Source organism: Tetrao urogallus (assembly GCF_951394365.1).
Source record: "Tetrao urogallus genome assembly, chromosome: 7".
Classification (NCBI taxonomy): Eukaryota; Metazoa; Chordata; class Aves; order Galliformes; family Phasianidae; genus Tetrao; species Tetrao urogallus.
The window spans coordinates 50,107,553-50,395,910 of record NC_136820.1 but is presented as its reverse complement, the minus strand read 5'-3'; the positions used below and the strand labels follow the sequence as shown (position 1 = coordinate 50,395,910).

The window sequence follows — 288,358 nt, the reverse complement described above, 5'->3', positions numbered from 1 at the left end:
AACAGTTTTCAGGCTAATTTTCAGACTGTGCTTGATTATGGTTTACCCTGATGACCTCTTTCAGACATTCAGTTGAACGAAACTAAGCCTGAATAGAAATAGCAGATAATTAGATACTCATTATGCAACAATAATAAATTAATTTCATGTGGAAACAGAGGTTGGCTTTGATGATCGGGTTAACAACGTTCATCCTGGTTCCTATAGCGATTTATATTTTTTGCAAAGTGTCACTTATAAATGTTAAATTAAATTGATTGAAATCTGAGTCAAGACAAGAGCCACTGATGTCATTTATCTGTACTTCTGTAAGGCCTTTGACACAGTCCTTCATGACATCCTTCTTCCCAAGTTGGAAAGATGTGGATTTGATGGGTGGGACTTTTCAGTGGATGAGGCACTGCTGTGAGATGTACCCAGAGCTGTGGCCAGCAGTTCCACATCTGGATGGAGAGTAGTGACAGCGGTGTCCCTCAGGGCTCAGTGCTGGGATCTGTGCTCTTTCCCATCTCCATCAGTGACATCAGCAGTGCATTGAGTGCACCCTCACAGTGCGGGTGACACCGAGCTGTGTGGTGCAATGGACGCACCTGAGGGACAAGATGTCATCCAAAGACACCTAGACAGGCTGAGCAGTGGGCCAAGAAGAACCTCATGAGGATTAACAAAGCCAAGTGCAAGGTTTGTACCTGGGTTGTGGCAATCCCCATTATCAGCTCAAACAGAGGGTGTAAGGATGGAGCACAGCACAGCTGAAAAGGACCTGGGGGCAGCAGTGGGGGGCAGCTGGACATGATCCAGCACTGTGCCCTTGCAGCCCTAAGGCCAACCATACCCTGGGCTGTTCCCAGAGACTTGTGGCTGGCAAGGTGAGGGAGGTGATCTGCGCTTCTCTGTACTGTGAGACCTCACCTGGAATACTGCATCCAGATGTGCAATCCTCAGTACAGGAGAGACACAGACCTGTTGGATTGTGTCCAGAGGAGAGCCAGAAAAATGATCCCGGGGATGGAACACCTCCCTGTGAGGACAAGGATGAGAGAGCTGGGGCTGTGCAGATGGAGAAGGGAAGGCTGTGGGGAGAGCTGAGAGCAGCCTTCAGTATCTAAAGGGGCTGCAAGAAGGAAGGGGAAAGACTTTGTAGCAGGGTCTGTGTGATGGGACAAGGGGAAATGGCTTCAAACTAAAAGAAGGGAGGGTTGGACTTAACAATATTCGTGAGTTCCTTTGAACTTGGGATAGTCTCTGATTCAGTGACTCAATGCATTTGGATGAATGAATAGTGAAATACTGAATAGTTTCCCATAAGCCTATGTGTGAGTCCCCATGGCATTTGGTAAAACCATACCTTTTGCTATGTGAAAGGAAAAAATTATGTAATTGTCATTCTTCACTACAATTGCTTCTACTTTAAGAGCTACTTCATGTTCCTTGCATCAAAGTTAACTTATACAGCTTTTCTCTGCCCCTCCAATGTAACTAGGGGTTACAGGGAGCTTATCATGCTGGTTTACCCTTGTGTAACTGGAAGCATAATCTGGTCCACAGCAGGTGAGTCAGGTAAGACACGAGATGGTAAAAATTGAACTGGAAGAACAAAATAACATTTTAAACTGTGTGTCTTCTGCAGCTGGGAAGAAGCCCAAGACGACTTAAACTCGATGATATGAAAACTGCTGAGAACTGTGGATCCACTCCACTTGAAAGCATATGTACTTCTTACATTGATTGTGAACTTCCCATAAGTACATAGGTTGTTTTTGTTATTTTATTTTATTTTTTTTTTTTTGTACAAGTAATAGGCCTTCATGCTTGGCACCTGAATGACTCTTTGTTTCCAGCAGAGAAACTGTGGGTTTATGGCCTCAGAATGACAATAGGAATGTGTTTATTGCTAGGGTCACAGCTGGAGATGATTATTACTTTTTCTTTGTCAAAAGGAAATGCTACAGGCAGCTAAGCGTGCTTTCAGACTGATTTAAGGCAGTTTTCCTGGAAAAATGTCCTCTCACTCTGCTTTATTTTTCCTTTCTCAGATGTGGGTTTACTTTACCATGAGAAGTCTAAAGGCCTGCGATATTTTTGTTGTGACAGGAAACCATGCAAAGTTGTCATGATTATTTTTATTGAGGAGAATCAAGGGTCCAAAGCTTGCCATGAAATACAAGATAAAGTTTTCTTAAAGACATTCACATTTACCAAATTACCAATGGCCAAATTTACTCTTGGCAAGCCAAGTGCAAAGGATGGCATTTAAAACCATTCAGAGACATATCTTGCCTTCCAAAATCAGTAGTTGGCTCAGTCAATAGTAACCTCAGTAATAGGTTGGTATCAATCAGCCTTTTTATAGACAGGAATGCATGTCTAAACATCATCTTTTGTAATTAATACAGCCCATTCTTCCATTCTCCCACTGTCTTTGGTAGCTGAGATGTAATCTAATTTCATTTCTGTAACATAATCTTGTTTGTTTTTAGCGTACTTCCCCCTGCTGATATTAAAATCCTATTCATTTAGTTGTATGCACTGTTAGATAGATGTGCATCTGTGGGTGGATTGTAAACATGGAAGAGCTAATATATGAAGAAATGCTTTTAGTAGGATGAAATTACACAGAATTGAAAAAACATCCAGAAATGTTCATGTTTGGTGACCTTTCCCATTCCGTGTATACAGGCATAATATTCATAAGACAAATATGTGCCTTCTGAGGCACACATCAATTTGTTCAGAGCCTTTGCACACTGAGAGGGTATCTTTAAGAATTGCCTTTGCCTAACTGCAACAGTGTAGTTTATATTTTATTCTAATTTCAGAGGATGAATTTTAAGAATCGGGAAGTCTCATGTTCCAGGTTGATTCAGCTGGTGAACACTGACATTATAAACTTAGACTAGAGCCTGGGCAGTAGCAGATGAGTCTTCTGCTAGAGCGGTCATCTCAAATTCTTCTCAGTGTCTGAAGAGGGCAACTGGAATTTGTGAGCAGCACATCATCTTATCAGAAAACATATTTAAAAAAATATGTCAGGGGAAATAATAAAATAAGCTTGCAAAGCAAGTGGTTCATAGATATTTTCACTGTAGGTGCTGATAGCTGGTGAAAAGATTTGCGCACTGAGAATCCTCCATGGATGCTAGGGTAGATTTTTGATGACCCTTAGGACTTAATATGAGGGGAAGACATCATGAGTTTCAAAAGACTCCATTTCAAAATATGGAGCTTCTTCACCACTGAGGAAGTCAGAAGCAGTTATACCTCACCACTAACCACACGGGGATGTGTAGTCTATGGGCCTGAGTCACTGTCCCTGGAGATGTTTAGGAGATTCTGTGGAGATGTGTCACCAAAGGACATGGTTAGTGGGCATGGCGGGGGTGGATTAATAGTTGGACTAGATGATGTTAGAGGTCTTCCCCAACATTAATGATACTATGATTCTATGATTGTAGTACAGCAACTGAAGTGTCCAAAAGAAACTACAAACGTAACCTTAATTTCCTTCAGTGGTTAGGCTCTGGGATTTTATGGCTCCTAGGTACTTTCACAGGAATTTCATATCCAAATACCTTGATGACCTTCAAAGGTCCCTTCCAACACCAAGGATTCTACGATGCTGTGATTCTACCTGGAAAGACCACTATCACAGCACTTAATCATAAGCTGGTATTTACATACCAGTAGCAGGTAAATATTCCAACTCAGGTGGGAATTCATCATTCTTAAGCATTACATGAAAAAAACAGCGAAAGACAGCTCCTGCTTTCAGCATTAAAATGTCTGAAATGAGATGGCAAGACAATGTCAGCAGTGAAGAGAGCAACCTGACATTATGAAGAACGTTGAGGGCAAAAACAACACAGACACCAGATTGCTGGAGCTTTACTACTCCATGAGGTCATACTGGCTTCCCACTCAGCGAATGCTCTAAATAAATGCCAGCTACGGGTAATGAATGCCATTACTCTAATTAAAAACAGAGCCTGCTCTCAATGCCTGCCCCTTGAGGATATGCCTGGACTTTATCCCCATGATGATTGAATACATTGGAATGGCACAATATAGAATCACAGGATCGTTTGAGTTGGAAGGGACCCTTAAAGGCCATGCACTCCAACTCTCCTGCAATGAACAGGGACACCTATAATTCCATCAGATGCTCAGAGATATATATGCCATTAAACTCCTGATTAACTAAGAAACAGAGGAAGAGACAGAGGTACACGTGGAAATCAGGAGGGAAACAGGATGAAGATTAACTGGAGATTAATACAGACAAAATCTGTTACTTCTTGTCTTCTCAAATCTAGGCAAAAGAGCAAGAACTTACAGCTTTTTTTTTTTCTTTTTCCTTTTTTTTTTTTTCATTTATGCTATCAAAAATTAGTTAAAAGCTATGATAACTCTTCCCTTCCTATATCCCCTTCGCCATTCCCTTCCCATCCTTCTATGATTCTATGATTCAACAAGCATGCTCTGACTGAAATCACTTGGGTTTAATCACTTGCCTACTGACTATCTTAACCAAGAAAGAAAGAAAAAAAACCCCAAATTTACTGATTAAGTGCACATATAAGTGGTGCTGCTTATGCAGATCAATTCCCAATGAGAATTTTGTCTTGGAAGGGATTCTTATGTCAAAAACAGCAAAAATAAAAAGGCTTTTCCTGAGCTAAAAGTACCTTAACAGCTTTCTGTACCAACAGACTGAACAGTAAGCATAAATGCAGCTGTTACATCAGTTACGTATCAGCCTGACAGGCCTAAGTATAGCTAGTTCTGCTTGTCTTGTGATTAATCTCAACTAAAAGTAGGTGACAGTAATTGGTGTTGTTGGGAAATGAGTTCTCCTGAGAAGAGAGCAGTTCTGTGAATGCATAAAAATGCAGCACAGCTTGGGCTGAGACTTACAGCATCAAGGCAAAACTCCACATCCAGAACTGGAGAGAGAAATTATGCATCCAATGAAATATACATCTGAGGAACCCCTTTAAAATATTCAGCTAGAGTCATCCCTACCACGTCTGGAAAGGCAAAGCAATTGTGCTGGACAGTAAGCCACTTTTACTAGGTTGCTCCAAAAGTAGTGCCTCCTACTTATTTCCATGGAAAATAACAACAGCTACAAAAAGCACAACAGCACTGTTTGGTAGAACATAGTCTCAGCTACAAAAAATTATCTTTCAACAGTCACCACCACTCGCTATGCATTTTCACCAGCGATGAACAAGAGCCTGCATGCTGCGCTTGTACAAATCCGCACCAGCAGAGATGACCCCCTGTTTATGTCACCACTGCTGAAATGCACCCCACTGTGCTCACATCCACTTTTTGATCTCCATAAACCTTGTGAATGTGTTCTATTTTTCCTCATGGGGGAATTCAGTCACATCTTCATATGCACTTTCACATCAGATGCCATTCTAGCAGACTGTCTCTCTGCTGCCGTCTGTCCCAAGGCAACAAAACGTATTGGAATATTGGTGGGAAGGTTCAACCTCCACTACCATCCCACCAACATCTTCCTCTGACATCAAGGGCCATCATCATAAAACAGGAGGCATTATTTTTGGAGCAGCCCTCATAAATTCTTTTTGTAAGACCGTTTATCTTTTCTTTCTAAAAACACTTTGATTTTTTTTAGTCACAAATAATCTAAGTTCTGCTTCTTGATTTCTGCCAAAATAAGTCTTCAGCTCTGAGCTTTAATTTTAGTGTGACTACTGAGAGCTGGAGGTGGAGGCAATAAAAGATGTTAACTGAGACTTCTCCAGCTTTAATCTAATAATAGATTGAATGGATTTGACAGGATTGAATGAAACAAGATATTATTCAAGCTTTATTAATACAACTCTATTAACAGAATAGAACACTTCTATCCTATGTACTGCTGATCAAGATAAATGTTATAGCATGCAAAGTCGGATATAGATGATGTATGAAGTAGAAGCAAGCAAAACAAAGACATATCTGCTTTAAAGCTGAATTGTGGAGTAGGTTGCAATACAGATATTCACTTTTGCCTGAAGCTTATCCCTATTTTATCATGTCTGAGCTCTACTTATGCTTGTCAGCTTGAAAACTAATTATTTACCTAGTGAGTCAACTATGAAGTGTTTAGAAGGCATGTGGAAATGGCTTTGCTGATGGCTTATCTTAAATCTGCTTAATTTTCTGATCACCTTTATTTTTCCAAAAGAAAACCCAGTATTGAATGAAAGCCATACCTCTACCTCTGGTTTTGCTTTTCCAAAGAGAGCTCTAAGGTTTTGGTTTTACACTGCAATCATTATGTATTACCCATTACTTTTTCCTCTGAAACACTGCTTTAGGCTTTCAGACAACTTCAGGAGATTATCTGCTATCTGAGAATCTTAAAAGAGTAATAAAGAAATAGTGTGAGTGAGATGCGGAACATGCTGAAACAGTATTACACCAAATTGCATTTATAAGGAGATACATGTATGTGAACTTCATGTAGCAATGTCTGCCACTTGGAAAAAGTGGTAATATCTGAGATGTGGAAATGGCATATTTCAGCATAATACATCATGATCTTTTGTCTTGGGGCTTGCAGGTACACGAGTTTACAAATTCAAGTTATCTCAGCATATTCAGCATGCAAAGACACCATCATTCAAGACCATCTTCAGTCAAGATCATCATCTTCAAAAAGAACTTTCCCAACTTTCTAGTTTTCTGTATGATGTATGATATATGATGTAAATATGGTAAGTTCCTAACTTCCTGACTGTACTTTACCAAGAGAGTGGTGAGGTGCTGGAACAGCTGCCCAGAGAGGCTGTGATGCCCCGTCCATCCCTGGAGGTGTTGGAGGCCAGGTTGGATGGGGCCCTGGGCAGCCTGGGCTGCTGTGAAATGGGGAGGTTGGTGGCCCTGCATTGGTGGGGGGTTGGAGCTTCGTGATCCTTGAGGTCCCTTCCAAACCAAGCCATTCTTTGACTCTGTGACTGAAGGACTGAATAAAACAACAAATCCAGAAGGATTAGGCAGATCCTTTCACAACATGTGTAAGTGCATATGTATATGTACGTATGTGTATGTTTCCTGAGCACCAAAGCAGAAGCATCTTTAGGTGAAACTCATTTTTCTGTGTTGTGTTCTCCACAGGAGCCCAGAGGAAGAGCTGGGATGTTCATCAGCGACGAGCCTTTGCTGGAATCAGTTAATCAAGTGCTTTGATTTATCTTTTATTACGCCCAACTTCACAGCATGAATTCCACTGATATTAAAAGGTTAGAGTTACATCCTCACTTATTAGTACAACACACCAGGCATGGTTTTCTGACCCTAAGACACACACGACGTGTGCCCACAGTACTAAATTCTCCAGACTGCCTAACAAGAAATACCCAATGCAACATGAGTATTTCCATTTTTCTATTGTTTTTCTTCCTTTCTTTTTTTTTATCAGATATTTATGAGAGGACAGTGAAAATCCCCAACAATAAGCTGTCATATCTTCATAGATATACAACACAGCATGAATTGAGATGTTGTTCTCCCTGATGCACACACCCATTTATCACCTGAGCACAGGAGCATTAGGGAGCTGAGCACAGCCATGCTTGAGTATGGCTTTTCATCAAGGCAGCCACTCAGGGTTCATTATTCCCCTGATAGCCTTGGAAAACCACTTCACTTAGCTGAACAGGATTGTAAATCCTATCATGCTGTATTGCTCAATCAGGGCATCAAGGCTGGGATTCATCACACCTGACATCAGATATCCACTCTCCAGATGTTTCCAACAGCAGTTCAGCCACCTGGACTCCTATTAATCCCCTCACAGAACAGGCAATCCTGATTATTGACAACTTGACTTTAGATATTAACTATAAGAATGGGATAACTGATGCCTTAAATTTCACAGACAAGATCACTGCTCTAAATTCTTGCCCACATGAAAAGGCCACATGCAGACCTCAGCAGTGACAAATGTCTATGCTTATTCAGGCAAATCCCACATTTTTTCATCTGTTTCTTTCTCACAATTGAGCTGATTTAAAACACTATTGTGAAGAAAGTACTTTCCCCTGAAACTTTCTGCCACTGTAGCATGCTCTGCAGAAAAGAGGATTTACTTGCAGACCAAAAATCAAAGCAATCAACCAAGACCAAATTGCTGATGATAATGGTGACCCAACTCCGAGCTACTCTGGGTGATGTACATGGAGGTCACAATGTTTGAGATCTCCTTGGAGTAAATAAAGGTGAAACAGCACAAAACAATATGTTAAATGTTTATTTGCATCCCACTGTGACATTTAGATTTGTATAGCTATACCTTACTGGCAATAAGATATGATGGTATGCCATTCTCATGTGACTTGAAAAGACAGAGAGAGAGAGAGCACCTCAGTCACTGGTTGTAAATGATTCTAGGGTTTGGGGTGGTTGTCCAGTCCTCTCTAAAGCTGTGATTGAGGCATGGCCTTACCCCTGTGTAAGTGCAGTTTGGAATATTCTGGAATGGATTCAGGGGTTGGGGGGATCTTCAGGGGGTCTCAGTCTCCCCCAGCCAAATGACAATCAGCTGATCCTCTCTGGTATGCAGTGGTATCAGGTTTGCAAGATATCACCTTCCCCCACTACGTTTGCCTATGGTAATTCAACAGATTTTCACATTATCACAACATAGGAGAAATCGGTGGGGAAAAGTGATGCCTTGCTTTCACACGGCCTCTCCTCCAAATGCTCCTTATCTCGTTACTGTGGTGGCCTTCTTTTACTCTTCTAGTGAGCACAGACCCTTTTGCTTCCCAGTCTCTTAGAGGTTAAGAAGCTTCTGGCAGAGAAATATTAACAAGTGGTTCTAGTTCTGCAGCTTTTTCTTTAGTACTACCCACAAGTAAGAGCACGAGACTGAGTTCCCTGTGCTATTGAGCTGCTGCAGTCACAGTGATTTAAAACCACTGAGAACGCCTTTTTCCTTTTCCCCCAATTATTCCTTCAGTTCTTCATACATTCTATCATATTTCAAACTTTTCAAGAGCTATAGAGAAGAAATATTATCCATCCATGTGTCTAAGAAATTTCATCTGGAGTCTGACTTCTTGATGAGAAAACTTTCCCAGTAATAAAGACTTTTTCCCTAAAGTACCTTCTTTTAAATAAATACATAACCAAGTTTCCCAGAAGTTGTCATATAAGAAAATACAGATATTCCTGACTCAACTAAAAACCTTTGAGGTAGTAAATACTTACTTATTTGTAGACCTCTCAAAGTCTAACCCACTTATTTAACCTGTTTCATTGGGCAAACTGTTCTGCATGATGGAATTATTTGTCAAGGCATTACTTTTAGCATAATTTTGGTATCGTTTTCATGAGCTATGCAATGGAAATCACTATTTTGCATTCAATAAAAATATATTGCAAAACCTTCCCAAAATTAATTCTATAAAATGTGTTAGTAGGCCATGTTCTATCTGTAAATCGAAGCTTGCAGACTCCTAGAATGGTTTAATTTGGAAGGGACCCCTGGGTCGGATAGCTCTGCTCATGCTTTCCCACTTTCAACTCATCATATGGAGTTTTTTTCCCTCTCTGTTTTCCTATAAATATTTCCTAACAATTTACCTTGATTTCTGATAGCATTTCATTCGAATTTTTGATGAGCTGTAAGTTAGACAAAGTTCTTCATTTCTTGTTTTGACTCAATTAATTTCTTGCAATTTTCTTCCCCATGCTCAACTCTGTTATGGATTTTAATTTTCCAGATTCAGCATCTGCAGCTAGAAGAAATAGAAGTTTCCAAATAGAAAGCATTGTTTGTGTGGAATTTTAACTTTCCAGTAAAAGTTTTAGACATGGGGGCTTTATTTCTGGAAGATAAATAAATATGTTATTGCAAAAGTGTATTAGCCTTTCATCCTCAGGAGGCCTAATGAGAATATTTAGTAAGAATCAACAGTACTGATAGGGAGGAAAATGAATGTACAGAAATAAAGGAGAAGACCAATTTGTTGAGCTGGGCTGAGAATCAAAAGAGTCTGGGCTCAAAATTAAAATACCCTAGAGTCACTATAGAGAGAGTGGATTTTCAGTCAGAGAGATCTGAAAGCAGAAGTTGCCCAGAGATGTCAGCTTGGCTCTCTGGCTAGAATAACTGACATGCCTTTAAACATGAGATATTCAGTCTACGAAATCATGCCTACACACTTTCATCTCTCTATTCCTTTTCCAATAGCTTCAAGTTCTTTGAGTTCTCCTTGGGTTTTGGGCAGAAAGAGGATAAATCCTGTTGTTTTGGCCATATTCATTCCAACTGAAATCAGTCAATTCCTGTTTGTGAGGAGTTTCACCTGTTCCTTACTGGCTGCTTTTGGCTTTTCTGGCTGCAGTCAGTTTTACTGATGCGCGTTTTTAGGTTCAGTGGAAAGTGAAGTGGCCTTTTGAGAATTACTAATGCTCCTTTCTTCTTCTTGATCCACTTTCCTTGTTGCTGGTGTATTTTTGAGTTGTAATTCTTGGAAGATGATCAAGATTCCTTTCTTGTTTAAAATTGAGAATTCTTTTGATGAACTGTTTATTCATAATTAACCTTAATCCTTGGAAGTCCATTTCATGTAGTCTGATCATCCAAAAACTGTAGGGCTTGATGATAAACAGGAAGACTTTATTATCTTTGAAAAAGTAGCAAAAACTGAGACTTGATTTCTCCATGGATAAGAAACCAGATGTGTCGAGTCTAGATTTGCCTCTCTAAATAGTAGATATAGTAGATACTTGTTCCATGTTGTACTGTTCTTACATACTCAGATTCAAGCCACGCACTGTTACTGATGGAACTGCCACTGGATAGCTTCTGCCATAGTCCTGATGGTCCATACTAGCCAAAGAAAACACCTTTCAGCTTTAAATCAGCATTTTGCATATCTGTTTGAATATGACTGTCACATCTTCTCCCAACTTGCCACAGAATCACAGAATTACCGAGGTTGGAAAAGACCTTCAAGATCATCCAGTCCAACCATCCACCTATCACCAATAGTACCCACTAAACCATGTCCCTCAACACAAAATCCAAACGTGACTCGTTGTTGCACTGAGTGTACAGGATTTGTGGAAACTTTTAATAAAACTTTTCAGAAAATCTATCTGGATAGATTTGTACACGGGAAACAGGAAGATAGTGATAGGCTAATATTAGAGGAACGTCTGGAGATCTGAAATTGAAACAACCTGATGCTTCTTTGTAAACGGGAAAAGATCAGTCCTATTCTGTCTAAAACAGGAAGGAAAATCCCAGAGAACTATTCCCATACATAAACCAAATAGCATAGGAGTAACACTTGCAACTTCAATCTATCTTCTTCCTTGGAGATCCCAGTGCATGGTAGATATACTGCATCATGCATGTTATTGGAACTGGAAATTTGAAGTAGGTAGAAGCAAAGTAATGGATGAGCAGACTTCTACCTGAGCCAGGAAAAGATCCTGTGTCTCTAAAATTAAGGCCAGTGTGCCAGCAAAAAATGTTCACAACAGCAGTAAACCATTGTAAGTGGCTGTTAAATATAAGCTCATTCCGCTTTTCTGGAAGCAAGGTGTTCATCAGGTTTCTAGCTAACAGTTTGCTTCTGTTAATGGAATGGAAGAATGAGTCAGGCCTGAGAATCCAAACATTCTCAAATTGCTGCAAACTCCAAAAATGTTGATTTGTCTCTGTTACAGGAAAGAAAAAATGAAAGTGAATAATAGGAAAAATAAAAAATAAAAAGTCAGACTTGGAGACTTCTGGTCTTTCCACTGAACTTCCCTTTGTATGAGTCAGAGGAAGGTGTGAAATTGTAAGATTATCACCCTGAAAAGATCTATGAAAATCTAATTAGATAATCAACCAAGTCTGAAGAATGATTCTTCTCACCTTGAAATGCACATCTAGAATAGATCAGGCAGTAAAACCTCAGCATTGTTGGCTTTAAAGGGAGGTCAGCATGACCATCTTTGTTGCAGAAGTTCACTGCAGATGTCTAAAGCCAGATGAGAAGCATCTCCTTATTTATTAATTCAAGCACAGTATTAATGTAGTAAAGGACCAACATACCAGCAAAGGCAGCCATACAAAAGCTCTTCTGAGTTTTGATAAGCAGTAGAGATGCCAGTGATAAATTGGGCTGCATGTGGAACAAGATGAAAAGTATTAAGTTGGAGTGCGTTGCCTTGTACCTGAATTCATTCAGTAGCTTCAAAGGGAATGTATGTTCAATTATGCTGGTTTGAGGGGAAAAAAATGTACTGTCACAATGGAAGAAATTCTCCGTAAGTGCCAGAAGACAAAGGAAATCATGGAAAATCTGTTATATGGAGGATTCAGAAAGACTGGGATTGTTAGCATTTGGAAGGAGAGCAAGAAATGTAGCAGTAAAAGCTGGGTTCACTGTGGTTGTTTGCTTGTTTTGTCACAGATGTTCAGGGCACAAACTACCCTAACAATGGCATCCCTAAGCTTGGTGTCCAGATCTGAGATAGTCACCTTGGTATGCATTAGGAGAGAAAATGATTATTCTACACTTCTCATTAGCAAGTGATATTCTTCCATGTCTTAGGAAGCAGGGTCTCAATGTGTTTAGCAGACATTTGGGAGGACAGACAAGTTGAGAAGTGCTACAGGGCGCTTGCTCCTCCTCTCACTGTAGAAATGAGCTATGGACCTCACTATTGCATCAGTTGACTGACGCTGCTCCAAGATGAGTAAGATTCAAAGAGAAACAGTGATTGCATGGCTGAAAAGAATATCCAGATATAGCACAAAAGATAAAATTACACAGGAAGGCTATAAAATCTTCGGATTTGAAAAGATTAAGCTAGCCTTTATTTTTTGTTGCTTGGAAGAGATAATCTGGGTTACAGACAGTAACATCTGCTTATTAAGAACCATTTTACACTTTTCTCCAGTCAATGTTCTTTCTCAGGGAAGAAGTCCCCAGGCTATTTCTCTGATCCTGTATGGACATTTTTATGTTGCTAGAGAAGATGGAAGTCTCCATTTGTGTTTAACATGGGATTTCCTCTTCTAGATGGAAATCATCCAGTCTCATTGATTAAGTGCAATTTCCACACTCTTCAGTACAGCTCTGCAGAATTTAATGACTGCACCCAGCCGAGTAATATTCTCTGGATTTGATTCACTATACATATTAATTTTAGAGCTTGTCTCAAAGAACCTTCATTGATTTCTTCATCATATATACAAGTCTAACCTTGTTTGACTGGTTGCCTGAAATGCAGTGCCATTATTTAGTAAAACAGGAATTAAGACAGGCTGATGTGGCTAAACAGAATTAACAGTTTAAAAAAGTTGTCTGTCTGTGCTGATGCATTTGAGAAGAAAAGTGTTGGGGATTCTGAGCACAGCGAGACCTGCAAGGCAATTTGTAAAGCAAGTTAATTTCAAGGAAAAAAAACCTGTCTGAATGGTACATTAGGCATGATCTGATAATAACCCCCCAGATCTCTAGAACGGATACAAAGAGCAAATCCACGGCTGTGACAATGCATCTATGGATTTCTGACCTCATGGATTTAGAAGAGCAATAAATGCCATTGCCAAACTGGAAACAGCTGGAGGTGTGTAAGTTAGACTAGCTGGAAAGTAAATGTTCAGAAAATGTGTTGAGATTTCATGTCATTTCCTTGTGATGGAACACTCTGAGGCATCAGCAACTTCATTTTCCATTGTGGTGAACTTCAGAGCAGAAGATTTAAAGACAATCTCTATATGCTTTCTCCCAGAAAAGTATAAGCCTAATGACCCATTTTATTAAAAGCTGAATTCCAGGAAGTCTAAGTAGTCATGGTGTGTTTTTTATTTATAATGCTTTCATCCGTAAGCACTGTTATTTTTGTCCTTATCCTGTGTACCTCTTACCAAGCTCGCTCTTCTTGTTATGAGTAATGATACATTTTTCAATAATACTTGTTTACTTCTTTTCTCAGCACTCTGCAAAGATCATACATCAACAAGGCCTCAGAAAAAGACATTGCCTCATCATGCAGGGTTTGGAAGCACTCTGAAATACCCCGTGAGATTGTAGTGTGTGTGGGCTGAGGGTGGTGCAACACAGCACTGAGCCAGTTCCAGCCTGGCAACAGAATTGCTCGGTGCCGTACCATGACAACACAACTTTTTGGAGAATCATCTTTTCCTCAATCAGTTATACTGAGAAATGTTAGCCATTCCCAGATTATTGGTGTTTCTACACCATGCTTTCAATTCCAGTGCTGGTTTGTGAAGAAACAAGTTGGGCTGTTGGCATGCATAACATAAATATACCTTGGCAGCGCACACCATGCAATCCAGCACATTTCAAGCCAGATTAATGGCCTCCTATTTAGCATTTCTCAGTAGCTTCATGTCTCAGCTCACTACAGAGATTGATGATGAATTCTGGAGCACCAGACTGAACTGAGCAGAACAGATTAAATCCTGTTGCGCTGTAAATATTAAGATCTTAGGTTCTAAAATACACAAACTGATCTAATGCCCCAAAAGTATCTAGCCAATATTAATGAAAAATGAATAATCCTTCACTGTAGCCCACACGGTGATGACACCTCTTTATTTATTTATTATAAGATTGAATTTATTCACACATTTCTTGGGAGGAGAGGTGAGTTTAGCTCTAGAAATAGCTACTCTGGGATACAGATGAGTAACATCTTAGGCCCATTAAAGTATCATGTAATTCTTTCTCCTTAGCAACCCATGGAAAGTCCTGCTCTTCACTCATGACTTCAAGCATTTTTAGTGAATGGTGTAAACTGAAATTAATGCAATAAATTAAGAAAGTCTGAGAAGCTTTTTTTAAAGTAAAATAATTACTCCAACACATCATTTCCTGTTATTTCATTTTTAGCAAAACTAGTATGTCAGACTTACTTAAGTCTGCAAGACAGATGTCAGGAGGAGTAGAGCTAAGTTGTGAGATATTCCACCTCCAGAAATTACATTGATTGGCACTCTTGCACCACAGGGTGCAAACGTCCCATTAGTTAAGCTATTCTTATACATTCATGCACAGTCTGATAGAATCATAGAATCATGGAATATCCCAAGTTGAAAGGGACCCACAAAGGCCATTGAGTTCAACCGCTGGCTCCCCAGAGGGCCACCCAAAATTGTAAAGGTAAAATGTAAAAGTGTGACTGAGAGTGTTGTCCAGATACGTCTTGAACTCTAGCTTGACCACTGTCCTGGAAGATGGTTCTATGCCCACCGCCCTCTGGTGCAGAACTTTCTCCTTATATCCAACCTGATCCTCCCCTGTTGCAATTCATTGCATTCCCCTGGGTTTAATCATTTGTCACCAGAGAGGGGAGAGCAAGTGGGTGCCCACCACCAGCCTAACAGAGAGATCACCTGGTTCAATGTACAAATTGTGCTGGTGCTCACTCATGGAAGAGTTTAGAGGCAGGTCAGCTGTGTAATGATGTTACCCTGACGCATTCTTCCAGCCTCCAGTGATCTGTACTTTAGAGGCTTCTTGATGTTAATAACCTTCAATAGACTTGAAGGCACTGTAAATTTCTTAGGAGCTGTCTGTACCTGAAAATGTTTAGCCTCTGAAGTATCCTTTGGCAATGAGTTCCAGTTAAATACACACACACACACATATATACACACACATATATATGTATAAATATATAGTAAATACAATATATATAAATATGTTATATATGAAGAAACATGGGCTTATGATTCTTTCCATGTGGATCACAAAAAAACATCATTTCTGCTTTCCCAAAGAGTCTTTAAAAATCTCTCTCCCTATTATTCTCATAGTTCAGGTCAATTTGATAGCGCTGGACCTGCAGAAACTCACAGGAAAACACATGAATTCTCCATTAGCAAATCTCCATACAGAGTGATGAATTTTTTTCATCCACAAATTGGAACAAATTTAAAAATGCTCAGTCAAGTCTAGCAAACACATCTTATTGTTTTCTTTGTTTGATTTTAGTTCTCAAATAGCTATCCTTGCTTGCACATTGTCTTACACAGTTTGAACCCCAAATCTGATCATCACTAAGCAGCAGTGATACTTTTTCACCTCCAGAGATTCATATCCAACCAGACGACTGTGGGTTAGCCCTGGTGCCCATTTTGGATTCAGGAGACTTGGCTGCCCTTAATGGAGCTCTCTCCATTTATGCTAGCCAAAAAGCTCGGCTTCCAAGTGAGTGTTGAGTGAATCACTTCTTGATGTGAAGTGTTCTTTAAACTAGGAAAGCCCGTTTCGTGTTGCTCCTAACAGCTTCTCTCTCATGCCGCTGATGCTGTTCTCAGCTTCCTCACAAGCAACACGCAAAGAGGCTACTTGAGCACAAAGTAGGAGCTGAATAAAATAGAAGTATGTCTGTGATGTTACCATAGCAATCAAAGTTCGTGCCTGATGCCAAAATGGTACAACTATAATCACTGATCAAAGGAAAGTGTCCAGTCGCCATGGCAACTCAGAAAGGCTTGTCCTTCACTTTTGATATCTCCACAGTTCAAAGTAAATAAAGATATCAATCAATAGATAAGTATCTGCTAATGGTCAAAATAATTAGAGATTCTGCATTTTACTATTACCCTATGATTGTGACGTGGTGAAGTCAAACAAGTCGCTAAAATGCCATCTACAATTCCCTACTTTGCCAGTAGACCATACATGCATCACAAAGACACTGGACACAGTTAATTTCTTTTTCTCTTGACATATGAAAGTATTTCGTGGCCTAATGCCTGCTGGCATGTGCTTTAAAGCATCTTCTTAGGTGGCGTGGGGGTGGCTTTGATGCCAGACAACCCGAGAATATGCTGCCCAAGGACTCAGAGGTTTCAATAGTTCTGAAAAGAACAGAATAGAAAAACCCTTCATAACAACAGCAAATCCCAGAGGAAGTCATTTAAAAATTACTATGTTATTTTTCTTAATGCAAAAGTATGATTTCTGCATATAGTGTGTATGGGTGAGGATGTGTGTCTGTGAAATATAGCCTGAATGCCAATTAACCAGGAGTTAAAAATACCAAAAGTCCATTGAGGAGAAGAAAATATTTTAACATAAAGTACATATAATTGGCAGAACACTACTGAGAAGCTGGATTTTTGCCTGGACATAAGACTGTCCTTATCACATGGTACATGTACCAGTGCTCACGTTTCTGCCACTAGCATTGCAAATGTCAGAAAGAAGAGAATCAAAGTAAAGAACCCACAATTTCAAACATTTTGTGAAAATAAATAAATAAATCACAGAATCACCAAGGTTGGAAAAGACCTTCAAGATCATCCAGTCCAACCATCCACCTATCACCAATAGTACTCACTAAACCACATCCCTCAACACAAAATCCAAACGTTCCTTGAACACCTCCAGGGTCGGTGACTCCACCACCTGGGCAGCACATTCCAGTGCTTGACCACTCGTACAAATCTTTTTATCTTTCCTCTTGTATCTTCTGTATTAGAGGAAAATAAATGTCTCGTTTCATTCTTTATTTCCACTGATCCCAACAAAGCAGAAAGCATTTTAAAGCAGCTTCTGAAGGCTCTTTCTGTACACTTTCTCTGTAGCACAACTAGCTATTCAAATAAATCCAAGTTTTTCTACGTATCTTGCAGATACTCAGCAATGTAGAACCTACAGGCACTAATGAAAAAAGGTACAGAAAAGATTGGTAAATATCTTAGGGGAGTCTGCTACTTCTTCCTTTCTGGAACAGGATGTATTTGTGCTTTCATTGCAAAAAGCTCAAAATATCAATCTGAGCATTAGTTCTTGCCTGACAAACTCCTACTACTCGAATTGCAGAACCACTTGCCAGGGAGTTATCTATGACTAAGTCATTACAATTGGAGCGAGGACCTACTCAATATTTGTACACATCTTTTATGATGATGTATGAACCGATAAAAAATTTATTTTCTCAATCCCCTCCCTGTCCTTAAGTATGACCCTTAATATTAACTACCATGTAGGTAACCAAATAACCTTGGCTGACTCGGATAGTTTGATAGTATGAGTGATTTTGTGTATGTGACCTGATATTCTTTTCACTACAAAATCCATTCAAAACCACAAATCCATTAGGAGAAATGGTTGTTTATTCCTATCCTCTATTTCCGACTTATACAAATATTTACCCACATTATGTGGTATATTCCCTCAAGTTGGAATGGGTATTTGATCCGTGTAAGGAAAATTCATCAGTCTTCCTGGGAAAGATTCTTGAAAACAAACAAACAAACAAACAAAAAAAACAACACAGAATTGTAGGGGTTGGAAGGGACCTCCAGAGATCATCGAGTCCAACCCCCCTGCCAAAGCAGGTTCCCTACAGCAGGTCTCACAGGTAGGCATCCAGGCAGGTCTTGAACATCTTCAGAGAAGGAGACTCCACCACCTCCCTGGGCAGCCAAAACATTGATCACTTTCAGAATGACCTCAGGTGAAGACATTAATTGAATAGAAACTTGTTTGAGAAAGCTCTAAACTGATAATCCAGATTTAGACGGATATTCAAATCTACTTTAAAAGCCCTATAGAATCGAAGGCTTCCTTCCAGGTATTCTGTCAGCATTTCTGCATCTGCTGTGGGGAAAGATCTTCTTTCAGAAGTACTGAATTACCACTCCTTCTAATTTTACATGCAACCTTATTATAAATACATTTTTTTTATTCACTTGATGCAGCTATATATTACTTTGAAACATTAAATATTTTCTTAGAGTACTTAGGAGTACTTGCTATATCATTATTACTATTATTATTATCAACTGGTACGAAGTGCAAGTGTGCACTAAATACATAGAAAAACATACTAAACATGCTTTTCATGGGCAGTCCAGTTGTGCACAGATCTTGCAAGATGGACACCATCACCACCACCTGGCTCATACTTTACTTTCAAAGAAGTCTTCTTGGTTTCAGTCTGGCTGTGATCAATACACCGCTTCCCTGTGTTGAGCACTCATTTACACTTCATTTGTGAGATGAGGAGGACTACTGTGTTCATGTTATGACAGTTGCAAATGTGCTAATTGTCACCTAATGCATTGTATCCTGCCCTCCCAAGCAGAACGGCTGAGCTGCTCCTTCAAACATACAATGGAGAGTGGTCACAAACCCCATCCTTCATCAAAGCGATACTTTTTCCCCATTTTCCACTTCACCAGTCCTATGACACCTGCATTGAGTCATACGCTGAAGTAGCAGAAGAGATGAGTAATTAAAGCTTTGTTGAGCTTTGAAAGATTCTTTACAGTGGAACAAGATGTTTTGCACATTTATAATGGCTCAAATGCATCATTCATTAAGGGGTATAGCTTTCGTTCAGAAATGGCACCTTTGAAAAGAGATTTCAGCTGGGGCTGCATTTTAGCAGAGCTTTGTGTGTGATTCATGTGAAGAGTCAAATGCGTATACACATGTATATATTTATATATATGTATGTATTTCTGTATGGCAGATGATTCAGGCTTTTATTTCCCAGATGGCTGGCTGCAACCTAACATTTTGGAAGCAATGTTAAGATCAGTTACATAATTCCATGCATAACAAATTTTTCCTGCAACTGCCTCATAAAAACATTTGTCACTGTTATGAGTGAGATGAAATGGATGAGTAAAACTTTAGGGTGAGTGCTTGCAAAAGGGCAACCATGTAACTTTATGGCTTCAGGGTTGAATCTATCCCAGAGAACTACATCTGATCCCATGAGTCAATAAAGGATCTCAGTGAGCCCTGACTCCTAAAATAGAGAGCAGAGGAAAACAACTGAACTCTATGAAGATTCAGAAAAGTTAAGGAGCAGAAAAAGCTTTGGAAGGGGAAAGCTGCAACCCCCTGACAAACGAAATATGAATATACCTTCACCTGACCTCACTTTTACCAGCAGAATCTACCTGTTCCCAGCTGCTACACCAAACTGAGTGAGTAGAGGTGACCTGAGAAGACCCCATGGATTCAGGAGCAATTACTTGGATCAGCTGAAAACATCAGTAGTGCGTGTAAGAATGGAATCCCAGAGCCACAGATAATAGAAAATACATCCTTGTCTGCTGAGTCCTGAATTGAAGATCTGTTGGGAGTTTGTTGTGTGGCTGGGGCTGTTGTCAGCTTTTCACTGAAAAGGCTGTGCCTGAATAAAAGGAACAATTTTTATTGGTTTGTCTGAGTTGATTTTAGCAAAAGCAAACACTGCTCTGATATGCCGCCAGTATTTTGATTTTTCTACTAAATTTGCTTAAGCTCCATCTTATGCCAGGTGTAATTGCAGTGTTTGAAAAGATTATTTCAGGAAGTGATAGCTTTCTTCTGAGATGGCATTTGCCCAGGAGAATTAAAATGAACAGAGATTACTTATGACACCAATTGATAAGGAGTGAAAATGTGCAACTGACACCAAAGGCTAGGGAGAATTATGGCTCAGGTTGATCCCCGGAGTGTGGCCTTCATGTAAACTGAAGTAATTCTCTAGTCCTCTTTCCGTCTCCAAGGCCTGCAATTCTAGGAGGATCCAACTGACATCTGCCTCAGATAAAAGTCCACTCAGATAATAGGAGACCTCATGAAGTGACCACTGAGCAATGTTATATTGGCATCTATATTGCCAAAGCAGTGGAATTAATTAATAACCATAATAATCAATGGACAATTTGAATTTCTCAAGTCAAAGACTAAGCAGATCCTACCTGCCTATGCACTCTGTGAAGCTTTGGATGATGTGTATAGAAGGCACTCGATCTCCTCAGCTGTGCTGGATGCACATGTCCCAGATGCTTTACCTTTCCATAGTCAGAAGTTAGCAATATATGCATATGCAGCTGTGAAGTGGAGGTGATGCAAAGTTGTATGAGGTGTGTGGGAGCTCAAAAAGGATTATCTCAGCAATTGTGGATATTTTTTAATATAATGATAATGTTAGAGAAGAGGTACTAAACTTCCATCAATGCTTCTGTTTTACAAGAAGAGCTCATATTATCTACCTACCAAGCAAGCAAGCAAGCAAGCAACCAATCAACCAATCTACCTACCCACCTATCCACCTACCTATTTATCTATGTATCTGTCTGTCTATCCATCTATCTACCTATCTATCTATCTATCTATCTATCTATCTATCTATCTATCTATTCATCTCCCATCTATTTGTCTCAGTATATCTCACTATCTTTCTATTTATTTACTTTCTTATTGGCATGTTAACAATGGCTTGGGAAACATAGTCTGAACAAGTATCCAGTATGACAAGTCTGACAAGTATCTAGCCCTATTTGTTGCTGAAAACATATACTACAATATGGAAAACAAATGCTATTACACTTCACAGTTGATTTAGTTGGTTTGGGTAGGCCAGGCATATCAAGTGTTTGGTAATTAAAGAGCAGTCTCTAATACAGTCTTGAAGGGGTTAAAATAACCCATTGCTCTTTCTTGTTGGAATATATATTTACTGATATCTCAGGACTATTATTCTTGCTCATCTCCATTTTCTAAGAGAAATTGAGCAGCTGCTATTATTGATGAGCCCTAAAGGTCCCTATCTCTGCTCAGGTGTGCTCAGGTGTCAGATATTAATCTTGAAAACAATAGAGTTCTTTAGATTAAGGACTGGAGAGAGTTTTCTGCCACGATGTAAATGGATAAAGTGATTTTTTAAAAAATAGATTGAAAGGAAAACTCATTTTTAATAGCATGTAAAACCTCTGATTTATAACAGCAGGATATGTATTTTCTTACTTTTTTACTGAGTAATAATTGGGTTGTCTTGTTTAATTTACTACTAGCAATCTGGTGTGTTGAAAGAAAATACTATACTCTCTTTTTTCCTCTTTAGTTTATTTCCTTTCTCTTTCCCTTTAGAATATGTTTTAAATAGATTGCTTTCTTTATTTTTATATATGTTTTTAACTATCAAGTACCTCTCTTGAAAAGATGTTCTCTGCTTCCTGGTGTTATTGATGGTACAGCACGCTCTCCTGTTCACAAAATCTTCTCTGTCTCAGATCAGGCTGAAATGAAAGTGCAGAGCTAATATACTGTGAAATAAGCAATTACCACTTCATGTTTTATTGGAGATCCAAAATGTGTGTTTGTGGACATATTTAGACAAGAAAACTTTGTTTTCAGAGATATGGCTGACTTGAGTCTTCAAAACGATGAATTTTGAATTACTCCAGTTAGCAATGCCTGAATGCCTGAATGCAGTCACAACTGGGGCTTCACCGAAAGGTTGTGATCTGCACATACCTAAAAACACCACATTTCTGCTGGGAAAGAAAAGATGTAAAATCTTCACCTCGATTTTGGAGAGTTCTTTGCTGTGCCCTTTATTATTTTCTCATTTACCTGTTCATGATAGTCTACGTATCTGTGTATATGATAAAACACTCCAAAACAAGTGGATGCTGCAAGGTGGGCTTAGCCATGCCGTCACGGAGGACCTAAGATGGTGCCATCTTAACCATATCAGACCCAATGCATGTTCCAAACAAGTCTTGATCAAGTGTGCTTACTATACAGGTGTTCCATACCTCCTACAAATGCTTGTTTACTGTAGTTTAGAACCATGTCAGGCACTGAACCTCTGACCTCTCCTAACAGAATCCTGTTTTAGGCTTTTTACAGTAATACAAGCAATGTCTGCTTCTTAGAGTTAGCTCTTTTCCGGCTCTGGAAAAACGACAAAATCAAAAAGAAGGAATATTAACATGGTTTTACTTCTAAGAGCTGATAATCAGTGATCTACTGCATTTCTGTTTTTGTTTGCAACAGTCGGTTACTCTCCCTGCAAGTAGTATGAGATGCTTGCTGGTTTCTCTTATACCATGTTTAGCTGTAGGCAGTCTCACACGCAATCTCTTACATGTCTGAAATTCTCTGTGTGGACATTTTTGTCCTTTCTTAAAATATGCCTCTCCCATGAAGCACAACATAAACGTCTTGCCAAAACATCCACCCATTTCTTTCTCCATCTGCTGCTTCTTTTTTCCCATTTGGACGTTAGTATCTAATTTTAGATATATCCTACCAGACTGTGGGTGTTTAGCTGAAGGATAAATTAGAAGCCTCGTCATCAAATCGTATTTCTACTATAGGAGAAGGAGAAATAGCATGTCTTTCTCTCTTTATTTCCTTCTTTCATCTCACACTTGCTTTGGAGGGGCCCCACAGTGCCCGTCTGGCTACCAGCTGATTCTTTGGGAGAGACAACATGAATAGAAGCTCAACTGATTGACTTTTCAGTTTGCTTCCCTACGCAGACGTATCTTCATATTTAACAGTAAATGGGAATATATTTTCATTAGGATATAAATAATGATGAAATCTGTTGTGTTTTTAGTTTAGATTTTTTTTGTTCATTTTTTAAGAATTAAAACAGAAGAGGAGGATTGCTGTCAGAGTTTGGATTTTGGAGGCATATCATATGCACTTTCAGTAAAGTTGTGCATACTTTGTACATGAGATAAAATAGATATTAAATAAAAAATAATTCAGTAACTCTACTTACCTGATACTGATATCATGAAGAATTCAGGATATTTTTTCCCCTCATTTTTCACCTTGTCTCATATTTTTGTACAAAAACACATTTATTTTTTGTCTCAAATACTAACACGTTCAGCAATTCCTCTTCTGAAATCACTCATGCTACTTTCCAAGAAGAGAAGATGATGGTGGGGTGCCTCTGCTTCTTACAAGAAGGTATAATGTAATTTCATTTCCTTCACAGTTTTTACTTTGGCTGAAACTGCTGTCATGCAAGCATTTCTCTGGGATAAATAATAGCATTAACTGCATGCTGTACCTGTACCTATATTAAGTGGTATATGACAGAAACAGAGTTCTACTTATTTACTTCCCTCCACCCGAGAGATGACTATAGATTTCTATATGACCAATTCCAGTGCTTTTATCCTACATTTAATTAATTCTAGTGCCTCTGTTCTCTTCAGGTGTGGACTGCTTTGAGCTTGAAATCACGTGAAATCAAGGTAGAACTACTTGGGTGAACAGGTGAAGTGAAATTGAAAATCATGTCCCCATGCATGCATACTATTTTTGTTGTATCACTGAGCATGTTTTTTAGGTTCCATGCCAGAAAAAGCCCCTAAGAATGCATGCATCACATCAAATGCTCTCTCTGCATGTGAACAATGCTTGAGCTCAAAGGAAAACATGTTAAAGCCGTCAGGAAACTGTTGTTTTCCAGATGGCTAATCAAATGAGGGACACAGGCATGCAGGAACTGTCTCCAAAGGGATTTATTAATAATGGATGTTACTCACTTGCAGCGGAATGGGACAGAGAAAAGGAGAGGGAATAAAGCTGATACTGAGCGCAACATAACAAGAAATTTGAAAGCTGCCTGTTCCTTTTTAAAAATATTATCATTTTTTGTAAATGTGCAAATGTGCAAATGTCTTGATGGATTACTTGCTTGGAACAGGAAATAACATGAAATCACGAATAGTAATTAAAGAATAAGGAAAAAAAAAGAGCAGAAGCTGGGCTTAAACAGGGAGCCACTTTGCTGTGAAAGACAATGAAGAAATTTACAATTATTGTCCCAAATCCCTTCCAGTTGAGCTGTAAAAACTGTCCTAATGAAGCCTTCACTGGAAGAAGAGTCACCTTGCATCTGTCCAGATGCTGGGCATTTCTGGAGAACCTTGTAATTAATGACTTCAAAGCACTGTGTAAAGATAAGGAGGTTCTTGCCAGATGCTGGGATGCATCAGAGATCTCTATTGCCACAAAGTCCCACTGAACACACTCAAAGGCCAAGCACTGCAAGGCTCTTGGAAAACAGATTCACCCTGAAGATAGAGTTAGATGACCTAAAGAACTGGCTGAAGCAGTTGCAGCTGCAACTGGGAATGACTTGCCCTCAGATACCTATTCTGGCCCTCCCTTGGTGGGAGCACCTTAATACTTACCATACAGGAATCCATGCTTGTGTTTCTGCTGATGGTGTGTCATATCATACTTTATGGCATAAAAAAATAACTACTTCAGTACTTACCTGCCATACAGTTAGTTATTATTGTTTGCCTATTTTCTCCTGCACAAGCTTGGTATACTGGCACATAGACAGAGAAATCAACCGTCGCATTACAGCATTTAGGAAGTAAAGCTCAAATGTTTGAAAAGTTTCCAATGGACATAAACAATTCAGAGGCAGGAGAGGAGATAGATCCTACTGGGCATGCTGTAAGATTTGGATGTGTTACATTTTACACATGGAAGATGTAAAAACGTATTTCTGATAACTTTAATCTAGCTCTCTCAGATACCAAGAGCAGCAATGTTCGAGCAAGTGGAACTGTGTTAGCTCAGCAGGAAACCTGATAATTATTTGGATTCCTAACTTACATGCTGTACTTGCCCTGCTATTACTGCACTTCCCAGCTGTGATCTTCACACATCTCAGTCACACTTCTTGATAACCTTGGAAATGGACTCTTCACTGCTTTCCTCGCTTACGTTAAAACTGAGACTCACCATGAAGTTTGTTGCTGACTTTTAACTGAGTCTGGAAGACTCCTGGTTTGTTTTACATTCTCTTTTAGTATGACACAGACGTGGCTTTATCTTCAGTGTAGTTCTGGCTTGAGTGGCTATGTTTTTGATGCCAAAAGTGCAAAACAAAATGCAGGAGGCAGAAATAAATACTAAGAATGAGATCAGAGAAGCTGGTGGGAGGATGACAGAAAACAGCCGTGAGCAGAAGCATGGAATTTCTGAATGGATATAAACACTTCACCCATGAAGACGGTACAGAGGCAGAAAAAGCAGCCCAGAGAAGCTCTGAGATCTCAGGCTGTGCTGTCTGCATGCTGGGAGGATTTCAAGATCCATCCAGGCAACAATCTGAGCAACATTTTCTGACCTGAAATCTGACCTTACTTTGCACAAGAGTTTGTAATGGAGTTCTCCAGATGGATGAAGACATGAACTATCCTGTGATCCCAAAGCAGGAACCATCAGAAAACATTCTGAAATGTCTGAGAAAAGGCAGCTGGATATGCTTTTAGTTCTTCTGGGATTTTTGGATCTAAACACATTCTACCTTTCTATGATGAGCAAACCTAGAAGACTGAGCCGTGACACGTCAGTATGTCCTGGTAGCCAAGAAGGTCAATGGGACCATGGGGTGCATTAGAAAGAGGGTGGCCAGCAGGGTAAGGGTGGTGATACTCAACTTCTATCTGTGCTGGTGTGGCCAAATTTAGAATAATGTGTCCAGCTCTAGGCTCCCCAGTTCAAAAAAGACAGGAATCTGCTAGAGGGAGTCCAGTGGAGGGCAACAATGATAAATGGCCTGAAGCATCTTCCAAATTAGGAAAGGCCGAGTAACCTGGGTCTGTTCAGCCTGGGGAGGAGAAGACTGCAAGAGGATCTGATCAGTGTTTATAAATATCTAAAGGGAGGTGGGAGGCAAATGGATGAGGCCAGGCTCTTCTTGGTGATGTAGTGATGGGACAAGGAGCAATGGCCTAAAAGTGTTCAAAGAACGTTTAGACGTTGTGTTGAGGGACATGGTTTAGTGAGAACAGTTGGTGATAGGTGGGTGGTTGGATTGGATGATCTTGTAGGTCTTTTTCAACTTTGGTGATTCTATGATTCTGTGAAAACTTGAACACAGAAAGTTCCATATAAAAATGTGGAATAACTTTACGGTGAGTGACAGAGCACTGGAACAGATTGGCCAAAGAGATTGTGGAGTTTCCTTCTGTGGAGATATTCAAGATCTTTCTGGATGACAACCTGTGCACCTTGCTGTAGGGTACCTGCTTTAGCAGGGGGTTGGACTCAATGATCTCTTGAGGTCCCATCCAGCACCTGAGATTCTGTGATTTGGTGATTCTGTGATCAGATCTTGATGTCTCCATTCAGCACAGATACAGAACTGCTTTACCATTCTCTGATTTGCATGAGGGACCTCAGTCAGCCAGAATAAGAGAGGCTGACAAAAGGAAAAGAGAAAAAAGATGCTGAAGAATCATAGAATCATAGAATGGTTTGAGTTGGAAGGGATGTTTAAAGGCCATCTAGTCCAACTCACTCCCCTGTAATGAACAGGGACACCTACAGCTGGATGTGCTGTTCCTCTGTAGTTCATGAAATAGCACCTGTACGATGTCACTGCAGATGGGATTCCCATAAAGTTAATGCATGACTGAGAAGTTTAGAGCAGGATTCATGCTACCTGTTGTCAATCGTGCGAAAATCATGTGTTTATATTAAGCTGATTCTTCACATTCCCCATAGTACACTGAGAGATCTGTTCTTAGAGTGGGGATCATACCTTAAAACAGCTGTCTTGCAGAAACTTGGTAAATCATACCAGCCTTTCTCTGGTAAATACACAGAGCACCCTGTGACTGACTTAGATCCGAATCCTAACTTTCACAAGTCTAAACTTCAGTTAGATAAATACACCTTGGGTTCCAATTTGCCCCTCAGACCTCTGCACAGAGCTATTAGATCAAATACTGTAGTAACCATTTTTTCATTGACTGCAGTGGATTTCTCATGACGTCTCTAAATTATAAACTCCCCGTAAGGCTTTCTTTCTTCTGTTAAGCAGCAGTGAATGAGCAGATGTGTGGGGTCAGTCCCTCCATACAAATACATCCCCCTTACATGCTCTAGCCTTGAATCCATTTTTGCCTCGACCTCTCAGACAAGCAGAAAAAGTCTGCAACCTACCTCAGTTTCACTGATCATTGTGTATCTGTGATCTCAGGACTCTACATACACATGATAAATATTCTAATCGAAATGTTCAAGCAAATCCTTTGTTACATTTCTTGCATGGTTTAAAGATCTTCCAAAACCTGAAAAGGCTTGAAACCCAGAATATATGAACTTAAAATGAGAGGTTTTTCTTGATTTTCTTCTCCTTTCTTGCTTTAAATTAGACGAAATTGGGCTAAAATTTGTTTCTGTGATTGAGCTTTTACAAAGCTGCATACTCACAGAAAAGTCATTTATTTATTTATTTATTTATTTATTTATTCCACATGTATCTCTTTGTAGCACTGAATTCCCCTCTAATTCTTTGTGGACTGGGGATTTTCATTTTCCTGATTTAGTTATGTAATTTCCATTCATCACCTTCCCTTTACCAACAAGGAGAGGAGCCCTCATCATTCCCAGGGCAGATGATTGACATCACCTTGGAAGAGGAAAGGATAATGGAACACAGTTGTTTCTCCTTGGTCATTTGTGCTTTCACTTGTGGTGCTGATCAAGGTTGGTTAGCTTGATCAATCAAGAATATACTATTAAAATTAAAGTTCTATAGCTTTCAGTACGTTCTTGCCAACTGTGAATTACCTCACTGACAGGATAACATTTCAGATTTCACTTTTCAGTAATATCCTCTCCTGCCAAAAAAAGGTCTTCTTTTGAGAGCCATATGACATGTCTGTGAAGGCTGCCTTGGAGCACCAGTATGCAGCAAAGCTGAAAGTATTCCGAGCCAAAGCCAGTGTGGAGCCTGAAATCATAGGAGATGAAGGGCTAGGGAATCCTTTGCATTACAAATTTAGCAAGTAGATGCAGATTTCTTATCCTTCACTCTTTCTTTTCATGGTTGGGTTAGGTTCTGATATTCTGTTATCCTGTTTTTGAACAAGAGCCCATAGGCATGTGAGATGCATATATAATCTCTAGTCTGGAGTAAGCATTTTGTTTGCCTTCAGTGTGCTGACTGAGGTAATTATGATCTGATCTTTAGCCTCCCCTAGGGCAGCTGTGGGATATTTTATAGGATTTCATACACTCATATCTCTAGCACCACTCCTATGCAAGAAGAGAAAGAAACATGATTCATAGCAGATTTGACCTAAATTGCTAAGGCTGTGCACTACACAACTGTCACTGTAATATGGTTGCATGGGTTGGGGTCAAAGAGTGCTAGAGACTTCTTAAGCCCTCTTCAGCCACCAATAAATCTGTTCTGTGTTTAGACAGCACAGAGTAGCTGGCATAATATCTCAGTACAAGCAGTCAGGAAAGTCCTCCCCACTGCACCAACCCTGTTCCCACACTCATCTTCTGTGGTCCAACTCGTCCACTAGATCATTTAACCCTCAATCTGAAAACCATTTCTGGGATGAAAGGATTATCTTTATAGTTGTAGTTTAGTGAGAATTTTAGTAAGAAATTTGTTTTAGTTTCAGCACAGCAGAGATCGTAACAACTGACAAAGAGGCCAAAGTCCCCATATACAAGGAGACATCACTGTGGCCTTCCAATGCTTAAAAGAAGCTTACAAACAGGAGGAAGATAGACTTTTAGCATGGGCAAATAGTGATAGGACAAAGAAGAACAGCATTAAACTAAAAGAGGGGAAATTTAGGTTATATGTTAGGAGGAAGCTCTTTATTTAGAGGGCAGTGAGGCCCTGACATTATGCAAACCTCCATCCAATGGATGGATGTTTAAAGGGAATTCTACAAAGCTAGCATGTATAAAATAACAATAAAAAAGAAACTTCATGTTTATCTTCTAAAAAGTTTATCTTCTGGAAACATGAGATTTTAGAGGACAAATGTCAATACCGTCTGAGGTCTGGAAAGCCACATTACTGAATATTTGTTTTGGTGGAGTGTGCTGAGGGATGGTGTAACAGGTAGCTAGATAAATTGGACAGGTTATTCACAAAGCTCTGCCTTTCTGAGTGTTCAGCATGTGACAAGAGATCATAACTTCTGCAGAAAAATTATATTGCATGGAAACACTTGGCATGTACTGGGATATCAAGAACTGTTCATGGGCTAACTGTTTCACCCTGTTTTTTTTCAGACTGCTATCAGTTAACACTCAGATGTTAGTGATCCTTATTAGTAAACTCAGGGTGTGCTCCCTCATTTTCCATCTCCATGGGACTCTGTAGGTTGTGTAAGATGTAAAAGTCAACTGAAAAACTGCTCTTAGTACCTCCTTGTACCTTCTGAATTATCAAGAAAACTACTAATCCCATAGGTCAATTTGCTGTGATTCCTCATGAATGACACAAGAGACACATTGTGGCCTCTTTGCTGCATTCATCTCAAAGAGTGTAAGAAAAACTACAGCAGAAACGTTATTCCTACATGAAAAAAAAAAATCTTGAAAAATCCAGAGTGACTAAGAGAAAATAAGCAGGTAATAATTCCATGAAAAATAAAACCGGCCACTAAACAAAACTGGGAAATCGACCTCCAGTATCGTTAAATGGTTTTGCTTGCAGGCTCTTTGATTCTGCAGTAAGAATGTAATTCAGTGTGAACTTTGGTAAGAGGATTTAAACAAAGAAAATCAAAGCAGCCAAACCGATTTTAGAAAAGCTCTTGTTTTATGCACTGCACTGGACTTGGTAGAAAGCCAGTAAACATGTGCTTGATGGGTGTTCTGTTCCCTCAGAAATGAGCTTTGGACAGGAGCTGCTAAGCACTGTGGCCTGATCCATGATGCATCCAAAAATATCACAGCATCTGGTTCCTACACCCTTTCCATTCAGTTCTATTGATGTGTGGACCAGCCAGATTCTCTGAACAGCACCACAAAAGAAGGGCTGTTCAGCCCCTCTTCCATTCCTTGTTTCAAGTGGAACCAAAGCTTTCACTTTTGATTCAGGCAGCTTTTATTAATGAGCTTGGTGGGCAGCTTTGACTTGCCTCATCACCTCTCCTTCCTGCTCTGCCCCTGCACTGGAGTCGTACAGACGAGAGGCAGATGGAGACAAGACCATCCAACTGGAGGTGATGAGAGTGAAACAATCATGGGCATCATCCAGTGCCCCTCTGTGAAAACTCTGCCATCCACTCTGGCTTGTATCTCAGATGTGTGGCAAAATGCCTTTTGCAGAGGCACAAGGTGCCCTGGGGAAAAAGAAAGAGATCATTTGAAATCTCTGTTAGTCATGCACAGTATTTGCTCTGGGCTTGTCATCCTCTTTCTTTAGGTGGCTTGGTTTTATCCTCTTATGAAGAAAAAAGAAAAGCCTTATATCTTCGATGCTGATACATAATCCTGCCTTCAGAAATTGAACTGCCTTGCTTTTGCCAAGATGGAGTGCTGTGTTTTGGGTTTTAGAACTCTTGCCTCCCTTTGAAGGTGCATTCTCTGCTACAAAAGGGATGGCAGACTAGCCAAAAAGCAAACTGCATCTATAAAATTATTAGAAGCATATGTACCCTTCCTCCATATTGCTTTAACAGAGTGGCATAGACCACAGATTCCTTTCTGTTACAGGGGACATTAGGCAGGAAACTATTAGTATTAGTTCTTAAAAAGGAATGTTTTAACTCCCCAAACCAGACAACAACTGAAACAAAATAGAAAACCGAAACCTTTTCCTGGAGAAAAGAAGGCTGCCGGGTGACCTCATTGCAGCCTTTCAATACCTAAAGGGAGCCTATAGAGGGGATGGGAATCAACTCTTTGAAAGGGTTGATACGTGTAGGACAAGGGGAAATGGTTTTAAGTTGAGGGAGGGGAGATTTAGGTTGGACATCAGGGGGAAATTCTTTACCCAGAGAGTGGTGAGGTACTGGAACAGGCTGCCCAGAGAGGTTGTGGATGCCCCGTCCTTGGAGGTGTTCAAGGCCAGGTTGGATGGGGCCCTGGGCAGCCTGGTCTAGTACTAAATGTGGAGGTTGGTGGCCCTGCATGTGGCAGGGGGGTTGGAGCTTCATGATCCTTGAGGTCCCTTCCAACCCTGGCCATTCTGTGACTCTGTGAACCTTAGAAGGAAAGCAGGAAGGAAAGTGTGCTTGACTGCAAGTCAGGGCTCCTGAAAATAATGTTCTATCATCTCATAATTTGCTCTACTTCTGATGTGTTGTAGGATAACAAATGAATCTTCTGACATTTTTGTACTTTTGTTTTCCACTCATGTGGAAAGCTGTTGAGCTGTAAACCTTGGGGTTAGAGATGTGAAGAGGGGGAAAGGAAAAAGGTGTGCAGAGAAGCCTTTATTTCAGTGCTCAGAGATTAATGCTTTAAATTGCTATTGCAAGCTATTAGCGATGATGAAGAGTACATATTATACATAATAATGAGATAATATGTTTGCATAAGGTTCAGAGATGGTCTATCTCAAAAGAAACAGCTGCTACCTGGGGATTTACATCTTATTCTTTATCAGTAGATTTCTCATTGGCCTCAGGCACTTTTTTTTTTGTAAAGATGAAGCTGCACTGAAAGCAATGCCTCCTAATTTATGACATTGGCCCACGATGTCATAAGGCAGATGGTGGTGGTACAGCAGAAGAGGCTGAATCTTCCCACCCATATTCCATTACATTTCATTGCCGTGTGACAGATGGCAGCAGAGGGATGGTCTGACAGAATGGTTCTGACATGGAAGTGCATATGAGGCAAAGGGGTGTAGCTGAATTCTTTCATGTGGAATCAATGGCACCCATTGACACTTGTCAACGCTTGCTGAACATTTATGGAAACTACAGTGGATGTGAGCACAGCAGTGGTGACAATGACAGTGGGTCACCTCCACTGGTGCAGGTTTCAATGAGCAGGACGTGCAGGTTCTTGTTCACTGCTGGTGAAAATACATAGCTAATGGTGGTGACTGTTTAAAAACAGTGTTTTGTAGCTGAGAATTTGCTCTATCAAGTAGTGTTATTGTGCTCTTTGCATCTGTTGTCATTTCCATGGAAATAAATTGGGGGCCTTAATTTCTGAGCAGACTTCATACGTGGACTCCACAGACCTGAGCACCATTTACCCTGAAACGCTGAAGTCTTGCCCCCCCAACCCCTAATCATCTGGGATTCTTCTGTGAAGGCATTAAATGCTTTGTGTTAGAGAGGCAGCCAGTGCTTTCCTTCCCCTGGATACAAAGCGAGTGGAAAATTTCTGTGATGAAGTCTGGTAAGCATGTCTAGTGTCTGATGTTCTGGGCACATAGAGAACATGAGGAAAAGGCATCAGCTAGGCTTTGTTATAAATGACAATATTTAGAGCAAGGCAAAAAATAGACCAGTTAGTCTTTTTCTCTACACAAGCTTGCCGTAAACAATTTTATGCTGGATGAATCTCACCATTCAACTCTTAATAAATTCCAGGCTGGGATTTGAGATTTAACTCTCTAAAGGGTCATCAGTGAAAGGAGGATCCCAAAAGCCACCAGCTTGCAGGGTGCATAACAGAATTGCTCAGGTCATGTAACTTTCCCTTTCTGCAAAATCTTTCCCCTGTATTTGTATAAATGGATCATAGTCTACAGATGCAGAGCACAGATTTCCCAAAGGAAAAGATCATGCAATTCATTTTGTGCAACCAAGCAAAGAGGATCCTGATATTTAAGATCTCATTCGAATTGCTTGAAGTGGAAGGATGTAGTCTAAACCATTCCCGGGGCTTTATACAAACACTGTAAATACCATGTCCCACTGATATTTGTGAGTGACATGCAGAGAGCTGATGGTGGCTTTTGGTTTTTTTTTTCCTGCAGCTTAGCAACAAGGAGTGACTGGCAAATTCCTCTGCTCTTCAAAATCAATGCCACTTTTCTGGATCATTTCCTCATCTTCACAATCATCTGTCAGAACAGTAAATTTACAATATGTCCCAGGGTCTGCTGCAAGCTTTGATAGTTAGAGGATGAACTTAGCCATTTCAAAGTCAAACATATTAAGGTTTTGGATCCAATACAAGCACTAGCTTGCTGGTGACATTGTTAATTTGGATGCCTTTTGTGCTCCAGTCAGCTTTTTACTTTGCATGCAAAATATTACTGTGAGAACACATACTGGTTGATTCATACACCAACAATGCAAATTTTTATTTTGTCTCTGTCTTTTATTATAACACCTGTGAACTTTAACCATGGATCCTCATGATCCTGCTGTGCATCACAGAACAAAAAATAGACTCTGTCCCAGCAAAGTGATTGTAACTATCAAAAATATTACAGGTTGAGAATGGACACTGATGAGTGGGCAAGCGTGGAGAAAATGAGAGAGAGAACTCATTTTCATTACAAGTGGAACTTTTGACAGTAGATTTGGTATTTTTTTTATTGGGAATTGGAAGGAAAAGAGCTATGTTTACAGGTACTTACGAGGAACTTCTAGAGAGCCAGAATTGCCAGGTACTTGCTTGTGTCCATTCCAGGCAGTAGGGATGCAGAAGTCTCTAGGAATTAACTCTACTTGGTTACTGAAAACTGTCACTTTTGCAAAAGTGACTGCAATATAATGCTGGTCTTCATCAGGAAGGTGCACTGATTTCCTTGAGTTGAAACACAAAACACTAAACTGAGAACCTCAATTTCATACCAGCTTTCTATTCAGAGAATAAAATAACGATTGTTCAGTTACTCTGCTTTCTTTTTCTGCTTCGTGTCATTACCACAAAAATAGAGAACCAATGCCCCCTACTTATTTTCAGGCCAAGGTTACCTTGTCTTGGATAGCAAAAAGATATGGAAGTAAGTTGCCTTTTTGATTCCAAAACAGCCTTTGACCTGATATCAAATGTTCAACCCAAAATAAAAAAAAAAAATTTACTTAATGCTTTCACTGAAAATAAAAGAACCTCAAAATATCTCAACACTCCTTCCATTTTGTAAGACCTGACAATTTGTAACTTCAGAACACCTCAGGTAAGCAAACACACCTCAGCTGTGCATGCAGAGGACTTTAAAGGGAGGTAATGAGTGGCTTTGTCAATCACACAGCTGCAACTATTTGCACTTTCTGGGCCTGATAATAAGGTGAGGCTCAGCTCTTTATAGTTTGAAAAGTGGGCATTGTGCTGTGGCTTTTCTCTAGAAGGAAGGAGTTACCAATCAGGTATGGCTGATTATTTTGGCTCTTATGAGATATGCTCTAAATGACTGAGATGATGTTTCTGAGTTTCATTGTTGTTAATGTCACTGAAAACAGAAAGCAGCTTTAGGGGTCTACCTTCTTAGTGTGCTCAAATGTATTTCCTTTCTGTGAAAATTGGGCAGGTTATTCTGCAACTGATAGCTGCAATATAAGGGTTCTCAGCTTCATTTTATGAGAAAGTAATATTCAAGTAGATTCCAAGTTGTCAGTAACTGAATGTTTGCGGTTTATTTTACTCAAGCCCTCTCATGGTCCTAATCTTGTTATGCTATTACTGATCTCTGCAAGTCAAACTGCACTTTTGAACAGCCAGCAAGTCTAATATGACTGCGTTTACTGCTTCAGCTTCAAGATCTAGACAGACTGAGAAGACGCCTTTTTGCCAGGCACAAACTAGAATACTGATCTCTGCCCATCAGGAAGCATTTCTGTGTTGTGTGGGTGACGTAAGGCTGGCATAGGTATCCAGAGAGGTGGTGGGGTCTTCTCCTTGAGGAGCAGAAATAAAATAAAAGAAGAAGAAATGTTATGAACTATGGTTCTATGGTAGAACTGTGATGAGAAATGGAGTGGAAAGGTTTTATATTAGCTTCATAGAGTGGGTATTTGCTGACCTGGCTTTTGTGATATAGGACACTTGATAATCAAGTGTTAGTGCTATGTGGGTAACTGTGATGGGTTGTATGCTTTTCAGTGACTGTAATTATTCAAATTGTATGCAATTTTAATTTAATTGGCTAACAATCTGGGTCAGAAAACAATGCCTTATTAGAGGAAGAAAAAAGAATAGGAGAAGTATCTAATATTATTGACAGGTTTAACTATTCTTCTGAGGCAAATAAGTTTTCCTGCTTTCATATGGGCCACCTTTCTCCTTACCAGGGGCACTTTAGGAACTTGTTACCACTTAGATTTCTGGCTTTAAGTATATTTACTTTCTTAGTGCAAATCTATTTGTGCATATTTACAACAGGATTGCCAAGGCTTTTGCTTTCTAGTTTAAATATTTGAATTGCAAAGTATAGTTGGATTTTTAATGTATTTTTGAACACCTATCATCTATTTGCCAGCTCATCCTTTTCTCCCACAAATGCTCAAGGGATCCTAAAAGGCATTGTGGTGCCTGTTAGGATCTGTACAGATAATCCTATCTGCACTTATGTTGCTGTATTGAGTGCTGGGGCACTGATCCTGTTCAACACAAGGAAGTGAGTTAACTTGGAAGCTAGGAGACTGAAAGACCCCTGTTTTTTTGCAATAATCCATTTAAAATCATACTGATTATTTGCCAACCTGTGTCACTTTCAGTTTTGGTTAGTGGGAAATGTCCTGAGTCACCGTGAACTCTTCTGTAGTTATCAATAAATTCTTGATTTGTTATTAATTGATTCCTTTCTTTTTCTTTAAATCAGTGTTAGCCTTCTGGATGTCAGAGTTTCTGTGTGTGTTAAGATGCATTTTCTTTTTTTGTCTCTAGGATTTTTGTGTAGCCAGGACAGGTTATTGAGAAACTAGAGTATGTGGCTGGGATTGCCAAGCACTCCATCTCTCCTCCACTTTGATGAGGATGGCTGACCAAAAGGAATACTGTCCTTCAGACATAGCTCTTGAGCCCACAGCCTTTACTAATGTGCTTTTTTAACTTAATATTTCATTTTTGCCACCTCTGACTTCTGGCTTTTTGGAAAAAGATCATCAGAGATGTTTTAAAGACTGAGTTCTGTACACAAATCACGTTGAGCTGTAGTGCTTGGAGAAGTGCATGAAGGATGCTGGAGAAAGAGGGAACCGTCAGGGAGGATGCCTATCAGTGAGACCTGCCTGTCCATAAGTTAATGAGTAGGCGTAGGGTTTGAATGAGCCCCTGGCTTTGTTCATCTTTTGTGAAGATAAAGAATCGTGATGATTCTTTATTCCAGCTAGAGTAGAAGGATTATTTTCTTCCTCTTTTACCCTTCAAAGAAGCCAAAAAGAAATAGCTTCTTAACTTTACTTGCTTCTATGTTTCCAGTAGATTTTCAAGTAACCTTAAGGTCTGGATCTGGATGTTCTCCTTAAACATTTATAACACTTAAAATTAGTTTTGGCGACCAAAATAAAAGGCGAATACATCACTTTTCAGATATGTGCTCCAGTTATCTGAATTTTATTTATTATCCAGAGGTTACAAAGATGGTGACATTTGCGGCTTTGGTCAGAATAATAAAATGACTTAATGACAAAAATCTTAAGGTAAGTATCAATTAGAGCAAAAGCATTCTTTCTGCATTCCAACCACTTTCATTTCCATGCTGGGCATATTCAGTTATTTTTAATGGTCACGAGTAGCATAAGAATCCATAGCAATGTGTGTTAATTTATGTACTGACAGCTGATGCACTGTTCATATTTCTGTCAATAAAGCAGATTGCTCCTGGGCCTTGTATTCTTGCAGCATGAGAATGTTTGTGCAAAGTATTCTTATTGTGTTTTGCATGCGGTCTTAAACACTCTGGAGATCACTGAGCATATGGTAAGTATTAGAAGGGATTCATTTGGAGGCAGATATGTGGTGTTACTTGGTGTGCCCTTAGAGGCATTGTGTAATCTGAAGCACGATTCTGCTGGTGGCTCTTGATAGAGTGGTAGACTTTGGCATCATCCTGAGTGAAAATATACAGCCCACAGGGCTAATCTGCTGCTGCTTTGAGGCTACAACATGATGACTCTGTATCCGTTTCCCAAACCTTGAAGGATTCTTTTGATCGTTGTGTCTGCCAGGGATTTGTGAATGAGCAGGAGAATTATCTTCCTAAATCCTTAGATGATTGCAGTAGCAGATGCAGTGTTTTAGGTGTAATAGCAAATTTGTATGATGTAAGCTCCTCTGATCTGGTCTGACAGCATGCTGACAGTCTGGATGTTATCTTACGCTTCCCATACTGGAGTAAAACAGCAGCCAGCATTGAAGAGAACAAAAGTCAACAAACTTAGGACTTACTACTCTCAAAGTAATCGAGTGTCAGAAAGTTTGGAGGTTTTATACATGCGTTTATACATGAGAAGATGCAAGAGATTCAGGTGAAATTGCCAGTATTTGGTATTGCTAATTTAACCTTTGGAAAGTTATGCAATCAACTTTCTCATTTCATGTAGTAACTGATAGCTTTAAGCACTGTCATATAGGCACAGAAACAAGAAGATTGTGTTCAACAAAGACTTCGGACGGATGTGTGAATTTTCAAATACTCTACCATTTTTCTCTTGTCCTGTGGTCTCTTCTGTGAAGTGTTTTTTGCAGTGACAAGAGGCAAACTCTGTATTCCAAGGTATGGTGCTGAACAGTTGCAGCCATGGTAGCTGAATTTCTGAATAAGTGAAAATTTGCACAGGCCTTCTTTGCTTTTTGAGATATGTACATCTCCTGTACCTTGGTACCTTCTTCTGAAACTGGGAGAAAGGCTGCCTCTGTGTGGCATAACAGCACACTCGGTGCTGCTTAGATATTCTTCCTGCCTCAAAAGCAGCCTCAGTTCTACATACATCTTGGGCATACAGCCCTGGGCAGGAAGATCTTCTCCTCCCTTCCTTAAGCAGGACTTTAGAAGGGTTTGGAGGAAAGGCTCATTATGTTTCTGTGCCTGCATACCAACCTGGTACAAGGACTTAAGGTCACTAATCTGTTTTGAAACCACTGTCCAAAATTGTCTGATTTGTGTGAGGGGATATCACAGGTCAAAATGGAGATTCTGGGCTGTGGTGTGAACTTTCCAGTCCTGATGCAGGTAAAATAAGTGGCCTAGACCATGCTTTGAAGGCCCACAGCAACTGGGATAGAGTGCAATAGATTTGGTGTCTGAAGCAGTAATATCCAATTCCTTATGGTGGAAAAATTTTACATCCTGATCTTGCTCACCTTGTAAAAATAGGTAAAGCAAGGATAACATCATTAAACCAAAGGATGCCTAAATAAAGTTGGTTTTTTTTTCTCCTGAGCATTGGGGGCAGGGGAGGGGGGGGGGATTGAGACAGTGCAGTTTGATATGCCTATGCCTATCTTTCTAATGTCTTTTTTTTTTTCCTCCACAAGAAGATAAGTGGACAAAAATGACTTGAATGAGGTAATGAAGTTCTACTATAAAGACATTCCCAGTCCTCAGTAGTTCAGTATTTGCTTTTCTGTCTGAACGTGATTTACATCCATCACTTACCTTTCAGGCATCTAGCAGGTGCCAGAGAAACAAAAGATGGGTCCTGAATTCTTTGATGGATGCCCATAGAGCAGTGCAGCTCATGTAACAAATGGTCCACTAAGTAAGGTCCTTTTCATTGCCTTTGACTTCATCATGTGAAATAAGATGTCCTTGATCCACTTTTTGCCTAATGGGTGAGACAAGTAGGTTTGGTAGAAAGGTGTGAGAGAGTTATAGCTGAGCTGTAATCCACTCTACTAATAGAACTTTAGAAATCAGTAGTGATTCCTACCATGACCACCAGTGTCAGTCAGTGTATCTTGAAATAGATTCTTGATTCTAGATTCAGTGTATCTTGAAACAGTTTCTCTTCAAGTGCTCAGAAATGTTGGGTGATGCTGCTTTCTTCTTTCTAGTGCTAACAAAGCCAATCCTGTTGACTTCCATCCTTCATTTACCCTTCTCCTTTGCTTATGGGGCATTATATGCTATGTTTTTGTCGAGACACTACATCTCAGCTGCCCTAATACTTCTTTGCTCTGTTCTGCATAGCCACAATTAAACCACAAATCTACCCTGGCTTTATTTCACAACATTCTATACTCTGACACATCTCGTATGTGATGGCTGACGTTGTGCACAGAGAAGTGATTGCTGCTAGATTTGGTCATTGCTTTTGCAATTCTTGTTGGAGGATTCTTCTGCTGACAGTAGTATTTAACTGTGTTTGTAACTTGCCTGCTGTTGGCTCCCAAGGTGGTTTTCATCTGCTTGCAGAAATAGCTTCAAAATTTGGTTCAGATTAATTACCTCTATGGTATCTTCAATTTGGCCCCTTAAATTCCTTCCCTTGTAGCCCATAGCAGGCTGCAGATAACTTTGTTTTGGTTTCAAGAAACAGCATATAAATGATGGTCTTGTGCTTCCCCTGCTATTCTCTACTTTTTGCTACTTGGAAATAACAAATTCCAGTTTTGGTGCTGTGGATAGTGTGGATAAACACTGAAAGCAAAATGTAAACTGACAGCAGAAAGTGTCCATAGATTGAATCTTTTCCCAGAATAATTATTGTTTCTGTATAATACTTCCTCTCCGAAAAAGGGTGATAAATCATCTCAACTGTGTTGAAAATACTTGTATTTTTAAAAATGTAAGACTCATGTTCAGTTATAGTTCATAAGCTGATTATGTTTTATAAAGCCCACTCAGAAATAACATCAGGCCCTCTAAATTGTGAAATGGATAAAAATTGCATGAAATGGGTGCTCAACAGCAAGGGTACCCAGCAGTGCAAAGCACAGCCTTACACCTGAACTGCTGAAGAGGTGGGAAGTCCAACGAGATGATGAACTGGATGTTTAATCAATTGTTGAATGGAGAATTCTGGAGTCACTGCGAGGTGAGGCAGGGGAAAACAATATCTGAAACTTTGTTGTCTTGACCTTGGGAAGGCCACATCCTGCCTTCACAAGCCTATTCATTTGATCATCTCAGTCAAGAGGATTTCAACCACTTCTTGTAGAAAATGAAGTCCTCACCTCTGCTGGTTCTCTGATGCAAAGCATGCCTTTTCACCCACTTAAATTACACACACATATAAACCCTACTTAACCTTCTCAGAATTGCTGATATTCTGTGGAAGTTTTTTTTGTTTGTTTGTTTTGGTTTTTTTTTCAGGTTGACTTTGTATCTGGAGATGGAACATAGCACACAGAATTAGTGCCTTCAAACAGAGTATAGTATAAAAACAGCAATGCCATCTGAATGAGCATTTACTTATTTCCTGATTAGCTTGTTTTTCTTCATGTCTGAGACTAAAGAAAAAGGCCAGAGATTTCTTGGATAAGACAGCCATCCCCACCCACACATTCACTGCTGCTCATTTTGTCTTGCTAATCTGAGCAAGTTCCCCTAATGAGTATGAAAACTCAAGGATCCTTATGGAAAACAAACACTGATATTCTGGATTTAATACTGAAACCACTTTTGTCCCCAAAATGACATCCACAGAAATTCTTTTTGGAGGACAAAACCTCTTTGTGTACAAAAGACATAACAAAATATGCCTAGAGCTTTTATGTGTGAGATAAATGCATTTATATATGTGTGCAGATACATCATGTCTGCATGTGTATGTGTTTAACAGTAATAAAAACAGATGAAAGATGTCCCTTCCCCCCTCCCACACTATTTTGTGTAATGATCAAAATCATGTCAAAATCAAATCATGTAATGAGCAAAATCATTGCTCCACAGCATTATAATATCTGGATATCCATCTCATCTAGTTGCCATTGCTTTTGTTATGATCTGTTAATATATTAATCTGCTAATCACAGAATCATATGTACTGCATTATTTGGTGACTCTCCCATGAATATTCCAATTATTATAATTGTTTTCTTTCCAGAGAAAGGAATATGTTTGATTTGAATGATGAGGTTAACAAGTCTAATGGTACAAAATTTCACAGTGCTTCACAACATTAGATCCTAAACCTTTCTGGACTATTTTCTTTATTTTTTTTAATAATAATTTCTTTTACAAGTAGGGAATGGACACAATTCAGGCATTTCCTTAATTGAAGCAAGAGTATTTATTCATAATCTGACTAATTTTTTCCTTTTTCCATTGAAGGTAGAAAAATCAGTAACACATCCAAAAATACCCACTGCCCCCTTCTGAAACAAATACTGCCTGATCCTTTAAAATCATCGTTGCATTTCTAAATTCTTTTTTCCCTACTATTTTAAGGAGACGTTGCCCATCCACTTTAACCTCATTTTTAATATATTGTAACTTTGTCCTTTACTGACTTTGAAATTCAGCCACTTTCTATTCAACCTGCTGTCTAGTAATTACCATGATTATTACATTGCCTTGCATTCTGTGTAAATGCGGACTTTTACTACTGATGGCTAATTATTCTCATCTTATTTGAATAACACAGGTCTCTACAGCTTCAGTACTATGGCATATTATAGATAACAACAGCAAGAGGAAGCATTGGTTTGTCAGCTTTCCATCTACCACTTCCTGAGCTAGGAGAATATACCTCCATAATAGGCCTCAACTTCCTGCTGTTCTTTTCTGCTCATCACAGTTTTTATGTTTTCCATTTTCTTCTCCACCTCTTTCCCAATATTACTGTTATTTACTGAGATTTCTTTCTGTCCTCCCTCTCCTTCTATTTTCCTGCTCTTGTTCTAATAGCAAGCCTTAGTCCATGTTTGTTCTTATCAGTGTCTCTTCAGTTGATTCTATATCAATTCAACTGCATTTCCTCCCAAAGAGAGGGGAAGACTGATGTGAAGTCGATGTGTCACCATTCTCTGATGTTAATGTGTTGTTTTTCTCCTCCTCCACTCTACAGACTTAACTTGCTCTGCTGCAGGAACTATTTCTGAGTGCTGTGCTATTCTGAACTCTGTATTCTTTGAATTGCTCAAATCCCAGTGGAGGCTCTTGGACATGATGAACTACTTGATAAAATTCACTTTCAAAATTCATTTTAAAACCCAAATTTATTGACAAAAGTCCTGAGCATCGTCTGAAGGGTAAAGGAATTTTCTCACCTGTTTTTCTACTGTTGTTTGAAATAGTAATTTTCCTTCTGTAAAATTATTCATGTGGATTCCCTAGGTATTTAATTAATGCATATATATACTTTTCAGTTAAAGTGCTTTCTTGTGGTCCCAGTCCATATCTGTTTTAATTCTTTTCTTCATAAAACATCCCCATAATATCTAAAAATTACAGTTTGTTTCAGTTGAAAATTCTTAAAGAAAAGAAAAAGAAACCTAGCAACTGAAAGCCAAAATTAATTAAAAATGAAGTCTCCTTAGAAAGTAGCCAGGAGTTCAGACACAAAAACAAGGAAACTTAGAAGAAGTAGTGCTGGGAATAGGGAAGAGTAACAGGAAGTTAGAAATATAGAATTATAAGAATCACAGAATTGTTACGTAGTTATTATGCTCTTGAGTTGGAGCCTTCATCTAGGAATATCCTGGCCACAAGGAAAATGCTTGTTGAATGTTTAAAATATGTACAATTTCCTTCAGCATAGCAAGCATTAAACACCAATGTCTTTTTTGCCAACACTTCACACTGAGCTGCTGAGTCTTCCTGCCCAACATCTTTCTTGTTATTCATGATGTCCCCTGGAGAACATCTGGAATCAGTGGATATTCTGCATTCTGATTCAAAGCGCCACCTTGGAATTTAATCTCAATTTCAGTCAAGCAGATTCAGAGATTAGCCATAGCACATTGTGTTTTTGGGTACACGGGGCTATTTTGTTTTGCTTTGCCAGTGTGGTAGCTCCTTTCTTCCAACAACAAGCAGGCTCAAATCTGTTGAAAATGCTGGTTTGATATTTTTTGGGTGCTTTTTTTCTGTTGGCTTTTTTTGGGGTTCTTCCTTCCTTTCCCTCTCCTCCCCTCCCCTGTTTGTTTTTTGTTTTGTTTTGTTTTGTTTTTTTTTATTAATTTTTTTCTTTTTTTTTTGCCTTGATTAAGCCTCTTGCTGCAGTTTTGGACTTTATCATAATTTTATTTTCTGCTCTGCATCTTTCATTCCCCCCACCTGTTTCTTTGAATAGCTCAAAAAGAAGAGGCTTTCCATCCTGTGCCTCCTTGAGTACAGCTTCTATCATCCTTCTGTTGAAAAATGATCATTGAAGTCCCGAGGCTACTTCCTTCATTTTAGAATAAATACACCTTATTAAGGTCCTTCTTCTTCTGTTGCTTGCAGCCACATTTTCAACAAGGACAAAAATTACGTGGAACATGAAAGAAAGGGATGCTTTTCCTTTGTTCCATACATGCCACCTGTAAAAAGCAATTAACCTTTCTGGCTGTCATCCTATCGCTGTCTCTGAGGGATGAAAACAGATTTTTGGTTTGAGAAGAGGTCTGAGAGATGCTGAAGTTATAAGTGGGGAACTCACGGGTTTTTCTGAAGGTAAAGTACCAACATGAAAGGTCAAGGGAAAACAAATGGAATGAAAGCTTCAGGAAGACGTTTGAGTCCAAAATCTGAGCTGTGTTATTTCACTTATCTGCCCAGATGAATGAATAAACACTGAAAAGCCACCACGCAATTTCAGTTGTCACTGAAATAAAGTCTGTGCGCGTTAGTGTTGCTCCTGAATGCTCAGGGTAGCATTGGACAGCCCAAGGAGCACTCCTGGGCATAACTTCTCTCTCTCTACTTTCTTCCAAACAATGTTTTTTGAACAGGAATATTTAAGAGTGAAACCATTCCCTGTTTTTCTGCTGGGGTGATGTTACTTAGAACAGAGATGCGGATTGCCATGCTCTGCCCCTCAAATTATCACTTCTGAATGCATTTGCCACTTTAGCACTTTCAAATTCAGCATTGGGCTTTTCCCATTGGGAAGAACAACAAATGTTAGATGCTTTCAAGAACCGTGGAGATGTCGCACTGGGGGGATGTGGGCATGGTGGGGGTGGGCAGGGCTGGACTTGGGGATCTCAGAGGTCTTTCCAACCTAAATGATTCTGTGCTCATTGTTCTCTTCATGAAGATATAGAAAAATGTGCATATGTACTAGAGGTCAAAGTATCTAAGACTATACTTGCTGTTTCTGATTCTTCAGCTAGATGGATAGAATTACAGGGCATTTTACAAGTATTGGACTAATTCTTTGGTGAGCACAGACTGCTGCTGGCAGGTTTTTTAAAGTGTTTTAATAAGTGAGAGGCATAAGACTGACCAATAATCTCATTAGTCATAGAATCACCAAGATTGGAAAAGATCTCCATGATCATCCAGTGCAACCATTCACATATCATCAATACTTCCCACTAAACCATGTCCCCCAGTGCAACATTCAAATGTTTCTTGAACATCTCCAGAGATGGTGATTCCACCACAGCCTATTCCAGTGCCTGACCACTCTTCCAGAGAAATTTTTTGAGTTTGCTTGGTTTTTAATTTGTAACATTCTGTCATACTTGTGCACTTTATACTCGAGGCATATTAAAAACACATAATACAATATTGATTTTTCTCTTCGTTTCAGATGCATATTTCTTGCTTGCATAGTCTAGAAAATTTTTAACTTATATTTCATTCCTCCAACTCTCAATATACGTTCTTATCAGTTTCTCTAAAAAAAAAAAAATGGATTCTCAAGCTGTCTGCAGTATAGCTAAATCTCTCAAAATGCAGTTTCTAAAAGTGAATGTTTATTTTTCAGAACAACATCTTTGTTCTTTAGCAAAAGAGGAATATACATTTGTTGTCCAGTTTACAATGTTGGGAAGTCAATGGAGAATCATAAAATCATAGAATGAATCACAGAATGGCTTGGGTTGGAATGGACTTCAAAGATCATCTACTTCCAACCCTCTGCCATGGGCAGAGATAATAAGAACAGCCCAATCATTTAATGAATTGTTGACAATATTTCAAAACTCACTTCCCACTCAGTCTATACAGCTGATCTTTGATGCATGTTAAGAGGGGACAGCAGTAGCAGTTACAGAATTTATCTGGTGAGAAATACACCCATTTCTGTACAAATGGCTGAAAGACAGATGCTTTTTAGGCAAAATGATCACATACATGAAAATGCACTTTGAATTCCTAACAACACTGAAAATAAAACCTAGCAGATTGAATCCTGATTATGTTTTGTTCAATACATAAATGCATCATGTCAGCTTTTATAGTTAACAGATGTCTGCATCTGGGTCTTTCCTTTTTTCTTAATCTGTTGTAGTAATTGCATGGAACTGCAACATCCTCTACAACTAAGCAGTCCATAGTGCTGATTCCTAATTTCTGTGCTACAACCCTCACGCTTAACATTTTTCAGTAGGTTTTTTTCACAGTAATGGGATCTTCTTATCTTACTGCTTTCAATCCTCCTCCACATGAAGAGCACTAAAGCCTCCTGAATGCCATGGTTTATCAAAACTAGGTCACTTCCAAAGCTCCAGCTATGCTGAAGACTGTCTATGTATAATGTGACTCCAGTGGGCCATGTGAGACCTCTGAGGACCATCGCTCACAACCAGCTACCAGTTAGTCTTACACCTATCAATGGCTGCCTCTGCAGCCTGCTGCTTTGGCTGCTTTTTCAGACACCTGATCCAGTCCATAACTCACCATTTTGGCTAGAAGGATATTTTGGACAAACAAAGAGATCTTATGCTTAATTTATGCGTGCAAGTAGATTGCCTCTGTGCTAGGACTTATTTAAGGGGACAGTTGCTTAGTGTGCATCTAAATCTGGAGGGGTAGGAAAGGTGGGGGGCTCATTTTCTTCAGTCTTGTGTACTTTACTCCTAAGAGCTGTTGTTCTCCCACCAGCCGTTCCCTGCCAAAATAACTGGGGAGATTCTCCTTCTAAACAGGAGGTTCCAGCAGCACAGGCATAGCTCCAAGGTCAAGGAGTTGCCAGCAAATAACTCCTCCTCCATGCCTTTATGCCAGCGGAGGAGCAGCATGGTGATAATACCTCTGTCCTGCTTTGTGGGCTGTTGTGCTCCTGCTTCACGGACTTAAGCTATAAGAGATTATCGAAGCTAATTTACAAACTTTGCTGACACCAGGCACACGCTTTCCCCCTGTGTCTTGCTCGCTGTAGGAGCAGAACATTAGATAAAAGTCTTTTCAAGGTTGGGTTGTCGGTGTTGCTAGGTTACCGCTCTGCTGCGGAGCTTTGCATGCATATTCACAGACTGCCTCCGTATTTTTCCCCCCAAAAAGCCATGAAGTTCTTACAAGGCATAAAGTTCTTACAAAACACGTAGTTCTGTAGCCACTGACAGAGCATCTTCTGTTTGTGAAGTGAGTTATGCCATGAAAATGCCACCGCATAATTTGACATGTTTTCCCTCACGTGTTGCAATATCATGTGTCTCAAAAACATGTACACAACTGCTGTGTGCAGCAGCCAAGCTGCTGGTGGACAGTAATCACCAAAGAAAGCAGCTCTCATATATTAATGCTACACAGGGAAAAGCTCTCGAAAATCAATCTTTTTTTTTCTACTTGTTATTTGCCCTTGAGAGCTACATGTACACTGCTGAAACTGAACAGTGGTTCAGAGAAACCAGAGAAACAAACACTGTTGACAGTAATCTATACTATCTAGAATCATAGAATCATAGAACTGTTTGAATTGGAAGGAACTCTTTAAAGACCATCTGGTCCCACCCCCTGTGATGCACAGGACACCCACAGCTCCATCAGGTGGTTAGTGTTGCCCCATCCCAAGGTTAGGGGATGAGGCACCACCACCTCTCTGGGCAACTTGTGCAGTGCCTTATTATAAATAAGTTCTTCCTTATATATCCAGTCTAAACCTCTCTCCTCTTTTAGTTTGAATCCATTTCCCCTTGTCCTATTACACTGACTCTGCTACAGAATCAGCCCCCTTCCTTCTTACAGCCCCTTTAAGTACTGAAGGCTACTCTCAGCTCTCCCTGCAGCCTTCCTTCCTCCAGCTGCACAGCCCTAACTCTCAGCCTGTCCTTGTAGGGATGTGCCTCATCCCTCAGCTCAGTTTCATAGGCCTCCTCTCAACACATTCCACTGTCCTGTTCTGAGGACTCCACAGTTGGATGCAGAATTCCATGTATTCAATCCTTACGCTCCCAGCTTGTGATGACAGTAGGAGTTCCACAAACCAGCTGTAGCCCTTGCCCTTGGCTTTATTGAACCCCATGTGGTTCTCTTGGGCCCGCTGCTTGACCTGTCTAGATGGCTCTGAATGGCATCCTGTCTCTCACACTGCACAGCTCAGTGTCATCTGCAAACTCCTGAGGGTGTTTGACCCATTGTCAGTGATCCACCTGATCCACTGTCAATGTCATTGATGAAGATGGTCCCAGCACTGAGCCCTGAGGGACACCATTGTCACTGATCTCTGATCTCCATCTGGACATTGAACCATTGACCACCACTCTCTCAGTTCAGTCTCACAACCAGTGCCTCATCCATTGAACGTTGTGCCCATCAAATTCATAACTTCCCAATTTGGAGAGAAGGATGCTTTACGAGAATGTTCAAAAGGCCTTACTGAATCCTGGATAGATAAATCCATGCTAACTAGGACCCTTCCCCCCCCCACTGACAGTGATGAGGCACAATCTGGTGTCAGTCGGAGAAAGGTCTGTTCTGAACAAGCACACTCATGGCCACCTAATTTTGGGTAGTAGAAGACTTGACCACTATGGAGCTGCAATGCTGTAACGTTTCCTAACCATGTTGTCACTTTACAACTTCACAAGAAATGTATTCATTCATAAAGTAAAAGCAATTCCTCATAATGGTCCTTAGAATTCTGTAATAGTTGGCCTTCAGGGATCAAGGCATGTTCAAGGTTGTCACCTCAAATTTCAACAGAGACCAACTAGAAGGATGTTGTGGCATTTTACATGAGGGGTGATTATGCTTCTAAAGTTTAAGGATTAAACTTCCCAGGCTCTGGAAGAGTTCTGGTTTTCCTCAGCATCTGCTATCAGATCTGCAAGCCTCAGACTTCAGTCATTTGCCATTTCATCATTCAATATATAGAGATTCATTATATATCCAGATCAGTGGCAACGAGTCAGAGACATGAAGGAAATCTCTCTCCAGTTCTTGAATTGCTTGGAAAGGAACCTTTCTTTGCTGCCATACAAATCCATGCAACACTCAGCGCCTTAGAAATAACTTCATACATGCTGCTATTACATATGGACACCTTATGCTACATATGTTGCATATTACTATGTTGGTATTTAGCATTTGTAGTTTATATTTTTATTTTATTATGTGTATTTTTCACTCCCACTACTACATAGCCTATGGTTTAACTACAGCTGTCACTTCAGTTAAAACTTACAGTGACATTTTCACTTTCTGCCCTGCAGGGAATGAAAATGTGGTCCACAAACAAAATGTTTTCCATCCACTACACAGTAAAAATGTTTTTTTTCTTTGTCATGTCTGGCTACTGCTGTATATAACTGTCATTTCTTTTCTTCTTAATGCTTTTAGGCAGTGTCAGCTTTCTTCCACATGCCAGACTCTCCTAACAGAATCACATCTCTGGAGGTGAGGCAAATAGCAGATCATGGAATTGAGAAAGCTTTCACACAGAAGACAGTTTGCTGATGAAACACTGAGCATGCTTGTTTAAGGCATCAAAGTTTTCTGCAGCAGGACCAAAATCATCTTGCATTGTTGGTCAAATCAGAATCGTTCATCCATTATTATGGTTCTCAGACTGGATCAAGCTTAGAATCATTGAATCATAGAATCATTAGGGTTGGAAAAGATCTCTAGGATCATCTAGTCCAACCATCCACCTACCACCAATATGGCCCACTGAACCATGTCCCAGAGTATCACTAAGGAGCAGTACCTAGTACCAGCTGCTAGCTTTAGGTAGATTTTATGAAGATTGAAGAATGTTGGTAGTGACTGAGTTGGATTATCGTCCTCTGTATGCTGCTATCACTATTATCTGTTTGTTGTAATAAAGCTATTTCCTGAAAAAGAAGATGCACTTGTTTCTGTCTTTTTGCGTACTGAGTTCAGGTTTGATTTCACCAGGCCAAACCCAAAATTTTAAAATCTGTGATGGTTGCTATATTTAAAATAATATATTATTTTCTTCTTTTCAGCATTGATCTTCCCCTTGGACGTTTGATGTGTTTAACAGAAATATGGTACCCATACTCATCCAAGAGTTTATCACAGAGCCCTACAGAACTGAGCCTGGATCCTTCAGCAAGGTGCACCAACTAATAGGGCATGGGATTTCCTGCAAATTCCTGACACTGCTAGAAAGCATCAAGATGGCAATTAAAGAGAGAGGAACAGCACCCATAGGTATTGACTGAGGGGTGGATTTGTATGCATTAATGTGTTATCCTCTCTCAAGATTGAGTCTAGTTATTTTTCTTAACTCCACATGATTTCTCTAGGCTACTTGTCCTACTTTCAGAGATGGAGACATTTGCAGAAGCTGAAATGCTTAACTATTGGTCTCCACACGCAAAATTTGGGATTTGCAGCTGCAAGCCTGAATTGCATTCATTAATGTTGCTCTCCTGGTGGTCAAAACACCGGTCAAAATCAATCCAATGGGAATCAGAAGTAGAAACTGGAAGACTCTTGATCTGGCACTCATGGCATTGAGGAAGATAGCATTTGTGAAAAAGGTAAAGGTTGAAGTTGTGATTGGTATCGACATATGTTTCCTCTTCCTATTTCATGGACTCTTCCTGCAGGTGCTTCCATATTTGCCTTTATGCCTTTGGCCTAGAGAGAAAACAAATCAATGGATGGTTGCCCAATCTTATTAGACAGGTCTAACCTCACATAGGGTGACATCTGGAGAAAGCATCAGTGCTTCAGCTAGAAATGAGAGAGAAAAGAGAATGAGTCTGCACGATGAGTTAGAATTGACTGCAGGCATCAGAATGGAGCCATGCTGAATGTTTCTCCTACAGAGGGGACATCTCTGTGTGCTTCTCTTCAAGTCCTTCGTTCTGTGCAGGTGGGAGTTCTGTCTTCACTGGCATAACCCACAGGAAAAAAAGAAAAAAAAAAGATGCCCCATCCCTCTGTCAGAACAGCACAACCTAAAAATGAAGTTCCAAACCTGAGTGCTTTCATGAGATCATTCTCAAGTTCAGTGTCTTTTTGCTGAATCACACAGGGAGAAGTTTCCACTTCGCAGAAAAATGGAGGATGCTGTTCAAATTCTGACCCTTATGGTAATGACCCTTCATGAGAGAGGGAACCAGGGAACCTACATTGGTGTTTTTCATGGGCAGACATGAAGGAACACTCTGTTTCAGGTTTATATGTTTACATTCTCGGTTGGATTTCAGTGTGGCTCTCCCTCCCTTTACTGGAATAAGGTGAAGTCCTTGGCTAAAGCTCATTTTACCTGAAAGCTTAAGCTTCTGCAGGTACCCCGAGCACAAAAATCTTCATCCCAACACAAGGCCAGTTCTTGAATTCAGATATTCTCCTCCCAGTTCCTGTGTTCCCACAGCACTTTCTGTCCTATGAAATGGGACAGAATGGACTATGAAATGAACTGATCCTCAATGAACATTAAACTTCCACTGCTTTCACCAAGAATAAACAGCTTCTCAGATGTACCTTGTTATCTTGGCAGTGTGCTGTTCACGTGGCTGTTTTAGCTGGCAAGAACTCTCACAGGCCAGATGCAGGACGTTTGAAAGAAATTGTTCCCATTTTTTCTCAAATACTTCTCAGAATGTAGGCACTGATGTGCCTTCTCAAGGCTGGATAGACATCTGTGATTTTGACGAGGAAGTTTTGTCTCTTGTCTTTGAAATACCAGCAAGGAGTCTCTCAGAAAGAAAACATAATAGACTTTCATTCTGCCTAACATCCAGCTAGCCACAGGGTCTACCAGCCTGACAGTAGAAAGCTTTTTCATTTCTTTGAGAACATCTGGTATTTTTTTCTTGTTCCTGCTGAGAGCAGTTTCATTATCAGCCCAAAGGTACTTCAAAGGCAGAAAAGCAGCCCCAGGAATCCACTCTGGCTCTTGACCATGTGCTTTCTACTTGACATTAGCATATCTGGGTTTCAGAATGATTGACTTATTTTTTCTCTGTTTTGGCTTTCTAAAAATTATTTGTAAGTATTTTTTGCTTTTATAAACGACTTCTACAAATTATTTTGTTCTTCTTTCCTTATCTTCCTCATTGAATCAATGGAACAACGTTATAGCTGGAACATTGCAACTGCCACTCCTCCAGATTGGTGTTGATGGAGTATAGATTATTACAGTGGAAATGACTGCCATGTGCATTGAGGAAACCTGTAGTTATTTGGGATACAACATGTGAGAGAGTAGAAGAAGAAGAACTGAGGGGTTGAAAATAAAGCTGGCAGTAATGGCAATTCCAACTTCCAGTTCCTTGAGGAATTCTCCACTGTTCTCTCTTTTCTCTAAAGAGAGTGCAGAAGAGAAAATCTCATCACCTGAGCCTCCTCTTGGGCTGCCCCAGCCAGCCAACATGGAGCAGCATATACAGAGGAAAATCTGGCTGCTCTTCTCAGAAGTTTGCATCTGGCAGTTATCTCAGATGTTTGTCAGTGATTGCTATTGACCTCTTCTCCCTCATCACTAGCAAAAGGATGAGGAGGAATGGCCTCAGGTTGCACCAGAGGAGATTCAGACTGGATGTTAGGAAATATTTCTTCTCTGAAAGAGTCTTTAGAAGCGAATGGGCTGCTCAGGAAGATGGTGGAGTCATCATCCCTGGAGGTGTTCAAGGAACGTTTAAATGTTGTACTAAGGGATGTGGTTTAGTGGGGAAATATTGCTGGTTGGTGCACGGTTGGACTGGGTGATCTTGGAGGTCTTTTCCAACCTTGGTGATTCTGTGATTCTGTGATCCTGTTTGCTGCAAAGTCCCAACTCCATTGCCATACAGCTCTCAGTGAAATAGTTTAGGGTTATTTTTTTGTTGTTGTTGTTTGTTTTTTGTTTTTTTTTGTTTGTTTTTTTCTTTTTCTTTTTCTTTTTTTTGCTAGGGTCTAAATGAGCTTCTTTGCAATCTTTTATTCAGTTCTCCCCCTCTCTGCAACTCACATCTTTCCCATTTCCTTTCCATCCCACTTCATGCTCATTTTTCACTGTTCTCATCCCTGAAAACTCCTGTTCAGCTCTTGTTTGATTGCCAGCTTCTTTTCTTCCCTACCATTATATTTTATTTCCCATTTCCAAATCAACACTCTTTAACTTCGCCTGTTGCAGGCGGGTGGCAGAGCCTCCACTAGCCTTAACCAGAGAGCTTTTTCTTTGTCAGTATGCAATGACAAGGTTAGTTTTTTTCCAAAGGCAATTCAGTTTTTCAGAACACCAGCAGGCTGTGGAATCAATACATGCAGTTAGATATTTTCAGTTTTAAAGTGTGGCTCCCTGCAGAGTTGTGTTAACAAGGTCGACAAACTTACAGTGCTTTGAATTTGTACTAGGAAGGAGGGGTACACAGTCTGAAAACTGAACATAGGGTAAACACATGCTGTCCTAACTGTGTTTTTGACAAGAAGTTTTGTACTACTGCCTTGCACTACTATTAATTAGTCATCTAAAAAAGCTATCAGAAATGACGGAGAGAGCAAGTTAAATTTTAAAAGATGTTATTATTGGGTTGACTGTGCTGTACCACTGCATTGAACAATGAGCCACAAAAGCCATTACGGCACAAAGTTTCAAATTGAGTTTATAAAAATAAAATGCTGGAAGAAAAACTGCAGTGTAATTTTATAGATGACGTCTGGGTTTAGTACTCATGGTTGTCTGGAAAGTTTCCAATAAAACCTTCTAATAAGTAAAGAAGAGGATTTAATGAAGGAGACATGGCTCCTCTAGATCTGAAAGTCACATCTCAGTGGTGCCTGGTGATCAGAAAACCTGAAAGGTTTAGAGGAGAATCACCCTCCTGTTATCGAGAACCCAGTCTCTTTGGTTCTCTGTCTCTGGAATATGTATGTTTTTATTTATGCTTATAGAGCACCTTAGGGAGGGGAAAAAAGGTAGATTTTTTCTTTTACTGCTGTTACTTTCCTAGGGAGAATAAATACCGGCTGTTGTTATAATGTATGGTCCTATTCCATTGCCACATGGAAGCTGACATTCCTTATCTACTGAGATATGAGTTTCCATGACTGCATGGAGACTGTGGACCAGAAAACAAACTGAAGAAATTTTATGTAGAATTTGAGACAGTAGCTTCTTGTAACTCAGTTTCAAAACCAAGGAATGTGAAAGGATGGTCCTATTATTCCCATGTGTCACCTCTGAAATAGCAGCTCCAGTGAGAGTCCATAGAAACCACTGCTTTATTCATGGAGGATAGAATTATGCTCATAAGTGAATTGTCCACTTATCCATACATGCTAATTCTGTACAAGGCTTACAGGAGAAAAACACAAGGTCGCCTAGTTGGACAAAACCATTGGATGAGAAAATCTGGGAGACAAATTTGGTCTCACCATTTACTGCCTTTTTTTTGCAGTGCCCATGCCAGTATATCCACTCTGGAATGGATAGAGAAATCCTTTGGAAGAAGGGATTTGGTAACAATGCGCTGTGAAAAGAGGAAGAATCATGGCACTGCTTGAAGATGATCTTTCAGTAACTAGTTGTGAGAAATCAGTGGTGGAGAAAATTACTTTGAATATGTATCTGTGTGTTTGCTTTCAACCTATTCTTTCTGTTGCCAAATGAGGACGATGTCAAGTAACCTTTATCCAAAAATTGACTCAGCGGTCTAGATACTGTGGGATGTGTGTGTCAAAATGAGAGATACAACATTTTTCTTTCTCCTGATGCTAAAATGAGTCAACATGCCAAGAGCTAAGAGTGCACAAGAAGAAGTAAAGAACATAAATGCATTATGAAAAGAAATCAAATTACAGTCATAAACAGAAGACAGTATATGTCCAGAATGGTCTTTAAAGATCTTATACACCAAGAATTTAAGTTTTTTACAACAATATTTTGTAGCCCGTTCATTTCCCTTCAAAATATTAGCGATTCCCTCATTCTGCTGACTGTTCCATAAAGAATAGGTTTGATGTGCATTCAAGTTGCATAAAGCACCTCAAAAAACTAGAGTCAGTGGACAAGTAATGTGAAGACTCAAGGGCTGTTCCTGGTACTTTTTAAGGTTTTTAAGGCCTGAGAAGTGCCATTAAAAGCTTCTAATCTGTTCCCTTGTACAAAGCAGGGCATATTATCTTATCTAGATTTGCAAAGCTTTGAAAAATGAATCTCAGTTTCAAAATTACAAGGAAAAAATGCTTGTAAAAGCACTTATGATATTTCTGCCTATTACTTTAAGTAAAAGAAAGTTTGCAAATGGACTGAAGATAGCAGAGAGTTTCTGGAGGATGAGGAAAGTGGCAGGTTTGGAAATTGAGTTTTTAGCTTCGAAAGATGAGAGAGAGAACCTGGAGAGGATTTCATCGTGCCACTGACTTCCTATCTGATAACACACCAGACAGTCACAAGGTTAGGTGCAATGGACTTTTGCAGAGGACACTGCTGTTACAATATGTACCTCACTTTTCTCTTTTCTTTCAGGGCACAGGAAATGGAAGAAGTAAGAAGTGCATTTTCCATAAAATAATCTAGAGCGTTCGGGACCATCAGCTGAAAGGATCTTGAAACGCGTATGGTTGCGTAATGTGGGTTCACCATGGAAGTGACCGAGGAGGGGGAACGCATCAGGAAAATGAGAGATTCACAGACACACTTTGCTGTGCTTTGCAGTGATGATGTCACAGAGTGAATTGGTCTCCCCTTCTCCCTCACCTCATCCATGCCTTTTTCACCGTAAAGCACAGAAAGTGAAGACTGCTCAGGAAGCATTAGATCTACTGCTAGGTAGAGTCAAAGCTGGAAGAAGGCCCATTTCATAAGCAGCAGAAATAAAATTGGCTGACTGGTGTCAGCAGAGATTTGGCACAGACAGCTTGGGCTGAATGTGGCCTAGTTAGAGAGCCAGCAGTATTTTGCAGTGGCTTAGGGAAACCTGTGCTCTTGCCTGAATCCCACGCAGTGAACTTAAACACCATGTAACACCAGATTTTTGAACTAATTCTATGCAAACTTCCAGCTTTTTCTTAACTCATTTATTTTTTATCCCTTTTTCCCTCTTCACACTGCTGGCCAGATTTTCTCATCATCGATGCCTTCAGTTCTGCAGTAATAACATCTCTGCAGTTTGTTTGTGTTCTGGTTGAGTTCATACTTTATAGAGCATTTTCCCCAATGTCAGCTGGATCCTGCTGGGATCCACAGAGCAGCTCCACATCTCTGAAGTCTGTAAGAGGCAGATGGGTATTTTTCTACAGCAAATCAAAATTGGATAAGAAGGAAGCTGTAGCATCCAAGCATTACTGGTAGCATTGACGATGGCAGAGTGAAAGGTTGATCAGGTATGTTGTGGTCTATTATTATTATTGTTGTTATTTGTTTTCTTCCATTTTTGCAATTTATAGTTGTTGAAGATGGGATGACAGGAACTGTGATATCCCTGACAGAAAGAAAAATGCCCTTGAAATAAATGAATGAGTCCTGTACTCACTGAACAATGATACTGAACCTCTCCTTGCTTTGATGATCCCGTGTCTGTGGCAGAAACATTAAGTGAACGTTTGGAGTCTTTTCACATTTATCACATTCATGTGCAGACTCACCTCCTCAGCACAATGATTTTCAGATCATTAGCACAGATTTTCCAGCTGAGTAGAAACGTATCAAGGTGCATTCAGGTGGACCAGTAGGATGAAATGCCATCTTTGTTCAGTGTTTGTGATGCTCTTTGTATTGTGGCAATCCTGAGAGTTTACCCAGTGCATCATAACAAGTGAGAATGGACTACTATCTGGTAAGGTGTGTCAGCCACTAATATATATACAACTAAATTGCTATGCAATGTATAGATAAAGATGCTATTTGGGTGGGAAAGACCTTGCTGATGTGCCATTCTATAGTAGCTAGCAATAGAAGGGAGAAACCTACAGGAAATATACAAATCCCACTGGATAACTGGGAGGTAGCCTCTGAGGCACAAACTCTCACTGCTTTCAGAAACACCTGCAAAGAAAGAGGGCAAGAAGATGGGAAATGATGACGAACGATCCAACTCCTTCTTCCCTCTTCTCCTTAGGTTACTGTTATCTGTATAGTGTGTGAAAGGCTTGTGGTGAGGGACAACCTGCAGAGGGACTACAACCTGATGTGTCAAACTCTTCCATCTTTTACTCTTCTCTGCAGGACTTCAAACACAGTGACTTTTGCCCCTGGTTTTAGATGTTAGACTTGATATAAAATGCCAACTGCATGTTTTCCAAATGGCTGAAGCTACTGAAACAGGGCTTCTCTTTTTTTTATACCATTATTTATGTTGAGTCATTTGACAACACAGCATCATGGTCAGTGATGATACGTCCTTCAGCATGCAGTGCTCAATTATTGGCAGAATTAATGGACTGCCAATTCTCTCACATTTGATTTGATAATGATTTTCCCATTCTGCAGGCTGAAAAATCTGCAATCTATACTGTAGTGATGAATGTGAATCCCTTGCTTTTCTTGGAGAAGAACCCCAAGTTCTCGGGGCTACTCTCAGTCTGTTGTAATGATATTTAATAATAGCAAGACTTTGGTTGGACTGATAAGTCTGGAAATATATTTCTTCCAGTTCTGATGGAATCTGCTTCACTTCAGATCTATGTTGACGCATCAGACTTTTTTTCTGAGAGTCTTTTGGGCAAGTCTGTTGGCCATTATTCTCCTGAGGATTTAAATAGCAGCATGGGAAGTGAGATACTATATTAGCTTCCACAGCATGAGCTGTCACCTTTCAGTTCATGGAGGGAGATGATGTTTGCATCCTGGCATGCCTGAGCAATGGTCTCATTATCCCAACTGATGGTAAACAGCTGTACCACTTCTCTGACTGTAAAACTGACACATTCGTATACTTTAGCGGGATGCTGGTGTCTCTTGCTTGTTCACTCAACGACACTGACTGTTAAGCATTTGTGCTGTGGTTGTGGCTGTTGTCAGCTGCTGCTGGCTGGGAAACTGGAGTTTCAACCAACACATCAGTGGAAAGTGCAGAAAAAGGCACTAGTCATAATGCTTGCATAAGTAATAAGTTCATCTGATATCTTCACACCATGTGACTGTCTTCACTTGGGAGGTGAAAAGACTTCAGGGCTGTTTGAACAAGGTCTTTCTGACCTCCATTTTTCTTGTTTTCTTTCATGTCATGCAGGTACAACCTGTTTCAGCATCTGTTGGGCAGCTGCAACACTTGCCAGCTGCACAACTGATTAGGGAAGTGCAAGACGCCTTGTATTAATGGTTTCTGTAGAGCAGCAGAGTCATTGCACCACCACCATGGGTTCTGCTATCACTGACAAGAGAAAGAATTGTGCAAAATTCTTATAAATGTATTCCTATATCCTCTGTGAAACAACAGCAACTGCTTCTCTGATCAACCAGCAGCTGTTTGGAATGATGTCTCCTTTGTATTTTGAAACCAGAGGAATTACAGAGATAGCTAATGAACATGAATGCATGTCTGCATAACCATCCTCCATACTTAAGTCACTTGACAAATAAGACTATGGATCTTGGGAAATGTCTGCCTTACAGGACAATGTACTCTGTCAATAAAATTATATTTTATGAACTCATTAGGAAAGAGAACAAACATGATAAACAGGGGCTCAATCCTCATTGTACAGACTAGCCTAGTGTGAATTCACTAATTCATCGCTTAATGAGGTCTCTAGCCCACATGTTTTCTAACTCATAACTCATCATTTGCAATTCATATCTTGTAACTCGCAAGACCAAGAGCAAAATAGTTCCCTAGCTGGTAGTGAAAATGCTCATTCTTCATCTTCCTTCACAGCACAAGTGTTCTCAGTATCATACAGGGAAGTATGAGGCTGTTTGATCTGCTTCAAGACTTTTTGGGTAAGCTGATACATCCATACTTTCCAACGTGGAAGTTTGGTCTATATCACTTCCATATTGGTGGTAGGTGGATGGATGGTTGGACTGGACAACCTTAGAAGTCTTTTCAATTTCGGTGATGCTGTGATTCTGTGATTAAGTTCATGGATTCTGAAGAAAATGCCAGACAATCAGTACATGAGGATTATGGCTGCAGGAATCAGAAAGCTGCAGGTGATAGCGAGTGCATCATGCCCTACAGCTCTCCTGTTCATCGTGTCAGGCCTATATGTTGCTCTCAGGTTGACCTAATGGCGCCACTCCACATACATCAGCCCTTAGCTTGGTGTTAGCCAAAATCTGAGCAGGAGTGTGTGAGCAGATACAGCAATGAGCTGGAAAACTGAAAACGAGACAGGAGGTGTCAGTAAGAAGCTAACAGTAGGTTTTTCAAATGGTCTGTCATCTGCATGACATAAAACTGCATAATCAGCTCTGGGATTACCATCTGGGCTTGCCCTACGTGCTTTACCTTTTTTTTAACATGAACTAGATTTTGCCCTGAACATTAGTGAGGTTTTTGACAAGTGCAAGCCAAGGATGTTCAAACCTGGAAAAGAGTCTATAAATCTGGCAGGGAGGGCTGTGTTTTGAAAAATCAGTACCTGAGGTATGCTGCATGTAGGTGCCTTCTGTTTTGGGTACTAATCACAGAAGAATGTACAGGAGTTGTTTTCTGAATATTTCTGAGGTTTACATGGTTATATATACTTTTTTTCCACTCTGAGTGAAAGGAGACAGCACAATTATCTGTGATTTCTATACACAGCAATCTTGTTTATAGAATTAACCTGCGAGCAGATGCATCAGTCTACAAATACCCTTGAAAGGCATTTCTCAGAACAGGGATTTTGCATACGAATGGCTATATAAAATAATCCTGAAATCTTTCAGCCAGTTTAGAATGCAGCCAATTGAAAAAGCACACCTGGGATACTTCATAGCTGCCTCCATGCTGGTTTCATAGGCTCATCTGGTGGCTAAGGAGCAGGAACCCAGGTTTTGATGCCCCCAGGAGCAGCTTTGTGCCATGTTGTGGACAGTTTCTCACCTACTGCCAACAGACCTTCCAACGCTGTGCATGTAGGAGGCAACATTAACCACCAGAGCTGACACTACTGTTCAATAAATGCCGGCAGGATAAGGAGAGGTGGGGGATTCTTTGGAGGAGGTATTGATGTTTCCTAGGCAATGCTGACAAAAGCATGCCGCCTCTAATTGGCTCCACTACAAATATTTACAGCTGTGAAAGGAAGTTTGCCGATCCCACAACGGTAGCCATGGTTGCCTATCATTTTAGCTGCTGTTGTGCTGGTTAGAAACATGAATAAGTTGCAAGAATCCTTTGCTGGCTTTGTAGCAGGAACATTTGCTGACCCAAATGTAGAAGCCAATTAAGCTTGAAAGCTTCTGTGTGTTTTTCTGGTAAGTTTTGCCATTTGTCCTGTTCATTAGCAAAAATAACATGGTGAGAGGCTACAACAAATGCAGGGCTGGCTCATCAAATCCAGAGCTGGTTACCATTTATATTGATTGTGTGTATATAAATAACATATTATGCATCAATATGATATCAGTGTGTTTCTGTGTTAATTACAGTTCTCGTCATGGCACTGTCTGTACACAAGCCTATGTAACCAATCAATCCCTTGAAGTAGAAGTGTTGTACAGCACATTTTAATATTTGTTCTGTAATTACCTGCTCATCTGTGAGTGTTCTCACCCCCTGGTGGGTGGGAAAGAAGTGGGGGCAAGCGTTTCTCAGTGGAAGAGCAAAATGCAACAGGCATAAACTGAAATACAAGAAATATATTGAGTAGTGAGACCCTGGCACTGCCCAGAACTGTGGGTACCCCATCCTTGGAGGTACCCAAGGCTATGGGTGGGATTTTGGGAAACCTGACCTGGTGAGGGGCAACCAGTCCATGGCGTGGGTTGGAACTGGATGGGCTTTAAGGTCATTTCCAAACTAAGCCATTCTGTGATTCGTTCTATGAAATGTCTTTTAAACATGAGAAAAACCTTCTTACCATGAGGGTGGTCTAACACAGAACATGTTGCACAGAGAGGTTTGGAGTCCTTGGAGATATTTGAAAACCAATTGGGTGCTCCCTGGGACAACCTGCTGTACATGGTCCTGCTTATTGAGGGCAATTGGACTAGCTGAATTCTAGACAACCTTTGTAATGTCAAAGTTTGTCTGCCCTGATGTATACAGATTGTGTGCTTATTTTGTGAGTTGAATGTGAATACAGCTGGTAGATTTTGTTTTTCAGAAAGTGACAATGAAAGTGTCCGTGAAAGTTTTAATCGTGCCTATTCTTGTGGTTAGTCGTGTGTTCTAATGGAAGAAGATACAAAAACAACTTGACCTGCTTTCAAGACTGAAGTAGTGTCACGTTTTTCAATAGGTTAATGTCCCCAGAGTTTGCTAATCCCTGCATGCTTAAGCTTCAGCAAAAAATATTTTCAGTGAATATTCAGGGTGCAGAATTGTTTAGCAAAATGAACAGCCTATCTTGATAGTTCAAAGGCCATTAGCTTGAATGTTTGCATGACTTTGTTGTGGGCACTACAGTAGGCAAGACTTCACATGCATTTAGTGATGGCTGTATTTCTTCTCAACTGGATAAAATGTGGGCTGCTGTATTGTGCTGATATTTTTTTCCTGATTTCCAGCCAGTTCCTGAAAGCGGCCCACAAATTATTAACATCTGTTTACTTTCAATCTAACTCTAGAAAATCCTCACTAGGTTTGTGCCTCCTTGCTTAGTGCAGTGCTTGGATGGACCTTGCTGCTTCTGTCCCCATGGTCAGCATCACACGGTGAGCTGAGATCTGTGCTGCTGACTGCTGGATCCGGGGCACAACGCTGCTGTTCATTGGAGAGCTTTCTGTAAATATGCAACGTAGTCTTGCCAGTAAATTAAAGATTAGCTTATGTGTTATTTTTGCACATCAGCAATTTCTCAGGAGAAAATTCCACAGCGGTTTCCTATGCGGATACTTCTGAAAATTTTGAATAAGGCTTTAACTGTTGATGAATTATCCAAAAAAAAAAAAAGTGCATGTGCAAGTAAATACAGTTTTGGTGGTGGCTCAGAGCACTGCAAATGAGATTGCACAGATATCTCATTGACAAGTTAACAAATGTGCTCTGCATTTTTCTCTAAAGTTCTTTTAAGCTATTAACGTGCCTAGTGGTGTTGAAAAATCTGCTGCGCACAGAATTGTGATATTGCTTCAAAGAGGAACAGCAAAGCACTGCATTCAGTTGCAGGACTTTTCCCTTTCCTTTGTTGTACACTTAGAGGGCATCAACACAGAAGTGCAGGCTTCAGGAACGTGTAAAAAACAGATTTCTTTCAGGATGGACGTAGCACCTGATTGAGCTTTGAACGTCCCTATTTTGGGAGTTGGACTTGATGGTCTTTAAAGGTCCCTTCCAACTCTATGATACTTACGTGATTCTGATACTTATGTTTATTCCTTTTCCCTATGAACTTTTTCCTAATTTTGCTCTATGTTCTACTTAGTTCCTCTCCTTTAATTTGTTCTATGTCATTCCAAACTCAGGCTCACGTGGCATTTGTGGCTGCAGGAACTCCAGATAAATCTTGCTGCTGGATTAAATTAATCCTTCCTTTGCATTATAAATGGGAATACAAGCAAGTTTTACTTGAGAGGAGAACATGTCTTGGCACAATCTTTGCCACTCATCACATTTCCTGATGCTAGAAAAAGAGAGGTATACCTCTTTAGGTGTATATCATTGCACACACTTGGTGCATAGAGAAGAGAGAGCTATCCCATTTACCTGTGAAAAGCAGATCCCCTGTTTGTCCCATTCTCTTTGGTTAAGGTATTTCATTGATTTTCAGGAATTCCTTGGCTTTGTTTGAAATATCTACCATCATTTTCAAAGGATTCCCTAACTGGGTAGGTATAAGATGTTTATGGTTTTATGTGCAGAATAAATGAATATACAGACTCCAACTGCTAAGTTCTTTTTTTCTTTTCTCCCGACATTATGGTAACTGCTCTGGTCTCTGCAATCTGTTGCTTTTATACCATTTCCTCTTTCTTAGGACACTTTATTTAGGAAGGTGAGATTCACCCTTTGGAAAGAGGCACTCGTGAGTTTACCAGAGAACAATGTATATCTTCATGAATAACACTTATGAGAAACCTCCTTGAGGATGTGTAGGAGCCACATTTAAGGTCAGGACCTCTTCCTAAGGTCTTTGCTTGGGACAAATGTGCCCATGCAGCCTTGTACACTGCTGAACCTTACCTTTCTGACTCAAATTACCGGTCTGAGCTTGATTCTGCTCCATCATGACAGATTTTTCTGGTCACCCGGACTCTTGGATGATGATGGCTACTTCTATTGGACCTCCACCATTCTCATCACTCAGGCACCCTTGTTGGTGAGAGCAATGTCCTGCTCCCCTTGCTGGTACCCTCAATTCCTGACATGCTTTAAAGGGCTCCCTAACTCACCTTGCTTCCTGAAAATGTGAAAGTGGATGGGATCCCTTTTTGCTTGGGAATCAGTAATCATGGCATCATGCAGAATAAATCCCCTGTACTGTTGTTAGTTTTCCTGATGGGAGCCTCCATAACAAGGAGACAATTCAGAACACTGTGAGGTACAGAGTGTTAATGGACTATTTCATGGTATGGATGTTTCCCTGCTGCCTCTATAAATGACTGACTTCTGCCCTCTGGACACGTTCAACCCAGACAATGTTATATTGCTCATGTTCCCAGACCTCTGTTTGTGTCAAAAACTGCAAGTAGTTTGGTTTTGATTTGGTTTCTCTAACTAGGAACTCAGTGTTTAGTAGTAGAGTTTTCTAGCTACTTTTTCTTTGGTGGTTGATGAGGTAAACAACTTTTTGTATTGTTTCGCCCAGGGAGGTGGTGGAGTCTCCTTCTCTGGAGATGTCCAAGACCTGCCTGGATGCCGACCTGTGCGACCTGCTGTAGGGAACCTGCTTTGGCAGGGGGTTGGACTCGATGATCTCTGGAGGTCCCTTCCAACCCCTACAATTCTGTGATTCTGTGATTCTGTATTTTGAGTGGCACTTTCAGGAGTTTCTCAATCATTCTGAGAGGTGTGTGAGGGTAATGATGGCAGGGGAGGCTGAATAATTAATGGCAGCTCTGATCTTTGAGCATTTTCCTCTCTTGTATAAAGTGATTTCGAAGTTTTATGTGCTCTTAGGAAGTTTAGTTGTTTTTCTTTTGTTTGGTTGTAATTTTTTTATATCCTGTTTCACTGGTATGCCCAGAAGCAGAAAGACTGCTTCCCATCTTGTTTATTATGGGATAATGTGATCCACATGTACACTTATCATTTCAGTGGATCTTATCTACTATTTTGGACATGTCCAAATGATAAAAAACAGAGACATTAAAGAAGCAAACATTAGCCAGCAGTCATGATGCAAGGATATTGTCTCAAATGATCTTAAAACAATTAGAATATAGATTGGTTCACATCACAACCTTAGCTGTCATGCCGTGGTAAGGAACTATTCTGATTTCTATCTTGCTACTGACCTTACTCAATGCCACTTATGGCACATGACATATGACTGACATAGCATGTCTGACCTCTTCACTGTCAAAGTATGAGAACTGTGTAGGATTAAACTGAATTACACTACGGATTGTGTACTGAGTTAATGGTATTATCACAAGCTTTTCTTGGGATAAAGACAATTAAGTAACCCGTCTTTTAGATACTCATGTTTATGGAGGTGGTATTTTAAGTGTGAAATTCTATCTCTTGGCTGTTTAAAAAAGAAGTACAGAGAATTAGCTCAAACTGGACTTTTAAACGGCTAAAATTAGGGGAGATTATGCTCTCTGTATATTCACGCAGCTCTTGAGTAACTAGCAATAGGACTGGAGAGAATGGCATCAAGTTGCACTAGGGGAGATTCCAGTTGGACATTAGGGAAAATTTATTCTTCAAAGGAGCAGTCAGGCACTGAAATTGGCTGCCTGTGGAGGTGGTGGTGTCACTGTCACTGAAGCTGTTCAAGAACCATTCAGATGTTGTACTGAGGGATGTGGTTTGGTGGGAAATACTGGTGGAAGGTGGGTGGTTGGGTTGGATAATCTCAGAGGTCTTTGCCAGCCTCAGTGATTCCATGATTCCATGATTCAGCAGTGGAACACGATATATTTTGCAGAGAATGAATGTGTCTTGACTGTGGAACATGTGACATTCTCGGTCTCTGCCATGCTGGCCCAGATGGGTGCATGGCCCCTTTGTTCTCATCTGTCATATCGACCACCTGACGCACAACACTGTGCCATTCACAATTTACCTGTGGTATTTCTTTCTTTTTCCCCAAACAATCTCGAAGAAGCAATCGATGACAAGTAACGATATGAGTGTCTAACGTTGTCTTTTTTGTTCTTCTGGTGCATTTTAAAAATTGAGTGTCATTTCAACACCTGACCAAAAGATTCAAACACACAGATGCCAGATCCTTTGTAGAACGACAACTTCTTTGTAGTACCAGTGGTAAATGGCAGAAGGAATGCTGCAAAATGATACAGATTTTCACAAATAGAAATTAATACTGCTGCTAAGGCTGAATTGTGATTTTTTTTTAATCTTGAATTTAGATATGCTAGAAGCCACTAAATCTCACTGAGATAAGACCACATAAAGTTATAGGGGAAATGAGTAAAGCATACATCAACATAATAACCACAGAGGACAATTCTGAACAGCTCTGAATTTGATGAAAACCATCTCAATAAGTAATATCAGAGTTTATCTGTATTTATTTACAAGCTGCTTGAATGCATACATTTCAGAAGGCTTCGTTCCTTCTAGCTTTTCAAGCAAGTGATCCTGATCTTTTCATCATTTTCTTTATTTCACTTATTGTTTTTTAAGAAATCTTTGTGATTGTGTAAAAGAAATTGTAATTCATCATAGGAGTTTAGAAAGCAGAGAAAAGATGGAAGAGAAGTGAAGTGAAGGCATTCGCTAGCAACGCAAGGAGGCCTTTGCAACTGGGTGTTGCTTCCTGCAGCGAAGTATTCCTGGGAAGCAGTGAAAAGAAACATGCTTTACAAGCTGCAGGAGAGAAATCAATACAAGAGTCAGTGTGAAAAAAAGCACACTATTTTTTTTTTCACTAAGCTATCTAAGCAAGGTCAACAATAATATTATTTGAAAGACAGTGTGCTGCATGAACAGTGCATGAAAAGATTGGATTTTCCACTCAATGAAACCTAATTGTGCTGTTGCTGCCTGCAGCTGAATTTCTACACGTGCATGGAAAAGACGAGCTGGTAGGAGAATGCAGAACCAAGTCCTGAGCTTTTTAGAAGATGATGGGCTTTGGATCAGATCCTTAAAATCAGTAACCATGGATATGAATATTTTTTTGTAGAGTGCTATGAACAATGACATAAAATGGGTCCTGATCTTATCCTGGGTTATTCCTCTTTTGTGCCCAGTGCCCAGTGATTACTGTTATGAGTTCAGTTGCAGAGCTCTGCCCAGATGCAATGTAATTATTTCATTTGTGAATCATTTAGTCTTGTCATTCAGGCTAATCATCTTTCCAGCTATTTATAGGCTGCAGCTGCCAACTGGAAAGCCAGCAAACATGGGAACAGCAGAGAAAAAAAGCAGTGTTTTAAGTGCCTGTAGGCTGCTAGTAAATGCTTTGACCAATCTTGAGGCAGAGCTAATTATTCCTTTAAATAATAGTTTCCTTGAAAAACAAGATGTTGTGGTAACCCCACAACAATCCTCACCTCAAAATACAGGGGCCAGGGAGGAATTTATATGTTATTGCTCTTTTGCTGCTATATATGTCCTTATATTTTTGGTTTGAAACATCATCTAAGCAGAATCTCTATTGATCTGAAAAGAATCGTGCAGAAGAGGAGAAACAAAATAATTTACCTCTGCTGAGATAGACTCAAACACAAGGATGGCTTTTCCTTCCATCTGTCTAAAGATTACTCATTGCCTATAGCAGAAAGATAAAGGGGTTTATACAAAGTATTACACCAAAGTACTTCATATTCTAGATCCTCTTAAAGAAATGGAAAGTGAATGCTTCTGCTCTTAGTTGTGGCAAAACAACTTAAGGATCACGGCCTGGAAATTACAGCTTTTAGCAGAATATTAATTTTGAAAGCTGCCTTTTTTGTTTTCTGATGCATGATGTTGCAAGATGAGAAATAGGTGTATCTGCACATATTTCCAGTTAGTAGATCTGTCCAAAAACATTCTAAGAACTGCTAGAAACTCTTTATTTTCTAACTACTGGCACAAGTGGTAGACAGTCTGGTTTAGGTCTTCATCTGCTGTTTGCTTCCCAGATATATTGGGTTAAGACAGAAACTCTGAAACAGGATTAAAAAAAAAAAAAATCCTTGTGGAGGATAGCAGAAATAAGGTTTCAGGCTTCTAATGAATGGAGAACTGTCTCTGTTCTTCCCTAAAGATTTGTCGCAGTAGTAGGCAGAAGTTCCTTATTACCATTCAACGTGGGTAGCTTCAGGTCTCTGGTGACATCACCAGTTTCTATTTTTATATTGAGATATTACCACTGGGCTGATGAATCAAATCAATACAGAGGTGAAACCACGTTCAGCTGAAATCCTGTGAAAGGCGATATCTCAGACGGAGCCTTATAACTGTTCTTTCTTCACAGTTGTTCTCATTCTGCCAGGCCGAGGCGCTTGTTGAAGTTGGGGTGAATCAGTCAATGGCTTTGTAGTCACTAACAGCTTCTTGCCCAACTGCTAGGCTGAGGAAAACCAATTACTTTGTTAACTGGAAATTCAATTCTGTGTTACAATACCTTCCATGTTCTTCCTTCACTTAGAAGCTGTTTGGAAGTTGTTACAACCCTTGAGCTCCATGTCCTGAATACGGAAAACAGGGTGGAATTCATCTAGCCTGAATTTAAGAAGTTGAAAGGTAAATATCGACTTTCAAGCTCACTTCGGAGTCAGAGGAATGAAGAATGCTTTTTTCCCCAACTAACTTAAACTGATTAAACAAATCAGCTCCGCAAGTAAATATTTCTTCCCAATGATTATAATTCTGTAGAGAACAACTTAATAGAAATGAATAAATCAGTGATGGTGTTAATTTTCCTTGCTGGCCATGCCTGAATCCTGCAGAAAAGACACATGAAAAAATATCAACTTGTGCATGAAACATTTACCTAAACAATGGATTTACACATGCCTTTTTTCTTCCCTTTACCAGAGACCAAAGGCAGACATAGTTTTACCTGTTGCTTCTGCAGACCAATATTCAGTGTCAGCAACTGTATAGGGAACAGAATAGTGGAGAAGTATAATGAATTTGACCAATTTTTTTCCTCTGTGTGTATGAAAATGGAATAAGATCTACAAGCTCTAACACTGCTCTCAAGCTTTCTCTTCCAGTAGTGTTGCTCAGTAGCTTGCTGTTTCATTGCTTATTCATAGCAAGGAACTGCTCAAGATAAGAGATAAAAATAAATCAACAGTGTTTGTTACAAACTGCATTTATTTTTAAAGATACTGTGGATGAACAGCTTCCCCTAAGTCATGTTGTTGCTTGCCAACTTGTCAGGCTGTTGAAGATGCTGGTAAGCATGCTTTAAATGCTATTTTTTGAGTTTCTATTAATAATGTGTACTCATTGGAGATAACTAACAGAGGCAAGTATTGGTTAGTTGTGCAATGAGACATAGAGATTAGATAAGCACTTGCATGGCACGCACACGCTTCCTAGGTTTTTAGAGAAAAAAGATGTATCTCTCTTCATGTCATACAAGATGGAAGTGCTTTCACAATAAAGTGGCTGCTTTTGTCAGCTTAAATAGCTGTCTGAAAAGACTGCTCACCAATTTACTACCTCATAAAGCTGGCAACTAAATCCAGGAGTTGCAAGAAATACTAGGGAAAGGTATGACCAAAATTGAGAATCCAGCTATCCATAACATTTATTTTGAGCCTGCAGAAGGTTGCTCTTATTTTGCTAAAGTGCTGGGACGACTGCCACTCTCCATATCTTCACAGGGCTGGGAATTTTCCATTCGTAGTATTCTGAACCATGTGCCAAGATTCCACCATGCCTCTGTGTTTATTAATGAAGATCCAGTTGTCTGTTGCTTCCATGGGACCATATCAAGCCTGGGATTAGCCTGGCAACATATATGTCTCTATTTGAGAGATATACAGCAGATTCTTTAACAGTTGGTAAAGGCTTGATCACCATAATCAGCAAATTCTAAGGCATAATTTTACTCATCACAATGTAGATGTAGAAAACAGATAAAGCAAATCAGTCTCTAAATGTTTCACTGTAAACTTCCTAGCTGCCCAGTTAGCTGCTCAATGTGCTGTGAAAAAGCAAGCAACGTGCATGTTTATTACAGAGGAGCTGGGATAAATGGACATTTACATGAATCCCTCAGTTGGTCAACAAGCCAAGAAATGATTACGATGACACCAATGATGTAAGGTAGGTTAGCAATGAATTGTAACTGAGGACAAAGAATAACGTATGAAAAATTGGAAAATTACTATTTAGCTGCTATTTTGAGGAATAAAGTCCACAGTCTGGTGGGTGGTGTTTGCTGCTATGCTGGCCCTTTAACATAATAAACCTTCGAAATTCAGTCTTCCTGATGGCTTTGAAAAATATGATTCTCACCATCATCACTGGCAAGGGTTTCTATGGCATTTTCTTTATCTTCTCATTTTGGTTTGGTCTCTTTAGCAGAAATGCCTGCCTCCAGGGATGCTGAGAAACTGAAAGGAAGGGAAAAAAGCTTTCTGAGCAATTCCATGCCAGAGTAATGATTTCAAGTTTGTGCAGGGCATACTGGAAGGCTTACAAACAGAAAGCATTGAGGAAGACCTCAGCAGACCTCCCAGAGAGGGAGGTGGTGGAGTCGCCGTCCCTGGCAGTGTTCAAGCGGCGTCTGGATGAGGAGCTACGAGATGTGGTTTAGTGCTTGTGGTAGCAGTGGTGATGGGAGGACAGTTGGACTGGATGATCCTGCAGATCATTTCCAACCTTGTGATTCTGTGATTCTATGATTCTAATCCTTTCTACAATTCTATGATGCAGGAGAATGAAATGATAACAGGCGTATCAGAGATGGCCTCAAGACTCCTTGCAACCATACACACAGCTCCTGACATCGTCACATATAACCACAGAAGTTGATCTCATTTTGGATTGAAGTTAACTGGCAAGTCATACTCTTTAGGAACAGTGTTTGTCTTTTAAAGATAAAACTGTTATTCAGCATATTATTGTGACAGGTGACTACAAATCTTTTCAATTAATGAGGAGCTTTTTTCAATTTTTCTATCATGTGGATAATTTGGTTGTTGTTGTTTTCTTTTTCCTTTTTTTTTTTCCTTTTTTCCCCCTTTTTCTAAATGGCAGAGTGAAAGCTGACGTGAAGCATTATACAGAGAAATCTACAGCCTGACTCTTCCAGACCACTGTTTGATGTCCTCTTTCTTCCCAAGGTTTTTATTTAGCAATGGAAACAAGGTGAGATAAGCATTTTGAACATGCAAAAGGAATGAATGCTTCACATAAACACAACCATGAATCACACACTGACTGAGTGGAATCCATAATTTCATCTTGAAGAAGGCAGTAAGGCTGAAATCTGTAGATTATACCTTCTGATGATTAGCTTTGATAACAATCACCGAGAAGAGACTGCTTAGGAGAACTGATTAACTTTGTAGGGACTTCTGATTCTCATCTTCTGAGTAGATTTATCTTAAATTTAGAAGGTTTTCTAAGGTGAAAATCCATTTGTTGTACTGATAAAGGAGGTGAAGAAGGAATGCTCCTACGCTGCATTTCACTTAGCATTGCTCACAAATACACAACATGTTCCCACTGAAGATGAAACTCACGTAGAAATGCACCTTGCTTTGAGTGCCTGTTGAGTACTTGAAATTCACCATGGGGCAGTTACAGTTCAGAAATATTTGCAAACATCTGAAAGACACCCGAGCTGATTTACAAAAGACTGAACATGTCCTTTAGTTCCACCTGAAGCTCTCCAGAGTTCTTGGAAAACCTCCATGAATTAATCAGTTTGATATTAACGCTTTCAGTTAGGTGGGCACTTTGGGTCGGAGTAGAAAGGCTTTGTTTTCTTCCTGCCAAAGTGAAGGCATAGTGCTTTCTTTTCTTCATGCTGAGAATTTTATTTGGTGGAGCAGTTGCTACATGGAGGGCTTGAATTCTTTTTCACAGAATCCTTTTTTACAGAAAGATGTACAAAATCAAAAACCCAGCTGGATGGGAGAGGAGGATATTCTCAGAGGTTGAGGCAGTAAGAAAGTCCAGAGAAAACAAAGTACTTTTGCTTGACACAAAAGGAGACAAGCCAAGAGCTTGTCAAGGATGCCTGGGTCAGGATTATGGATGGCTTTGGTTTGCTTCACCTCACGAACCTTAACGTTGATCAGATTCTGGTTTCAGGTGATTTTATCGTACAGCCAATAGATTTCCTGCAGTACTGAGTTTAACTGAACTGTTTTAGAAATTGAACTGATCTCATTTTAGATGTCCAAAAATTACGGATCTGTTCTTTATCGAGTCTGTCACTTGTAGGCAATAGAGAGAAGCAGGTACTCTCCAGATGATCAGTCAGCTCATTTCAGAGCTTTGGAAATGAGATCAGATGAGCTTCTCTCTAGAAATGTTTGTTTCACTCCTTTGACTCCTAACAGCATGGGGTTAGTACAGCCTGTCACTGATACAGAAATACCTTGTTAAGCAGAGAGAAATAGCTTTCTTGTCCCTGCATAATGGACAGCTTACCTGCAGACGTGTACGTATAGAGGGAAAAAATGTCATTAACTGTAACTTAATTGCAGTACTGAAATGTCAGATGAATCCTACTTAAAACCACAAGTTTCTCTCCTGTTCTTGTTACCCAGAGTGCTAAACACGTACACAGGTTTCTACAGAAAGGAACATGAGACAAGATGAGACCTCCTCAGTTTGCCCAGGATAGCTGAACTAGGTGGGATGCATTCACCTAAATGGAGGTACCACATTTTGTCTGCAGTGCCTTGGGGTGTGTGGTATATGCTGCTGGCATATAGAATACAGGATGGAAACTCCAGAGATGGCTCCTTTACTCTCCTGCTCTGTGACTTCCTCCATGTTTTCTTCTAGGCTCAGTGGCTGCTGGTACTGATGTAGATCCTAAAACATACATTCCTATTTAAACTCTTTCTCATTATGTGTGAGAAGGCTGGTCTTACTGTGGGGAGCACAAGAGCAGATGCATAGAAACCCAACTTATCTTCAGTGTATCCTAGCATATCAAATATTTATTCTCCCATTCTATTCTGATTTTATATTTCCAACCTCAGTTTTACTAAAATGTCTCATTGTAGTAACAGCAGTAGGAATTTCTTCTTCTGTTGTCATCATGTTGAAGCAAGTAGATAAGCACAATATATTAAGGCTAAGTTATTATGCTGATAAAAAAGGATTGACACCCTTGCTCTCTTTGGTCATCATAAAAAAAATATTGTGGCCCTGAAAACTAATACAAAAAGCTTTATTTCAGGCAGTGAAATTGAAGTTGATGGAAAGAATCTTCTCGCATAGTAATCGTGGCATGGACACTGTTTCAAACATCTGAGTTGCAGTGGTTCAGTGCTCTGATTACTTGACAGAGAATGGTGGTGAAACAACACTTAGGTTTTATTTACCCTGAAAGCCTCAGGCTCTCTGCTCATGCTATTTGTACAGAAACGTGACTTCATTTATGATCTATGGATATCTTCTGTTCATGCAATTTCAAAACAGTGTATGCCTTGGCTACAGCAGGAGAATGCAATTGTTTTCACTGAAGCGTAGAACGTCTTAGGTTGGAGAGGACCTTAAAGATCATCTAGTTCCAATCTCCCTGCCATGGGCAGTGGTGCCAGATCAGGCTGCCCAGGGTCCCAACCACCTGGCTTTGAGGACCTCCAGGAATGGAGCATCTGCAGCCTCTCTGGGCAGCAGTGCCAGCTCCTCACCACCCTCTGAGTAAGAAGTTTCCTTTTAACATCTCTCTGAGAAACAGGCTGAAAAAAAGCAATGCAAGAAAATAGCAGCATAAGGAAGAGCAAATAAGCCTAGGTGTACTGACCCCAGTTTATTCACTCTGTGCTATTCCAAAAAACACTTCCTGCTTCTCAACTCACCGCTGGTGGATGGTTGGACGGGATGGTCCTGGAGGTCCTTTCCAACCTTGGTGATTCTATGATTCTGTGATTCTACAGGGACAAGGGGAAAAAAACAAAAACAAAAACAAAAACAAAAAAAACAGTGACCCAGGAATATATAGAAGTCAAGTTGTTCCCTTTGCCTGCTTGTTCCCTCACACATTATTTGGAAGAGAAAGCAAGCTGGAATACTGCCAGATGTCTCTGCACAGAAGAGTCCTCATCTGGCACAGAGTGTTTCCTACAACACTTTGTCTGATGGGATTCATCTTGCCTAACCTTCACCATCTAATAATTAGGTATCTAATCTAAGCCATTCATTATGTTATCTCGAGTCGATGCAAAGAGAAAGGTTGGATGAATAGCCCTCTAGGGGGACTTGTCTCTGTGTGTTGACAACAAAGTCAGCTTAAATGACTGTCTTAGAACTGAAAGCTAACTTTTTGGCAGCTAGAATTAATTAGATGAATCCTAGCATCAGCTGCACTACTGTGAGTGGCAGACTGACTCAGAGTAAGTCATAGCTCGCTACGGCACCTTAAAGGCTCAGCAGAAGCCAGTATCTTTCTGCCTTTAGCTCTGCAAAGTTTGAATTAACATATTTTCTCTATATGTATGTTTTGGGGCATCCAAGCAAGTTCACAATCAGATTAGGAAGCACAGAATACAATCATTTCAACATGAAAGATAAATGGGCCCACTCAGGTTGTTGGGTACCTGCTTTGATCATAGCTATGCTGAATCACATCTTGAGATCCATTTCTATCTCTTTTGGGAGTACATGGTACCCCAATACAGCAGAGGTGTACATGCCTGCATTTCACACAGTTCAGTTATTTAACTAAAATCTGGCCTAAGGGAGCCTTCCTCAATATGTTTTAGGTCCAGCCTCAGAAGTGTTTGCTTTTTAGTGCAGTGCTTTGGCATATTTGGTTAGCTGTAACAAGATGATCCCTAAAGTCCCTTCCAACCCAAACTGTTCTATGATTCTCTGTTTTTTTTTTCCTAAGAATGGCTGTAACAATAGTTTTAATTTCACATGGCTGCATGTATAATTTTAATATAATAACATAACAACTAGTTTTATCTCTTATTTACTTATCAAGCCTGAAGAGCTCATTTAATGATTACTTAATATTCACTAAATGTAAAACTATATAATTAAATCTATTCTATATAGCAAAAACCTTAACTTCTTTTAGTTTTCCTTTTAAAAATACAGAAACCTGTAAGGAAAGAACAGACATTTATAAAGTACCCAACCTTTGGCTATTACTAGTTAGTTTGGTTTTTCTTCAACTAAAGACCAGTGCTCCTCACTACAGTTTCCTTTCAGGTGGTTTTTGCTGTATGTTGGGTCAATCTTTTGGCTAGACACATGTGTAACTTCAGTGCAAATCGAGACCCATTTTCTTATTAGACTGGATTCCACAGTTTTGATGTGCATCCTAAACCGTGACTCACTGACAGATGCTAGAGATGAACAACTGAATGAACCAATTAATTGAAGCTTTATCTTTTTAAGGAAGGAATCCAGATTCTGGTGAGTTATAATCCTACCTTTAAACCTTGAATAAATAACTAGGAATCAGTACAAGACAGAGCTGTCTTGTTTCTTTCCTGCAGCCACAGGACTTGTTGACTAAGTTGTTTGTGCTGGCTAAGCTTTTCAAATGATGTTTTCTAGAAACAAAGAGGGTAGCCCAAGCATTCAAAGCAGGAAGCAGAAACTAATTTATAACAGGATTAACTGTGCTCCACCACCCTCCCTGTGGCCTTGCTGGGCTTTCTGTACCAAAACCTCTACTACAGCTGCTCCATTTGATTACAATTCAGTCCGTGTCTCCTCTCTGCTGCAAGGCAGGGACTGGTTTTGTGTATGGGCTGTTTTGTTTACCCCCATCACTATGCATAGCCACCTCCACAATGGATGTCTCTTGGTGTAGGAAACAGGTGATGCTCACACAGACTTATCTGCCATGTACATCTCTGAAATGATGAAGTTGCTTTATGCAAAAAAATAAAAGTAAAAAAATAAAAAAAATTCAAGAATGTTTGAATCTGCTTACTTCACTCTACCTGGAGGTACAGTAGGTGGAACAATACTCAGCCAAAGGGTGAATGACTAAATTTAAGTGAACATTCATGGATTTGTGTTTCTGTACATTCTGTGCTTGCTAGGTAGCTAGTTCCGTTTTAATTGCCTGCATGTTTGCACCTCATTCTGTTTGCAACACCACAGGTTGTCTTGCCTCAACTTCATTACAGGTCCAAGAGGTGTGGGATTATATCTGGCAGCTCAGTGTGGATATGTCAAATGGTGTTGCCCATCGGGAGACCACAGAATCAAAGAAAATTCTCACATCAAGGAGAATTTTTCATCCCCAGAAAATAAGCTACCAACTAAGCCTGTCATTAGTGGGTTATCACAGAATCATAGTTATTTTCAGTATACATACGTTAGCATTGTCATCTTCATTAAACATACAATTTACTCTTTTGGAGTTTCTAATTAAAGTGTAGTGTGAATGAATCTGTAATAACCTTTCCACATTACTTTTTTTTCCCCCAATATCAGTGCTAGAAACTATAATCAAAACCAATGCACTAAAGACATAAAAAGGATTCATCTCCTTTGAGGTACACTCCTCCTACTCTAAATCATGATACTGGGATAGAATTATGATAATCTTGCTGAAGAGTTAAATGTTTTATTTACTTACTTACTTTACTTTATTATAGGCTCATTTTACAGATAAATAATTACCATCCAGCAACTCAGGTCATGTCAACCTAAGCACCAGTAGAATTTTAGATATCTTACATAGGTCCTTGTATTGATTGAAAGGGTGCTGAGAACAAGAAGCTCTGAATTAGATACCTACGTCTTAGGAGTCCGTGTTAAAACAGACAGTTATCACATTTGGTAACTTAGCAACAGATAATTAAAAGGGTACTTGGACCACCCAAGGTGGCTAATCAGTGGAGTGACCTGAGTGGATGACTGGAGACTGTAAAAGGAAAAATCTCTTGTTGGATTGCTGTTCAGAGCGCACTAGGCAGAAAAGGGCTTAAAAAGGTAATATTTCTTAGGCAAATAGAGCAAAAATTCAAATGAAAGTGATTTGAATCAGGAAAGAAAAGGACAGAAAGAATCACAGAGCTGTGGAACAGCCTGAGTTAGAAGGGTCTCACACAGATCATTGAGTCCCACTCCTGGCTCCAAACAGGACCACCCAAACCCTCTCAGAGTGGTGTCCCAGTGCTCTGTGGGATCCCACATTCAGGACCATGCCTATTGCCTTGGAGAGCTGCTCCACGCCCACCGCCCTCTGGGGCACAGCCTTTCCCTCACCCCCACCCCACCCCACCCTCCCCAACAGTTCCATGCTGTTCCTATGGGTGCTCTCACTGTTACCAAAGAGCAGAGCTCAGTGCTGTCCCTTTGCTCCCTATGAGAGGTTGTAGGGCCACGAGGGGCTGCAGGCCAACATAGAATCACAGAATGGCTTAGGTTGGAAGGAATCTAGTTCCAACAACCCTGCCATAAGCAGGGCTGCGAGCCACCTGATCAGGCTGCCCAGGATCCCATCCAACCTGGTCTTAAGCACATATGAGGATGGGGCATCCACAACCTCTCTGGGCTTGTTCTATCACTATCAGACCATGTGAAAAGTCAGTCCCTCTTGTTTATAAGTTCCATTTAAGTACTTGTAGGCTGCAAGCATACTTGAGGGTGCACTCAATCCCATGTCTATGTCAGTGATAAAGATGCTGAAGAGCACTTGTCCCACAGCAGATGCCTGGTAGACATAACTCATGACTGGACTCCACCTGGACAAAGAGCCATTGACAACAACCCTCTGGATGCAATTATCCAACCCATTCTTTAACCACAAAATAGTCCAAACTCCAAACCCATATCTCTCCAAAATAGAGATAAAGATGTGGTGCAGAACCATGCCAAAAGCCTTGCCCAAGTCCAAGTAGATGACATCTGCTGCCCTTCCTTTGTTCACTAATGCTATAACTCCATCATAGAAGGCCACCATATGGGTCAGGCATGATCTGCCCTTGGTGAAGCCATGCTGGCTATCTTGTTCCATCTCCACGTCTTGCATGTGCCTTAGCAACTCTTCCAGGAGAATTCATTCCATGATCTTCCTAGACACAGACACGAGCCTCACCAACCTGTAGTTCTCCACGTCTTCCTTTCTCCCTTTCTTGAAAATGAAAGTGATGTTTCCCATTTTCCAGTTGCTGTAGACTTGGCAGCCACAATTTTCCAAGTGCGATGAACAGTGGCTTGGCTACCGCATCAGACAATTCCTTCTGAATCAGACCCTTCGAATTATCTAATTCTGCAAGTAAAAACAACTTGTTGAAGCTCACTTTCTTCAGACAGAATTTCATGAATTTTATTATTTGAAAAAATCGTGAGATGAGAGAATCTATAGATAATTAGCATTTTTATTTTTCCATCTTTTTTTTTTTTTTTTTTTTTTTACTGTTTTTCTAGCCAAATGGACGTTTGAACTCACTTCTAAGAACAAAGAGATACAGGGAATGGCATTAACATCTTGATATTTGCTGTTCCCAGTAATTGCATTTAGCAGAGTATTCAAGGCAGTCTTTTTTCTTAACACAGTAAATGCAGTGGATCAGGTAAATGTTACAATTCAGAAAACATTGAGGGTCTTATGGTACCTATGGTAACATGAGGAGCATGCGAGGAGACACACACTGGAGATCCCAGTCTTTACTTGAGTCTGTAAACAAGGTCAGGTTCCATGTGCCTCCTATCAAGAGTTCTTAAGAAAAGGCAGATTCTTAATTCTCAGATTTTCTCAGAAACAGTTATTTATCAACAGAATTCAGAATGAGAATGATGTCCACAAAGTAATTCCTTGTCAGAATGGTTAATGGATTGGCAAAATTATAAGCATCTGTTAAGAGGGTCTAATAGACTGTTTGACAAATGCACTGTTGTATTCACCTTCCAGCCAATGAAAGATTATTCCTTTACTGCCTTCCTGAGAGATTTTGACCCCTTTGCTTATGGTTAAACACCATAACGTGGACAGGAGAAAATCTTAAACAGAATAATGATCAATACAGAGACACAACTGATGTTGATAGATGCTGAGAGTTTTCTTGGCAAAGTTATCGGGGTTGTATACCTCACCTCTGCAGTAGGAGTTTGCAGATTAGTGAGATTCTAAGCTTTGATGATGAGTTCATGCAAAGAACCTTCAGTTTCATTATCTAGAAAAAAGGTTTAATGATACTTTTAATCTCCCTCCTCTTTCAGCTTGGAGAATGAAATGGATTCTGTGGTGGTTAATATTAAATCACTGGGACAGGATCAGGCCTCTTGAGAGGCAAATAATAAGTCTTATGTGCTTACTAAGTGACCATGTCAGAGTGCTATCTTCCCTCCTGAATGAACTTCTAATTATATATTTTTATAAAAAGGCACTTAATAGAAAAGGGAACAAATGTTTCAGCCTTGGGACTTCATTTCAAGGTTGCACACTATACAGAAGCGCATTATGAAAAAGCTTTATACCAACTGTAATTAGAGATAATTGGCAACACTCTCGCTGTTCGTTTTCAGGAACAAGGCACAGGAGGTTATCTCCGCTTAAAATGCCCAACACATTTGTGCCTGCTTGCATATTTTTATAGCAAAGACTTCTACAATTTTACTTAAGAATGTGAAAGCATAATTTACAGCATGGCTGAGTGCAATGTATCTGCAAATATGTAGTGCAGAAAGCCCACTTTAGCTTAGATACTTGGAGAATATTGAGTGTTCTTGTTGCATAAAATGAGATTGTGCCTGATGGAATGAATTCAACTATTGATTGCATTTTATAGGATCTTAGGAAAGTAACTTTTCTCCCCGTGTCTTGAATAAAGCTGCTCAATTCTTAGATTATCAATTTACCCTGAATGGAAGAGTCAGGCTGTATGTTCCAGACAGCTTGTGAAGATAAGAGGCTGCAGTGACTGAGGATTTTGAATTCCACAGAATCACAGAATCATGGAATGGCTTGGGTTGGAAGAGACCTCAAGGATCATGAATCTCCTACCACCGCCACGGGCAGGGCCACCAACCTCCACATTTAATACCAGCCCAGGCTGCCCAGGGCCCCATCCAACCTGGCTTTGAACACCTCAGAGGACTTCATCTCCCATATCCAAGTACCACCTGTAATAGAACATAAACTTTTTCCTGCCAGTTTCTTGAGTACTAGCTATAGTAGGATAGCAAAAACTTTGATCCTTGAAAATGTGTATAAAAATATATTTTGCTATAGCAGCATACATATGCTCTGTACCTATTTCTGTATGTGTGTAGATAAATTATATGCTCATAAGTATGCTTTATTATTTTTTTTGCATTTATTGGCTCTTCAAAGAAGTTGCAAGTCAAATAAGTCTCTTCCGGTTGTAACAGCTTTGGATTATTTATTATCTTACATGGGAATCTTGTCACAAAGCTTTTCATGACTAACATGTAAATGTTCACATCTTTTACCATTCATCTCAGACTCTCTTTTTAGCTAACAGATGGAAGAATAATTCATATTACCTACTATAGACTTTACCTGTACCCAAACTGCTTTTTCTCTTTCTTCTATGACAGAGGAATCCAGGATTCACTAGGGCAAAAGTAGACACTTGCAATGAATATCTGCATTTAGCCAGGTCAGTCCCCATTATTTGTTATTTTTAGATGTAGATGGTGCTGGGCTCCAAGTAATGGGTCAGACCTACATGAAATATAAAGTGTTATTCTGCTTTGAATCTGAAATATGGGACTCAGCTCAGAGGACTTGATATATTTACCACAGGAAGTTAAAGGCAGAACCAAGAACAACCCAATGTTTTGCTGATTCATCCTAAAGGGTCTGATTTACACGCTGCACTTACTGCCAGCGTAATTAAAGAAGCAATTAATACCAAAAGAGCAACAATTAATAACTTGACCTAAGCAAATGTTTGAGTCGTTATTCTGTTTCAATATTTTTTTGCTTACTTTAGAGGAGGAATTACTTAGCTGCCATCTGTTTCCTGTTAGATGAATTTTAAGAAAAGGAATAATACAAAAACACATTATGAGTAAATCTGATATAAATAAGTCTTCAGGAAATGTACAGGAGAAGGCATGGCAAGAAAGATTGTTGCACTGCCTCCTACTAAAGATGAAGCTGTGACTTACAAGGTGTTGGCAAGAAGAAGGTGAAATTTCCCATACTCTTATGAGTATTTTTGCTCACAGAAAACATCAAAGGATGTTCATGCTTTTTCTGTTTCTGCTCAGTGTTCTGCAGTTGTGGAAATATTTTGCTTAATGCGGTGCTGTAGTCCTTTGGGAACTGGACTGGGTCCACTGAACACACTGCTCACCATCAATTTGCCCATGCTTACTAATGTTTATGTAAAAGTCCTCTCAGTTTTAAGGACAAGTTCCTTATCCTGTTATTGTGCAGAGTCATAAGCTAGAAAAAAAAAAATAAAATAAAAGCAATAATTTAATGAGAAATGAATATACCTACTTGGAATGCTTTTTACTTAACATTTTTAAGAAATAAGAGTCTAAAAATAAGCCTGAAGATTCACATCTTCAGTACTGCATGAGCATTCTCTATCACAAATTCTAGACATTCAGAGTATGAGACTTGTGTCAGCTTCTAAGGCTGTAATTAAATATCCTTAAATGAACTGTCTCTGCTAGGAATGTCATTGACAGTGGCACCATTTTAATATTGATAGTGGATATCTTCACATTTTTAGAAGGTACTCCCCAGCAAGGGGTGAAATGTAACCTGTACATGCAGGAAAAGAGAATAAGTAACATTTGTGCAGAGAATCTGAAGAATTAGGTTCACTTAACAAGATAGACGTTGTAATGCTAACTGACCCTCGATGTCTGTGCTTGTCTCCTTGCTCTTTGACATGGTGAACCTATGTTAGTCAGAGGGACTAAATTGCTGCTTGCTTATTTGTCATGTTTTTGTCCCCCAGGGCTCAGTACTCAGGCTGTTCTATTTAATATCTGTGTTAATGATCTTGATGAGGAGATTGAGTGCACCCTCAGTAAGTTTGCAGAGGACACCAAGATGGGAGGGACCGTTGATCTGCCTGAAGGGAAAAGGGCACTACAGAGGGACCTGGATAGACAGGATGGAGGGGCCAAAGCAAACTGCATCAGTTTCAATAGAGCCAAGTCAGGTCCTGCATTTTGGTCACAGCAGCTCCAGGCAACCCTACAGACTTGGGGAGTGGCTGAAAGCTGCATGATGGAAAGAGACCTTGGTGTACTGATGGGCAGTCGGCTGAATATGAGCCAGCAGTGTGCTCAGGTGGCCAAGAAGGCCAATGGCATCCTGGCTTGGGTCAGGAATGGTGTGATGAGCAGGACCAGGGAAGTCATCCTGCCCTGTGCTCGGCACTGGTGAGGCCTCACCTCAAGTGCTGTGTTCAGTTTTGGCACTTCTGTACAGAAAGGACATGGAGGTGCTGGAGCAGGTCCAGAGAAGGGCAACAAGGCTTGGAGAATATGGCCTATGAGGAGAGACTGAAGGAACTGAGGCTATTTGATCTGGGAAAAAGGAGGCTGAGGAGAGACCTTACTGCTCTCTTCAAATAACTCAGAGGTGATTGCAGCAGAGCGGGGCTGGTCTCTTCTCACTGGTGACAGGTGACAGGAGGAGAGGAAATGGCCTCAAGTTGCACCAGGGGAGGTTTAGGTTGGATATCAGGAGAAACTTCTATACAGAAAGCGTTGTTAAGCACTGGAATAGGCTGCCCTGGGGATGTCTGAGTCACCAGCCCTGGATGTGTTTAAAAACCATTTGGATGTGGTGCTCAGGGACAAGATTTAGTGGAGGGTTGTTAGGGTAGTTTGGTTAGGTTGTGGCTGGACTCAATGATTCCCTTTAAGGTCTTTTCCAACCTGAGTGATTCTATAGTTCTATGTATCCCAGTTGCACAGTCAATAATTTAAGCTTTGAAAGCATTATTTTTGTCCATTAATTTCCTGTATCTCCATATGTGAAACGTTAAATCCTGAAGTGCCATCCACCACTGACATATAAAGAATTTCTTAATGAAAGGTTAAAAGAACGTAATTATCTTGTTGGGTTTCTAAGCAGGGTATGTTGTTTGAAGTTCAGCTGATAGCAGAACTTGAAACTTGAACAAAATATCTATTGAGCATATGCTCAGTAATCTGGTTAATCAATATGCTTAAAGTGGCACATGGGTTGCAGCAGTCTGCTCAATCATGGGTAGGAGATATTCCTTTCATTTTTAATTGTATTGATTCAGCCAAGTGAAATATTTGCTGAATTCTTGTCAATGGAAAGAGCAGTTCAAAAAGAAAGTACTTCTTTCTGCCTTTCAAAATTAAGAAACACCTTGCTTTAAAAATATCTATTCTACTGTGTTAGGGAATTATGTTTATTAAATATATGGCAGTTTTTATTTAAGTGAACACACTATTATCTCTGAAACTAAAATACAAATTCAGGGAAGAAATACAGTTCATAAGTTTTTTTAAATGGTCTTTCTTCATAGTTTCTATTCCAAACATTTGTCAAGCTTGTTTTTTAATATTGTTTTCAAATTTTGGTTTGAAATATTCAGTAATAGAAGACTTAATGTTACTGTATAATGAACTAAGGACTATCTAGTGATTGAAAGAAGGAGAGTTCCTCAGTTAATTCTGATTTCTCTGCCTTTCCTGGAGTCATTTTATCCAGCTAAAGATGTAAACCTAATTGTGCATTCTAAGTGCAATAAGTAACTCCTTTTGTTTTATGGAATTCAGGGTAAAATACACTGAGAAATGAAGAGTAGCTTGGTATACTTTTAACAACTGGAGAGAATAGAGTAATTAAACAATCTCCATATTTATACAGCATGACAGCAAAACTGGCTAGCTATACAAATGTTCACTAGGCTTGCCTGGTTGCCAGAGAAATTCAGAAAGGAAAAACGAGGATCTTCATTACATCTTTCATTTGCAAAATCTTGTTTCCTTTCCACCCTGTTGATTCTCTGGTGTCAAAAATGTGACTGAGATCCTGAACACCCTATTCCTGTAGTTTCAACACCAGCTGTGATCTCTCTACTCTTTCTTCATAGATATTGTTAGCATAATTTATATCCTTGCAACATTTTCTAATTACTTTTGGAAATGGTAAAAAAAAAAGCTCAGTGAATAGTAGGGGCTGGAAGACAGGTTTGCAAAAGCTTCCCTTCTTTAGGAAGCAAAATGATGAAAACTTCTTTAATACTTTGCATTATTTAAGTTATTAGTGGTGCTGGGCATGTCAAAGTGGAACTGAAAGCAGATTTTGGTGCAGTAATTAAAACAGAAGAGGTTTATCATTAGGCTATAAGGCTGTATTTCTAAGCAGATCCTTGTAAGAAAGCATATGAAAGTCGTGGGGGTTTGGTAGTGTGCGTGTGTTTTTAAGAATAGCTCACCTGAGCAAGAACTGTTTTCTAAAGGTCAAGCAAGGGGATGTATGAGAAACAAGACAGATTTTGTAGGTCTCTGCCAACTCCTTTCAGCTGTGCAAGCTTTGCAAAAAAACATCTGCTGTTCTCAAAACTTGACATTTCAGAACCCCACACAGCCTCGGTGCTGGTCAGTCTCAGAACAACCTTTCCACTCAGCAGTGCCCAACCTCCTCAGAGGGAGGAATGGTGCAGAAGCTATTGCTTAATTGGTATGAAACCCAAAAGGGATAATCAAAACCTGACAGCCTGTTCTGCTGTTCCTTCTTCTTCCTCTGCTACTTAACATCTCCACAAAGTTTTCTTTCAGTGTGATAGCCAGGCCAGCAAAAGAATGCCAGGCTAATAAAGGAGGAAAGTTCTAAAGTATTATGTGATAGTCAGATGGTTTCTTTCAGTAAAAAAACATCCTGGGGTGTGTACGGATCAGTCTTCTTGGCGATGTAATGGTACAAGGACACCTTTGGCTTGAAATGGTTATGTGGCACAGTCAATTTTATGCTTTTTCTTCTTTTACTTTTTATTTGTTTGCCAGCAACATCCTTATTTTCTTTGTTTGTTTGCTAAGAAGATAAATAAATAGGGAAATAAAAGTTTTAGTCCTTTCTGCTACCTTCTTTGGTACTGGAACAGCTGCCCAGAGAGGCTGTGGATGCCCCGTCCCTGGAGATGTTCAAGGCCAGGTTGGATGGGGCCTGGCAGCCTGGTCTACTACTAAATGTGGAGGTTGGTGGCCCTGCATGTGGCAGGGGATTGGAGATTCATGATCCTTGAGGTCCCTTCCAACCCTGGCCATTCTGTGATTCTGTGATTTTGTGATTCTAGTAGATGAAGTTCCTTGTTATCCTTGCTTATCTTAAACTCTACGGGTATGTTTTACCCTCAGAGGATACTTTGAGTATAACTTAGCTCAGCCAGCTTCCATAGTTTGACAAGAGTGAAAGATATATTCAAGACACTACCATTCATTTTAGACTAATCTTCCTGACTGAGAAATGTATTCTTCAGAGATATTTTTACGTTTCTAATGACTACTCTCTTGTAAAGGTATTGAAGATATCCAAGTAAAGCTGGGCTTTTCCCTTCCCTTCCCTTCCCTTCCCTTCCCTTCCCTTCCCTTCCCTTCCCTTCCCTTCCCTTCCCTTCCCTTCCCTTCCCTTCCCTTCCCTTCCCTTCCCTTCCCTTCCCTTCCCTTCCCTTCCCTTCCCTTCCCTTCCCTTCCCTTCCCTTCCCTTCCCTTCCCTTCCCTTCCCTTCCCTTCCCTTCCCTTCCCTTCCCTTCCCTTCCCTTCCCTTCCCTTCCCTTCCCTTCCCTTCCCTTCCCTTCCCTTCCCTTCCCTTCCCTTCCCTTCCCTTCCCTTCCCTTCCCTTCCCTTCTCTTCCCTTCCCTTCCCTCCCCTCCCCTCCCCTCCCCTGCCCTCCCCTCCCTTCCCCTCCCCTGCCCTCCCCTCCCCTCCCCTCCATTCTGTTCCCCATAGCCCCACCATATGCTGAGCAAAGAATTGCAAAGTGAGACTTTGATATTTATGTTTTCCATAATGTATGATCATAGTGGTACTTCCTGGCCTTAAATTCATCATGGATGTCAATGCCTCACCAATGGAAAACTGATTTGCTCTCCAGTATCTTTCCTTTACAACTTTCATATAACTGTTCTACAGTTCTTAGGGAGAAACTTTACTGTTCCCCTACTTAGTCCGTTTCTCAGTTATAGGCACTCCTTCCATGCTACAAAATGAAAACTCAAAAGAAGTGCAGAGTTTATTTCATGCTACAGTCAGAGACAAAGATTTTTAGCTGTCTGAGACTCTTTTTGTTCCTATCATGTAAACAACTGTAATGATCTTGAAAGGCTGATAGCTTAATCTCTAAGGAATAGCAAAGGTGAAAGGAAAATGTCATACTCTGACAGTAATTGCATAAGTATGATTAAGCTAAACTACTGAATGGATGCCTATGAACTTTGATTGTGGTACAGCAAAGGAAAAAGTGAATTATTTCCTCTTTCAGATGAGCGCACAGGAAAAATATATTCTAATTTCTGATACAGCAAACAACAGGAATGGTACCTCAGCATTTTATCCACAGAAGCACAATAGGGGGATTTAGAATCGTGTCTCAAGGAGTGTATTTTCACTGTGCATTGTCCAGAGTCACCAAGGCTATAATTTAATTTCTGATAATGGAGAGAAATGAGAAAAATGCGGATGAAAATGGTGCTACATGCATGTGTGTGTGTGTGTGTGTGCATAAATACAGCAGTATGATGTGCTAAAATACAGTGAGCTCTAGCAGGAAACCATGAATGTTTTGGAAGCTGTGCAGACAGCAGAAACATGACCTGTTTTTCCTTTTCTATTATATTCTGTAGGGAGACAGGAATACTTATCTTGATTTAGCAGTGTTTTCATCCATCTTTGATTCAGTAGTGCTATCACATGCTTATCCTCTTGGGTCCAAATCCACTACTGGTATAATCTGACCCAGCACCACTGATTTTACTGGAATGACACCAACTTACTGCATTCGTGGACTGGCTCTGCACAGATTTCTTCTTCTCACTGAAGCTAATCTGTTGCCACTTATGGTTGGTTTGTGTTGGTTGGTTTTTTTTTTATTTTTAATAATAATTATTAAAAATGTTCTTTCATATCTCATTGAACCAAGTAGTTTACATACAGTCAGTGCAGCAAAGGTTAACATGCCAGGTTTTGCTTCCTGATGTGAGCATTTAGACTGGGGCCACCAGGGGAGGGTTTTACAGCACTACAAATTGCACACTGCAATCTCTGAAAAAAAAGCTAATGACTTCAGATGAATTCAACTAATACCGTATCAGCTAAACTCTCAACTACTGCTAAAAGCCAGAACATATTCTCTACAAATGAAAGGCATACTTGTACTCTGATCTGATCAGCTAGGCATGTGTTGTAGGGATCAGAATAAAATATTTCATACAAAAGTGTAAGTTAATCTGAAGCTGACAGACTCACCATCATTTCAGCAGTCCAAGGAGGACTCCACTTTTTTTCATGGATCCTCTTATCCATTAAATTGTTCTCATCTTTCTCAGCTTCCACTTATACTGCAAAAAGGCTGCAAGGCAGACAGCAAGTGATTCTTCATATTCCTAACACTCTAACCTGGATTTAATCTACCGCAAGGACTCTTTTTGTTTTCACAAGAAAGAGACATTAATCAGTGTTTTCCAGACAGGAAGCTGTAAAAATTGGAGCCTCCAATATGAGAAAGACATGGAGCTGTTGGAGAGGGTCCCAAAGAGGCCACAAAGATGCTCAGAGGGCTGCAGCACCTCCCTACAAAGACAGGCTGAGGGAGCTGGGCTTGTTCAGCATGGAGAAGAGAAGCTGTGGGGTGACCTGAGTGCAGCCTGCAGTGCCTAAAGGGAGCCTGCAGCCAGGAGGGGAGTCAGCTCTTGGAAAGGGGAGATGGCAGCAGGACGAGGGAAATGGTTTGAAGTTGAGGGAGGGCAGACTGAGGTTGGATGTCAGGGGAAGTTCTTTGCTATGAGAGTGGTGAGGTGCTGGAACAGCTGCCCAGAGAGGCTGTGATGCCCCGTCCATCCCTGGAGGTGTTCAAGGCCAGGTTGGATGGGTCTCTGGGCAGCCTGGGCTGCTATGAAATGTGGAGGTTGGTGGCCCTGCTGTGGCAGGTGGGTTGGAGCTTCATGATCCTTGAGGTCCCTTCTAACCCAAGGCGTTCCATGATTCTATGAAAATTGGTAATAGTTTTACATATACATAATTTCCTGCACCTCTCACCATGTGTAATCAATGCAATTGTGGATGTCAGCTTCTTCCCCCAAGGACTCCCTGACAGCCAATGGACAAAAACAGCCCCTGTTGTGCATGGCTCATCTCACCTGTGTTAGATGTCCCTTGGAGGATGAGCAGAATGGCCGCTTAGAGTCCATTGACTGAATTGATTAGATCTCCTGAGGAGGCCCAGGGGATGGCTCAGGCAGAAGTGCCTACTTTGCAGATGCTTATGAATAATGAGGTGAATCCTTTCCTCTCCATTGTGACAGATCTTGTTTCTGTTTTCCTTGAATATGAAGGCTTCAGCTTTTCAGCCCAGAGCCTTCTCTTTGCTTCTTTTTTTTGCTTCCTTTTTATTTATTTATTTATTAGTGGTAGTATTAAGAAATGTGCATGCAGAATCTGTGCTGCACTGGGAATTTCTCTCTTTTTTTTTTTATGTTTTCACCCAAAATCACCTTTTTCTTTTTCCTCTGGCCTCATAATTATCTCCACAGCAACTAATGGGGATCTCAAGCAAAGGATTGTTATTTCGGTTGAAAAATAAGCAGCAGGAGCAAATACATGGCTGCAAGCAGCAGAGATACTGTCTGGTCTTCTTTTCAGAGATTCTGAGCATCCCCAGCCCTGTTTTATTCAAAAGAAATGACTCCAATGTCAGCTTGAGAGCATAACCCTTTTCTTAACCTATCCTTGCTACTAAAAAGCAGGTAACCAGCAGACAATGAGAGAAGCTCTTGAATCCCAGTACATCAATTTGAAATTTAGATCTGAACTTCTATGTGTTTGCTCGGAAGAGCAAAAGAACTAAAGACAATCCACCATCGAAATGAAACTGTTATTAAAAAAGTTTATTTTCTGATATATTCAGGACTGTGTAAGTTTTGAAGGCAATGCTTAGCATTCATTAGCCAGGAAAGTGAAAAATATCATTCTAACCTTTCACAAGAAATGACAATGACAGGAAAAATAACATTTGCCACGTATGAAGCAGAGTGTTCCCAATTGTGATATTTATTGTAAGTCTTAGAAATGCAGGTTGAATTCATTTCATCTCAGTTTAGCTACATAAAGGCTCTAAATTGCCTGTCTCTACTCCCTCTATGGTCAGTAAAAAGAGACTGGTTTCTTCTGTGTATAATTTTGCCTAGACACCTTGTATCTGATATAAACCTACTCTGTAAGACAAAAGTCTGAAGGTAAGTGAACTCCCCACACTTCTGTCTTCTTCTTAACATCCTTGTGTTAATACAAATATAGAAAAGAATGGCTATCATTAAAAAGGGAAATAAAAATATCCACATTTCTGATGAGAACTTTAAAGCGCACGGCAAAATATCTGTAGAATTAAAGGAGCAAAATAAAAGTAACTTTTTTATTTTAAAAGTTTTGTTATTTGTGTCCAATCCTTCCTATGGAAAGCTGTTATTGCTTCAAGACCTGTAAGCACAACTGCTAGGTAAGCATTCCTTCAATGGAAAAATGTTATTCTCCATCCAGGTCACATTTTCCAGGGAAATCTCATGCTACCTACGATGAAGTATAGATGCATCGACTGGCAGTTCTCTGGATCAAGCCAGCTGAAGACACTGCTTCCCTACCAGACCTCACAACTCCATCTTTGAGATGCAAATGGCCAACAGGAACTGCCAAAAGGCAGTCTGTTATGGAGTTTTCTAGCAACCTCTTTAGGCATCTGAATTAAGAAGTAAATCCAGGCTGTATTCAGGCTCCAAGTGCATTGCAGTGCCACCATTAGGGTAGCTAGGAGTGACCAGCTTTGTATGGCACAGGGAACTGACAGTGCAGCTGGATGGAGTCATCCTCTATCTGTGGTGGCTGATGGACCTTTCCTGCAGCTGTCAGAGGAGGGAACTCTGCTTTTGACCCAGTTACTCTCTCAGCTGCAGTCTGTCAAGACTTCTTAGAAAGGAACAGAATGTTTACTGGGTTAATTTCCTATTCAGAAGACAACATGGTTCCATGGCTGGAGAAAGAAAATATGCATTGGATAAAGGTCATATTGGTCTCCTATTTTGCCAGGAAAAACAATGACTTATTCTGATATGGTTGTGGTCATAGCATTGGCAATTCAATTAAACCGTTCCTCAGATGCAGCTTCCCTGGAGGTTTGCCCAAGATGAAATTGCACATACAGTGATCTTGTGTCCTCTGTCCTGCTGTAAAAGCATATGGTCATCTAACAAGCTGTATTAGAGTGGCAGATTTTCATATATACCATCAAATGCATGCATGTTGAGCTTGATGATCCTTGAGGTCCCTTCTAACCCAAGCCATTCTATGATTTTATATGTGACTTATTTGTGTACAGTGCATAATGGTTTGAAAATACCTTGAAAAAGTACAGATCTTGCATTTTGGACAAAATATGCTTTGAAATCAGAGATATGCTAAAAGGAAGATGACCAGAAAATCACCCATAGCAAGCAGTGCTGAATAGATCATTAGGTTAAACGGCCCTTGTGAGAGATGCAGAAGTCACCTGATCATTTGTGCTGGGTTTGCCATATGTTTTTGCCCTACTGCCAAAGCGATTTCTGTAAGATATAAAAAGGTAAGGCATAGAGGTTTTGGCCAGTCAGGAAATATTCTGCACGTTGTGTTGCAGGTTAAGACTGAAGATGAAAATCACAGAATCGTTTAAGTTGGAGGGGATCCTTAAAGGTCATCAAGTTGAACTCCCCTGTAAAGAACAGGCACATCCACAGCTTGATCAGGTGCTCAGAGCTCAATCCAGCCTAGCCTTGAGTGTCCCCAGGGATGTGGCTTCCACCATCTCTCTGGGCAACTTGTGCCAGTGCCTCACTACTCATACTGTAGAAAACCTTTTTTCTTGCAATCTATATCTCTGTTCTTTTAATTTGAAACCATTTTCCCTTGTCCTATCAAACAGGCCCTGCTGAAGAGTGTCCCCTTCCTTCTTACAGCCCCTTTAGGTTCTGAAGGACCTCTCTCAGGTTTCCCTGGAGCCTTCTCTTCACCAGGCTGAACAGTCCCAGCTCTCAGCCTGTCCTCTTAGGGATGTGTTCCATCCCTTGAAAAATCTAATCTGCAACAGAACAACCTGGGTGGAGATTTGATTTTCAAGCCTTTTACCTTCTGTAGTCTTACCAGCTCATCTTACCCTGTTCAACTCTAATTTGTGTTCTAATAAGACTTAGTGAATAGCACTGAAGATCTGGATGTCTATGTCATGCATTTGTGTAGCACCAAGCAAAAGTTTGTTCTTATTCATGACAGGGGATTCAAGTCATTATTTGCATGTGTCATCTCACACTGAATAATCACTACATACTTAGACAGTTAGTCAAAAAGCAGCTTGCACTCAGTCCATTCAAATGCCTAAATAATGACAAATGCCTAAAAAATCATTTCACATTTTCTCTTTTTACATATTCTGTTCATGGGGTAAAAAGGTACAATGATAGACTGAACAACACATTTCTTACTGTGAAAAACAAAAGTCTTTTTCTTCTTTTATTTTGTGACAGTTGCAGATTTTCTCTTTGTTCAAACTAAAACATAAGTAGATTTTCTTTCCTTATTAAAGAAAAACAAGTTTTTTTGGTGTGTTGAAAGCACTCTGTGTTCTAAAACACAGAGGTGAGAATGAAGGTTGCAGATGAATATGGGTTTGTGCTTTGCATTTTTCCTCTATCTATGCCATATGATCTGTCATCATCACTCTTAGTCATAAGGTTACCACGTATTTTGTCTTCACAATCCCTTTTTTCCTCTTGAATAAGAAAGTTCACCTGTACCTTTTCAACATGCAAACTATCTTGAAATATTTTCCTGTGCAATGACTCCATCACCCTTTTCTCTGGCTAGGGACCTCCATCACTAGTTATCTACACAAGTTATTAATCCATTCTCCAAGGTAGAGCCTTAAACCATTTTGCAGTCTAAAGCACAGTGACTTACTCAAAGCATTACAGAGTGTCTCAATTTTAGAATCATATAATAATTTAATTTTGAAGGGGTCTCTGGAGGTCTTCTGATTAAATTTCCTGCTCAAAACAGGACTAGCTTCAAAACAGGATCAGGTTGCCAAAGACTGAATCGAGCCAAGTTTAGAAAATCTCCTAGGATGGAGGTTTCACAGGCATTATTTGGCTTCTGTTCAGTGTTCAGCTTCTTCTACAGTGATTTTTCTTTCTTACATCCAAGCTCTCTAAGTGACAGCTGCCTTTTGTTGTGCACCTCTAAGTCTCTTTCAACCTTTTTACATGCTCACATTGCACCGCTGCAGAAAGCAGCTGGATTCCTATTCAGCCTATCTATAGGCTAATAAAACCCAGCTCCATCAATTTCTTCTTTCATGCTATGTGCTCCAGCAATCTGACCATTATAAGGACCTCCACTGGACCCTTTCCATTTTGTCACTGCCTGTCTTGTACTGGAAGACCTCAAAACGGACGCAGCACTCAAAAATCATCCTCATGAGAACCTCAGTCATAGCTGATGCCAAAAACTGTTGACCACTACCCTTTGAGAGCAGACAGATTTACAGAACAAATGATCTTTGTAAACTATTTGGACTAGTTAGCCTAGTCCCAAGCTGGACTGTAAAAATGCTACAGAAGATCATATTGAAAGTTAAAGTAATGATAAACATCATTTATAACTCTTCACTTAGCAACAGAGCCATTCATGCTCTCATAGAAAAAAATCAAGTTAATTCTCTGCACCCTCCTCTTTGTCCTCTTTTAAAGATTAGCATAGCCTTTTTGCCTTTTTTTCTTTTATTTTTTAGGCATTGAGGTAGTGAAGTGATCTCTTGATCACTGCAATCTTTCAAAGAAGCAGCAGAGTGACAGCATTTTATCATCTAGCTCCCAGCTGGATACATCCCAACCAGATGCAGGACTTGTAAATGTCCAATTTACCAAGCTCAAGAGTCTGGTAGACTCCCAGATCTCCATCCCAGTGCTTGAATTTATTTCAGTCTGAGAAATAGGGAGGTTTTTTTTTTTGTTTCTCTCTGAATCCATCACCCTAATTATTATGAGCAGCCACAGCTGAGGCAAACAGTATCTACAACATTTCAATTACTGCTCTATTGAAAACACTCAGGGCAGCATGTATTCACTCCACCTCTTCCACCCATTCTCCTTTTCCTCCTCTCAGTCTTCAAACAAACCAGATGGAAGTGAAACTGTATGCTGTAAACAATACATTCCTTTCAGGTCACCACACTGAGGAGCGTACCATGGATTGGCATTGTGCAGAGCACAACAGAAGCTAATTTTACTTGACTGTCTTGTCTGAGCAGCTGAACCTGTACTTGAAAGAAAATCACACAGTGAAAGCAGATTTGCCTGTCAGTGTGGATGGTTGTTTAGTTCACTTTTCCTCATCTAAATACTTACCTGAAAGCAGCATGGGTTGTGGATACAGCTGTCAGTGTAGATCGGAGCATTTGCAGATGTGTTCTCCTCACCTGGCATATGTCCCCCAAAGGCTGCTGGACACACAAGCAAAGCCATAAAGTGCAGACATTCTCTCTCTGCCTTGGGAGATCAGGGAGAAAGTAACAGTTCTTGCCTATAATGGATGAAGACCAGACAAATGTTCCCTGCAATGAACTCACAAGTGAACTGAGCTGCTTCTAGGGCAGTGGAGGGCCACTCTAAGCAGTGGAAGCAGGGATGGGTGGCTTGGGAAGAATATAAGGATGTTGTCTGGCTATACAGGGATGGGATCAGGAAATCCAGAGGGCAGATGGAACTGAATGTGGCGAAGGATGTGAAAAACAACAAGTAGGGTTCCTTTATATATAGAAGAGACAGGCAGAGGGGAGTGTACCCCCTCTGATAAATGGAAAGGGAGAGCTGTTCTCAGACATGGAGAAGACTGCAGTACTTAATGAGTTCTTTGCCTTGGTTTTCATGGCCAGTCAGGCTTCTCATGCCCATCGTATCCCAGAACTTGTAAGTAGGGTCAGAGGAGCAAAATATCTCCCAAGCTGCTCTCCATCATATTTGAAAATTAATGGCTGTCAGGCGAAGCCCCCAATGATTGGAAAAAGGGAAAACACTCCCATTTTCAAGAAAGGGAGAAAGGGAGACCTGGGAAACTATAGGCATCTAACTACAGGTTAGATGTTAGGAAGAAATTTTTCTTCATTTCTTGGGATGGTAAGGTGCTGGAACAGACTGCCCACAGATCTTGTGGATGCCCCATGTTTGGAGACATTCAAGACCAGGTTTGATGGGATCCTGGGCAGCCTAATTTAGTGGTTGGCAACCAGCCCATGGCAGAGGGGTTGGAATGTGATGATCTTTAAGGTCTCCTCCAACCTAAGCCATACTATGATTCTACAATTCTTCAGTTTTGACCTTTGTTCTGATGCTGCAGAATGATGAGGCCAAAGCTAAACCAAAATCTGGTCTGTTATCTTCAGCTGATGTTATATTACAGCTGCATACAACCTGTTCCATTATCTTACCACCCTGAGTAGATAATTTCATAATAACCTGTACTTAGATGCCTGTAGTTAGATTCCCCAGGTCTTCCTTTCTCCCTTTCTTGAAAATGGGAGTGATGTTTCTCTTTTACCTATCACTGGGGACCTCTCCTGACAGCCACAAATTTTTATTACAGCTGTATGTAACATCAGCTGAAGATAACAGACCAGATTTTGGTCTGTCCAAGTTAGTAGGATCTAGCTCACTAAATGTGTGCACCGATATTATAGACATTCAACTCTGAGGTAGGTATCACTGGCCGCTCCAATTATAGGCACTGGATGTAGAGCAGGATTCTGATTCCTAAATAAATTCTTGCTGGTGCCCCAACAGCTTCACGGCCGTGGTCCAAGGGTACAAATCTCTCATACATCCTGCAACGTTAGCTGTATCTGAGCCAATGTCTGGTGCACTCAACATAGCACTCAACAAAGAGGCATCTCCAATGACAGTGGGCTCTTCTGTGTAGGTAAATAGGCACTTCCCCTGCAGTTTAGGCTGGTGAATCTTACTCACATGGGATAATTCATTCCCATCTCTGACTATTTTTGATTCAGCTCCAAATGGTTAGAATAAGATTCCTATTTTATCAGAAGGAAAACATTAGAAAGCTCCTTAATTAAGATGTTATTTTATCCCTTTTTCAAAGAGCTCCCTGAATGACATGGGAAACAAACTGAAATTTTAATGACAAATGGGATTAATATGTTGGTAATTTTATCTTTCCAGTGAAAAGACTTTTTCCTCCAAATAAAAGAATGCGTTTCTAAATAAATGTTTGATGAAAAAAAAGAAAATAGAGCTATAATTTTAACCAGCTTCCTTTCCTTCTTGAAAACATTTCTTTCCAAAAAATTGGAGGAAGGAATTATTTATTTGCCTTTTTGAATCATTACTGTTTTCATATTGTTAAATGATTCCTATCACATTGATGTCCATCCTATGAAATTGAGATCTTCAGTGTATTTCATGAAATAACCCTGCAAAATACATTTTAAAACAAAGAAATGTTACTGAACACCTTAGGATTACCTCACAAGACTATTCAATTACACAATTAATTAAAACAATTTCTGTGTAGAGAGGTTAGGACCTATACACTATTGTGCTTGAATAACACTTCACAGTGTAGTTTTACACAATGTAGGATTCATTTTGTTCCTGTGGGTCTCATTAGGAGACTCTTCACCACCATGGCTGTGCCAGAAGATGAAGATATAATAAGGAGATACACATTTATCTACTGAACTGCATGGTGGGACAAATCTGTGCCATTATGCACAGTGGCTTCTTTTGGGTGGAAACCCAGGTTTACAGACAGGAATGAAAAAGAGAATCCTAAGTCACTACCTGAGGTTGAGATGGTCAGGATGACTGATCCATGTTGATCAGGATGATGACCTTCCTCACAGTTCAGACAAAGCTATCCCCAAAAACTCACAAGATAAATAGAAATACAAGGGTGAAAATCACCCTATTGAGAATTCTCTAAATTTTACACCAAATTACCAGTCCAACTTCCTTTTTTTTAATTGTACTTATTTCAAGAAGGGTCATGATATTATTATTATCATTATTATTACTGCTGTTGCTGTAGTTGTTAACATAACCATTAACAGTGGTGAAAAGACCCTAAATAAAATGGCTATGCTCTTTTTGAAGACAGACTTGTATAAGAAATTACCTTCTTCCCCATCTCAGCTGGGAGCTGGAGCTCTCGACAAGGCTGCAGTTTCAGTCAGGTTACATTGCTCTAACTGCAGGCTGCTAATAAAAAATTTAGCCTTTGATGTCGGCTAGTTGTTCAGCACTGTGTCCTACCACCTCTGCTTATGCATATTTGCCTTGAGCTATGTCTAAACAGACTGCACAAATGTCCCTCTGGTAAATCTAAGAAATCTAAGGTGGCCTGCTTGAGGCTGGACAGGTATCCACAAGACATCAGGGACAGGATAAGAGATACTGCCTAAATACCATCATCTTGGACATCTGTGGGGAATTTACTTTTTCGACTGGACTCATTGGAAACCTGTACCTCTGTGTTGGTTAACAGACAAGCAATAGACCCTAAATGTAATTTTTAAGCAAATAAGCCTCCTCTTCATGACTTTTTGGTTTTCTATAGAGTACTCTGATGTCTTCTAACTGCTTGTCTAGATGGCATTCATCTCCTATAGGTGCTGAGTGATATCTGCCAGTCTCATGTGGATGTCCCCTGTAATGCATGATGGCTGAGAAGTCGTTAGAAACTGCATTAGGAATAAAGCAATGAAAATTTAATGACACAGATCAAGCTTTTAGCAAAGATTGCTCTGATTGATTGTCTGATTGTGATCACAATTGGAAAAAAAATCAGTAAAAATTAACTGGAATACTAAAAACAAAGGGGAAGTGACTAACTTCTCTGTATATTATCCAGATCTCTTGAAAATTTCAGTGTCCTCCAAATCAGGATTTCATCCTGAAAAGAAGTCAGAAATAAGAGAAAGTTCTTCACAGGAAAGCAATAAAAATGACTGCCTGTCAGAAGGTAGAGTGGCACACAAGGGAATCACAGTAATGGCAATAAAAGACTTCCTGTGAATGTGAAAAATACAGCAATGTAAATATTATTTACAGAGCGCAGAGATGTCTGGAGTATTGTCCATAACTACCTACTGTGCTGCCAAATTACAGGCATTTTATAGAACAAAGGAGATGCAAAACCCACAAAAGAAGCCATTTCCTTCTGAAAAAGTATTGTGGCTCATTTGTCTCATTGTATGCCTGTGTACTTTTTTCCCTTTCTTTCTTTCTTTCTTTCTTGTTACTGTTCTTTCTCCCTTAGAGAATGTGAGCCAGAGCCCTTATCGTAGGATCCCTATTGCAGATCAAAACTACAGAACTGAAGGAGTCATGAGATCTGTTTATTTGTTCTGCAGATGGGGTCAGAAGTCAGAGGTTTGGAGCAAAAGAGAGACCCTAATCTCCAAAGTTTACATTTGAAAACCATCCTGAAGTGACGAGGATTCACAAAGCTTTGCAGTGAACCTTCCTCTCTGCTTTTTAGCTTGGGCTTTTCATTCTGCTTGGGAAGAAGTTCCTATAAAAGTACCCTGATTATCTTCCTATTAGTATGTTCTTCTCTTAAATACATGAAAATATATTAATCTAATCAACTGGAGGTCGAGAATTATGTTACAAATTGTAACATGGAAAATGTCAAGAGATATATCTGCAAATTACACATTAAATGGAGTTTGGATATGCAGTTAGTATTTTTGACATGTCATTTACTATTTCTCCAAAACTTGTGTTTCTGAGCAGAGTCTGCAGCAGATCTAAAGCAATCCAGCTCCTCTTCCAGGAGGAAAGTTGACCTCTCCCCTTTCCTCCCCTCCTTTTCTCTCTTCTCACTTGCTTCTCCCTCATTGTTGCTGCTCTTGTTATTTTTTTTATTTTGGCATTGGTGTTGTTTTTTTTTTTCTCAGTTGAATACAATACAAAATACTAAACCACCTTTCTTTTTATGAGATATACAGAAATAAGGCTCAGTAGGAGAACAAGATGTATGAGATGTCTCTCCTGTTCCATTTCCTTCCCATACACTACAGAAATATTAGATCATCATCTCTGTCATCTTCATGACAAAAAAAAAAGCCAAAACCAAAAAAACTTTTCTTTGTCCTTCAACTTGTGATTTATATAAGAATTTTATTTCGATATTGATTTCAATATAAATATCTTCCTCCTGAGAGTTAGTCCCTCTTGACTCTGCATTCACTGGAAAGCCAGTGAAAACAGTCAACAGAAACCAGAACACAATTTTTCTCCTCCTAAAATAAATACCTTATATAGGCTACAAGCTTTGCACCTGGAAAGTTCCTATTTCTTCCAGCTGATTACCCTGGACTTCAGGAGAGCTACCTTTGACCTCTTCAAGGACCTACTTGGAGAAATCCCTTGGTCTAGAGCATAGGAAAGTAAGAGAGCTGGTCAACACTTAAATACCATTTCTTCTGAGCTCAAGATCAGTGCATCCCTAAGTATGAAATCAGGGACAAGTGGCAGGAGACCTGCATGGATGAGCAAGGAGCTCATGGATAAAGATGAAGAGAAGAAGGTCCACAAAATGTGGGAAAAGAGCTTATCTACAGAAGAATACAGGAATGTTGTCAGGGCCTTGCAGGGATGCAGCGAAGAAGGCTAAGGCTCACTTGGAATTAAAATTGAGGAGGTCAAGGATAACAAGAAATGCTTTTTTAACTATGTCAGCAGTAAGACTAGGGAAAAATGTGGATCTGCTACTGAATGAGGTGGGTGCCCATTTAACAGGGGACACTGGGAAGGCAGAGATACTGAATGCCTTGTTTGCTTCAGTCTTTACTACTAAGACTGTCCCTTGGGAATCCCAGACCCTGGAAGTAAGAGAGAGAGTCTGGGGAATGGAAGACTTCCCCTTGGTCAAGGTGGATCCAACCAGAGTACGTCTAGATGAAATAAATCCCAGGTTGGCTATGAGCCATCAGTGTGCCCTGGTGGCCAAGAAGGCCAACGGGACCTGGAGTGTATTAAAAAGAGCGTGGCCACCATGGTGAGGGAGGCGATCCTCTCCCTGTACTCTGCCCTAGCAAGGCCACATCTGGAATACTGTGTCCAGTTCTGAGCACGCCAGTTCAAAAAATGACAGAGATCCCCTAGAAGGCATCCAGTGGAGGGCACAAAGATGATACAGGGCCTGGAGCATCCCTCGGATGAAGAAAGTCTGGGTGACCTAGGTCTGTATAGCCTGGAGAAAAGAAGACTGAGGAGGGATCTGATACATGCTTATAAACATTTGAAGGGAGGTGGAAGGCAAATGAGTGAGGCCAAGATCTTCTCAGTCATGCGTAGCAATAGGACAAGGAGTAATAGCCTAAAACTTGATCATAGAAAGTTCCATACAGATATGGTAAGGGTGATGGAGCACTGGAATAGGCTGCCCAGAGAGGTTGTGATGTCTCCTAATATGGAAGTATTTGAGACCTGCATACTGATCTGTGTGAACTTTATTATTATATAAATATATATATATAATTATAAGGTGCCTGATTTAGCAGGAGTTTGGACTCAATCTCTAGAGGTCCTTCTGTGATTTGATGAAATACTGCTTCCACTCTTTTTTGTTTGTTTGTTTGTTTTTGCATAGATGGATCAAAGATCACAAGGTATCTTGTCTTATCTCCAAGACCTTTTTGAAATCACTGCTTGTCAACACACGCTCCATGTTGTGTCTTTCATTCACAATTGTCAACTGTATAACTCCAAATCACTAGAAATCATTGCAGTGGTCTTCCTGGATTTAAGTGCTCCTTTTGCTGTCATTAAATTATTTGCTGTAAAATAAACCTCCTATGGAAGTAACCTTTTTTTTTTTTTTTTTTTAATTTCCTCTCCATGAAAACACAGATTTAATAATAGTCAGCTCCCTTGTTATTGTTAGTCATTAGAGCTATCTTGCATCTGAGCCTACATTTCATCTTGCATCTAGGCCTTAAAGGGATGCTGCAACTGTCAATTAGTCTCATTGCCTGCAAAGAAAGAGACTCAGAGCTGCTGGTCCTTGTAATACCTTTAGTGGTGATAAAAAGGAGATTCGGACATCAGAAAATGGTTGTATTTCAAACAAAGCGTCTGCATTTTTTTATTCCAGCCCTGAGCTCCCCTCCTGATTAATCCCTTTGTGTGGGACTGAAAAGGTTGCCTCTGTGCTCTATGAAATCTTATTTACATTTATCACCAGTGAGCTGGGTAGGAATCATACAGTCAGCTTCTATTCTTCCCTCTCAAAGCACCTACATCTGTTGCTTCATGAGCTAAGATGCTTTAATAGATTTTTTTAGGACTGCCTGTACCTTCTGTTGCCAGTTAGGATTGGCAGCGCAATGTTTTACTATCACTCCTTATTGCATTTAGAAAACCCTCCCCACTTCACTTTAAGGGGAGTGACGTGTTTCACAGCTTCCACACCTCACCCTACATCACTGAACCACCTCACACAGCAAAGAAGTGCTGCTACAGCTGCTGCCTGATGTGTGGTGGTAAAAACACCCTGTCTGGGGCCTGGGGATATCAAGCAGCACTTCTGTTCCATCAATGCTCTGTGTTTTCCTCTGCACAGGCACATGATATGCAGCAAGGGACACAGCAAAGTAGAGATAACAAGCCCAGCTATAAACTTGCCAGAAACCAGAAAAGCAAAACATGTTGTAACAGATCCAAAGCACTCAGGGGCAACCCGACTTAAATTTGCTGCATGTTGTACTTGTTTGCTATTCCAGGGCGACAACAGGGGTAATTCCCCAATCCTTTGTCTTACAACCATCCACTGTTGGAGATAAATCAAGACTCTTGGGATTTGGGGCACATTGTGGGGCTCAGAGAAGACATTTTTTATTTCCTCCCAAAGGAGATGCAGGTGCGCATACATGTCATGGAATAATGGAATCATACAATGGCCTGGGTTGCAAAGGAGCACGATGCTCATCCAGCTCCAACCCCTGCTGTGTGCAGGTCGCCAACCAGCAGCCCAGGCTGCCCAGAGCCACATCCAGCCTGGCCTGGAATGCCTGCAGGGATGGGGCATCCACAGCCTCCTTGGGCAACCTGTGCCAGTGCCTCACCACCCTGTGGATGAAAAACTTCCTCCTCATATCCAACCTAAACCTCCCCTGTCTCAGTTTGTAGCCATTCCCCCTTGTCCTATCACCATCCACCCTCATAAACAGTTGTGACTGTTTACATGTCCTTCGCTATGTCCTCACTGCTACTCACCTCATGCTAGGTTGATTTGTGAATACGTAACGTTCTGTGAAATAAAAACTTATTTGAAAGAAGAGGAGCTTTTCAGGCCATGACTGGGAGGCCTTGGCTAAGAGACAAACAGAAGCTGCCACCCACTCCTTGGAGAAACACCTACCAGAGAGAGATGAAGTTTGCTTACATGCTAAGAAATTAAAATGGATGCTCCTTTGAGATCAGAGGTATTCCGAGCAAGGTGGATGGAAAGTAGCAGAAAGGTAACCAGACCTTGGAAAGAGGGAGCTGTAACAAAATAGGATGGTACATAGCTGTTTTACTGATGAAGAGATAAAGATGGGCCCCTAAATTACACTGCTGAGTAAATATTGCATGATAAGAAGATTATTTCCCAGAGAAAGTGAGTGATTTGCTGTTAGCAGGTGCTGTGCTTTTCTTCAGTGACGCAAAATACGAACCCAGTATTGACTGCCAGAGGGCATTGCAGGGCTCTGCGATGAACCATACCGCAAAAACAGAGGATAATTATTATTTCACCATCAATTTGCTCGTTATTCAGGAATCTCCAGGATATTTGATTCCCCCGTAGAGCCACTTCTGATTCATATTGCAAATTTCTGCCTATGATTTCCGCCTGGATGTTATGAAGCGTCTCAAATCACAACGATCACCGGCAATTTTACTCAGAGACAATTCCGTGCAAAGTGAAAATGATTGTGTTAAGCCAGGCTGCTTGTTTGGCATGATTTGGAAAGCCTTCTGAAAAAAAAAAAAACACAAATAAAACACCCCAAAAGAAATGTCCACAAAAATTGCAGCTCCACAGCTTACAGTGTTGTCTTTATTGCTGGTGATGACATTTGGTTGCATTTTTTTTTCTTTTCTAGATTTCCAATCCATGTTTATTTGGAGCGTTTCATTATGGTGCTAAGCATGAAAGAACATAAATGATAGGTTTGTTATTGCTTGTAAAAAATTAGAACTAGAAATAAATAAAAGGAACAGTCAGCCTTCAGAGGTGCTGCAGCTGGAATGTGTTTTCGTGCTTATTGAAGAAATACTACATGATGCTACAGTGTCAATGCCTCTGAGGTTCATTCAAATATTTATCAGCAAAACCGATGCTTGAAAAAGACCTGTGATAATAACAGACACAGAGAGAAGCAGCTCTCATTTTGGCTTTTGCATGCTGATGGCAAAGCCTTTCTAATATGTGGGTTGATGCAAACCCAAGTGCCAGGCGCCAGTCCCAGAGAAATCAGTAGCATCCAGGGACTGTGCAACTTGTGTGCAGGTGTTATCACGTATTTCTTTTAGAAGGAGGAAAATGGATTTCACAGTTATTTTGTGGTGCTTTCTAGAAGGGATCTGTACCTTAAACATCGTTTTTCATGTGAGGAAACGAAGGAATAGAAGGAGAAAGAGCAGAATACAGTGGGTTGATGTGGCACGGAGGGACACAGTTAGAGGGCATGGTGGGGATGGGTTGGGGCTGGACTAAATGATCCTGATGATCATAGAGTTGTAGAATAGCTCAGGTTGGAAAAGATCTCAAAGATCATCCAGTCCAACTGCAACCTAACTATACTGCCCTACCTCTAACAACCTTCTGCTAAATCATGATCCTGAGCACCACATCCAAACAGTTTTTAAACACATTCAAGGGCAGGATGACTTCCCTGGTCCTGCTCACCACACCATTTCTGACCCAAGCCAGGATGCCATTGGCCTTCTTGGCCACCTGGGCACACTGCTGGCTCATATTCAGCTGACTGCCCATCAGCACACTGAGGTCCTTTTCCATCAGGCAGCTTCCAGCCACTCCTCCCAAGCCTGTAGGGTTGCCTGGGGTTGATGTAACCAAAAAGCAGGACCTGACACTTGGCCCTATTGAAACTCATGCAGTTTACTTTGGCCCATTGATCCAGTCTATCCAGATCCCTCTGTAGTGCCTTTCTCCCCTCAGGCAGATCAATACCCCCTCCCAATTTCCCCTCTTTTCCAATCTTAAGGATTGAAGGATTCTGTGATTCACTCAAGATCACAAAGAGCTTTAGCTCAGCATAGCCCTACTCCAGCAAAAGAATCCACCTTGGCTTGGTTTTTAATGCATTTGCAGGGCATGTATTTTTGACTTAAAAGGGGAATGTTTGTGGATAAATTGCTGCAGAAAATTAAATGCAACACAGAAACTTCACAATATGGAAATTTATTCTGTACGTCGATGTGACAGTATTAAGCACACAAGCAGTTGGTGAAAAGCCAAGGATATCATGAGAGACATCTGAGGAGTGTGTTCTATCTCTGGCTGTTATATGCATTTAAAAACAGCATGAGCAATGTGTATTACAACAGGAGTTACTGACCTCAGTTGTACTGAGTATGTGTACATATGGAGGAGAAGGCTGTAATGACAGTCCCTCCACATTCATATGGTAAACATTTATATGGCAGACAGCTTCACTTAGCAGAACAAACATATCCTATATATTCACTTCCAGCAAACAAAGTGTTTTAAAAATCTCAACACTAAAAGGAAATTGGTTGAATCTTAGATTTTTATCCATGCCAGCAATTATAAAACTTTTCTTTCACCACTTCTTATAAGGAAGATGAGGAACTACTCCTGAAGGTTGAAAGATGCTCAGCTATGGCACTGCAGGGTGCTGCAGAGGCTTCTGGAATAATGTAAGGGAATCAGATGAATTACTAATCCTCTTCCTTGGAAAGGCTCACAGAAGAATGAGTCAATGAAAAGAGGATGTAAAAGAATATAAAGGCAGATGAAACGAGTGTCTTTAAAGCAGCAACATGGGTGGATGGAAGCCAGAGGACTGAGAAATAGAAGGGAGATGGAAACAGCTGTAATTGGTTAAACTACAAATTTCTGAGCTGGCTGAAGAGAGGATGCTATAGCCTTTATATGGGTTTTAGGCTATTTAAGTAAGAAAATAATCAGATTGTAAGGAGGAGATTGAGTGAATGAATATGTTGATGAGAAAAAAAAAAAAAAAGAAAAAAAAAAGAAAAACCAAAACAAAAAAAGATTTGTCCTGGATATAGATGGCATTTGATTCTTGCTGATCTTATTGTAGGGCAACGCGCCTCATGAAGTGCCAATACTTTAGGACAAACTGCTAGTATCAGCCTGTGCTTCAAATGAACAGAGAACAGGTGCAAAAGTTGTGTGTAAAATAAGCAACATGTGAGGAACTCTTTATTTCAAGTGTAGAATACAGCTAGCTACTCTATATTCTTTTGCTTCCAACCCCTAGCTTTTATTTTTCTTCCCTCTGCAGAGTTTGACAGGCTCCTAGGAGTAAGTATATTATTACTGTGAAGATGTAATCTAATTTAGTGCTTTCATATGTTCATATTACAACAGAGGAAGTCAGAAAACTTGTATGAACTTGCCTTTGATTGTTTGCTTAGTTTTTTCATGGTTAGATAAGGGCTTTGTCTTATTTGATGTAAGGCAGTCAACTTTCAGCTGAAGGAGAGGAAGACAGTTTACATAGAAAGGGAAGAAAGCACATATACATAGAAAAAAGCTGGAAAGAAAGAAAAAGGAAGACTTCTGAATAAAATTAGCCTTCATGGTTCAGCAACAAAGTATATTCACTATTACAGAATTTGGCTTATGAAATGGGGAAAATCTACTACAAGTAATAGTCACAAACATTCCTTTGATGCAAATGCAAGTAGGATAGATTAATGGTTTAACCATACAGGCAAATTAAATGAGGATAGGTTTTCTGACAACAGATTAAAATGCCTGTAATGGTTAAGGTCCCATCTTAGCTTACTGCTAATGACTCATGGTAGAAGGCACCATCTTGTACAATAAATCATTGTAAAAAAACAGGTTGGATGGGGCCCTGGGCAGCCTGATCTACTGGTTGGCAACCCTGCCCGTGGCAGAGGGGTTGGAACCAGGTGATCTTTACGGTTCCCTCCAACCTAAGCCATTATATGATATAAAGATATGCTGTGTAACCCCTAAAATAGCATAGTAAGAACCTTAATGTTAATAAAAAGTCGAAGAAATGGAGGTGGTGAAGAAGTTCTGAAGGAAATATGATATGATCAAATTACATTCTCCAAATAAAAGATGATTGGATTATGCCACATAAATGGCTGTCTCAGGTGAAACAGCCGTAAGAAAAAACACCATGAACTGCATTTAGAGACATAGCAGTGACCTTCTTCCATTACTGCCTTTTCTTTATGGCTTGACTGGAATGGATTTGAAGTTCATACAAATCATACACATACACCTACTGCAGCCCACACTGGAATGCTATTTGCTTCCAGCAGTTCCTTTTTTGAAGGAAAAGAGATCTCCTAGTCTTCTATTGCTGAGATTTTTTTCCAGCTCTCTTCTTTTTGTAGAAGAAAACCTCCCTCCAAAGATCTTTCATGCAAGTGTAGAACAGCAGATGTTAGACTCTGGTCATTTTGAGTGCCAGAACCAGGGACTCTTTCCACAACATTTGGACTATTCCCACCTTATAAGGAGGAGTGCAGTAAAAGATTTAACTCAATACATCCTGTCAGATGTATTAGAAAGAAATTAGAAGAAAACCACTTGGCTGCAAGGTTAGGGGAGCCATCTGTCTATGCCTACAGGTAAAGCAAGGCAGAATGATCCCAAGTAACAAAAACAGCTTATAAATCAAGACAGTTCAAATGGGAATTGAGCCCTTTTAATTCAGCAACCAGCTGGTCATTAATAACTCTTGCAAGATCTGTCTGAGGAGGATGTAACACATCGTTCAGCCACTGCAAAAGAACCTGTCTGAAAGATGGTGGAAGGTATGCAATGTGGATACTGCAACTGGATGGATCAGTGACTTCTCCCTCAATGTGTTCTCTAGTGCTTTTATGATACTGCAACTAAGAAGAATCAGGGTTAAAGCTTATGCCATAAATCCCCAGTGTAGCAATCTATAGGGCAAGAATCACCTTCAACATCCTCCTCAGTTTGAAGCTTGAGTTGAAAACTTTCTAGGGTGGATCTGATTTTATGAAAAGAATTTAGAAATTCTGATAGGTATCTGATAGGTACTCTGCAAATACAGCATGAACCTCTGAGAAGAGTCTTCTCCTTATCAGCTGCATCCTGATAAATGTCCCTGAACATTTTTGTGCTTAAGGAAGGCTCTTCCCACTCAGTTTTCAGTGGACATGTATTTTTTTCAGTATTTTGGTCTATGCACTTAATCTAGTTCACTAGATGATACCCACTCTCCTAAGCTAAATATGAATAGGGAATTCTCCTCACACATGTTCTTATTTATGGTTGCACAATTTCAATTGAAAAACAAAACAAAACAAACAAACAGCACCCACAAAACCTTATATATATTAAAAAAAACCCAACAATTATTAAAACTTTTCTATGTTGAACTTCATCAAACTTGGAGGTGGAAATTCAGAGAGAGTTCTCCATAAATCTCTATGGATCTCTAAATGGATCTCTAGCTACAGATTTTTATTTACCAGGAGTCAGATGTTTTGGCCTTGGTATATTATATATATGCTATATATGGTGTATATATATACCACATGCTGTATGTTATATATGCTGCTCTTTCTGATCCTTTGGTTGGCAAATAAATATTTTGTTGCAACTGTTTTAAAGAAAAACATATTTGAATTTAAGTTTTAAGAAATAATAAATGCATTGGTATATACTTTTCTTATATTCTGCAAAATCTGACCGAATCATTGACAACTTGTGCTATTTCAAGATAGCTCTCTCTTTTATCACCCCTCTTGCCTTTCCTCCTACAAGCCTTCACCCCCCCAAAAAAACAAAACAAGCCAATAAGACAAGAATACTGTGCTAAAAAGTGCACTTGGTTGCTGCTTTCCATTGATCAGAGCTAACAATACATAACACATCTTCTGGATTTAATGCTCATGGGAAAGCAGCGTAACGATGAGTGGTCGAAGATGGATATTATTTCTTGAAATTGTTCATTTTGTTCCTGTTTTTGTTTTCCCTTGCCTCTTGGTACCATCTGACACAATGTTCCTTCTCACATAATCACAGTGTGGTCAATCTGCGTGATTTGGCAGCTCTTACTGTCCAAAAGAAAGATGCATCCACATCTGGCTGTTTTAACTTACCCTAACTTATGTTTCTCATCCTCATGCAAAGATCAGCAAACCCTCCAAAAGAAAAACGTATTAAGGAAGAGGATGAGCTGGGGCTGAAGTCAAGAAATACGCTCTGTAGTTATTAACAACTTTTTTAGTGAGCTTGTTTAATCAGAAACTCAAACAAAAAAAGAAAATCATAGTTTTTCTCCAGATCTTCTGCAGCTTTGATTGGTCAAATTTCAAGACCGCATCTCCATTTAGCATTGACATTAGCCTTAAATCCACACACATGGTCATTTCTTTATCCAGTCAAAGAGCAGAAATATTGCATAACTCAACTAAAAATCAAATCAAGAATTCTTGTGTTTATGGACTGGAAGCAGATTCAAGAGTGTCTTCCATTCACAGAATGCTTTAGAGCTCTTAATCAGAAAAATGCATCAAGTGAAGGACAGATTCAAGGAACTGAATGCAATAATTTGTTCTTGTAGAAAGAGTATCTTTGCAAATCATTTTCTCCTCAATAGTAACACACCTCATATCAGAAAGTATACACCAGATATAACTCGAGGCATTGCAATGTGATTCATAGTACAGACACTCTGGGCCCTTGTTTATGGACAGTGGGCAGACAGGGCTGTCTTATACATACCCTGACAATCATAGGAGAGATCTATCTCTGAAGATGGGAGCCACAAAGCAAGGAAAGTCCTAAGAAACTCAGTCATGTAAGTATCTCATGTGAGGCTGTAAGAGCCACAAAGCAATGGAGAGGTTGTAAAGTCGACCTGCAAAGAAAGCTGGAGGTTTTTCAGTTCACATCTAAAGAGCAACTTATATAATAAATTACATAATATATATTTAGAGATAGATGAATTTATAGCATACACTTATATAATAAATATTTATATAATATATATTTATCATTCTGGATCAGTCCAAAGCATCTTTTTGCCCACATAGTTTGAAAAAAAAAGGTGAATTTTCCATCTAGATCAACTCAAGCATTTTGTTAAGCACGTCAAATTGGAGCCTGAGCTGTCACAACATTTCAGTTGGAAAGTACTGAAAAGAAACCTCTCCGTCCTTTTTTTTCCACATATTCACTGAACAAAACCTAATTACACAATAATTTTGTTCCTTAGAACTGCACTTTTCCTCCCAGAATTCTAATTTTATCCTAATTACTCTTAAATATTTGTTGTTTTGACTATGAAGCTCAAGGACAAAAAGTTGAATGTTGAGGTACTTCAACTGAGGACATCAACAGATACTTCTGAAAGATGTCAAATGGCATTCACAATTTAGATATCTAGAACTGTAAATGCATAAATATTTAATCCTTTAAATAAATAAGCCAAAAAAAAAAAAGCAAACAGCAACAAAATAGAAGTCCATATAGCTTCTTCTTTTGGAGAATGGATTGTATGGCAGTGTATGACAGTAGAAAATGGAAGATGTCTGCACTGCTCCCCCAGAAATCCATGTCCACCCTTGAAAATCTCAAAAAAAATACAAACAAAGGGCAAGCATTAAGGTACAAATGCCCTAATCTATCTCCTAGCAACTAAAATATGGCTCAGAGATGTTCTGAGCAAAAGTAGCCTTCTGGTATTTAACTACCTTTATAGACCTTTCCTCTATGGATTTGCTCTGAACTCTTGGAAGCTTGTAGCATCTGCCAGGTCATATAACTTCTTAGGTGAATATTCTTTGTGTTGTTTTGAGCCAAAGGTCCCTGATTTTGTTTGATACACTCTTGAATTAGGAAGGAGAGTGGACATTTTTTCCTTATTCACCTCTCAGTGCTGTTTTTTGTAAACTTCTACTATTTTCCCTCCCAGTAGCCTCTTTGGAAAGCTGAAGAATCCTCATCAAGCCAGTTCTTATACATGATTCATTCCATACATTGAATTCACTTTCCAACCTCCTGCTCCATTTTCTACATTGCTGTTTTGCCCACTTTCTCTCTACCAGTGATGCTCATACATATTCCCTTCTGTAGACGCCCCTTAGTGGGGATGTAACTTTCACTGGAGAGATGATTCACGCTATTTAATTTCTTCAACCAGCTGATCATGAGTCACAAGAGCCTGTCAGAGGACCAGTTCTTTAGCTTGCTTACCTGGGAAGCAAAATTCTGCCTTTGTGTCCAGTGCGCTGATGGATCCAGAAAGTAGAAAACAGGGAAAATAGCTCTGATTTTAGTAGTAACATTTCTCCTGACTTTATGAAAGGTACAATATAAGAGCCCTGCACTGACCACCTGCACTGAACACTCTTAGCAGGCTAAAGGTATCTCAGATATTCCCTTGGGACTTCTAGCCTCACTTCCATGTACTGCAAACCAAGCCTGGTGTGTGTCTTCCCCTTCACATTTTACAGAATAGTCAAATCAAACATGGCAGCTTCTGCAGAGAACAAGAGTGAGGAAAGTGGGTAAAATCCATAATGGAGGAAGTGGATGCAGGAATCATGGGCTTTCTTTCAATTTAATTCCCTTTCAAGGCATCCAGATCAACAGACTATTGTCCAGACAGCTAAGGCTGAATTTACTGCAGCTCATCTCACTGATGGCTTCTCTCACACCCTCTGCTTCTTCCCAGCATCCTGAGATAAACATGTATGTGGGCTGAGCTGCCTTACATTTACTGAAGGGTAAAAGTAGGTACACAACAGTATACCTTCTGCTCTTTATTTTCACACTTTAAGTTACCTCTTCTTAAGACAATGTTGTAGACCTTTGCCTACACACCAACCATGTCCCAGTTAACCATACAGATGGTGTATTTAGCGTACTGTGTTCTCCCAGGATGTGGACATAGTTCTACTAAGAGAAATGTCTTAAACAGTACAGCTCATTTTCATAGCTAGAAAGGGTATAAATGACTGTCTTTTCTTACATAATTTGCTGTTTTCTCCCACTCTTTACCTCCATTAGATCTTGCCTCCAGGAACTAGGAGGCATCTATTTCTGACTGCTAGCAATCTACTAGTTGGTAGGAAATTACTAAGGAAAACACAGACCCTGGTGTAGCCCTTATCCTTGTGGAGAACAGGACGACTGGTTGAGTAGCTGAGGCTTCTGAAGCCTCATAACAAAAGATGGATTTATCTTATCAGACCTTAGAAGCTCCACTCTGTGAGTGTTGGCAAGCTGGACTAGTGTTCACAGAATCACAGAATCACAGGGGTTGGAAGGCATCTCAACAGATCATCAAGTGTAACTCCTTGCTACAGCAGGTACGCTACAGCAGGTTGCACAGGTAGGCATCCAGATGGGTCTTGAATATCTCCATAGAAGGAAACTCCATCACCTTTCTGGGCAACCTGTGCAAGTGCTTTGTCACCCTTATCATAAAGAAGTTCTTCCACACATTTATGTGGAATTTCCTGTGTTCCAGTTGTTGGCCATTGCTCCTTCTCCTACCACTACAGACCACTGAAAAGAGTCTAGCCTCATCCAATTTCCTCCTGCACTTTAGATACTTATAAACATTGATCGGATCTGCATTGGAGAGACATGGGTACACTTAGGACACAGTTCCCTTGAGCTATATTCAGTATTTCTTTGGGCTGAGAAGGATCAAGCTTTGCATTTCGGTGACTGCATTGATGAGACCTGACTCTAGTATGAAGGGGTAGATAGTTAACCAGCTGAGAACTAGATGTTAGGTCAACTAAATCACACTTGAGATATCAAAATAAAAGGACAAGGACCTTCCAATGTTACCTTTACCCTAGTCCCAGAAAATACTCTTGGAGCCAGCTTGCCAGTATCCTGATCCTCTGTAGGGTGACAGATGGATGGCTGTCTAAGTCATTTAGCAGAAAACCATGCTTTCTCCCAGGAAGCCTTCTTCTGTACCCACCAGTCCCCTCATGCTGGCCAAAATAATTGCTATCATGCTTCACACACACTTAAATAATGAAGAGCTATTTAATGGACTGCTCGTAAGGATAACAAAAAAACACCGCTTGCCTGAAAATGGCTTAATTGTTTTCTCCCAAAGAAAAATTCTCTTTTTCGGAGAGCAAAATTATTCCACAGACTCTCCTACTACTTCAGTAGGAAACCTGAAACAGATAGCAGCCGAAATCATCTAAGGCAATCCATGTGTAGTTGGATGTGGGCCACCAGATGATTCTTCTGGCCTGCTGCCCTTCTCCTGGGAAAGGCAGGGAGCAGATGTTGTAGCAGCACATAATAACCGAACAGCTGGGAAACTTCTTCCATACTTAGCATTCCAAAGGGACATTCCATAGTGGGACTTCTGCTTTTTTTCAGGTACGATTGTCGTAAAGTCTGAGAGTTCTTGAAGGGATCTGGTAAATGCTTTTTGGTTGTTTTGTTTTCTTTGGAAGGGTTATTTATTTCTGCAGGATTGTTTTTCTTGGGATGAACAAATATTTTGCTGTGCAGGTTTGGGATACAGAAAAATGGGGTCTGATGAGATCCTTCTGAGTAGTATTTAGCATCTATGTCTGATTTATTTACTCTTGAAATTATTTATACAGCATGGAAATCTAGCTTGGGGACTTATCCTTCGTAAACATCCAAAGTAGGTGCAACGGATGACATAATGAAAGCACTTCTGTGTCTTTAATTTAAAGAATGCACGAGGTGATTAGATTTTTAATTCATACTCTTTTTTCCAATTATATTTAGCAAAGTTACTAGAAGCTGGGAGATGTGGCTACGGAAGTTGGTATAAAAGGAGAAAGAGAAAGTGCAAAGTAGAGCTTTTGAAAAGTCTAGATGATTATTTGGACTGTTCCACGATGCTTCCACAGAGCTGGATGCATTCATAAGGTGCCTATGCATTCTTTGCATTCTTTTCTCAGGAGAAGGTACCTATGCAGCCATGGGGCTGTTATGATCCCAAGGGACAAGAGCAGGGCTGCCTCATGCAGTGCTTCTGCCTCTGGACTTACATCCCCTCAGTCTGCTCCACACAGACTGAGAGCCATAGGGACTGTAACATACAAGTATGTAACTGAGTCACGGATATTCACATTGCATAGGTAATGGATTTAGTTGCTCCTCTGCATAAATTGCTTGGTTTTTATTTTGCTCAATCTGAGAAAAGGGTAAAGGCGAGGCAGATGTGAAATGAATTTGTATTCTAAGAAAGATGGAAGACAGAAAATGAAGGTGAAGGGTTCCCACTTTGGGAAGAACAACAGTATTGATAGCCTAGCACTGGGAAATATTGAGGTGATCGGAAGAATCTTATCTGTGGGCAGTTGCTCCTACAACACTGGAAATATGTGTTGGGATGCAAGTTCCATACCAAGTTCTTGACCTGGGTCTGTGGGTCCTGAGAGAAGTATGGTTGACAGCTGCAAAAGCAGTGTGAGAAAAAGTGTTTTCATGGGATATCCTGCCAAAGGGATCCTCTACTCCTGCTACAGCTGTTCAGATTCTGTTATTGATCATTTCACAGATCTGGAGAGGTTTTATCCTTGAATGCTGCTCTCTGTAGAAGGGAACAGGGACAGCACACCCAAGATGGACCCCTAGGGGACACCATTTATCACTGGCCTCCACCTGGATACAGAGTAATTGACAACAACCCTCTGGCTGTGACTATCCAACCAATTCTCTATCCACTGAACAGTCTATCCTTCAAATCCTTATCTTTCCCATTTAGAAAGGAGAGGAGGACATCCTTTCCATCAGCTCTGGGTGGATGTGGGCCAAACGTCCATCTGCAAATGCCATTTAGAAAACACTGCTTAGAATGAGCTGCAGTGAGCTGCAGGGCTGCCATGAGCTGCAGGGCTGTGAGGGGCTGCAGGGCCACGAGAGGCTGTAGGGCCATGAGGGGCTGCAGGGCTGCCATGAGGGGCTGTTGGAATGCAGTGAGCTGCAGGGCCATGAGGAGCTGTAGGGCAATGAGGGACTGAAGGGCTGCCATGAGGGGCTGTAGGGCTGCCATAAGCTGCAGAGCTGTGAGGGGCTGTAGGGCTGCCATGAGAGGCTGTAGGACTGCAGTGAGCTGTAGGGCTGCCATGAGAGGCTGTAGGGCCACAAGGGAGCTGAACCCCAGAGGCCCTTTTGTTTCTCCAGAGCACACTGTGGACTCACATCCACCATGCAGCCCCAGTGCCCCTTCTGTGGGGCTGCCATTCCTCATTCTGTGCATGCATCCAGCACTTGTTCCCGTTAAATGTCCTGCTTCGCTTCCCCTCAGGTCCCTCTTGTCACTTCGCTATCGACTCTGCAGTCTGGGGAGAAGCTGCCTCACCCCACCTTGCACTTGCACCTCTTCCCATCCAGGGGCAATGCCTACCTCCATCCACCCCAGCACCCCGTTCTGCCGAGCCTGCCCAGCTAATTAAAACGAAATCAAGCGGCGAGGCAGCACAGATGGTGCTGAGGGGACAGAGAGAAGGAGAAACCGGGAGAGGTAGAAGGGGAAAAAAAAAAAAACAAATCAACAACTAAAAAAATACAAAACAAACGGGGGTGGTGGTGAAGTGCTTGTTTTAAGAAACTCGATTTAATAAGCACCCCGCCTCCCTCTGCTCCTCATTGGTGCCTTCGTTCTCCTCCATATTAATGAAGAAGCCGAGGAGAGGCGATTGGCTCCGCTTCCCTTTTGCTTTCTTCAGGCACTCGGGGGAGGAGGTGTTTGCATTTCTCTGCAGGAGCAGCTCGTTTTGCAGAGCATTGTCTGGGTACGAGAACCGCACGCACAGACAGACAGATAGATAGACAGACAGACACACAGCGGTACGGGGGGAGCACAGCACAGCCCCGACCCGCAGGCACACAGCATCCGAGCCGGCCAGAATCCCCTTCTCCTCCCCCCCGCTTCCCGAGCGAGAATAACACTCCCTTAAAAAAAAGAAAAAAAAAGAAAAAAAAAGAAAAAAAAAAAGAAAAAAGAGATTCTTCAACCCCCCATCTCCTCCCCACCCCCCCCCCCCCCAAAAAAAAAAAAAAAAAAAAAAGTTTGCAAATCTCCGGCTTGCCTTCTTGCCTTTTTATTATCATTATTATTATTTGGATTTAGGGATGGCAAATTCCTTCACGGCCGGGACCTGGCCCATCCCCTGAGCAAAGCAGCCTGGACATGACCGGCAGGCGAGGGAGGAGGAATTGTGATTCCCTCCGGAGGCTCCGACCCCTCCCTCCCCCCCTCCTCTCCTCCTCCGGCCGGTGCGAGCCCGGCGGGGGCAGCCCGGCTCCGGCCGCTCCGTTCCCCCGGAGCAGCTCCGCGTCCCTCCGGCCCCGCCCCGGCACGGCACGGCGGGATGCAGCATCTCCAGCACCGGGACGGATCCCTGCTGCAATGGTAAGTGCTTATCTCCGGCCTCTCCCGGGCTGGGGAGCCGCTCTGCTCGGGGATGCCCGAGAGCAGCTTCTTGCAGCCGGCTCGTTTCGGAGTGACAGTGATTTATCGGCTTCTCCCTGATTTTCCCCATGTCCTGAGAATGCTTTTTTTTTTTTTTTTTTTTTTTTTTGGGGGGGGGGGGGGGGGGGAGAACGGCAAGCAGGCTTTCTGCCTCCTGCCAGGCTCCGAGAATGCGGCCGCCAGATAGATGGGTTTCTTTCGGAACGAATAAATCTCCCTTTGCAAGCGGTGACAGGTTAACGTGCTTGGTATGGGGATCACGTCTGATTTTAACACAATATGGCTGGTAAATAAAACCTGATTGCTAACAGACCCGCTGTTGGCATTTTCAACCTCTACGCTACCTTTGCAGTTCTGCATCTTCACCTGCCACACAAACTCCAGTTCACCCTTCAGCCGGTGCACCAGGACTTTTCTGTTTTTACTGCGGGGTCGTAGTAAAAATTGCTGTTAATGTGGCTTTGACCTCTGCTTGCATGCTTCTGGGCACTCCTCCTTATCAGCATTGGAACAGCTGGCTCTAATACCAGTTTTATGCACAGCATATCTTAAGGGAGAGGGGTAGGCAGACTTTTTTGCATGCGAACAGTTCAGGTATGTGCTGGAATCTGGAGAGTTCACTGCTAGGGAGTGGATAATGCAGCGTGGTGGTCAGGTGTGGAAAATGCATGAAAAAAGAGAAAGACAGATGTGTTTGGAGACGTAGTGGTGTTTGGAGACGAGATGATCCATCCCGCTGACTTAGGAGTACATTGGGAAGAACTCCCTGGGAGTCAGTAGCTTTCCTCTGCATCTGATCTGCTGGTAAACAGGACCTGGCCCTTAACGTGAAGGATTCATCGGAATTGCTCTGTAGGTAATTATGATAGTAATAAAAAAACAGTCACCGAAACGAAGAAGGTGGCAAAATGACCTGGTTCTTTCTTAGGGCATTATGGAGTGCCATCCTTCTTGTGTTTGCTAATTACAACGCATGTGTTGGACCGATGCTGTGACAGGCAATGTAATTGAAGATGTTTTTTTTTTTCTCCTATTTGTTGTTTATTTATTTGTTGTTTGTTTTAATCTGTCATTGTCAACAAACAACAAATAGATTTTTGTCTGATGTTATTTGGGTCCAATAGCCATCTCGGTGCTGTGTTCTGCCTATGCCAATCAGGAGATGTTTCTGTGGTTAATCAGAGTGAATGTATGATTGCTTAAGGTTACTGTCAATGATAGCAGGAAGGTAAAATCCTTAAAGTGGTGTTGATATAGCTATGGATAAATAATTATCTATATGCATTATACAAGCATCCTTGGTTGATGTGAAACACGCTGGAGCTGCCTTGAATGAAGTTGTCCTGAAGGACGAGTAAAGCAACGCTGCTCCAATTTGATGGATAATTAAGGAATGCTATTCAGTGCAATAACAGCAGTTGGATTAAAGTTGATGTCTGCTTGTATCCTGGTTGTAGCTCTGGCTGATGGTTTTCTTATTGTTCCTATCGCTTTTTTTTCCTGTCTGTATGTTCTGAGAACAGGGGATGCTGCTTTGTTGTTCAGTCAGGACAGCTGTGATTGTTCTGTTGTCCTGGTGGCAATCTATCTTGGCCATCACGGAGAGCAGGGTTTGTGTTGTTTTGTTTTCTCCAACCCAAGGCATGTGTGCAGCGACTGGAAGGATAACCATCGGCACTGAGCAAGCTCAGAGGTTGTGGGGGGCTCCTCAGAAAGCCAGTTACCTCAGACAGGGACGGGTTTTGTGCTTGATTCTTGGCTCCAGCCTTCCATTGGGGTTCCTGTGAGTAACCTTAAATCTCCCTGCAGATTTATGATGTCTGCTGTTTTCATGGCGGTGCCACAGCCGCCTGTAGCTCTGCTGATGTCAGTATGCATGCGAAGCTCATCAACACGAAGGCAGAAGCTTTGTTGTAGGATGCTACCAAGGAGGGAAGCTCAGAGATCTCTGAAATGGTCACATTTAGACTTTTTTTTTCATTGCATCTCTCTTAATTTGGCTGAGTGAGCCGGCATCCTGGAGATATTTTTTCTGGAGTTGAGTTCCATATGTGCCTACGCCTTTGATCAGTTGAGCCCCATGTCCCCAGGCTGATTCATTTGAATATAGCAGATTTTGTTTTTCTTTCCTTCCTTCTGAGCACACTTAGTACAAACAGTCTAATTCCTAAATTAGCTCAGTTTATCTTCTGATGAAACCAGAATATTTGAGTTAAGAAACACAGAAAAAGTAAACACATGACACCATCACACTGTCTGTCATATATGGCTGAAAGATAAGCAGAAATATCCCATTTACTCCCATTTTTCCCCCTGTGATTCTCAGGAGGGGTAAGCTGATGGCAGAATATAGCAGTCAGTGGAGATAAAGGGTTTACTTCACCCCAACACTTGGCCCAGAAACCAACCTTTACATCAACAGCGTATGTTTTTGCATTGGTTTGTGTTCCTTTATTTCCATGCCCAGTTCTGCTTGCACATCTGACATCCAAGCATCCTGCATCACTTGTGAAGGCAGTAGAGATGTGAGTGCGTGCTGAACTCAACAGGATCTTTCCACACCGATGAAAAAGTGCAACACATCTACCAGAAGGAGTGTAAATGCACCAGTTAGAAAGTCTCTCTTTCATCCTATCCACGACTGCAGTCATTTTTACTGATAATAAGTGGGCAAGGATTGCTTAACCTTCATTCAGAGTGCTGCTATCCTATATACTTGGCGTCCCCTGATGGGATGCATTTACAGCTCTGCTCTGCTCTTAAAGTGCTTTGCATACAGAAAGGTATTTGGTTGTCGAGGATCACTGACAAGTGCTAGAATTGTGGTGGCTGTTGAAACAGATTGGATTGTTGTTGAGTGGGCACAAATACATGGGAAGGAAGGCAGACCTTTTTCAGAACGCTTTGCTGGTTGCACACACACACAAACACTTTGCATGTGTTTTATTCTCCGACCACCTTTTTGCTTTCACAGTTTGTCCATCCAGCTTCTTTGGCTTTAAGCTTTATCTCCACAAAACAAACTAAGAACCCTTGTAAAGCAAGACGGATTCTCTGAGTCTTGTTCACTTAATTCACTTCAATTCGTTTGTACTCAAAGCCAGGCTGGATGTGGCTCTGGGTAGCCTGCTCTGCTGGTTGGTGACCCTGCACATAGCAGGGGGTTTGAAACTAGATGATCATTGTGGTCCTTTTCAACCCAGGCCATTCTGTGATTCTACGACTGTATTCAGATGACGGCCTGATCTGTAGCATAACTGGATTAGTAATTTCAGGGCACTAAAGCATTCCATTTCCTGAAGGAAAAATGCAAACACTGTAGCATGTAAAGCTGACATGGCTGTTGTGCTGGGAATATTCTTTTGGAAAGGAGCATAAACATAAAGGAGCAGTTGCAGGGACTGCTGTTTGATGCTCTGATTCTATGCTAGCATTGAATCCAAGCTCTCCTGACATAGTTGCACATGAAATGAACTGATTGGCATTTAACATCAGAGTTTATCTGCCCTGGGGTCATCCCAGCAATCGCACTGCTTCTCATTCAGGTGTCACTCTTGGGTGGGTTAGGATATCAGGGCGTGTGTTAGGGCTACGATCTCAAATTGCTCTGATGTATTCATTTGGCAGATTTTTAATTAATGTTTTTTAGAAGCGTGGACAATTCCACTTAAAATCGATGTTTAAAAAAAAAAACAACAAATTTTATCAACAATTCTGCTTTTCATTATTGTATTTATTGTATATATATGTATATATTGTATTTGCATTATTGTGACTCATAAGTCACCCTAAAACCAGCACTTAGAAAACTAAAAGGGGATAAGTGGTTGTATGGTTTAACTCTCCTTCTTCCTAATAATAGTTCTGGGAACAGTGATTATAATATTTCTGTTTATAACATGTTGTGGATGGGAAATTTTGAAGTCTTAAGGGCTGAACAGTTAACATGGTGAAGGTTGGTTTGTCTGCTGTTGAGGTAGTCCACAAAAAGCCATTGTGATTAGGGAACGATGGGCCACAATTGCTTATGAGCTGCAAATGGAAGGATAATTATAGGCTGTTATCTGTGATTTGTTGGCCCTGCTAAGTGCTGCTGAGGGTTAAGGAAGGAAAAGTCCTTTCCATCTGTATGGTGGGTTAATAGCCCAGGTTTTTATTCTTTGCTTCCTCGGGATGAGACGTTTTGCTGCTTTTTTCTCCCTCCAAGGACAAAATACCTGACTTACTGGGAATTCTTAAGGACAATGTCTCGTCGAATGGAAACGTGGCAATATTGAATTGCCCCTTTTCAGGGAGCAGGCATGTAATGAGGTGTAAATTGCCCCAATCTCCATGTGAAATCATGGCCATAAGGGATCCCTTACTGAGCTGTCATTCATTTCACTTGGAGGAAGGCTTTCACTCACAAGTGTTGGGCAGTCGGGGCTGACTTCTGTCTATCATAGAATCACAGAACGGCCTGGGTTGCAAAGGAGCACAGTGCTCATCCAGCTCCAACCCCCTGCTGTGTGCAGGTCACCAACCAGCAGCCCAGGCTGCCCAGAGCCACATCCAGCCTGGCCTTGAATGCCTGCAGGGATGGGGCATCCACAGCCTCCTTGGGCAACCTGTGCCAGTGCCTCACCACCCTCTGGGGGAAAAACTTCCTCCTCATATCCAACCTAAACCTCCCCTGTCTCAGTTTAAAACCATTCCCCTTTGTCCTATCACTATCCACCAATGTAAACAGTCTACTCTCACTTAAGCATCTGAAATCAGATGGGCCCATCCAGGCTAATCCCACACCCCTGTATTATCAGTGGGCAAGGTGCATCATCTCATCCCGACGGGGTCGGATGAATCCCTCTGGAGGGGTTCCTGCAGCACAGAGCTGTACATGCTGAAGCAGCCATGCGGTCCTGTGCTATCTCAGAGATAACCCTCTGAAGGATAATCCTTCTCTTGCTCCCATCTTTGCTCACAAGGAAGACTGCTTTCATTTTTATTTTTTGCCAGCTCATAGCGATAGCAAATCATGTGAAAACGCTCTGTTTTCTGAACAGCCCAAACCTGCAGCTGTGACCCCCCAGCTTCCTCTCCCCTTTTCCATTTAGCCAACTGCCAGCAGCCGCAGCCTGTCCATTGCAGGGAGAATTCATGCCGCACGTCCCAGGCAACACCTTATCTATTTGCAGGTCTTGTTTTTTGGGGGGACTGTTTTCGTTTTTAATTCACTGATCACTTTGGATCTCAGATGCTTCCTCTGCATATTGACACTTAACATCTTCAAAGCGCATCCAATTTCTAGGAGGGATCTGCCAGCTGAAGCCTGTGTGTCGTTTCATGAGCAGGTGGGGATGCATGAGGACAGAGGAACATTCAGGACGGCGACATGATTTTCTGCAGGCAGATGCGAGCTCGTGCTGCCTGTTTTCTGAGCCAGCCAGAAGCTCTGCAGTGCTCCAAGCCTGATCTCTTATACTCTTCTCCTGAATAGCTACACTATATGTTGCAAGAAGATGTAGATGGATGCTGACCAGACCTCTTTTGCTTAAGCTTGGCACCTTGCAAAATACATTTTGGCCAGCTTGGTGCACATGATATGCTTAAAATTAGGTGACCTGAAAGCCAGATTTTGCCATAAATCAATAGCTTAATGCTTTCTTGTTACAGTGCATCCACCCTCTGTCCTAAGCTAGCACGACCCAACTGTCAGTTGATAAATGGGTTTAACTGGATCCTTCCTCCTTCACTATGGGCTGTAAAAATACTTACAGCAGTTCAAATAATGAACAAAATAAATGTATACATGCACCGCTCACAGCACAGTGGTATGTAGGCTAGACTTAAAGTTGCAGTAAGTAGCAGATACTTCTCCACAGCAGAAAGAGATTATATTTATTTGGAAAGGCAGTTTAAAATAACTAAGATATCCTTAACTATAAATTTCTTTTCCTAGAATGGTAAGGCTTTATTAAATTACCGCACTGATATTTCTGCTCTGTTACTTTTTTTTTTTTGATGTTTGTTTGCAAAGGAATTTTTAAATTACTACTTACAAATTAAAATGACATTCATGCTGTTAGGCAAAAAAAAAAAAAAAAAAATCCTTTTAAAAAGCAATTGTCATGATGGCATTTATATACATATATAAATTCTTAAAGAGATACTACTCGAGTGCCAAAAGCCAAGTATGAGTACATTGTATGCTCATTTCTAAGATGTTGGACACAAAGCAAGACTTTCTCTCTTAGAGTTGGCCTAGAAACAAATTACATAAAGAAGCCAGCACAAGTGCATTATATAAAAGACCAAGTTAAAGTTAGTAAAGTTACTCATTTCCTGTGTTTTAGAGAGCTGGATCTTTGGATTTCTTCCAGTTTTGTGCTCCAACTTAAGATGCAGAGGAGATGAGAGAGCATCAGAAATACCGCAGATGCTTAAGTTCATCATGACTAAGGCTGGGAATGTGTCACAGCTGTCACCCGAGCCTTGAATCCCACAATCCACACTCATTCATTCGAATTGCATGAAGTTTGACAGCGTGGATGGTGTTTTTGTGCTCGTGAATGGGTTAGTTAACCGAGATGATTACGTATAGTGGGTGAACAGCTGGAATAAACCATTTGACAGAATAGTGCTTGATGATGGCAGGGGAGAGAGTGCCATGAAAAGCCAATATTAGCTAGGATGAAGTTGCTTCTCTGTGCCACTCAAATCTTGGACTCTGGTCTAAATTCTATTGCTTGTTGCCCTCTGGCCTGCTCTTTGCACCACAGCAGGTTGTAGTAATGATGGTGGTGGGAAATAGCCTTTGGAAACATCCAAATCTGAATGTTACACGAGAGAGGAGAAGAAATGAGTATTGCAGCCTTTTTGATTTCCCAAACAGATATATAGCCCTGATGGATTTTCACACCCTGTCCTCTGCACGGAAGACATGCAGGTCTTTTAATGTGGTGTTTTCTATAATGCTGACCAAAAATGAGATGGAGCTTTCAGATTTGAGGCATGTTTGGTTTCCCAAACAGATATATAGCCCTGATGGATTTTCACACCCCGTCCTCTGCACGGAAGACATGCAGGTCTTTTACTGTGGTGTTTTCTATAATGCTGACCAAAAATGAGATGGAGCTTTCAGATTTGAGGCATGTAAAGATAGGTGTGCATTCTGAAGTGTCTATCAAAGGTATGTTCCTCTTGACAGTGAACTCAGGTGTTTACCACAGAGTGACTTCCATTGCTCTTTAGCCTGAAAAGTCATGAATAATACCAGTGATGTGGTTTAATCTGCACTCCAAATCTTGCTCTGGGTTACTAATCATTTCTGATGGTTTAGAATGAGAGTGGTCCGTTGTGGCCTTGGTGCTCTTAGTAGAAACTCAAAGTATTTGTTTGCACACAGTCCCACACAGGTCTTGGGAATGCCCTTTGCTCTTGCTATTTCTGAATATTACAATTAAGACACTGTGAAATGAATGAATGGCTGCATTGCAATTATCTCTACCTGGCTCCAGATCGCTCTTGGAATTATGCTGCCTAGAACATCCCTGAGGCTTCATTTGTCTTTCTCCAGATTTAACTACCACAAGCAGCTGCTGATCATCCTGTGATTGACTTATCCAAAAGGTTTTTTTTATCCCACTTTGTCATTTACAGTTGAAGTACTTCCATCCTTTACCTCAACCTTGACCCTGTTTCTTTCTGCTGCTCACTCGTCCATGCTGACTCTATTTACCTTAGCTTTCCCCCATCTTTGGTACAAAAAGACTTTGGGGTGAAGTTCCCCATCTCCTTAGTGCCGTTGACTTTCCTACACAGTTGTCTCAGCTTCTCCAAGCTTTGTTGTATAATAATATGAGCTACACACTTGTTTTGGTGAAGGCTTGTATGGATTTTCTTTGCTTTATTTTTTCCGTCAAGTTTTCAGTCTCCAAAAGACATGGAGCTGTGTCCGAGGCTGTTAAAGCAAAACATGACCTATTTAAAGCAAAATGCTTCCAAGCACTAGGCTTTAATATTATTCTGACAGGACTGATGTCTTAAAGCTCTTCTGAAAGAAAAGCTCTCCCTGAAAGATTTCTAACTTTCGGAGATCTGTTTGATCTGTAGCTTTCTGATCTGATAAAACAAGCCTCACATCTTCCAAACAGGAGCAATAAAAGACTGTCCAGACTACGAGCTTCCCTTTCAACTCCGTTGTCTTAATTATATTTTTTCCTGATGGATTCTTACATTGACCTCTTGCTTTCCTTTCCACTGTCCCTTCTGAATTGAGGATAATTCAGCTACCCTCCCAAAGAGACTGAGATAAATGTGTATTCTCAGGCTACTGTGCACCAATTCCATGCACACCACTAGTGCATTATGTAACCCAATAGATCTGACCCACTGCCAAATCTATGCACCGAAATCTAACAAGTGAAATACGTGTAAGAATTCGGGATATGAAAGGAAATGTGGTAGCTCAACCACACAACTTCCATCAGAACATTTGTAACACATGCCTGTATTCTTGAAAGGTAGAAAAAAGAAACTCACTCGAATGCCAACGTGGCATCCATTTTGTTGGAGAAACTCTCAGCTAATATCCTGCTTGATAGACAGACTATGCCATACTATGTCACACACCAAAGCACTGAAATTTCAAACATTTCATTTCTGTTAAGTCAGAAGTTTGAATTTTCCAACATTTGTATGTAATCTTACATGATTTCACTTTCACTTGGCTTATAATTACTTGCTCTAAATGTAATTTTTTGTGTTTGCAGAGTTCAGGGTTGGAGATCATGACCATTTTTCATGCACTGTCTTTACAGGCAGTGGAATCCCGAAGGAGGTTTCTAAGATTATCCATGTGGTTCGAACATCTTTTTTGCTTTTCCTCCATCACTTCATAGTTGATACTGGGTAGGAAGTGATGTGGGAGGGCCAGGTAAACCAAGCAAAGTCAAATGAGATTAAAAAGTCTTAAAAAGTCAAATAGGATTATCAGTTTTATCGAAACTGACCTGATTCAAAAGAAGATGCAGGCATTTCTGTCTCCCTGTCTGAACTGATCCACAGCCCTCTCTCTAACAGCATGTTCAAACTTGCATTTTATAGATCAGTCTGGGGGGATTTAAGCCAAAATACTAAAGCTTGTGATTCATGTTCTGGTTCCAGCCTGCAAAATATTTGTAGAGTTTCATTTATGTCCTTGCCGTTTCCAAAATGCATCGCCCTTGTGTGCTTCTGCTTCTGTGAGACTCTGAAGAATGGCCAACTTTAGTGCCTCAGGATTTGCATTTAGCTGCCATGGGTTAAAGGTTGGACCACAGGTCATGCGACAGAAGGCGAAGCGTCAGTTCAGACATGATGAAGATGAAGCGATGCAGTTGGAGATGGTTGAACCTGTCTTGATGTTTTGCATTTCTACAAGTCCTCTCAACATACAGTGATCTCCATTTTTCCTCAAGATGCATCTCAGTATGTTGTTTTCATGGCTGCTGGGCCAACTTGGTATCCCATCACCTTCCTGCCTCTATCTGCAGCACTTCTAAGTATTATAGCAACTTTCCTGGCATCTTTTTGTATTCTAAGATCACAAAGGCTAAACAAAATGATGGATATGAGACAACACAAAGAAAGAATAATATCTCATGTTCTAAATGGAGCTGCCAGTAGTGGTGTCTCTTCAAGCTGACCTTCCACAAACAGCTTCTCCCTTAAGAAGATACAAGCTCCTGTGTATTCAGGAAAATGAGGCATTGATATTGGCCAGCCCATTAGATAAACAAATGAGCAAAAGAGTAAACAAATATGCATTCCTCTGACTACTTTCTTCTCTCTCACCTGCCGTGCTTGTTCTGTACCATTTTTATTATGTGTCCTCTGTGGGCATTGGGATTCAGTCTTTTTCTATTAACGCTGTGATTTCAGCTAACATGAAGATGAGACGCGTGTCTGGCAGGCCTATGTTTTTGTGCCAAGCTTTACAAAATGTTCTCTTTGATTCCACACCTTATTCTTTATCGTCTGTATCAGCAGACTGCTCGTTTTATTGACCCAGAAGTAACAATAAAAATCAGTCTAAGTACAGCATGACTTTGTTCCACCTGCTGTTTGGAATATTCCCTTCTTAGTTTACCACAAGCAGTTTTGGAGGAGCTTCTGTGTTGTGCAATGAGCTGCAGGAAGTAACCTGTGTCATTAATAGGAACAGTGCTGAGATGTTTGTCAAACAAATTCTTCCTGCTTGTTCTAACTTGGCCTTACTACAAAAGCACTGAATCAGGAGGTTACCCTGATTTCTTAACATCTCTCAGCAAATATCCTACCAATGTTCTTCACATTCTTTTAAAATAAACTATTTAGTTGAATCAGTCCATAGAGTGAAATGAATTTCTTCATTTGTTGATGTCTTCAACATGCTGTTCTAACAGCAGTGAGAGCTTCCTTGCAAAAGCACAACACTGCACATGAGACATCTGCATTGCAACAGCTTTCTGCAAGTTATCACTTATACAATCATAGATTTGTTCAGGTTTTGCAATGTGTCTTTTTATGTTATGTAATGACACAAATTTCTGTTGTCTTTTTGAGATAAAATAAGTCTCCCTTGATGTGGAAGAATTTGCTTGCAGTAAGATTCAGTAAAAAATGCAGTGGTGCATTGGCTTGATTCAGCACTGTCATGAATGCCAATTAGGCTAGAAATGGTTGGGAAAATAGATAATTTACACTGCTGTAATGGGAGGAAAGCAAGAAGAGTCTGCTGTATACCTGAGGAATCTGATTTCCAAATGAACTGCTATGTAGCATTTAGTAATTGTTTAATAAATAAATGCCAGCAGCAACTTTTCAAATAGTGCTCAGGGAAAACCACAGCCCAGCGTCTGTTCCCATACAGGCATCTTGGATGAGGCCATTCTGATTTGGGGGGTCAGTCAATATATAAGAATGGGAAAAAATGATGACATGTTACTTAAACTTAAGGATAAAGAAGGGTCCCAGTCTTGACTTATATAGCAGTGTATTTGTAACATTAAAGTTCCTTTGTGTTCAAGAAACACCCAGAGTGTTTAAGAAACATTGTACTAAGGGGCATGGTTTGGTGGGGAAATATTGGTGGTAGGTGGAGGGTTGGACTGGATGATCTTGGAGGTCTTTTCCAATCTTGGTGATTCTGTGATTCTGATTTCTTTTCCTTACCACCGCTATGAAATTCCATTGGCTTTCATGGGATGCTAAGTTAATTTCCTTAGGCTCCTTGTTCATAAGCTAGTAGCTGACAAAACACTTCAGATACAGAGATGTATCTGAACACTTCAGATACAGATTCAGATACAGATTCAGAGATGGGTGATGAGTTTAGCATAAAAGCAAAGGCTCCTGGCTGGCTGGACATATAGATTTTTACATGGGTATAGGATTGCTCAGTGGTTATTGAACTGTTGCCATTGACAGATGGATTCACTGTGGTCCAGCTGTTTGCTTGGCCAGAACAGCTTTGCTTTTAGACCTTTTAAGCATTTCTGGACAAGAGACCACTCAAAGGAGAATTAGATGGAGACAAGTTATGCTTCTGCAGTAGAAGACTGTAGACTGCTAGGAGCTAAGGACACAGCAGAAGCAATCCTGTCTGTTGGATAAATACAGTAGTATATAAGCCTTTGTGAGCTCCTGCCAAGGAGCATTAGGAGGTAGGATCTGATATGGATACCTGTCAGCAGTAAAGAGAAAGTATTTACAAAGCTCTGAAATGTTTTTATATTGGTGGAGTCTTTCCATGTATTCCATTTGGCCCATTGTCTGCATGTCTTGGATGAGTCCCTGCCGATTAAACTGAATAATTCTGTTCCTTGCTTACTCTTCAAGCTATCTCTCTTTTCAAAGAATTCAGAGCCTATTTGCTTCTGAGTCTTCAGTGAAGCGGGTGATGGGATATCTGCATGCTTGTCCCTGTTTTGATGAGTTTCAGCAGAACACATTGTTTTGCCCTTGGAATATAAGGGGCTATGATTTTGAGATACATTGAGGAATCAAATATTTCTAGATAATATCCCAGACATCTGCATTTTGATCATTAAACAGTAATTAAATTATTATTTGATTAATGTTAAGGTATTTGCATGGCATGTACATGGCAAACTCATGGACTCAAAATCACCGAATCATAGAATCACAGAATGGTTGGGTTGGAAGGAACTCCAAGATCACGAAGCTCCAACCCCCCACCAATGCAGGGCCACCAACCTCCCCGTTTCACAGCAGCCCAGGCTGCCCAAGGCCCCATCCAACCTGGCCTTGAACACCTCCAGGGATGGATGGGGCATCACAGCCTCTGTGGGCAGCTGTTCCAGCACCTCACCGCTCTCACAGCACACAACTTCCCCTGACATCCAATCTCAATCTGCCTGCCTTCGACTTAAAACCATTTCCCCTTGGCAATGCCTGGGCACTGTTCAAGGATTACCAAATTACATACATCCTCCCCAGCAGACATTCACAAGTGACAAGCCCATCTGAAAGACTGAAGCAACCCATGCGCAGTCTGTTCTGTGGCACCTGGCCTCAATGCCAGAAAAAGTTACAGTCACTTTACCAGCGTTTCTCTAAATCGTGATGGGGATGCAAGGAAAGCAAGGCTGAAAATAGCACCAGTGAATAGACAGAAAAGCTTTATCTGTCTCGTGCCTTGCACGCTCCTGAGCTCCTGTGCTATTCTAGGTGTCCTGGCTGAGCTGTTGGACTGCAGCAGGAGTGTCCTATGGTGACATCCCTTGGCTGAGTCATGACTGCTCTTCTATCTCACGTTCTGCCAAGTGTGAACTGTGACTTTTCTGGAGCATCAGAGTTCAGTCTCCACATGATGTAACCACTCAGCTTAGGTAAAGGAGGAAAGAGCTTGCTTGGTGGGCAGACCTGATTCTCTGAAGAGCTGGGAAGTGTATTGGTTGGAACAGCTGTCTGCATATCAAAGAATGTAAACTCGTAGGAAGTTTTTTCCTTAGTGACAATAACAAGAATGATTTTTGAGTGTTTTCTTCATGTCTACTTGTAGTGGTTTACATACGATCAGAAGCCAAAGAATGCAACTGGCATTTCCCAGCAGAAGGTTGGTGGGTTTTTCCCTGTCGTATTTTGTAGCTTGCACTAGCTAATAGGAGATCTTGTTATTAGCACGAGTACAGAAAATGTGCAGTTGGAAAACCTGGAGAGTTCCGAGATGTTACTAAAGAAACAGAACTAACAAGGGAAGTAACTAGGAGCTATGGCAGAAGGAAGTCCTAAGGTGCAAATCCCTGCAGGTGGTACTAAAGAACAAACTGTATTGTAAAGTCCAAATTTGGAGTGCAGTTAGCATAAACTTTGACTGAAGAAGTGAGCTAGGTACCTCAAAGAGTGACTGACATCAAAATACAGTTCACATGATGGATGTGCTTGGCTTGCTTCATTGATTGTAGGAGATTACAACATAATTTAAATGCCAGTATTTAAGCAGGGAAAACCCAAAGCCTGGTGACCAGGAGCAGTGCAGACAGTTCACTTGTACCATGTGGTATCTAATTCGCTCGGGCCATCATGTAATTATAACCAAAGTGGAACATCGTGAGGAATATCATTTTTCCTTCTGCAATCAGAGCTTTGGGGCTTAAAATGTTGGGGATGGGTTTGTGCATTTTCAAACATGTGTCTAATTTCTTTTTCAATTTTGCCATGGTAAATGATGATTAAAATTTGAATTTTTATAAATAAATCAAAATGCATCCATGGCATGTTTTGTAACACAGCAAAATGGATTAGGATAATAACTAAAATGTACACCCACTCAAAATCTTTTTAAATACCTTCCCCATGTTATCTGAAAGAACTTCCAAATTGTGCATCACAAATCAGTTAGCATCAACGCTTCCCTTGGGAAAAAAGCTAAAAATGCAAATGACAGAAATAGTGCTTATTAATATATAGATTGCCCATTTGCTATTTTAACGTTTCGATTTGAACCATTAATTTAAATGGAAATTACTGGCAACTAAGCAGGAAGGTTAATTAAACTTAACATCCTGCTTTGGATTGCTTGCTGATATCTACATTTCACATCAGTGGTTTGGGGCTGAATTTCAGTCTCTCCAGTGAGCTGTCCCTTGCTCTTATGCAACTACTTATTTCAGTAGCCCGTTGGTGTTAAGCATTTCCAGCCTAGACTTGAATCTTTATCCTTTCATCAAAAAGTTGATCAGGATTGACTCAGCTCTGAAATGCATGGGTGATAAAATCTGAGATCACAAACTGTGCACTGCATGTGTATTTTACATTAAACTGCTCAGTACTATCGAAGAAAATGAAAGTGATTTTTCTTAGTTCCAGCCTTCTGGGCTCTTTTGTGAGTGAACGTATTAGAGCAGAATACCAAATTAGGAATTAAAAGATTTACTAGGTTAAATCTCAGAAGACCCATTTGGGATGTAAAATGATATGTTGGTTATGTATTGAGGAAGGGGGACGCAGGCAGAATGGAAAAAGGGCCACAATAAGAGTTTAACAAATTGAACTTGACCACGCACTGATTAATGTGCATGATAAGAATACATTGATTGAATGGCAAATGCAACAGCGAGAGAGTTTACTGCTTGTTTTCTTACTGAAGTATGTTTCTTGTCCCATTTTCACCAGATCTGTTTAGAGTGGCAGAATGAATTGACCAACTGATAGTTAAAATTATGAGCATCCAGAGTGAGAAATAATACATATGAGAAAACAAATGCAAACCAGTTCTATCCTGTGAAGTCCTGGGTTTAATGAATTCTGTTGTCTGAAGTATATGCAGTGACTGTGAGCTGTCTGAAGGCAGCACCACCTCCAGCCAAGCCCGCCATCTTGTCACAATGCTGAGATGGTGGTACGAGCACTCCCTAAACTGGCTCAGTTGGATTGCCCTTGGTTAGCAGAGCCTTACTGTTGGAGCTAACCGTGTCATGGAGTCACAGAATCACAGAATGGCCAGGGTTGGAAGGGACCTCCAGAATCATGAATCTCAGTAGTAGACATATGCTGACACAAAATGTGCAAAATAGTACTTTAACAATTCTTCTCTGCCTCAATCACAGAATCACAGAATGCCTTGGGTTAGAAGGGACCTCAAGGATCATGAAGCTCCAACCCCCCACCACAGCAGGGCCACCAACCTCCACATTTCATAGCAGCCCAGGCTGCCCAGGGCCCCAGGCTGGCCTTGAATACCAGGGATGGAAGGGGCATCAGAGCCTCTCTGGGCAGCTGTTCCAGCACCTCACCACTCTCATAGCAAAGAACTTCCCCCTGACATCCAACCTCCATCTGCCCTCCCTCAGCTCCAAACCATTTCCCTCGTTCTGCTGTCATCTCCCCTTTCCAAGAGCTGACTCCCCTCCTGTCTGCAGGCTCCCTTTAGGCACTGCAGGCTGCACTGAGGTCACCCCGCAGCTTCTCTTTTCCATGCTGAACAAGCCCAGCTCCCTCAGCCTGTCTTTGTAGGGGAGGTGCTCCAGTCCCCTGAGCATCCCATATTTGTGGCTCCTCTGGACCCTCTCCAACAGCTCCCTGTCTTCCTTGTACTGGGGGCTTGAGACCTGGATGCAGTCCTGCAGATGGGGCCTCACAAGAGCAAAGTAGAGGTGGACAATCACTTCCCTGTCCCTGCTGGCTACCCTTCTGCTGATGTCACTTGTGTGGAATTAGTTTAGGCAGCACTGGATGGGACCCTGGGCACCCTGGTGTAGTATTAGATATGGAGGTTGGCAGCCCTGCCTGCTGCAGGGGAGTTGAAGCTTTATGATGCTTGAGATCTCTTCCAACCCAAACCATTCTATGATTCTGTGAACACTCTTATGACCAGCACAACAAACAGATTGGCTGGAACATGAGTGAGATGTTCATAGCCTAACATAGATGTCAAGAGCTGACAGCTGTTGCCAGCTTTTGTACAGGATTTAGACACAGTGGTGGGCAACTAATTTCTAGAGAGGGTCAACAGAAGGAAAGAAACCACGTGTTTTTATGAAGAAATCTCAGCTGCCCTTCGGTTAATGGAAACAAGTTCTATTAACTTGCTGGAAAATAGCCAAAAAGGAAAACAATGTGAAAGAATTACAGAGAGAATTCTGTGATCCTGCGTGCATTGGTGGTCAGTGGAGGTATATTTGGTACTCAGAGCTAAAGTAATCCCATAGAAGTGAAGTACCGAGTGTCTTTATTTCTCACTCAAGTCACTCAAGATGTTTCTGCTCATCTCTTCATAAATTTGAGCTTTTCATTTGCATCCTAGCTTCATTGATACAAGCAATAGGTGTGGTAACCCTAGTGCAAACAGGCGTTGTGTCTTGAACAACACTGTAGTTTCTTTGTAGGTAAAATAACCTTACAAGGCTTGGATTGCCTCTGGGGTTTGTGTGCAAGTGAACAAACTGGGTTGTTTTGTGTGCTGTTTGTTTTGTCAAACGGATCTTTTAAAAGGGAAAAAAATGATACTGTTTTTCATTTTAGAGACGTGCTGATCTGTTTTAGAATACACAGAGGACTCTGTCCTTTTGCAGTGGAGTTGGATGACTGATGCTGGATAGCGGATTGCTGCACTTAGGGTTTATTCACCTACATGTGTACAACTTGCAAGTCCTAATATCTTGTTTTATTTTGGTTTGGGTTGGGCTTTTTTTGGAAGAACTGGTTTAATGTCATTCTACATACTCACATAGCCTTTAATTTTCGTAACTGGCTTGAGGATAACACATAATACAGCCATCCCACACAAAAGAGGAGCCAGAATTATTTCTGCAAAGCCTGTGACCGTTAACCACCAAGGAAACAGAAACAATACTGTGCAGATTTTGGGACCAACTAGAGCCAAGCAATGCTGTATTCAATTAAACAATCAAAAGGACATTTAAAACCACGCCACAAAGCTTCGGTTTCATCTCAGTGGTAGACATACGCTGACACAAAATGTGCAAAATATTACTTTAACAATTCTTCTCTGCCTCAATCACAGAATCACAGAATGCCTTGGGTTGGAAGGGACCTCAAGGATCACGAAGCTCCAACCCCCCACCAATGCAGGGCCACCAACCTCCCCATTTCACAGCAGCCCAGGCTGCCCAGGGCCCCATCCAACCTGGCCTTGAACACCTCCAGGGATGGATGGGGCATCAGAGCCTCTCTGGGCAGCTGTTCCAGCACCTCACCGCTCTCATTAGTAAAGAACTTAATGACTCAAGTGACTCTTTCATTTCAGGACTGTTTCCTGAGCAGGGCAGTCTTAGCCAAAACACGCGGTTCTTTCAGGAAGGTCAAACAGCAGCCATTTATCCAGACTCCATCATAAACAGTGTTCAGTTTGTCTAAGAGACTCTCACTGAGCTGACTTCAGGTTATCAGATGTTTACTTTTATCTGCTGAAAGAGGAGCATTTCCTCCCTCTCCCTTAGGTGTCTCTAGCCTGCTCTCCCCATCAAGTGACACATTTCAGAACAACATACAGACTCGTCCCATGCTTCATTTCCTCCATCTGGCTGCAAACTCTAGGGACAAACGTGAACTTTGGAATGCAATGAAAGGAATACCCTGAAATGTGAACTTACCTTTTCTGCATGTAGAGACAGAGTGTTTTTCTGTTTGTTAGTTTATTGGTTTTGTGTTGGTTGGTTGGGTGTTTTTTTTTTTTTTGCCTGATGCCTAAGATGAGATGCTGGTCTTTGCTGCAGAATACTGTTTCAGGCAACGAAGGAGCCTGAGATATATCAAAGTGGGCTGAGCAAATAAATAAGTAAAGGTGACTCAGACTTTCTTTGTGTCACAGCTATGGGGTCTCTGAGACTGCTATTATGTTTAAAATCAGAGATGTCTCAGAACAGGTTGCCCAAAGAAGTTGGGGGTGCCCAAGGAGGTGCCCAAGGCCATGGATGTGGAGGTTGGAACTGGTTGATCTTAAAAGCCTCCTCGAACCTAAATCTCTCTGTGATTCTATGAAGTTAGCAGGCTATCAGCCAATGTGCAGATGAACCATTAAACTCCAGCCAGTGTTGTTCTAGCAAGTTTTCCCATAGCACCAATGCTCTCTCCTTTAATTTGCACGACTGGCCCACCTTTAATTCTTCACTTTTCAGGGGATGGGAAAACCTGTGAAGCCTGTTTGTACATCGGTCCTCACCATCTGCAAGGCAAGAGGGTCATTAATAATGCAGCCGATGGAAATGAGGGCTTAGGGACGTGTTTATTTTTCTTCTTAATAAATTGCATCCTTTGGAGGCTGCTGAAGCGGGTTTCCCCAGTGCTGGAGATCAATAACACTTTCTCTTTCTTAGGTTGTTTTTCTTTTTAAAACGTTTTTGTAAAACACTGGCTAGGATGGGCAGGTATTGTGTTTCTGTGAGCAGTTTGGAGTGATGTAGTTGTTTGAATAGATGGAAGAAATCCTCTCTGTGGAGCATACAGTAATGGAATAATAGAGAGCTGCTTTATTATATACTACCATGAAATAGCAAAAATGTTGGCCAAAACCCTTTGTCCTAATAAGTTTCCAAAGAATCAAAATTCTCTAAATCTACACCTCTAAAGTACTTCAAGGACACATGATGGTCATCATAGTATCACCTTGAAGTCTTACCACAGATTTTAGTTAATTTTTTTGAGCAATTAACCAAAATAAACTTGCTTACAATCACTGCTCTCAAAGCATTGTTTCTTTGGTGTCTTTTGTCCTGCATTCAAACGACATTAAAACCAACACTGGGGAAAATAAAGACTGGAAGGTGATTTAGACTTGACCTCATGTAATGTGAAGAAAGGACTGGTGAGAAAAGGAGAAAATTCTTTGCGGGATGCTTCATACTTTTTGACCTTAATTGGCTTCCCAAAATAAGATGCTACTAATCAGCTGAGTGTAGCTTTGGCAAACTTTTGCTGTCTGGGCTGAAATTTTGTATGCTGTGTGTCTGTCTCAAATCTTTCCATTTGTTTCCTTCTCTCCCTCCCTCCTTTCTTTCATTTCAGATAAAACAGTTGATTTGAAGGTAAAACTAAAGCAAACTTTTTTTTTTTATTTAAACTATTTAAGAATTTCTAATATCTCTATGCCTTGGAAGCAGAAATAAAACATTCAGAGGAACAAAAGGCTGGCTTCTGGTATTGCCAGCGTGTCTTATGTTGTCTGTCTCAGGTCAGTGTTTCTCTAGGCTGAATGTCCTTGGATACACTGGGAAAATTTTCACAGTCTGTCTGTTAATATTCGTGGTACTAAGGAACGTGGTTTAGTGGGCAATATTGGTGGTAGGTGCACAGTTGGACTAAATGATCTTAGAGGTCTTTTCCAACCTTTATGATTCTATTACTGAATTGAATTAATCTCATCTGCCAGATGGTGTATGGCGTAGTCCTTCGCAGTTGAAATTGTCTGTTTAGGGTCTCCTTGGTAAGCATGGGAGAGAAACTGATAAGCTTGAAGTATGAGCTCAACTAAACTGCTGTGGTTCAGGGGAGGCCAGACTGGAACATTTCGTGTTAGGTTCTACAGATAGAAGAGGTCTGTGTCGTGAAAAATAGGTAAAGGATGTATTCTCTGCCCTTAATCATGATTCCTTATTTCAGAAATATATGCTCTGTCAAAAGAGAGATGACTTTAGGTGTAGGGTGCATTTTCAGCAGACAAAAAATACTGACTTTGGTGGTCCTGTGTCCATAAGAACTTTTCTCTTGCAGATTTCATCAGTTGTGATAATGAAATGTAGAAAACAACTAACCTGAAGTTATTCTGTGTGTTAGCATGAAGTTGCTGGAGGTCAAATTTGTCTCTTTTATCCATCAACACTTGTGAATTACACAAAGCAGATATCTAAATTAGCTACTGAACTGAACAGGTGGGACAAATGTTACCTGAATTTAAATGTTCTTAATATAAAAAGCAATGACTAGTCTGACACTTTCCTATATAGAAAACGTTGAGAAATAGGGGGCGATTCTTACGATGCTTTAAGATACATCATTTCAGAGGATTTCTGATTCCAGGTGATTTGCATTCTGAGCTCTGCTGGCTGTGCTGGATGTATCTCGGAGATTGTAGAAGGAATCTTTGGAGATGAGCTCAGTTTTAGATGTATATATTTGAATGAAACGACGCCCATCCAAGGCCCTGAAAGACCATCCTTGGGGAATGGATATTTTCATTGTGCCTTTGAAACATGAGTCAATCTTTTTCAAACCGAACAGTGGGAATTTTGGAGAAGAGGTTGAACCTGATTGTGTTTACATCCTTCAGTCCTAGGTTTTACTGGTATGGATGATAGTACATCTCCAAGCTATTCAGTAAAAAAGAGTAATGTTTTGTTTGCCTTCTGGACCACGTGGAATACTCTGATTCCACAAGATTTCTGATGTGCTTTATATGCAGTTCTGTTGCATATGATCTCATGAGGGTGGTCAGGCACTGGAATGGGCTGCCCAGGGAAGTGACTGAGTCACCATCCCTGGATGTGTTCATTTAGATGCTGTACTGAGGGGATATGGTTCAGTAGGAAATATTGGTGTTAGGTGGATGGTTGGATTGGATGATCTTGGAGGTCTTTTCCAACCCTGGTGATTCTGTAACTCTGTGCCCATTCTGTCCATTTGTAAACTGATGCATCGCACATCTCAATATCCATAATCAGTGTTTTTAGCTTTCATCTCAGTTGCCACATTCAGTAGAGCAGAATAATCCACTTTTCCAAGATCCTACAGACTCCTGTTCGTGCAGCTTTCATGCTTTATATAAAGAAAATTCTGCTGTAATCAACTGAGGTTTCACTGAAACAAAATCAAAGCAAATAACGGATACAGCTAATCTGTGCTAATTGTGTTTTAGTGGGTTTCTTTTGTTTTGTTTTGTGGGTTTGAGCTTTTTTTTAGAAACTTCTTGGGGTAATAAGAGAGCATATCAGATCTCAGCAGCATTTTTTTTTTCCAATTGTGCAGATGTTTATGTTTTAAGTATGTTTGTAGTAAACTATTTTGGTCCTGTGTTGTTCCATCCTTCCCAGGTATTTAATTAAGATTAGATTCTGCTGAATTACCTATTAGAATTGTCACATCAAAATCCACAAGCAGATCATGAAGACAAATACAGACATAATTGACTTTAATCACAGGCTGAGAAGGTGGTTCTGTGGGAATTAATCACTTCCACTCATTTACATTTAGCTTTTCTAGGACAGTAGTAGTGCTGCCCTATTCAGAGTAATAGTGAAGCAATGATGTGGAAATCAAATGGAAAATTTACACTGTCTAGATTTTAGTTTTTAAAACGTAAATCTCATAAGAACTGCTACAGCTGTGAGGCTGTAACTGCTTTTGCACCTTTTTAAGGTACTCTGAAATTGGATCTCAGCTGAGACATTGTAAGTAAGTGTTGAGAGCGATGGCTTAGAAAATCAGTTTCGTAGCATGGAATAATTTTGCAATATTATCCGAAATATTAGGGTAATTTCCAGTTTGCTATAGAAGCATTTGCAGTGCCTGTTTTTATTATTATTATTGTTATTATTATTTCCCTATGCAAACAATCCAGAGAAAAAAATGAACTTCACTGAAAGGCCTGGTATTGTCTGCAGCATTCTCTCATCATTGTGAGACAGAGTGCAAAGCGTGTCAAGGAAAAAGAGAAAGCAAGAAGAATCCTACACTTTCACTTCTTTCTATGACATTCCAAAGGAACGAGATCTGCCTTAGAATCATGGAATCATAAAATCACCACGGATGGAAAAGGCCTCCAAGGTCATCCAGTTCAACCCTCCACCTACCAGCTGTATTTCCCCACGAAGCCACGTCCCTCAGTACCACATCTAAACATTTTTTGAGCACCTCCAGGGATGGTGACTCCACCACCTCCCTGGGCAGCCTTCTGTTTGAGTGGGAGATTTCAGATATTCAGATCATACAGTGTTTTCATTGAACTGCAGCCTTTTTTGACTATCCTTCTCTTTCTGGAAGATGCTTGCAGGGTTTCTCTCTTGCTGGGTTCTGTCCCTACACCGATTTTAATTTCAATTGCTTTTCTTCCTCCTTTGTTTATACTTCTGTTATGCTCAGCACTGTCCCTACTAAACCCAGGATTCTTATAAGCTAACCAAACTGGTTTTATGCTTTATTGGCTTTTCTGTTTACCAAGATGAGTACATCTTGTTCCAGAGCAAGGCTGACCCATGTGTTGCTGGAGTGAATTGTTCATCTTTTGTTCGCTCTAAAGGGAGCCAAGAGAATCCAATATAGATGTAGATGTTTCACTTTCAGACAGCTGAATTTGTGTGATGTGAATTCTGTCATGGGTGTTGCAAGACCACATGCTGTGGAAGGTCTTAATATTGTCCAAATGTAATGAGACCATTAGCCACAAAATGGGATACAGCTGGGTGAATCTTAGGCCAATTAAGGTACAGTAGAAAAGGAAGACCATAGGAAATGGGGATGGAAGAAAAAGGAATTATGGAACTTACCAGAGCTTATACAGTGATTTAACATTATCTTTCAATGTAGGAATGAAACTCTTCTATAAAGACAAAGCCAAAAATTAAAAAAAAAATTTTCATATCTCTTAAAACAGAATAGACAGGATTGCAGTTCCAGGCCTGTTTTGAGAGACATTTCCCTGACAACTGAACAGTGTATGCTCTTGAGTCAACAAAGTAGGGGAATCGTTTTTCAATCCAGAGAGGAGTCAGGAAACTTATTATATCCGTTCTTTTTTTCACTGAGATAGATTGAGCTCATGAAATCTTTCTATGTTGTTCATATTTGCAGAAGAAGCCAATGGGTATTCACCTGGGACATCACTGCAGATTGCTAAGTCCAAGCACTCAATGAAGTACAAGCTGTTGTACTCAGAATAACTCTGGTCTTTGTGAGAAAATAACAATAAGGGAAAAAAACAATGAGGAATTGCACAGACACAGCAAAGAAAGATCATTTGGTCATCCTTTCTGAACATGGCGATTTTTCAGACCTCCAAAAATCCCTCCGCCGGTGCCTAAGATCTGTCAGACCAAAGTCATGCATGCATTATCTTCTCTGTCACCAGGCAATTGCTTATTGATTTTACCACCTTCTGATATGTCCCTTTCATTTGTTATTTTATTGCTTTCTTCTTTCCAGTGGGAAAGGTTAGAGATAACATGAGTTGGCTGTGCAAGTGCTAGAGTTCAGTGACTGAATCTTGTCTATGAGTCTGTCACCAAGTGCAGAAACACTTCTCTACCTGATGAAATGCCTTATTAAGATATGCCTTACTAAGATGAAGAAGATGATCAGGGAACTGGAGCACCTCCCCTAGGAAGACAGGCTGAGAGAGTTGGGCTTGTTCAGCATGGAGAAGAGAATTCTGCGGGGTGACCTCATTTCAGCCTTTCAGTATCTAAAAGAGAGCCTACAAAGGGGAGGGGAATCAACTCTTTGAAAGGGTAGATAAATGCAGGACAAGGGGAAATGGTTTTAAGTGGAGGGAGGGCAGATTGAGGTTGGACGTCAGGGGGAAGTTCTTTGCTATGAGAGCGGTGAGGTGCTGGAACAGCTGCCCAGAGAGGCTGTGGATGCCCCGTCCATCCCTGGAGGTGTTCAAGGCCAGGTTGGATGAGGCCCTGGGCAGCCTGGTCTAGCATTAAATAGGAAGGTTGGTGGCCCTGGACGTGGCAGGGAGGTTGGAGCTTCATGATCCTTGAGGTCCCTTCCAACCCTGGCCATTCTGTGATTCTGTGTGATTCTGTGATTAAAGATAACCCTGGTACATCCTCCTAACTAAGAGCATGTAGCACCTCGCATAGAGACTAGCTTGGGTCTGGAAAGCAAAGGTAGGCTAGTTGTGATAGCTTTGTGCTCAAGACAATCACTTCAGCTCATCAGAAGACCTAACTAAGGGTGCTAAGGGTGGCGTTGCACTTAAGTAAATATATTATGGATATGTATATAGAATCATAGAAGCATACAATCACCAAGGTTGGAAAAGAACTCCAAGATCATCCAGTCCAACCATCTACCTATCGCCAGTATTTTTCACTAAACCATCAGTACAACATCTAAACATTTATTGAACACCTCCAGGGTTGGTGACTCCTCCACCATCCTGGGCAGACCATTCCAGCACCTGACCACTCTTTTGGAGAAGTAGTTTTTCCTAATGTCCAACCTGAATCCCCCCTGGTGCAACTTGAGGCCATTCCCTCTAGTCCTGTTGCTAATTACATGGAAGAGGAGGCTACCTCACCACAGCCTCCCTTCAGGCAGTTGTTGAGAGCAGTGAGGTCTCCCCTGAATCTCCTCCAGACTAAATAATCCCAACTCCTTCAGCTGCTCCTCGTAAGATTTGTGCTTCAGACCCCTCACAGCTTCACTGCCCTTCCCTGGACACGCTGCAGGGTTTCAAAGTCTTTCTTGCAGCCCAACACTGGCTGTTCACAGCAGTCTTGGCAAGATGTGGTACTTTTATAGTCCTTAGCTGTGTTTTGCCTATCCTTTTGATATCCTATTTCCATACATTCAATTCTAGAGGAAGGTATGTAAGTAGTTGTCAGACACAGAGAAGGAAACTTGGAAAATGCAGGGAACAAAATAATTCAAGTGGTGTTTTTTGAGCAGACCTCTAGCTAGCTAGTTGGGTTCAAATCAGAGAGACCAGTGGCAGTGTTGATTATGAATTAGCAGGGACCATATGAGCTCCGGTGCAATCTGAAAGAGCAATAGATGCAGCTATGGTTAGGAAAGGAAATGCAGATGACCTATCAAGGAAATCAAATTGATCAAGCAGTTGTTGCAAAATTTTGATATGCCAGGTGGGGAGCATGTTTTACTGGTTATAGTGTAATGCTTTTAAAGAACCTTGCCAAGTAGCACTTAAAGCTCTGATGGAATGGAGCAGCATGTAGTTACCTTTATGATCTCGTATTAGATGCATATTAGTTCTGAAGTGCTGCATACATTACAGATGCTTTGTGAGGGTAATTGACCTGCCTGTGATGATGAAGAGAAAGCTGCTCATACCATATTTCTATTTTGACTAATGCTTCTTAAATACATGGTAGTTCAAAAATATTTCATTGCAGCTGAGTGCATTAAACTGGGTGCAGTTGGGTGCATTAAGAAGAGCATGGCCAGCAGGTTGAGGGAGGTGATCCTCTGCCTCTTCTCTGCCCTTATGAGCCTTATGAGGCTGCATTTAGAATACTGTGTTCAGTTCTGGGCTCCCCAGTTCAAAAAAGACAGGGGTCTCCTAAAAAGAGTCCAGTGGAGGGCAACAATGATAAATGTCCTGGAGCATCTCCCAAATGAAGAAAGGCTGAGTAACCTGGGTCTGTTCAGCCTGGGGAGGAGAAGACTGCAAGAGGATCTGATCAATGCTTATAAATATCTAAAGGGAAGTGAGAGGCAAATGGATGAGACTAGGCTCTTGTCAATGGTGTGCAGCAACTGGACAAGGAGTAATGGCCTAGAACTTGAACATAGGAAGTTCCATACTAACATGCAGAAGAATTTCTTTATGGTAAGGGTGACGGAGCGCAGAACAGGCTGCCCAGAGAGGTGGTGGAGTCCCCTTCTGTGGAAATATTCAAGACATGTCTCGATGCCAACCTGTGCAACTTGCTGTAGGGTACCTGCTTTATCAGGGGGTTGGACTTAATGATCTCTTGAGGTCCCTTCCAATTGCTGTGATTCTGTGATTCCGTAATGATCCATAGTCTTTAGTTAAAGAAAATGTGGAACAGAGAAAATAATCCCAACCAAGGCAAGAATTGCTGGTTACATTTTATAGGTGATGTTATATGGGAGATCTGCTGAGAGCAACTCTACAAAGGGAGTTATGAATTACATCCCATAGTCTCTACTTTGAAGTCTGGAGGTGATGACTTGCAAAAAGAAGCTAGAATAGCTTGATGTATAGCTAAATGATTCACTTGTGCCCATCTTGGAAGCCTGTACCTTTCCCACTTTCCACTGGAGACTTCTAAAGTCATTAGAAGGTCAAAATGCTCAGATACCCAGAACAGTCCTTAACTTTCAATATTCTGCTGTCCATTCGTACCTGTATGGTTTAAACATGATAATATTAAGGAGAATTGTCATATAGTTTTATGTGAAGTTTGTTTAAACAAACAAAGTATGGGTTGGTTTCATATACTGTGTTGAGGAAAGTCATAGACTTTAAAAGCTCAAGAAAAGCTGGGCTTGATGGTCAAATATATGGAATATAATAAATATGAATTTTCAGCAAGTTTTGATAATGTCTTTATTGAAAAAAGATTTTAACCTTCACAGAATGTAGGTATCAGCTGAAATCAGAACTGAGTGTCCTAGACGTTATGGGTTTACCTGAACATAACAGATTTCCATACCTCTGCTGTTCTTTAGTAATCTCCTGTGCATCTCTCTGCTTGTGCTAAATGCAGGGCATCAAAACTTGACTTACTGGAAACAAAAGAGAACCAAAACTTAAATATAATGCCATAGATTTGATGTGAACCAAGACAAATATGCATATGCTTACTGCATGTCATATGAGAGAGAATAATTTGTAAGTTAAAAAACTATGCTGTGTGTGAGAAGGAGGAAAAAAAAATTAGGAGGATTATGTGGTCTTTTCCCAGAAGTAATATGAATACCACAGGGATTTATACTAGAATAATTCAGACGATCAAGAATTGATTCAGATATTTTGAAGGTGTTAGCTGGAATATCTTTCCTTAATTTGCTGAGGGATGCTTATGTAAACCTGTTCAAGAATGGTTTTGAGAAGTTTCTTGAAATGTTAAGAAAATTCTATAAAATTAGAGGATGAGGAAATAGAAGAGCCGATAGGGTGTATAGAGATGATAAGTGTACTTTGTAAAGACCAATTATAGCACTTTTACATTTTCAGGGAATTTCAATTTAATCAAAACCACTCAAAGGAAAAAAAAAAAGAAGACTACCAAAATTATAATTGAGTGCAGCCAAAGTAAAACACGCAATAAATTAATAGACTGTACTTACAGAAGGAATAAAGATACTACTGGAAGGAAGAAAAGGCCATGATATTGACAGAAATCAGCACCCAGTTTTGCTTACCATTAGCACTTTGATGTCTTAAACTTCAAAGATGGAATTTTCTCTGTTTATCCTAAGCAGACTGAGTAAAGAGACAATATATATATATGTATATGCATATACACTGTGTCAAAGCAGTAACTTTCGTTGTCTGAAAATAGCATTAAGATATGGGAATTGTTCTTGAGGATGCTTAAATCTACTCTGTGGACTGTAAAGAGAGACAAGGTAGACTGAACTGAACTGTGTCAAAGATGCAGGTAGGTTCAGAGCTGTTTAATGTTTGAATGACCTGAATGAAAGGGCACAGTGCATCCTCAGCAAGTCTGGAGCTTCATCAAGCTCAAGAAAAAGAAATGCAAAGTCCTGTACCTGGGATGGAACAACTCCATGCACCAGGACAGGCTGGGAACCAGGTGGTTGAAAAGGAGTATTAAAGGACCTGGGGTTCTTGGTAGTCATCAGCTTGATACTGAGCAGTGTGCCTTTGTGGCAGAGGACCAACAGTTTGGTGGGCTGCATGACAACAGGAACTGGCAGCATGATGAGGAAGATGATCCTTCCTCTCTCTTTAGCCTAAGTGAGATACAGATGGAGTGCTGTATCCAAGAAGAGGGAGAGAGAGCTGGGACTGCTAAACTGAAGAAGAGATGGCTCAGGAGGATCTCATCAACGTGTAGAAGTATCTGATGGGAGCAAGTGAAGAAGAATGAGGCATGCTCTTCTTACTGGCAATCAACAAGCAAGAGGCAACAAGCACAAACTGAAATACAGGAAATTCACCTTTACCATGATAAAGCTTTTTACTGTTAAGGTGGTCAGGTACAGTTAGAAGAGACAACCTTTTTGTACATGCCACCAATGAATATTTTCCCACAAGACCCACACATCAGTGCACGTTAAGAGCTCTGGCTGGATCCTTCCTTGTGCACAATCCTGCTAGGTTGCTTTTTATCAGCTTTTTCAGAAGTGTGGCATTTCTGGCTGATGCCATCAAGATATTCTGGTGTATGTGGAAGGGCTGGCCTGTCCCCTGTAGCAGGAAAAGCTTTCTGATAATCCATCTCTTTGATTAAGCCCCCTGATGTAATTACCATACAAAGCCTGTTTTGTCACTGACAACAGGCATGTTGAGGGGAAACAAGGACTGCAGGGACTTTTTCATTTGGCACACAGAGGGAGAAAGGTGAATAAATGTCTTCTTGGTGTTCAAGGGAAAGATAGAGCTGTAGTCTCAGGTTCTATAAGTCTGTGCAGGTTCATTAACCTCAGTGCATTTACAAAGTTCAATGTAAATAAAACAAGACATCCCCAAAATATTTAAAATGCTAAAAATAATAAGTGGTTTATCAGAAATAATAGAAAAGACGTGCTGTTCTTGTTGTCTGCCTTTATAAGAATGTTATTTGCTGTCTACTTTGTGTGGGAGATTTTAGTGCTCTTGCTCTCTAGGAGACTTATTTGGTATTAAGTTTTCTGTTAGTTTCTCTGTTACCTTAAATATCTCAGCATCAGTTTATTGACACCATATTAAACTAATTCGTTCTTAATTTTTTGTAGTAACTCAAACATTACTATTTGGGTTTTATATTGCTGGAGAAGAGACTAGAGGTGAAATTATTCTATTCAAATATAGATGTTGACAATGTAGATGTCAACATATGAGCTAGCTGTTAAGAATTCCTCTATACTCAAGGGATAGGAGTTGAATGTTTAAAGTAGACAGCTAAAATAGGTCAGACAAATTGCTTTGTTCCTATGTCTACTTCCTTGATTTTGTAAAAAGAGACTTGACAATGAGCTCATATATGAGTACATCTTCTAGATTTCTAAACTTAGCTGACAAGACCTAGGTCATTGAAGGGTTACTTCCCTGTCTGTGTTTATTTCTTGCTTGTGTGAGTCTCAGTTGACATGAGAGAGGTTCACACCATGTTCTTTAATATAAATTAGGAAGATGACATTGGGGTAATTTTGGAGGGAAATGATAAAATGCTTTGAATTCCACACCTTATATTGACAGCCTACAGGTGATAAACGATGTATCAATTATATAACCATCTGTTCATATCTAAGCCAATGATGTTCATCAGGCAAAAGCCGTGCCAAAATCACCCATGGAGTTCCCTTCCCTGGGGAGAACTCAGAAACACTGATGGAGTGGTGTGAGGGCCAAACTGGTTATGGCTGAAGTATTCTTGGTTGCTTCTTTTACACATCATCATTCTCCATCCGTGGTGTATTCTGCATAGAGGAATACTCCTCATGCCACTGAGAAGTGCTGAGATCACTTTGCATGGAATGTGTGACTCTGCTGCAAAGCAATCTGCAGAACTGTGATTGATTTTGCATATCTCAGAACCTTTTAGATTTCTGCACTTGTACTGTTCCCATATGGTGCAGGAGAAGGATGAGATGGGCAGTTCTAACCAGATGCTGAATTAAGATTAATTAAGTGAAGAATTCACATTTCATCACCTCTGGTCAAGGCCACTGTTGGTCAGCTTTGTAACTTATTGCTTTCCTTTCAGACCTCTGGCATGCATCCTGGAGGTCCATAACGAGGAGCCTAGCAGATCTGATTTTTCTTTCTTTTGGGTGAGATCTCAGTCGCGGCTCATAACTGCTTCATATAGTGACTGAAATCCTCTTTCATTCATCCTGCATTCATTTGAGCTACTGTATAACAATTTCATCTATTACTTGGTATGGTGAGAACTCAATCTTTACAGATGTGATCCTTTTATACCTACCTGTGAGTAGGCGCATCCTACTTGGGTTGGCCCACATGGCACTTCTTACCAGCATTTAGGCTTCTGTAACATGTAGTCCATGTAAGCCCTAGGGACACTCGAGTCCTTTTTTAAACAGGAGAAAGAAATGGCCACTTGCAGCAAAACATGTTGCCAGAGCTCTTCCAAACTTCTCCTTAAGGACCCATTATTCCTCACAGAGTAACACGAAGAATTTGCTGTGGCATGGAGAACTTTTGCAGTGGAGATATGAATCTCTTTCACAGATGGTGTATGACTTTCCTAAGCCATCAGTAGACCCCCAACAAGTCTTTTGTAATCCCCGTGTTTCAGCTGTGCTTGAAATAATTCTCTGAAGCCCTTTAAGGATAATATTTTTTTCCTTCATGTGTGCAGCCCTTGTGCTGTGGGCTATTCTGACTTCACAGATTTTAATTACGGTAGCAGATGCAGATAAAACAACAACATGAAGCACTAACATCTCCGGTTTACAAATGAAACTACGTGATGCGGCTTTATGAAGTCTTTTTGATCATTCAGACTTTCCTTCCAAGCCTTGTATTCATATTTTTATTTATTCTCGCAGTACTGAATGGAGATGGAAATGCTTCGTAGACATTGTCCCTACTTCTGAAAAGTTTTTCTCGTAATGATTGGCTGAATGTACTTATTTGTGAGTTAATTATCCTTCTGTTGCTAATGGGTTGACTCTGCACCTATGTGTGATAAACACAACAGGAGCTGCTGCACATTATATGCAGATTTCTCTGGAGGTCCAGGGCACAGGTTCATAGGCCTGGTTGCTATTATCTAAAAAAAATGCTTGGGCTTCTGTGGATGACACAGAGACCTCAGTCCAGTTCTTGATGTGGGTTTCCATGACTACCTTGAAGGCAAAAAAAAATGAAGCTGATTCTTTTTCTCTGTAAAATGTCAAAGAAACGCAGCAAAATGGTTAGCAGATGTTCTCACATCTTCAGAAATTTCTTTGAAGCTAACAGAAAGAAAATAGAAGGCAGCCTTTTTCCACTCTTCTAACCTAGTGAATGCCAGGTTAAAGTAAAGCTGGATCTTCAACCATTGGAAAGAGTGTATTCCAAGGGTTACCACTTTACCACAGGTTATCCTTCCATCCATTTTGTTGACCATCTCCCACTCTTCCGTTGCATTTAAGTCTTGTTTTTGACTCATTACAGTGGCAGCATCCAAGGACAAAACTCAATCTCAACACCATTCTCTGGCCTTTCTGGCTGGAGTTGCAAATTATCAAGAAGTAATTTCAAATCCAAATGTCTGTTAATGTGGCTGCCTGGTTGTCTGTTGCTTCTGTTGATGCAGAGACTTTCTTTTTCCGTCTTTTCACTACTGAATGTCACCATGGATGTATTCTCCTCCTCAGCTGAGATCGTATCAATCCTTCATTATTTGATAAACCATCAGAAATGCAGTTAAGTAATTAAATTCAGTACCAGAGTGGACTGAGAGTGACTGATCGAGTGAGGATGGAAGAAGGCAGATCAGAGAGAATTTTATGAATCATTGTTCTCCATTTAGTCAGAGTCTGGATAGAGAAGACAAAAATCTAAAGAGAACTTAATTTTCTGTTCTGTTTTTTTAATTGAAAGACTCTACTTTCTAAATGCTGATATCTTGGCTGTATGTTGCAATTAATATAAAAATGGAGTACCCACTGACTGTGAAAGTTTTTTCACATTTGCTTTTGGCACTCCTTTATTTACTTTCTGTCTTTGGTCTGTTTTCTTTTCAGCCTTTGCTCTTTTTTTTCCACATTCTGATTTTTAAGTGTTTTATTGTTTCTGTAGTTGTTTACATGTCCTGTACCTATGAGGTTTTTTTTTTGTTTGTTTTTCTTTTTCCATTCTCAAACATTTACTTACCTCTATAAACATTTCTCTTGTTAGGAAGATGTCAATCATGTTTATGCCTGCATAGGTGATGAATGGTGGTGTATAGGAAACCTGCATCACACAATAAGAGTTTGAAAAGCACCTCTGCATTCAAAGTTTTCATTTACAGATGTAAACAAAATATATAAGAATAGTTCTCTGTCCCTGAGACAAACTGGTGTGGCACAGCTCATGCCCAAAACTCCCATACTTTCCCAAGAAAACAAATTGTGTCTAATCTTCTGTAGGCAGAAGACCTTGAAGTGAGTTCATCTCAGAGGAAAGAGGTCTATAAGGTAGAGTTAAAATGAAAGGATTCCATCTCAAGTAATGGGCAAATTCATTTTAAAACATGATGGTAGGGCATCAAGGTGAGATCTCTAAGCCTAAGAGCACAATTCATTCCTTCCCATTCCTCTTACTTCAAAAAGCTCTCAGATTCTTTACAACTCTTGGCATGAATTTTGTTATCTGGACCAGTGATCTTTGAGAAGAAATCACCAAGTTGTACAGACTCAAGAAACCTTCAGTCGTGATTTTGAGCTTTTACTGAAATTAAGAAGATCAGGTTCTTTACAGAAGAGTGGTGAGGTGCTGGAACAGCTGTCCAGAGAGGCTGTGGATGCCCTGTGCATCCCTGGAGGTGTTCAAGGCCAGGTTGGATGGGGCCCTGGGCAGCCTGGGCTGCTATGAAATGGGGAGGTTGGTGGCCCTGCATTGGTGGGGGGTTGGAGCTTCGTGATCCTTGAGATCCCTTCCAACCCAAGCCATTCTTTGATTCTGTGATTCTGTGAAATCATGACTGCAGAAATGAAGCATACAGACCCTCTGACCAGTTCAAAATGTTCCATTATTCCTTCCCTACAGATACAATAGAGTTGCTGTTAGAGAATCTCTTCCAGCACTTTCTATGATGCAAGCTACTGATCATACAGTCATGTTCTTTGGCTTCAAATTTAATACCCTAGATGATCTGTAATAACTGCAATCCAGACAATTATGACTGACCTCTGATATATGTAACTCAGTTCAAGTGTTGTGGTCTCTGCTTTCTTTCTGTTTCTTTCTTGTACCTCTTCCATGTTTGCTATATTCATAATCATTTTTCTCTTTCACTGCAGAGGTTTGAGTCTTGACATGAAGACACTGACAAGAAGATCTGCAGAGAGTGTGTGCTTCAGCCCTAATTAACTGTTAGAAGCTAAGCTTGACTAAAGATCAAAGTCAAGAGACAAAGATGGCCATCTGTTGGAAGAACTGCTTCTTCACTCTCATATTGCTTCCCATGGTAAGGATTGTTGTTCTTGTTTACACTGCCATTATTTAAATATGTGTTCCCAAGAGTAGCACTTGCTAACAATGAAGGCTCTGAGCTCTGGTTTTGTTTCTCTGTGGCCGAATGGATTCTATTAAGCGTTCTCTAGCTTCCTTTGTAGATGCAATTGGACTGCGAAGCCTTGAGGTATCAGCCAGTACTTTTGGTTGCCTCCATTTTCATATGGTCACTGTTCAGAAAACATGCAGGTGGGCCTTAAAGATAGTGGCTCTCCAACTCGTTAGTCACTTTGATGAAGATATCGGGCTTTTTATGAACAAGACAGGGATTTATTTGGGATGTGAATCTTTAGTGACCAAATAATGTGCTATCCTTTGAATTGCTCAGTCCTAACACGTGTCAGGGGATTGATCATATTAGTATATGCTTGCCCACTGCCCCCATCTGCATTGTGTCTCTATCTAGCCTCCTATAAAAACTGTAAGAACATTGAATAAAGCATGTTTTTTTTTTTTGCACTTTGCAACCATAGGCAATGGTATACAACCTGTATAATAAATCCATCTTGCATTTCAGCTCAGCCCTTGGCTGGATCATTGATCATAACTGCTTTTCATTACGTCTCAGGAAGCATTTCACAAAGGAATGCTGTGAGAAACAGCACTACTGCTTAAATGCTCTATCTGATTCTTATTAAAAGGTTTCTGTTGCTTCCATACAAATGCTTTGCAAATGCCTAATATTCTTTGCTATCCAAGTGTAGTATCTTAAAATATTATTGAAATAAATTTTGGTTTTATTTTTAAGTAAGAATTGCTTAAATTCTTAAATTGTGATGTGACCCGAGTATCTTTTAACAGTATTTACAGTTTCTTGCTCATGCATATTGACTGTGTAACTTTGCAATGTGAAAGAGTCAGCATATTGCACTCCTCTTAATTTTGTCACACACGAATGCACATTCTTTCCTCTCGGGTCTTATTTAGAGGCCACTTTAATTGACTACAAATCTGAAGTGTAGCATTATTCAGATATATTATTTAGAATGAGAATGTTCATCTAAATAATTTAGCACCTCACTTTATAAATACCTGACATAATTTCTTTTTTTTCCCCTCATATGTTGAGTATTCTATTACTTAACTTCCTTGGGCAGGTAGATGGCATTATTTACAGCAGTCCCTTAGGAGCTCCCACCTTACTGCTAAGCCTAGGACAACCTCAGTGTTGATTCAGGAATGAATGTCAATGAGATACATCCTATGTTAGGTGAAATTGGAGAGCAGATTGGTAGAGCTGCTGTATTTCTGGGTAAAAAATCACATTTTTCAGACTGGAACAAACTCATTTATGTGATCATGTGAGTTGAAAGGCAAAAGGATTTTTCTTAATGGCCAGTGATCTTCGGCATTTCAAGATTATTGGCGTCCAGCTTGAGACAGACAGCAGGTATCTTCTTACTTAGAAGTGAACTATTTTTAATTAAGGAAAATAACTGCGGCTGAATGTATTTCTTGAGCTTTTAGAAGATGGATGACCTTCCTGGTGAATGTAAAAGGACAGCAAGCTTCCAGTTCTTAGCATTTCAGGACATAACTGTGATCGCTGAGCTGGATAATTAGCGATCTGCTCCAGCTTCTGGACTGAACTGCTCCCTAATGAAATTCTGTGAAGCAAACCAGAGTTAGTAAGAGTGAGTATGGTTTTGTACGTGAGGTTACTTCAGCTTTTTTTATGACTGCAGGACTTTCTCATAATCTCTAGGAAGCCAGGTAATAAAATTAGTGATTCCAAAGTGAACTTGTGTATATGCATACACACTTCTTTGGTCAGGGAAGGGACTTAGTCCTGTGACAGATGTGGTACCTTAATTTGTGTGTAGTATACATTCTTCTACAGTTTGTTTTGAAGGACAAGAGCTCAGGAATGGGTAATGTTATGTATGGTTCTTCCTTTGCTGAGAGTTTTTATCATGCTTGGGGTAACGTTTTACCTCTGTTGAGTCTTGCTTTCTCTTGGAACCATCTGATATGCTGGGCCAATGTCCTTACGTTGATATCATTCTATCATGCAGATACAGAGATTTTCTACAAAATGGGTGAGAATGAAAAGCTTGAGTCAATTTGATTGTCATCTCATCCTCCAAAGGGTTCCTTAAAAAGTTTTCTTCTTCTTCTCTTACCACACCTGGTACTGTTCAAGACATCACCATTTACTTTCAAGGAGAGCTGTTTTTTATGGCTGTGGGTTAGTTCCATCCCATGAGCTCCTGAATCTGTGCGGTGGCTTGGATGTGCAGTTTCGCTTTCAACAATTGATTGTCCACCCAAACTAAGGTCCACAATCATGAAAAGGTAAAAGAAAAAAGGCAAAAAGTGTCCTGATGGAATGTTCTAGGTGCCCTCAGTTCTAGGGCCAGATCAAATCCCGAGAAAATACTATATGTATAAATATTTAGACGTGGCCATATATAGACATGGACCATTATAATTATCAGAGATTAGGGTGGTTTCTGGTATGTTTAACAAACTTTAATACTTGCTTACTACAAAGGTATTCCACCTTCCTATTTACTGCCTGGGATTTAAAACTAAATCTGGAGGAGTGGGACCTGTTAGGTCTGTAGAGAAAACTCCTTGACAGCAAATTCAGAAATCTACTTTTTTCCCACTTGAAATGTTTTCCTAACTAAAATCCATTTTGATATTTTAGATGTTTTTAGTCCTTTTGTTGTTGTTGTTAGCTAGGGTGCTTGTTTTCAGTGCAAAATTGCACTGCAGCTACATCATTTTCTGTGTTCTGTCTTTCGTTTGCACATCCGTTTTTTTTTTACCTCATTTATTTTCATTCTGAATTCATGGAATCATAGAATTGGTTGAGTTGGAAGGGACCTTTCAGGGTCCAACTCCCCTGCAGTGCACAGGGACATCCACAGCTCCATCAGTTCTCACAGCCCCATCCCCTAACCTTGAGTGTCTCCAGTGATGGGGCATCACCACCTCTGTGTGCAACCTGTGCAGTGCCTCACCACCTTATTGACGACAGCTTCTTCCTTACATCCACTCTAAATCTTTTAGTTTGAAACCATTTCACCTTGTGCTGTCACTGCTACTGTCTGTCCCCTTCATTCTTATAGCCCCCCTTCACTGCCACTTCACTGTATTTCTCATTTCATTCAGTTGTGATAACAGTAGGCATGGTGTTTTTTTGTTTGTTTTTATCTGTTTGTTCTGTGTGTTCGTTTTGTTGTTTTTCTCTAAACTGGAAATATCAACAGAAGTCATCAAAATTAGTGAAGAGATAGGATCCTAAACCGAAGTTCCTTTGTCTGGTTCCAAATGTACTTGAGAAACAATGAAATTCATGACTCACAAAGTTGGCTTAGTGTATGAACTGAATTTTAAATGTAACTGCAATGCAGGTGTTCCAACTGTCTGAAATAATTCAATCAGTTGCATTCTTCAGCTAATGCTTGGAAATTCTTGTGGATGCATCTTTAATATCGCTAAGCTTAAGGTTTCAAATGAGAAGATGCTTCTTGCAGTGTTTCGTTAGCTGGTGAACATATTCTCAGTGGCCTTTACAGACTTTTAGGAAAGTCTTTTTAAAGGCTAAATAAAAAGGGAAAGATGAAAAGAGAAAGGTGTAAGTGATGTCCCTTGTATACAGGCACTGGAATTCGATCGCTTTATGGGGTGAGGTGAGGTGGATGTGTAGGCAGCATCTCACGGATCAGAGAGCCAGATCCTGAATGGATTGTTTCCCCATTCATTAGGAGATGAGGAGAGAAACTAATTATGTTTACTGTGATAGTGTATCTCAGCTTTTCAAGGGTTTGTATTCTACAGTGAAGAGAACTTGCTGTATTAGTCCTTATCTGTGGCTGTCCTTTCCAGTGCTAGGCTACATTCAAGTAGGACCATCTATATTTCAGTCCCTCTCATTTTCTAAATATGAGGAACTATGTATAAAGACACATTCACCGGTTCTGCTTCTGCTATGATTGATTGAATATCTGTAGCCTAAATGAAGGGTTCCATTCCCAGTGGGGGCAGAAACGTGTATGGTTGTGTTGGGCTCTGCTCTTTAGACAACGTTTTTAGACGTTGTCTTTAGACAATCTTTTTTCCATTTAAGACTTAATGAACTGGCATTTAATGAGTTTATTGGTCTTGTGATTTGTAAGAGCTCATGATCCTGTTAGAAAAGGAAACATTCTCTGCAGGAATACAGCAGTCTTCAACGTGATGCTCTGTTGCATGGGAATTGTCTCTTAGGGAAAGCAGCGACTCCTTATATGAACATGGCTGGGAATGTCCTCCAGAGGAGGATCTCTTCAAAGCCTAAGACTTGTTTAAAAATAATAAAATGAAAAAAAAAAGGTCTTAAGATATGTCACACTGGGTAAGGTAGTTCCAAAGATATGGCTCAGATTGTGTTGTAAGCTCTGTCCCAAAGATATCAGAGGGGTTCTGTGTTACATAACGGCAGCAGTGCCCTTCGAACAGCCCAACTTCAAGCACTTCATAGAGGAATAAAAATTAGGATCCTGGTTCCAGACGGTCCTTACCCTGTCAGCAGGTGGGATGAATACTTCCAGAAGGTGACTGATTGCGCCTGAGAGCTCAATAAATCTCTTAGTTTCTCAAAGAGAGCTTCATGTGTTGGCACTCCAAGGATGCCTGGGGCTGGTAGGGCCCTTGGCATTACATCGTTGCTCTGTCTCCTACGCTGGCACTTGAAATCTCACCCCAGGGGCTCCAGCTGTTAGTTAGGATTATTGCAGAAGCTGAAGAAAAACACACTTGGTTAAAATGTTTGAAAGCATATTAAGCTTATAAGCACAAAATGTGAAAGACAAACAAGAACAAAAGTAAAAAAATGAATTTTCTACCTACCTTTTTCACAATTACTACACACACACACGCATCCATGGGTAATATTCCTTATTTAAGCAAGTAATCTATCCAGGTCTTAGAAATGCACAGCAGCAGGACATGAAGAAGAAAATGGTTGCCCTACATTAATGCTTTCACTTTTCTGCCCTCTGTTGTAATAGTTGTAATAGTTTCTGTGAAGGGCAAATAATATGATGACAACACTGATTTAAGGCCATTAATACGATTCTTTTCCCTGCTGGTTTTATGTTCGTGAGCTTGGAGAAGTATTGGGTGAACAGTCAAATAACAAATTAGGAAATAAAAAAGATGTCTTGGAAAATGAGCCTATAAAAAGAAATCAAAATCAGTGATTTTTCATATTTCTTAGCTATTAATATATAGCACTTGTAGGGATGTTATTCAAGTCTCTAGCAAGTGTGCCACTGACCTCTTCTTCCTTGGGTTTGCAGAGTCAGCAGCCTAAAAAGGTTTCCTTTAAGGTCAGGTTGAAGAGGTAGTTGTGGTGCAGAACCAAAGCTGCATTATAGAAAAGGGGGAGATGCAAGCAAAAAGGAATAGAGGCATAGAGGAAGTGAATAGTAGCTAAACAAATACAGTGCAATCACTTTGCTGGAGATTTGACTTTTTATATATTCTCTTATCCTTGTCACCTTTCTGTCTAATGAATTGCAATTTTTACCTTCCCAGTCTGTAAAGAGTCCACTGCTTTGCACTGTATGGCAAGAACAGGGACCTTCCTGAGGATGTGGGAGCACCCAGGATTAGTGCTTGCCCCAGGGTTACACATGGCAAGGCCTTCCAAATGAGTGGTCCATAGGTTGCCTCTAAAATCCCCATTGGAAGAGGCAGAGGATGGAAGGCAGAATGTACTGTGCTTAAGGATGATTTTAGGGCTTCTTTTTCAAACCACCAGAGACAGCTCTTTAATCAAGCTCTATGAAGCCTATTAAAAACACTGCCAACTGTAAAGCCCAAGTGTTGCTATCCTTACAATCCCTGGAGGCAGAGAACCCAGCTTAACAAACCCCTCTTTGTCTCTGTGGGCAAAGAGTGAATTGCACACCCCAGGCTCGCTTCTGCTCATGAAAAGAGAACTGGGGTTTGGTCACATTTGTTTTTTTTTTGCCATGTGGAAGTCGCTTGGAAGAGAGAATTGGTGAGATATGAGTCCTCTCCTACAGTAAGCATAGTGATCCCTGTGATGTATTTATTCATTGTATTCTTTTTGAGCCCACAACAGAATATTGCCGTTGTAATGAATAGGAACTGTCTGTGTACTTTTTTGTGCCTGTGAGAGCTGAGCTGTGTACTGATGTCAGCAAATGCACCAATATTTAGCCATCTAAGTGATGGATGTCTGGTTGAAGATATTTATCATTATTAGTACCTACCAATGATAGTCACTTGTAAGAGGCAAGCACCTTCAGACATTGGTATGACCTCTCATAAACCCTCCTAGTAATCTCCTTATTGCAAGGTAATTAAAAATTAGCTTAGATGAGGCTTTGGTTTCCTTAGCTTTTAGAAAACTCATCTTCATTAAGCAGTTTTTATGAATATCACGTGGATGCTGAATGGATGACTAAGTCACCCTTGCCCAGTTGATTGTCTTAGCAATATCTTGGGACTCATCATCCTTGTCAGGTTATCACAGATGCTGTTTGTTATCTTTCCTGAAATACATTTTTAAAATCAACAATTTCACGTGTTTTCTTGCATGACTGACATCAGATGTCAGTGGAACATTGTATCTCTATGAAAAAAAATAATAATAAAAAGTCCATACCATTCAATACTTCACTCTTTAAAGCAATGAAAGAAAATCAGCCCTCATATGCAATCACTTCAGTCCTTCCTCCAATACACCTTAAGTAAGAGCACTGATCTGCTGAAAACTTTAAGACTGCAAAGTGACTGAGTTGTTCTTTTTTTTACTGCTTCTGGCTTTCCTGATAACATATTTATGCAATGTCCTCTTCTGTCAAACATTTCTCTGTGTGCTGATTCAGCATCCGTGGGCAAAATGTGTTATTGAGAGGTTATTTAGGCTAAATGCAGTCCGGTGGATTGGTTGTTTAAAGACTCCTGAAGAAGTTTGTCAGTCATGTGAATTACTGACCTGTGTAGATTTGGGAAGGGAAAATACAGGGTTATCTATTTATTTGTTTGTTTTTACTTTATTTTTCTTACCCAAAGCACACATATAAGCATGTTATGTATTTTGGCATTAAGATGTTCAGACCTTTATTTTGGCTTTGCTGTTTGTAAAGTGCTTGCCAGATAAGTAATAATGTGGAATGCGTTATTGGATAAGATTCGAAATACACTGAAGCTCAAAGCTGTAAGATAGTGTTCACTTCCTCATAAATATATATTTCCTTGCTGACCTCTGGCTGATGTGGTTTTAGTTATAAGATTTCAATCATAGAATCACAGAATCACCAAGGTTGGAAAAGACTGAGTATCACCCAGTTCAACCATCAACCTACCACAAATATTTCCCACTAAATCATGTCCCTTAGTACAACATCTAAGTGTTTCTTGAACACAGATGAACAAATGAAACAAGACACGTTTTCATACTGCAGTACAAACTCAATTCCCACGCAGTTCTGGGCTAAAGTAGCCCTTTTTAGTGTCTCTTCAGCCTATGTAGATATACAAAATAAAAACCTTTTTACCCGTCGTGTGTTGTCTATTATGCCTGAAGTAACAGCAGATACACTCTGTAAGCTACCTTCAAGCTCATTTAAAGTAACTATTGGATCTGCCTTTGTGTCTTTCATCTAGCAGCTTTGATAAAAATAATGGTGAGGTTATTATTCACTATGACCAACCATGGCAGCAGGCCATGCCCTTGTCCATTTCTTTTGCAGAGCAGCGGTGGGAGGGAACGCTGCAGGAATGGGATGGGTTGTAAGATGGTAGATGGACCTTTGATATTCTAAGGAAGTAAGACTTAGGTGATCGCAGCTCTGCATATGTGTTTTGTTTGCCATTTTTCCAGATCACCTACCTATCACAGAATCATAGAATTGCTGAATGGTTTGGGTCGGAAGGGACCTCAAGTTCCAACCCCCCTGCTGCAGAACGGTTGTGTTCTCAGATGAATTAATTTTCCAAAAGTTTGATGGGAATTCTTTGTTGAAGACAGAGATATTGTTAATTCTCTAAAGAAAAAATGAAATTCAGAATAAGTTAAAGCCATAGAAGAAAGCATGGTATCCAAACAGGCTCTCATCTGGGAGATGCTAATCCATACGATCAATGACCAAAGCCTTATGCTACTGATCAAAAAACTCATCAGCTTTCTTTTCAAGCAAGATCTTACAGCTAATTCAGGTATTTTTGAATCCCTGATGTTAGAACAATAACATAAGACACAAGAGCTGGAAGATCAAATGTTCCTTATGCCTCAGATTAGTGTTTACTTTGAGCAGTGCTTCAGCTTCTTGTTCCTCAGTTCCTTCTTTGTGAAATGAGGCCATCTCTGCTGCTCTGCCTCTAAAAACTACAGATGAGCATGAAACTGTGGAGAAAGCACTGCCTGCTGAGTTTTCCAGCACTGATACGAAGTCCCATGTAAATCTCCATCTCATGAATGCTTTCATCTTTGTATCAGCACATGCATTTCTTCTGCGCTTCACGCAAGTGTATTTGTTCTGTTGTTTTTTAATTATTGTGTATACCTGCTACTTTTTTTGAGATTTATTTTTTTTCCTGTGACTAAAAGGGGTAGATGGAGACCAGAAACTACAATATTGGTTTTGCTTTGGTTTTCTCACTGTTACCTATTTGTTAAATCAGTAATTCTGCAGATATTTGACTGCAGGACACAAAGACAAATGTTCAGTCCTGGAATTCTTTCTTGAGCCCATTTATCGCTGTTAACAGAAGATGAAAAACCACCTTGTGGATGACAACTTATATTGGAGGAACAGGTTGCTGTGTACTGAGGTCAACTCCTGCTACATGGTAGTGCTTGCAACTGAGGCCTTTGGATGTCAACCAGTGTTAAGTGGCGAGCTTCCAGCTGTGATCATTTGAGAAACAAAGAGAATCAAAGAAAAGGAATTAAATCTGGAGTTCAAAGGAAAGTAACAAAAACAAAGGGAAAGTGGCAGTGATGTGGATGAATAATGTTATTCTAGAGATAAAGTTCTATCCTTCAGTTCTTCCTGCATTTGGAGGGCAGGTGTTTTTTTTCCTGTAACTTTTTCATACGGGGAAATATCAAATGTTTGTTGGTTAGCAAAGGAGTAATACAGGAATTCTGAACACAGTCATCCTGAAGATGAAATAAATAGAAGTTAACATATATTGGAGTCACCCAGAATAACCCACGAGGAACAACATAAAGTATGTTCTACCAGTTTTGCTTTCAAGCCTTTTTTTTGCCTTAATTATGACAGAATTTTGCTCACATGGGAGAGGAAATTCTTTCTCTTCAGTATACAGTAGGCATACTGTATGTCCATTTATTTATGCTTTCTACTGATATGAGGATAACCACAGCAAACTGAAATAACATCCCTCTGTTTCTGACCCTACCCTGCAGAAAATGAAGCTTTCTCATTAACAACAATTTGAACCAAATCAAAGGATTACTTCAGTGTTTCCATATCTCTTTTTTGTACGTCTTACTGCAGTTCAGAAGTAAGTGAGGTTGTGAAAATGTAGACCACTTGCCTTAGAGAAAATGCTTTGCTCATCATTGATCCCTTGCACATATATATCCGTAAAAGGGAAGGTAAGGACCCAAACTCCCTGAGGAGTAAAAATAAAATGCTCTGTGGAAAATGAATTTTCTCTTCGTAATTAGAAATACGTTATCAGAAGTGAACTTCTTTGGAGGAAAGCATATGAGTTAGGGAGCTGGAAATGAAGACGATAAGGCTGATAGCTGAGCTGCTCTTGCCTCTTTCCTGACGTCGTGTTGCATGTATTGCGTGACTCTCACCAGACACTGCTATTATCTGCAGAGGCAAAAATTAGCTTATGCTGCTGGGATGCGTACTACATCAAGACTTTTGGAATCCAGAATGGCTGTAAATTTCATAACAAGAATTCATAGAGATTGTGGTGTGGTCATTGTCACTGAGAAAGTAGCATCTAACATTTTTGAGTCCAAATACACAAAGTTAGTGGACTCTGTTAAATCTGAATACAGAAATATTCCAGAAGAGCCTTCCTCTCTTTCTCCAAAATGACAATTTCAGTCCACTGGCAAATTAAACCTGGGAGGAAAGACTTAAATATATTGATCAATATTTATTATCTTCAGTGTAAAATAGGAACCATAGTATAAAATAGTAACCATGTATGCTAGGACTTCTAAGTTTTTATTGTGTTTTAATACTCCTCTCCTCTCCTCTCCTCTCCTCTCCTCTCCTCTCCTCTCCTCTCCTCTCCTCTCCTCTCCTCTCCTCTCCTCTCCTCTCCTCTCCTCTCCTCTCCTCTCCTCTCCTCTCCTCTCCTCTCCTCTCCTCTCCTCTCCTCTCCTCTCCTCTCCTCTCCTCTCCTCTCCTCTCCTCTCCTCTCCTCTCCTCTCCTCTCCTCTCCTCTCCTCTCCTCTCCTCTCCTCTCCTCTCCTCTCCTCTCCTCTCCTCTCCTCTCCTCTCCTCTCCTCTCCTCTCCTCTCCTCTCCTCTCCTCTCCTTTTTTTAAAATTCTGACACTGAAAAATGGTCTCTTGTTTAAATATGCAAAAAGTTTCCCATGAAATGTCTGCACATTGCAGTCAGCTGCAAACAGCACAGCTGAAGCATCTGTTATCCTTGGAGAAAGCCCCTGTGCCACTGTGTTCTGCAGCACGAATGCCCTTGTACCTGCCAGCCAGAATGGCTGCCTTAACGCTTCAGCTGCCTGCTGTGTTTTGTTGGGGCTGAGCACAGCAGGAGAGATGTACCACGAGGATAATGGAACGCATCCAGAATCTGTCCTTATTCACTACGATATCACCTATCTGAGCAAGTTTCTGTATGGTGGCAGAGCAGAAAATGCTGGAGCAGAATCTAGGTCATGATAAGACTCTGAAAGTGAGACCTGTGGCTTAGCTGTCAGGATCTGAAATGGATCCAGGTCCTGCGGGTTATTTGGAACAAAGTCACTCTTTAAGGGGGAGATCTGTTCTTAGAAGAAGACCATCTCTGTCACCATGTGTTGTCCCTCCTTAAATCAAACCACATCCTGCAGTGATGCAGGAATTTGAGGCTGCATATGCAATCTGGCACTTTCCGTTTTCTTTTTTCGTTTGGTTGGATTTCTAGTAATTTTTGAGGCTTTATTTTGTAACGTATCGTATATCAGAATGCCTTGGAACTTGATTGAGGCTCATCTCATGCAGCACAGCACATTCACCAGTGAGATTTTCTAAGCATACCTCGTGAGCAGGACACAAATGATGCTGATGCATGTATGCAGTGGTCAGAGAGCAGCAAGCAAGGCAGAGGCTGAGTGTTGAGGTTTTACTGGGACCAAGACGTGGGCCTCTGCTGATAGTTACTCTGGATATGCATTTCTTTCTTAATGCTGTATATGAAAGCAGTGTATTTCTCTTTTGTGATATCATTAGCAGGCAGTTGACGTCCAATATTGTCCTCAGTCACTGCATGTTCTCAAGCAGAGCACGTTTGAGCTGCATCCATGTCGCAAAGCATGAGCCAACTTCAAAGCTTCATGTTCTCAGGTTTGGAAAGTATAAGTAATAGGATTAAAAGGCAAAAGCCAGATGTCCTGTTGTGAAGTATTGTTTGTCTGTGCACATGAATTGATGAGTTGGGTACTTTTTAAGAAGGTAAATGCTGCACAACAAGTAATGTGGGTGCTTGCATTCAGCAATGTCTAGGGTATCTTAAAGCAGGTATTGTGCTTATGCTTACCAACAGCCAGGACAGAATTTTTGCACATAGAGAAGTTAATATGAATCACAAATTTATTGAACTGCTGTGTCTGTGGAGGGAGTTGTGTTGGTAGAACTTCTTCCTTTGGCAGTGGTTTACCTACCCAGAACTCATTACTATTGTGATATTGCTGCATATCAACGGAGAATTCTCTGTGATGAGATTGAAATGCCATTTAAATGTCATTTAAACACTATTATTGAATATATTACTAGGTATTCAAATGCTGAAGATCAACTGTGATCCATGCCCAGTGGTGCAGTCCTTCTGCTGGCCTGCCTATAGTGAAAATACAATGCAAAGATAAAAGTGTCTGAGATGGGATTTATGCAGACAATGTTTACAACTGCACAAGTCACGATGGGCTCTTATTTCTGTTATTAGCAAGAAACAAGTACTGAATCTGCAAGTTTTTTTCTATAGCCATCAGTATTGACCAGCACTGAGTGCTTAAACCATTAACTAACTGCTAGAGATGCTTCTGATAATTCTCAGTAGCATTTATGCAGTCCTGAATCTGGAGTTAAGGCACTGACCATGTAGGCTGACAGTCAGATAGGAACCTTTCTTTATTTGATCACCTAATAAAAGTAGAATTAGCCACATATTCTCTGTGGTATAAATCCAGGTGGAAGGATTGTTGTAGTTAATATCTTTAGACAGGCAAAATTTTGGAATATTCAAACCTATGGAATACTCAGTGGCCATTGTTTCAATGTCATCTTCATCCATCAGGAATATGTTCGTACATCTAGAATTCTTCTTTTCCCACAACCCCTTTTAAAACATTGATTGCAAGATAGCGAAATATTTCATATTGACATCTTTAAGCAGAATAAAAACATTTCTTGCTTCTTAACTGGATTACTTGAGTTGCACCCTGTTTTCTCAAAAAATCAATGCAATGTTTAATGTCACTTTCTTTTTTCTTTTTTTTTTGTTTTGTATCAATGCTAAATGACTTTGAGTGTGACCAACACGTGACAAAGTACAGATATATCATAGTCTTTACAGTCATAATTTGGGACAGCGGAAGAACAAGTCATTTTATGAGCCATGGCACTGCCAGATATCTTCTTACAGTCACTGCTACACAGTGCCCATGACCCAAGAAGAACCAAAGCCCCATCTTCAAGGTTCTTCCTCACCTGCTCCTCCTAAATGCCTCTAAAGCTGACTCTTTCTCTGAAAAATGGAAATTTGTTGCTGGCAGTGTTGCTTTTTCTGTGTATGGTCTCACTGATCATCATTAGCAAGTTTTTCCTGCACGGCCTCTTTTCCTTTCTAATCCCTCTGCTCAGCTCTGTACTGGCTCAGCTCGCCGTGTTGATGCTCCAACACACCATTCACTGCTCCTTCCTTTCCTTCATGAATGCAAACTTTATTTCCCTCCTTGAGTTTTTATAGAGGACTAGTGGTGAAACACTCCAGAGACCAGAGTGAGAAAGGAGGGTTTGTTGAGAAAGCTAATCTAGGCGAGATCTTTTGTACCAGGTTTTGATTCCCTGTGGGATCTGAGAGTTTTTTGTCATTGGTTTCTCCTCTCACTTTGGCACAGTATCTGAACCGACGTCTCTTAGCACTGAAAGGAGAAGGAGGAAAATTGAGAATGAGCTTGAGTACTTCCCGTTATTACCCGTGTTGTAATAAGCTCTTTGCCTCTATTCTTCAGTACTCTCCCCAGTCCCAAAGCCCGTTAGGGGAATATCAGCTGTAGCACGATGCACTGACTGGAACCACCTATGGGAAGGACTGAAAAGGAGAAATGTGTGTGATAGTTGAGGGCAAATAGCTTTAATTTAATTAGTGGATTAATTAAAGCTTTCTCTCCTGGGTAGGGTATGTATGTGTGTGTGGAGGAAGTGTTTCCTCAGCCTCCTGTTGCTGTTCTTCACGCATTTCTGTTCCAAGTGTGACTCAGATGGGGTTTCTATTGAGCTTACTGGGGGCCTGCACAAAACAAATTTCCTGTCTAAGATCTTTTTTCTTTGGGGTTTTGTTTAAAGTAATGAAGTATCAATGGACAAATAATAACGTGATAACAAAACTTGCCTTGCAAATGAATGTGGCATCCGGCAGCATGACAAATACAGAAATCCCAAATGCTTTTCTGTTTATCAGTGTCCCCTCAGTGAGAGAAGTCTTACGTTAGCACAGGTTCCTTCTGCCTTCACACAGTGAAATTCATCATGAAGTTTCTTCAGTCTGATAAACCATTCATCTACTTGACAGCCTTGTCTCTGCACACTGTACACAGATGCTGAGGAAATCAGATAAAAGTCCACAGTGTCCTGGACTTAATAACAAAACCATAACCTGTAGATCTAAGGAGAGGTTATCCCTTACTATCTTCAAAAACTTCCAGTTTTTGGCTACTCAAAACACGAAAGATGTCAGTCAACTGGAGTGAGTTCAGAGGAGAGCCATCCAAATGGCCTGTGAGGAAAGGATGAGGAAAACAGCCTTGTGTAGGCTGGTGGGGATACCTAGTAGGAGCCTTACAATAACTATGAGGAAGTCATCCAGAAGATGGAGCCAGGCTTTTCATCACTATGTGTGTCATGACAAAAAAGACTATGGGCATAATAGAAAGTATTACTGTTTTACCTTGAGGTCAGGTGAGCATTAGTGTAAGTTACATAGAGAGGTCTTGCAGTCTCCAGGTTTTCAGCTGGAAAAAAGGAAAAAGGATAAAAACCCTCCAAGACTCTTAAATCCCATTCCTCTTGAATACTTTTGAAGATAAGTGGAAATTGTGATGTGACTATAATTGTGACTATCAAGTTTTCAAGATTTCAACGTTTTTTAACTTTGGAGAGGAAAGACTTAGGAACAGTGGAAGAAATCCAACTTACATAATATAAGAACAATCAGAAATTATTATCAATCTTTAGTTTCACTTCAAGCGTGTTGTGTTTAGAAGGATTTCTAAACACTTGTCCAATGACTGCTTCCATCCCTTCAGTACAGGGCTTCAAGAAAGGTAAATTGGTATTGCTGGCCATTAGAGATAGGATAAAGATACACTTTGGTTTAACTCAAGGTGTTGGTTCCTGTGGAATTTGCCAGCTGTGCTGATAATATCATGCTTAAAGAAAGTTTTATCAACCAACCCATCTACAGGATAGAAAACCAGTTAAGACAAACTCAGAAATGGATTTTCCTGATGTTGCATAATACGTTTAGTCCAGAGTTGCCATTTCAGATGGTACACACTGAGCAAAGGGAGCTGCTGATCATGCTGCAGCTGTTTTGTAATCTACAGTAAGACCTGCATCTCTGCAGGAGCTGCCAATGTTAGAAGGTAACCATATCTTAAATTCATGTAAGCCTGTTTGAAAGAGATCAGTGTTCTGTTTTGGTGGTTTGCACTGTTGGATTCTTGTTGTTACTTAAGGCACTGTACAGTTCCTTGTTCCTTGGTTTGAATAAGTTTTTAATCACTTTGCCCTTTCACTTAGTCTGAAGTGTTTGGAAATGAGCAGTAGCTTGCATAATGTTTACCCAGGCAGACAAAAACACAACCAATTAACAACATAAGGTTTTCCTGGAGACAACAACTTACTCAACTGCCAAGCCAGTGCTGTGGGACCAGTGATCATGTAAATCAGTTCTGAAAAAAACCCAACACAGGTAATCAGAGCTACTTCTCAAAGACCTCTACTTGTAACAGTGTTCTTCAAGTCTTGGCCCTGGTTTGACCAGGAACAGTTGCTAGGAATAGGGAGTAAATCTAATGATATTGTTTCTGTTGCAAAGTAGGCTTCGGTACAAAGCAAATGATCTTATAAACGTAGTGGATTAAACATCTTGCTTGCATTACTTTGCATCATCTTGATGTTGATGTCAAAAACTTTGCGTGAGAGATTTAGTGAAGTAACAGTAGTGATGGTTTGTTTGCTTCTCCCCAGCCTCTGTTTTTACTCTTCTCATTTCATGGTGCTTCATATGACATATCTGAAATGGTACGAAAATATTCTCAATCACTTTGAAAAAATAATTTTAAAAAAGGGTCAGGTATTTACAGGCAGAAAATGGAAAGAAAACTTCATGCTACTGAATTATCGTATTTGATCAAGCCTTTCTAAAAATGAAGATGCCAAAGGAGTTGCACAGTTCATTATCACATCCTTATTATGACTTCAGAACATCTTGCCTGACCCTGGAGTATCTCAGGAACGGTGCTGACTTTTCTCACTCCTGTGGTTCCACTGAGTTAACTTGTAAAGGGAAATGATGTTTTAAAACAAATATGAATGTTCTTACGGAGAGTAAAATGAGCAGAACTCTTTTTTGAATGTCTGTTTGTGGTCAAAGACCGCTCAGGGTTTTTGATTAGACTTACTGCTCAGCACTAGGATGATCCAAATGAGTTTGGATTAGTCTGGAACATCTTTCACTGCTCTTTTTTTTTTTTTTTTTTTTTTTTTTCCAGATCCTTCTTTATGAAGAAAGGTTGAGGGAACGGGGCTTGTTTAGCTTGGAAAAGAAGAAGCTCTAGGGAGACCTTATTGTGTCCTTCCAGTATCTGAGGGGAGCGGATAAACAGGAGGGGGAATGGCTGTTCGTGAGGATGGATGATGATAGGACAAGGGGGAATGGTTTTAAAGTGAGACAGGGGAGGTTTAGGTTGATATGAGGAGGAAGTTTTTCAGCCAGAGGGTGATGAGGCACTGGCACAGGATGCCCAAGGAGGCTGTGGATGCCCCATCCCTGCAGGCATTCAAGGCCAGGCTGGATGTGGCTCTGGGCAGCCTGGGCTGCTGGTTGGCGACCTGCACACAGCAGGGAATTGGGACTGGATGAGCATTGTGCTCCTTTGCAACCCAAGCCATTCTGTGATTCTGTGATTCTGTGATTCCAACCACCCAAATACCTCTCTCATGCACACATTTTTTTCAGTGAATATGAATGTGGCACCAGGATTGCGTTCCCTTTCATAAAGAATTTCCTGTCATGTGTCTGAGAAGTTGCTCATGTACTTGATATATAACTTAGAAAATGAGTCAAGTGCTGAAGTGTAAAAGCCTTTTTCCATTAGCTGTGCATTACAGGGTCCAAAATATCCTGACAAAGGACAAACATAAAGTCCAGTGCTGACAGCAGCAACTGAAGGTGAAGTGAGATACCCTAAGGCACGTTAAATGGTCTAGACATCTGTACTGAGTCTTCTAACTTCCTCCCCTTGGTTATAGCCATATGTCAAATAGTGTCATACATGCAGCCAGAACAGCTGCCTAAGCATGGTGCTCGGCTTATGTTTATATGTCTTGTTCCTCAATGCCCGTGGTTAAGAAGCATCTTCCTAATGCAGTCCAGTGTTGCTCTCTTTGAGCTGTCTACTCTCAGCCAAGCTTTGTGCTACTTGGATGTGTTTTCAGGACTATTCTCTCCTCATTTGCAGGTTTACATGGGATGAGGGCCCAGGAAGCAGTGTCGCTGACTTGTACCACCCCATACCTCAGTCAGGGCACAGTCACTTATACATGCTGGAAAGAGATGAAAGGTTATTACAGTGCTCTGTAAATAGACCTTTATGCACCAAATCAAGGAGCTTGCCATGTCGCCTTTGCAATACAGAAATTGTGTGGAGAGGAAGAAGTTGCTCACAAATTTATCTTCACCTCTCTTGTTTGGCGTTCTTGAAAGAAGGAGAATATCTGCTGAAAGAAGCTGTCTACACCTATTTATTTCCATAAAAAAGTATATGCTAGCCTTCTGAACTGCATAATGCCTTCTACATGGTTACTTCCCCAGAGCATCCACATGTTGAGGAATGCCTTGCTTGAATGGTTGGCTCTAAACAGTTGCTAATCTGATGTATGCATGTGGCTAGGTCAGGTCTGGATGTGGCAGACGTGCAGCTCAGGCTTGTGCACTAATAGTGGCTTTTGTAACAGAAAAGTTCCCATTCGAGCAGCACCTTGAGATGTGAGAGAGTATATTTATGCTGTTACATGATAACGTGAGTTATTAAAATTATTGTCAAGGGATCAACCATCACTCACAGGTTGATTTCTGTGGCGATTGCTCTAATAAGAATAAAAGAGGAATAAATGAAAGCTGTCGACGTATTGCACATCTATAGAGACTTTGAGTGGTGGTTTCACACTGATGGTCAGATTTACTCTACCACACTGATGTCTTCGCCTCCTCAGAGCGATGGGGAAAAAATAGAGTGAAAAAAAGCTCATGAGTTGAGATAAGGACAGGGAGATCACTCACCAATTACCTTCAAGGGCAAAACAGGCTCAGTGCAGGAAGAATAATGTAATTTATTTAGATTAGAGCAGTGAGAAACAGAAGAACTAAAAATCTATTGAAGATATATTCCTTTTCAAAACTGGTGTGAGTCAATCTCCTCTACTTCATTGAGAGTAATATGTATTTTTCAAATTTGAATGTGAACTTCCTGTGTTTTCCACCTCGTTTTTTCTGGTGCATGTCAAAATATTTCTTAACAGCACGTGTCACTGATATCTTCTGGGAAGCAGCCACCAGACTGCCTACAATGAGTTCAGGAAGTCGTAAATGTCCTTGAGGCAAAAGAATTGACATCGTGAGGCCATGAAGTTCGAGCATATGCTGCCATTTCGGCTGTGCTCTGCTGTTCAGTTCTTAAAGACTGGCTTGACAGATGAAAGGCATAAACTCTGCCAGTACGTAGCGAGTGGAGACACGTGAAACATATGGATCCTTTCAGGAGAACATGATAACCTGAAAGCATCTCTGCCTTCAACAAAGAAATGTTTTGTTATAAGCGATCCAAACATGGCTTTGTTTTCTCTGAAAAGACACTGCTAATTAGCAGAGATGACAGGCAGCTCCTATTCTCTCACTGAGGTTGCTCTTTTCTCCTTCTCTTTGTTTTCTATCTTAGTTTCATTGTTCTTTGATAACTTCTTTAATGTCTGTTAGATTCGTAGAATTGCTCAGGTTAGAAAAGACCTTAAAGATCAAGTCCAACCACAACCAAACCATACCATGCTAACCATATCCACCACATTTAAACACATCCAGGGTTGGTTACTCAACCACCTCCCTGGGGAGCCTATTCCAGTGCTTAACAACCCTTTCTGTATAGAAGTTTTTCCTGCTATCCAACCTAAGCCTCCCCTGGTGCAACTTGAGGCCATTTCCTCTCCTCCTGTCACCAGTGAGAAGAGACCAGCCCTGCTCTGCTGTAATCACCTTTCAGGTGTTGGAAGAGAGCAGTAAGGTCTCTCCTCAGCCTCCTCTTCCCCAGACCAAACAGCCCCAGTTCCTTCAGTCTCTCCTCACAGGCCATATTCTCCAAGCCCTTACAAGCCTTGTTGCCCTTCTTTGGACCTGCTCCAGCACCTCCATGTCCTTTCTGTACAGAGGTGCCCAAAACTGAACACAGCACTCGAGGTGAGGCCTCACCAGTGCCGAGCACAGGGCAGGATGACTTCCCTGGTCCTGCTCACCACTCCATTCCTGACCCAAGCCAGGATGCCACTGGCCTTCTTGGCCACCTGGGCACAGTGCTGGCTCGTATTCAGCTGACTGCCCATCAGCACACAAAGGTCCCTACTGACTAAAGAAGATGCAAAACATTGAAGGGTAAATCACACTCTTCTGTCCTTTGATTATAGATTAAATTAAATCTTTTTCTCTACTTCCATGGGCCAGAAGTTGGGCGTGGTGGGTTTCTAATGTTTTATATCCTGTGATGGACTTTGAATCCATCCATCCTTTAATATGTTGTGAACTCCAATGGACATTCAACATCGATGATACGAAGCTGCAGAGAATTCTGCAGCTTAACAATAAACATGTAAAGAGACATTTCTTATTGTTTCTTTGTATTCTGCCTCTGCAGGTTTGACAACTAGAAAATCAAAGCTTTTGTAATCTGTACATGCTGAACTGCATAGGAACTGTGAAGTTCTTATATTGAGACAGCTCCCAGACACTCCTTTCAGACATGGGCAGCTGTGTGACCAAAGAAATTTCCCTGTCTTTGGTGAGATTCAGGGGATGATGTAGTAAAAACCGTTATGTTCTTGAGAGATCATAGAGGTCTGTGACAGGATATATTTTCCAGGCCCTTGGGAGCCCTTAAAACAGAAAGTGTTTTGTTTTGAAGAAAAGCAACTCTAATATGGTTGTGCTTGGTGTGTCCCATGGGGCAGAGGGCTTAAATTTATTACAGGGATTTTGGAGGTGGAACTGTGTAGTAATAGCAGTTCCTTCCAGTGGTGAGGAAGGCTTTCCATTAGAGGTTCATTGTGACATCCTCTCTTTGTGGTAGAGTTGGTAACTGTTACAATGCCAAAAGTCTGCAAGTGGGTCCCTGCCTCTTTGCATACAGAAGAGTACAACCAAGTATAAACTTACTTGGCTTATGCATGCTGTGGGATGTGTTGTAAGCATGTATTAGAATCACAGAATCATAGTATGGCCTTGGAAGGGACCTCAAGGATGATGAATCTCCAACCCCCCCCAGCACATGCAGGGCCACCAACCTCCACGTTTAATCTTAGACCAGCTGCCCAGGGCCCCATTCAACCTGGCCTTGAACACCTCCAGGGATGGACGGGGCATCACAGCCTCTGTGGGCAGCTGTTCCAGCACCTCACCACTCTCATAGTACAGAGTTTCCCCCCAATATCCAACCTAAATCTTCCCTCCTTCAACTTAAAACCTTTTCCTCTTGTCCTGCCATTATCTACCCTTATAAAGTGTGTGCTGGTTATTTGATGCATTAGTGACCCAAACTGTTCCCTCCATTCCATCTATGGTGTTGTGAGGGAAGTAAAGGCAATCTGTGTGGATGGGATTCCAAAAATAAACAGAAACAGATTGGATTCAGGTGTTGTTTTCCCTACTTGCTTGTTTCTGTTTATCACTTGGCGGATACATACCACTCCTAAGTTATCCTCCGTTATCTAGAGTGAAGAAAATGGGATGGGAAATACAGAACAACCAAGTAGCTTGCAGTGAGCTGAGCTGACCTACCCCATCTTCAACCAGCGTGTGGATTTTCATGAGACTTTCCACTGAGTTTGATTGGAACTTTAGCAGTACCCCTGTGAAATAGTCTAATGAAACCTGAGATTGTGTTTTCCTTGAACTGATATCCCCTAGCCACTTTCTGCAGCAGGAATGAAATCTTTTATTGATTTCTGAGAACAGGTCCCATTTTCAGTTTGTTGCTGCTTTGGGATTGCCTGCGTTCTGTTGGCCACAATGTTCCTCTTATACATTCATTTATCTTTTTTTTTTTCTCTTCTTTTTCCTTTTTTTTTTTTATTGCAGTGGGCTGCCTTAAGCCATAAAAATAGAAAAGAAGTTTTGGATCGAGTCATTTCAGTTGCATTGGCATTGCATTTTGGTCTTGGCAAGCAAGCTGCCTTGTATTCATTGGAAAGAAAGGCAGAAGGAAGCATTAAAGAATGGAGGAGGTGAAAGACTGGGAGCAAGAACTTTAATTTAGTTTAGGGTCCTGAGTGAGGTTAATGGATAGTGTGAGACTCATAAGAAAGTGGCAGAAGATCAAACAGAGCCTCAAATGATTTCTGATTCCTCTTTACATTATTTCTTTATTTAGAGGTAACCTTGCTTCTGCTTTATATGAGGAAGAAATGCAATAAAGCAAAGCAAACACATTGCAGATTGCACTTTGATAGAGGGCAGCGTTAAAAACAGTCTTAGGAACACTCTTAAGCTTTCTGTCTAGAACAAACAAATAAACATCAAGAAGTCTGTTGCAGTTTCATCTATTAAAGATTTTATTACTTTCTTCTTTCTGGAAGGGAACATCAAAACTTCCCAATGTCTCTTCATAAGCTCTCCAGCTAGTTTATGTTTATTACTGCTCTTTCACCACATTTTTTTCTTCCCATTTCAGATTACAGCAACACATTCTAACTGCATAATTAAAAAGGAGCAAGAAACCTGTCTGGAGAAAATACGGAGGGCAGCTGCTTTGAACCCTCTTAATGACTCTTCTCCAGGTGAGTTTCAGCTTGGGATGTGCCATATGCATTGATTTGAGGGTTTCCAGACCTTTTCTGTTATGCCTGCAGGGTTTTCCAGCCATGTCATTGCAAACATCTTACTGGAAAAAGTGCCATCACTGCAGTTATTGAAGCTTAAAGAGGCACTGTAAGGACAGTAAAAAAATCAATCAGTGCACACACACTATGCTGATAGGTGGCTCTTATCAGAGGTCAGGGATTTGCTTCCATACATTAGGTGATGCAGTGACATATATTGACCAAATGAATCAAAACCGTAACGACAACAGCAACAAGAATCAGTGTGCCTTGGAAGGAAATGTCTTGATAGGATGTTGGGGCTGCTGGGGGATTAGGCTGTAAGTGCTTCAAGTGCTCTACAACAGCAATTGCTCATTCCCCCTCATTACGTCAGTAATAATTTTTGCCTCTCTCTCATACGATCTGAAGACCTTTATCACAGGGATTAATGTTGTGGTGACTGTAATCTTGATAAAGATTGCTAAGAAACTGAGGCAGCAAGTAAAGAAATTAATGCTTTAATATCCTGTCTCATTTCCCACTGACTGCAGCAGGAGCTGCCGATGGCCAGCACCAATGAGAGAAGGGCAAAGAATGACAAAGCAGCTAATTGGAAATCAGGGCTTATTTTCTGAGTCGTGTCCAAAACGCTTCTGCTGTGACTTGAATGGGTAAAACTGCTGAGAACTGCAGATAAAACATGCTGTGTGTGTGTCAGAAAAGAGGGGAGATCTCCCTCTTCTTTACCTGGCTGCATATTTTAGCCCAGGAGCAAGAGAGGGTATGATGCAGATAACAGAATCATAGAATCATAGAATTGCTCAGGTTGGAGAAGACCTTCAAGATCATGAAGTCCAACCACAACCTAATCATATTACCCTAACTACCAAGCCTCAGGGTCAAAACAGACCATTTCATCATAGCTTGTTCTTTATAACTCACATCCAGAATAACCCTCTGCTTTTTGGTAACCCAGGTACTATTCAGATCAAACTCTGTGTCCTACCTATCTCAAATTCAAAGTGCACAGCTCAGAAATAGAGGAGGTCGAGTGCCATTGGGAAGCCTTTTGCATCTTAGTGTGATGAAAATGTATCACCCACACGGGCAGGGAAAGATTACATCCTTTCAAGCACTACCTCAGCAAAAGTGGTAATGCTCTTTATTTTGTTCCCCATCTATTTTTTGGCTCCATCAACTTTTCCCAGGTTTACTATGCTTTTATCTTCTGGGGCATGTGTCAAGTGAAGAGGGGCTCTTTGCTCATTGCTTCACATTTTCTCTTTTCTCTTGAATAATACATGAAGGTAAACAGGTGATGCCTCTGCAGTGGGAAGAGAACTGTTGAATGCACAGGGGCAATGAATTTGAGTTTCATAAATTTGCCCACACTTTTTTTTGCTGTTCACCACTTCTGAAGGCAGTGAGTTTTACTATATACAGGACTTTAGGAAAAGAAACCACATTTCATCTGAGATGTTTGCTTTCCAGTGAAAAATTCTGGATTTTTTCTTGCTTGAAAGCCATTTCTTTCAAAGGATCCTCTTTGCTGCCATTTCTCCATTCCTTTATTAGTTCTTGTGGAAGTGTTTTACATGTATTTCATTTCATCTTCAGTGCTGGTACTGTAACATCCCACTCTATCACTTTTAAGCCCTCACCTTCTAGACTTGCTTTTGAAGTCTGATCCTTATTTTAAGCCATATCCTGCCACTCTCATTTCCAACAAGGTGTTATCTCCATTATTGCAGGATGGGACATCAACAGACTTGTTTTCTCAAAAAACTTTGACATACTGCTTACTCTGTTTAGAAGAACACCTTGCTGGTGACTGCTAGCAAGTGATGTACAGTATGACATACTCCCCCCACAATGAATATTTGGAAAGCACCCAATTACTTCCAAAGCATTTTTGCTCCCAGTCTTAGTGAAATGGAGTGCTGCTCACCATAGTTGAATCTGTCTTGTAAGTCAGCAAGCATTGCTTGAACAAATATGATGAAGAGGTAGTAACCTTTTCTTAATTGTTTTTAACAGTACGATATTAATGATGGCAGGTACTGTGGTTTATCCTCCCAATGAGCTAAACTATACTACCTTGCTCTGAAAGCAGTGTAGCTCCATAGTCTTCTGTTACGTGTGATAAAAAGTCAAATAACTGCATGTAAAACCCAAACCCAAACTGTGTAATCTGTATCTAGTATTGTAATCTACAATATTTAGAACAACTACGTCACAGAGAGTTGTTTAGTGGGCTGGGATTGGGTTGTTGGTTGGACTAGATGATCTCAGAGGTCTTTTTCAACATGGATGATTCTATGATTCTCTGATTCTACAACTCCTACTACATGGGGTAAAAATTAATGATAGTAATAGTAGATTCTGTTATCCATTTCTCTGCAGCAATGTTTTGTGTAGCAAAAAGTACGGCATGAAATGCGATGCACTACCAAGTTAGAATTGGAAGAACATCTTATAAGTTCCTACATTTTGCAATAACTCAACCCTCCTGCCTTTGCTTTGCCCCTTGCTGTGTTCAGCATCTGTGAATGCAGACATAAACTAAATGGTTCCCCACAGCTCATCTGGATGAGGTCCAACAGAACACAGTTTTCAAGCTACAACTGTAACCATGGGTCGTGAAAAGCAAGGCTGGTGCTCTATTAGAGAAAACAGCCAGCCCTAAAGAATCACGGCTCTGATGCTTTCACCTTTTTCTCCCACTCTGCTTCTCATGCCCAGCTGTTATGCTCATTACTGTTTTATCTTTCACAGTACTGTTTCCCGCCCCCCCCCCCCCCCCCCCCCCCCCCCCCCCGCTGCTGGCTCTGTCTGCAATGCTTCAGAAACTGATTGCCTTGAGATTTTCTGTTGTTTCTTTTTTCCTTTTTCTTTTTTTCCTGTTATTTTATGTTGACTGTTTCCTCTTAAATGCTTCAAATTCTTCAGATGCCTTTGTATGAAAAGAAATAAGGAGCATGTGATGACCCTATGTGTACAAACCTGTCCAGCCATCACCTACAAAGTATGCTTGAAAAACAGAATTTGAAGAAAATGAGATCTCAGCAGGACCCAGAATTTGACTCCTTTGCTCTAGAGAGGGAATTAAAGTGATAAGGACAGATAATGAAAGCCAAATGCTGAAAAGAAAAGTGGAAGAGGAATGATTCCTCAGCTTCTCCAGGAGGAGGGACCAGACTATTTCTTATATCAGTATTATCAGTCTCCCTTTGTTCCAGTTTTTGTCTCTGTTTTATTGTGGAGCTGCACAAATTTCTGCTGGACTCTTTTGTAGCTGTCAACAGTCCTCAATGGACTTTCTGCCATGTAGAAACTGATTAAGAATCATAGAATCATAGAATGGCCTGGGTTGCAAAGGAGCACAGTGCTCATCCAGTTCCAACCCCTGCTGTGTGCAGGTCGCCAACCAGCAGCCCAGGCTGCCCAGAGCCACATCCAGCCTGGCCTTGAATGCCTGCAGGGATGGGGCATCCACAGCCTCCTTGGGCAACCTGTGCCAGTGCCTCAACACTCTCTGAGTGAAGAGGTTATTCATGATGAGGGTGGTGAAATGCTGGCATGGATTACCCAGGGAAGCTATGGATGACCCATCTCTGGATCAAGGCCATGTTGGATGGAACTTGGGGCAACCTGGTCTGGTGGGAGATGTCCCTGCCCATGACAGGGGAGTTGGACTAGATATTTTTCCAGGCCTTTTTCTAAACCCTGGATTTAGTTATAAATCTGTGGGATTCAGCTTACTAAGGATGGTGATGCACAGGAACAGGTTGCCCAAGGAGGTTGTGGATGCCCCATCCCTGCAGGCATTCAAGGCCAGGCTGGATGTGGCTCTGGGCAGCCTGGGCTGCTGGTTGGCGGCCTGCACACAGCAGGGGGTTGGAACTGGATGAGCTTTGTGCTCCTTTGCAACCCAAGCCATTCTATGATTCTGTGGTTTATAGAGCCTGAAATGTATTATCCTGGAATGAGCCAAGGTGTGATACAGCACAACATTTTGATCAAAAAGAAACAGAAGTGATGAGGTCTCATTGGTGATTAAGTGGTCATGACTCACTGCCAAATGAATGTTGATGTTGTAGTCCTAGCTAGGTAGTCTCATTCCCCCTCGGCCTTCATCTGAAATAATTTGTAGGACAGTAGCATTGCCAGGCAAGTCAAGTAATGCAAATGGAATAAGTACATGTAGAGATACAGTGTCTGCAGTTGTTAAGAGGAATCTTATCACAAGTACCCCTGTGATACAAATCAACAAAAGAGAAACTGATAAAAGCACCAAAGGGTAGAAGGTGGTAATTAAGAGATAATGGTGGTAATTTAGGGAGAGAGGAAACCACAATGGACTTTGAAAAGTGTTTACATCTTCATACTACTGTCATGGATCAGTTTTAGATTTTCATTCTCCTCCATGGCTCATCAGCCTCCTGTTCTTTTAGGGCCTTTTAGTTACCTGCTCTTGTTTCCCTTGGCACCCCTGGGAAGCTGTTGTTTCATTATGTGCCTGCGCATGTGTGCATGTGTCTCCCTTGTTGATGCAGCTGTGCACAAAGACTAGATTTGTTCTTCTCACACTCAGCTTTTAAAGCTATTGAATTGCCACTGCAGGGAGGGTATGGCTCAGAATGTGTCTCTACCCCTAAATGTTTTCTACTTGTCTCCTATTGTAACCAAGATACTGACACTGATAGCTTTGATCTGCCTGAATGGGCCTATCTTAGGTCAAAGATGCTTTTCTGTGCTGATGGATCTGACACTGCATAGAGTCTCTTCTACTATGCTCAAGTAGAAGCAAGGAGTTTCAAGATAGAATATGGAGACCATGCAGTACTGGGATAGAATCCATGTTTATTTCAGATATCTATCCTGCATAGAGGAGTAAGACACCTGTGTAAACCATCAGTATCTGAGCTGTGATCAAGCCTTATTCTTTCTTAGGCAAACAGAAGAGAAACAGATTCACTGATCTTTGTTTTCCAACCATTGTCTCCTTCTTTGGCTCCTTAGTGAATGCTTTATCTGTCAGCAGGCTTCAGAGAAATCTGATCATGATATGCAATGAATGGATTCATGTCACCTAAGTATAGCTGTCTGAAGTAGAAACCAGTTAATGCTAGTTATTTAGAGTCTGCTCATAGTAGATGAAGACAGGTGCTTTGAAGCCGCACTTAAAAGTACTAACAAGACTTAAACTTGCCTTATTTTAGACGCCCATCTTGTGAAGATTGTGTGTAGAAGTGCCAATTTCTCTCCACTGCCTATTAAACCAATAATTACAGGACATCTGAAGTTAGGTGGTATGAATCATACTGATTATAATGTAGCAGTGTTGGAATTAACAGAATCTTTGCCGTCTGGGCATGAGGCAATCTGCAGGCTCTTTAAAGAGCCTTGTTCTCAAATGGAGCAGCAGCAGCTATAGGAGATAGTATAGAATCACAGAATCATAAAATGCCTTGGGTTGGAAGGGACCTCAAGGATCATGAAGCTCCAACCCCCCACCAATGCAGGGCCACCAACCTCCCCATTTCACAGCAGCCCAGGCTGCCCAGGGCCCCATCCAACCTGGCCTCCAACATCTCCAGGGATGGACGGGGCATCAGAGCCTCTCTGGGCAGCTGTTCCAGCACCTCACTGCTCTCACAGCACAGAACTTCCCCCTGACATCCAACCTTAATCTTCCTTCCTTCAGAGGAAATGTACTGGAATTTGATGCTTGCCATTCTGAAAATACTGTCAATTACAAAATGCATGTGAGCTACCATCCCAACCCATAAAATCCTTACAGTAACAATCCCTACTGTCTTCTTTCAAGCTCTCCCTTCTGTAATCCTCAGAACTGCCAGGAAGTCCTTCTATAATAACAGAGGAACGCAGAGTCAGTAGGGTTGGAAATGACCTCTAAGGTCATCTCATCCCATCCTAGAAGGTAGAATGGATTTTGTGTAGGCAATTTGGTAAGATATTAGCTCTGATAAGATTGATTTTTGGGAGCAGGACTAAGTAGAAGTATTCATGTGCAAACAGTTTGTTCATGAATAAAATGTAGGTTCCGGTGACGTGTTTGAAGAATTTCTGGTGAAAAATAATGGAAAATAAAAGTTTCAGAACATTTGTTTCAGAGGTATAGGGAATATAGCTAACTAAATTTAAATGACTTAAGTTAAAAATAGAAAGCTAAAAATAAAAGCTCCCGTCTCCCTTCTCCATGCTTTATGTTTCTTATTAACCAAAAAGAAAGGAAAATCTCCTACCACATAGATGAATGTGTTTTTTTAATTTATTTCCAACTTTTTTTCTGTAATTATCGAAGCAAAATATCATTTATTTGTGCAGCTCTGCTTGGGAGTTCCATGTTTCTATGGTGACAGTTCATTAAACCACACTGCATCTCTTTCTCTTTTGTCCAAAGTTCGGTGCTGCCATGAAGTCTGATCTCACCTTCCACTACTCAGCACACACAGTGTGCCATGGGGAGCTGATCAGGAGTAAATAGGGGGAGCTTCTTTAGGGCATTCTTATCAATAAGTGATGTTTTATCCCATATACTTCTTTTATTTTTTTTAAAGATGATAATTTTCGGATTAAAATAATAGAAGATCCATTGGCAGTGTGTTTTTTTTTCTCCTGTGGGATGGGTAGATTGGAGGATTGCTCGTATTCACATCTCCCCAGGCTGTAATTGTACGCATTATATATAAAATTGCAGCCATGGTAGAGCAAGTCACTGCAGTTAAAAAAAGAGCAATGAATATCAGTAAATCATATGCAACGAAACAGGTGGTGGTCTTTCCTGTACTACTCTGTCTGTTGGTACCTTCCATTTCAAGGACATCTTGAAGCTGTGACTTGCAATTACTTAACCTTTTAATGACTAACCTAGTGCTGTAGCAATGCAAGGCAGAATTAATCTGAATTATAACTGAATGACCATCCATGATTTTTAGTATGATTTTCATCAGATCTTGGCAGCTCCTTTTAAGCTGCATATCACTAAGAGGGAGTTTGATTCTTGCTCAAATCAATGGCACAATTGACTTATTTCTAGGATCTGTGTTTCTAGAGGTGGAATACAGGTTCTGCTGGTGGATATTCAGTTTCTCTGCACTGGCAGTGACTGCATTTCAGAGGAATCTTGAGTGAACCCTGGATTTTGCTTATTTATTTCACTGTGGTTTTCAGTAAGTTGCTGAAGGAAGAGAAGTACAGAATTACTTTGGAGATTCTTAGGACTTGATTTGGGTGCACATAAACCCCCAGTGCCTTTTAAGCCCTTCAGACGCCTTGGAGTATCAAGATATATTTGTGTCTCCTAAAGCATCTCAAATGGTATTAAAATCTGTCCTTGTGGCAGTGCATTGAGGTCTTTCGGTGGGAATACCTGATGTAAGTCCCTGACAACTTTCACGTGTGGCCTAAATAATTAATTCAGGCTCCCTCAGAAGTCAGTAATGAAGAGCAGAAAACTTCTGAGTGCTGACCATTACCCCATAGACACCTTCATTTTATCCCTGGAATTGCTTTCAGAATGTGGTTAAATATCAGAACTTCAAGGATGATAATGGAAACTGAGGCAGTTGGGAAAGGGTTTAATGTATAAAGACAGATATCCATTCACATAAAGGTGCTTTGGGTACCTGAGAAACCCACACAGGGCTGGAAGATGTGGCATAGACCTACAGGAGTGACAGTACTACAACAGAAGCAGGAGATAATAAGGTTCAGGTGGCCCTCATTACCTTCAGTGTGCCAGCCAAAGCCCACCTCATTTCACATACATTAATCTACCTTTGTAGTCTGTGAGCTTAAAGAGCTGTTGTTCTGAATGCAGTTCAATGGAAATAGATACACATTTCCAGAGAGCCAGTCATGTTTCTTAAGAGAGTCCCCTGAAAGAGTAAGGGTAGGGTTTTGTGGACTCCTTCATTTCTTTGTTTTGTTTACTGAAGGGTGTTAATCAGCCCATTAAAAAAAAACAGCAACAAACAATACAAATGCCTGCTTATGTATTTGCATCAATTGTAGAGACATAGAGAAAAACAGATTAATAGATTACTAAAGCATCATTATAAGCACTGATTAACGGGGTCACAATTAGTTGTTTTTAACAGAGAAGCTACCAGAATATCGTCTGCAGTTTGGCCTTATCAGCAAAGTTAACGAGAAACAAGAAGGTGCAACAATAATTTCTGACCTCTTCTTGAACTTATGGAAGCCAGGAAGGATGTAAAGAGTATTGGCAAATAATAAAGACAAAACACACATATTGGTTATTTCTGTAATTCCTTAGATTTGAGCTTCTGTTGCTAATGAATTAACAAAGCACAAGCAAGAGATATAATAGGATCTATCAATACAGACTGGAATTAATCTTAGCTGTGTTGAGGATGTGTTTCTTCACTCTGGTACAATGAAGGATCTTCAATACATCAGCAGATTCCCTTCTCACCCTGAAATAATCCCACACATATCCTGTTGATGGTAATGATGGACCCTTGTTCCGTTTTGTGGCTTGGTGTTGAGAAGGGAATAGAGGCTCTGGAGCAGAATCCAAATGGAGTGCTGTTTTTTCATTGTCTGACAGGGCTATGATTGTAGAACTCCCAGTGCTTCTCAAGGAGGACCATACGGAATGGTGCTCCAACTTGTGTCCTGCTTCAAGAAAGCTTGACCAGGCTCCTCCTTTTTTCTTACATGTGAATATTATGGTCTGCCAGTCATCTATTTGAATGCGATGAGAATGAGGCAATGATGGTCATCAACTGTCCTGCAGTGTCCTTCCATTTCTGCCTGGGTTGAAAAGGCCTATCAGTGGCACAGCCCAGGAAATGAACCTATTGTATGGGACACAGTGGGAGTTGCGTGAGCATGCCATAAAGGTGCCACTGTTTGAACTTCCTTTCTTATTTTTCTGTAGCTTGCTATGAAGATGAGAACAATATGAGGGCAGATTTCTACGCCATAGGAATTTTTATCACGGCCGTTGTTCCAAAGCCGCCTTCACAGTCCATGGACAAAAGTTGGATTTTTGAGGGAACGAGTCATCAGTCCTATTTCAGATGTCTACTTTCAGATGATTGTTCTCTGGGATTACGTCTTTCTGACTACTACAGCTACTACAAAAAATTGGCGGCCATTCAAATGTAGATGTTGGCAGTCGGTCGGATGGGTCTCAGTCTGGAAAGCACATTCGGCAGTTTTTATGATTAGCACGAAGTTCAATGGCTTTTAGTAGAGAACTTCAATGGGAAGATTTTCTATAAGTTCTTAAGAACAACTTTTTTCACATGCTTAATATTTAGAATCACTCCTTTTGGGATCTCTGTGTAGCTTTTGTAGGATCGTTCAGGAGGCTGCAATCATGGGCTGGAGGAAAGATTTAGACCGTTCTTTACTATGAAATGGTTTTGTGTTGTTTTTTTTTTCACTTAGCACTTCATCAAACACCGAATATTCTAACATGGGTGGCCGATGACTAAATTCACCCAACTGTACAATTTCATTTCTTTCAGCTCATTCTGAGATATATCTGCTTCCTCTTAATATAACTCCCTTACAAACTTAAGCCAAGAACTTCATTATGTAAAACTGCCTACTCAATAATATATGTAATTGAATAAGTGTAATAATTTGGACTGCTGACAGGTTTTGCATATTGATTTTTCCTCAGCAAAATAAGACTGAAGGGCAGTGAGTTAAATCATCCTCAGACAAATAAGCAAGCTACAGCAGTATAACGAGTTATTAAGTACTCCATCTGCTAAGCAGTAAGAAAATATCTGCATGTACTCTTAACCATGGCAAAAATGACATAATTCAGTTTTACTTGCAGAAGTAAAAATAAAAAAATAGAAGTAAAAAAACCTTACATAAGAATGCTGTGAGCCCTTGCTCTGTACCTGTGCCTTGTTTCTTCTGTTTGTATTTCTTCTTCATTGTAGACTTAAGCTGTGCCCTTTCTTTTGTTGAGAATTACAGTGGGTCATACCTCAATTTCCTATATAGGATGTTGAAGAGAGATAAAATGTGGAGACAGTCCTCTAGTGACTGCTTAACTTCACGTTCTTTTTCATCACCAAAGGAGCGAAGCAGCAGGAACTGCATGTCCTATATTCATTATATATCTTTTAGCTTCTGAGCTAGGGAGGGAAAAGAGGGTGGGAAAAGGGAGATCCTTGGCTTTGCCCATGGGCAGCTAGCCAGTACTGCTGACTCTGAATGTGTGTGATAATTTTTGTTCCTGCCAAAAGGGAGGAAAAGAGAATGTGCATTTCCTTCCCCAAATTCCACTTGCAAAATAGAAGGAATAAGAAAGGAAAACATGGAAATATCTCGATTTTACATTGTTTTCCATCCATTTGTGAGACAAATGAAGAACTCTTGTCACATATTTCATTTTTGGGGTCATGTTGCGTAACGTGTGCTTCATCCTAGAGGGAAGAATTCTGTATGTCATACTAGAAGAAACTTGGACTTGGCCTGTGCTGTTTTTATGCTTTTCAGCTTGAGATACTACTGTCTAATATGAGTTCTACCATAAAAATTCAGTGATGCAACACTTCCACAACAAACTCTAGAGGCTAAACTCAGCTTGTGTTTTCTGGCTGAAAACCAGCATGTAGGTTCCTTAGTAAGAGTGGGAGATGAATCAAAGAAATTGATGTGAAGAAACTTAACAGCAAAAGTTTTGTCATCATTAAGCAGATATTCATTGGCAGTGCTGGGGTAGCATTGGGATAATGCTCCAGTAATGTGCCCCCAGTTGATTGATTGTGAACAGATTATATTTTCACACGTATTACATATCCATTACATTCCCCAAATCATTATTCTGTCCACTCCCAATGATTACCCAACAGATACAGCCTTATTTTGTGGTCTTTGATGTCATCTAGCATTCTTCTCGCACTGTGATGGTTCGTTGGTTGTGGTCACCTCCAATACAACAGTCTCTATCTTTAACCCACTGATTCACATTCCACAGTTGGCTCATCTCCGTTTGAGATGCTATGCAAAGACTTCTTTTGTCCCAGAGATAGCCGTGGACAACAAAGGGAAATGTCTTGATGCTGTATGTCACATTTTAGAGGAATTCCTCCTGCTGTGTGGATCCTGGCTTCTTTTGATGCTGATCAGTGATAAGGACTCCACAAAACTGCTGCACAGTTTTTCCATTGCTGTGTGTTTCTTTTGCCTTGTTAAAGCACAACAGTCTTATAACCTGCCTCCCCATCTACAATGCTACATCACAATTATCATCCACAACATCTAAAGGCTTCTATGGTGTTGCACGCAAGCATTAATCATATTATACAACAATTCAATGGCTATGTTAACAAGGTATATTATCACAATATTTTGTGTAATTACTTCTTCAAATCAGAGGAAGAGGGAGATTCTACAGCCCTATCTCTATCTTTGATGTGTATTTTAATTAAACCTGTTAATTTGAGACATTTCAGAAGTAGGATAATATTCATTCTCTCCTACTGATGTATGATTTTTTTTTTTCCATTTCAGATTTATGAGGATATCAAAAGTTAAGGTCCAATTCTAATTAGTGCTTGTTTTTCTTTAGTTTTTGAGGATACACCTTACTCTTGCAAGATAGTAGGAAAGGATTAGAGTTTAAAAGTTATCATCCAGATTTCAGCCAGACTTCACAGTGACCTCAGTTAAAATTCTCATCTCTGAATCTTGTTCTCAAATGTCATGACAAGTTGTGATCTTGACAGCTTGATGAATACAGAGTGCCTTACACACAGATTTATAGATGAATCAAAGCAATTACCCATCTCTTAGTCCATACTGCATTTTCATTTTGGTAGGTCCTGAGGAACAGCACTTACTCTTATCCAGTTTTAATTCTGCTGCTCTCAGTCTACAGCCTCATCTCCCACTGACTTTGGTAGGCATTTTTCAGCGTGTATTTCAGTAAACAGAACAATATTTGGCTCTGTATTTAGGAGAAAACAACCTCCTTGGGGAATGATTGGATCACCTAATTTGTTGTCTAAATTAACTGGCTACTCTCCCACAACTCCGTATATAATTGATAGACAGATAGTGAGATTTGCATAGCAACCTGCTCTGCTAGGAGGTGTCCCTGCCTATAGCAGGGGGTTGGAAATACATGATCTTAAAGATGCTTTCCAACCCAGACTGTTCTGTGATTCCACGATTCTGCGATCCAAAGCTGTGTTTCTCATCTACCCTTTCCCCTGCCTTTCTGATTACACAAAGAATGGTTTCAATCTTTCTAAGTGCCACTCCTTAGCAGCTTGTACTTTTGGTAACCACGCCACTTGTTTCATACTCACACAGTTACTAGAACTGATTGATCTGCTTCCTTTACAGAATAGCAGATCAAAGGTAGCCCAGTGAAACAAAGGAAGCAGAGATCATAAACAAAACAAAAGACGGGGTTAGAATAATTCTTGATTTATGGTTGAGGGAGAAGCTGCAGGTACCATGAGTATGTGATTACCAGGGCAAGAGTGTGTGCCAAGGGGGAAGAAAAATTACTAGAAATAAAAGACAATTAACAGTAAAATGCTTTAGAAGAGAAAAACCATTATTAGAATGTGCAACAAGAGAATGCCCGAGTGATGTGACAAGAGCAAAGCCAACCTGAAATAATGACCACAAACGATTAATTAAAATGCACTGAAGGACTGTTGCATACATTTTGAGGGCATGCCTCATCCCTGTTCCCAGGACACAGAAATATTGAATCTGCTCCAAGTGTTTGGTCATGCAGCCAAATGACGAATATGATTCTGTCCCTTCTCTGTTAACCTGCAAACTGCTTAAGACAGAACCCATTGTTATAATTGAATAAGCTAGAACAAAATTAAATACAGTGCTGCCAGTGCGTGGAATTGATTACATAATCATCCTCATACAGGATGTACCAGAATCGTTTACTTGTTTCACATTATTATTCAAGCATCGAGAACTGATAAAGAAAAGTTAAAATGGTAAAATCATGATAGCTGATTGCTCCAGTATGTATGAATAAGATATCCTGCTTGGTTTATAAATGGGACAAACGCTTGTATGCTTTCTAATGTTTCTTTCACATGTGACTTAAACACAACTATATCTATGTAAATAGACAGTTGTACTCCAGACCTATGTCTATAAATACCTTCTGCATGTTTGGATGTTGAAATGATGTGACTCTTTCTATCCCATAAGTATTCAGATAATAATGGCAGCTTCAGCAGTCCTTAATAACTGCATCGCATTTCTTCCTCTGTCTTCCTGATGTTTAGGCAGAGATGGATCCACAACACTTGTTCACTAAGGATCTCATCCGGCTCTTAACAAAGGCAGGAGAACAGTCTCATCTTCAGTACAGACTTTGCATTAACACCACTTGGACCTTTCTGTGTCAACCTTCAATGATTTTCTGGGCATTCTCACCTAACACATTTTATGTATTTAAGACATTGGAAATGTTTTTGTCTTCTTCTTGGTTATGTTTATGGGTTTTGTTTTTATGTGCTTTACTATATGCTGTCAGGAAAGTGGTATTCTGTAGCTTATGTAATACAGAGTTATGTGTAGAGTGTAAACATTTAGTTTTCCAGGATTAAACACTTCCATGGCCTCTGGTGACTGGGGATAGTGCTGGGCTAGCTGTGATGGTACTGGACATCTCTTCCCATTCTCTTAATGCTTTTCAAAACCAACAAACCAAACAACATCATCAACAAAACATCTATTGCAGCATATATTACTGAGCTACCAGGGGAACAATCATGATATTTTTCTGTGCTTCATCAACACCTTCATTCTTGTTCATCGTGCGTTCTGCCTCCATTTCCATCTATCGATACCCCTCACATTGCATTTTTCACTGCAGATTGTAAACTGCCCAAATTAAACCATCTGCCTTTACTTTCCTGAGACAGGGGAAGTTTAGGTTGGATATTAAGAGGAAGTTTTTCTCCCAGAGGGTGGTGAGGCACTGGAACAGGCTGCCCAAAGAGCCTGTGGATGTCCCATCCCTGCAGGCATTCAAGGCCAGGCTGGATGTGGCTCTGGGCAGCCTGGGCTGCTGGTTGGCGACCCTGCATATAGCAGGGGAACTGGATGAGCATTGTGCTCCTTCACAACCCAGGCCATTCTATGATTCTGTGATTCTGACTGTAAAACAATATGTAGCTGGGAACTTACGGAACAATAAATTCCTTTAGTCTCATATAGCAGCCAAAATATCTGATGTGTATGCCAGTCCTTCCAATGCTGGATTGGATTTATGCTTCAGTGATGTTTTCAGTGCTCTCTGAATACTCTATGGACAGAGTCAGAGGAGTTCATCACGAAACAGGAAACACGCTATGTGTTAACATGCCTCTTAACGAGCTTTTTAAAATGCATTTCTTTTCTTTGTTTCCTCCAGTAGACCATCAGGTCCCATGGGCTCTAATAAGGAGTTGTTTGACTCACCACTGCTGCAGTTTCCAGGAGAGATTATAGAATTTGCACACTGAAAGAAATTAAGTTATTTAGTTCAGCCATTTCTCATTCTCAGAAGATTTGAAGAAGTAAACAAGTAATAAATGCCTCTCGAGTGCATCCACGTTGGCGTCACTGTGGTTACATCAAAAATGGATTTGGCCCAGGATCTGTTATATTTTATCTCCTACGATAAAAGTGCCTTATCCTTTTAGATAACTCTATAAAGTATAGAAAAGCAAGAATAGGGGGAGGACAGAGTATGAATATGAAGTGGCAGCTTCACTGTTACAACTCTTGCTTGGAGGGTGTTTAGCTTCTCTGTTTCTTCTGTTTATTTTGCTTTGTTTTGTTTTCTAGCCCTTAAAAGCTTCTTAGCCCCAAAGCTACTATGAGACCTAAGTAATTGCTATCTATAAATGCCTTTGAGAGGAGCTAATACAGAACAGAATGCAAAATAAGTTCTGAAATTGCCAGTCATTTAGCCATAGAGCTTGGTTGCTATTTTCAGTAGTTCAATGCCTGTTTTGTTTGGTTTATTTATCCTTTTAGAAATAAATCCAAATTCTTATCTAATTGATTAGAGAGCTGTTCACCTCAGGTTCAGTCTGAGTAAGTCCCACTGAAAATCTTGCTTAGCTCTGCTGGGATCTTTCTAAGTTCAAAACACAACCCTGTAATAAGGGACTGTTAAGACTGTCCCATTTTAGTCCCAGTTCAGTACTGAGTTATGCTAAAAATTAACAAATGAAGAGAATTTGTTTGTTCCCTTCCGTCTCCATTTGTGACAGAAAAGACTTGAAGTGCTGGATTTGTTTCTGGGAAGCCTTCATGCTCAAATGACGTGTTACCAAATCCTCTTCTCATCTTCTTCCATACAGCCAAATCCTCACTCTATTTACAAAGGAACACAAACTCCAAAGCACCAAAAAGGCACGCTGGTAACATTTCACTTTATCTGTATCCATGGCAACTAATAAATCCGTCTGATCTTTACAGATGTCTTCTTCACAGGCTCACAATGGGCCAAATATAAACTATCCATGGGTGGCAGAAGTGGCAGTGGACTTTTTAACCATGCAACTTGGGAAGATTCCTTCTTATAGCAATGGTTGAAAGCCAGATTCACTGTAAGGCCCATGAATACTGGTGAAAAATTAACATACATGTAGGTTTTGCATAGAGAGTTTAGAGAATGTATGTCTATCCAGTTGCTCCACTGGCATGGAAAAAATGTAGCCTTATTTTTTTATCTGTAACAGTTCAGAAAGGTTGGATACCACTTGTACTGCTCCATCTTGTCCTTACTTAACTGCTATCCATAGGCAGATTGTGTGTGTGAAGGATGGGATCCTGCAGGAGAAGGTAATGGTTTGTGGAAATACACATCTTTTTGGGACTCACTCCACTGTTTTCTTCTCAACTAATTCTATAACCATTATTTTTCCTGCACTCTTTCCAGAAGTGACTTGATCCAAGTGACTTAAGGATGAAGATTAATAGCACTGTGATGTACACAAAGCCTTCTAGGCACTGCGGTGTCAGCTGTCTTTTCCCTTCTCTCACAGCTTAGAGAATTAATGGAAAACAGAGTTGATAAAGGCAAGTGCCTTATCTGCGCTTCTCCTCAGGAAGGAGGGAAGTGAGTCAGACGTGGTGGTGGGGCAGGATGATGATAACCATCCTGGCTGCCACCAGCAGTGAAAGGAATGAGGGATACCAGCTGTTGCTCCAGCAGTAACCCATGATCTCCCACCACCCATGTCCTGAGTGATGCCAGATTATCCGCAGCTGGCGAGCTTGGCACTGGGTCAGCTTTTGGCAGCTCGAAAGTGTTGTTCTGTCCTCCAGCAACACCAGAATACAATCTCCCAGTTTTCTGAGTAATTTCACAACGTTTTTTTGGCATCCAGAGTTGCAAAACGGTGACTTTCTCACAGAAACCGACCCTTTTTAAAGAAAGTTTTCTTTAAAGAAGAAAAAAAAGAACCCTCTCGATTTCCCAGATAATTGGCTTTTTACTCTTCTGCATAATTAGATGAAGAAATGTTCCAAAGGTTTTGCCAAACGGAAGTTTCCCTTAAAAACTCTTCAAAGCTCACCTAAGGCCAATTGGTTGGCAGCACTTAAAGGATTTTAGAGATTTTCTTGGATGAGGTTTTCTTGGCTAGTAACAATGCGAGAAGAGCAATAAGCGTGAGCTTAGAATAAATATTCTGTGATTGTAAAGAATTAAACAGCTTTAGGGAAAGAAAGCAGAAAAAGCTTTAGATATTTCTAATTATAGATAATAGCTCCTGCCGTGTAGAAGCTGATCTTTTCTATGTATAAAATATTTAAGGAAAAACAACAGTAATTTGGTGTTAGCCTTTCCTGCTGAGGTGCAAGATGGAGGCAGTACGTGGACATTGGCTTTCACTGTCACGAGGAAAACAGTTCTATGGTGGACAGATGAGAAGATGTCAGTTTTCTTTTCTCCTTTGAGACAGATTGCAGTGATTAGTGTATGTGTTTGTGTTTATTTGTTTTCCTACGAATAACATTCTGGTTGGTAATTTGTGTGGCTCCTAAATTAAGATACATTGAGGAGGTGTATTGAAGTTCTTGAACGTATATTGATGTTCTTTGCATCATCTTTAATGATGCAAAACATCCGAACCAGGTGAAATCCCTCCCATTGAACTCTAACAAAAAAGACTAGCTTCTGATTCTAAAGTACATGATTTAAGTTTGGCATTTAATTTCCTGAGATCTAAAGCCAACTATCTCCAGTTCATCTTTTTTTCTGCTGCTATGCTGTAAAACTCATTGTTATCATAGAGTATTTGGAGTTGGAAGGGACCCATGACAATCATCAGGTCCAATTCCTGGCTCTACACGGAACCACCCAAAAATCAGACCACGTGCCCAGGAGCATTGTCCAGCATTGTTATAATCAAAGAAAACCCGTTGTTTCTGTTACTTTCAATTTTAGTTTTTAATCCAACCTGGGATTACCTTGGTAGGTGAGAAGTGAACCATTTCAGATCCTTTTATTTTTAATACCTGTTTGAAAATAGCACTGCATGCAGGAATTCTTGGGTCTCTGAAAAATAATGTCAGATTGTAGAAAATATCACCATGATTTATACAGTTATAGTCACAACTTAGTTGCATAATTTGATAACCTAATGCCAGGTCAGTAATTGTCTAGAGAAAGGCAATGGAAAATGTTAGTGTGGGCAAACTGCTGGTAAGGTTTCTTGTTCTTCATATACAGCCCTCATTGAATCACTTGAACTACACATGTGGAATTCCTCTGGACTTTAGAAAGAGGCTGTTGAATCTGAGTTCTGATTGTGCTGCCTGTCTTGAAAGACAGCAGAGACACCATTGCTTCAACAGGAGCTCCTACAAGGTGTCTCTGCTTTGTAGTGTGAACCAGCTTCAAGGATCCTGGCCTCATACACAGCCTTTGCTCAAGCTTTTATTTATTTTGTTATTTACCTGGATTTATGTAAGAACAGAAAGACCTTGTCTGGTGTTCCTTTTCTCTCTGAGGGTCTTTATATGTAGTATTGCCCTTTAAAAGTTACTGCACATATAATTCAGTTTGATATTCCACCTTGTAGCATTGTGTTTCCTTTGATATCACTCTCCTGAAGATGATGTGACCTTGAAGGTGACATTTTAAACTAATAAATGAGAAGAACTGAAACTAAACCTGAACATTGTAAGCCAAATGGGTTGACTTTTACCTCAAGCTTTCATTTCTGTACATGAAAAGTACACAACTATCAGAATTACGTATTTGCATTTTTTTCTTAATATCTCAAGGAAACAAATGTTATGCAAATGTGTGATCTATTCCTTTTTTTCCTATGCACTGACCCATAAGCTATGATTCTATGATTCTGTGAAATGCTTTTGCCCATTGTTCTGTCATTCTTTTCTCACCCCTTCTTCGCACAAATGTTGCCAACAGTTTAAGTTGGTTGAATCACTGCAATGTTTGATGGAGGTGTAGTAGTCTCAAAGCTGAAGATTTGTGTGAACCTCCATAGAAGGAAGATGACTAGAATCATTTCAGTGCTAAGCATAATCTTAAAGTTGCAACTGAAAACTCTGCAGTGATAAAAGTTCCGTTATTTTCTCCTTGATGTGAAATTGCACCTCTCTTAGCCTTTCTTTTTCACTTGTTGTCATGTCAGATGCATCTTTAGGTCGGTAGGTATATGAGGCAACCCCATCAGATTCAACAATATTATATTTAAGCTTAGCTGTCCTGAGCTTCACATGAAATTATTCAAAAATGCATATAGTTTTCCTTAGCTGAAATTGGGATTCCGGGGGCAGCTATTTAGGATAAGAATTTTTAGCCTCATTCTACTGAATGAATGAATGAATACTTACAGAGCAGTTCACCACCACTGCCCAGCTAAAATGGGATTATTCCTAATGGAAGGTCTTGCTACTGAGGGGCTACAGAGGAAACATCATTTAGGTGAGTGCACTTAAATAGGGAAGTCTAAGCTGCCTGAAGTTAAACTGATACTGACTAATTCCACAATCACGTCAACCACTTTGCATTTCCTCTAGAGCCAAGTGAGGCTCCAAAAGATGAGCTGTGCCATTGGAGAGAAGGTGACTAGCTGAATAACATGAAACACTCTTTTTCCCATGCTACGAGGAGGGTCTAAATAGCTTTCCAAGATCAGATGCCAAGCTTTACATCAGCTGGGTTAGCTGAGATGAATCCTACAAAGTTCAACAAGCAGATTTCTGTCTGCAGGCTCCAGTACAGACCTGGGAAGGTAAAGCAGAATTTGCACTCCCTGCAAGGCATCCTGTATTAAGATCATTTTTACTTATTATTTTTATGCTCTAGACCGCGTGAAAACTTATTCTTTAAAACTACATGTTGGCATTATTTATTCCAAACATGGTAAGAACCAGGAGAATTAGTCCACATGGTGCTGTGCCTTGCTTCTTGCAGTGTCTGAGCCACTTCTTTCAAAGCTAGCTTGAGTATCCCTCCATCACACGGCAATGGAGACATACCATCAGAGCCAGAGGAGAGCCCTACTGTGCAGTTTCACACTCAGATCACACATTTCTGTGGGCAGGTTTCACCCAGCAGGAGTTCCTGGCTGTGTTGTGGTTTACAAATGTAAGGGGATTGTCCATGCTGACATGTATTATATTTTATATACATATATTTTTGTGTGTGTGTATTCTTTGCTCTTCCAAATGGTTGCTTTCAAATATGGTTTTACCAGAAAGGATCAAGCAACTTTCTTACTGACAATGAATTCTTTGCAGTCTTTGTCACTTACTGGGCAAATTACTTATTTTTTTTTCCTGTTTCCTTCTCTTTCAATGCCAACACGTCAGTGTTTTCTAGTAGAACAAAATAATGTCTTTTAAAGTTGGAATATTTTATTTATGCGTGGTATTGCCACAATAGCAGACTGCTGTTCAGACTTCTATGAAATATTTATTGTCTTCTCTTTCTTCTCTGCAGTATGAGGATTTATGCTCATTTCTCTAGATAGGTTTGCAGTTTCTGTTGTTATGCCAGTATTTGGAAAACAACTGATGCTAAAGTAGTAATAAAGAATAAGAAAGCTTTCCCTAATTCTAGCACAGCCATTTAATTCAAGTGAGCAAGGCTAGCAGGTGGTTCTCAGAAGATCTCATTAGCCTCTTTGATTGTCTCTAACACCTCTTGTAAGCAAATGTCTCATTACCATGGATATTTACATATGCTTTACTTTCATACAGGTTGCCATACATCAGTGAACTATAAACCTATTACCAAATGTCTTCAGATTTAAATGGTAAATACTATTCCTGCTGTGTGAACAAACGGTAGCTATCAAAGACAGTAAAATCTAACAGTGCTCAATTCAATCTTGATTTCCATGTTTAGTATCACTGAACTTTTCAAATCGTAAAAATCATGAGGTCTTTGAGCCTTTCAGAGATATCCAGTAGAGTCATAGCATGCATACAATGAGATACTACTCATCTGGAAGTGGAATCAGTCTGGAGTACGAATGGAAGAAAGGTGGGGAGAGGAAAATGTGAAGGTTTTTCTTTTCCAGTTCCTGTGGTGACTAAATTTTATATACTCAGCAGTTTTATTTTATGTAGCCTCATAATCACAGAATGGCTTAGGTTCCCTGGGACCTTAAGATCATCAAGCTCCAACCTCTGCAGTGGGCTGCCTGCCTCCACAGCTCAAGCTGCCCAGAGCCCAGCCATGGCCTTGGGCACCTCTAAGGATGGGGCACCCAGAGCTCTCTGGGCAGTGCCAGGGCATCGCTGCCCTCTGAGTAAAGAATTTCTTTCTAAACTCTAACCTAAATCTCTCCTCTTTTAGTTAAAGTCCTGATCTGATGCTACAGCCTTTCATTTGAAAGAAGGGTTACCATCTGCTTATCATACTGACATCATTATAGCATTGTAGTTTGACGCTGAACTAATTCTTCAAACCCTCAACTCATAGCTTCCTTATCCACCACACGTGGTAGTACGTGGCTTATGTTTTGTGAGGACTTGATTTTCTGCCGCTGAAGCTGATGGAAATAAATACACAAAGGCCAGTTCTGTTCATACATTCTCATCTGATAGCAATCCCCTACTACTGACAAAATTGACAAAGCCCACACTGTTTTTTAGCAGCTGAACACCCAACCTGTATTGTACTTCTCTCAGTCTGAAAATACGACACTTTGAAATATTATTTGCTTTTATTGAGGATCTTATTTTCTCAGGCATGCAGTCAAAGAGAAAATATATCAACAGAACCCCACATACTTCTGAGTGAGGAACTTGCACCTTTTAGCAGTTAGTAAGATTAGATGCTCAATCTCAACATCAAATGCAAAGAACTCTGAGAGATAGTTAAGTGGGCTAGATGATCTTAGAGGTCTTTTCGAACCTTAATGATTCTGTGATCTAGTCTGTCTTTCATTTTCTGTTGAGGTAGAAGATGATCCCCATTTGAGATTTCTTTAATGAGAAAATTTTTTGGACGTTAGTAAGAAATGCAGGGAAATTTCTGAGCTTTTCTGTACACTAGATAAGTTTTCTAGGTTTATAAACTAGTAAGATGATGATTTCAGCTTCACACAGCTGCAGACTGGGTTGTGCATAGAAAGCTCCTTCTTGAAAACCAGTCCTAATTTGTCATATTTCTGATGTTTAATACCCTTCTTTTTCCTGTGTCCCAAGAGAAAAAAACTCCCATCCCTAACGTTATCACCTCCTATTTCTGCATGCTTCTGATGCTAAAATTCATCCAGTTCCATATGATGACTGAAAACTGGAAATAAACATTTTCAGGTTAGAAATAGTAGGCACAATCCTGTAACAGGAGGTTGGTTGTGTATCACTCAGATCTTTAATTAAAGGCTGGTGACATGAAGCCTAATATTTGAGTGATTGTGGAGGGTCTGATTGTGTGTTATGCAAGAAATCCTTTAGCTATTTTGCATTTACATGCATGTAAAGACAGTGAATACTACAGGAGTGGTTCTTTACATTTCTGTACTGAATATTTTCCTAATGAACTGAACAAAATGAAAGAGAGAAGCTTCACTCATATACATCCCAAAAAACAACAAGCAGCTGTGGGATGAAGCAGAATCTATTCTCCAACTTTCAGTCACCACCCTGGGCCAAATTCCAATAAGTGTTAGTATCCAACCTCTGACGGGGATTCAAGTTTGCAGAAATTCACTGAATTGAAATCAGAGATGTCAATCAAATCTCCACAGATTTAACACACTTTTTGGTAGACAGATAGTGTCTGTGAATTCCACTCTAAAGGGAGTATTAGCTTCTGACGTATAATGGAGTAATTTAATTGGGACTAACAGCTTTCACTTTTTGCCAGAGTGGAGTCTGTCCATTACTGTATAATGCAACTACATTGTACGTATGCTTATGCTATTCTTATCAATGCAAATTATTTTTTGGGTCAGGGAAAGCTTATCAGAAAGTGATACCGTTTGTTATTCTAACCAACTGCATACTGATGGATAGAAGGAAGAACCAACCACTAAAACCATTTTGAAAACAAAAAGAAGAGAGAGTTTGCACCATTAATCTTATCTTTTTTGCCTCTCTCTTTTCTATAGGTTGCCCAGGAATGTGGGACAACATTACATGCTGGAAACCTGCAAGTGTGGGTGAAATTGTCTTTGTCAAGTGTCCTGCTCTGTTCAGATTTATCATCTCTGAAGACGGTAAAGTCCTTTCTCCGTGTTTTTTGCTTCTGCCTGGTAGAGCTGCATGGCCAGCAGGCAAATAAAGCCTGATTCAGTTGCTATACTTGAAGGGAAAATAAGAACTACAGTGGCCTGGGGTTGGTTTGAACTTTTGTTCAAAAGAAAACATTAAAAAAACAGGATGTTTTTGTGTAGATGTATGTGCATATGTTGGGTAGAAGAGGTAAAGATGTGTGAAAAAAAGCTATCTCAGTCACCATGAAGTTATTGGAAAGTCTAGTAGCTAAACAGGGCGTTTGCCCTTGGAAATCCACAAAGATCAGGAAGACCTGAGACTGTGTGAAGGTGTCAGACAACTAGTCATCATAACTGGAACCTATTTTAGAAAATAACTAAAACTCAGAGCTGGGCTCTGTTCGTGCCTACGGAATGGATGTGCATGAAATGACCAATGAGGGCAGTTCCCATCTTGGAGGCCCAGTGGAGGGATGGTGAAAATTAAAAATTCTTGGAGAAGTGGAGGAGCTCCATTGTGCCTTTTTGTTCTCTGTAGAAATGAGATGTCAGCTTCCTACTGCTCCTTGCAGCTGGCACCAGCAGCCAAGCAAAGAAACGAAAGTAAATGAGAGGTCAGAAAATTGCCCAGGTTGCGTTGTGGTGAGATGGACTGTATCTGTTTCCAGAATCACAGAATGGCCAGGGTTGGAAGGGACCTAAAGGATCATGAATCTCTAACCAGAATGCATTACTGTAAGAGTTGTCCCTTGTTAGTTAACAACAAGCCTTTGCTGATATTTAACAGTAATGTCCATCTCATCCCAGCACCCATGTAGGCCAGCATAGATCACATAAGGAGCACTTCTCATGGAGGAAAAACCTCACCTTTTTCCTTCTGCGATCCTCTTCCCAAAGATTATTTTGCCAGTGAATTATTCATACAAAATCTTGAATCCAAAATTCACCTTCCTGGTGTTGCTACAGACGGTGCACAATTTGTGGTATATGGTAAATATTTCATACACAGCTCTGGCATGCTGAAATTCTCACCTTTAAGAACAGACATTTCAATTCATCTTAGATGGTGAAGGAAACACCAAAATGCTTTTGTGAAATGGAGAGGAATTTAAGGGTGATCACCCCCTCACTAAATAACACCCATATGAAACTCAAGTGTCTTCTCTCAATTAGTTCACTGGACTCCATCTGTAGTTAATGTGGAGAAAGTAAGTGAAAGAAATCAATGGAAGGCAGTGTATTTAATTTCAAGAACATGAGGTTAATTACCATTTTCCCTATATTCCCCTATATTTCCCCTATATTTCCCCTATATTCAGCACTAGTGAGGCTGCACCTCGAGTACTGTGTCCAGTTTTGGGCCTGCAAGAAAGATATTGAGGCCCTGGAACGTGTTCAAAGGAGGGCAACAAAGCTGGTGAGGGGTCTGGAACACAGGGCTGATGAGGAGAGGCTGAAGGAGCTGGGAATGTTCAGCCTGGAGAAGAGGAGGCTCAGGGGAGACCTCACTGCTCTCTATAACTTCCTGAAGGGAGGTTGTAGTGAGCTGGGGCTCGGCCTCTTCTCTCGTGTCATCAGTGATAGGAGCAGAGGGAATGGCTTCAAGCTACGGCAGGGGAGATTCAGGCTGGACATGAGGAAGTATTACTTTTCAGAAAGGGTGGTCAGGCACTGCAATGGATGCCAAGGGAGGTGGTGGAGTCACCGAGCCTGGGGGTGTTCAAGGAAAGGCTGGATGTTGTGTTGAGGGACATGGTTTAGTGGGAGCTATTGGGAATAGGTGAACGGTTGGACTGGATGATCTCTTAGATCTTTTCCAACCTTGGTGATTCTATGATTCTATGATTCTATGATTCTATGATTTGGAGGTAATCTCTCTTTATCCAGCAAGTAATAAAGACAGTTCCCTTAAATGAGACATCTTATTTTTGAAGGGAGGAAGACAAGTCCCTTTTTAAATTATCAGTTACAAAAACATGGTTATTCCTGTAATTCTGTGTGCTTCATTTATAGTGTGTATAATTACACATAATCTTGACTGCTGCAATATTGGTCCAGTATAAATTCAGTGAATGCAATGACACTTGCTGAACCATCACAGTCAACCATAATAGAAAAGACAGAATAGAGCTTCTAGGAGGATTTGTGTCCAACGTGGGAAAGGAAATATTCTTCCCTCTTCCACACACATGCACACACACATGTATATGTGTATTTATTTGCATTATTCTCCATGCCTTTGTTATCTGTTTTCATTGACTGCTTGTCATTCGGACTAATTGTTGGACCAGTCTTGGTCATCCTTTGCGCAAGATACACACTCAACCAAAAGTTTTCACAATCTAATTATCAGTGACGTGTGCAGCCTGCAGGCATAATGCTTTTATATCACTTATTGTGCACCAGCAGATGGCTGATCTGCTGTTATCTTCTGATATAACTGCAAGAGACCTGCTGCTCAATGCAGTGCCTGACCAACCTTCAATTAGGACCCCTCCTTTTTGGTGGCCTGTGATGTGCTGCCTCTACCTGTCCTCAAGATAGGCATGGTAACACAGGCAGCACTTTTCTTTCCCTTTCTTTTTCTCTTTTCCTTCCCTTTTGGGGTTCAGTGATCAGAGATGTCACTAGTTTGAGAACATGAAGAGATGCTGTCTGCATCTACAGCACAGGAACTCTTTCCTCTCTGCCAATCTACCAACACACCTCAGCTGCAGACCTTTTAATGGCTCTCTTTATTCCAAGGGATATTTCATAAGATCATAGAACAGCCTGGGTTGAAAATGACCTCAAAGATCATCTGGTTTCAACCCCCTTCTGTGTGCAGGGTCGCCAGCCACCAGACCAGGCTGCCCAGAGCCACATCCAGCCTGGCCTTGAATGGCTCCAGGAATGGGGCATCCACAACCTGTCTGGTCAGTCTGTGTTTCCAATGCTCATAATTATATCCTACCCAAATATAGCACCTTCTCCCTTCTAGTGATGAAATTTCTTTTCTGTAGTGCCGTTGTTTCTGAAGTAATTAAGGTTTGGAGGGCTCTTGAGAAATCGTGTAATATATCTCCCTTCTCAAAGACAGTGTCAGCTCAACATAGTCTATTCCAGCATATAACATTTTAACTTTAATATCAGAATGTCTCGTCCCATATTTTTTTTTCAAGTGACATTAATATTCATTTTAGAAAAATAGTAACACTGTACTTAAAAGAGGAAAGCTGCCATTAAAAAAAGGCTCCGTACATTGAAGGGCTGAAATAAGGTTTTTGAACGCTTTGCCCAGAATTTCCAGTGCTGTTTGTAAATTGTACCTCACATTTGGCCTCTAGGAGGGTGATAGCATGACCCTAAGGGAGGAGTAGTCAGTCCAGTGTAAATATATGTGCTGCCTTCTTGATTTCCTTGCGGGTTCACTAATAAAAGTGACAGCTGTTACTGGGTGGTTTTTTCTTTTTGGACATCTGTTCAGTAGGAACAAAACCAAGATTCATAATTCGTTAGATAAACAAATAAACATTTAATCTGGAGTTGTTTGAAACCTCGGCAGACCCAGCTGGATTTGTGCTAGTGACCCCAAGGTGGAAATATCTATATCCATAATCACTCTTCTGGGTGAATCAGGATGAATTTTCAGTCTCATTACTGCTAATTTTAGCTAACCGAGTATATTTGCTTCAATGAGGGCTTAATGAAAAAAGTCACATATTATGAAGGTTCCTTAAATAAAGGGTTATTAGATAATTAAAATGTTTCTAAGACGTGGCTAATCACATTTTATAAATCATTACAGTATTCTGTGGCTGCTGCTGTGTTTCTAGAATATGTAAGTAGGATAGGCACTGACCCCAGTGTCCATTAATTGTATATTCATTCTTAATTCAGCAGAGTTTTCAGATGACCAAAAATCATTTTTACAAACAGCAGCAATGATTTTGATTTATGTTTTTAAAATGTTTGTCTTAAGAAGCACTGAAGCACTTGTGGAAACATCTGCTTGGATGAAATAGGGGAACTGCATGCAGCACCATTGATTTTACAGAGTGGGGGGAAAGTTATCTCACTTGGCTTTGGAAATCTGTGAATTATATGTGTAAAACTGGTCACATGGACTTCTGGTTCAGTGAGGGAAGTGTTAGAATCATAGAATATCCTGAGTTGGAAGGGACCCATAAGGATCATTGAGTGCAGCTTCTGATAAGTAATCGTAGAAGGTATTTCCTCTGACCTGTGTCAAATTTGTATCTTGAGGTGAATGAAGTCAGTGGAGGAGCCTCTTTGGTTGCTGAATTTCTGAAAGGAATTTGGTTGTCTTAACTTGGCTGCCTGATTTCTGCTTTCAATAAGGTGAAAAAGAAGATGGACTTAAAAATAAAAACTAACTGATGAAATTCCAATCCCCACCATCCACAGAGATGCTTTGTCGAAGAACAGTTCAGTGGTTCTAGCTGTAAAGACCATCTCTTGCTGTTGAGGGTTTGAAAATATACTCTGCTACGACCTTCATTGCAGTTGGACTGAGGACTGACATTTGAACTGCTGATATGGAAGGTCTAAAGTTAAAATTTCCTTTGGAAATCCCGTGATATATATCTTGTGACCCTTCCTGGTAACGTTTCATTTCAGTTCTCCTTCAAAATCATGAGAATTTTTTATTTCCTTTCAGATTCTCTTTGTGAACAAAAGGATTGTTCTGAAAATCTCTCCACCTGAAAAAGTCATTGTATCTCCTCAGCCTTTTCCAATGTAGTAGGTTAAAGATTTACAGTGGTTTCTGTTCTGGAGGATTCCCAAATATTGGAGGTTTCTTGTTAGTTGGTTTATGTTCGGTTATTTGTTTTCTTTTATGGTTGGTATTGTTTTTTTTTCTCTTTAAAATCCATTTCTTTCATCAATTCACAGTTTAATTTTTATTAGAAGCAATAACTTCCATCATGATGCTTTTATCAATTACGTTTTCTTCAGCTCATTCCAAGTGGTAACCCCAGAGAAAACCCCTCTAGCAACAGAGGACATTTACAGCATTCTAAGGTATCTTTGCAATTAAAAAAGGAAAAAGGTGCCAGCCATGATGTGCAGTTATCTACAATCCCAACTAGAAAATGTTGTGTTTTATTCTTTTCCTTTATTTATTTATTTTTACAGGCAGTGGTGATGTGTGGTAGAGGAAACTCACAGATGCCAAGGCTTTTCCTTCGTTGCCCCTCACAGCTGAGAAATTTTAGAGGGGTAAAACCTGTCCACTAAAGGGCCATTGAAAGAAACACAATAGGCAGCTAAAAAATGAGCGTATTTTTACGCCTCTGATTGGCAGGAAAATCTTATACAAATAGTGATAGGCAGTCTCTGAGCATTGCTGTGTGCTTCACATTGAGAAGTTGTCTTCATTTCAGAATCCAAATGAATGATTAGCTCCTACAGAATCTACCAACTATACAGACTGTTTATTCAGTGCTCAGTCTAGGATGTTGCCTGTGACATCCAAAAGAGCGTGACTGACCTTTGCTGGTACCAGGATTAAGGCTGCTAATTAAAATTCAGTGAAATAAAGAGTCCATCCAGGTATTGTAGAGTTTAAGGGGGAATGTTTATCTTTTCGAACCCAAGTGTTTGCTGGGCTTACTGCTGCTCTGCCAGTCGTGTGTCTTCATTGCTCAGCCACCAAGCTTCATTGTCCCTGAGACAGAGCTGAAAAAAGCCCATTACTGATCCCATTAAAAACACTGAGAGCCACTCAACTACTTTGTCACTAGAACACCAACCCTTCTATATTCTGCACTAGATACATCATGTGGGATTTATGAATGCAAGGTTAATTGGATTTGGTAAGCCATCCGTGGCTCTTTTTTCCTGCCTGAGTTTGGATGTTATCCCTAATCAAACAAAACAAGATGACAAGACAAGGGTTAATGAGAGGGGCAGCAGTACTAAATGTGCAAATGTGGAAAGTGTTTCTGTGTCACTTCTGGGGAAATCGTCCTGGAGTACTGACAACATGTGGTACATAACTCCCAAACAGGGTGAAAGGACATGAAAATCTGTTGTTGAGAGTCTTTGCAAATCAGTTGCTATTAATTAGGCCTCCTTACTGATGTATTTTTATTTAAACAAAAAGGTGATTTTTAAAGATTAGAGACCTTCTAACCAGCAGAATGTACTTGGAAAGATCCTGTACTTATTTTCTACTGAAGTAGATGATGGAGGATTTGTTTGATACTGGCTGAAATTAATGTTGGCATTGCAGCTGCCTGAAATTGGAAATCGTGTTTGCCTGTCAAATGGGCAAGGGAAAAGATCAATGCAAAGGTCGAGATTTTCTGTTCAAATATATCTCACCCCTGATGGGTGTTTCAGCATCCTCTATGAAAACGGGGAGGGAAACCACTAGCATCAGGAAGCATTCTGTTTTACAGAGATGGGCCATCCCATAGAATGTCCATCTTAGGAATAATAATTGTGTGCTCAGCAAGTCCCAGATACAGGAAAGAGTTATAGGAGACTTATTAAGTGGAGCTGTTACAAACTCTCTTTCCAATTTCTGCATTAGTTGTGCTTCCTAGATAGCAAGTTCTTTCCTTTTAGTTTCCTATTCCTATTTCCTCTTGGGCTTTCCATGTGCCAGTAAAGCCACGGAATGACATCAGCTTTTCCAAATCAAGGAGGCCATTCTATGACATGATGACCAGCTCTACTTTAAAGGGTAACACTTAACCCTAATCCAAAATACAAACCCTTAACCCTAACCCAAACTGATAACCCTTAACCCTAGCCCAAAATGCCACCCTACCTAAAAGGGTAACCCTTTATCATTAAGCATGTCTCCTCTGCCCCAGAATCACGAAGTCTAGCTGCAATGCAGGACATACTGCCAATGCAGGTATTGCCATGAGAGAATACTGACTGTATCTACAGTCAGTAGATCTGTATCTGTTTCCAGTCTTCTAGTTAAGGTTTTGTGAATACTTTTTTTAACAGGGGAGTGACATTTTTGGCCTTTCCCTCGAATTATGGGGACAGAGGGTTCTGATACTCACTGAACAGGTTCAATAGTAACAATTGCTCTAAATTATTCTGATCAATTCAGTTAAATATCAAGTCCTTGGTCCACGGCAAGACAACATCCTGCGGTTACCGGGGTAAAGCTGTAACACAATTCAAGACCTTTGCCCAGTGTGATCTGAAAGCTAATTTGTCCTGGAGAATTAAAAAGCAGGGCTCCACTGGAAAGTATCCAAGGATGGAACAAGGCAAGAGCTGCTAAGCAGTTTGGAGAACACTTAGGTGTGCAGAAGTTAATGCACTGAATTATCATTGTTGGGTGTAACATGGGCAGCTGCTTCAACCTTAACCATCAGCCTCCACCCTGTTGCTGTTTCTCTTCTCTTTGTCTCAATAATTAAGGAAGGAATTCCATTTGATTGCAAGACTTAGGTGTGATGAGCTCACATTCACTCTTGTCTTTAAGCAAGTGCTCAAATATGCTTACTTCTCTCAGCCTTCTGTCACAATTGATAATCTGCCTTGGACAATATGTCTTCTTTTCTTTGTTTCTTGCTTGAAAAGCTTTGCTCTGAAATATGACCCATGCTCTTTTCTGAGCTAAGAGCCTCTTTGGTAGCATTTGCGTTGACCTCACATGCTGATGGATGCTCCTCTGACAGCCAGCCTGGTAGGACAGATGCACTTCATGTTTAAATGATGCCTACTAGTTGCTATGGTGACCTCAGTCCACTGACAGTTTCTTTGATAAAGAAAGGGAAGGGAAGAAAAAAGTCAAAATTTCCCTTACATGTTATTGGTCATCTGTATGCATAAGTCTTGCCACAGCCAGGTACAACAGCCTTTATGTTCTCCATACACGACCTCATTGGCCTTCTCCCATGATCTCCAGCCGTGGTGCTCTGGTTTTTCTCACCAACCTGTCATGAAACCATGTGCCTATAAGGGGTATAGGGCATTAGGGTTTGTATATCAGCTCCACCTCTTTCTTCACTGCAGTGTTTTGCGCAAGCTGGTGAACAGAGAATGAAGAAAATTAGTTCTTCTTAATTGTTCTCTTCCCCCTTGACCATGACAAAGGCAGTACACAAGTGAACAAATGACTTCAATATGTAGTTTAAAGTTTGTCAATGTGGTGTGAGGCTAGAGACAGAAATAAGGGGGTAAGTGTTTAGCCTAGGGAAAAAGCATGGGGTCCTCTAAGTTCTCTCATTCTGAACGTTGCCTGGCTGCCCTTGCTGTAGATGTATAGAGCTGATCCTGTATGCTGCTGCCTGAACAGATTGCTAGTGTAGGGGAGTGGCATGAAGCAATGGAGGAAGGGCTCCGTGTGCTGGATGGGAGCAGGATGGCTGGTGGATTAATTTCATGTTTCTAAATTAAATGTTAGATTTCTAATCGGTGCTGTAGAAAACAGGGAAAAATTAGATCCCTGCCTAGCTAGCTCGTCATTCACAGAGCTGGATGTGATGATGACAAGTGATTTGGGGAAATGTTTTCCATCACCCACCCCACCAACAAATGATGCTGAGGTGACAACAGAAATAAGGCTAGAGTGTGGGCAAAATATTTTAGGACAGAATGGTTTGTTAAGCCTTTCATTCCCCTTCTTGAGCTAGTAATGGGCAAAAGCTGGAACAAAAGGGTTAAATGTGAGTTGTTGTGCTCAAATAAACAAATCTATGGGAGATAAAGCAGTTGCCATGCCAGCTGACACCGAAAGCAGCCAGCACAAAGTTGGCATGTAGGAGCTGATCTAAAAGGCTGCACAGAGCACGGAGGCTCATCGTACACAGCCTGCTTCTTGGCTTTCACTTTGCCAGCCCTGTTCCCTGCAAAAGAGAAGCAACAATTCCTTGTGTTACATTTCTCATCTTCGTTGGAGGATAGGGAGAAGGTATCTGCTCTTTCTAAGGCCTAGCAAATACAAAACATGGAAAAAGGTCTGATACCTACGCAAGAAATTGGCATGAAAGTACCAGGTCTTTGCTACTATGTGTAGCTCTTACCGAGTCCTTTGAATTCATTTTATTTTATTTTATTTTAGTTTTTTTCTATTTTATCTTCTCATATAGAAAGTAGAAATAAGCAGTATTTTCTGTTTGATTTCTGTGTTTGATTTTTGGGACTAGCAGTTCCTCGTTCTGGTGCATCTTCTTTAGTGCCTCTAAGTAGTACTGCAAATAACACCTAATTAATAATGACAGCTCAAGTACTAATGGAAAATTTGCCTTCTCAATGAATGAATTTCCTATTCAACCTGGTCAAATAATAAATAACACTATCTGTCAATGTACTGGACAGTCATCCTTTGTCAAGAATAGCATTAGCTTCCTCAGGAGTTTATTGAGTAATGCAGGCAGTTATTGATTTAAAAATGGTTTTCTAAGGTATTGTTTAATGGCTTCCATTGGCTCTGTCTCTCTGTAGTCTGTCCTGTGCTGTTATTTAACTGTATGCAAGGAGTACAGGCCTTGAAGAAAGTCGTGTATATAAGCCTTAAGTTAAAAGATTGAAAAACAAGCTAGTAGCCAAAATGCAGCTGAAAAGGGTGTTTTACTTATTCTTCAGTTCTGGGAGAGTAATATAATTCATCCCGCCTGCTTTACAATCACCCCAATGGACTTCCCCTTTTGCATCGCTCAGGCCTAATGAACCACTTTCTCACTGTCTGCATCTCAAGAGAAAAGTGTTGTAAGAACTTGTGTGAAAGCTCACCCAGCAAGGTGCCCTATGTTTTTCCCCATTACATTGCTGACACCAGAGCAAATTTGCTCAGGATTTCTGGAGACAGAAAAAAAAATGTAGAATTTCAGAGTAGAGTTGAGAAACTCAACCCACAGTCTTCATACAGCCCCAGATCAGCAAGCTCAAGGAGGTTGTGGATGCCCCATCCCTGCAGGCATTCAAGGCCAGGCTGGATGTGGCTCTGGGCAGCCTGGTCTGCTGGTTGGTGACCCTGCACACAGCAGGGGGTTGGAACTGGATGAGCATTGTGGTCCTTCACAACCCAGGCCATTCTATGATTCTATGATTCTGTGTTAAATGTTAAGCACAGAAATATTCCAAATAAAGCCCATCACACTCTTCATACCTTTGAGTAGCCATACCCATTGGTATGGTCATGTGAACAGTCATATTCTGGTGTTGCGGGATTCAATGCACAGTGTCAGAGAGAAAGGCAGGACCAGCACACATAAATCTGAAGCCCCATGGTGGCTGTATGCTCCTTCACTGCATGGTTTTTATGCATATATACACATATAAGCACATCTTATTTTATATATGTGCATGTTATCCCACCACTCATTAGGTAGACTTTGACTTTTCACTGTAATTCAGACCATAATGTTCAATGTAAATCTAATTGACGTTCCAGTGGCGCAACTTATTAGTGAGAATTAGTTTGATGGATCAAGCTTGAAAGCCTTTGTAATAAAAGGTTGTACTGGAACATTCCTCAGTGCATTAGCAAGGATTTAGATGTAGACAAATACGTTAATAAATGGCAAGCTTACTCCTACAGCAATCAGAAAGTGAACATCATTGAAAATGTGAATCCCTTCATATTGCCCAAACACGGTTAAAATGCAATAACAATCCGGCTGCAGAGAAAATGGTTAATATAAAAAGCCTCTTAATTTCAAAAAGCTACATTAACATAATGTTCCATTGGTACCGAGGTCATGATAGTAGAAATGAATTCAAATTGGGCATTCTACCATCACTGCAGCCAAGTGTGGCCTGTACTAAGAGTCAAATAACAGCAGGTTTTATGTCCTCCTTCTTAGGTTACTGGGAAGAGCAAACAAATAAAACCCAACAGCAACACACTTAAAGCACTTATAATTCATTTTTATCTGTCTGTCTGTCTGTCTGTCTATCTATCTGTCTGTCTGTCTTATCTATCTGTTCATCCATCCAGCCATCCCACCATCCATCCCACCATCCATCCAATCCATCCAATCCGTCCATCCATCCATCCATCCATCCATCCATCCATCCATCCATCCATCTGTTTATCCATCTATCTGTCCATCTGTCTATCCATCCACCCTCCCATCCAACCAGCCAGCCAGCCAGCCATCTATCTGGTCAGAACCATCAGTGTAATGTGCCGATACCAGGAATAACAGGCTTCAATCTGCTTAACAACACTCTTCTAACGAGAACATTGTAAAATTTGTAGCATCACATCATAGTTTTTAAGTCACTCTGCGGCACTGGCAAACTACAATCACATTTTTTCTGAGTCAGAGGGCTCTTAGGTTTTTGGGGTTTTTTTGCAGCTTTTTCTATAGGTTATCAACGGATCCAAGCTTTTAGGTGAGGTGACTCCTATAAGGAACAAATTCCATTATAAGCTATTAACTTGAGTGGCATTAAAGGATAGACATGGACAGTGATCCAGGAACAGTGTCTTGCTTTTTAATACTTCACCCAGTAAAACCACAGGCAAAAATTCCCAGGGGATATCCTTAAGCTGGCCATCTCCAGATTTTAGCAACATAGACATATGGCTGAGCCAATCAGTCTTATTAAATCTTGTTTTTGGTTGGCTCAGGAGAGACATAGATCTGTGCAAATATTCTGCAGAGGTATCCCTGATGTTCTGCCCAAAATCCTGAGCAGAGTCGTGGTTTGTCTGCAACATCTGGTGCTTCAGTGTGATGCAGCAGGTTAAAAGAGCTTCGCTGAAAAATGCACTGCTGACTTATCTTCAGTATTCATAGTATTTGAAAACATCTAAGAAATCTCATATATGTGGCATCTGGAAAGCTGCTGAAGCTGGGCAGAGCAGCCAAGAAACAAAGGTGTCCTCATCACAGTGTTGGGGATTAAGTCTTCCAAGTAATGAGCTACAGGATGTGTAGGTTTGCTGAAGGTTGATGCTGCATACATCCTTTCAGAGACACGTTACAGCCTGCCTGAAAAGGGGGATGCCAGAAAAGAAGAGGCCTTAGCAAAAGCTCTATCTTTGTTTACTAGACTCCAGCATCATCTTCACACTAAGCCCTTTTATTTCCAGCTAAGATCTAAAAGTATCTCTGATTTATTTTAAAGCACGGAGAGAAATCAGTGAATTCAAAACTGATTATGGCTCTGAAAAGGAGTAAAATATAAAAAGCACTTCAGGCTGTGCAGGAAGGAGTCCCTTTTCTATTTTTTTTTCCTTGGATGCTGTCTTTCTCCTTTTCAGACCTAATTTTGTATAGAATTTCACTTTTAAAGCAAAGCCTCTTGCACAAATAGCAAAGACCTTTGCAGTCCATGCTTAAGAAATAACTGCATGTTTGGGGTGAAAGAACAAGCTGAAGTTCAGTGGTTATTCCAGGGGGGTACAGTGCTAAGCTATGTTATGTATTTAACCCGATGTGGAAGCCTATGAATGGCTGACAAGGATTTTTCTCTTGTCCTGTTTGATCTGTGGGTGGCTGTTAGAGCTCCTGCAGGCAGCTTTGAGTCTCGCTGCATGCGATGCAGCAGCACCACGCAGTGGCACAGGGCAGCTCTTCTGCACTCAGCCTGCAGCGTCCATCCAGCCCAAAGCCAGCAGGAATAGGGAAAATCTGACCGGTGCAATTGGGGTTAAGTACACATCAGGCTGGGTGGGAGATTGCTTTGGGGTAATATCAGCTTTTCACAAGAAAAAGCATAAAGAAAGAAAATGCAAACCCAAACTTGTAAGATTCCCCGTTGTGATGTTAGTGTTTCTAAAGTGCAGATCGTGGATTTCGACACACTGTCTTGGAAATATGCGGCCTATTCTTATTTCAGGACCTTTTTCCCTATAAAAAAAATACAAACAACAAACAGGTCATGAATTAAAAAAAAATAATGCAGTGTGATGGACCGTCTTCTGAAAACCACTTTTTGGCTGTAAACATAGATTACTTAACTTGAAAAACAAAGAAAATTCTCCTGCAGTTCTTTGCTAGGACGAGAGGGAATGGCCTCAAGTTGCAACAGAGGAGATTCAGATTGGGTATTAGTAGGAATTTCTTCTCAGAAGGAGTGGTGATGCATTGGCAAAGGTTGCAAAGGGAGGTGATGAGGTCGTCATCGTCCATGGAGGTTTTTAAGGAAAGAGTAGGTGTGGTAATAAGGGACATGGTATAGTGGGCAGTGTTGGTGATAGGGGGATGGTTGGACTGGAAGATCTTGGAGGTCTTCTCCAACCTTTATGATCCATAGGCTTTACTACATCCTTTCCTTTCATGGGCAGCAAAGCCTCAAAATCAAATGAATTGTTTTTCTTCTTCTCATTTCAGGTTGGGAAGTAGACAACTTGGGGCAAACTCATGCAGGTAAGGACCAGTGGTGCCAATTACCTCCTACACACCTCTGTTCTCATAAACCATCTATAAAGGACGTGATAATCTCAGATTACTGAAAACTTATTCTGCACAACAATTATTGTGATAATGAATGCACGTAGCTCTCTGTAACAGCGAGATAAAAAAATACAAATTTGATATTTTTTAGAATTCGCCATCATCTTAGCCTAGAAACACAAAATTGAAACTAATTATCATTTGATGAATGGAAATCATTTTTTGTGAATTTTATCCATACTTCAATATCTATGGATTTCTAAGGATTTTTCAATCCTTAGATTTCTAGAAATGTAATGCTTAATCTTCATATTTTTTTAAATAAAATTTTTCCCAGTTTGATTTGCTGTCTTTTTTAGCCATGTGCTCACTGCTTTCAGTAGCAATTTCTAAACTTTATTGCTTCAATCTTGATTTAAACTTACAAGTAAACCAATGTTTACTTCCTCAAAAGACAGAATTAGGAATTTTTTGCCTTTAGACCCAAACAAATAAAAATCAAATGGATTCTATTCACTGACTTCCGCAGAGATCAGTTGGGGTCCTCATAGAAAATGCAATCCAAACAATTTCATACCGGATTTCCACTTTTATAGGTGATTATGACCTGCTGGAAAGCACAGCCGAGACTCCCCTAGGTAAGCAGCACAACCATGGAATGTTTCTCTTTTTTATTTTAGCTCTCTTATAAAGGAAGCTCCAAGCTTTCTCTCCTTCCACTTAGGTATTATTTTCTAATCAGTTTTAATGATGGTGACACATTTTCTTGAGCTTACATTTTAACAGTGTTATGAAAATGTATTCATCCATTATTGAGTCTTGTGCTCCAGCAAGACAATTGGTATAAATTATATCTGCCTGCTGAACAATAGTTTAACTAAACAGTGTTGAGGAAACTCAACACCATGATTCAGTGGTTAATCTCCATTAAGAACTGGAGATGAATGTGAATTTACCAAAATTTGCCAGGTAATGCAATGTAAAACTATTGCAGTGATTAAATCAGTGTATTCTGGCACGTGGATGGCGAATGTTCTCTAAAAAGAAGGTCATCAATAGTGTCATAAGCTAATTGACTAAATTGCTCTATGAATGTGAGATAGCATAATCTTAGCATTAAAAAAAACCTGAACAAATAAATGAAGAAACAAAAAAGTTTGTCATTTCCATCAGTTCACGTCACAGTACTGCTTAAAGTAAAAAAAAAAAAGAAGAGGTAATAGCTGAATAAATGAAAACTGTTCTTTTGTTTTGGAGAGAAATCAGTGCAGCCAGCAGACCAGCTCTAAGTTTTTTACCTGGTCAGTGAGCTCTGAGTAAAGTAATGGTGCTTTGAGAGTGCAATGAGGGGACATCCCACCTCAGTATCAAAGAGAGTATCAGGAGATGCTTTTCTCTTCTACAGCCAGCTCCTGCTTCCAACGCAGTTTGAAGCATTTTGGCAGTCCTGGCGAATGCCATTTAGGAGCTACTCATTAAATGAGATTAGTGAAACAGGAGAAAATGAGAGAAAAAGGGAAAGAGGTTCTCTATAAGCCAGTTTTGAGCCTCCTAGCAAACACGCCTTTCAGAGCGAGGCCATAAATTATTATTGGCACAAATAATAGGAAGAGAAAAATCTGAAGGGGGTAATTGCCAAGCGAAGCCACAGTGGGCTTCTAAATGAAGAGATGTAAATGAACTTGCTGTCAGGATAGTAGGATCAGAGAATCATAGGCTAGTGATAGTGACAGGGAAGAGGTTCCCACTCCATCCTCTGTTTTCCTACAGAGCAACAGGTCCCTCGGAGTAGAGCCAAGCCTGGAGATACATGAGTGGGATATCTGACTATAGGGGCACATCCAGCTGCCTCACTCAGATATGCAGTGGCCAGTTTAGATACCGCAGAGCTATCTGGCTTCCAGACCCTGTTCTAAAAAAATCACGTTAGCACCACGTTTTCTTGTCAGTCTCATGCAAATGGCTCAGATATAGATCATTACAATAACACAAAGTGCATATATTCAAGCACTGGACTTACTCTTTAGTCATCTGAAGTGCAAGTGTCGACACTGAAGCTGCGTTTCCACTCTGCCTTTCGGAGTCAATGGAGAGACGTGGGAATTTATCTGACCCTGTTTTTTGTATCCACTTCAGAATGAGTTCTTTGGTGCCCTGGCTGTGCTGGTTAGATCTTTTTTTGCTCTTTGTTGACCAACTGGAAGTAGACATCTGTAGTGCCTCGCATAGAAGTAGGTCGTTAAAGATGTCATTAAAGATTAAAGGCTCTGTTAAAGCCTTTTTTGGGTACTCTAGTAGTACTCCCACTGGTACTGTGGACTTGTCTCAAGGGGATAGAGGGTCTATCCTTGGGTTTGCTTCAGCAAGACGTTCCCAATTATACCTGTTGCACTTGACATAGGGGACATCAGCAGAAATTGCACTGAAGATGGCTGGTCTGAACCTTTTCCTCATTATTATGATGCCTGTGGCTTTGATGAAAATGAAACAGAGTCAGACAACCAGGTGGGTGGTATTCTTATAATTTAAAAGAAGTGGGAGTTGGGGGCAGCTTCCTTTTGTCCAGCTTCTGGTCATGTTCTGATTGTCAGATATTTATGGGCATAAATACATGAGAAATAAGACTTATATCCTTCTTAGCTCAGTTTATGTTTATGGAATATGAATGTTTGCTGTTGATACAGCTTGTAATGTTTAGAAACATGAACTAGCCCCATTACATCCCCAATTGACTACAGAATCCCTTGGCAAACTAGTATTTTTTTCTACACATAGTGGTCACAGAACTACAGGCAGCTTTTGTAGCTCACTGACGCATAAACTCCTCAGTGTTCAAACCCAAGGGTCTGCCAACCATGAGGCAGTGCTCTAACACACATTGAGATACTGGATTGAGAAATATCCATTGAGAAACAGATCCTGCTGGTGCTTCCCCCTGCATGGTGACACAGTGAAGAAGTGACCATAGCTGAACCATTTAACCCTGTGATGTTTGTCTTCCAAGGATTACTACTATCTATCCGTGAAGGCGCTGTACACAGTTGGATACAGCACGTCCCTCGTTTCCCTCACCACTGCCATGGTGATCCTGTGCCGTTTCAGGTGAGCTGGGACAAGAGCAGTGCCAGTGGCTCTACCGCTGCTGAAAATAGGCTGGAGCTCATCGACTCCAAACAACATTTCTTTGTACTTTGCTTTTGTACCATATGTCGTACGACAAGTGGGAAGCAGCCCTTCAGTCTGGTTGTTCCCCTTGTTGGACCCACTATGGTGGTCATATTTCAGTAGACTCTAGATGCTGTTGCAGCAACTCTCTCCATTGGACTGGCTCTATTTTACATTAATTTGCATGGTTTTGCAGGAAAATCCTCCTCTTGGTTGTGTTTAGGGTCAGAATTATCCACACTCCTGCTCTTTAGATGTCTCTATTCTTAGTACCCAGGTACTTGGAGTTCTGACTGTAGGTGTAGACAGGCCTAGGTGCTATTTCCACAAAAAGAAAATAAGCTATATTTTTATTCTCCACCACTGATTTTTCTCTCTTTTATTTCTTCCTCTCTAGGAAGCTTCACTGCACTCGGAACTTTATCCACATGAACCTCTTTGTTTCATTCATCCTACGTGCAATATCAGTATTCATTAAAGATGGAGTTCTTTATGCTGAGCAAGATGGCAACCACTGTTTTATCTCCACTGTAAGTAAGACTAAAATCAAACCCTTTTCCCTTATTTTTTTTCCAGTATGAAATAACACAAAAACTGTGAGGCAGGTAGCAGTCTGTTGAGTATGAGAGGCTGAGGAGCTATTGGAAGGGAAGGTAATTGGTGGTAAACTTCTCTCCCAGTTCACTGTGAATGGGATAGTCCCACATAAACAGTACTGTGCATTAGCACAAATCTACAAGTTTCATTTTCTGACTTTGGTTTGTTTCTCATGAATCTATGTAGTGATAAATGGGAAGAAAGCAGAGATGGTTTCCTTCATCTGCAGACTGGATTTTCTCCAGAGCCTTATTTGCTATGGATGTTGGAAGGAGTCACCTGTAAGGCATGTGAACATCCAGACACAAGAAAGCAGCCCTGAAAGTCACATTAAAAAAAAGAAATTGTTCATATTAAAATTGTTAATATTAATTATGTATTTGTCTCTGAAGGGGAGCTGTTCAGTGTGTGGTTTCATAGAGAGCAGTCTCTTTCACCAAAGCACTTTTCTATATTTTATATGTGAAACCAAACTCCATTCACATTTAAGGGTAATATTGCTTTGACAAACTAACTCATCTGGTGTAGTGATGATGGAATTACACTGAGTTCCCAAACTGAAATGGCCTTCATCCACCCATTTATAATATAAATTCTCTGCGAGTCAGTTCCACAAGAAAATCACACCTGTGTAATTTCTTAGCCTCTTCTTCCTCATTAAAACTAGTTCCTGCTTTAAATTCTTCTCTGTGTAAAATCTGAAACCATTGTAGATCTGCACTTTGCTCATAACTCTCTTTTTAAAATGCCATCTGCTTCTTTGTCCTAACACACTCCAAATATAAAACATCTTACAATGAGAGCTCTGATGGCCACATCTTCAGCTGGCACAAACTGGTAGAGCTTCTGTAAAGCAACTCTTTGTTTTTCTAGTTTAGACATATTGGTTTCAGATTTGCCCTGGAGAATGGGATGGGATGGGATGGGATGGAAGTTCAGAACCAGTCTGAACTGAGAGCCTCCCACTTTTCCAGACAGGAGCTCCCAATTTATATACTAATTTTACTCTGATGTATTGAAAAGTCACTTTGGTAAGTCTGGTGATGTCTCACTGGTATGAAACACTGCCAAGATAAGTGTGTCCTACACTCAGACTCAGGTTGGAGCTCAGTTTCCACTAAAGGCTTTGACATTTTTTTCCCTTTTCTTTTGTTCATTATTTCCCCCCTCTCCTCCCAGTGAATGAATGAAAGTTTCTATCATTTTGCACAGCAAACTGCTCTGCTTTCTCTACACTTATGTGAACACTTTCATTATCTTCCCCTGAGTGGCCACGTCAGAAAGTGCAATTCTCAAGTGTGCACACACAAAGATGCATCCCTCCTGCTCCTTCTCAGGGCTTCCCACATTCCTCCTTCCTTTTCACCTCCTTCCTTTGGTTCCTTAGTGCACAACTGGATTCTTTTCTTGTCTGCACTTAATACTTGGGAGGGAGCTCCAATCTGGTAATTAAAGTCCATTGCCGGCGCAAACTCCCAACTAATGAAAGAGGTTCTCAGGCTGTCTGCTGGCCACCTCCCACTGGTAAAATTGGCCACCTACCCTTCACAGCTTTTCCCTCTGAGTGGCCCTTGACATTCCTTTCAGGATTTTAAAACTTTATTGTTAAAAGTGTGTATTAGCAGTCCCAGCTGTGTTCTTTTCCGCTAACAGATTTGGAGGGGTTGAAAGCATTTTCTCTGCTAATCTCAGGCAAAACAGCATGAAAATAACTTTTTTTTTTCCCTTGGTTCTCTGCAGGTGGAGTGCAAAGCAGTGATGGTGTTTTTTCACTACTGTGTCATGTCCAACTACTTCTGGCTTTTCATTGAGGGGCTGTACCTTTTCACATTACTGGTAGAAACCTTCTTCCCAGAGAGGAGGTATTTCTACTGGTACACCATTATTGGCTGGGGTAGGTAATATTCCTTGTGTATAAAGTATCTCTTTATCCTGAAGGCAGGCATGTGAATGAACTATCTAATATTCCTCTATACAGATCCAAAGTGCAAGTTAAGTCTTTGTTTAGAAGCATCCTGCAAGCCAAACCGTGCTGTGCTTATTTAGATAGGCTTGGATTGAAACGTGGAGGACATCACATCACTTGCAGATGTCTAGTCTGCAGTTCAGAACTGCCTTCTGCAAGATATGAACTTAATAACAAGTTCTCCAGCTTAATCAAGGCTGAAACACTAAGTCTTGTCCATTCTCTAAGCCTTCCTTTGTGCCTTTCTCCCACCCAATAGAGAAATTGAAAGCATGTTCAAAGGGTACCCACATATGCCCCTCATACCTGGGTGGCAAATGGAAACTTGCAGTGTTGGGAAAAAGTAAGATTTGTTTCAGAAGATCGACTGTAAGGTGATAACTGGGCAATTACTTTTCATGATGGTTTCCTGGAGGTAAATTGATTCTGGTAGCATGTTAATGCAAACTGTAGTTTGCAGAAAAATCCATTCATTTTAAAGATGCCTGAAAAAGGTCGAACTCTGTATTTGTACTTAAACAACACTGTTTCTGTCATTACCTTGGGGGAAAAAAAAAAAAACAAACACCACAAATTCATGCATAAAATCTACATACAACCCGTGTACCTTAAAGAGTTTTCTTTTGAAAAAGAATTTTGCTTTGATGTTGCTTAGATTTTTTTTTGTTTGGTTGATGTTGTCATTGTTTTTTTCTCTTGAGGCAACTGTGCCTACCCAAAAATTCCTAACTCCTGGCACAGACTCCCTGCAATGGGGGCAAAGGGACAGAGAAGGAAGAACAGATAATCAGAAATAGCACACCAAGGCTGGGAAATTATTGATGAAGGGTTTTCAGAGTTCCCTTTGTGCTCTGCACAGATGTTTGATTACACTACTGCTCAAATATAATGTTGTTCTCTTAGAGAACTTGGGGATGAGTACACAAAAATGTGATAATTTTAAAAGAAAATGTACATCTTTGCAAAGCAGATACATATCGGTGGTGGAGTTACTTTAGCTGAGCCTGCACAAATTTCTTGTCTGTCAGTGCATCTGGATATGAGGATATTGCAACACAGTGTCTTAACTGACAAGGAAAATAATGATCTGTAAAAACGAGCTACCCAGATGGACTCATTCTTTCATGCAGCCTCAAAATTTACACTCAAGTTGAATACTGTAACTAAGATCTGGCTGTTCAGTTTATAGATACCACTTCATATACACAGCAATCTCAAATGACAACCGTTAATAATACTAAGAGAATCTCCCAGCATGGGCTGTTTTATTTTTTTCAAGTACAGTATTTTGTTATTTCCTGAGTATCTCAAATTGGGTAATGTTTCCCCAGGCACAGAAGGAGCAGTTGGTGCTTTGCAAGAACAGAAGCTCTTCCAGACTCTGGGTTCATGTTTGAACCCTTGTAGGTCAAAAAAAAGCCCCCTGACTTACAGCTGCTAGGAAAGTGGTTGCATTGAAGCAGCAGTAGGCAGCAGCTCAGCATTTTGCTGGGTCTGGATGTTTATCTGTTTCTCAAAATGTGCTGAGCATGTCAGTGTCCGTGTGTAATTAATGAGAACTACATATGGTTGCATTGATCCAATTTTGTCCTCTTAAATATGCGAGGTGCTGGTAAGCACACTGAGTTTGCTGGATGGATAGGGCTGGGCAGACTGGAGATTCCTCTGGAAATCCCTCCTTATGCCTGCTCCTTGTTGAAGGCAGAAATGGCAGTTAGCAAGAACAGCTCTTTCCTGCAGCCCTTTGAGTTTCTCTGTTTTCAGATATTACTCAGAAGATGAAAAGGTTGTGATGACTTTATATGTCTCCTGGATTAAAGAAAAGCGAGTGCGTGAATATTCATATAGCAGATAGTTCAAAGTCTCAAATATGCTTTTTTAAAGTACATTTTTTTGAGACCTTGAGTGTAATTCTGCTGTCCTGTCCATCTTCAGGCTTGCAAATCATTTTCTACCAACAAAATGTCTGTAGTGCAAATAGTTATGCACTATGTAGCATGTCAGGCTCGTGCCTGATATTTAAAGAATTTTTCATTACTTTTATGCATCTGGGTGCACAAATACCTTAATGTTTTCTAGGTATTCTCGTGTGAGAAAAGCAGGCATCAATTTAAATTACAACACGCATGATTTCTTCAATCCAAAGCCTATCATTTCATTTCTTCTCATCATTTTCTTTTCAAATATTTCTGTGTACACTTTGTGACAGAAGGAAGGCTTCATCCATCACGGAGGTCTAACAGGGGTATTTTTATGTCTGAGAGTGGGAATATGAGATTTGACAAAGGCTCACTTAAGCGGATCCAGCTGAATGACTAATTAACATGACATCAATGCAGCTTTGCAGAATGTATGAAGCATAATTGTTCCTGTCAGCTCATGACAGTCTTGTTCGCTGCTGCGTGCTGGAGTTATCAAGGTCTTTTGTTGTGTTTGCTTTTCGGTGCTTTATCTTTCCAGTGGTACCTCAATAAATGACTACTTTCCATTGGTACCTCAATGAATGACTGCTTTCCAGTGGCACCTCAATGAATGACCGTTTTCCATGGTACCACAGTAGATGCAGACATTTTCCCAGTTGATTTTCTTTGCCATAAAAGAGAGAAACAGCTTACCCAGACTTTTCCTGCAAGAAAGCATTCGCTTTTTAAAATATTTTCACTGAATAAACACTGTTTTTGTACTTTCAGATGGGAAAATGAATCCAGGCTTCTCAGTGGATTTTTGGTTTAATTTGTACTTTAATGTATTTTTTAAAGATGACAGAAATCTCAGAAGTAGAAAGGAAACGTTCTTGTTCCCAAGGTTTGGGTTTGTTTTGCTTTGGTGTTTTTTTTTAATCGTTTGTTCTTAGTTTTTTTTTTTTGTTTTTTTTATTCTTACTCAGGAAGAAAACAGAAAAAATTCCTGTGAATGAGGGAAAACTACTCTCTACTGATTTCTATTGGGTGAAAGTAAAGCAAAAGTTTCTTATTTACAGTAGCAGGGAAAACACAACATATGCAAGTCATTTACAACAAAAGCACACAGGAATAAGAAGAGTACAATAATACCATTACAGCATCTGCCACTCTGCAATGATTGCAGGGTTATAGGAGCTCTAGACACAGAACCTGATGTCCCTGCTTTTGTTTTGCACGGGCTACGTTTTATTGTTGAAGCATCAAAATGCAAGTCATGAGCTTTGAGTAATAATGATCTGAACGTTATTCTTTTCTATTACCAACTTTATTCCCATCAAAGCTCACCTGTCCTCTGACTGAGGTGGATGTTTCTAGAGCTCTGAATGACTGCAGTGGGTTGTGTTGTTTGGTGTGTGAGTGCTCTCAGGGACTAAAACCTTAGTGGAGGAGCTGCTAAGAAGTGCTCTCTGTGAGTACTGACTGTTTCTAGGCTGATAATGGCATCACTTGTCTTGTCTTCTGCAGGCACCCCGACAATTTGTGTCACTGTCTGGGCAGTGCTGAGGCTTCACTTTGATGATACTGGGTATGTATCATGGTGTGAGAACACGTTTCAGGACAGTGACAAAGGGGAAATGGAAATCTAGTGATCAAGTCACACACACAAAAAAAGCTGAGTGGTGCTGTTGACATGCTAGAGGGAAGGGATGCCATCCAGAGGGACCTGGACAGGCTGGTGAGGTGGGCAACCTCATGAAGTTCAACAAGGCCAAGTGCAAGGTCCTGCATCTGGGTTAGAGCAATCCCAAGCACAGATACAGGTTGGGTGGAGAATGGCTTGAGAGCAGCCCTAAGGAGAAGGATTTGGGAGTGTTTGTTGATGAAAAATTGACATGAGCAAGCAATGTGTGCTTGCAGCCCAGAAGGTCAACTGTAGGCTGGGTTGAAGTGTGACAGCAGGTCGAGGGAGTTGATTCTCTATTCTGCTCTCATGAGACCCCACCTAGAGTACTGTGGATTTCCCCTTCTTGGAAGCATTCAAGGCCAGGCTGGATGGGGCTGTGAGCAACCTGGTCTAGAGGGAGGTGTCCCTACCTATAGCAGGGGGTTGGAACTGGGTGATCTTAAAGGTCCCTTCCAACCCAAACCATTCCATGATTCTGTGAATTAATTTCCTTTTCCATTTCAAGCGCTGATTTGAGTTTTGAAATAGCTTAAGCCAAGCATTCAACCTGGAGTTTTTATTTATTTATTTGTTTATTGTATAGTCATTGAGACAATACTGATGTCCTTATTCCTCTGGTGAAATCATGAAGGACATCTGTTAACATGCAGCTGACCCAATAGCTCCTGCACAGTTAATTATGGCTTACCTGATCTTAGAATCACATTCAGGTGAATTGCATGTATGATTGCCTGCTCACAGAATCACAGAATCACAGAATCACCCGGGTTGGAAGGGACCTCAAGGATCATGTAGTTCCAACCCCCCTGCCTAGCAGGGCCACCAAACATACACATTTAGATCAGGTTGCCCAGGACCCCGTCCAACCCGGCCTTGAACACGTCCAAGGATGGGGCATCCACAACCTCCCTGGGCAGCCCGTTCCAGGGCCCAACCACTCTCCTTGTAAAGAACTTCCCCCTAACATCCAACCTAAATCTTCCCTCCTTCAACTTGGATCCATTTCCCCTAGTCCTGCTATTGTCAGCCCTTTTGAAGAGTTTACTCCCCTCCTGGGTGTAGGTTCCCTTCAGGTATTGAAAGGCTGCAATGAAGTCACCCCGCAGCCTTCTCTTCTCCAGGCTGAACAAGCCCAACTCCCTCAGCCTGTCCTCGTAGGGGAGGTGCTTCAGCCCCCTGATCATCTTAGTCGCCCTCCTCTGGACCCTTTCCAAAATCTCTATGTCTCTGCTCCTCTCCAACTGATTATGAGTAAAGACCAAAGTGTTAAGTTCAGCTCAAGAATATTGCAGATAGCTGATGAGTGAAATTTGCAGGAGGAATTGCTGAGCTCCAGTTTTCAAAAGAAATTAGGAGTTTATCCTCTTCTTAAGAGTTTTTCCACAAACCCAGTTGGGGAGATGGGTAGGAGTGAGGCAGAAACCCACATTTTGTCTTCTGCATTAAAAATAAGTAAATAAGTAAAATTTAGGAGATGCGGTAACTTAACAAAGAGCTTAAGAGGATAGATTCTACCTGAATGGTATATTTTGGTGGGAAAAAAATCTACAAAGATCTTGCATTCTTTGCTAAATAATCTGAAAGAAGATCTGCTCACAGAGATGGTCTTGTCCATCCAGGTAGACTGACTGGTATGACAGTGCAGCAGGCATATCTGGTAGGAAGGTGTGCACCCTAAAAATACCGTGGGATCCATGTTTCTTTTCATGACAGCTATGTTTGAAATCAGTCACACTGTAGGAAAAATGCTGGTGAGTGAGGGATTTTGACCACCAGTTGGAAAATCCAGTCATGGTCCTTTGAAAACCTCAATCTATGTGAATGATGTCATTATGTACCCAAGTCCCATCTACAGTAGTTTTAGGCTCGTATTTAAAGTTCTCCTTTTATTAGAGATACTTGGAACCAAAATTTGCATAATGCTCACTGTTCTGCCAGGTTGTTTTTCATCCTCGTCCTATCTTGCTCTTTTTGGAAAACACATAAGGCCCTTCCTCCACTGGGGATACCAGTGCTTTGCCCCAGTGTTCTCTTTTGACATCAGGACAAATTAAATTATTTCCTTGAAAAACAAGCCAGAAACCCCCACTGTGTCATTATTATGATTACAACAGAAATCCTAGATGCATTAATTTCCTTCAGAGCTCAACAGTCTTTGTGTTTTGCACACAGGAGGAGTATCTCACATAAGGAAAGGAAGAAAAAGAGCAGAAAACACACTTTCCTCTCTTAGTTACAAAAGCTGTTTAGCATGCAGCATGTTGGGTCAGATTCTAGCTGATTGTCTCAGTGGTTACTTTTTAAAAATCAGCAAGCATTGTTCTGGAGGTGGGGAAAAAGCCAGCACGAGCCTGAAAACATTGCAGAAATTAGTGAACTGGGAAAGCACAGTGGCAAAGGCATGGACTGAAATACAGGCTCAGAGTCTAAGTTTCCTCCTGCTTGCTCCTTATGAAACTGGCAGAGTTGCCTTGATGTCAGCTTGTGATTCACATCATTGTAAGCGACAAGTCTGTGGAGATAAATGCAACTGTCTGTTTATCCAGAGCAGTGCTACTGAATTAAATGGAGTCATTCCAGATGTACACCAGGGATGTAACAGAGATGAGATTTTGGCCTTTCCAAATGGAAACCGCATCCCTCTCTCATCTCACTGGCTCTCTTTCTGTCATCCATCCTGAAAAACAGTTCTCTGATCTTCACTGCAGCAATGCATTAGTAATGAAATTCGGTGATTCTCATCAGAAGATGGTGTTTTTTTCCACCACATCCATCCTATAGATGTCACATGGGCTGGACCAAAAATTTCTTAATAAAACCCATGTGTAAGCATGAGCAGGTTCACTGTCGACATCTACAACGTAGACGTTGACAAGTTAGTTTATGTAGACATCCTGTGGAAGAGTCTGTTTAGAGAAGAAAAGGAATTTCTAGGAGGGAATATATCACTGCAGAGTACTCATTTAAAACACAGCAGTGGAAAAGAAAAGAAGAAAAAATACCCACCCTCCAAGCACCTGCTTGTCTCAGCTGGAGTCTAAGCTAATGAGCTGGACTGGAGATATCTTCAACAGATGACTAAAACAAGAACAACTGAGTCCATCCTCTGTAATTCCACATTTCTGAGACAAAGTGACATATATTAATGCCTGTTTATATGAACAGAATATCAGAATTTGCCCAGATTCTTCCAGAATTGTTTGATTTGTTAAAAATTTTCAGGTTGCATTAATATACGTCCTGGAGAGCTGAGATTTGCAAATAGTGAGGAATTTTTAAGAGAAGGAACCTGACCTAGAAATGCATGCAGAGGTTCAAAAGTAGTTACTGAATTTAGGTACTTTTATTTTGTGGAATACAACTGTTGATAGCAGAAAGAGTCTCATTTCAGATAGATAGAAGGAGTCTCATTTCCAGACTGTGGGTTCCCTCGGAACACCAGTCCCCTTTCAAATGCTTATGTGGGATATCAAAAGTAACTTAGAAATGCGGCTTTGAAAATCTCAACCATCAGTCCTATAGATTTTAGGGAGATTTTAAGCTTTTGGACTTTGGGCAGAGAAAAGTATGTAATTTTGTGCAAATGGAACATCCCATCTCTCCATTTGCTTCCTTCTCCCCTGCTCTACCAGATGCGTAGACCTGAAACAAGCCTGTTGTTTGTTTTATGAGAATCTATAAATGTTGCACTTATCAATTCAACTGAAACATCTAAACCAGACTCATAGCTCAGCTCCTTGGACTTTCTCTCACTTTAACTTAGATGATGGAATTTGAGCTTTGCTGCCTCATGCTTAAAGCTGTGTATAGTTTTGTTTAAAGTGCAGGTTTTCACTCCCCCCCCCCCCCCGCCTCCATTTGAATGACACAAAAGTTGTCTCAAGCTCTCATAGGATCAGCAGTGTTTTATTCTAAATGGTAACTTGGCATCTGACAAATGTACCATGACAACCACTGCTGGGACTTTTGGCTGTTGTCCCAGTGGGAGGGAAAGAAACCATCCTTCTCAGAACTGCAGGTACAAAAAAGGCATTTTTCTATGTTTTTATGTTTTCCAGAAAGGAAACAGGAGAGGAACAAAGCAGGGACAAATAAAATATGTTTTTTAACTGGCAATCAAAATTTTAATGACTGAAAGTAGTGTAGTGGGGGTGGTGTGATGTGGCAGGGGAAATAACATTTCTTGTTTCATTATTATTGCTTTTTTAGCTTTAAAATATAGTTTTAAAGCCATGTATAAGTGGGTTCTGTAATTAATTTGCTCCATGGGTAAATATTCAAATGCACCCAGGTGGAATAAACTTCAGCATAATCCTTCAGTGAATCTGGAGGAAGGTTGTCCATATTGAGGTAGAAATGCCATTTGATTTAGGAGCACTCACTCCAAACAGCTTAAAAAAGGAGATGACAGCAACTATTGCCTGCAGCTTGAAGCTTCTCAGGTGAATTATTGCTCGTTGGTGGGGTGGCACCTCATTGACTGGAAAATTATTCCTGGATGTGTATATGACTAGTGCCTGGTACATCTTGGTGTACTAGACACGTGTCAGAACCCTGATGGTCAGGGTCAGGAACATTTGTGTCCATTAACCCTGGACCTTTCTTGTCTGCTAATCCTTTGTTCTTGTCTTCTTATCCCTCTCTACAGAGATGTTGACCCAAATGGGTAATCTTAGAATTTTATGGTTGGTGGACACAGGAATAAGCACAGAGGCATTTTCCAAAATGTCTGAACTATTTTGTATCCTCTTACAATAGGAATTGCAAAAAAAAAAAGAACAGTATTTACTCTGTTTCGGATGAGTGGGGTAAAGGCTGTAAAAGAGAGCTTTAGCGGGGACAGTCTATGAAACCTTTGAAACTAAATGAATGGCTACAAAGCCAATATCCCACCCTCTGCCCCCTTAAAAATGTTGGCAAGCTTATTTACTTCCGTGTTATGTCTTAATCTTTTTATTTCCTTCTCTTTCCCCACCCCATTCCGCTATCGCTGACCGCAGCTGCTGGGACATGAATGACAACACTGCCTTGTGGTGGGTGATCAAAGGTCCTGTGGTTGGGTCAATCATGGTAAGTAGCACTTGGAGGAGGCTGGCTGCTCCAGATAGCAAATTAAATTGAGCACCAAATAAATATGGTTCATGGCACCTAATGAGTTGTTTAGCTGACTGGACATTGGTACCTGCTTCTGGGCATGCTGAGTTCCTATCCATACTACAGTGAGAGTGTCAGCAAGGTCTCTGTTGACTGTTGTGGGAATATAAACAGCCTACATCAGGTGCAGTGCTTCTCTTTTTAACAATTTGGACAACTATCTAAAGCACAGTAACCTTCAGACACATTCATTGTAACTGAACTAATAATACTGGGCATCTCCAAGCACTTGTAATCTTCATATAGAAAAGTAGATAGAAAATTATAGTGGAAGAGATGTTCAAGCAAACAACATAAAACCTTAAGTTTCCTGTTTTTTTTCTGGCCTTATGAAGCTGACTGGTGACAACCAAACCTGAATTGAAATTTATAACTATAGTTATAACAACGTGAACCTATAAAAAAGAAGATGCTCAGGATGAGGTAAAAAAAAAAAACAACACAAAAAAACAATAAAAAAGATATGAAGAAAACCATTAAAAAAAAAAAAATAAAGACATTGGAGGTCATCTCATTATGGAACAAATTCCAGTGAGAGAGATTCAGATTCCAAGTGGAGAGAAAGTAACACAAGTCAGGAGTTTCAAGAAAGGGCTGACAGAAAGTCTCATCTGAAGCCTGGAAAAGTAAATCATGGTCATCGTAATGTCCTTTCTTTTTCCCCCCAGATAAACTTTGTGCTTTTTATTGGCATCATTGTGATACTTGTGCAGAAACTCCAGTCACCTGACATTGGAGGCAATGAATCCAGCATTTATTTGTAAGTACAAATGAAGCAGTAATCAGCTGAGATTTCTAATATACACATAGGAAAAAATAAAAAGTAAAAAAGATATTGGAGTTAACTGTTAAAAGAGTCACTCAATCTATTTGGTTGATTTAGGATTTTTTTAAATCCAAAGTTCACCAAAGTGCACTTTAACACTGCCTTTAATCCTTTGTAAAAAGCTAAGGGAAGAAAAAAACAAAACAAACAAACAAGCAAACAAACAAAAAAAAGCATAAATATTGGATTAAATAATAGTACTTATTATTTACAGATCAGTCAGTCATCTGTAAATTAACATACTGACCAGGCATAAATATTATTACACTCACAGGACAGATTTTAGTGCTTCATATGTTCCATAGGCACAGAGTTGACTGAAAGCAGTGAGATTTGGTGAAAAGATTTCAGGACCTGTAGTCTGAACTCTTTTTTAGATCTCTTAAATTTGCTTATGCTCATGTCCGTGTTTCTGGTAACACTGAATCTGTTCCAATTAAGCTAAACAATTCCCCACTTAGAACTGGTTAAAAATTAAAAAGAAATCCTGAGAGTTTTCCATTGCAAGTTTTAGAACTGTATTAAAACTTGTTTTAAAGCTCACGTCCTTTTCTTCTGCCTTATTGTAAGATTGAGGTTGGTCATTTGAGGCAGTTTCTGTTCCTACATTGAGTGCTTGCAGCCGTATACAAAATTATTTTGAATAACTAGTGAGTGGGGCAGCACTTCTGGTGTTTTCATGGCTTCTCAGTCTAAACACCACAGACATTTTCCATACAAGTTTTCATGAGCTTGGGCATTTTCCTTAGACATAAGTAATATATTAAATTCATTCCTCAGATGTCTGTTTTCTGAATTAGCACTCAGGAGGAAGCGTAGTGAATATGTTGTCTCCCATACGTAGTTTCCCTGTAGTTTTCATGAAGACATCCCATGTTGTGTGCTGCTGGGAGGTCAAACGCCACACATTGAATGTAATTATCACCCAAGATATGCAGGGGTAATACTGATTAAGCACTGGAATAGGCTCCCCAGGGAGGTGGTTGAGTCATCATCTCTGAATGTGTTTAAAAGCAGCTTGGATGTGGTGCTCAGGGACACGGTTTAGCAGAAGGCTGTTAGAGTTAGGGTAATGGTTAGGTGGTGGTTGGACTTGATGATCTTTAAGGTCTTTTCCAACCTGAGCAATTCTATGATTCTGTGATTAAGACTTGCTGACTGCATGTTTGGTATCTGCTGCACATCATGCACGTATGGAGCAAAGCATGCCGCAAACTCCCGTGATTTGATGAGATGATGAAACATCCTTATCATTCTTGATCAATATGGTGACTGAGTTTTACTGAGATTTTTTTCCTATGTGTATGGTTAGCAACTAAAACCAAGAGAAAAACATCATATTTTCTGTTTCATTCGCTGCCATTATTTTTTCATATTTTTTTGCAACTTTATAAATGGGTGCGTGTAAATCAATCTTGCATTTATGTATGTGTTATGAAGTGGAGTGTTGTTTATCCAAACAGACCCAACAACAAAGGTATCACACAGAAATGCAGTGAATAAGTCTATGCAGATATACGCCAGGCATACATTTTATTTGTGCATGCATCTCCTCTGGAAAGGGAGGAGAAAAGGACAAGGACAGCTCATAGAATGGTAATGTCACCATATTGAAATCTCTGCAGCATTTTAGACTGTCGTCCATAAATAAACATTTTCCATGTCCTATTTTGCTGTTCCATATTACTGACTGTTTAAAGCTCGTTTTATTATCACTGAAATATGCAAAATACAGATCGAATATTTCCAGTCCTTTCCCAGTAGGCTGATAAACCCCAAACTAAATGCATGCTCATGGCTGTTTGTTTGAGCCTTATCTCCTCATGCTGATAGGCTGTTTTACGAATACTGCTTTTCTGTTCAAACCTGCCAAGTGAAATGGGAATGTTTCCCCATTCTCATCTTGAAATCACAGGCATTATTTGCATGGAGAAAAAGGCAAACAAATAGAACTTTGTAGTAAAGTTCTCTTTCCAGCAGTATCTGGCTGAACGCTAGAGGCTTCAACAGAATCACTGTCTCTATAATGAAAAAAATAAGAAAGCACAGTTCAATTTCCCATTCAATTCATCCCATCAAACCAATCTCTTAATCCAGACCGTTATTTCATGGCATATTTAAGTACTTAGTTCACAAGACTGATGAGCTGTGGTTAAGGAAGTGTGCTCAGCTCATTTCTGAAGGTGATAGCACAGAAAAGCTATAGTAGTAACTGAAATTTGCTCTGGTGTCCATCTTCCACTTGTTGGAACAGCATTATAGACAAGGCTTCCATCACCTCAACTGAGCCCAAGCAACCAGGAGAGTGCTTTTCACTGGATCCACCTTCATGCCCAGCTGTGAAGAATTTAAACCTTCCCCTGTCGTTTAATTTACACTGTCAGACCTTGCCCAGGTGGAGGTGAAAGATGCTGAAACAATCCTTTGCTTTTCCTGGCAGGAACAAGAAATTGAAATCGCACACAATGTTTGCAGTGATTATGTGCTCAGCAGAGAAGAACGAGGCACATAACAAAACATTTTGCTGCAGCAGAATCTTTAGATGCTTCGGATTCAAATGATTAGGTTGAAGTTTGACCCCTGGCGCTCCACAAATTGCCTATGAATAATCCATGATTAGATTATGAGCAAATGTGACAGCGGTTAGAAGCCTCCCATGTGGTCTATTACACACCTGTAACTCAGGGACTTTGGCTTTCAAAAGCAAAAAAAGAAAAAGACTAAAACAACGCAATAATTTGGTTTTTTACTTTGGAGAAGATTAATTTTCTTCTGATATACATGGCCACATGCTTAGGTTCAGGCCCTCTTAGTGATCATTTTCTATGAGGAAAATCTGGATCCAGATCCATTTTATAAACGCTGTGGTCATAATTCTGCAAATGACTTAAGCGTGTATTTAACTTTACAAGCCTTAGGGATATGTTTAAATCCAAAGATTAATTATATATTGTTACCACTGTGCACTCCTAATTAAAAATTTCCACTACTGAAGTTAGCTGCAAGCCATGACAGGAACACAACAGAAGATCTCACTACCAGGGAATTCATGCTTAATTAATCCAGTGTAGCCATCAGAGATGGCAAGCCTTGCTTTAAAAAATAATAATTTGTGTAATTCGCAGTGCTGTAATGAGCCCTTCATTCCCCTAAAAAACTGGTTTCTCTCTAAAAGCCTTCCTGGTGATTATGATTATTACACGCATTAGCCTTTGCCTTTGGGCTGACAAAAACTTGGAAACGTAGCGAATTCCTAATGATCTTCTGCAGCAGTCAAATGCTCTAGCAATTGTGAACTTCCATTTGATATCAGCTTGTATGTTCAGTCGTTCCTGAGCAGTCTCATCCAGTCCTCCATCACACGCCTTGTTCCCCTCTGAGCTGCCTGCATGCTGCTGAGCCCATTTCAGACTGAACAGCTCGAAACGCGTCCGACTATGGGAGAACTATCACTCAGTTCTTGTTTTTACTGAATTTTCTTGATATAAACTCCTCGTTATGTTTGAAATGACTGGGGGTTTTGTCAAAAATATGTAAGCAGCTGCAGTAGAACTAAGAAAATAGAACTCACCATTACAATTATTCTTTTTTACTTCAAGAATTCCTTTCCTCCAGCCATGAATTCCAAGCAAAGTTCATGTTTTCTCCCAGTAGTCAACATAATGTTTTGGTTTTTTTGCCTTTCAGTATTAGAACAGACAGCCATAAAAAAGGACATATCTTTGTATCTTGGACCGTGTTCTGGTTTCAGCTAATCTTGTGTCAGTCCTGAATAATTCCACCAAATTAAGCATCAAAACAAGCAACAGGTTTTTGTCTAAGCGAGAAGGTCTGGTATCCTCAGTTGCTTGAGAAGTAAATAGTGACACTGTTTGTATTCCTTGTTGAATTAAACAACTATCTTCATAGTCCAAGTGGATTTCTGGTCCCATTTGGTAAATGGGCCGCAAAGAATTTGAATTTACTATAATTACAATCATGTCATTGTTAATCCTATAGTACAAGGATCTCAGCTTCATACCTGTATGTTCAACCCAGGTAGATTTTACATAGTGTGCTTCCACAGAGGAACACATCCTGAATTTTAGCCATATCCAGTTGCATACTTTGTAAGTATTTTGAAGAAGTAGTAAACTATTTAGGGACACTGAAAGCTAAATGCATCAGATGTCAATAAATCCAGTATGCACTCACACTGGAAATACAGGGACTGGAAACACATAGTCACAACCTTACACAACCTAGCTAGCTTAGCACACGGCGTGTCACATCAGCTCTTGTTGTATGCATGGATATTCAGTCCCCAAACCAGGATTTTAGGAAATAGTTTATAAATGATTCTTCATTGTTTTTCCTGTGAGCTAACAGTGTGCAGTATGGTCTGACAGAATCTGCTTTAGAGCATCCTGGTTTCAATCAAATTTTTATAAAGTACATTCACCTCCCTGAAAGCCATATTCCACTAGAAATGCCTACACAGACTTGAATCCAAGAGCAAATGCATACATCCAAATGTACAGCTGCATTGTTGAAACCTTCACCATAGGCAGAAGATCCTCTAATGACATTGGTACCATAAACCCTTGCTGTAATTAAGTAGCTATGCATGATGTAGATGCATGCTGGAATAATCCTTAAGATTAAAAAGGCCCACACATTTCCATCAAGTCTTTGCTTATTTATTCATTTTCAAGTATCAAAGTACATTTGACCGGAAAAAAAAACTTTTTTTTTTTTTCTTTCTTCTATTTTTGGTCTTGAATAGTATAACCTGGGAGGGGGAAGCTTGTTTCTGCTTTTGCTTTAACAGATTCTTCATCATAAATTTTGTATCACATGTTGAAAACTCAATGAGAAAGAAAATAAATCCCACATATACCTAGCTAATTCAGGTCTACGTCATTCCTCCAATCAGCATCTTGCTGGAAAGAAAGGAGAAACATGGCATATATCATAGGTAGGTATGATTTTCCCTATGGTGCAACCTAGGGGGTTAGGGCAGGAGAAGCAATGTTGTATCACAAATGTTTTGGTAAACAACACTCCTCTGCAGTTCACCTACAAAGTCACTGGACACTCAGTGATTCATTCTGCTACTGCTTTGTCTTGCTGCAAGTGCTCAGACTGCCAGCATTAACAGTTATTGACAGGCTCCTCATGGAAAGCAGTCTCACTTCTGACAAGAAAAGGGCAGGTGGTTGATGAATGGTATACTTGTTAGCAGGGCAATTTAATTTCTTAATGTCAGGTATTATCAGTTGGGTGCTGGGATGCCCACTAATCCAGTAATGAAGAGATCTCACATCCCTCTGCTAACCCACAAGAAAATACAATGGGAAACACAAACAGTCATCATTTGGTGTCAGTGCATGATCACCAACAACCTCATTTTCATTCCTAAGGAGTATGAGGAGTGCAGGTCTCTACTACCTGGATTCTTACTACCAACTCATGATGAATTTATTTAGCATTCTAGAGAAAATGTTCTCCTTCACAACTACTATACTTTTCACTGACATGTCCTACAAAAAACAATTATGCTGGGGGTTATTTTTTTGTGTGTGTCTGTGTGAGGGGGGAAGTTGTCCTTGGCTTTGTTTGTTAGGTTTTCTTAGAGGATGGGAGTGTTCATTTGTGCCAGATCTTTTCAGGTAGGGATGTGGAAAAAAAGCAACTGAATAAAATCCTTGGGAATCTAAGACCATGTAGGCTACAAATCATAACTAGCAAGAGTATAATTGCACAGGAATTTACTTGTTTTCAGGTAAAGTAATTGAAAATTCTGCTCTGGTGGCCTACCTACAGATTGACTGTGGTCTCGAGAAGTATAAAGTCAATCAGCACAGAATATATTGTGTATTAATGCTTCTGTATTGCTCCTGTTGAACAGCTGAGGTCTAACGCATAGAAGTGGCTGCTTAAAATCCACCCAGGTGCCTGTGGCAATAGAGGACCTTAAACATTCATCTTCCCAGCCCCAAGGTTTTCTTTTCACTCAGTGTGCATCTTTTCCATTCTTACCATGCTGATGGGATCAGGCCTAAAAGTATGTCCACCTTGAAAGAGGTTTTATTTCATACATCAGTCAGCAGAGGGATGTTCCAGAAGAAGTCAGTATTTTTAAAAGGAATTCCATCCATTTCCAGTGATATACAAACATTTTGCTGGAGGTTTGACAGGCTGTCATTTTGAAACCACTGAGCATAAAACTTGTTCCTTGTGGTTACAGGATCACCTGTGATGAACAGAATGTTAAAAATTGCTCTGCTTTTGCTATTTCAAAACCTTAAAAGGGGGGCAGAGTGCAAATCCACATCCATACAGTGGAAGCTGACAATTATTTTCTATTTTGAAATAAGAGTGGAAAAATAGGGCAACTCTGTCTTTAAATACTATTTGTGCACATTGCTATAAGGTATTTTTACAGATACTTTCATGATTTCAATGTATATGTGGACAGAGGAAACAATTCTGATACATCAGTTCACAAGTTAGGTGAATGTTTTGAAATCTGCTAAAGTTTCTTGCTTACCATTTGTTAATTAGCAACTCAAAATTGCTGTTTCACTCTATCATGCTTCTGTGGCAGTCTCAGAAAATGAAGTTCTGTGTCCACAAACTGTGTCCTAAATGAGCAAAACTTTTTTATCCTATCTGTTACAAGAGGTAGCTGAGAAATGAGTGTTTGCATAATTAAAAAAATTCACAACCAGATGGTCTAGAAGGATGAAGATGTGTAGGTCACAGTACTACATCTATTTCAACACTGTGGTACCTAAAATCTTGTAGCTTAACAGCCACAGTTGCTGTGGAATGGCACTCAAGATAACTGAATGCTCAGACCAACATTATCTATGTGTTTGTGCCTTTTGACACGTGTAAATATATGCCCTTATCTACACATATATTATTTAAAATGCCAGATATATATATATCCAAAATAGTTCCAGCATTGCTTTTTATAAGACCACAAATACTTAAGCAATGTGCACTATATAAACTTCTTACTTTCATAAAGTACAAGACTACACAGATTGAATCTGTTTAGCTTTAGCTATCTATTTAGATTACTAATTAGCAAAACTAAGGTAGGCTTCCTAAAGAAAATGACGTACAGATCTCAAATGTGTTTCTAAAGTTACTGTACTTCACCAAGATGATTAATGTAATTCTGATCTGCACTGATAAATTTCAGTTGTCACTGAGGTCAGTGAGAAAAGAGAATGTCCAGCACTGAAGGCAGCGTGTCTTCATGAATTGCCATCAAAAAGCAATGTGACTTCATAAAATACCATCAATTTGAGTGCAGTTATGTTCTCTATCAGAGTATTTTATTCTCTAGGGATGATATTCTCAGTTATTCTGGAGATTCAGATCATTTTCCAAAAATTTCCGAGCTGAGGTCCTTTCCAATCCCTGCAGTTCTGTCACTTAGGAGAATCCAGACAAGACCAAACAAGGCTCTTTTCCCTCTCCCTTCTGCACTGTTCGTAGCTTTGATAGTTGTTTTGAAGGCATTGTGAGGCTGGAAGGGAGAAACTTGGAATTTTTCTTGTTCCAGATTTGCACCTTTGTTTCTTGGAATTGGCTATTTAGTATAAAGGTGAAGGGGAGAATGGAAGCAACTGGCCGTGCCATGACTGTTACAAGACTGCAGAGAATGGGGAATAATTCTGACATCTCTGATCCTGAACGTGCTTTCAATTTATGTCAAAGCTTGATGAACAACAGCATCCATGATTTTCCATTCACTCTTTGCTACCATACACAAAAGGAGTTTGAATTTCCCTCAATGTCTCTGCTTCTCCTTACCATTGATTTCTTGTGTCACTTTAGCAACTAACATGCTTCATATTCTTTGGTTTATGGTTTGTGGGCATATCCTTGCCAGGACGTAGTCCCTTAGTGCCTGAGATATGGAAGGGACAAGAGGAATGGTGCAGGCAGTGAAGAGGGTTTTTTTTTTGTTTTATTTTGTTTTAATCTGAAAGAGTGAACTTCTCACGAGGCTTCTGTGAGTGATGTTGTTCATAATAGTAATTATGTGGTGGTTACTGGGTTACTGGTTAATTGTACAGAAGAAATTCTTGCCATAGAGGGTATAAGCACTCAAAGGCTCCGGTTACGATGGCATGTTGTTGAATTCAGTCTTAAAGAAATTGGTTTAAGAAAATGTATTTTACCTATGACTGGGCCAATACAAGGTTGTACATACGTCTTAGACCCTAGTCTTACTATTTGAGCTGCTGTGCACCACTGTCATTACATTCCAAACTGTAATTCATCTTACACATGAGATTGTTTAGGTAATCAAAAGTCTGCAAGGCCAGGCCTTTTCAACCAAGGTTTTGTTTTCTTTTTTCATTAAGGATAGTTAAAGAGATAGGCTGAAACTTGGGTTATTTCCCATAGGAATAGTCGATGGTGAGCAAGGCAGGTGAGGCACTACAATGTCACTGAAGCTACAGAGTACAAATTACATAAACTCAGTGTAGTCACTCTAATGCTGAGCTCTGCCAACTGACCAGGCTAAGATCTGTCTGCAATGCTTGAATGTCCACTTCTGTCAGTTTGAGACAGAAACCCAATTTGAGACAGAAAGAAATGCATTGCAGATTTTACTTGTTTCCTTGGTTTAAAGACAACAAGGCATAAGCTAATCACGTTCCAGATATTTAGTGGCTGGATGTGGCATGCAGTCATAATTTAAAAATGCAAACCTAAATTCAAGACAGATTATTTAAGTATCTTGTTTGGTGTGGTACATTCTTCTCACTAAACATGCTATTCTACCGAAGTTATGTTAGTGCATGTCCATCCAAATTGTTCCATCATGCATGACATTAGACTAGGTTGCAGAGCCAGTGAGTTTGTGGAAATATGGTCTGCAGAATTAAAATAGAAGAAGGATCAGAGCTTGTAACTTCGAAGTTACAGATTATTTAAAGTCTATTTTTGATGAAAATATTCTATCCTTTAGTACCAAGATTCTTCTATAGAGCACACTTAAACATTAAGCTTTATCTCTTCACTTTCTGAGCTCTGTGCATGACAATTACTTTTCCATCCCTGTATGACCACCTATAGGTGTTAGCAAAGTCAAGAATGAGCAGGGTAGAGTAGATTTTTGGCACTCTTTGACCACTACATTTCATCTTCAAGATTCAGTTCTGGGCAAAAGTCAGAATTATTGACCAAGAAGTTCGAGTTTCAATTCCTTATTGTTTAACATCTCTTTTCAACTGCATCTCTTGTCTGCAATCAGTAATCTAGCCTCATTCTCTGGAGAGGTGACAGTGGTTTCCTCACAGACGTACCATTTCCATGTCATTTTTTTTGGTTGTAATTGCCATACTGGCTTTCAGTTACAATGACTGTATCTACTTTCAGTGGAACTTTTTTCTCCACATTTTCTATACGTATGGGAGTTTTGAAATCCATTGAACGATCTTCTGAGAATTCCTGCATGTCTCAGTTTTCATCTTGAAGCTCATTGCCTTTGAAAGTACATAGAACCAAAAAGCAAAAATCTTCTTTATGTTCCTCCAAATCACTGGGGAAAAAAAAGAAAAATCTACTGAGCTGTTTAAGACACCCTACTCAGAACAGCAAAGAAAAAGGAAACTGATTTCCCTGATGTCAAACAAATGGAAGATCCCTCAAAGAGCAAGAGACCAAGAAGCCAGGTTAAAAAAAAAATAATAAAAATCTACATCCATTATGGCCAACTGATTTCAACTGATTTATCTGGACAGAGAGTGTGAAGGAGATGTAATACTTTGCCTTCTTTATCCAAACTTGTTTCCAGACAGTTCCCATGAGTCAGAAGATGATCCTAGAATATCTCAGATCCCTTAGAGATGTCAAGAGTTAGTTTTTCAGTTCAATGGTTTTAGCAATAAGTAGATCCAAATGTAAATAGATCTTCAAAACATGACTGGACTTGGACTTTTGGACTTGTTTTCAATTGTAGAGCTTGATTCAGAGCAGTCAGTAGAAATCTACCCAGTTCATTAAGAAAGCCACTGATTACAACTCCTTTTGTTATAGACAAGGTGTTTAAATTAGGCCTGACAAATAGGGCTTTATGGTCTGTTTCTCACCATGGACTGCAAATTGAGCACAGGATGACAAAGTTAGGTGCAGATATCTATAATGTAAGCTTCAAAAGTTAGATGAGATGAGACAGTGTTACAGAAAAGCACCAGTGCTATTCATTCTGTGTCTGGATGAGGGTGGTGGATGAGTCCACTTGCATGCTGTGTCTCTGCTGCAAGGTGGAATTGCACAGCCTTTGTTTTCTGCCCACATCCAATTTGTAAATTCAGGATTTCTCTAAAGGTAGCTTTTGTGTTTTGGACTCGCTGCAAAAATTCCTTAGCTATCAAGTAGCAATTGAAAAAAAATTCAAGAAAATATTAAGCGTGAATATTAGATGGCAGGGTTGCTTTTGTTTTGTTTTGTTTTGTTTTTCTATTTTCTCTACCATACAAAATTTCTACTTTAATTTTGTACTGCATTTTCAGTACTTTATTTCACTGATTCGTTTCTGCATTCCTTTCCCACTACTACACCTTGTGTTTTTTTCTTTTTCAATGCCCAGGGTGCTAATCCTATCTGTAGTGAGGTTATGTAGAAGTGTTTGAGCAGGATGCAGAAAGGTTTTTAGTGAGACACAGTTTTAATTTCTATGTTTATTCTATTTTCCCAAGGGCTTTACCTTCAGCAAATTCAGAGAAAAGCCACAAACTGCCATTCCCCGTGTGTTATTAATGACCTAAACCCAGAACCCTGATTTTTTATTATGTAGCAACAAAGCCTTGGTTTAAATGAACAATTGTTCCTCTGAATCAGCATTCTCATGTTAGCTCTCTTAAGCACCCCTGAGAAACCTGCAAAGCCTTGACTGAATTGCAACAGCCTCAAATTTGTATACGGTCTCATCTCCATTAACAGCAGCAGGGTGTTCAGTCTGACAAGATGGTCTTCAGCCACATCATGCATCACTCATTTCATCCTGGGAATGTTTAACATTTTCTTTCCCCTTCCACCCTAGCACCCTCCCTCTTCCTCCCAGATGCAGCTGCAGTCCATGCACAGGACACATGCGGTGAGACTCAGCTTGTTTGCCTTTAGCTGTCTAAAGTCTCGTATTTAATCTAAGCAGTCTAGTTGTTGTCTATGGTCAAACTGGGAGACCAGGGCACCTCCATAAGACAATGCATCCTGTATGTCTTAGACACCTCTGTTGCATAGGTCAGCCTGACCTCTGGAACTGCTCAATTCTTTCTGTGATTGAGTGAGATAAAGGAGATGGTTCAAATCCTTCTTAGTCACATGTAGCTAGATGTGACCAGTTCCATTATGTCTATGCCTACAGAGATCTGAGAATCCTGCCCTAATTTGTCTGTTTTGATTTCCATAGTCTCATGTATATTAATTTTTCTCTTATTTTGCTAATTTTTTTCTCCTTTCTGTTTCCTGACTCCTCTGTCTCTTCCCTCTTTTTTCCCTTTCTTTCCATCAGTGTTTCAACTTTGCTTAAAAATAAAGAAATAATAGAACAATTAAAAGTGGGGGGAAAAAAAAGAGGAAAACTTCTGTCAGTTCTGCATTCTAAAGATTTTGGGTGACTTTTTTAATCTCGGTCGATGTGGAGATGATTCAAAATGAGTTAGATAAGAATTAGAAAGCAATACTAACAGCCTGCTAAAATACTAGTGTTTTCCTAAGCAAGTAGTTTTCCATTATGAGCCCACATGTGAATTTAACCTCATTGGCAGTAGAGTAGTAGTTATTTACAGAATCAAGTCTTATTTTTTGGTAATTGCATCAGAAAAACAAATGCTGTCAAGGTAGTTATACTCACTGTGATGAAAATCAAAACTTGCCATGTAAAACAGGGCATAATCAGTAAAGGAACAGGTCTTGGAGATCAGTGGAGATTTTTTTGTTCCAGATTACCTCTGCAACTTAAGAATGTCATTGAGGAAAACATTCCACTACAGCACCCCATGACTGAGATTTTTAAAAGTGATTGCTGATTTCAGGCAGTTCCTTTTCAAGTTATGTACTGAAAAACGCCTCCATGAGCTTTAGCTCTCAGCACATGCTGAGAAGCTCTCAGGTGGTCACAGTTGTTTTGATAAAATGTGTTTCAGATGAGGTGATCCAAAAATGAGACAAAAATCCATCGTTGCTTTTGAAAGTCTCCGCCATAGCGGAGAGAAACTTTCTCTGAAACTGTCATCCCCACTTTCAATCAGTCTTAAATATCAATTAATGCACGGCTTGGTAAAAGATAGCAGAACTGCAGAACTTTATCACAGACGTGATTCTGTAGAAGGAGCAGTCTTTTTTGTATTTACTTTTTCAACTTTATCCAATAAAAGAGATTCTTTCAGCAGATTGAAACACAATTATTTTTTTCTGTCTGCTGAATCTTTGTGTTCCACAATACTGTACTTTTTTTTCCCACCTCTTAAGCTATGATATCTAATAATAATGTCAGTTGTTGATTACCCCAAAGGAAAAGCAAAACCAAATCCAAAAATCTCCATTAAATGGAAATTTCTTAGAAGTGTTGACAGTGGACCGAAGCTTAAATTGTTTTCAATTTGTTTTATTTCACGGTTCAACTTATAAAAGTGCTTTTTCCATCTATGTCTGTGTGAACACAAATCTTAGAGCATGCATATTAGCAGAGCAGCAAAAACAGAGTTTGGTTTATCTGAATAAAGACAGATGCTTGCCTTGTAGGCAGAGTATCTGTTATAATCAATGGAGATTTAGTCAGGGCAGTTAGTGGACCTTGTCCATCCCATCCTAAAATGAACATCCAGAATAGGGCAGATATATCCTGACCAACAAGTGTGTACTTCTCTCTTGGCTACATGTGATGATTCTCCCTTTGATGATTCTCCATGGAACAAGAATGTCGAGCTCACCTAGACATCCAACCTTCCTTGAGGTGAATTCCACCAAAGCAACCATAGATTGAGAACAAAACAAGCAAGAAAAATGCCCCTGTAAATGTCAATAACAAATTCCTGTTTTCAATTCTCATGGTTTTTGGTCTGTCTTAACAGCTGGGAAATATCTTTCCCTCACATCCTTCACAGTGTTTTCCCATGTTGTTCCAAGATTACCCTTCTTAGCAGCTGAGTCAGATTAGCTTCTATCTGGCTAATTTTAAATGTAAACATTCCATACTCCGTAGTAGCCTTTTCTAGAGCGCAGCATGCTAGGATCATAGTCCTGGTCCATACTGTGTGAGCCTGCTGCTTTTATCACCCCAACTCTCTTAGTGTGTGAGACAAAAATAAGAGGTACCTCTGAATCAGCAGTGAGACAGTTTGCATCCTGAGCTCATATGTCAGGAAAGCTGGGCAAAGAAGTGCTGTGATGCCCTCAGCTAAGTGTCTTGAAAAGAGATTCATACCACCATGAGTACCTATGCGTGAAAATGAAGAGCAGCTGATCTAACTTCACCTTAGATTAGTTTCCATCCTACAAGTTTATGTTATATTTCAATGTTCTCCACAAGCGTGCAGTCAACTTTCATTTAATATATTGTTCTGTTACCCTCTGTACACTACCGGACTGCAAAGGCCGTGTGTATTTTGGACATGTAACACTGCCCGCCTGCCTCCAGGTTGTTCCATCTTTGATTTGTCTGTGAGTCAGCGCATCTCAGTTGCCAGTGCATTTTATTTTCACATTGTTTTGTTTCTTTTTCGCTTCGTCAAGCAGCTGGTTTGTGCTGTAATTCCATCCTGTCGTGTCCGCTTTCCATCTTTGTGATTTGTCTCATGAAATATGTTGAAAGTGACCTACCTTGGCCTGTTCACAATATGCTGAAAAAAATGCTAATCTTGTCATATTTAGCAGCTGCGTTCAGAAATGCTACTGTAAGCCTAAGAGGGCTAACCAGCACTCTTGCAAGATGTCAGAACTATCAACCATTACCCTGTAAGTGTACTCAATCCTGTGACATTACTGTGTTTGTATGACGCATGTTGCAAGTAAATGATTTGATATGAGCAGAGTGGTAGTAACTGGAGAGCAAGCACTCCTTTGGTTCTTGTTGCATGTAGAATTTTTTGTTACACTGTGCTTTTGCTGATGCACCATGATCAAGGATTTTAAGGCTTTTTTTTTTTTTTTTTTTTTTTTTTAATTTTGTGATGATCTCTGATGCTTCTTATGGATAGTGCCTGTATAGAAACTATTAATAGTTGCTCTTTATTATACAGGAAAATGTTGATCTCTGGTCATACTGAGAGGAAATGTTTCACCCAAAGTTTTCTAGACAACGTGGGTAGAGCAGGATTGATTGAATCAGATTCTCACCTGGAAAACAGCTTATTTTTGTGGAATGGAGTGAGGCTTTGACAGTATAGACCCAGAAATGAAGATAAACTATGGTTAACTGAATATTAACTTAATACACTAACTTGATATGCAGTGTCTAGTCAGAGGTCATTGCAGAGATTTGCCTAAGGAGGGTAAGGCAGCCATAAAAGTGAAAAGATGCATTGGTTTGGAGGCAAGAATTAATCACTTTCTCATTGTGCATCTTACTCTCTGTTACTTGTACCAGAAGCCCACAGGACTCATTTAGATGAGATGGGTACCTTCCAGAAATCTCTTACATTGTGTGCTTTGCGATGGATGTCCTCCTGAATTCTACTGCAGGCTTATGAATGCAGTGCAGCAACTCAGGGATCTCCTGCTGCAGTGATCCACAAGGACAGCATTTCGCTGAAGAACAGAATTTGCTGACATCTTTAAGGAAAAAGATATATTTGATAACTTGTAGCTGCTTAATTTTATTAGTCTACCCACTAACAAAGCCCATTACAAGCATGAAAGTGGGCATTTGCTGTTTATGATTTTCCACCTCCTCAAGATAGTTAAGAAATGGATCAGTGAAGATGCTGAAAAGATTCGGTCAACGATCTGATAGTGTGTGAAAGCAAAGAAAAGAAGTAAGGACTAACAGACAAGCAGTCAGCAGGTGCATTTTCTTCAGGAAGAGAAGCTTGAATCTAACAGAAGCAGTGCTAAAAATAGGAGGTACATTCAGGAGGAGATACTTTTAAATATAAATTTCATCACTTAATCTGCATCACGATGCAATTTTAAGCTTCATGTTGGGCCTTTGCAGGGCAACAAATTTCATGTGAAGAAGGACTGAAAACTCTCTGAGGTGGAATTCTCTACCTGATGAACAGCAGGAGGAGTTCAGCCTATACAGAAGGCCATAAAAAACTCTCTGCCCTTCTCATAAACACAATTGAATCATCTTTTTCATACCCCAAAATGAAAATTTCCATAACCCTCCACTACTTCTCAAGCCCATGGGCTGAAGATGTGATTTATGCATGGAAGAATTAAGTCACAATCAATAATTAAAAAGTCAGGTAGATGTAATTAAGCTTCCAGATGGGACACGTATCTGTCAGGGAGGATCCTAAAGTTCTTGAAAGTCACTTTAACCGATCTTATCATTCTTTAGATAAAGTAGATACTCTGGTTTATTAAACAGGAGATCTCCTAAGCATAATACAAACAATGGCATCCTGTATCTTCATGTTTTGTTCTTTATCTTTCTATTTGAAACACTCTTGCTAGAAATTTTGCATGTATTCATCACCAAGTTAGCACCAAAGTTATAGAACTCTTCTAATTTAAACATTACAAGTCAACGTATCACAATTTATGTCACAAACTCAGTCTAGATCCCCTTTATAGTGAGTGGAGAAACATAGGGTGGGATATTTTAAGGCCTTGAGATAATTCATCCATACAGATAGGTGCCTGTTCCTCTTTACTGACAGTAAGGGGAAAGCAAGTGTAGAATTAACTTACCTAAAAATATTAAATAACTTTAATAGATATGTTCTGATAAATAGATGCATTCAATATATATCAGTGGAATTTATAGCAGGAGTTGATACTTAAAGAGACATCTGTAACAGACAAGAACTATGCCTTGAAAGTGCATTATTCCTCTGCGTAAGCCTTAAAGACATTACATTAATAATTTAAACACGGAGATCAATTTTGTGTGTATCCCAACCTTTCTGTCACAAACCTTGTACAACATGACCACCACAAGCCTTCATTTCACCACTCCAAAAGCTTATGTTTGGCCAAATTAATTCCACTGAAGGCATAGCACTTAAACCAGAGAGTTCTTACTTCCCAAATAGCATAAGTACATAGTCCTTCTTCAGAGGCTGTGGTTTTAAAGATATTTTACTTCTTTTGACAGTCTGTGACTGACTCAATGTTTTGAACTCAAAATTAGCCCAATGGAAGCACCTCCAGTCCCAGTAGAAGTGGCACAAGACACAGATTCAGTGTGATGGGAATATCTGGAGAGTTTGCTCTAAGCTGTACTTTTCTCCATCTCAGTGATGGAAACAAGACTAAAACCACAGATCTCCTCGCACAATCACTTCTGGAGCTACAGGTCCCCCTGGTGTAGAAGACTCGTATTTTCTCATAGCTGCCTTCATTCATGCTAGATAGCATCCTACATATCCAAACCAGATTTTCTTACAGTTGTATCTACAGCTGTGAATTTGAGATATACATTTGTTGTGTCACATTCATAGAGTCTGGAAGAAGTTATTCAGACTCATTGGTGCCTGTTTCCTATCGTGCAGTGTCTCAAAGTATTTATTTTGTTCATCTGAGGCATAGTTCCTGCATTCATATGGATCACAGCAACAGTAATTACTACATTCATTTAGATCATAGCATCATAACTAAGTCTTCTAAAATAGGGCTTTAAAATGTGGGGTAGGAACAATCTACAACACTTAGTAGAAATCACTGGCAATTCTAGTCTACAATCCAATATGAAATGAGTTCTCACTTCCAATTTCCAGTTCATTCCTAGTTGTGTCCTATGTAACATCCATAGACTCTTTAGCAGTCCCCTGAAAAAGTGTGGACTTGTAATGGCAGACTAAATGCATGGGTTCTCCAGAGACAGGTCAAAGTTAGATGACCTTTCTATTTTCTCTTTCTTTTACTATAAAGATATCTTTTTGTACCATTGCCTGTGACTTCTTGGACTAATGTTCTATTGGAATGTACTTTTCATACTATTGGAGAGAGTCTAATTCGTAAGATGCTCTTTAGGATGGATGAAAAAATAGAGCGCCTACCTCAACAAAAATTGCAATATACCTTTTTTTTAATTATTATTTTCTTTAATAAGTAACTATGAAACATTCCTCAGCCTACTGGAATGTAAACAAAGCTTTTTCCATACCTCTGGAGAACACAACTCTTCCAAACATTTCCCTTTAAACCCCGATAAATGATTATTGTCCTCACTTTCGGGTCTATCCCCCAGGCTCCTTCCTTGTCTGAAAGAATACAGGAAGAGGATGCCAATCAGGAGGATGCCATCCTCCTGTTGCACTCCTGAGAATTTTGTTGTATCTTTAACATCCTCATTTCACCATTGTATGTAAATTTACTCATCTCACAGCGGTTGTTTTAATTCTGTTTTCTTTCTAATGCTCTTAGAAAAACACAGTTCAGCAGCAGCAGCAGCACAGCCTCCAGTAACATCTCAGTTTTTTCTTGTTATTAAAGTCTTCTTTTCCTTTTGATGAACCACAGAATTACAGAATGATGGATCTTAATCATCTGCAAATTTCAGGTTGTGCTACTTCTTACATTTTATGTATTTTCTTCATGACTTCTGTGACGCTGTTGAAGACTACATCGGAAACAAGTTGATGATGACATTGTATTTCAAGATCCTACAAACTAATTCTGTGACTAATCTGATAGAATTAATGCCATAAAACTGACTATAGAAAGAGCTTTCCTCTGCATCTTTCCCAAAATGAGCCCCCTATGGCTGCAGAGAGATAAGCCTTAATAACTCACAATAATGTGACGTTTGAATCGAAGCATCATTTATCCTTTTATTGTTGTAATTAATTCTGAACTGAAAGTGTAATAGACTTTGAAAAAGAATGCTTATTTATTCAGTTTACTACCTCCATTCTATTTCTTTGTGTTCCATTACTACTTTAAGACGCTGTTATATTCTTTACATTCTTTATGGAGATGGCATTCTGTAATCTTTTTCACAGTGTTAGCATTCCTTTTCATTAATCTGATTGCACGTTCATGGAGTGTGAGGTCTGGAAGAGACCTTGAAAGGTTTTTCAGTCTGTTGCTCTGGTTTACTCCTGTGTAACGTATTTCAGAGGGCAACAAAGATGGAGACTCTGTATGTCAACTCACTTCAGTGTTTTCTTTTTTCTCTTGTTAAAAGCTTTTGGCCAACATCTAATGTGATAATGTGTGAGAACTGTGCTATCCTATTTATGGGGTCTTTCGCCCAGACTTGACATTTGGTCTGCATTTGACTGAGGCATCATTAGTGTTTAGTGCCATCTTGGTGCAAGGTCTGCGATATGCTTTTTGTCATCAGTGCCCAAAATATGACTGAGGGACACTGGCAATGAACTGATGTCCCATTTCTAGTATTGGATGTAACAGGAGACGTTATCAGAATTCTTGGAGATATTCTCTTCATAAGAAAAGTGCATAATTTTTAGTATATTTTAAAGCATGTAATGATCCAATTCAAATCAGTCTGCAATATACTCTGTACATGTAAGCAAATGGAATATTTGAATTTGAAAATAGTGTGGAGCACTTCTGAGGGTCTTTCTGGCTTCCTAAGATTTCCTTGTCCTCCATAAAGCTCCTTAACTACCTTGAAGAAAATCAATACTATTTTTCCCCCAGACAAACCCTCCAATGGAATTATGCAATTTCGTGAGTGGTTTATTATTGTTTTGTGGTAGTAGTTTGAATCCTGTACCAAGATTAATTTCTTCATGAAGAAAGAAATCCCTGCTTACAATAATACAAATCAAAATAACAGTACAGAGTATAACACATTACTAATTTACTGTAATTGTACCAGTATGAGGAAGTGGGAGCAAACTACAGTGTGTGTGAAATCACTATTAGGGAACAAATGGGAATGCTGAATATTTGTTTGTATAATTATATGGCGTATTTATTTCCCGAAAGGGAAGCGATGAAATAGTTTCTGTGTTTTCTGCTTTAATTAAAGCTCAAGCTGTTCATTACAAGGCTGCATTAAAGTTCTTTCACTCTATTGTAACAGGAGATTGGCTCGCTCTACACTACTGCTTATCCCCTTGTTTGGAATTCACTACACGGTGTTTGCTTTTTCTCCGGAAAATGTCAGTAAGCGGGAGAGACTAGTGTTTGAATTGGGACTGGGATCTTTCCAGGTGATTATACAGTGAATTCTGCTTTTGTTAAAAAAGATCTGTCTGTTCATTACTCTGGCTTTGGATGCATAGTTCTCAGACTGCCTGTTTATTCACTTATATGTATGCTTCGTTTTGTTTGTTTATTAAACTCCAGCTGTTATCCAGTATTTCCTGAAGGGTTTGAATTAGTTTTTCTTTTCTCTCCCATTTACCTAGGGTTTTGTTGTTGCTGTTCTCTATTGTTTCTTGAACGGGGAGGTAAGACTTTTAATATTTAACCTCCGTCATCCCACCATCTCTATTTCCATCCCCATCCCATTTCCTTGTGGGACTAACTGTTGTTCTAATCCTTTCTTGTAAATCACCATCTACATATTCTTTCATATCTTAGTATGAATTTCATAGTGCCTCGGCAAAAGAAGGAGGATGCATGATATCTTTTTCAAACCAAAACATTGGCCTTGCCAGGCTCAGATTAATGCTTCCTAATGGAGGCAATTATTTTGTTAAGTGGCTTGTTTCCCAGGAGTCCTGCAGTCAACAGAAACGCCTTGAAAGAGAAACTCAGATCTTAGCTGCACTGACTCTCTCTGCAGATGCTTGTGTCTTCTGATTAACTACACAAATATCCATAAATGAGGAGGTTCCTAACTTAGTCATCTTACTTAAATGGTTAATGCTAAGAGAAATTAATCTTGGCCAATCTGACCATGTTAGTAAGCCACTTAGACCTCTTCTCACAAAAAAAAGGAAGATTGAGCACTTAGTGTCACCTGACAAACTCTTTTATCACATCTACAAGTGAAGGTTAATGTAGTTTTTGTATACAGTCTTTCTTTATTGACCAGCTTCACAAAGTGATCAATTTGCCCATACTGAAAGGAAGTATTTGTCCCTGAAACCAAAAGTCTTATGCTGTTTTTCATTGTTCTGCTATTCACAAGAGACACTTCTTATATAATCATAGAATATCCTGTCTTGGAAGGGACACACAAAGATCATCCAGTCCATTGTGTGGCTCCCCACAGAACTATATGAAAAATAAACCGTATGTTTGAGAGTATTGTCCAAACACTTCTTGAACTCCATCAGGCTTGGTGCTATTTAGAAAATGAGATCACTATTATTTTTAGTAATGAAGTAGTGATGAAGGCTTAGGAAACCTTAAAGTTCTAGAATGGCATTCAAGAGCGCTTAGGTGTAGAAGTATTGAACAACTAACTTTCAGGTAACAGCTGTGTGCTCTCTTTGTAATCTACATAGAGAAAAAACAACTTCTAGAAGACTCTCTGTCTCGTTCCATAGTGGCATTTAAATCAGATTAAACTAATAGTCTTCCAGGGATGTGTGTATATCTATAAATTGACTAGTTCCTTGCTTAAACTTCTAACATCTGACCATCTAAATTAAAAAAAAGAAAAAGAAAAAAGATGAATCAACCTCCAGACACTCTATCTTGCCTTCATTCCATGGAGTTCCACTAGCTGATATTGTCTGTTTTCAGTCTGTAGTACTATAAAGCACTACAGCTGTAGAGGATAACTGGGAGTGCTGCTTGTCATGGCTTCTCACATTACATATTCCCTTCTCATGGTGTTTGCAAGCTGTACTCTGAAAAACTTGACTAAGAAGAATCTGCCATGATGAGTAGAGATATGAAAACCTTTTTTTTTTTTTTTTTTTTTTTTGCATATAACAGGCCAACACTATGTCTTTATCTTCCTATAGGGCCAAAGAGTTAAGTTTAGGACAATATTACATACTATATTGAACTACAGTTTAAAGTATGTTTGTGAAGAGTTCTCCATCTTTGCATTTCTGAAGGCCTGAAACTGTTTCTTGTTGAAGCCGTGTTTGTGTGCATGTATTTGTGTATATTTGTGCCAGTTCTAATTAGACCTAATTTCTGATTCACCTGTTCTGATTTGCAAATTGAAATTATCCTGACTTTGTTTATTGAACTAAATGAATGAGGCAAATCTTTTCTCCATTAGTGGAAATAGACTTCCTACTCAATTCTACCTAAAAGGGAATACGTACTGTTCATCCAATCTTTGTTTCACGGATTTAAACTTATTGTGCAGTCCAGCAGGAACAAAACCACCTTCTGTTTTTCTATTTAGGAGGACTGGGATCATTTATTCTACCAAATTCATTGCAGTAGATATTCCATATTTATTCTGATACAGTGTGTAATAAGTGGTCTCTAGCTCAGTGGGATTCTAACTTCTTTATCCAAGAGATTCCTTCTCAGATGAAAACAACAATCTTCTCGAGTTCAGCAAACATATGTATAGTTTATCTTTGCTCATGGGCATAGTCAGGAAGACCACGAAAGGACTTGTAGATGTGCACTGTTTGTGTAGCTCAGAAGGTGTGCTCTGAATCACGTGTTCCTACAGTTCCTCTGGTGGCTGCATTCATATTCCATCAGCTGGCAGTACTGGATATCTGTCTCTTCTGCCTAAACCTGTTGTTTCGTGTATTATCTCTCATGCACGCTCAAAGAATACCCAGAAGGTCTGGTCTTAAACTAATCTTGACATAAGAACATTTCAAAGATTCTGCATGGTGCGTCGATGTTCTTTTAACCTCTGTGGTTTATTCTTTTTTGTTGTTTTGGTTTGGTTTGGAGAAGTGGTACTTAACCAAACTAACCCAGATAGATACTTCCATAATCTATCTAATCTATTCCTATCTATACAATAACTACAAAAAAAAGAAAGTTAAAAGTACTAGAAGGAGAATATAAGTTTTCCAGTTGGATTTTTCCTCCTTGCAGTTAGAGCCCATACTGTTAAAGCACTTGTACAGCACATTGGAATTTGCTGATCCATTGTAACAACTGTATTAGTCTACAAAAATCTAGCAATTTCTGCTAAAGGGAAAAAGAAGTTTTGATACACAAGCTCATTGAAGGCTGGAAAAAAATGTTAGGAGGATATCTCCACATTTATCAGTTCTTACGTTATTTCCTTCTTAAATATGCTACAGGATACTGTTGGAAATGAGTTACCAAGTGAGTAAATGTTGGCCCAAGCCAGTACAGTCTTTCTTATGTTAAGTTCTTATTATCTTCTGTACTTATGTACATGTGTTCACCTACAAAGATCACCAGGAAATCAATGATGAATGAAAAGCAGAAAAATTATCAAAGTGTTTCTTGATTTTTGTTCTTATTTTTATTAATTTTTTATCTGGACATCTGAACACAAATTACTGTGCATGATTTATGGTGCACATTAAAAAAAACTCCAGGGAAAGGAGTATTTCATAGATGTACATGGACCCAAGAGCTGTTATCTACTTAGAGTTGAGCTGAACACAGCAGGCAAAGTTTTCAGTAGACATGCATCCGTTAACTGCAGGTGAGAGACCTTTCTGGACAGGTTATTTGATTACTATCCATCATCTTTGGCTCTTTGTTACGTGCTCGCCGCTGGCCACTGATGAAAATGAGATAATTTTTTTCAGAAAGCTAACTCAAACCATGTTTGGGTTAGTACCAAGCACATCTTCTAAGCACCTATGAGCTGATCCCAAGTTATCTGAAGTCAGAAACTCAGAACCCAGGGTGCTTTCCTCACATCATGCCTGGCACTCTTTCAGATATGCAGAAATCACTGTAGGTTTCTCTGAAGTAAGGAGTTTAATAATAGCCTTCAAAATTGCTCTTTTTTTTTTTTTTCTGAACTTGATAACTTGTCAGCATGTCCTCGAGCGGCTAAGTACATAAAAAATGACCTTTTGAAGTTTCTCCCTAAAGGTGCAATCAGAAATAAAGAGAAAATGGAGGAGCTGGAAAGTCAACCGGTATTTTGCTGTGGATTTCAAACATCGTCATCCTTCTCTAGCGAGCAGCGGAGTGAACGGGGGGACACAACTCTCCATTCTGAGCAAGAGCAGCTCTCAGATTCGGATGTCCAGCATAAATGCGGAGAATCTAGCGACATGAGCAGCTAAGGAAAACAAATCAATCAACAAGCAAACCAAAAACCATCACTTTAAAAAGAAAACAAAAAAAAAAACACAACATCATTATGGTGGTGGTGTAGGCTTCCTTCCCTTCCCTTCCCTTCCCTTCCCTTCCCTTCCCTTCCCTTCCCTTCCCTTCCCTTCCCTTCCCTTCCCTTCCCTTCCCTTCCCTTCCCTTCCCTTCCCTTCCCTTCCCTTCCCTTCCCTTCCCTTCCCTTCCCTTCCCTTCCCTTCCCTTCCCTTCCCTTCCCTTCCCTTCCCTTCCCTTCCCTTCCCTTCCCTTCTCTTCCCTTCCTTTCGCTTCCCTTCCCCTCGCTTCCCTTCCCTTCCCCTCACCTCCCTTCCCCTTCCCTCTCCCTTTCCCTGTCCTTACCTCCAGAACATTCTTGATGTTTGTAGAGGTGAAAAAAGTGAAGGAAGTGTATATACATGTCTTTTTAACAATCAGTGTAAATACACAACTGTACTCGATGCCATTAATGGAAAAATATTTAAAAGATAAAAACAGGCCAAGCCCACTTGCTCAGTGATATACATTTCAGAGCATCTGCAAGTAATCCGTTGTCAGTCAAAAGTAACAAGTGATTGCTGTGCAGTTTTGATCCTAGGTTGCCAAACCGATCCTAATTCATGAATGGACATAATGGTTATTTTTCAAACTGATTTTCATTTAGTTTTGTATTTGCATTCTTTTTCTTCTAGTCAAACGTATCTTAGCCCATCATCTGACTTTTGGCATGTGAATTTCCGCAGTGTTTCTTTTTTGAGTCTTAGGATGGAGCTAACATGTTTGAGTTAATCATACCAGCCAGTTCAGGAAGAACACCAGAACATTAACTTCGTGGTTGGATTCAGTCAGATGTACCCAGTGGGCTTAAAGGAACTGCTGTGCCAATGTAAAGCTGTACAGCTGTCATCAGTCAATGGGGGAACTCCAGGCAAGACTGATGGGATCAGCTGACTTTTTCCATACCCAAGGATGCTTCTGAGAATGCATTATGTTCTAGCTAAGCTGTGAGTTTTCTAAAAGGGCCATGTAGTTGAGATATATCTATATTTTTGGCAATGGTTGACTGAGAGTTGATTGATGGATTGACTGAATTGTTTGAATAATAAAAATAACCCTTCCTTCCCACCTTAAGAACAAAAGTCAGTTCCAAGACAGCGTTTCCCTCCAGATAACCGTGAACCTTTTGCATCCATGTCCAAACACAGCATGTTTTCGTGTAGTACTGTCACGCGTCGTGGTGCCTTTGCAACCTGGCTGACTTCTGCGTGCCCCGGTTCTTCTCTGCTAGAGGCACGAGAGGGATCTGGCACAATCATCCTGGAAGGTAAAAGTCTGCTTTTGCTGAGCAATCAAACTGAACAGTGAAACGCTGTGGAAAGAAAGGATGAAGCCTTTGGATGACTTCCCACATCTGGCGTTTTTCTCTCTCTTTGGATAATTTGTTTTAACATTGATGTTCTTACTGTTTCTCTTTGAAAACCTAAAACATTCTTTCCAACTTTGCCTTGTAGTTAAAGCCACGACTGGTGCACATCTACTTCAGTCAAATGTTGATGATGTCAATTCTTAACGAGTCTTTATACAGCTCATAAAGGCTTTGATAACCGTACTAGCTCTCTCTTCATTTTGGATTTATGAACTGATATACATATATATATCTATATATGTGTGTGTGTGTGTGTGTGTGTGTGTGCATATATTAAAAAAAAAATGAAAATGACATTTTAAATTTGAAGGTTTGAACTGGAACTAATAGTAACCAGGGAATTTAAAATTCAGGCTTGTTCTTTGGAGCTTGATCATGGGAACAACAACAACAAAAAAAAAAAAAAAAAAGGAAAAGAGAATGGTTACTATGTGCTGGAGTTTTAATTTCACTGGTTTTTGTTAGTTTGGGTAAAAATGAAGTTTTAATGTCACTTTAAGTACAGGTTTCTAAGAATAACAATAGTTTCCTTATTTTTTTAACAGGAAAAAAAGGTCAGAAAGTTGCAAAAGAAGTATTAATTATAATACTTAACTCTTACATAGTGCTTTAAGGGACATATTCTGCTCTTGGTTGTAGCGGAGTAAACGAATGTAAAAATAATTTGAAACAGGCAGAAGTGTTGAGATTGACTTCACGTCACTACAGGATCATACTCTTTTAAGACATTTGTGTTCCAGTCAGATGCAATCTACCCTGGCACAGAGGACCAGCAAAAAAGTTTAAATCGCTTTACTTACACCTAAGTGGGAGTTAGATGGTACAAATACCTTTGTTGCAAGTCTTGCTGCTCTGAGAGCAGAATCCTTCCCCCTCTTCCAGACCATGTGCAAAAAATCTCTGAAGTATTTTAGCTGACAGATCAGAGTTTCCTGTCCCATTAGATTCTGCTAAAAGCTGTGAGATAGAGTTCTCCAAGGAACTCTTTGCATGCCAGAAGGACACTGAAGAGGAAGAATGGCGAAGTCAGATCTATCAGGTAAATGAATATTTGGGACTTGGGAAATGAATTATCTAACATTAGATGAGCATATAATATTTAGTTTCGTATTTTCTGCAGTACGGCCTTTCACTTAAGGGTTACATTGACAATATTGTTGAGTATATTATCAAAAATAAAAAAACCTAGAAGTATTTTGCATGAATAGCTGGTGGCTAATTTTCAAGCATTCATAAATTCAAAACTTTTTTGGGGGAAAAAAAAAAAAGAAATAACTCTGAAATGTCTCTAGCTGGTGAATTTTTCCACGTTTCAGTCCAGAGTAAGAATGTGTATTTTATAATTTTCATTTTGAGTTTTATTTGACTTTGTTTTATATTATTTTATTTGATGGAGGCTTTTTCTGAGCTTCCTTTTAGATTCTGCTGTTTTCCTTCCTGTTCTGCAGTGCTCTGAAATTTGAGTTGGTGGATCTCAGTCCAGTGCCTTATGGGCATGTGTCCACAACACCAAAACCACCTTTCAGTCATGCACAATGGAGAACTGGGTCCTCAGCTATGTTAGAATCAGTACAGAAAAACATTGCTATTGTTAGAACACAGCCACTTCAATTTGGCTTGGAGTTTGGCTTCAGCACAGTATTACTGCTGTTACCATTGTTTTTGCATTCTCAGCAGGAGAGGCCAAGGACTGAATAGTCCCAAAGACTTGGACTTGCCTCTTACAGAGCTATGCTCTGGAGCAAGGAGAGTTGGAGGGCAGTGGAGAGGAAATTTCTGCCGTTGCAAACCTTGTGTTTACTGTTCATTGGACAAATTGAAGTCCTTGGTACATTTCACCAGCACTGAATTTATGAGAAGAATTAATATATCTCTACATATCTAATATCTAATATATATATATTATACAAACAACCCCTTCTATTATGATTTCTTTTTATTGAAAGTATTGATATGCTTGCAAAAACTGTTCATAGAATGTCCTGGATTGAGAAAGACATCAAAGATCATCTAGTTTCAACCCCACTGCCATGGGCAGGATCGCCAGCCACCAGACCAGGCTGCCCAGAGCCTCATCCAGCCTGGCCTTGATCCCCTTAGTCAGTCTGACTTTTTCATTGTTACTGGAAAGATCACTCTTCAAATGTACAGAGTTATCTAAACCAGGTTCTGATGCCATCGCACAAATTGCTCTCTCAGAAATCTTTATGTTGAATGTAAGCTGAAATGTTGGACGTGTGCAGCCGTCTCTCACTGTGGCTGCAATGTCTCTTCATTCCAGAATGGAAGAAACCCAAAGCTGGTTTGCTTCTAGGTGTCTGTAAATATCGATTGAGTGCAACAGTGCTTTGTTTGATTTTCACTGTGAAATATATTTTGGAGCTAGAAAGGCATATGTTATTAACAGTATGTAATTAAAAGAGAAACAAGTGTGCAGTGCTCCTTGAGCCATTTTTTCTACCATGTCCATAATGTATATCTAGTCTAATTTTCTTCATTTTTGTAACTGTTCAAAAGCCTGCTGTACTGCATCTTTTGTGAGTATTTACTGTTTTATTATTGACTTTTTGATGTGGAGTGCTGATATGACACAACAATTAACATCCCAAAATGAAAACTAAGATGTGTGTTTCAAAGGCTTGTTTCCTTGTTGCCTGGTGACCTCAGCTCTTTCTGCCTTCACCTGTGTGTGTTCAGTTGTGGGTGCTTTTATCTCATGCAAGGAATGTACCCAGGCTACTCTGTTTTGTGTAAGTATCTTAAAAACAAGTGTTAAAATGTGGTGGAAAAAGGAAGAAAAAAGCAAGCAGATAAATTCACATGTTGTATTTGGTGTCCACCTCCTCCTTCTCAGCATCTGTTCATCACAGAAACAAAAGAACCAAGTGTGGCAACCACATAATTAGTTCTATTTACTAAATGACAGAAGTGGGCAGGAAGTGACTTGGCTGATAACTTGAGATTACACCTGTAAAAATGAATTCTCCTTGGATTTTCTCCACCATCAATGGCAAGTAGGAAAAACCTTCCACAGAGCAGCTCCTTAATTGCTTTACTCAGAGCACAACCGGGTTCCCAGTCCTCTTCAAAAGTAACAAGAAGGGTATGGATCATCAGCCTTTGTGAATTGACTTTTTTGCCCAAGATCCAGCAGAGTTTTTACCAATTAATATGATAACTGATATATTGATATATAATGATAGATACATGGATTTCAAAGTGCTCCACAGCCCAGGGGAATGACTTCAACAGGTTTTTTTGCACTTTCTGTTTCCAGCTACATTTGTGCCAGCTGGAGCAATTATATTTTGGCCAATATAGAATATTAGAATCACAGAACTGTAGGTGTTGGAAGGGACCTCTGGAGATCCTCAGTCCAACCCTCTGTAAAGCAATTCCCTTAAGGAGGTTGCATGGGTTGGTGTCCAGATGGGTCTTGAATATCTCCAGAGAAGCAGATTTCACCACCTCTTTGGACAACCTGTGCCAGTGCTGTCACCCTCACAGTGAAGTTTTTCCTCACATTCATATGGAATTTCCTGTGTTCCAGTTTATGCCCATTGCCCTTTGTTCTATCATTGGGCAGTGGTGAGAAGAGCCTGGCCCCATCCATTTGATCCCCACCCTTCAGATACTGATCAGAACTGATCAAATCCCTCTCAACCTTTTCTAGGTGCACAGCACCAGGGCTTTCAGCCTGTCCTGTCATCAGGAGGTGCTCCAGGTCCCCACTATCTTTGCAGCCCTCCGCTGGCTCCACTGGCCTCTTTCCAGCAGTTCCCTGTCTTCCTGGAACTGGGGAGCCCAACACTGGGTGCAGTGCTCCAGATGTGGCCTCCCAAGCAGAGCAGAGGGGAGAATCACCTTCCTTGTCCTGCTGGCCATGCTCTGTGTAATGCCTGCCAGGAACCATGGACCTTCTTGGCCACCAGGGCACACTGCTGACTCATGGTCAACCACTGGTCAATGCTTGGTCAACTGTTGGTCAACCATTGGTCAACCAGGGTATCATTGGCCTTCTTGCCACCAGGGCACATTGTTGATTTATGGTAAACTGTTGGCCACCTGCACGCCCACATCTTTCTCTTTTTGACACTATCACTATCAACCTTCCCTTTTAAAATTCAGTAACTGTTTTATTTTTCTCACCTTCCACAGTCATTGGATAGTTAGTGTAAAACTCCTGGCAGCGAGAAACATTTTTCTAATTTCCAAATTGAAATAGCTCATGGCTTTTGTTCTTGTTCAAACTAGTCTTGCCTCCAGATCATTTCACACTTCCTTAAATATGAACAGCTTTATTTCACATAAAGTCATAGAGTCATAGAATGGTTTGGGTTGACTCAAAAGTCATCTGATTCCAACCCCCCTGCTGTGGGCAGGGTTGCCAATTACTAGATCAGACTGACTGCTCAGGAACTCATCAAGCCTGTTGGTCTAAATTATTTCTCAGTAGTGTTTGGAGATAATTGCCTATGGCAGTAGTAATCAGCTAGTGGAGATTCCAGAGTCCATAGACTGTTTATGAAGTGTCAGTGGAGGATCATTAAGGAATATAAATTCATACATTATATATAGGAATGGAAGTTTGTAAGGTTTCTGAAGGACTTTTGTCTTACCCGTGATTATGTAAAGGCTCCTACAGACCAAAAAAAGATTGAAAACCTGCTGAAAGGTGATGGTGAGTTGTTATGAGCTGTTTTCTTCAAATCTGCATGACTGTACTGAGTTTCTCAGCTTTCTGCATTCAGTCTGTGATGAACTCTTCAGTGCCTCCCATTGAACGTATACTCTGAAAAACAGTGGTGGAGAAGAGCTGGCAAGGAGAGCATGACTACTGTTAATCATCTCTAATCACAAGGAGTATTAAATCCTTTTATTCAACAAATTAAACTTTTCCTCCCCACTTTGAGTGCGTGGTTTCATGTTACTAAAACTCTCTTTTCCAGTCTTGAGGTTTGATCATATGAACAAAGCTTCCGAAGAAATTAGGGCATACAAAATCATTTGCTCTCTGATTGTGGTCATGTGATATGCATTTCTGTGTCAATGAAAGAAAATGAATCATGGTATAGAGTACACATGCAGTGAAAAAAGACTTTTTAGGAGTCAGGCACGTGCAGCCTGTTCAGAATTGTATTTAAGAGTAATGTTGGGAAGATACAGAGTGTGAGATAACAGTTAATGATGATCTGATGGTAAACTCCATACATATCTAGTAGTAATAAACTACATTTGGCTAAATACACATTGTACTTTGTGTATGGAAACTCACCAGCAGAGCTTAAACAATGTCTTGAACCTTGTGATCCTTTCACTTTCTTATGATTAATATCACAAATTCCCATCAGCTTTCTTTCAGGGGATTCATCCACATGAAGAATTACTGTGTGACATGACAATGTGTGACACTCTCCAGTATCAGAAATGTCTTAGGCTTCTGGAATTTGCCTTTTCTGAGGGATTTTGTCCTTGCAGAAAAGTCTGAAGAGGCCTTTGTATACCAATATAAGCTGTAAAAACAAATACTTAACGTGTTCATTCTTATCCCCTTCTTTTTGTCAATTTAGTGGCAACAAAATATCCCACAGCTCTGAGATCTTATAGTATGGAAAGTTGTATTTTGGCTTTTGTCTGTGTCAAGGTACAAACATACTGGCCTGTTGGGTCTAATACTTATCTTTTTGGGGGGGGGTCAAAACTGGTTTAACTGGTAATGGGGTCTGGGGTTACACAGCTTTGTTATGAGGTGGAAAAACATTTATCAATTGCTGGTTTCTAACATTTTTTTTTGTGTTCAGAGAAATTGTTTTTAACATGTAAACTGCTGTAGATGACACAATAAATGTATTATCATTTTGTATAAGTCCGTTCTGATATAAAATCACATCAAAGAGACCTTTTTGGAATCATGGAGAAGGAGTCTCTGGATTCTGCTTGGCAAAGTCAGTCCTGGAGTAACCAATCATGAAGTCTTTACTGTAGGTGGTCCGTGCATGTTTTTCCTTCACCATCAATTAGTGGAGTTGTGCTGGGAGGATGTTTAATTCACTGTGTAAATATCAAGGATGGATATAGTCTAATATAGCCAAAAAGTGAATGCAACACACTATCTGTTATACCTAATAATCTCTGAGGTTCTAAAATGTAAACCACAGATCCTTTGGGGCCTGTGTATTATTTCTAAAGCGTTAAAGCAAGAAAAGAAAAACTCATCAGTGGGCAGTAGGGTCCATCACAGCCCCTGTGATGGAACAAGGAGACCAGGTTCAAACAAGAGTCCATTAGGTGAGTTTGTGTTGACAGGATAGGAAGAAGGCAGGTCATGATGTCAGGCTGTGGGTCAGACCCAAAGAAGCAGGCCCATGGTAGGAAAGGGCTGTGGCAGAACTGGAGATCAACATCCTTCAGTGTTGCTTTAGGAACTGGAATGAAATGGGGTTCAAGGCACATGGGCAGATTAGGGGAAGCCCCGTGGAAAATATGTGACTCATTATTTTTCTGTGTCACTATCACAGAATCACAGAATTGTAGGGGTTGGAAGGGACCTCCAGAGATCATCAAGTCCAACCCCCCTGCCAAAGCATGAATACCTCATCATAGAATCATAGGATTGCCAAGGTTGGAAGAGACCTCCAGGAGCATCCAGTCCAACCATCCACCCTCACCAATATTTCCCAATAAACCATGTTCCATCAGTACAGTTTTTATTTAGCAGGGCACCAGTCATCAAATTCTATCTGGGAGTTTCTATTGACTGTTCCAGTAGTTGAGCAATGAGTAACCACTGGACTTCCAAACTGCTGGACACATCTTGACATTTCAGGTTTTAGTCACACACGCATTAGTTGGGCTTGACTCCTGTAAAATCTGTTTTTAATCTTAACCCAACAAGAGTATTTATTCAGCCACATTTCCCACTCTTGCAACATGGACTGAGGATGAGTTTTCTGGACAGGAGTCATTTTTGTACAGTAGATGACAAGAGAGTAATAAGATGCTGTTAATGCAAGCACGTGGTTAAGCCAATTGCAAGGAGGCCAGGATGCTCCTGTAGTAGGCTTTATATAAGGCATTGAGTTTATGTCATAGAAGTGGGCTACAGGAACAGGTAGGCATGTATATGTGGGCTAGGCATTCAAACTGTCCAAAAATCAGTCACCTCTATGGGACAGTGCAGATGTCAAGGCATATCAAATGGCATTCAATAGTTGTATTCATACAGCCAAATCTAAACCTAGGTCAGTAGCCATTTATAGACAGTTATATGGTTGGCCAAATGTAAGTGTGCACTTTGGTTCATGGATTTCACTAACTGTGGCTTAAACATCCAAATCCTGTAGGTGCTGCAACATACAGACACCTCAGCTTAGCAGTCATAACCTGTGGGATGAATACCACCAATTCATTTACAGGCAGTATTGCATTGCACTGTTCCATCAGAACATATTTGTCCCGAAGAAGATAATTTTCTCTCATACTTCTAAACTGATCAGCTGTCTTTCAAGTAATATGACACTGACTGAATCTCCACTCACTGTGGAATGTCCGAATGGTTTTCATAAGGCAGAGCTTTAGAAATTTACAACAGCTTTGGCCATCCTCAACCCCCTTTATCAGCCATGACTGCTTGAGGATGAGATGAGCCAAGGCCTGGTCTCCAGAGATTGTATCTATCAGGTACCCACTGATTTTAAGTGAAGAATAGCTCAGAGACATTGCCAACATCAGCTTTCAGTGAGAGGTAACTATAGAATCATGGAACCACTAAGGTTAGAAAAGACCTCCAAGATCATCCAGTCCAACCGTCCACCTACTACTAATACTGCCCACTGACCATGTCCTTCAGTGCCACATCTCCATGGCTCTTGAACACCTCCCTGGGTGTTCACCACCTCTCTGGGCGGCCCATTCCTGGTCCTGACACTCTGTTAGAGAAGTTTTTCCTAACGTCCAAGTTGGACCTCCCCTGGTACAACTTGAAGCCATTCCCTCTTGTCCTATCCCATGTACTTAGTTTATACTAAACATGTTTAAATGATACAGTTCAGCAATGTCCACTCTAAAAATCCAAATCCCACTTTTGCAATGTCTTGGCTGACTCTGATCCCAGGATGGGATCATAAATACCCTAGTATGATGTGCCCATTAGTTGCTGACTCCAGTTCTTCCATTCGGATTTTTTTCTGGCAATAATCGTACTAAATGTTTTTCGAGCATGGGGCTTTCATTTTGCTTACCTTTGTTTTGCTGTTTTTTTTTTTTTTAATTTTTTAATTTTCTTTTTTTTAGATACCTTCTGCTGTTTCTTTGCACTGCTCTGGAGGCTCAGGTGTGGGTGGATTTTGCAGACTTGGGAATGCAACCTTGTGGAAGCTCATTGTTGGCAGAGGAGGCAAGCTGCCTTCATGAGGGACCTCTTGTAATTCGGAGTCCACACAATCAAGCTTTGAGGAAAAAAATGCTGACACTGTAGGAGTTCAAAATCTGTTCTTGGTGAGAAGTTTCAACCACCTCATCAATCTGTCTCTGTTACAATCCCAAGAGAAATGGCTGAAACTGCTGCTTTTAATCTTCCCAGCTGTTCATGGAATTTGCAAAGTGATTTAAAAATAATATCCAAAGAGTTAAATTGTGTCAAAGATGCTAGGCAATTAAAGGAAGACATCTTTTCCCAGCTGATATGCTCAATGATCATAGAATCAAGGCTGGAAAAGATCTCTAATATCATCTAATCTCAACCCATCCCCACCATGCCCACTGACCACAACCCTCAATGCCACAAGTCATAGACTTCAGGATGTCTATCCATGTCTATCCAAAACCACCTGCCTGGCAGGTAGAGCTTTTTCCCAGTTGGATTTCTGATGAATGTTACCTTGTAGCATGCAAGTCCATGCCAAAACAGACAAGAAATCTCCCCCCCCAAGATCCCTGGGACCCCTCTGCTTTTGTAGCCCCAGCCAAGCATCTCTCAGATGCTGTTCCCCTCTTGGTCTATTGCTTCTGCTCCCAGAGTGGGGAAAATCCCACAGCTCTCTTCATAACAACCCCCTTATTTGAGGAGATATTTATGGACCCCTATGCAAAAACAGAGGTGTTAAAGCCAAACTCCTTTTTAGGTTGTGTGAAGACCTACAAAGAGAGAGACCTAAGATGTGAGCAGTGTTTTATTCTCGTTATGAGCAAGCCATGTCCTGCTTCCAACTTGCCAATATAAGACAGCAATAATTTACTGAAAGAACAACTTTTAGATCAGTCTGACATTCGGGAGAGGGCAAATCTGTGCTGTGAGCAGCAAGCAGTGCCTGAGCACAATGCTCAGTGGTCACTGTGCACGTTCAGCACAGCCTGTGCACCACAAGGCGGCAGTGCCTTCCATTGATGGCACAGAACTGTTCGATGGCCTTTGTGGCAACTGCCTTCACAGCCTTGGGGTGAAGCAGTACATTCCTAGCACATTCCTTATCATGCACATACCATTACCCATGTCAAATCATTATCTCAGAAACTTTTGCACTCCTTGAGATTATCAGCCTCATCACCAGGTTTTCCCAAGCATGCCCTTCTGTAAATTATGCAGTTAATGGTTTTTGTTTTTTTTATATGTGCAAAATAACTTAATATAGCCCTCAATTCCAGCTTATGGCCTACACATCTTGTTCTAAAATCACAGAATCATAGGATGGTTCACTTTGGAAGGGATCTCTAAAGGCCACCTGGTCCCACTCCTTGCAGTGCACAGGGACACCCACAGCTCCATCAGGGCTCACAGCTCATCCCCTGACTGTGGGTGTCTGCAGGGATGGGGCACCTGGGCAACCTGTGCAGTGCCTCACTACCATTATTGTAAAAAGAATCTTCTTTAAGTGCAATCCAAATCGGCCCTCTTAGTTTGAAACCATTTCTTCTTGCCCCATCACAACAGATTCTGCTACATGGTATGTCCCCTTCTTACTTATAGTGTTTGAAAATACAAGACATGGAAATGCTAACAGCATAAAGAGCGATGCAGGAACATTCTGTCCAAGATCCAGGCAGATCCTGTAGCTTAAGTTGCTGGAGAACATCTGAGGTATTATGTTGGTTCTCTGTGAGATGAGTTCCTTTTCCTGGATCTTTGGTCCAGCAGAGAATCTTGTAATAAAGGGAAGGGATATGTAGTGAATACAGCTGGTCTGAAAGACAAATACAGGTCATTCTGGGAGCTCAACTGGGAAGTGGGAATTGCTGTGTAACACAAGAGAGCTGGTATGTTCACCAGATAAACCACAAAGATGGGTAAAAGACAAAATAATGGGGGAAACTGTGCTGGAAGCAGAAATTTCCAAAATATCAAAACCTCATGGCAGTTTTTAAGCGTGAGTTTCGTGTGAGCTTTTGTTTTTTGAGGAAATATTCTCAGGTTAGTCAAAAGGAGAAGCATAATTCACTCCAATTTTGCTAATCCCAAAGGCAGAGGAAAGGAAATGGTGTGCCCCTTCCTTCATATGTCATACAACTCAATGCTGCTCAATGCAGATATTGCCTAGAGAGAACATTCATAATTAGTCAGATACCTGAACATAAATTTATAGAAGTAGGCTACACAGAGTTGCATCTTGATGATTGTGTCTTGGAAGGGGAGTACGACATTAACTGAAGCTTCATGATCAAGGTTCTATAATGTAAATATTCTCTTGGGTAAAGAGGTCATAATTATTTATACTTTTTGGCTTCAGACCTGTATAACCATAGCAGACACAACTGCAATACCCTACGGTGGGAGGGTTGGAATTTGATGATCCTTGGAGTCCCTTCCAACCCAAGCCATTCTATGATTCTATGATTCTATGATTCTATGATTCTATGATTCTATGATCGATTCTATGATTCTATGATTGTTGTTGTTTTTTCTTTTTTTTTTTTTTTTTAAAGTCCCAAAGGAAACACAGAAACTGATACAAGACACAAACACAACAGTTTTAATTATCACTTACATTTTATAGATGTAAATCACACAACTGTGTTCAAATCACTATGCTACACAGTGTGCTTATCATGGGAGCAAGGTTCACTCCTACAAACAAAACTAATAGCGTGATAAGAACAGACAAGGTAACACCTTGTGCAAAGCATGTGATTCATTGGGACAGGGGAGTTACATGCCTAAGCAATAAAGGAGTAGTCTGAATTATGTGTACAGAACCATTTGTCTCTCTTGTAGCCATCAGGCCAAAAATGAAGCAAAAAATCAAGAGTTTTCCACAGTCAAATATCTGCTACCCAAAATAATTAACCAGGAGTTCAGCCAAAAAAACAAAAGGGGGCAAGAGCTCTACTTTTTTGAAACTAAACTGATATTCCAGTTCATGGAAAGTGTAGCCTGTACTTGAATGGCCAGAAGCACTGTTTTCAAGACTGGATGCAGGCACTTTTTGGAATAGTCCTACCTTGTAATGAACTACAGATATGTTCTGTATATCTTTTGTACACCATTTTGGAGAGTTTGATGTAGAACCCAACTCAGTCCCACAGAAAGAGAAAGGCCACCCTGGAAGCGATGTAGTGATATTAGCACGGTGTTAATTTGACATGATTTATTAGACCATACTCTGCATCACTTCTGACCTCAAACACATTCTTCACTGAAGTGGTAATGAGCTGAGAAATGGTAGGCAGAAGTGAAATCAACAGAGCAATCACAGAATTAAGTTCATCCTCCAAAGGAGGACCCAAAAACTCAGAAAAACACAGTTTATCTGTGGATTTAATTGATGGATCCAGCTAACCTTCAAGGATATTGCAACATAAGGTTTATTGCAGCTACTCAAGGACCAGTGTCTTGTCACAGATACACAAGGCTTGTAAATTATTCTGAACTCAAGGTAGACCAGCTGGGATAAGGTTTGCTGTATGTTCTTCCTTAGTACACACATAATCTTCCTAATGTTCAGCTACTTCAGCTTTTGTCATGGAAAAAAAAGATTTGGGGTCCTCTGGCCTGACTTAATCTCTCCATTGTACAGGCACAAAAGAAAAACAAAAAACAAAAAACAAACAATGGCAATGGCTGGCAATAATGTAATCTATGGCTCTCTCAAATAAAGATAAATTACAGAACTCCTAAAAACTGGAGATTTCAGGAAACACTGGACGGAAGTGTGGAAGTGTGACGGAAGTGCTGGACATGGAAGAAATGAGTGTAGTTTCTTTGTTTTGGGTGTTAACCTATTGATGTCCAAGACCTATAGGTCTCTCATTTCACAACAGTGAAAAAAATAATGGGATTTTGTGTGTTCAGGGAGAGTGGGAACAAGAGTTGTGATGCTAATATATATCAGGTGAGAAAAGCAACTCACATTCACGATATGAAATTTTCAGAAATCTGTGGATGTTATGGGAAGTTGTTGGAGTGGGTTGGAGTGGATGGAACTGGTCCAGAGGAAACCAATTGATCAGTGGGCTGGAGCACCTCTGATGTGAAGAAAGGCTGAGGGAGTTGAGCTTGTTCAGCCTGGAGAAAAGAATGCTCCGGGGAGACCTCAGTGTGGCCTTCAATACTTGAACGAAATGTATAAGAAGGAGGGGGACTGACTTTTGTTCATGACTTGATAGTGATAGGACAAGGGCAAATGGCTTTAAACTAAAGGAGGAGAGAGTTAAGTCAGGTGTTAGGAAGAAATTCTTAGAGAGCAGCGAGGCCCTGGCAGTGCTGCCCAGAGAGTGCCCCATGCATGGAGGTGCTCAAGGCCAGCTTGGATGGGGCCTTGGACAGCCTAATCTGGTGGCTTGCAATGACCTCATGGCAAGGGGATTGGAACTAGACGATATTTAAGGTCCAATCCAAGTTATTCTGTGACTGATTGAATCTTTGAAAGCCACGAAGAATCCAAACTGGCCATGCCTTAGTGCATTCACAGCAACTCCGCCTGCTAGATAAGTTCAGACAGAAGTTACACCATTCTGGTTGGCAGGTGTTTTCCTTTTTGGACTGATTTTTTCAAGCAGTGATAATTGAGTGACATAGTTGACTGGACTGTTTTCTTTGGACACAGTCCCATGTTTGTGTGTGAAGCTCAGGTATTCTTGATACCGCCATTTGCACAGCTGCTTCTTGAGTTCACTTTGAACCTACAGGGAAGGAATTTAAAAACAAATAATCAGAAAATAAAGACAGAGTGAGCAATGAAAATAAAATATGCCGATATTTTATAGCACAGCTATAAGGCCTAGATGCACTCAAATCAATCAAGATTAAGCCTTCACGCAGTTTTAGAAGGACTGAAACTACATCCACGTTCACACTGAAAAATAAACAGTTTCCAAAATTCAGAAGAATACAGGGGAGTTACTATTGGCCATTGCTTATTTACTGGAAAACTGAAGGGAAATAAACTTGTGGGAGAAAATAAACCTGAAGAAAATACAGTGTTATAGGCTTTCCATTGAAATCCTGTGATAACTATCAGAGGTAAAGCAGAGCAAATGTCTCTCGACAGGAAAGTCACCAACCATTTGTAAAGGGTCAGTGCTTCATAGCTGATCCAGCTGTCCTTCTTCCAGAATTATTTGAATACAATTAGAATCAAAAAAGCAGCTAAGGGAAAAAGAGTTTTGGGTATTTCTGCATTCGGGAACAGATCAAAGCACAGATCTATTATAGAATCAGAAAAAAAAACAAAACAAAAATAAGAGATATCCATTATTTTCAGAGGTTTTGATAATCTCATATACTTGCTACTCACCTCCGCATTTGAGAAGCAGTATAGAAGTGCAACAAAAAAGCCCTAGGACAGGGAGAATAGAGAAAAAAAATTAACCATTGTGATTTGGAGCACGGACACAGGGAAAAACATCATCTTTTATTCAAAATTTGAGTAAGACAGCAACAGTATATATTTTTCTGTTGTTCCGATTTAGGTGACATGGCACTATTTACTGGGTTTTCTTATCTGGATTCAATGTCTCAGCAGAATCCAGAATATTTATAATATTATTAATGTTAGCCAGCCCACATCCAAACCATTCTGCAGACTGTGCTAGCACTGGTAGTCACAGTCCTGAGCACAGTTAAATTACTGATTTGGTAAATTATTAATGTGGTCCATGGCACAGATTTGGCTTAGGCCAACAGATATTTTTCCGAACAGAGTCCAACATGGAAAAGGAAACAGGGACGTGTTCAGATGATGGACTCGCTACTGATGAAGGGTAAGAGCAGAATAGATTGCTATATATTATCATTATGTCTTCAGTCCTCTTATCATCCTCTTTGTTACATGTGGAATTATTTTCATTTAGTCCTCCTTAATCCACAGGCTGATCTTCGTGGCACTCAGTCACTGTTATTCCATAAATGTAGGTACATCTTTTTATGATATGAAGAATGAGTCAGAACTAAGAAGTACTGTGAGATTTTAAATAATAAGATAGGGGAGCAAACAACATAAAGAGCTTGTTTGAGAGTGAGATGGAATGTGTGCGCTGAATTTAGACACATTATTAACACCTACTCTGATAGTCAACCTAAATAATGAAATAGTGTGGTGCTTCAGCTCAAACCTCTCAGGACTCATAAACTTTTTGTTCTGCTTACCTGAAAGGAACCCAAGCCTAGCTCAATGTAAAGTCGAGCTTCCAAACCAGTGCTCTCTGGGAAAAATGCAAATACGATGTAGTGCACTCCAAAGAGTGGGATCAAGAGCAATGTAGATTTAGCAAGTCTCCTGGCAAGTCAAGGATCAAAGAACAAGTCATTTTTACATATGTGAAATTAGTGACAACAGTTTTGTTGGAACAAATTTTACTGCAGCTCAGAATGGATGCAACTATATCTAATGAAGTTGTGGAAAGATTGCTTTCTGGCACTGCCACTGTCAGCATCTGGCCAGCAAAGATGAACAAATCAGCATGTAAGTATTTCAGAATGATCCTTATGTGTTCTTCTCCATGCTATGCATACAACTGCTGAGGCACCAAACAGGGCATTCTAATCCACCCTCCTGAGACCAGTCTCAATCCCTTGAAGGTTTCTACCATGTAAACGCCTAAACTTCCACAACTGCCAAGGATGATCTGATTATTACTGTCCACAAGACTTGAATCTGTTGCTTAAGCATTGGTGCTAGAACTATGGACAATGCCCTAGGGCTTTCTGCTTGATGTTCAGATCATTCCAGAAGGGCACAGTCTTGCGCTGTAACTAAAAGACATCTTGGGAAGAATCAAATATCTTGCTAGTACAGGATGCTAGTCCTCTGACTGCATCACTGAGATCCACATTGATTTTAAAGGGGTTAGTAAACAAGACAGACTACATTCAGTCATTAATAGACTAATAGCATGTTACTGTTGAGGATTAAAATGAAAATTATCTGCTTCTTTCCCTGTCTGTGTGGAAACGTCAAGCAAGATGGATGCATTACCTGAATATATTTACTCATTACAAGTTGGATCTTTTTGCATCTGTAGTACATTGCATTAGACTTCTCTTCTCACCCTCCACCCCCTCCCATGCCTCCCAGGTTCCTGCCTCCTCCCAAAGAAGAAACTTGTGACATTTGGGATAAAAAGACAAGTTTAGTTTACTATTTCTTCTGAGGACTTCTCTTTCTTTATTGTAACCTATTTGTTTCCTTGCCTGTAAAACAATATCTTAGGGCAGCTAAAATGGGTAAATTTCAAGAGAGCCTACAATACTTACACAAAGTGGCTTGAATTGCTCCCCCCTCCCTCTTGAGATTTCAATTTATGGACTAGAATTCTGATGACATTAATAAATATAATGAAGTTAACCTGAAAAGGCAAGACATAATATGTAAATTTACTACAAGTCAGGAAGTATCTTCAATTGATATAAATTAACTAAAAATCTTTACTAATAGGAAATATATAAGCAGTGGACATTTGCTCTCAGATCATATCAGTATCATTAGAAATAATATTACTTTCTCCCACCAATATATAGATATGTATAAAGATATGATCAAAATTTTGCTGGATGAGTCAAGTATACAAATCTCAGTATTGCTGTGTGTCTGATGCTATCTCATTGCATTTATTGTCAAGTCTTAGAAGATTCTTTAGTTTAAGTAGTCCCTCCAGTTTCCTTCATTAATTATAACAGAGATTATAATAGACACAGTCTTAAATGACACACTATTTTCTTCCTAAATTTAGATGGAATGAATTTGCACACGAGACAATTTTTGTCTTGAGTTTACATCATAAGAATTCATTGTAAAAATACACTAGATAAAATGATCTGGAGAAATGTCTTGAATTAAATCAGTTTCCTATTATCTATGAGGTATCTATGCCAATATGGACATCCTTCCGAAACAGAACACAGAGACGCAGGCAAGAACATGGTATGTGGAATGGATGTGTCAAAGTGGTTCTGCAATGCCCTAGGATGACTCCAGAAAATGTGTGATATCAGTTGTGATTTAGGATTTTTGGTTTAAAAAAAAAAAAAAAAAAAGCAACCAACACTATAATTTCCAACTCCTTGACATTCAAAAAAAGTCAAGTATGGCACATGGCAAATATGGCACATTGCTTTTTTCCACTTCATGGGAAAGAAACACTAGTATAGCTGTAAGATTTCAGAACGTACTGAAGAAAAAAATGCAGAAACATACCAGTACAGTTAACAGAATGGGGCCCTTGATGATCCATAACACCACTCCATTTTCATCATCATCCCAACATCTGAAAAGGCGAACAAAAGTAATAATGTTACCTGCACCGTTTGAACTTTTCACAACATACAGAACTATTTCTGTCACTGATTAGGAAAGTGATGGATGCTGTTTCAAATGATAACTCCAAGACCTCTACCAGTATTCTTTCCCTGATACCTCCCAGAAAATTTATGTGCAGCCCAATTTGAAGGAAATTCATTCCTTCTTTTTTCTTTTCTCTTACAGTTTGTGACACAGGATAGTGAGCTGAATAACGTTGGAGTTTACAGATGATAGCTTAACCCAGCATGTCTGAGTGTAATGAGCATCATTAACATAAGTTCAGATTGTTAGGCCTGTGAATTAGCTGTTGGATAAGAAAAGAATGGTTCTGATACTGTGGTTTGAAACTACATCTGATATCAGAGGAGCAACCAAATGAATGACGGTGTCTGCAATGAAAATGTTCCAGCTCTATAAATGTCTTCATTGGAGCTATTCCACTACACTGCCTTTGCAGTGTAACAGGATGTTACTAATCTCTTTTTTATAATGGACATACAAGTATACTAGAGAAGAAGATAGTGTGGGTAGTGGCTTTGCTGGAAGAGCACTCAAAGTTCCAGTGCTCTCCAGTCTCCTCTTCGTAGAATCACAGAATGTCCTGGGTTTCAAAGGACCACAGTGCTCATCCAGTTCCAACCCCCTGCTATGTGCAGGATCACGAACCAGCAGACCAGGCTGCCCAGAGCCACATCCAGCCTGGCCTTGAAAGCCTCCAGGAATGGGGCATCCACAGCCTCCATGGGCTCTTCAACTGTGAGAATTTGTCAGAGTTCTTGTTCACACTCTCCAACTTCCTTCTGAGCTTTATTTATAATGCCTTTGCAATTGTGCCAGGCTCTTCTACTGCAGATTCAACAAAATAAACCCAGCAGTCTGGTCATTCTTTGGAAGAGGAGCAACAGGAAAGAGGAAAAATGAAATCCTCCTCACACCTTTCCGTGCACATACAGTGGAAAGGATGACAACTTATGAAGTATTACATTGGAGAATGTCTACTGCAGACACACTGCAGTAATTAGATGAGAGCAAAATATGGAGTGTGGACTATAGGACTTATTATTTCTGCATCACTAAATCGAGTCCTGACAAGGTAGACATGAAATAGTATCTCTTCCAACTTATCATCCATATTAAATGACATGAGGGCATTCAGGGCAGCTCTTTGTAAACAGTCCACTGTTTATAATTGGTATTCATGTTCAAAGACAAAAAATAACAATGAAAAAGAACCGAAGGAAAATAGCACACAAAACTACCTATAAAGATGTAACAGTGTCTTTGGGAGGTGAAGGTTTGAAAAGGTTAAGGCTAGAAATTCATGGCTGTTTTTAAACAGAAGCACTGATTTTCTTAAAGTGCAGTTATTTCAAGGATTGAGCATTGGGAAACAAAACATGATTTCAACCCTTGCTACGGCATTTCGAGTTTTAATTACTCAATATACGTACATCAAAATTAGAGATCTGGAAACTATTTTCTCATGTTCTCGTGAAGTTTAAAGATTAGAGGCACACCTTTGGAACAATATTCTTGTTTATCCGTTATTAACTTCTATTTTTTTTTACCTGCTAGTAAATCAAAATACATTATAAATTTAGATGACCTTGGCTTCCTTACTCAAACACTGACTTACCCTGTGTTTTGTTGATGGAGTCTTGTGAGGAGCCAAGTAAGCATCACAGCAGTGGGAGCTCCTGGGCAAATCAACATGGAAAAAACATATTTTTTTAATGCTGTGTTCTATAGAAACTTTATTGAAAGAATGTTCACAGTGCAGCAGATTGGATGCCTCATTGAAACACAGACAATGGACAAGTCAAATTACAGAAAACTTAACTCTCAGCTCAGAGAAAAAAAAATCCATGTAGAATAGCAGCATGAAACTAAAATGAAAGAGAATAGGGGGTGTCGTGGAACTGCAATTTCAAAACATAGTTTTAAATATTCAGAACTGACATTTTAATTAACAAAGAGAAATATTTGTATTCATAATACCTAAGACCTGAGTTGTCCCAAGACATTTCTTACTTTTGATGGATTATAGGACATGAGCATTGCTGCAGTATTAATTGAGGTGTTCCTTTGTTATTTCATGTTAGCTGTTATTAATCAGGACCTAAGTGTTTAGTTTCTGGCAATCATAATTTGAGTAGCTCCAAATTAATATCCCTTTTATAAAATTGAGTCGTTTTCTTTCTAATGAAGTCAAATAAAGTCTGAGAATCCGGAGAAAAAGGGAAAATTATAGTGTAACTTGTGAGAATTTGGATTTCACTCTCAAAATAAAAATGCTGCATAATCTCTCTATTTAAGTGTCTCTATTTTAGAATGGCTGAAGTGAGGTGCAAGAAGATAAGAGTTGCAGTAAACAATTATCTGCACTGAAATTTTATGCATTAAATGCACCTATTCTGATACTGGGGGATGTTTCAAATTTATGTATACACTCAAAAGATTCCTTAAAAACAGAAAATGTTTCTGAAAAAAATAAATAAAGAAAGAATTATTGATTCCTAGATCTGACCTTGTGCAATCTAAGATTAATCTCTTTCTGCCTCATAAAAGCAAAGCGTCAACTTAAAGTTGGTCATTCAAACTTCTTCAGTCAGTGGAGGGAGGCAAGATGTTTTCAGGCTGTTATCCAGGCACATTAGTCATCTGCTTGAGGAACGGATTAATCACCACCACAGCATGCCTACCTCACCCTACTGACTGCAGGAGAAACCTGGAGAGATAGCTTAGGGTTAGATTATTAACTTATAATGACTATAGTTGCATGAAATTAATTCCAGTCATAAAGAGGAGCGCAGCAGTCTTTAGAAGCGTTAGGATATTCCTACTCAAATGATGCATTCTACCTTCTTCAAAGTTTTAAATGGCAAAGTATCTAACAAGGTAAGAAATATGGATAATGGTATGGTTTTAATGTGGTGCCCCTTCATGAAAAGGTACCTTTCTTCAAATGAAATTATCGGAGAAAACCTCAGGATGTTTTTATTTAGTTTTAAAAGTAAGTAGAAATAGTAAACAGCACAAAGTGGAAAACAGTACAAACCCCAGCCAGCAAAGATGAACCACCATACGTATTGCTTGTCCGAAACAAAGGTCAGCAAAAGCAGTGTCTGAAGGTATATTCCTTCAATAAGAAGCCAGAAGAAATTGGCTAAAATACTGAACTGGAAGAATGCCACTGCAGCCTTACAAGCTACCTGGAAATGGGAAGGAAGAAAAAAAATTATTAGATGTACTCTCCATTGGGTTTTGGTTCTCAACAAGTATAAGCAAAATTGAATTTTGCCAAACAGAAACTGAGGAATTTAATACAAGGTTTCAAAAGTTTGAATAAAACAGAATATCTGATCATATGTATGATTATATGATAGAAATGGATACTGCTCCATAAGACTCAACGAGGTTGTGCATTATATACTACAGCTGAATGTAACCCATAGCACTTGATCTCATGGATTGTGCTACTGCTTTAAGATTACAGTTCTTACAAACTGAAGGGAAACGGGATTAAGAAACGTCTACGTTCTCTTTGAATCACAGATTAAGTACTAACTCAAGAAAAGAGAGCGCAGAAATTTAGTACCGTTGACATCAGGCAGTGGTCCATAGTTTCATCTGCAAACAAAACGGCATCTTTGGTGAAAACAGCAATTGCTCTCAGGATAAAGGAGACAAACAGGTGCATATGGATGTAATTCCGTGTACAATGGAACTTTCTGACATGGAGAAAGAAAAGGAAAATTGTTTTTCAAGAGAAATTTCTCATGGTCTCATCAAAACTCAAACAGGAATACAGGATTACTTCAGACACTTTCCAGATTCAATTTCCCCTACATGGTCCTGCCCACAGTCTAAACTTGAGATGAAGATGAAGGAATCTCCTTCAAGATTTGGATATATCAACCTCTATACCTGGGTCTCTCTATAACAGAGAGAGACTGCCCACTCCATCTAGGAAATTGCTTCTGTTGTCTGTGCTCTTGCCTGGAGATCAAGCTTAAGGCTTTTGTCCAGGTGCATTGAAGCCAATCAAAAGCAGGATTAATTTCCTAATATCTAACATTATCAAACATGACATGAAAATGTCTTTAAACCTCTCTCCGTTGCTCCTGATAACGTCTTTCACAGAAGAAATGAGCAGCTTATAATGACTACAGGTTTAGGAAGTGAGACATAATCAGTTTGTATATGGTTTGTCCTGCTATGCACTGGAGAAATATTTATGTTAATAGCAAAAACAGCTTGGAGCATTTCTACTGTATGGTGCAATTGAAGAGACCAGGACAAACTGTCCAGCCAGCTTAAGTGTTTTAGCTTCTGGGGGGAAATGACACCACATGAATATAGAAGAACTCATTGCCATTGACAGTATAACATCTGAGAAAGGTTTGAAAATAGGTAAAAACAAAAACACAGATAGTTTGAAAGGAATTAGGATGAGGCTGTCTACAGACATCCTGAAAAGAGACCAATTATTATTACCTGAAGGCAGCAAAGACAATTAGAGCTGTAATGAGTGAAGTCACTGATGCTGCATAGCCAGCAGTGTAGACACGCCAAAATGCAGAATAATATGATTTCTATGAGAAAAAGAGAACACACACTGATGCTGGTGGTTATGCAGCATGCATACTGGTGTGCTTCAATAAGATACAATTTCCCTCACTGGTCAGTCCCATCCCTTACATATTGCTTTAGATATTAAAGACCTGATTTAGGTTTCTCCCTCCATCACTAACATGCTTTTGATTATTTATTTATTTATTTATTTATTTAACTTGGAAGCCCTCATACATGTGAGCCAGGTTTCACAGCCCATGAGTTCATTCAAAATAGTCACCATAAAATAGTTGGAGCATGCTGATTTTGTTAAATAAGTACAACTTATCCTGTAGGTATATGTGGATTTGAGGATGCATAACTTGCTGTTGGGTGATTTGTGAATCAGCACACTTACATGAGAGCCATACTGTACTCCTTTTAGGCCAAGGGATGTTTCATGCTGATTTGAGCTATGGTTAAAAAAAGGAATATAACTTGCATGTAGCAAGGTGAGGAAACCAGAACTCTGTGAAAAATTCTCATGGCGCCGTGAAAGTGAGAAAATTAAAGCCATGAAAGTAACCTCACTATCTTTAATTCCTTGGACAACTAATTCATCCAATGGCAATATGCACATTTTATTCTAATTTACTACAGGATCCCTTGATTATTCAAAATCCCAAGAAAACAAGTTTCTGAATTTTCCTCCTTGGAAATGCAGTGGACACTTTGTTCTCCAATTGATCCAATCTCTGTTTCTCCAAAGACAGCATTTCTAGTTTGAGGCAATATATTAGCAATTTTAAGTGGATCCATAAATAAATCAGGTAACCCTGACAACGTAGGAATCATCCTGGTGTTTCTGAAATACCGCTAATGTTTTATATGGTATTTTCAAAACAAAGGTTCAAATGAGAAAACAGCTTCTTCAGCTGAATAAGGAAGTGTTTTGATGTGCTTTATATATTCTTCTAGGGTAGATAAAAATCAATGCTGTATACAAAAGATGCTTCACTGAAGATAAAAAATATAAAACAAGTAGTCCTCATAGAACATAAGTGGGGCTCTTATCACCTGCTTCCTTCTGTTTACAGAACAGTAGAGCTTTTTGATTTTGTCTTCTCTTCATGGACCTTCAGGGTATGACTGAGATAACAAACTTGAAGAATTTTTTAAGTGTTTTTCTTTTCAGCTTCTCCACATAGAAGAGAAATATAAATATTTTTTGGTTTACATTTGGGGAATTTTGCTCCAGATATTTCTACTACCTATTACAACCATGCTTCTGTTCCCAATTTTATGGAAACTAATGGATGAATCCATCTATGTCTAGACTCTCTAAAGATTCAGATAATAGAACTATTACTTCTGTGTTTGAGCAGTTACACCTCAAGAGCCAAATTAATGGCTTACACCAGAAAACAAAAAAAGCTGGAGTATTAATGAAGACAGTCCTGTTCAACCTCTTGTATTGATTTGATCCGTGGCTAATCACCTTTTTCCACTGTGGAGTCAGGACTCTGACCATGCACAAGGATAAATTAGTCTTTTCTTTCCCAGATTGGAGAGATGTCCGTTGCTTCTATCAAAATACCACAGCGAGAGGAGTGAGCTGTTATGATACAGGGTCTAGTGCATTTGTATGAGATGTAGGAGCCTTGCCCAATGCAGAATGGGTACAAGGAGTGGGAGTCCACCCTGTTCTCTCGTGTTCCATTTAGCAAAGATCAGAACTCACGAGACAGAGGCAGTGACCATGGCTTTAGAAATCAATACCCTTCAGCCACAATGCAAAGCTCATCCACTGAAGAACTACCACCACCAATGCAGTGCGAAGCACTGGAACTACACTCAGTTGTTTCCTGTGGCAGGTTGGTAAGTCTTCCTTGGAAGATGATGTGGATTCAAATCCTTTCTTTCAGAGAAACAAATTCTAACGGACAGGACAGGTGATCTAGCCACAAATCTATTGAGTAACACCAAGAGAAACAAAGGATGGAGAGCTTTATATTAAGCCTAATTTGTTACTTAATAGGTTTGAACTTAACACTGAAGAAAGATCATTTCTGAATTCTGATGGGGCTCAGATATGTGGAAATATCTGTCTACTCAGCATAAACAAGAGAGTGTGTTTTAGAGACGTCCACAAACAGGAAATAAAAACCCACCTGATCCTCAGGACCTTTGCTGGAACCTTCATCAAATCCACAGGCAACAGCATATGATGGGAATGGTTCTGACCAATATGCCTCCTTTGTGCAGTTTCTCTGAAGGAAGCCTTTAATGGCAAAACATATCAGAGAATTAATTAGAGGATGGGGATGTTACATTGGGTTTTGTTTGTTCGTTTTCTGCTGTTAATTATTTTTATATATTGACAAGAAATGATTTTGATTCTTAAGTTTGGTCCTTGCCAATTTAGTCATGTTAAGTACAACTAGCCATACACAGTAAATAATCTGAACGTTTATTCTTTGAAAATTAACATGGATATTCCTGTTCATTTCAAGAAGTAGAATTTCATTTAGGTAATATAGATGTTCTTTCTGTAAATTCAATCTTCACACAGAGGAAATCAAATTATGAAATCTATCCTGCATTCACAACATTATTTATGTGTATGAAAAAAGCCCTGAGCCACTTGATCTGGCTTTGAAGTCAGATATAATTCTTGAACTTGATCCTGCTCTGACTCTAAACTTAATTTTTCATGACTTCATAAGTCAGTGATTCTATGATGCATTCCATTATAATAACCTCAGCAATCTAGTGCAATTACCCATAGTTTTTAGATCAAAGAGACTAGGTAATTCAGTACTGCACACCAAACAAAAAAGTATCGAATACCCACCATAAACCAAGGTGTGTATGTGCATCATTACCCTGCGTTGGCTGACATTGGATGGCTTTGAATCATGTGAAATGTGAATCATGAAAATGTGGAAGTTACTGAATCTGTAAGTACTAGATTTTATTTTTAAAGCATGTAGGGATAATAAGAATATGAAAAAAGTCTTGCCATGGATATTGGTGATTTCTTCAAAAAATCTTGGACAAGGAATTTTAACTATTTCCCCCACAGCAGCTCTGGGCCAACAGCTTAGACCATCCCAATCTCTGGCACACCCTGGAAAGAAAAAAAAAAAAAAAAAGATTCTAAGTAAAGGAATTACATAGAGTTGATTTGCCATAATGAGATTGTCTGTGGCTTTCCCACTTATATGTATGCATGAAGAAGAGTCACAAGAGGCCACAAAGCTCTACTAATGAAGGATTGTATTGCTTTCCTCTTCCTCTTGAGCGTATCATCCTTCACAAGTGCACTTCTACCTTCTGTTTGGAAAGAATGTACATGAAATTCAAGCAGACACAATCTGAAAGTCAAATCAACTGCAGCTGTTTCTATTGTCAAAACAAAACAAAATGGAAGTTCTAAAATAAAAATATGGAATAATTACTAGCTCTTGAGATTTTTCATTAATGGTTTCAGAGTCTAGATGAAAATAATTGAAAAATCCAACATTAACTTCTTGATTTCACATCTAAAGTCTATCCATTTCAACTGACTTAAAAGAAAAACCCATAGAGGCTGAAATCCAGCCATTAGTCAGCCAACATTTTGGCAGCGGACTTCAACAGGCATTAAATCCATCCCAAAGCAAGAGAACTTCTCTGAGCATCTTCTGAAACAACCATCATCAGGAGCAGACCTGCCTGGTTCTTAGTCGTAGGTTCCCCACACCAGAGGTGGCTGACTGAAGATACAGCACCACGTGTCCAATAAAAAGTGCTATCAGAAGTTACGGTTAATCATGGCTTTGTCACTGATGCCTCACATTGAGACTCCAGCTGCCATCATGCAGTGGCTTTTGTCAAGCAGGTGTGGGTGCAGCACAGAAAAATTACCAACTACGTAAAGGTGCCCAAAACAGTTAAAAAAAAAAAAAAAGCCAGCATCATGCTGAAACAGAAACTAATCTCCAGGCAGTTATAAGGCAGATATAAAACAGTGCACAAGTTTTATTTGGGAGGTGTTATTTTCTTTCACCGATTCTTTTGTTTCCTCTGTGACTGATGAGAAGGCAAATCTAAAATTGTCAGGAGCTGAAATGTGGAAGCAATATTACTTGCCTGTAGCAAAGCAGAGTTCCTCTTTGGCTTCAGAAAGGAGAGTCCTGAGAATCTCTCACTAAGTTATCCTCACACCACCCTCTTGAGGATGAAATTCCTGCTATCCCCAATTTGCCAAATGGGAAAATAGAAGCCCCAATTCATTATCTCTAATTTTAATTGTCTAAAATACATTAGCTAAACTTAGCCATTTTCCCCCTGCAATCAGTGTAAAGAGACAGGGACTTCCAGTGGATGATTCATCCCACATACTGGTGGCTCCCTTCTGAGGACAGGATGAATCACTCACTGCATGTACTCAGGTCTCTCTGGTGATTATAGACTAGGCTGCTAATTTGCAAATGAACAAAGTTAGGTAAGCTGAGCTCCATATAGACAAGCAGTGGTCCACACGTCTTAGGAGAAAAAGGGTCCCTCTAAAAAGCATTCAAAAATCATGAAGGAGCTCTAGGATAAAAATGTAGCCTATTTAACAACGTGGGATTAAGCAACAGATCCTTGTTTGGGAACGGAACTAGGATGTTTTCAGTCTCAAATTGGGCTCCATTTCCAGTGACTAAAAACTGATGGCTAGGCCACAGAATGCAGAGAACATTTCGCATGCTGAGGCTTTCAAAAGACTAATGAATGGCAGTCACCTGAGACTCCATATAGACAACTGTAGTAGCAATTACATCAATAATGTTGACATCATTAATATTTAAGACTGCTTCAGTCATTCTTTCCTTTTTAGACAGCAGAGAAGAGTAGGCATTTTTAGGGTGTGATTTGCTTTTTTAGGGCTTGATTCAACTGACCTGTTTTACCCACATACTTCAACAAGAGAGGAATTATATCCTGGGTCTACTGATGAAACTCATTAGACACTGCTGTGTACAACGAGAAAAATGCATAGCAACTTCAGATTAAAACCTCTGCAATGTAGATGAATCCCACCTCTGATTCCCTTCTGCTAGGAAGTAACTCTGTATGATTTGTGATCTTTCAGTTTATTTCCTGAAAACTGAGAAACAAGTCAGGGACTTCTACCAATGACATAAGTACCATAGGTACAACGTTGAGCATGAACTGTTTTTCCTGGTCTCACGTTTCATTTCAAACTATTCTGAGAAAGGGTATAAAAAAGCAGAAGAGATTTTTGTTAAATTCTTTACATCTCTAGAGAATTCATGTGGAAAGGAATCACTAGGAAAAAAAAAAAATCACACTTGGAAAGATTCAAGAATTTTAAATAGTTTAAACAGGGATTTGAGGGAATTGTATTTCTTTTAGTGGCTTTTACTACAAAGAAGATTCCAGAATCATGCAATTATTTTTCTGTTGAAGAAAAAAATACTTGGAATATTGTTCTCTACCTTTCAAAGAGGAAAAAGCGTTCAATAAATCACGGTGGAAAATGCCTGGTTTTTACCAGAGTTTTGGGGGGGACTTTTAGTGGGCATTCCCAGCACAGAATCTATCCAGGAGGTATTCTGGACTTGATGAAAGGGGGTGAAGGAGTGAGAGGAAAATAACAAGAAGATAAAATTGATGAGAACTAGAAGAATGCCAGGTACCAAAGCAATTGGATAGGCTATAGAAAAAAACAGAATCATGGAATCACCAAGGTTGGAAAAGACCTCCATGATCATCCAGTCCAACCTAATCTAAAAAAAAAACAAAAACAAAAACAAACAAACAAAAAAAACACACACACACCCCCAATATTTTGATGAAATTGGTATTGCATTTGTTTTTTTTTTTCCTTCTAGCAAATAAAATTTTCACCAAAATTTGAATGATTTTCAACATAATATACTAAAAACCATGCTCAAACTATATTCTCTGTAAGCTTCTTCTATTTCAATGTCTTTTTTTAAAAATAATCCAAGTATGATTTTCCTACCCAAACTATGCATCTAAATTTTTCAGAGTATGAACTAATCATCTTAGTATCATCCTGTAGATAGTAAAGAGAAATATGACTGTAAAGAATGATTCATCACATCCTAAAATAAGCATCTAAGCCAGAAGCAATGAAAAATTTTCTATGGACATCTACCTTCCTCCACTGACTGTAAGGGAATCTAAGAAGACACATCCTGACTTAGACATTGAGCTTCTAAAGATGCCTAAAAGCTGATGGGGTAAAGCTCCAGCCAACAGGAGAAGCACTTCATACCAAATAGGAGTAGAGGATAGGAATGTAGATCAAATTGTGACCCAAAAGAACAACTGATATCTTCACACCACACATCAGAAGTGATACAATTCATATTAATATCAGATCTTAGCCATCAAGACCATTACCTTTAAGATCAGGTGAAACAGATTCGTTCCTTTCTAAGCAGAGTGCTTCTTCTTTCACCACCTGCTGGAATATCTTGCATTCTGGATGGATTCCCACAACCTCAATGAGACAGAGACAAAACAACCAGGAATTCCAGTGATTACCAGAACAAACAGAGCAGGATTTCTTTCCAGTTTGTAATTTGAGGTAAAATATTTTGCAGACTCAAGCTGCAGATTTTTCTGCAAACAGGACATGTAAATGGCAGAAAGATGGACAAAAAGGAAAAGGAGGCTGTGATCCTGAATATATATCAGTTTATATACATGTGTGGGTATGCATCCCTGTTGGGATTTTCCATGGTAGCACCATTTATGTAACACCTTTTCTTGAAGTTGGACTTTTATACTAGATCCTCCTTATATCTTTGTTTTTCACAAAACTTAAGTGCTCATTTGCACTTCAATAAACAAAACTAAAGCCCAAGTATTTACAGAAATTAGGAAAAAAAAAAACACTTGATCACAGTTGGAACTGAACGATTACATGATTTTGTCACCATACTTCCTGAGGATGTGCACAGAGGTACTACTTCCATTTCACCAGATGAGGAAAAGAAAAAAAGAAAGAAAAAAAAAAAAAGAGTTATTCCCTTTTGGAGTTGAAGGAATTACATTATTTCTCAGATAAAGATACCTACATTTGATCAGCTAAGTAGATTTCCAGTCATCAACCAGCACTGCTAACTGGGTCAATTTCTTATGTAGAGATACTTAATGTCATTTAGGCACTCTCAAATATTTTGCTTAGCCTCCCTCTCCTACTCTGAAAACTTTCAGGTCCTCTGTAGACCTGCATCATGTCTGTTCTCATTGTGAAGATGCTCTTAGTAGACTAGAACATCTGATAATGATGGCAGGTACTTCTTCAGGAGCCATTGAACTCTGAGAAATTCTACATTGCTGGTGCCTACGTGTGACTTTGTTACTCGAGCTTCTTTTGCAGTCAGTAGAAATCCATGGGATGTTTCACTTATCCAGGGAGGATCATTGACATTCGGGGTAACATAGGTTATCCCAAAACTTTTGTTGTACAGTCAGTAGGCGTACAAAGGTTAGGCTTAGTAAGATTATCAAGATAGAAAGATAATCTCAATAAATACTCACCGGTGTCGTAGGCTCACAGTAAACTCCACAGGGAGCAATCTGATGGTAATCAGCTCTTAAATGGGATCTAGGAGAGGTGGAGCCAGGCTCCACCCCTTCTGATAGCACAGGTGAATTGCCTTCACCTGTGCTCCCAGGGCTGACTCATTGGTTGCCTCAGGTGGTCAATGGGAGGTTCAGGCCATGACCAACAGTTCCCATACACTTGTGTAAGCCCTGTGTTAATTTTGCCAGACCTATTAAAAATTTCAAGCACTCTGTCTGGGTTGTCTTAAATAGTTCTGTGCATGCATGTTTAAGCAAGTGAATCAAAGTCATTAGAGTCAAGAGAGCCTAGAAAGCACATCAGCTATGTTCAGACAAATGAATAGATCACCAGAGTCTTCACTGGCTATAGTGGGATCTTCATGACATGGAATCATGGAATAGTGCAGCTCTAATGCCAGCTATTCAAAATAAAGCCAAAGGCTTTGAGAGCACCGATTTTAATTGAAATGATGGATTGAAGGATTTCTGAGAAAGACTGTAGGCCATTCTAAACCTCTAATGACTTTGAAAACACAGCGCAGATGAAAACATTGCTGCTTTATTGCCTTTTCAGTCACTGGAAGTTGATTTATTGGCTTTCAGAATGTTTTCAGTCAGTGGTGGTACTGGAAGCCATGTAGACTTTTTTTTTTTACAAGATTATCTGCCTAGAGGAATAAAAGAGTAGGAACACAAATTTTTCTCCAAAAACCTTCAAAAATTGCACCTACATTTGGGTTTTAAAGTAGCATGGACAAAGCACATTTAATTATGGGTCTCTAGAAATGGTTCATACATCCTAATATTAGAACAGAAAGAGGATTAAGGACACTGTATGAAAAGAAATTTAAGGCATTGCTTTTTTTCAGGCATAATATCCCTCCAGCAGTAATTTGAAATACATTTTATAAATCAGCATAAGTTATTCTTAAAATAGTACCTCGTGCTGTTCTACTGTAGTAACACGACTCTGAAATGTAATTTTTCAGATTTAATCTGAGTCCCATTTATCTCTTTACCATTTAAAATGCATTTCAGTTGTCTACATAACAAACAAAAAGTCTGAGTAATAGTAAGTAAATAATTACTACATAAATCCATTACTTCTGCTTATAGGAATGGAGTCAGGCAGACAGAAAGCAAGTCATTATTTCATTTTCTGAAATTCCTAGATCCTGCTGCTGTTAATGAGAAATTTTTTTTATGGATTATTCTTAGGCTTGATGTTTGAAAGTTACAATATCTATATTGAGTCCTCCGGCAAAAGACTTGAAAAGCCAGAGCACAAAAATGAAATCAAAACGAAGAACAGAGAATCAAAATGCTCTTGAGATAAAAGCATTTGCGGGCAGATGGGTTAACTTAACATTCCTCTTCATACCAGAAGTGTAGGGAATAGTAAAAGCAGACAAATAATTACTAATAAAAAGTCTCAAAGGGGGAAGATACCTTTTTCCAAAGGCCAACTTAAGCAACACACACAATGCTCACAGGTGGAACTCATAATGAGGAACAGAGCAATTGTGCTCTCCCAAATGCATTGTCAAATGGGGAACATGTGTGCCAGAATGCCTGCTGCCTAAAGGAGGAGGCTGCATCTCCTTTTTTTCTTCTTTTGGTAAATCCACACCTGCTAAACCAGTCCCTAAGTCACCATAACTCAGAGCTGCACTGTAGTGAGTGGAAAATAATTTGCAGTGGTCGCAGAAGACTGTGCTCTACCTATAGGGAAGTTGTGTATTGGTTTTAGACATGACAGAGGAATTACTGTAGCAGAACAGATCCCTAGACCACGTAGTCTTGACGCTGACAGCAATGATGAATCATCAGGAAACATAATTTTAGGATTTATTTCAGAAATTTTTGGACAATTACTGCTGATGTTCACCATTGGTGAGATTGTAGTCAATGCCTCTGCTGTCAATGGTTTAGCAATTAATTAGCATGTACATGTTTTATTTGATTTTAATGGATAGGATTTGGGGTGAGGGTAGCTGTAGTTATCAGAATCAGAGTTTTTGTTATATGCCAGTGCATAGATAAAATATTTCTGATAGTCTGGTGGTAGAAAATCAATATCAAGTGCAGTTACAGAGGTAACCTATGGCCTGCTCTACAAGAAACAAAAATGAGGATGGTGTAGTCAAGAAACACTATTGAAGCCTTACTGAAAGTAACAGAACCAAAAAAAAAAACAACCAACAATAACAAAAAAAAGGACAAATGATGAAATGATGCATACACAAGAAATTAAACCATTTTACAGCTACAGAAAAGCAAAAAGCCTTCTGGGTAGAACATTACTTGTGATTTGTCAGGTATGGTTTACTTATTTTTTTCTTGTTATTCTCACAGGGCCTCAAGATAAAAGTGCCTGTTGATGCACTGTGTCTGCAGTGGTTAGATGATGGGGTTTTCTAGAAAGTAAAGGGCCCTGCATTCCTTGTTTTGCCAGTTCAGGGACACAGTTCTGCAATTTTGGATAAACCTTCTATAACCACGGAGCTCTTGCAGGAAAAGTGTTTCTCTTTTTCACCTTATAAAGGGGTAATTTAGGAGCCAAATCCACGATGTCTAATCTGATAGAGTCTTCACTGCCATGGTAATAAGCCAAAGAGGCTGGTTTAAAATGGTGCTTCGGTGATCATTTCCTGCTGGCAAGGCAATAACCTGGCTTTGAATTTACTGTAAATTCCATTATAGAGTGTCTTCACCAGAAGGCTTATACAGAAAACTCAGCTGTTTCATGCAGCACTGTGGGCAGCACACAAAGGAATGAGGTCTTGCATCGCTGAGCTACTGAGCTGGCTTGAACATCAGCAACCAGTCAGAGCTCGCAGGGGTGTCTTACATTTGAGTTCTAACCACTGAAACAGTCTTGCCTGGAAAAAAAAAAATCAGAAATGAACATGAAAAAGTTACTTGTGACAAGACAGGGAATGTTAAAAATCTGAGACAGTTCATAGAGCCAGATTTTAGATTTGTGATTACTCTTGAACAACATTTTATTAGCATAGAATCATAGAATCATTATGGTTGGACAAGATCTTCAAGATCATCTTGTCCAACTGTCCACCTACCACCAATATTGCCCACTAAACCATGTTCCTTAGTACCACATCTGAATGTTTCTTGAACACCTCCGGGGATGGTGACGCCACCACCATTCCAATGCCTGACTTCTTTGGGGAAGAAGTTGTTCCTAAATATCCAACCTGAACCTCTTGCAAAATCTCTTGCCAGTTAAAAGCATCCGTTTTTGAGAGCCCATCCAAAGATGGTGCTTGAATGCTTTTGTGGAGGTAGAGAAACCGTAATTCAGATGGCACATAAGAGACAAATCTTCAGTCATTAAAAAGTCTATTATCACACGTGGGAAAAAATAAGGATGAATTCTATGCTCTCTAAAAATAAGGAAAATGCTGGAAAGCTGGGCACTAATATATTAGTCACTTCTGAAACTGCAATTCAGTGGGATCAAAGAGCCAGGAGAAATTTGGTAACACTTCACTTTTTTTTGAAAATTCATAAAAAAAATGGAATCTGAATTTATTGACAAGATAGAAATGTTTCAAGAACCTGAATGGTCTTTTTAGTGATCTGGTTAGTTTCTAATGCAGTCCAAATCTAAAATCTGAAAAATATATTATGTATCAAGTCCACAAATCCTTCACTAAGAATATTCATCACTGCTTTTTCGGTCTCTGTCTCTACAGTTTGCATTCATCTCTCAGATCTCCTCTGAAATTGTCTCTGTACTCCCTGTTCTCTATATCTGTGCTTCTCCTTTTCAGCTTTTCTGATACAACTCTGATGCCTGAATATTTTCTCCTACATTCAAGCCAAAGTTATCTGTCATTCGTATCATACAGACTCCCACCTTGGGTAAACTAAAAGTTACCTGGTATTTTGTGACACAGAAAGCCATGTTCAAATATCCTGCATTCCCTGCCTGGTTTTAACTGCACGATGGTTGTGTAAGTTGGCCAGTAGTGTAGAAGACGCAGTTCAGAGAATCAAAACGTGCTCTAAAATGCATACTTTTTTCTTCAATGTTGAAATGTTGATGAATATAATAAGCTCATAGGATGAAAGGCGGCTCACAAAAAGATTTGAATATGCTTCTAATCACTGAAGAAGTGAAAGAAATCATCAGGCATTTTCATAAACTTCTCAGTCTGTTGCATACAGCTCATCAAAACCATCCATCAGGCCTGATTCTCTCCACCTGCCTGACACTTTTCTTAAAGATCCAAATGATAATTGGGTTGATCTGAGACTGCAGCCACAGGCCACATCCAAGTGAGAGATGATGTCCCCATGCACTCCAAAAGGAGCTGAGGCAAACCTACAGCTCCGTAAGCTCCTGCTCATTTCAGTACCCACTTCATCATCACTGCAGTGAGGATTTTGCTATCCATTGTGACCTATCAGTGATGCCTGTGTATTATAACATGGTAAATTAAAAACCTGCTTTCCTGTGCATCCTACTGTAGGGAACTGCTTTAGCAATGGGATTGGATGGGATGATCTCCAGAGGTCCCTTCCAACCCCAACAATCCTGTCATTTTGAGACAGAATTCTGTTCTATTGGAAAATTGGAAGAAACTATTAAAAAGTAGCCGCAATTTTTTACCATCAAAGCTTAAATGTGAGTGTAAAAACCAGCCAGTGTCCACTTTTTTTTCTACCATATCCAAAACCCGTTTGCCATTTCTGATTTTATTGGAATGTTACCAACAATGTGTTTGGCTATCATAGAAAATCCTGTCCTTAACTTGAGAGTTCTGACACAGCCTCGATCCTCAAAACTTTCAACCCCAAAGGTAAAGTCCTATTTCCAATCTTTCTCTTCAGCCAGTTAAATAGATTATTGCAGGAGTCTTTTTGGCTTAAAATGACTATCTAGAGGGTATTTTCAGTGTTTGTTTCCTCTTTCTAACTCGATTACCTATGGAACAAGAGAAGATGAGACACTGATTGCCTTACAGTCGTTAGAGGAACATCTCTTCAAGATTGCTTTTAAGACATTGGAGTAATGCTTGAATGCTCCCCTGTGTATTGGATTGTATTTATGGGACTGTATTTAACTGCATGGCCTGGTACAGAACAGTGTTTTTTATACATACATATCTGTGTACGGTCAGTATATGTGTATTAGTGTTATGTACCTATCACTCACAGGTAATTCTGTATGTGACAATACAGATGTAATAGCTTATTTTGTTTGTAAACTCTATGTAATTAGTATTATCTTGAGGAAAATGAAAATGAGAGTGCGTTACCAGCATAAATTTGATAGACCTTTAATTATTACCAATACGTAAAGAATAGAAGCATGTTACTATCCTTCCATTCTGCTATTTCCAGTGCTTAAACTAAAAAGAAATTTCTCCGTTGCTGTGTGTAAAGTGGGTTAGCCTAAGGGTGGGGATAATATCACCTAATCCCAAGGAACTGAAAGCTGGATGTTAAAGTTAGCTGGGAGTCTCACTCCACCAAAGCCATAGCTATTGCTCTTTGAGCCTTTCTACCCTTTCCCAGTTGTATGAAGAGACTCAAAACGAGTAGCTTTAGACATTAATTCCAAGTTTTTGATGGACAATTTTGGATGATTTATTCAAGCTTCCCTTGATAATCAATGAAGGCAGACAGACAGTTCGAGAGAAGGATTTCTCCTACCTCTCTTTGAGGACACAGTCTCACCATACAGAACCCGTCTCCCTCCATTAGCCCCCTCCAGAACAAAACACCCGAGCTGCTCCTTCCATCCCTCCAGCTGCCTATGGATGGGGAAGTTAAGGTCACTGGATCCTAGAAGAAAATTGCATGTCCCTTAAACTCAAATTAGTGAATAGTAGCTATGCCAGGAATTTAAGCACCCAGCTCCCTTTTATTGGGAGCACAGCTCCTCGCCATGGATTCGGATCTATGTGCCTACTGCCTCAGTGCTAACCCACCTCTGTTTCCATTCTCACCTCCACTCATTAAATCAGACAGAAGCCTTTTCCCAGAAATGTGAAAAGCTGCTAAGTGTTTGGAGAAGAAAGCAGTTCAGCTCAGCAGGATGGATGGCGAATGCAGTTTTTTTTCAGTGCCTCCTCATCTTTTCCCTGAGATTCTGAGATCTTTAAGACAGGAAAAGTCCTTTTTATGCATTTCAGCACCTACTGCTCTCTGTTGCTTGTCACTTACAAGCAAATGATAATTTTTAATGTCAAGGACTACTCTCCAAGACACAAAGGAGCTCTTGTGACATGCAGATCTCTGTGGAGCTGATATGAGCAAGAAGTACCTCGATACATAGAGGAAGTTTTCAGGATTACCCTTCTGGTTTATTTTCACATCTGAGTGAAGAACTCTTTGGAGAATCTGCACTATGATTATTTCTCTTCTCTGATGTGTTCCTTTGACACGTGATAAAACTGCTTGCCCCAAATATCCAAGGATCTCTGATCCTCTCTGACAACTGGGCTTTGGGTACAGATCTCCCCACTAGCCCACATCTGAGGTGTGCAAGCCACTGAATTTAGTGGCTGACTCTTCCCAGGCAGAGTTCATGCCTGACCAACAACTCGATCACAAAGCCTACATGGAGCATTCAGTTTGTCAACCTGGCATTTGTCTTCTCTCACCCCACCTAATAAGGCATTTATGATGGGAACTGACTGCTGCAGTATGCTGAAGTGTTAAAATGCGTGGCAGCCCACAGGTGTGCGTGATACATCAGGTTAGCTCTGCTCTGCAGACATCTGCAAGAATACACTGTGCCAGTGATATGTGTAAAAAGGGCCATCCAGCTGCCGAAGGCACTCTACCTGTAGCAGCAGGATGATTCAGGTTGAATAATAACCACAGGTAACAAGATTTATGTAGCAAGAATCTGCATCATAATGCTTGCAAATAAAACTGAGTAAATACAGAGAAAAAGTGAGTGTTCCAGAAGATGGGAGGTAAGAATGAGCATCTTTTCACCTTTTAAAAGTGAAGGGCAGAATCCAGTCTGTGACCATCTAGCATTACTAGGAAAAATCAGGCTCTGTAGGAGCATTCACTGCATCTGTCTTTTGCAGGACAAGATGAAATGCCTCCAGGGAAGGTAATGGTTTCCTCACTGACTACAGAGGGAGCCTGAATCCCAGTCTACGCTAAATATTTAACTCCAATATGGCTCAAGGTAGAATTAATGAGCCCCCAAGAATCACACAGGAAGGTCTGCAGACAACTCTTTGAGGCCAACGAAGAGGAGATATGACTCTACTTACACCTACACCTGCTGTGGCTCATCAGCACAGGCAACCCCAGCAGCTGGCAAGGGAGGGATGTACACACTCTCTGTACACGTCCCTCTGCTCATCCATCTTCCCTGATGCTTAACATTACAATCTCACCTGCTGCCTCCAGCACACAGCAGACACGAGATGCTTCGTGCTCCTGCTTGGTTAGAAGCAGCTGCCTTCAGGAGTAAAAACATCAGTGCCCTCTCAAAGAGATAAATATGCCATACCCATCAGGAGAAAGTATTCTTTTCTAGTTATCCTCCCCCCTCCGCAAAGTAGCCTTTCATATGGCAAGGGAGACAGGAAACTGTCCCTTCCTGTCCCTCTGAAGCCATACTACACCTGTTCTGATTTAGGATTGCTTTTCTATCCTTTGGAAACTGCACTTTTAATCAACAGGAACCGAAAGACATATTGATAACATTTTAAGGCTTGAAAACTATAATAATAATAATAATAATAGAAATTAACCTCCTTACTCACAAATGTGCTTTATTCCTCCTCCTCTTGCTTTTTCTTTTCCTTTTTTTCCCCACCTTTCTCTTACATCTCTTTCCTTCTGTCCACTCCCCACTCAGACAAAAGTTAGGCTGCCTCTGGATCAACCCCCCCACCTTGATTTCCCCCCACGACTGCTCGTGGTGCAGCGATGGATCCCTCCAGCTGCGGGCAGCAGCCAGATGTGCAACGCCCTACCTCCATCCCGCCGGACACTCACCAAAGGCAGCAGCAGCAACCAGCACAAACTTCGCATTCTCCGCAGCATCCTCCCCTCTTCTCTCTCTGCCGGGGCTGCCAAATGCTTCTCAGCCCGCCCACACCTGCCCAAGACCCGCCCCGGAGCTCCTTGTTCCTCCCTTCCCGAGCACCGGCTCCTTTTTTGAGAGACCCGACAATTGCAACGCTTCGTGCAACGTGGGGTCAGGTGAAGGGAGGGACGCTCTCCAGCATCCTCTTTTGGGGTTTTGGACCCACCTCTTTGAACTTCTGCAAAAACGTGCAGAGCTGGAGCACCCAGGGTAGGTTTGGAGGCAGATGCTCCCTGTGCTGTAAGTGATGGTGGATTCAGCTCTCCTTCTGTGCTTGGGGATGCTGGTAGTGGGTTCTGGAAGGGTCCACGTTGTGGCACTCCCTCTGCATTCTCCATGAGAGAGTTTTGGCTTCTAGCTACCCTCAGGTGGGAGATCTCAAGCCCCAGCAGAGGATTTTCACCCCTAGGCTTCAGAAAGGCTTTTTAAAGACTTTTTTTTTTTCTTGATCAAACCAAAGGGAACAGAAAGGATAAACAGTAATATTGAAATTTCAGAGTTCACAGGACCTGAGCACCGGTTCTGGGTTTTGCCACAGAAAATACTGCACCAAGTTACACTCAGGAGCAAGAATGATGAGCATAACAGAAACATTTTTTTCTTGGTAAGATTGAAGTGCCGCCTCATATTCCATTTATCACCCATTATTTCCCAGTGGGCTTAAACATTATTTGAGGATCACCTAGGCTACCCCAAAAAAGGCACTTAATATCATTTCTGGAACTCCATATTCCTGCAGCTGTCTTTGTATAGAGGTCTTTAAGTCCCATGACTTTTGCCAGCTCTATGTAGATATTTCAGATATGCAACATGCCTTGCCTATGCTTGGGCAAGTGGGTCATGTCAGTGATACCTATTAATTTCTTTCTTTGTACCTTGGTAGTCCTAACCATACTGCTCTCTGTAATGGGAATGTGTGGACTGTTGTATTAAAATAGTGAAATGTGTACGTTTTGTATCAGAATGTACCTTATCTTAGACATGCATATAGAAGAAATTTGCATCTAAAATCAAATAGTACTGCCAAATCCATGCTGAATGTGCACAATAAAGATGACGACATAAACAGACATTTGTAGGGTAACAGTGGTAACCCAGTTCTCCTCTTTTCCTTGTTTGTCTTTCAGTAGTGCATAATGTGATCTTATTGCTCAACTGCTACTCCAAAATCACATTGGTTATAAAAACAAGTGGTTAAACATCCCAAAAATCATTCAAAGACTGATTTTTACAGTTTTTTCCTCATCTCCAGTGGATGAGTTGAAACTATGGCCAACTCTCATCAGTTAATAAAGTTAATAATTCTTACCCAACAGGAAGAAAAATGTAGGCACCATTACACGAGGCAGGCACTGCATAGTGTTATTAATTCTTAATTCTAACAAGTGCAGAAGAAAATGAAAAGTAGAGGTCTGACAAGATAAGAAGAGATCAGAATTCCTGCTGAATAGAGTTGAGCGTACAAAATCACAGAACAGAACAATTTGGTTCAAAAGGGACCAGTGATGGTCTGATCCCAGCCAAATCCTCCCTTCAAAACAGGGCAAATTTCAGCATCAGGTTGTGTCACTCGGGGACTTGGTTGCCATCTTTAAAGCATATTTCTGTCAAGAGTCTTTCTACAAAAATCTAGATGCAATTAATGAATATCAGCATGAGGTTCCAATCCAGAATTTCCCATCAGGATTCCATTGTTTCAGGCCTCTCAGGTCATACTGATGGAGCCTTTTAGGTCATGACAACCAGCATGCCAGTCTGGAATAGAATCAAATGAAAGACAATTTTGTGTTTGCTTTTTCTTTTTGGAGGGTAGGGCCTTGACATGTGCAGTCATTAGCAGAAGGTATTGATCTCTCTGTGCTTCTTTCCCCTTATATTTCCTCTCCTCCACCAGGTTTTCCTATCTGATCCCCAGCATCTACACCACAGGCCACATTCCAGTCCTTGAGCTTTTAACAGACTAGCTGGAAACTCCTCTTTGCATGGCTTGTTGTCCATGCTGATACAGAAAATAAAGCTCTTGTTGGGTTTCTCTAACATGTCAGTTGTAGCTAATGTTGGAAACTCTATTTCACTTACATTCAAGTCCCTGAGTTCCTCACTTATGTCCATTCATTCTTAAACTAAAACCTTATTTAGGAATCTAATTTCTGTTCATCACATTCATACAAATTATTTGCTGTCCTCTTTGTTGCTTTTCTACTTTTTAATCACAAAATGAGTCCTCCCATGGTAAATCTACTCTGCACAGTTTTATACAACTCTGACACGCATTAAGATGTCCTTTGAGAACGTCAGAGGGGGATCTAATCACCACGTCCATCTGAAACTTAGACAAGGGAGCAACAGACTTCTGATTCTTCCTAATCCCCATTATGGATGTTCTGAATCAATTAATGTCACTTAACATGAATGACTTGACATTTACTAAGCTGCTTAGAACCTTTTGTAGGAGCTGGAGGATACGGGTGCTCTTGTTACCACATGGTGCTACCTGAATAATGCTTTTCCCTAACAAAAATCCTTCCGAAATGCAACAGCCTTTCCTCTGGGTGCATACACAAATGCCTTAGACAATGAAAGTGCAGTGCTCCAGCAGCAGGTTGCAATATGAGCCATCAGCTGAGGAAAAGAGGTGAGTCTACTGACATTTTCAAATAGTCTTTTGATGAATCTGACTAAATGCACACAACAAAAAGCCCTAGAGGTATGGGGAAAAGGCTGCAATTACCGAAAGTGCAGAATCCAGTGGTTAGACAGAACATGACATTGCAGAGCAGCCTATTGCAACTATAATTAAAAATAAAAGCTCCACTGTATTCAGAGACTGGTGGGCATACAAAAAGGATGGAAGCATTATTTCAGCTGGTGATCTCTGTGGTGTTTAGGGGAATGCTAAGGAGGAAGATAAAACAGCTGGGTAAATGGATTGTTATGGAAGTGCCACAGAGAACTCTGAATATCAGAAAATAAGTACATTTTCCTAGTATATGCTAGCTGTGCTATTTACTTGCTATTTTTCCTGGGTAAAACTGATTCCTGCTGTGTCCCTGGGTTCTGGATCCTACAGTCCACTACCTTCACCCAGACTGATCACAGGGACATTGGGCAGAGATGCAGTACTGTTTTGTTTTCTTTCATCGTCGCAGAATCACAGAATGGTGGGATGCATGACATCCAACCTCAATCTTCCCTCCCTCAATTTAAAACCATTTCCCTTTGCCCTGCTGTTATCTACCCTTTCAAAGAGTTGATTCCCCTCCTGTTTGTAAGCTCCCTTTAGGTATTGAAAGGCTGTCATTATGGTTTAAATAGGGAATGAAGCTCTATCTCCCAAATGCGTTGCCACATTGTTTCTCTGTCCTATTCTTTCTGTCCCTATTGGCTCTTGTCTTCTTTTTAGTGGGTAAGATCTCAGAAGCAAAGGATCCACTGCTCTTCATGCTCTTCAACACTGAAGATTTACCACATGCTGACAGATCCCAATGCATGGATGTGTCAAGAACTGTTGCATTTTAATCTACTACCAATATATTGCAGGAATAGGGAGAAACAAAAGCAAAAACAAATCAACAAATAAATAAACAACTCATGAAGGATTTCTTTGGGTTTTAGAACTCAGCTTGATGTTCATAAAAACCTGCTCTGATGTTAAAGAGCACAGCACCCTTTGCTCTTACTTTCTTATTACCCCTATTTCACTCCATCTTTTTATATGATGGCTGAGCAGGTTCTGCATCTCTGCAGTTAAGCAAGTTTATGAAGAATTCACACAGAAAGTAGTTTTTTCTTCCTTTATATTTTTCAAGTCTGGTTTCCCATATGTTCTACAAATACCTCTTCTGGCCCAAGAAAGAAGTAATTTAGGGGTAAGAATGAGCAGCAGAAGGGAGCAGAACTTCCTACTTCACCTAAAAGAAACATTTTCTACTTGGTATTTGTACCTCAGAAGTACTTATACACAGAAACAAAGTCCATTCTCACTATTTCTTCCCAACAATCATAAAGTCACCAAGTTTGGAAGAGACCTCTAAGATCACCCAGTCCAACCACCCACCTACCATCAATATTTCCCCACTAAATCATGTCCCTTAATACAACACCTGAACATTACTTAATACCTCCAGGGACCCCACCACCTCCCTGAGCAGCCTGCTTCTGTTCCTGACTACTCTTTTAGCATAGAAATTTTTCCTAATACCCAACTTGAACATCACCTGGAACAACTTAAGGCCATTATCTCTCATCCCATCACCATAACACAGGAGCAGAAGCCAACCTCCAGTCCACCACAACCTCACCACCATTGAAGAGGACAAATAAAGACAATTAATTACAGCAAAACAAACACCTATTAAAAGTGATGACACTCAGTTGTTGATGAATCAAATGTGACCACAATCAGGTGTTCCTATGATTTTTAAAACACTCTAGGACACGTGAAAGTGCTCTGTGGCTGATGAGCAAGAAAACACTTAAGTAGAGAATGATTGCAATTTACCCAAAGACAATTATTTGCACATGCATTTTCTGTCAGACTCAGCTAGGCAAGTAGAAAGCAATGCTGAATACACCACAGCACTAGAGAGATACAGAACGAAGTCATCAAGAATTATAATAAACAGGCCCATTTCCAGTGAAATATCAGAGCTTGTACCTCAGCCCTGGCTGAAAGGGAGCTTGCTGAGATGAACAGTATATGACAACCATGAAAATACACTAGACACAAGGTCATGACAATAAATGTTACAGTCAGCTATAAGAAGGGTCTCCGGGTCTTGAGGTGTGTAAATGAATACATCAGGTTTTGTAGTAGAATAGGACCTTCCATTCTACCCACTGTAAATCTTGCAGGTGAATTTTGACTAGCAAATTGAAATACCATACCATTGAAATGGTATGGTTCTGGGATCTGCCTTCTGTACATCTACTTCCCTTTTAGATGCTGTGGGATGTCCCATCTGCCCTCCATTTGCTGGCCCAGAGGTGCTCAAATATCCCATAGATCTTCTGACATACTTGCAATACCCACATGAACATCTTGGGCCTCTGAAATTGCAGAAGTCCTTTAGTTCCTTCCTGACTGCTGCATGAGCAAAGACACCTGGCTTCTTCCCCGTGTATTTTAAGCTGTAAACTTAATTCCACCCACATATCTAAAAAGCTTCCCGGCATCTTATCTGCATATATCTACCACAAGCATGCTATTTATGTTCTTTTATGTTAAAAAAAGAAATAAAGGAAAGAGAAAAAAAAAAAAAAACACCACTCTTTGAATTTTCGATGTTTCTCATTCAAAAAGAAAAAATCCGGCAATCTCTTCCCTACTTCTTTTGTATCTTCTCTGTTGAATAGGCAAGACATTTTTTCAAACCTAAGGGAAGCTGTTTTTCCCAGTGACACACAATGCAATCTTCCTTCCTATTAATAGTCTCTAAAGAGCTGACAACCCAGCTGTTCCTGTCCTCGGAAATAGTTTCATGTATTATATTATTCATTTGTTTTCTTGCCTTCCTCTGCCTGTTTTAACCCCAAATCACTTCTGTTCCTTTTCCAGATAAGTAGAATGACACTGATTTTTTTTCCCCCCACTAAAATATGGCTTTAGGGCTGAGGTTGGTGCCCTCATGAGGGCCAAGAACAGATTTATGCTTCTCCTTGGTGTTCTCTGAGACTACAGAATAGAAGATAGGTAAACATGAGTAACCTGGTTTTCACAATATGGGAATTCAGTCATGAGTCTATGCTTGTCTCTGCATCTTTTCTATTTAATAGAGGTCATCTTTCATCCACACATTTCAGTTTGATGGTCACTTTCTGCACTAACTTTAGAGGGGGGCTCAGACCACAAGTTCATCCCGGATCCCTGCAGTAGCAGCTTTTCCCCTCTAACTTGAGACATTAGGAGTGTAAATGTGAACTGATTATTCCAGGTTATTTTCACAGTCACAGGCACCGTTAAATGTAATTTGCCTGACATAATTTAGATGTCTGCAGAGGACAAGATAATCAGTTCCCCAGGGCGTGCTCCTTTCCACTGTCGCTGAAGGGAGGGTAGGATGATCATTCAGATGTAGATGTTTACTTTAGGGGTGAGATTCCACACGCTGGCATAGACATCTAATGCAGGCATCTATCTGGATGTGTACGCTGGAAAAGTGAACTCCTGCTGTGTTTAATCGACACTCTAAGCTAATTACCTAAGCTTGCTTTACAGTTATGGGGATGAGATAGGAAGTTCCAGCTTGAAGCTCATCCTTCTTGTATCATGGTGTGAGGCACAGACTCTTAGACCATCCTGTATCTCTTAATCCACTTCAAAGTTTGATGAGAGGTTGATGATCATTTCAGAGATTGAAAGGTTTAGACATCAACATGTAGATGACTGAATGATGCAGATAAGGGTCAATAACACATCTGGGTCCATAATCATCTTAAAGTTGGCACCTTCAGTTTAGTCAGTTCTTTAGACTCAATTGACTGTATCAGTTAAGAGCTCATTTGCTATTGTATAACTTTATACATTTCAAGGCTCAATTAAGTGCCCGGTAATAGGTGACCTATGCTAATCAAGATGTCTTGGTAATTTCATTCACAGGAGGCTGGCCACAAAGTTAATTTTCTTAATTGGTTTCCTAGGTGTAGTAAAATAACTT

General features: G+C 40.2%; 2 protein-coding genes across 4 annotated transcripts; one reads left to right on the top strand and one right to left on the bottom strand.

Annotated features, from left to right (window-relative positions):
• Positions 1 to 146,849: 146,849 nt before the first annotated feature.
• ADCYAP1R1 (ADCYAP receptor type I) lies at positions 146,850 to 243,285 on the top strand (the record flags this gene model as incomplete). 3 transcript variants are annotated; one of them, XM_079538004.1, is made up of 16 exons in its annotated part: positions 146,850 to 146,900; positions 168,565 to 168,670; positions 191,302 to 191,409; positions 204,672 to 204,707; positions 205,331 to 205,372; positions 207,136 to 207,239; positions 207,739 to 207,836; positions 208,297 to 208,429; positions 210,237 to 210,390; positions 213,891 to 213,951; positions 219,051 to 219,120; positions 219,873 to 219,964; positions 233,918 to 234,001; positions 239,211 to 239,340; positions 239,539 to 239,580; positions 243,089 to 243,277. In XM_079538004.1, 16 exons carry the CDS (start codon positions 146,850 to 146,852, stop codon positions 243,275 to 243,277), a joined length of 1,500 nt encoding a protein of 499 aa, XP_079394130.1. The 3 variants fall into 3 exon arrangements, with proteins under 3 accessions (XP_079394130.1, XP_079394131.1, XP_079394132.1); XM_079538005.1 differs by lacking the exon at positions 233,918 to 234,001 and having other exon boundaries at positions 243,076 to 243,285; XM_079538006.1 differs by lacking the exon at positions 233,918 to 234,001.
• A 14,372-nt stretch (positions 243,286 to 257,657) lies between these two features.
• On the bottom strand, positions 257,658 to 281,659 carry LOC306948359 (vasoactive intestinal polypeptide receptor-like; the record flags this gene model as incomplete). The annotated part of the gene is made up of 13 exons (XM_079537949.1): positions 257,658 to 257,846; positions 258,461 to 258,502; positions 259,312 to 259,441; positions 260,419 to 260,510; positions 261,359 to 261,428; positions 263,100 to 263,160; positions 264,522 to 264,675; positions 265,062 to 265,194; positions 265,961 to 266,058; positions 268,189 to 268,298; positions 269,040 to 269,147; positions 272,441 to 272,540; positions 281,612 to 281,659. 13 exons carry the CDS (start codon positions 281,657 to 281,659, stop codon positions 257,658 to 257,660), a joined length of 1,335 nt encoding a protein of 444 aa, XP_079394075.1.
• Positions 281,660 to 288,358: the final 6,699 nt, after the last annotated feature.